Source organism: Neodiprion fabricii, chromosome 5, assembly GCF_021155785.1.
Source record: "Neodiprion fabricii isolate iyNeoFabr1 chromosome 5, iyNeoFabr1.1, whole genome shotgun sequence".
Classification (NCBI taxonomy): Eukaryota; Metazoa; Arthropoda; class Insecta; order Hymenoptera; family Diprionidae; genus Neodiprion; species Neodiprion fabricii.
The window spans coordinates 15,175,687-15,391,265 of record NC_060243.1 but is presented as its reverse complement, the minus strand read 5'-3'; the positions used below and the strand labels follow the sequence as shown (position 1 = coordinate 15,391,265).

At 38.9% G+C, this 215,579-nt stretch overlaps 1 protein-coding gene across 4 annotated transcripts; it reads left to right on the top strand.

Moving 5' to 3' along the window:
- The first annotated feature begins 12,264 nt into the window (after positions 1-12,264).
- On the top strand, positions 12,265-147,099 carry LOC124182969 (zinc finger protein interacting with ribonucleoprotein K-like). 4 transcript variants are annotated; one of them, XM_046570853.1, is made up of 8 exons: positions 12,265-12,803; positions 13,204-13,762; positions 69,786-70,053; positions 90,284-90,481; positions 114,496-114,663; positions 133,945-134,137; positions 138,351-138,584; positions 146,299-147,099. In XM_046570853.1, exons 1-8 carry the CDS (start codon positions 12,681-12,683, stop codon positions 146,545-146,547), a joined length of 1,992 nt encoding a protein of 663 aa, XP_046426809.1. In that variant the 5' UTR covers positions 12,265-12,680; the 3' UTR covers positions 146,548-147,099. The 4 variants fall into 4 exon arrangements, with proteins under 4 accessions (XP_046426809.1, XP_046426811.1, XP_046426810.1 ...); XM_046570855.1 differs by lacking the exon at positions 90,284-90,481; XM_046570854.1 differs by lacking the exon at positions 114,496-114,663.
- The last annotated feature ends 68,480 nt before the right edge of the window (positions 147,100-215,579 follow it).

The window sequence follows — 215,579 nt, the reverse complement described above, 5'->3', positions numbered from 1 at the left end:
ATAAAAAATAACAAGTTCATTTTTTATTCACCGAAAGAATGGATTAAATAATAATATTTAATCGGTTCTTTTGATGCGAAGAAATAGACTTATGAAGAGGGCTCAGTTATGGTAACCTTAAAAAAATATTTCCGAATTTTATACAATTACTTGGATAGAGTGATTCTACTCATTATTGTGATTAATAGATGACAAACTGAGGACATGAGGCCTTTTCTCCAAATCAGTTTAGTTAAGCATGGCAACATTCAAATAGTTAATAGTACTCAATCTAAATCCATTGGAACTGTTTGGGCTCAGTATACTTACACTGTTCCATTTTTGATTATTCGGAGAAAAGTTTTTTTATACAACACAAGGAAAGATCACGGCAAAGATACAGAACAATCGACGATTTTGTTTGCGTTCACAAATAATCTGTCCGAAGTTACTAAATTTTTAGTGTTAATATCTGCGACGTTGTCAAATTTGCTGAAAATCTATCGACATTTATCGATGCGCCTGTGATTAGTTTTGCATCGATGAATATCGGTACGTCTAAGTTACAGAATCACCCTACGTCGCTAGCATCATCGTATCTAGCTAGCGACAGCGATAATTGTCGGTACAGAGTTACAGAATCCCGCTACTGGTGAAAATTTCCAGATGTTAGACACTGGAATCGTTCACACAGCTAGGACTAGACTTACATCAGTCGTATGGGTCACCGATTACCGATAAAGTATTGAAATACACCGGACAACGGTTATTCTATCGCTCTAATCGAACGAACCGAGGAAGGAGTAATTGTTGGATGGAAGATTTGATTAATTGGCTTACCTTTTGAGAATGATCTGGATATGATGACTTGCAGCGTAGATTGGACAGAGGATTTAACGGAATGACTGATTTTAATATATTTGGATACTTTGATTAACTTGGATTTATTTTATAAGTTCAATATTTCAAGTCACAAACAATGGGGTTACTTAGTTGTAAGATCTTAAATTAATATGACAAAATAGAGCTGAAAGCTTGCTGGATTCTTGGGCAGAGTAACGTTGTAGGAAAAGTTTAAATGCGAAAGGCAAAAGGATCTTACCGCGAGACTGTACCTGAACAAGATAACGAATCTGGTGGTAGAAACCAAGAGGACGAGCCGATGATCGGTCACCGTTTTTATAGGTGTCGATCGTTGCGCAGAACGATCCCCTTCTTCAGCTTTTGTCAACTTTTGCGCACCTTCCCCCTTTTTCTAGGAATTAGAATTCGGGCACGACATCTTCGCCGCATGTACGCCTGTGATCTTAGTTATTTAGCTATTACTATATTGCAAGCTTTTGCATATGGTATAATGCTGCGTTGGTGCGGTGGTGTAGGTGTAGGGTCGTTGCGCTGTAATTTTCCATTCTGCGTGGGCTTTGGTGTTGGAGCAGCAAGCCCCCATTGGATCCTTGGCTACCGTGCTTCTTCCACCCTATGGGCGTGAGGACCCGGGCCTATTTAAGCAGCTATTCCCCAATATGGTAATCTCAGTGCGTATGCGCTAGAGGTGACCCATGTATCGTGGTGTACGTTAGTGCCGTGTGCATTTTCGGGCTCACGATGGGCTGGATTCCAGTCGTAGTTGACTTCTTAAATATTCTTACTATCCTGTTCGTTACAAAGTCTATATTGTGAGATTGCCATATAGGTTACTTGTCGTTTTGTTAGTTTTATAGCGTGTAAATATGTAAAATTGCTTATGTATTATAATTGATTACTGTCATCATTCACCTGGAGTACAATAGCGATTGTTTATGAGACATAGTTGCTATTTGCTCAACATTATTAGGATCACGCTGCTGCGAATATTCTTAGGTGTTTGTGTTATAACTATCTTAACAGATGTAGGGTATTTAACATTTTGATAATTCGCAGTTTCAGAGCAGGTTTACATGTGTGTTTTCGTATTATAATTCTCTTCTGTAATTATTAATTCTTATATTGATATAAATCGGCTTGGAAGCTACTAGAACGTTGTTCATATGTTTGTTGGTTACTAGGCGTTACTAGGCGTTGCCACTTATGCATCTTTCAGTTTATTGCAAGTTGATTTCACTGGTTGATTTACCTTCAATCGTTTCGTCTTTAAGTTTCCTAATGTGCTCTCTAGATGGAGCTCTGTATGGCTCCACATTGGAAATCTGTATAGCCTTCAAAACGCTGCGCGTGTTGCCTACAATACGGCGTTTATGGAGGAAAGTATAATTCACGCTGGGTAATTGGTATTCGCGGTTTTGATGATTTCGCAGTCTCTGGTTTTATGGATTATTGCAGCAATGCATCTATCTTTACATTATGTCAGTTATACACGTATCTATGGTTTTACAGTCTTCTGTACTCCAGGTTATATGGAATAGCGTAAGTTGCATATAGTGTAGCTCTCAGCTCCGAATGCACAAATGGCATTGTCGAGTGTTATATGATAATTGGATATAATGGTGTTAATTAATTATGGTGGTAATATGATATTGGTATATGATAACGTATAATAATATTATAGCTCTTCGTAGTGCGAAGATCTCGTAACATGGTTTTTCAGCTTTGGTTAATGAATTTAATAGTTATTTCTATCTAGTGATATTCCAAATGGTTAGATAGTTGTTTGAATACCTTATGGTCACAAGATTCTCGTACTTCGAGTTTGGTTAGTTGATAAAAGTGACATGCAGTAATAATAGTCGATAAAACATACAGACGTTCCGGTCGGATGTTACACCAAAGTGACGAGCCATGAGTGAGAGAGCGATAGTGTCTGCACCGTAATGTTCTCTTCGCGTTTCGGTGAGCGCTAGCAGTAGAGGAGTATTACATATATATGGTATAAAGCCCGCTGCACACGGGGCTTGTTTTGCTGATAGATCGCATGCGGGGTACTAGGATGGCTGCTCTGCTGGGAGCGCTGCTAGAAAGTGGCGCCTCTGATGGCTCCGAAGCGTGGTCGCGTGCTGGATTTCGGTGATAGAACGTGTGCTATTTTTCGTGATGGTTTTCTTGCGCGTAGCAAAATACTATTTTTAAAAACCTGATAAAAAAACGACGAACGAGAAATTTTTATTTTCCACGTGTTCCTTTTCAAAATTCAAAAGTCGAAAAAAACACCCTATCGTGCCTTTATCTCCGTAGAAAAGCAAAAAAAACTTTTAAGCAGCCTGAAGGGAATGATAAATGAGAAATTTCCATTTTTCATGTGTTCCTTAAATTTTCAATTTTCAAAAATCGACAAACAAACCAGAAAAAAATGATGAACGAAGGAAATTTTTGTTTTCCACGTTTTCCTTAAATTTTCAAAATTCAAAAATCGAAAAAAAACAATCATGACAATTTCTTCGATGTAAAATCTTGTTCGATCGAGGGGGAATAAATTCTGGTTAGAAAGTGACAGAAAAAGAGTACACCAACCTGTTTTGATATCACCGACAACCAAAAAATCTTGATTTTCATTTTCTTTTATAAAAATTGCATTCCATAAGTCTCCTGTTTGTTTTTTCATTTCGTTATTTATGTTTAATATTTCACGTCATTCTTTATGTATAATTGTAAGCATTAAAAATTACTCCAATTGCTAAAATTAAGGTCAATGCGAAGCGGCAAGATCGATGAAGGAACAAAAATTAACTACAGTTCACAGTTCACAGTTCTCAGGAACTATGGATTTTTCTCGGTCGAACTTTTCTCTCTGACACCAGCTTCGATAATCGTTGAGAAAAAGTCGTAAAAAAATATAATCGTTCCCTTCGTCGCTTGCACTTCGAACGACACTCTGGCCATTCACACTCTCCGGAATTTCTCGAAATTTCCCAGAAGTCCTCGGCGAATATCCAAAAACTCGAGAATCTGTGTAATTTTGGAGGGATTCTTTTTTCAATTGTCGATGCTGCTTAGTCAAAGAGATATTTTCAAAAGTCTTTCGTACACAAACAAAATTCGAATAATATAAAACCAGTAATGGCATTTATTTATTTCTGTATAAACATTGTACAAATACTGTCAAATACAAATACAAGCCGCGGCCGCAGTGCTAGTAAATAAATTAATAAATGAATAAATACTATGAACTTGCTCGTAGAGCAACGACTAATAGTTACCTCGTTCAATAGCGGTATATTGAAATGGCACTATGCCTGTAGTATTAAAGTATTCACAAAATTTATCTCGTATCTCTAGAACTTCGTTACTGCTTCGGTTATTTCTCAGATATAGGGAGGCATTCTGCCCTTCGGATAATTGTACTGCATTACAATTACTATCAACGCGGGTTGAGATTCTGTAATTATGCGGTACGTACCATTGACTGGAATCATTGTTAGATTTATTGATTAAATAATTATGTAAAAGCACACACGCGTAAGTTATTCTCTCTACGTTTTGAACGGAGAGAGATATCGTAGAAAGTAAAACGCGCCATCTGTTTGCCAGTATGCCAAAAGCGTTTTCAACAGTTCTGCGAGCACGGCTCAATCTGTAGTTGAATATTCTTTTGTCAAGCGTCAAGTTTCTATCCGGATACGGCTTTAACAAATTAGGTTTCAAGGCAAATGCGTCGTTACCGACAATCACGTACGGTAATTTGTAACAAAAGCCTGGAATTTCACATGGAGCAGGTAAGTTCAACGTTCCATCGTTGATCTTAGTCCATAATGGGCTCACGCAAAACAGCAGAATCGTGCATACGTCCATTTCTTCCGACGTCAACGAACAAAAATCTGTATTCAGCACCGACAAGACCCAGAAGCACAATGCTGTCTTTTCCCTTATAATTACGGTAAATCGATCCGTCACTTCGAGGGGGACGAAAATTGATGTGTTTCCCATCCAGCGCACCGATGCAATGAGGAAAATTCCATAAAGTATCGAATTTGTGAGCGATAACCTGCCATTCCTTCGGCGATGATGGGAAATTCCATACTTTTGAGTCGAGTACTTCTACTATTGCTCTTAAAGTTTCATCAATCACTTTTGAAATTGTGTTCGCGGCTATGCGAGTGGAGTAGCTCAAATCTTGAAAGGTATTGCCCGTTGCTAAATATCGAAGAGTCACAGTGAGTCTGTCCCTCGGTGATATAGCTTGACGCATAACGGTATCCTGTTTTTTTATGGCCGGAGTCAGAAGTGTCAACAACTCATTCCAGTCATATTCTATCATTCAAGTATAATTGGTGAAACTGGCTGGATCTTCAGGGCTAAACAAAAATTTAGTATAAATATGCATTGAAAAGTCAAGTATAAAATTGAAAGTCCAAAAAAGTAATAATAAATAAAATGAAAATCATATGGTTACATACCCGAGCTCACGAAATACCATATTTAGAACATTCTGTCCTCTATCACGCCGTAACAGCCACTCGCGACTCCACAATTTACGTTTTCGTTGTTTCAGTAGATGTCTACGTTTAAAAGCAGTTGCTACAGCTGACACGATAATTGCTTTCCTACGTCGAATTATTTCAGCCGCAATAGTTTGTTGCACTTGAGCGTCCATGGTACTGTTGAGGTTAGAAATGCTGGGACTACGTATTCGCCTATACTTTCTCTCTAGGCTCCCTGCACGCCAGCACGCCTAGCGACAAGCATCGTGTGAAGCCAACCCAACGAGGGCGCCATCGTTGCACCCAGCGCCGCAGCCAACTTGGAACCCAGCGGTAAAATCTAGCAAGCAATCCAGCAGCAAAACAAGCGTCGTGTGCGGTGGGCTTAACACTATGTTGGTGTGGTAGTTTATGTGTAGAGATGTGTGCCATTAGCTACCTATCCGAGTGAGCTTTGGTGCCGGGGGCAGTAAGCCCCTCTGGCTTCCGTGCTTCCACCCCCCTTTTCACAGACGTTAGGATCTGGGAGCTTACTACGGTTCTCGATTCGAGTGAAAATGAGGAAAGTGAGTGGCTCACCCTATTACGGTGAATCTCTGGAGGTGAAAAAACGAGATTATCCGCGTGAATAAACTCGAGATGAAATTCGGTGTCAAGAATCGTTCTGCGTATGCTCGTGAGCGTAATTTGCTTGAATTTGACTGAAAGTTCCATTGGTTTCATCTGAGAACGAATATTACTCCATATTTGTTGGTTGACGAATAAAAGTTATTGATACGTGGGAACTTATACAATGAATAATTTAGTGATCCTGATTATTCAAAATCAGGAAAATTAAATGCTCAGAATACGACGAACACTACGCGATGTCTCAGACCCATTAAATACAACTTATATATATTTATGTTATTTATTATATATATTATATATTGTACGTCTGTCACGTTCATTCTCTTCAACAATTCTTTCTGACGTTCACAACAACTTTTATGGGTTATCTGACAAAATAGCGACAAATTTCGTGAAAATGTGACATCCCTATACCAGAAGTGCCTAGTTACTTCACATTTTCACTCGAGAGATCCGTAATAGAGTGACTAAACTCACGTGAGATGAAAATGTGAGAAGTGAGTAAACTCGCTCGAGAACTGTAATAAGCCCCCTGTAGTGCGATTCTGTAACTCGTTATGAGAATAACGATTCGGAACGCTATCGTAACGATAACGAATTTCGCCGCGTGTAACGACAATCTCATAACGACGGTGCGATTCCGTAACTACGAATAGCGACACTTCGACGTTACAGAATGGGATAACGAATCGTCGTCATGGATACCGACAGGAAGTGACGTATTGTGACAAATCCTGAGTAAGTAACTAGAATTTTATCGAAACTCGCCTTAAAATAGCTGAAATTCGTGCCGCGGTGGCGCGCATGAAGGTTTAAATCGTTTAAATCGAGGCGCGCACAATCACTCAGTCACAGTCAGTGCAAATCCATCGTATAGTGAACATTGTAAATATAAATATCACCATTGTTATTATATCTTAACACCGTTTAATACTTTTAATAAATTTTAATACGAGTAAAAAAATTTATTTGCACTCATACTCTTAAAAGGAGCCCTTTGACCACGTGTCGTGAATCCCCATGCAGCGTTTACTGCTTCTACGTTTTCCTCACTATTCTTTTTGCATGGACCACCATTGGGTTCTTCGCGTAGAACCAATATTCTGAAGAGTCAAATTATATAACTACTCCCATTTTTTACTAAAAATCATAACTATAACTGTAATATTTTCAATACTTCAAGAAGTCTTTGAGTTTGTTAATTTCATTTAGGCGAAGCTATTTAAAAACAATACCACTTGAAAAAAAATTGAGGTCTAGTTTAGAATAAAGATTTTTCGCGTTTTTATTTTTTGTTCGAGTTAAAAAAGGTGAATATTTTTTATAAAATAAAGTTATAGTTTAAAAACACAAGTGAATATTTCTTTATGTACAATCAATTGTAAACATTATAGTTGAAGGAATGTAAATTCGAAAAATTGGTGATTTTGAAAAAGTAACGACGGAGCCAGGAATCGAACCTGGAATCTAGCGATGCTTTACCGGAGACTTACTCCACTAGACCACCTAGCCGCCCTGACTCTGTTGTCATTAATTTCTCTAATAACCAGTGAGTTCAAATTTGTTTTCATGTGCCCGATTTGTATGAGTAAGAATTTCTTCTCTGCATGCACGATGTAAGCAGAGTGTAGTGTGTAGATGTTTATGTTTACCCTTTTCAATCCTTTGCTTCCGATGAGAAGCCCGTAAGACGGCAATGCCGTCTAATAAATGAGATGCGGGTGTGCAAATCATTAATCTACGAGAGAATTTTACTGGGCCGATTTTAGCTGCTATTTCCTAATATGGTAATTACAGTGCACGTGCGCTAGGGGTGATCCATGTTTTGTCGTGGTGTCATATGTCGCAGACGTTAGTGCCGTGTGCACTCGAGGTCACGATGAATTGGGTTCTGGTCGTAGTTTACTTTCTAATATTAGATGTTCTTACTATCCTGTTCATTACCAAGTCTATATATTAAAATTACCATATCGGTTACTGGTTATTTGGTTAGGTTTATAGCGTGTAAATATATAGAATTTCGTATATGTTATAATTAATTCCTATCGTTATTCACTTGGAGACCAATAGTAATTATTTATTGGACATAGTTGCTATTTATCTAATATTAAAGCTAATACTAGAATTGCGCTGCTGCGAATATTCTTGGGTATTCGTGTTGTAACAATCTCAACAGAGTTAGGATATTTAAGGATTTGATAGTTCGTAGTTTTGGGATACGTTTATGTATGTGCTTTTCATATAATTCTCTTTCGTAATTGTTAGTTTTTATATTGATATAAATCGGTTGGAAAGGTATTGGCGCGTTGTTCTTATGTTTGTTGGTTGCCTATTACTGGGCGTTGTCACGTATATATTTTTAGGTTTATTCCTTGGCAGTCGTACAATACCTGTACAGGGCTAGGGATATATTTTCTTCCGTGTCACCTCAAAGCTGGTATAAGCTTTGTTCACCTTGAAGAGTTGATTTTTATTATCTTGATACGTCAATTGTAATTCTGTTCGGAATAATGTTTGTCAGGTTGTTTCGCCTTACAGAATCATCCCGTGAATTGATTTACCTACAATCGTTTCGTCATTAAGCTTCCTAATATGTTCTCAAGATGGGGTTCTGTATGGCTCCACATTGGAGATCTGGATGACCTCCAAATGTTTGTGCACGTTGCCTACAATACGGCATTACGGAGAGAGTATAATTCATGTTAGATAATTGGTATTTACGGTTTTGAAGGTTTTGCTGCGACTGGTTTTATAGATCATTGCAGCAGTGCATCTAACTGTACATTATATCAGTTATGTACATATCTATGGTTTTACAGTCCTTTATTCTCCAGGCGATATGGTATAGCGTAGGTTGCTTATAGTGTAGCAATGAGTGTAGCTCTTAGCTCCGAATGCGCAAATGGCATTGTTGAGTGTTATGTTATAATTGGATATAATGGTGTTGATATAATAATAATATGTAATAATGTACAATAATATTATAGCTCTTTGGAGTCCGAAGATGTCGTAACTCTGGTTAATGAATTTCAGTTATTACCATCTAGGAATATTTCAAATAGTTAGACCGTTGTTTTGATACCTTCTGGTTACAAGATTCTCATACTTCAAGTTCGGTTAGCTGATAAAAGTGATATATAATAATGATAATCGATAAAATATACGGACGTTCCGGTCGGATGTTACAATTTGGTGATCCAAAACTTTTTTGCGATTCGATTTGGTGATAAAAAACTGATTGTGCGTCTAGCTGTACTTTCGTCAACGAATTCCAGCTGCTAACTTTTTGAATTTTCAGGGACTACTGCTCCAACGTCACAGCACCACGAGGACAGCGTCCCATCATTCGGAATCAATTCGAAGAAGATCGTCCGCAGAGGATAACGATTGGTGAATTAGCGATTGAACTATTAGAACTGGTGTAACGATTTTCTGTCAGATCCATCGACGAAACTCGAATAATATCCGAAAACGTCTTGTTACAGTTTTTGTTGCCGACAGCCGCTAGTTCACATTACCTTAGGCATTTTTACTGATAGGATTTTGTAGTTGGGGATTTTACATAAGTGCAAAAGAGAGTTTTTCAAGAAATAAAAAATATTTGTAACAAACAAATTACTACAGTTTTTCTCTGTCGATGTACGAGTTTTCTTTCGCAATCTAATTATTGTACAGATTGTCAATGTTTTATCGAATACTACAGATTTTTGAGCAAAGAGGATTAGGTATAGTGGAAGGTGCTATAAGGCGCCCATGTATAATTTCGTAGCAAGTTTCGCAGCGCCTCTGGTGAGTTGGGGGACGAGTCAGTAACCCGCCGTTCTATTCCCCTCTCTAACGATCTAGTAGTCATCACAGATAAAAGACACGTAATATTTCAAATGCCATAAAACAAATAAGGTTGCTGCGTCAACCGGTATTACTGTAAAAACAGTCTTGTTCCGGATGTTAAACTGAAAACATTCACTTGCATTAAAAGCAGTTTCTTTCAACATTTAATTTTCGCCTTTGATTGATTTGCTAACTAAGCTCACAAACCCACATGTTATTTTGAAACGCGAGTCCGTTTCAATATCTACGTTATTTACACTATCTACAGTTTTGGTATTTACAATATTTACAGAATTAATCTTGTCTTCTTATTAACCTCTATTTATTCTTATTTTTTTTTGGCTCTAAATTTCTTAATTTTTTTATCTCTGCTGAGGCTGAGCCGCAGTCTATATTTTGCTTTCTTCTTTCAATTCTCGTCGCAAGAACCTAGCTTCTGAATGAGATTTGACCCATATGCAATTCATGTTTCATCAGGTTTTCCAACACCAGCAAATGATAGCCATTTTGCACGTCTGTATTGTACACAAAATAGATTACTAAAGCAGTACATACTGCTGTATTAAAAAACAAAGCGCGATCGAGTGAACTGGAGTAGGTTATGTCATTCGTCGTTGAATACTTACATTTTCGGATCTCGCGGAGTATAAAAATATGTGTGACGTGGGTACATACGGGAGTTTTTCTTGCAGCCCTGCACCCCACATTCGTGTACCATTTTTGGTAGGTATGATGAACACGTTTTCACTCAACACTTTAATATATTGTAGCGAGTGTCATTCGACAGATTAGGCTTGGGTAAAAAATATCGATATATCAAAATATCGATATTTTATCAGAAAATAATCGATATAAATCAGCGATATTTTTTTCCCGCGATATATCGACTTTCGATATTTATTTTTAGATATCAAAATCGATATATTTTTCAAAGTTCTGCTGTCTGCTTTTGCGTCACATCATGTATTTGACTTTTTACAAGTCTGATGTTTTAAATTTAGAAAAAGAGTAAATAGGCAGTGCAGTAAAACACAAATAAAAATTACAGTCTATGACCTGCTTGTCTATGACAATGACACTGCTTGTTGGTTTGGTTGGTATCACTGCGCTTACTGCGTGTGTGTGTTGGTACGTACGTTGTTTATTGTGCTGCGAGTAAGCTTAGCGTAGCTCATTGTTATTTTTTGTGGGAATTGTGTTAATCTGTTAATGATAAAAAGTCATGTCTGCTGTATGGAAGTTCTTTAAAAAAAAAAGGGAACAACGTACCTGTTTCTTGCAACTTGTGCGGCAAAACGTATAAAACTTGTGGAAACACAACAAATTTGGCAACACATTTAAAAGTGAAGCACCATTATGCTTATTTGCAAATGGTAAACATACAAAATTCATCGAAAACCGAAAAGTTCAGGAATGATACTATAGATGTTGCGTCGGTAAACTTTGATGACACCAGTGTTGATGTAAGTCTCAAAAGATCCAAATTAAAATTGCAATAGTTAGTCAACTTTGACATGAGAAATTATTAAATCTGAACATAGCTACGTCAGAGGTTCCAAGCAGTGGCTGTGTCCCCAATGAACTGAAGCAGTATTTGGACCAACCACTTTTAGAAAGAAAATCTGATCCAATAAAGTTCTGGATAAATTGTCGTCATTTCACGCCGGTTCTCTCGGATATCTCTCTAAAATATATGATTTGCCAAGCTTCTTCAGTGTCATCTGAAAGGGTTGCTTCAGTGGTGAATTTGGCTGTACCGAATGAAAGGAGCAGATTAACAGGGGAGCACACCAAACAAAGAGTGCTCCTGATGTCAATATCAGACAAATATTGGTATGAATGAATAATGTATTTTTGTTGTGTTGATGATGTTGATTTTTCTTGGCTTTTCTGTATATTCAAATAATAAAACTGATGTCAAAACCACCAGATGTGTATTTGCTTTAAAATTTCGAATATTTCGGCAATTTTTATAGATAATCGCTTATTGCACAGACAATATCGATATATCAACATATCGATATATTTAGTCAATACTTATCGATATATTTGAAAAACATCGATACGATATATATCGATATTTTTTCCTCATTTGCCCATCCCTACGACAGATCCGTATGGTTTATCTGCAAGATCACCTGTTCCACAGAAACATGCATCAACCTTGCATAATTCGGCCGCAAAGTGCTGCCGACCATGGTCTTGCATGATCGGATGCTACATGAGATGCTACCTGGCTTGCTCAGCACATTGAAAACACCAACATCCACACCAACACGTATTCGCGTGTGGTATATGCTTTTATACTCACACTCACTCGCGAACCTTCCGCTCTACCTAATCCTCCTTGTTTCCGAGTTTGTAATATTTAAGAGATTTTTGAATACTGATATAGTGATGTATTTTACTTGGCACTTGGCAACAGTGACTGTCAGCTAATTTCGGAACGCACCGCAAGTCTTTGTCGTGTAAACATAGCCCGAATCTTCATGATGTCGTTAGAAACTCGCTTCCGGATTGACGGTATTTCAAGTGCAGCTGTAATTATGAAATATAGTACGTTGTCCTATGCCATTGTTTAAATAATTGTCTGTGACTGTCGTTACAACGAATATAGTTGAAAGAAAAAATCCATTCGCTAATCGTGAGTAGCAAAATGGATAGTTGGCGTGGTCCAGGAACGGTGAGAGCACCAGCAGCGTCTCCGATCGTCTTTTGTTTACAACAGGATTTTCAACGTGTTTGCCTGTTCTAACCGCAAATAATGCGGTTTTCTATGACAGTTTGACAGTTCTCTGGGTGATATAATAACCACTTAAATATCGCTTCAGTTCAACAAATTCTCTGCCATCGTCCAACGTCGAGACTAAGGACTTGATTTGAATAATAATGTCTGGTGCTGATTTGTGTCGACTCTGTGCCGAAGCTAAGGACAAGCTTATTGGTATTTACGACGCTGAAGGTCAGAAGTTGGGAATCGAGTTGAAGATATTGAAGTGTCTTCAAATTCAGGTACTTTGTAGTTAAATTCTACTTAGATAAAGCTGAAGTTAGTAACGTCAATGTAACATGTAAGAATGGGGAAAACAACACTATTTTCCAATTGAAGATACACTTTCCATTTGTCAAGTTATAAAAATTACAGTATATTTTGCTTTACTCTCGTTCGCAGAATTTCAAAGTATTCTCAAGTTGCAGTTATTGGTTTTTCCTGGCATGCGTTGTTGCAATAACATTACTAACTTCGATACTATGTATTTCGGCTATCCTCGATAATGTGAAACAAAAAAGCCAAGTGTTGAGGGAAAAAGCAAAGCAATGTTAAAAGTAAAAGTAGAATCAAATTACTTACATTTTTTTTTTCAATACCCATTCCCTGTTTGCCATGTTCTGACATGACTTATTTTCGCAGGTTGTGATCAACGACACCCTACCGCTTGCGGTGTGCTTAGACTGTTGCGTACAGCTTGATCAGTGCAGTGATTTTTTTGAAAAAACTAATCAGGCGCAAAGTTCACTCCGCAATTTGATTACCGAGACAAAACCAAGTGTGCAAATGGGGCGCGTCGATTTGAATTATGTCGAAAAGACTATGGATTTTCCAAAGGAAGAGCAAAGTCAAGAAGAAGGGATGCTAGAGTGCCAATTGTCAGAGAATTACATTGACGATTCAGTCATGTACTTTAATGACGAGCAAAACAATGTTACTGATAATGATGACAATGGTGATAGTAGTAATGGGCATGCAAAATATAATTCTGAGGAGATGTTGGAATCTGTTAAACATCAGATTGGCTGCGGGGTTGAATCGAAAAAAAAATCAAACAAACAAACAAAGAAGAGAACAAAGCGCAAAGCACAGATGCAAAAACTTGAAGTACTTGAATTAGGTATTACCTCTGATTTAGAAGAGAAATGTATGGATTTGAACACCAAAGTCAAGATCAAGATACCTGATAACTACATGACAGGTATGAATGCAGAACTTTTCCTCGATGCTGAAACTTGAAGAGGTTTTAAAATTGATAACGAATAAGTATTTTTTGATAATTTTGTTGCAAGCTGGTCACATACTGAGTTTTTGTCAAATTATTACATCCATACGTGTTTACCCTAAACTTGCAAAAGAAAAAGATACCAATATCATGGAAAAGAACTTGCATTTTTTTTTTTTTTTTTTTTTAACTATTCCAGAACTGAAAAATTCAGTAGCCCTGCTCAATTTCAACTCTCTGTGGGAGCTTTTTGTTAATGGAATCTGTCAGCACAGTACGACACAGTGTCTGACATGGTGCGTTCCAAAAACAGCAAGTTACACTCAGTTGACACAGCTCAAAAGCTGTTTCAACAGCACCCCTACACTGTGCCGGAGTGCATTTGGCTATAACACTCTGTCGCTTTGTGTCAGCTTGAAGGAAAGCGTCCAATCTCTTATTTAGTTTGGTAAACTATTTATTACAAATTCAGAGAAACAGATATTTTTCTCTTTCTGTGGTAAATTCAATAATACTATTTGTTGATTAAAATCATTATCAGTGTAGTTTTGGAAAATCAAATATTTAGCAATGCCAATTTGATATAGAATAAAACTGATGTAGTGAGATAGTAGAGAATGGTCTTCTGAATAAAATAACTCATCAAAGAGTGAATTCCAATCAACATACTGGACATCTCATCGTTTTACAGTGAATCAAAATGAAAAACCGTTATCTGAGCACTTATTTATAATGTTTTTTTTTTATCGGTTGCATGTTCGAGGTAATCGTAGCTCACGATTGTAATACTCTAATAAACATCTGCGACCATCTCATAATAAAATTGCCGAAAGAGTATTTATTTTCAACTACCAAACTTGTTTAACAAGTCCTGCAAGTCAGTGATTTACACAGATGCAAGACCTCATTAAAATTTGTACTGAATATGTAGAAATAGTTCCTTAAAGTTAAATTTTCTGGGCATCTACTGTGTGAAAAAACGTGGAAAACTTAGAAGGTTGAAGTTTGTAATGTTATATGCCCATTAATTTAACAATGCACTTTTAGCCATTTATAAATACCAATTTCAGGTTGATAATTAATTATGTTTCCTCAAGTTCTGTAACTCTTATGAGATTCTCGTGGATACATAAATCAGCATAGGGTTCTGAATCTGAAGATTGTAGAGATCAAGGAAGCGTCAGGGAATTCTGGAAATTTGAACTAGTATTGCCAGTTTAGGTATTTAACGAATAAAGCTTCGAACAAATCGTTAGCAAAAACATGTCTATGATTTGTTTGATAGTTATGGAGACCTGAACGTGGCAGAGGAATTATTCTTAGAATTTGGCTGTCGTCCACAAGGGTAACTTTATTCTGTCTCCTTCCATAACGTCACTCAGTTCTCTGAATCATTTAAAATCTGACGAATCCCTGACTTCCCGGATTTTGTTGACGAGTGGCCACCTTTTATACCGAGAGGAAATGGTGAAAGTTAGCAGGTTGAGAGATTGATTGCGCATGCACAAGATAATTGAACTTTATTGGTCAGCGATAATATTCTCGCCTGTATCTACGAAGCCAACTTACTCGAGACGGTTGCTGCATAAGAGCTGTCAAAATCTTTTGCATCCAGTGGCAAATTGAGATTGTGTGGTTATGATTACTTATAGTAGTCATCAGTCAACGGTCAAACAACAATAAAAGTATTATTTTTCATTCTTCAGTCTGCTTATTAAGATCAGTCAAGCTGGTACCCGCTCCATAGGGAAACAAACTTCTATTGACAGCAAAATTTTGTGCTATTAATATGTAATTTTTTTGCCCAATACGCGATTTTTGTGCTCAAACTGTATAGTTGGAATCATCAATTTCCGGAGGGGTTTCAGTTGTACCGAACCCAGCACCCCGATGACTGAACACATTACCTAATCGAAGTGAAAGGCGCACTGTGCTTTTTATGTGCTCTCTGAAAACCCGTCAGTCAAGTTCGAAAAACCGTTCCTTGCGGCCGAAAGCACCCCCGACAGCTCACCGAACATCCCCGGAATGCGACATGTAACGGAATCAAAGTAGAGTGCGCTCCAGGAATATATGCTTCTTATGAGCTCTACGAAAACCCCACAGTCCAGTCCGAAACAGTTATATCAAGCTGGAACCGCCACATTCGAAAATCGATATATCTCCTATAGAATAATTGAGGGCTAAATAAAGGCTACTTGAATGCTCTATTTTCAAGATAAATGCTCCGCGCTTTTTGAAAAGAACCTGTGGCGGTGCCACCTCGAGATAAACCTGGAATCGCCATGCCGAAAACAACTGTATCGAAAAACAATTTTCGAACAAGTGTTCTCGCCAGAATTAAACACTCATTAAAGGCTCTAGGAGTCCATTAATGAAACATTTTTTGAAAGCCACCGCTAGGCGAGACCCCCGCTCCCCGAATTCTAAAAGCCGGTGTAGCTGTTTGACAAAGTTAGAGTTCCAAGAAGCTTCAAAATGACTTCGGAATTTAAGGCTCTCGATGCATTGCCCGTGCGAATTGAATGCTCCACCCTCGGGGGCTACTGCCAAACTCGAAAAAATTATGTAATTCATTGGTGGAACAAGTTACACGGTTCCAAGAGGCGTCAAAATAACTCTGGAATGGAAGGCTCTCAATATACTGCCTATGCAAATTATAAATGCCCATCCCCAAAGGGGGAACCACCCTCGAACTCGACAGGTATCAAATTACTCTGGAATTAAGGGGTTAGGTGGGTTTCAAAATTTCAAAAAATCGAATTTTTTTTTTTGCTTTGCTTATAATTGAATATGTTGAGAATATTTCTTTAAAATTTCAAAACGATCCGAGTCATATTCCAAGAGATATAGCCTTCGGATGTTTCACCCATCAGGCTATAACCGAGCGTGACGCAGGTATATGGAGGCAGGTATATCGAGGCAGCTGCTTAGCTATTGTTCGTTTATTTTTGTGATGCGAATACTAGGCTCAGGACTTGCCGGATGTAAAAAATTCTGTGGTTTGATGGATATAAGTTCCTAATTTTTGAATGCATCAACGTACAATTTTTATGTTGATAAAATACATGAGTGCGTCATAACTGTTGCCGAATCAATTTTGTTGTCTGCTGCAAATCAAGAAAAAAATTAACGTGTGATGAAAATAATGTTGAAGATACGACAGATGTTACCGTGTCAGGTGATGGCAGGTGGAAAAACGTGGGTTTGCATCATTATATGGTGTAAGTACGATTATTTACATGTTATTTCAATGTAAATCTTCAATCGTGTTTTTCTCGAAACTACATTTTTGAAATCGGTAGTCACGATTTCTGGAAAACATATGAACCGATCTCTTTCAAATTTTGCATACTTCTTCAAAATAACATTATCTCGTGCTTGAACCAAGGAACTTTTTTTTTTCTATTCCAAGTAATTTTTCAAGGCCATGAAGAGTGCAAATTTTACTCAAAATAAGGGTTTTTTGATTTCAACGCCGCCAAAAATGTAATTTTTGTTTTTTTTTTTTCCTTCGTCCAAGCACGAGTTTTAAGCATCTACTAACAGAAAATTTTTGGTTTTTGCATTTCAGATGAATCTGTCATGAGTTATCCTGACTACGCCGAGAGAACTTTTTTTTGAGGGGTCACAGCAGACGACGTGTCCACGCCTTAAATTTCAATATTTTTCAATGAAAATTTCACAAACTACTTATAAAATATGTATCTTTTATGTGTTAAATTGATGGAATGAAATATTCTTTTGATTAAATAAAAAAAAATTCATAAAAATGTACCTATTTTGAGCTTTTGAAACCCACCTAACCCCTTAAAGGCTCCCAAACACGGCTGGTGCAAATTAAATACTCCACCCGCAACGAGGTGATCCACCCTCGGATTCGAATTTTCTTAGGATAATTCGCAAATTATTCTTTATTAATTGAGCATTTTTACGAAAACTAGCAATTCCGACTTTCACATTACTAATTTTTTAAATTATTAGCAATTCATTTTTTATTAAATGTCTATTTCTATACTAATTTGCAATTTCCCATCTCGCATTACTCATTTTGTGAATGATTGGCAAAATATTCCTCATTAATCGACCAGTTTTCAGAAAAATTAGTAATAGACTTTCCAACTAGTAGAATGATTGAAAAAAATTTCATTTCTTCTTGACTGATTGATGAATTATCTGAAAAAGGGAGATTCAACGTAAGCAATTTATTACTCACAATTTGATTTAAAATTGAATAATTTGAATCACATTTTCAAAATATTGAAAATCTTCAATGGTGTAAATATTAATAATAATTCATCGATAATTCTACGCACAACTAATATCGATTCGACGAATCACTTCAATTCTATGGAACTATATTTACAATTTGTAGACAATTGATAATATATATTCAAAATGTGCCTGAAATGACCATAATTATCGATTTCTGATGTAGAAAAAAGCGAAACATATTGGTGCAACAAATTTGTGAGCGATAAGCAATTTTCAAAAGTATCGACACCTATTCCAATAACACTGCATACCGATGCACCAGGATACTCTTATGGACAGAACCAGGAATCAATCTAAATCTGTTTTGTTAGATGGTGAATTGTATTTGTGTTTCGTGGTTACTAATGGCAATAAAGTAGCTTTTCGAAACACTCTGACTTCCTCCGTCCGACAGTTACACCGTTTTTTCGAGTTCGTGGGTGGTTCCCCCCTTTACGGGCGGAGTATTTAATACACACAGGCGGTGATCTGGAGCCTTTAATTCTGGAGTAGTTTTGACACCTGTGGGAACCGTGTAACGTGTTCCATTAAAGAGTCACACCGATTTTCCGAGTTCGGGGGTGGTTTTCCCCCTTGGGGGTGGAGCATTTAAATCGCATGGGCAGCGTATCGAGAGCCTTTAATTCGAGAACGACTTTGACGCCTTTCGGAACCACCTCCGTAAAGCTGACCCCCCCCCCCCCACTTGCTCAACAAAACTTGAAAAATTCCTAAGTTAAAGAGCTATTTATGAGCTCTGCAATGCCGTAACCGTAAATTTTTGGGCTCATCTCTGTTACGAGAAGATTAATTTTAAAACGTTGGTGAGGAGGAAGGGGGGGGGGGGGGGGCTTACCGGAAAATTAGCTCACCCAGGGTAAAAAGTAAAACTTTATTAATTATTTTGATCACGTGAGTTTTAGGAGCTAATTAGGAGCTCCTGATATACGTTGTAAATAATGTCATAGAACAACCCCTATGGATATATTCACGTCCAATCGCGACGATAAGACAAAAAAAAAATTATAATTAAAAATGATGAGTGCTGGCATGTTTTTAAGAGGTTTAAGAGATTTAAGAGCTTTTGAATACCGGTGGTGACAATTTTTAATTTTCAACCCTTAGTGACAAACAGAAAAAAAACTTCCCTTAAAATTCACCGCAGCTAATTTTTTTTATATAGGTTATGCATAATTCGATTTTTGAGCCACAATTGCTTCAGCTGACATACCGATTGAAGTATTGTTAGGGTACGTCAAGTTTTATATCTTCTACACCTTACTTAATCTTTTACCGCCTGCTCATATTCGTTGCCAATGAACATGGAAACCAGATTTTCCTCTGGATTTGAATAAATCATCCACCTCATGAGTGTATGTACAAATTGATTTAATGTTCGTTCGTATTTTGTTTAAATACCAATAAAATAGCCGTTCTATTTTCAAGGATTACGCATATATTCACTCATTGTCATCATACTAGCTGCTGAAGAAGTGGGTGAATTTTGGGAACTTACATCTCGGCAACCAATTATTCGATTCGTTGTTTTTTTCTTGTTTATTTAAAAGTGTATAGGTTGAGCATCATTTGTATATAATCGATTAATTGGAAGGATTGTTATTGACAGTAAATTTCGCTCGGTGACATGTCATGAATCGTAGGAACCGCAAGATATGTTACCTAGCGAAATAGTTGACATTTTTGTCAATAGTATTGCTTCTCATCAATAGATTCTGTTGAAAATTTAAAAAAATTTAAATTAAGCCCAATTTACATACTTTTCAATAAAATGAATCCCAATCGAATTGAATGATCGGTTGTCAAGATACAAATTCCTAAAATTCATCTACTTTCCCAGCGGTCAACTCGTACATATGATTTTCGATCTTTCAATAACGGCAGGACACGCTTGAATATGCCGATCTACCTCATACAGCGTTGAAAACAAAACATAAAATCGAATCATGCATATCCTGTTAGCTCAAAAAGAATTTGCTGCGATGAATTTTAAGGGTTGTTCTCTGATGATCGAAAAAAAATCGGAGCAGGGCGAGGTTGGGGGGGAGTAGCTTAAAAATCGAATCATGCACACCCTGTAAACTCTCAAATCACTCAATATTTTGCTGAAAAAATAATTCGCTGCGATAAATTACAAGGATAGTTTTCTAATGATCGAAAACAAATTTGAGCATGGCCAGGTCGGGGGGGGGGGGGGGGGGGGGGGGGGATAGCTCAAAAATTAAATTATGCATATCCTATTAGCTGTTAAATCGCTGAACGTCTTGCCGTAAAACAGAATTTCCTGCGATGAATTTAAGGGTAGTTTTTTGCTGTTTGTCACCATGGGTTGAAAATAAAACTTGTCACCACCGGTATTCAAAAGCTCTTAAATGACTCAACATACCAGTACTCATCATTTTTAATTTTTTGTTTTTCTCTTTGCGATTGGGCGTGTATATATCTATAGAGTTTGGTTCTACGACATTATTTCCAACGTACATCAGGGCCTCCTAATTAGCTTCTAACTCTTACGTGGTTAAAATAATTAAAAAAGATTTTTTTACCCTGGGCGGGCTAGTTTTCCGGTAAGCTGTCCACCGCCCCACTTTTTAAAATTGATTTTTTCGTAACAGAGACGAGCTCGAAAATCGCAGTTTATGGCACTGCAGAGCTCATAAATAGCTCTTTAATCTATGATTTTTTCAAATTGTTTTGAGCAAGTCGGGGGGGGGGGGGGGGAGCAGCTTTTTTTAAAGATTTCGGAACCCTCTAACTTGTTCCCTCCAACAGTTACACTGATGTTTCGAGTTCGGGGAGGTGTTCACGCCTAAGGGTAGCATTCAAAAAATGTTTTAATCGAGGATTCCTATAAGCTTTAATGAGCCTTTAACTTTGGCCAGAATGGTTTTACGAATTATTTTTTTTTATTTCGTTGTTTTTGACATGGTGATTCCAGGTTTATCGCAAGGTGGCACCACTAAGGATTTTTGTTTCAAAAACCTCAAGCAATTAATTTGAAGATAGGATATTTAATGAGCCTTTAAGTAGGCTTTAATTCTAGTCTCAAAACTTTTTCAAAATCTCACTTTGTTCCCGTTGTTTTTGTGGTGGTGGTTCCGAATTTATCTTGAGGTGGCACCGCCGAATTTTTTTTTTTCTCAAACCTCGATTAATTAATTCGAAAATAGAGCAATTCAATTAGCCTTGAATTAGCCCTTATTTATTTCATTGGAGATATGTCGATTCCCGAATGTGGCGGTTCCAGCTCGATATAGCTGTCCGAAACATCATCTCTTGCGGCCGAAATCACCCCCGACAGCCCACTGAACATTTCCGGACCATGAAACGTAATGAAATCGAAGTGGAGTACGCTCCAAAATTGTGTTTTTCTAAAATACTTGAACAAATGATCGGAAGATATCCCTTAATTGTACGATTAACTAATATATGATTTATGTGCTGAACAATAGTATCGTCTGTTGGAGATATATACAATGCTTGTGACGTTGAAATGTGGCGCATGAAGTTCGGAATTCCGAAACAATCCGTGCTTATAAAGTGGCGATATGTGTTCCCTGGTAAGTAGTCCAGTCAGTGAGGATTTTTATCCTACAAAAGGTGGTGTAGTAACAATTTTGAAACATGTTGTTTAGGTTTGTACTCTGATGAAAAATCCAAGTTTGTGACCTCGAGGAGTGGTCGCCTGGGCCGCCATCTTGGATGAAAGGTGCAAAAATCTTTTTTTTTCAGTATAATGCATCAACGATTGATCCTACGACTAAAAACGTTCAACGCGAACTTGAAGAAAACAAAATTTCACATATTTTTTGTTTTAACATTTTATTTGTAAGTCACACATGTATTGACATTTGAGTTATAGCAGCGTAACGATGAAAATTTGTTTACAAAATGGTCAATTTTACAATTTTCAATTATTTTTCATTTTTAATTATGATAACTTTAAAAACTCATTTCCATACCAATATGAGGTAGAGTAAATGGCGCGATTTTTTTATTGTGGTATCCCCAGTAGGCCTAATCCACCAAATTCCCAGTTTCGCGATTTTTAAAACGAAATTAGCGCCTGAGCCGAAAGTTTAATCTATGTTCGCAATTATATCATTTATCATTATTATTATATCATTTTTTTCTCATTTTTGACGGCCCGGGTTGGTTGATGTTGATGTCTTCGTTATAGTTTTCGTCCTCAATGGCATCTTTTAACTCATTGTCTGTACCCAGACAAAATTGTGCTTCTATTGATATTGTTTCATCTTCGTTCTCACTCTCGATGATAACTTCTGGCGCATTCTCGCATAATTCACCATTATAAAATCCGCACACAATAGAGCACTTCAACCCAGCTTTCCTGCAGCCACATGCTCCACCGCATCCTTTCTTGCACTTGCATGAAATGAAATTCAATAAGGTCTCGGGTGCTGGTCACTTTGTCATTGTTAATGGAGTAAGCCCGTTGGTGCCAAGTTTTTTAGGTTCCATACCATTTCTAAACCTGGTGATACGTTCTAAACGCATGATGTCGTGTAGCATCCTTCGTTGGGGGTAAAGTTGCAAGATTGAATTTGCTTTTCATTTGGAATACATTGTGCCATTATTTTGGTGTGGAAAAGCGGTAAAAATAATGTAATGTTAGTTGTTCTTTCGAAATTTACCAAGAAAAAACTAATTTGACGATCTTGTAAACAAATTTTCATCTTACGCTGCTATAACTCGATACATGTGAGACTTACAAAAAAAATCTTAAAACAAAAAATGTGTGAAATTTTATTCTCTTCAAGTTTGTATTGAACGTTTTTAGTCATAGGATCAACTGTTGAAGTATTATATTGAAAAAAACAGATTTTAGCACCTTTCATCCAAGATGGCGGCCTGAGCGACCACTCCTCGAGGTCACAAACGTGAATTTTTCACCAGAGTACAAACCTAAACGACATATTTCAAAATTAGTACTGCACCACCTTTTGTATGGCAAAGGTCATTTTTATCCCTACTGACAGGACTAAAGTGAGTCCCGAGCTTTATATCATAATTCAGTATTTAAACGGACAAGCCCCGATGACGAATGTTAAGGAAAATTACAAATTTTCCCAGGGGGCTCATTCGTTTTGCAATATCAAATTAATATTTTGCATTGAACTTTTTAGGCACTGTTGGTTAGTGGGTATGTATTTCGCAACTGTTCAAAATCATCAGTTGTGGTAAAGGATATATAAAAAAAACCGGATCAGTGCGAGTAGAACTCGCGTTCTGAGGATTCTGTACAAACTTAATTATTTTTTTTTATGTGACATAACTACAAATGAACTGTTTTCGGATTTTATCCTTTGCTTATGCTGTGAGACTTTGCTTCTCTCCAAATTTCATTATTCTAGGTCAAAAGGAGGTACCCAACATTTGCGCACCTAGAGAAAATTTTTGGTTTATCCAAAGCAAGTCAACAAAGCGTGCGCGCGTGTTTGTGTGTGTTGAAAATGACCATTGTAGCACCATGTATCAACAACTACCACCAACTAATTGTCAGAGTCATTACCGGCACTCATTCGGTGTCATTTGCTCCTGAAATCTGATCCGGAAAATACCATTTTTTTGCTTAGGGTGAATGAGACCCCGTGTGTATCGATTAATTATTTTGTGAAAAATTACGCAAAATATGCAAAACTAATTCACAAAATATTTTTGTGTATTTCTTTTTAGTGTTTTTTCGAAGAAATATAGTAAGTATCACTATGAGAAGTCAAAATCTTTTTTTCACGTTTAACTGACGATATTGTGTGGTTTTTAAAAAATGTATAATATTCGAATTCGAGCACTCGAATATTTTCATTATTTCCATTAAAAACTAAAATAAAAATTATTTACCACGCTTGGAGTTTTTTTTTTTTTTCGATAGTACCGTTGATTACTCTACTTGTTATAGGCTTCATTTTTCACGTGTTTTCTTTCATATGCTGAAATGAATACCTTTTTTGAAGCTCACATGTAGGAACTTTTTTTTCTGAGAGGGAAACGTATCATAATTCAAAACCTGAAAAAATTTTTAAAAAAATTATAAACTACGAGATATGATTTTTTTTCTAAAAAAACAAAAAAAAAACTGATTACTAGCGGTTTTTTTATCCGATAATTTTTTGTCACCGAGGTACAATGAAAAATATCGTTAGCATATCATGATTCCTCCTTAAAACGTTCAAAAAACATTGTAAATTTTCTATGGAGCAGCACACGAAAAAGTATTGATCTAGACACAGTTTTGATGTTGGGGTGTAATCCACTCTGTGTGTATCGTATTGAATCATTTTGACGTGTGTACAGTAAAGGTTAAATGACGACAACTTGTCAAAAAGCGCCTTTGTTTTCTTGTATTTGTTTTGATATGCGAAACTCAATGTATATTTTTAAGTGATAATTATTTTCTCCGTTGTATTTTTTCCTGGAAACCACAAAACAGCTAACCTAGACTCCAAAAACCCCAAATACTATGAAAAATTCGATTCAGACTTCGAAAATCCGGAAAACCTGAGCTTAGAAAACCACGGAAAAATTGTTGATGAAAATCCCGTGATTTTGTTTAAAAATGTGCATACCTTACTGACCCGCTATTCAAGTATTAAAAATATACATATCAAATGAAAGCAGTAAGAATCACCTAATAGTTTTCAAATGACTGCGAGGCCGAATATGATGCGATATTCTAGTTAACAACATTAATTTGTTGCAAAGAGTACACTACAACTTTAATCTATGGCACCGCTAGTTCCGATATCTAGCGGCGGAGATATAAATCTTGTGACAACTAGTACTTTGTGACAACGAGGGCCCGTCGCCTCTACTTGTTAGTGCAAACTTCACAAAAAGATAGCACAATTACTAGTTAGATAACTGCGAAAAATTCATATCCCAATATATTTCAAAATTCTATGGATCACTAGCGACTAATTAGCGGAAAATTTTGGTTATTTTCACAATTCCCTACTATCAACCCATAGGTAGTAGTTTATTCTTCTCGTGGTTATGCTATCTCAGTATGAAGTAGGCATAACCCTCAAGTTTTATCAAAAATTTTAACTTCAACTGAATTAATACTACAGCTGATCATTAGGGGCTAGTTAGCGGCAAATTACAGTCCCATTAAAAATTACCAACTTTTAACCCTTCATGGTTATCTCATTAGTAGTTGTGGTATCTTTCTGTAAAGCTTGTAGGGCCATTGATTTTCTATCAAAATAAATTTTAACACGGCTAACTAGCGGTTCATTAACGGCTAATTATCCAAAAGACATCATTTTGATATTTGTAAGTAGATTTGCTAACTTAACGAACGTCGTTTAAGACGACGAATTTACCTGTCCACACTAAAAAGAATACTAAGTACACAAAATAAACTGCCTGCTATGAAATTCAAATTACTAACGAGGAGAATATAAGGGTTCCGGGTCATGGATTCTATTCAAAGTTGCAGACATTTTTTCGTTTCAAGATATGGAGTCCCCTAATGCGTAGTTTCATCCCATCAGCCTTCCTTCTCTCCAGTTGAAACTGATAACATTAACGTAAATTCATAGTAACTCAACTATTGCTCTCAAGTAATCCGTTTACACTTGCATCTCCGAGACTCCCATTACTAAGGTTGTATTACTCGACGATGAAAACTAATATTTATTGAGAAAATACTCCATAGATTACAAGTGTCATAGCATTGCGCTCATCAAATTGCTAATATGAGCAATTGTAACTGAAGCGAATGAAAGCCCTTAAAATGGATCTATACATCAGAGACTTTATATTTTGGTCCGACGAAACCCCCCTATAGCAGAATCCTTGATCCAAAACCTTGATATTCTTGCTAGATGTATCTAATGTTTAAAAGTTCAGTAAAATTTCTGTCATGCCAAACTTGTTGTATTGTTTTCATCGATTCAGTCTGCATGCAGAAATCAATCAGCCACCCATTCTTTTAATTTCTGCGAATCCTTTTTCTCCAAATTCCAAAACCTCGCGAAATAATTATGCGAGTCCAGGATAGTTTTATGTAAGAAACTTTAATTAAATTGTATCAGCCGCACACCATTCTTTTCCGTATTAAAAAAGGATGACATTCATGTACTAATGAGTCTCTTTATTGCTGATGGGAACGATTACATGAACACGAAACATGTGTGGTAAATATCGAGCATAGTCATGGCTTATTGTTAAGTAGGTAAAAAATACAAACTTATACGTTGCTTCTAGAGTCGAATGAAATTTTGCGAAACCCATCGTTGTTCAAAATAACTTAACGATATTAAAATGCGTCTTCAGAAATACTTCATGATTAAATTCAAACATCTACATATACATTCAGAACGATATTCGAACATACTCGACTGGGCTTTGCTTGATTTTATTCGTTTATGATAGATTTCTTCTTAGTTGGCTCTGGTCTGTGTATATCAACAATATATCATTGCAATATCCTTCTTTGATTTCCAGTCCTATGAGCCTAACATTATACTATATTACTCTGTATTCGATTCCCATATATGTATATTTATTATTTTGTTATTTCCATATTCAGTTCTTTTCAAGCATTTCAATTAACTTTAGTTTTAAGTAGTTTTAATATTGTTATTACACCTGTACAATTATTTATTCATCAAGAATATCCTCTACATAAATCTATGTATTATATGTTGTCCCATAGCGTGCTAGGGCATATTAAACTATCTATCTATCTCTCCCTCTCTCTCTTGCTTTGTCTCTAAGCTCTGGATCTGATTCCATCTCCCTATTTTGTTTAGAAATCACGTCAAACTCTATCGTCTTATCTTGCGGCTATTTTCAACTTTTCAATCCGTCACTCTCGTTTTCCAAGTCAGTGGAAGAGAGCGCTCTTTCGGCCGCTATCAAAAGTTAAGACGCCTCGTACTCCGTCGGACACAAAGCCCATTGCAATTCTACCTGAATTTTCTAAGTTATTCGAGCGGCTCATTCATGACCAAATCACGAGATTTTTAGTACGAAATGATATCCTTGATCCACGTCAGTCTGGCTTTCGTTCCACATTCAGTACACATACCGCACTACTCAGAGTTTCTGATGATATTAGACTCGGCATCGAAAATAAAAAACTGACTATCCTGGTGCTCTTCGATTTTAGTAAGGCCTTCAACACCGTGCCACATCTGCTACTTCTAACGAAATTGAAAGCTCTTGGTTTCTCACAGGCAACCTGCACGTGGTTTTTATCATATCTCACTGGGAGGTCACAGGCTGTCGTTGATCAGTGTGGGCGTAGATCAGCTTGGTTAGATACATCAATGGGGGTACCACAGGGATCTGTTCTTGGTCCTTTGTTATTCTCCCTGTTCATTAATCATATCGGTACTAACCTTACATATGATCAACCTTAGATACAGAATGATCTTTGCCGATGATACACAGATATATCTTCATTGCTCCCCCTCCGAAATCAATGACGGCTTAACTAAAATTGCATACGACGTTATGGTTGTTTCACAGTTTGCTGCTACGAATGGTTTAGCCTTGAACATCAGTGAATTTAAAATACTGATTCTTGGTAGCAGAGCCTACATACGAACTATTGACCTGCAAAATCTTCCTCCTATCGCTATTGGCGATTCTCGTTTACCCTTTGTCTCTGACACACGTAACCTTGGTGTCCACTTCTCGTCTGATCTCTCGTGAAATAGGCATATTGCTCATCTGCCGCAGAAGGTCCACTCTATTCTCCACAAACTGAAATACCACAAGAACTCGCTCTCAACGCAGCTTAGAATCAAACTTATTTCTACTCTCATCTTCCCGCAACTCGACTACTGTTGCTTAGTGTTCAACGACTTAATGGACGAGCTTAACACTAAACTTCAACGTCTCAATTGCTGCATTCGTTTCATCTATGATATTCGTCGAAATGAACACATCACTCCGTTTAGGCTGCGTCTGGGATGGTTATCCGTGAGAAACCGTCGCTTATATTTTCTTGGCATTATGACATATAAGATACTGTCGATGCATTCCCCTCGCTACCTTGCTGAACTGGTTCAACTTGTCGACGATGGTCTCCGATGCTCCTTGCGACTTCCCCAGTTTCATTCCGTTCTTCGCATTCCTTTACACCGCACTGCTACTTTCCGCCATTCTTTCCGCCTGTCTGCCGCTTATTTGTGGCATTCGTTACCTGTATCAGTTTCCTCATCTACTTCGTTAGATATTTTCAAAACGAGACTTTTTGATCATCTCCGACGATCTGAATTATAGTTTTAAGCTTCGTAGCGTCTAATTCTACTTTAATGATTATTTGATTATCTATTTTGCAGCATTATTGTCTATAATAACTAAACTATCAGCTAGCTCTTACTGTTGTCCTCTGTTGTACTATTACTTAACTATTATTAACTATCTATTATTAGTATCATAAGTCAACAACTTGTTTCTCTATATTTTATCTTTTTTCTCGATCAATTACTCTAGATTTACCTATAAGCTAACTTTACATTAATTTATAAATGTAATATCACTATAACTATATTTCTACTTTATGTTAATCTGCCTTCGCCCCACAGCTTGTTAGGGCATAGTAATAAAATCAATCAATCAATCAATCTCTACTGTTCACGGTTGACGTATAAATCGAAGCCTAGTGTTTTTCACGGTTATCCGCAGTATCGTGTATCGAAAATTACTTCGAAGTGCACAACTTTTTAAGTCGAAGCCGTATGTTTCCATAGCCGTAGAATGTCCGTCCATGTTGTGCAGTATCGTCGTCTATTGCATTTTACATTTTGGATTCTAGGCAATTCCATTTTCATCGCTTTGATTTCCTCGTAGTGAGACGTTAGTCTATTGTGCCTCTCAATTGTGTACCGCCGACTCGTGTGTGTTCATTTATATATGCAATTCGTCTTCGTTGTGTTAGTCATAACTGTCATAGCAGCTGGCTCGCGAGTGTTTATATGTATATTTTTTTCGTCTCAGCTGTGTCAAGTCAGTATTATCCGTTGTTGTGATAGTGCTCATTCGTTTTGTGGGTGTAGTCACATATATACACTTACTCCACCTGCTTTCTTTTTCGAGCGTTGGACTCACAATACTATCATATTGTTACAACGGGGGGGAATTACGAAAGATCTAAGAGAATCAAAGAGTTCTCTGTGCGATTTAAGCGAACGCCGAGCCAAAGAAGTCTCACGAACAAGGAATATTAAGAAAGAAAATAGATGTATTTGGACACAAGCTCTCTTTTTAAAGTCTAGAGACTGACTGTTTTTACAATAATATCGGTTGACGCAGCAACCTTATTCTTTTTAAAGACATAAGAGGTTTATAAACGTCTTTTATCTATGATGACTACTAGATCATTTAAAAGGGGACAAAACGGGTGATTTCACCCTTTGTAACATTACTCCCTCTCGAGGAAAAGAGTCGACCCGACTCGGAAAAGATAAACAATTACAAAAAAATGTGATCTAGCAGTCAGTGCTCGAAGGTGAGTTTGAGCTGTGGCTCTAAAAATTAAAAGACTCCCCTTTTAATATCTGGCATTTGCCCACAGTCTCAAGGTAAACCACAGAAAACCTTGAGCAGATAGTTGAGCGTTCAATTGAATTTCAAAATTTGTGTGCCTTGTTTTATAAAGGTAAGTGTTAAGGGTGAGTTAGTGAGTTCTTCATGAATTTGAAGACATCAAAATCATCCGGATCGTCGCCGAAAAGAAAATTCATTCCTCTTCGTACAACAAGGCGGGAAACCATAACTGGGAAAACTCTGAGTCCTAGACAACGGAAAGGTTGATTCCCTCCGAGAACCGGCACAGGAAACAGGAAAAAGGAACGGGTGACTGAATCCAAAACTTCTTCAAAAAACAGCACACCCTAGAGTTTGGAGGACAAATGTGAGTGGTGGTATAACAATTCAAATTCACCAAGTGAATTTGGGAGAATACACGAATAAAATAAATTAAATATGTAGTCAAAAGAAAAGGAACGATCTTATCTGAATATCCGGCGAACCCAGGCTAAGACCGGACAAACAGTACAGCTGGAGGTAACATCGGGAACAGCCAAAGACGGCAGATTCGTCGGGAAAAATCTATAAAAACTCAAAGAAACTGACATATGGGTTAGAAAAATAAGAGAGGATCGACCAAACGCTCACTACTTCATTCAAGCGCAGAACCGAAACACTCTTCAAGCCAAAGAAATCGATGTATCAAAATTTCTCGAATCGACGGAAGTCGAAGATCCCGACCTGTCAACATCATAGCTGGAGAAAAACCGGTAGTATCATGAATTGCAGAGCGATACGATAAAAAAATAAGGGAATCCACTCACCCCAATCTTTCAAAACGTTTCGAGGTTGATTTTACGGTAACCAGAACAGAGAGTCGAATCGCCGGTAGAAATGACGCAGTTGTGAGCGGAAAGAAAATCTACGCCTAAAATGCCTTCATCTTCTATATCAGCTACTAGAACTTCATGTGGGGATTGAACACAATCTGCTACTGTTACCTGCACGACCATCTTACCTACTACAGGGGTAGTTGCTCCGGTAGCAGTGCGAATAGACACAGAAGGAATAATTGAAGCAAGAGACGAAATCACATCAGGACGAACAACGGAAATTTCGGCTCCAGTATCTATCACCCACAAACAACTTAGTCCGTTAACGGAACCTTTAGCATATAGGCCGGTACGACGCAGGCCTCTAACCACGAACTGTGAAGCAATAGGGCTAAGGAACTTGGAAGAAACCGATGATATCCGCCCTTTCGAAACATCGGTAGCTAGTTTCCCGAATTCTGAGGAACAGAAGGTTGTGCTGCCCAAACCGGATTAGAGGGAGCCCTCTTGGAGGCATTTTTGCGCCACGAATCTTCCGCAGTCTTCAACTGACGGTCGAGTTTAAAACAATTCATCGCGATATGTCCTCTTACGCCGCAAAACTGGCACTCTGAGACAGGTCGATTGGAGTTTGATCTATCGTAACGAGAGAAACCACTATTTTTCCTTCCTGGAAGAGAATCTGAGCTAGGCTGATTGACTGAAGGACGGGACGAAGAATTTTCTGAAGGTTCAACTTGGCTCAATCGATGAAGTTGACGCGAACCTAAATCCGCCTCGTTTATAGCTTCTAATTCTAAGCCCTTAATAATAGCTTCATGTAGAGAAGTTGGAGCTGCGAGCCTCAGATGATACCGAAGCTCCGGATTCCGAATCGCATTAATGAATTTCGCCCGAGCTATCTGATCTCTAGCTTTTTCTGCACAATCAGTAAGACAATGTCGAGCGAGACGTTCGATGTCATTTCCGAGAGAGGCTAAATCTTCCTTGGGCCCTTGACGTCTATTTTCAAACTGAGTAAAATAAAGTTTGGAAAGATGTTCTTCGCCAAACCGGAGTTTAAGAGCCGCACAAATGCTGTCGAAATTTTCAGAATCCGAATCTGAAAGCGATCCAAGAACTACCAAAGCCGGACCAGACAAAGACGCTGTCAAATTAGCTGCTTTCTGGGACGGATTCCAACCATTAACCTTACTAATCATGTTAAACTGACGTTCGTATAGACTCCAAGCAGACGAACCGTCATACGAACCGGGCTTCAAATTCGATTGTTTCGAGGGCAACTCTACAATACTCGCGGGAGGTACAGAAACCTGATTGAGTCCGAACGAGCTCTGAGTTTGCGGAGGGAGAACATTGACAGTTCCGCGTGATTTTAAAAAGGCCAAGAACTCTGCCTGAATATCTACGCTAGGATGAGACGACGTGACAGGAGGCTCAACTACTTCCGAAATATCACGTGATGGAACATCGTGGCATCGCGGAAAAGAGCTAACCTGAGCTTGTCGCGAGACATGAACAGGTGGAAAATTTTTAGCAACAGGGGGAATTTCGCCTCCCCCATAAATAGCGTCAGACCTTGATTGATCCGGAATTGAATGAATGGAGGTCCTCCGTGCTGGGACCGGAACTGAAGGAAGAGAAGTCCTTCTACCTGGGGATGGAACTGGGCGTATCGGGAATTCCTGCGGCCGCTCCTGAAGCTTCTGCACACCTTGCAGGATCCCGATCAACGCCTGGGACACGATTTCTTGTTGTTGACGCTGTTGCGAGAGGAGTTCGTGCAGAAGATTCTGCTGTTCTTGTTGCTGCTGTTGTAGCAGTTGTTGATGTTGTTGTTGCTGTTGTTGATGTTGTTGTTGCTGCTGAATCTGACGCATCAGCAAATCTTGGTTTCCCTGGATGAGCTCTGCCACGAGAGCTAGTTGGGGCTGGGGCTGAACCTCAGCTTCCGAACGACGAGAAACGGGAGGAAACGCCGGTTCAGGAGAACGCTGGCACGATGAAACGCGTCCGGCAGCTCGTCGCTCCGCGCGTGATGCTCTCGTCAGAGGAGATCTTTGCATTTTTTTTTTGTTTACTTCTTTACACTCAAAATCCACTCAAATGGCACAGAAGAGATCCCGCTTCTGACACCAATGTTACAACGGGGGGGAATTACGAAAGATCTAAGAGAATCAAAGAGTTCTCTGTGCGATTTAAGCGAACGCCGAACCAAAGAAGTCTCACGAACAAGGAATATTAAGAAAGAAAATAGATGTATTTGGACACAAGCTCTCTTTTTAAAGTCTAGAGACTGACTGTTTTTACAATAATATCGGTTGACGCAGCAACCTTATTCTTTTTAAAGACATAAGAGGTTTATAAACGTCTTTTATCTATGATGACTACTAGATCATTTAAAAGGGGACAAAACGGGTGATTTCACCCTTTGTAACAATATTATCAAGTGTATGTGTGAACCAAACACGGTCAAGTGTTATTGGTTCTTCCTATTCCTCTCTCCAGCCCTGCCATTGTTACGGCTGCGCATGCGTGATCGGTGTGCGTTGTGCAAATAAAAGCTAGCCACTGATAATTATTTTGATTTGAATTACTATGTCGAATCGGTGTACGGTGTGTACTCGACTCACTAGAGCCGGAGAAACAATCAAATGTACCGGAGATTGTGGCTTGCTGTTCCACACGGCATGTGCAGCTGACAAATTCGCGTATGATACCACCCAACCCAGTAGCACCAACGGTTTTCGCTGCGATCATTGTGCCATGCAACGCTACTTAATCACGCAGCGATCACCACCGAAGGGAAATGTTTCTTTATTACATGAGCATGTGAGCTCACCAAAGGTGACTCTCGAGGACATCATGCGCCTATTACTAGAGTCAACTGCTACGACAAATGACCTCAAGCAGCAGTTAAATGCATCGAGTGCTTCTACATACTCAAAACTCGAACAAATCCAGGGGACTTTAACCGGTGTTGAACTTAATATTGTCGAGCTCAGAAGCCATATATCAGATCTAGCCGCCACGCAAGAAATGTTGATCTCCAGGATCTCCTCTCTCGAAGAATGCTCCAAGTACGCCAAAGAAGAAACCGCCAAGATCAAGAGTGATAATCTCTTACTAAAATCGCAAATCATTGACATCTCAAGTTGCATTCCCATTGGGCTTAACGGCCATGCTTTGACAAGTCTAAGACCATTCTCTCAGTCAGCTGAGTGCTTGACTGATTTAATTATGTCAGGAGTTCCTTCAGGCTTCACTGACTCGACCCTTGAAGTCACCACCAAGGTCTTTGATGCCTTAGGTGTTAGTGATCTAGCTATCGACATCCTTAGTGCACGGAAAATGCTATATAAAACAGCAGTGGCTGGTTCGAGCAATCAACCGAATAAGGATCCTGCAGCTAAGCAGTCGTTCGTCGTTTCTCTCAAATCGCCTCGGGTATGCGATTTTATTATGTGTAAAAAACGAGAAAAAAAGAAGGTTCTGAACGTCAAAGATGTTTTTAAAATTGACATGGAGGGAAACGTATTTATCAACGAGTTTCTACCTCCTGACACTTATCGTCTGCTACGCCGTACTAAAGCGAAGGCCAAACAGACATCTTTCCAGTATGTCTGGGTGCAATCAGGTCAGATTGCAGTCCGACGTGGAGACGGTGAACCCATCATCAATATTACCACCGATGACGACCTTCTCAAGTTGGATTGACTGGCCGACACTTATACTGCCAATGTTTCTTCCAATAAAGTATCTATAAGAACCACTAGTGACTCAGTCCTGAATCATTTGAAAGTAGCACAATTCAACGCAAATTCGCTTCTCGGCCATATAAACGTTATTCGTCTCTTCTTCGAGGCTCGCAAGTTTCACATTATATCTGTCTGTGAAACATGGCTCCATGTCCACATATCTGATGATCTTGTAAATATGGATAATTATTTCATTATTCGAAATGACCGCGAGGGCAAGGAAGGTGAGGGCGTTGCCTGTTACATCCATAAGTCGCTCAAAACAAATGTGCTCGCTGCATCCCCAAGCCAGTTCTCAAATTCTCCTGAATTTTCAATTATTGACATTCGTCTTCATCAAACGCAATCTCTTTTGTTCACTTCGATGTACAGGAGGCCGAAAGGCCTCTTATTTCACGACTTTTTATCAGCGCTTGACCGTGTCTCCCACTCTTATAGAAATATAGTCATTGCTGGAGACCTAAATTGTAACCTTATGCGCGATCATTTTGAGTCGAAATACTTACGCGATATTCTTCAATCCAGAGCGTTACATATTGTGGAGTCTGAAGCAACATATCACACAGCCACCACCGACTCATGGTTTGACGTCCTTATTATCGATGACCTTAATAAAATGTCGAAGTTCCGTAAATCTGAATATCCTTTCATTGCCGGTCACGATCTCTTAGAGTTATTTTTTAAGTTCGATGTTTCCGCAGTGTAACCGCGGCGGTTAGTTCGTAGGAACTATAGAAAATTTAGTGCCGCAAGCTTGCTTGCTACACTTCCAAGGAAGGTCACCTTACTGTACCCCCACAACCTGAGTCAACAAAATTATATTTTGTAGTTCACACCAAAGTATAAACCCTCACAAAAAATTAGCGGCCCACTCGCATATTTAAGGGGTGAAATTAATTCTCAAAAATCGGTGGTTTTTTCGTTTTTCGCTGATATCTTTGAAACAAAAATAGATACGGCAAAACTTTAAATAGCAAAGTTGTTCATTTTCCAGTGCTCTGCAATATTATGTAGTCGGAAATTATATAGAATTTTTTTGTTTTTTATTTTCATAAATAAACGGGTTTTCTTACACATCTTTCTCTATCGTTTTATAATAAAACGCAATTGTTCCGACTCCACATTTAATGATATCAATCTACATTTGTTTTTTACGTCTCAAGAGGTTATGGAATCGGAAAGTTATTTTTTCGAACGCGAAATTTTTTATAGATATAGACTGATTACATGTTCTTATCGTAATCAAACTGTGAGGTCGACTGTTTGAAATACGTTTTATTTTTTCATGATATCCTGTCTGAGATGTTTAATACCGTCATATCAGTAAATAATGAGGCTCTATATAAACTGACTCTTGCCACATTTAAGTTAGTATTGACGGTTTCCGTTCATTAAAGTTCTCTGGTTATAGGAGTGCATTATTAAGAACGTATTGAATACTGTGAACTTTTTCAAAAATGTATATCAATCCCGTGATTGTCATAAATATTTTGTCGACTTATTTTATGATGATGAATTTTCCCGAAACACCAGTGAATGAGAATGAAATGAAATTAGCGGATACAATTAAAGAGTTTTTAATTGAAAGCATAAACACATACATTCGAATCGAAATTGAAGAAGATGAAAGTTTAGAATTTCAAGAACAATTCAAACACCATGAGCCTGAAAGTATAGAAGACAGTGAATTGGAATGGGATTCAATTTCATCTGATGAGGCAGATGACTCTCAATGTACAAAAAATGAAGATGAGATTTCATTCGATTACAAGAAGAAAGCTGTGGAGTTTTGGAGAAGTGGAAAAACAAAAAATTTAAATATTCGTATAGTTGCACATCGTTTTAAAAAAGTAATTTCTAAAACACAATTGAAGCGTTGGGCTCATCAAATCAATAAAGGTGGGACTTTTAAAGAAAAATTTAATTAAATATCTCAATATACTTTAAACCGCTTCCTTGAAGCAACTGAATGTGGCAAGATAGAACACGATATTGATTTGCGATGATGGGCTTTGACCGCACATAAAAATTTCATGAATTCCGATGCACGATTCAAAGCGTCAAAAGAATGGGTGAACAAGTTCAAAAGAGCACATCGCATTACGTCTCGGAAAATAACAAAATTTATTACCCGGAAAACTTTGGAAGACTCAAAAAATCTTAAAAAACGGCTGAAGAGTTTACAAATAACATTAAATCTGTTATCAACGACCTTGGTCTCGAAAACGTTTACAATTCAGATCAAAGTGGATTTCAATTTGAAATGCATTCTGGTCGCACTCTTGCAAACCAAGGATCAAAAGAAATTGAATGCGTTGTTCAATCGATGTCTTCAACAACTCATTCTTATACGATTCAACCAACAATATCCGCCGATGGAAAATTACTTTCACCGTTATATCTTGTATTAAAAGAAATCGGTGGTGATTTTGGCCCACGCGTAGAAAAAACGTTGTTCAAACCCACAAACGTTTTTGTTTCGGCATCGAAATCTGGAAAGTTGACATCAGGTAAGAATTACACTTCTCGCAAAAATTAAGGGAACAACAAAATTTTCGCAATTTTTTGGTGATTTTCAACAGGCTGTATTTCAGTGAAAAATGGTCGTGCAAGAAATAAAAAAACAAAGCTTTTGAAGCTTGAAGACTCTAGTTTTTGAATTTTTTGGTTAAAAATTTTTCGAAGCACTATTAGCCATGCAATCCTTGGATAAAGCACGAAGAAAAAATTTTCAAAATTTTTTAAATTTTTTTCTTCGCTCTACGGGCATGGAAAAATTTTTCCGAGCTAAACCAATGCATAGGTCGCATAGCCTGTTTATTCAGCTTCAAGATGCTTTTTTTTAAACCTCGATACGACCATTTGTCTTCGAGATATCGAATTTTGAATGCCAAAGGATCCTTTTTCACTCAACTGCCGATATCTCTGGAACTACTGGTCGCACAGCGAGCCGAAGGGCAGTTTCTTTTTCTGCGGAAGATTTCCTACAAAAATCTGTCAAGGTTGATGTCAAAAAAAAATTTTTTCCACCTGTAGCGTTAACGTGAAAAAAGAGCAAAAAATGCCATTTTGCCTTTTTTTGGATAATCGACTGTATCTTCGTCAATATTGGGGGAGGACCTTAGGTTAGAAGAAAATTTTACAGCCTAATGTACCCCAAAGGTCCCCCTAAATCGGTAGATCGATCGGTTCAGCGGTTTTCCTGGACCGATTGATTGAAATTTTAAAAAAATCAAGGGAACAAGGTTTTTGTTTCTTAAGGAACCTTGTTCTCTTAATTTTGTCAAAATTTCAATCAATCGGTCCAGGAAAACCGCTGAACCGATCGATCTACCGATTTAGGGGGACCTTTGGGGTACATTAGGCTGTAAAATTTTCTTCTAACTTAAGCTCCTCCCCCAATATTGACGAAGATACAGTCGATTATCCAAAAAAAGGCAAAATGGCATTTTTTGCTCTTTTTTCACGTCAACGCTACAGGTGGAAAAAAATTTTTTTTGACATCAACCTTGACAGATTTTTGTAGGAAATCTTCCGCAGAAAAAGAAACTGCCCTTCGGCTCGCTGTGCGACCAGTAGTTCCAGAGATATCGGCAGTTGAGTGAAAAAGGATCCTTTGGCATCCAAAATTCGATATCTCGAAGACAAATGGTCGTATCGAGGTTTAAAAAAAAGCATCTTGAAGCTGAATAAACAGGCTATGCGACTTATGCATTGGTTTAGCTCGGAAAAATTTTTCCATGCCCGTAGAGCGAAAGAAAAAATGTAAAAAATTTTGAAAATTTTTTCTTCGTGCTTTATCCAAGGATTGCATGGCTAATAGTGCTTCGAAAAATTTTTAACCAAAAAATTCAAAAACTAGAGTCTTCAAGCTTCAAAAGCTTTGTTTTTTTATTTCTTGCACGACCATTTTTCACTGAAATACAGCCTGTTGAAAATCACCAAAAAATTGCGAAAATTTTGTTGTTCCCTTAATTTTTGCGAGAAGTATATTTAAATTACACATTCTTGTGGCATATTAAATATTGCGAACCAAATCAAATTAAATATTTCTTTCGTTTTTTCGACAGATCATTTCAAACAGTGGCTAACCGAAATATATTTTCCGAATGTTGGCGACAACAGTGCGCTTTTAATCGACTCCTGGAGTGGACACTGTTCAGAAGTAGTTGATGTAGTAACTTCTCCTAGCAAAAAAATTGTATTAAAAATTATTCCAAAAGGGACAACAGGACAAATACAACCATTAGATGTGTTTGGTTTTCGAATATGGAAAAATTTTGTTCGGCATTTTTCAGTTATAGTAATTCTTTCTGGTAGCGATATAAATCTGCAGTTAAGGAATAACATCATCAAACTGCAGTCACTTGTTCACAATCAACTGTCTTCCCCACGTTATATTGATATGCTTAAATATGCATGGTACAACAGTGGGTTCATAGAAAAAACACCCCCTGAGTTCATCAATCCGGTGACGTTTGGTTTTGGAGATAATTCGGAACCACGATGTCACATTTGTGGTGATTTAGCTGTTATAACATGTTCGTGGTGCACGAAACCTTTGTGTCTCAAACACTTCTTTGAGGAGTATCATTATTGCAATGAATACATTCCATAATACGAAATGAAGAAACTGATAAGTGGATTGTCTGCTTTTTTTCCTGTCATGAGTACTAGACACTTTAATAGCTATATAATATATGAATTAAAGGTTTCTAGTAAATAAAAAAACCACATGCATGTTAAATAAAGTTTTATATAAAATGAAAAAAAATGATGTGATACTTATTCGCTTGTACTAAAATGGATGCACAAAACTAAACTAAATGTAAAAGATTTATGAGTATTTTACGGTAAGGGTGGAACAGCATATGTGGATTTACTAAACCTATATATAAATATAAACATATTCCGTTTGACGGATTTGTCAACCTTGTTTAATTTTCAGGCGAAATAAGAACTTTTTCAGTGATCAAATAACGAAAAATATATTAAAAAACTTTTTTTTAAATAAATAAAAATAAAAAAATTGTTTCCAATTTTCGACTACATATTATTGCAGAGCACTAAAAAATGAACAACTTTGCTATTTAAAGTTTTGCCGTATCTATTTTTGTTTCGAAGATATCAGCGAAAAACGAAAAAACCACCGATTTTTGAGAATTAATTTCACCCCTTAAATATGCGAGTGGGCCGCTAATTTTTTGTGAGGGTTTATACTTTGGTGTGAACTACAAAATATAATTTTGTTGACCCAGGTTGTGGGGGTACAGTAAGGTGACCTTCCTTGTTAGTGACTCTTTGATAGAGCGTGATGCAATCTCTTGCATAAGTTGTAAGTCGAATTTTGAAATTGACAATCTTGTTGAGGTTCTCTCGTCATCGCTTATCAACTCGCTCAATATTCATGCTCCGATCTCTTCGTTCATTGCTACAAAGCCTCCAGTTCCATGGCTATCCGATGATTTAAAAAGACGCATTCGAGATCGGAACGCGCTCTATAAACAAGCAAAGAGATCAAATAGTTTACTCGCCTTCGAAATTTATAAGAATACTCGTAACAAACTAGCTGTTGACATAAAAAACGCAAAGAGTACGCATGATTATAACACTTTATCTGAAATCCAAGATCCCGCCAAGATGTGGAAAGCGCTTGCGCGTTTGGGCCTTATCAAATCCACATTATCTTCGCCACTACATTTTTTTACTACCGACGAGCTTAATAACTTTTATTCGTCTATTTCAAATTCTGCTTCCGCATGCACGCACGATGATTTTACTACTGCTATTTCCTCTGTTCCTGTTTCCCAGTTCCACTTTTCACTTTCTCCTATCGCTCCTGAGAAAATTCTAGAAATAATCAATGCTTCCTCACCTTTTTCCTACTCCGCGTGACCTGACGGTATCTCGCTTTTCTGCATCAATACTGCATTATCAGTAATATTCATTAGTCTTATGACCTGATTTAACGAGTCCATTCGACTGGGTTATTTCCCACTGGCTTGGCTTCGTGCTTATGTAAGGCCTTTGTCCAAGATTAGAACTTCGCTATCACGATCAGACACGCGTTCTATTGCAAATCTGTCCGAGCTCTCCAAGATACTTGAAAAAGTTGTACTCCAACAAATCAGGTCTTATCTCGATGAAATGAATTTCCTTGATTCAAGACTATCTGGGTATCGCCCGAACCATAGTACCCAATCGGCATTATTAAAAGTAGGAGATGATATTCGAAACGGAATTGACGAGCATATGATCACCATTCTCATATTGTTCGATTTCAGGAAGGCCTTCGATACTGTTTCTCACACGCGTCTCCTCGCTAAACTCAAATCACTAGGGTTTTCTGATGCAACGTTATCTTGGTTTTTCTATTATTTAACTGGCCGTACGCAAGCAGTTATCGACGAGAACAATCACGTATCGGAATGGCAACAAATCACATCAGGTGTACCCCAAGGCTCCGTTCTTGGGCCACTTTTGTTTTCACTATTCATCAATGACGTAGGTCTCTCACTTGGATATACTGAACATATGGTATTCGCTGATGATACACAAATTTACGTGTCAATTCCTCCATCGAACATCGTGCTTGGACTCGAGTATATTGCTGTGAATGCAACCGCCATTTTCAATTACGCTAACGCCAATGATTTGAAACTTAATCTCGCGAAGTCTAAGGTTATGATCCTAGGCAGCGACGCTTATGTCAGGTCTATCGATTTGCACAGTTTGGGCCCAATTGTAATCAATGGGAGCCCACTGCCTTATGTTTCTGAGGCGAAAAATCTGAGTGTTATTATAAGCACGAATCTTTCTTGAAATCGTCAAGTGGCTGCAATATCTCAAAAAGTCCACTATACCCTGCATAAACTCAAGTTTCATAAAAATTTTCTATCGCAACAGCTGAAAATCAAACTAGTTGAGACACTGATTTTTCCCCTCATTGACTACTGCTGTCTAGCGTATTTTGATCTTACGGATGAACTGAATACTAAGCTACAAAGATCTATTAACAGCGCTGTCAGATTTATTTATGGTGTACGTAGACATGAGCATATAACCCCATATCGGCGTAGGTTGAGGTGGCTGTCAGTTCGTAATCGTAGACGCTACTTTCTTGGCATATACATGTACCACATTCGCTTCCTCCGTCCAGCCTCATACATCAGAAATCTCTTTGTTACCGAAGATCCTATGCTAAGACGCTCGTCACGGTATCCCAACTCTTCCTCCTACTTTCATATACCACATCATCGAACTTCAGCCTTAGCTAATTCCTTCCATTTATCAGGAGCGTATTTTTGGCATTCCCTCCCAGCACATATCACTACCGCAAGTTCTCTAGCTATTTTTAAGTCACTATTATACACACACTTATTTAATAGCGAAGTTATGCTTTAACCAAGATATTTTTTGTTGTATTTTTGATTAATTATTGTTACTGTATATTGTCGCAGTTACAATCACTGATTCACAATTTTATCCATCGACAATATTATTCTTAGTTCTTACTGAGGATGTAATCATTTAATGATGTATAACTGAGCTTTCCTGTTTATTTTTCACGCGCATATAGCAATATTTTATTTTAAATTTATTTTTATTTTTACAAGTGATTTAGAAATTTTGGGAATTGAGAATCTTGTTGTGTATGTACAAAATATGGCCGATGCAGGAGAGGAGGATATATGTAACGAAGTGCAAATCTCATAGATACAATAGATTTATTCTGATGTAACTTCCACTCTAGGTACAAGTAGTGGCGAGCACGATAGCCATTCCTCGTCTTCCGCGCTCGCGTTGCCGCGCTGCCCGCACGCTCCTGCCCACACATACTCACACACACACATACGTGCGAATTCGCTCCCACTCGCCTAAACGCTATCAATACATACCTAACAAATCTTACCCCGATGACTTTAGTTTTATTCTCTATTTCTCTATTCTCTGTATATTAAACGTTTGGCCTCTTCACGATCATACGAAATGGCTTTAGTGCTTTTACTGCTCACCGTTGTGCTTGTTTAAGTTGAGTCGAGTTTTTAGTAGTAGTTTGATTTTATTTGATCTTAATTTTAATTTATTAGTAGTTATAAGTTGACTTATTGTATTCTTTGGAAACCCTTTCATTTCCGGCTTGTCTTAATGCTTCATTTACTCTTCGTTTTTTCACGACTTTATACACGCATTTTTACCTTGCAATGTTTCTAACCGATTAATTTGTACTGTCACTTGATGTATTTTGCTTACCCCTTAGTTAAACTCGGGCATAAAAATAAATAATCAATCAATCAATCTCTTCCTCTGTCCCTCTCTCTTGGTGAGTACCTGTTAAGCTACTTTCTGTCAACCTCATCTTCCGACCTATTTCCTGCTGTTTCCTGCCCGTTTTCGGGCTCTGCTTCCAGGTTTCTTTCATCCCCCGTCGCTCTGGCAAAATTTTGAGCTAAAAATCGTCGTTGCTCTCTTCTGAGCTACGGGCTGAGGTAATAAACCGAAGACTGGTTCTTTATAACCTAAAATTCTTGGGCTGTAATGACTTGACATTTGACGGACGATTTTCACGTTGTTTACAACTCCCACGCTGCCTTCCTTCTTTCCATTGGATGACCGCTAGGGAATTGCTTGTTGGATCTTCGTTGAACAGCTGAAAAGATAACATCTACGTTGAGCACTCCAGTGTTAATTAGAGGACCACTATATCATCCAGCACCACCACAAGTTCCTCATCGATCCATCTATCTAAAAACTCGGTGATCTGCATGACTGACTGCTGCTGCCATCCATAGTGTCCATATCGTAACTACCATCTCTATCAACAGCGTCGCGTAGTGACTCTATGTCTCCCCCTCTCTGCTTTAAATGTAAGAAGTCGATAGCAAATCAATCATTATCGTGCTCTCAGTGCAGCCGTCATTTCCATCCCGGCTGTAGTAAAAGTTACCTAACTTACCGATCAGTTAATACCTGTTGTTTAATTTATCTTACTACGATGTTTGGTAGCAATTCATCTCAGCTCAATGCTGGCACAGTTTCAACTCCTCTGCCGATTTTGCAGAATGATCAGGCTACATTTCAGTCAATTATTGCCATATTACGTAATTATGAAGCGAATTTCGCTGCTTTTGCAAAAGAACAGAGACAAGCGATTCATAATATCAATACTTCAGTTAGTGAATTACCAAAACTTATTTAAACCCCCACCGCTCATTCTGAAAAAATTGTCCGGTTGGAAAATGCTAATGCTCATCTAAAGCAAGAGATCTTCAAATTAAATTCGAAACTCGAAGCTCTAGATATTCGACAAAATCACACGCCAAACAAGATTGTTGTAGCTGGCCTTCCCACTGAGCTACCTGACACTCCGGTTTCTGTAGTTTTCGGTTTCTTCAAAAAAAATTTCAATGCACTCGGCATTACCGACTTGATACCTCATATTCTTGCTGTCCGAGTAATGCAAAATAAAAACTACACTACAAATAGTGAGTTGCTTCTGTTAGGCGCGCATTCGTCGACGCGTATGTCTCTCTCTCTTGTCGTCACCCTCACTTCTGCTGCAGTCAGAGAAGCAGTTATTAACAGCAAGCGCGCTAAACGTGACTTAAAAATCAGTGAGGTTTTTGGCTCAAATTTTTCCGGTAACATTTTTATTAATGGGCTCTTGCCGTCAGATTTGTATAAAGTATTGCAATAGACTAAAGCCCGTGCTAAACAAACCTCTCACGACTATGTTTGGGTTACAAATTTTACCATTTTTGTTAAGAAAGCGAATGGTCAGCTACCGATCATTATTCGCATTATTAATGATCATGAGCTTCTCATTTGACTACCTCAATCGGTCAAGTCTTTTGCAAATCCTTCTCCTCATACTCAATCTGCGTCATCTCATATAAAAATTGCTCAATTTAACGCTAACTCCTTGCTTGCTCATATTCATCTAGTCAGATCATTTTTTGAATCAAATTTCTTTGACATTATTTCTGTTTCTGAGACGTGGTTTCACTCTCACATTCATGATGATCTTATTAATATTAGCAATTATTTTATTATTAGAAATGATCGGGAAGGTAAAGAAGGGGGCGGGGTTGCAGTTTATATTCATACTTCACTCAAAGCTAATATCCTCTACGCCTCCCCCAGTCAATTCTCAAACTCTCCTCAATTTCTCATTCCTGATATCTTTCAACCAAATGTTGAATCTACATTATTTAATTCTGTATATAGGAGACCTAAAGGTCATCTCTTTCATGATTTCACCTCGAGCCTTGATAATTTTGCGCATGTGTATAAAAACATCATTATAACCGGCGATCTAAATTACAATCTTGAATCCAACAACTTCGAAGCACTTTCTTTAAGAAACTTAGTTTTTTCTCATTCTCTCTTTCTTGTTCCTTCTGAGGCCACATTTCATATTTCGCACTCCGATTCTTGGCTCGATGTGTTTATCTTGGATAGTGAAGATAAACTTTTATCATACTCCAAGTCATCTGCTCTCTTCACCGTAGGTCATGACCTTCTCGAACTTAGCTTTGCGTTTGATCCATCTGTGCCTTCACAACGGCAAATAACAAGGCGCTGCGATAACACTTTTTGTCAACGAGATTTTCTTAATACGCTAGATACTCTATCATCTCCAACTGAACCTGTTCTCTTTCCTCATTCGATTACTTCTGTAACTGATGTAGATGTACGAGTACAGTCGGTTACATCATCTCTTTACTCAGCATTTGATTTACATGCTCCCAATCGTTCGTTCGTCGTAAGGAGAACAGTATCACCATGGCTCACTCCTGAGTTTAGATCAAGAATGCGCAATAGGAACAAACTCTTCAAACATGCGAAGCGTACGAATAGTTTTTTAGGATATGCTATCTATCGCCAATTCCGAGACAAGCTGATCACTGACCCTAGACAGGCAAAAAATTAGTACCTTTTAAATAAACTGAGCTCTATTGATGAGCCGGCTCGAATGTGGAGGGAACTTGCAAACTTGGGCATCACAAAATCTACACTTTCATCTCCACTTCATTTCTTTTCTCCTGAACAGTTAAATGCTCATTTCGTCTCTGTCTCTGGAGTAAATCCTCCGTTAACATTTTCATCATTTTCATCCATGCTCATAGAAATTCCCCAGTCTCTACTATCCTTTTCATCTGTCCCGATTGCTATTGATACAGTGTCTCATTATCTTCACTCTCAACTATCTAACTCACTTGCGTCTGGTGCAGATGGTATTTCTTTGTTCTGTATCTCAAAAGCTCTCCCCAAGCTAGTTTCACATATAACATGCGTCTTCGATCTCTCTATTCACCACTCTCATTTTCCGAGCAGTTAGAAGCGAGCGCTCATCAGACCACTATCAAAAATCAAAACACCTCGCTCACCGTCTGACACCCGACCAATTGCAAATCTCCCTGAATTTTCGAAGCTCTTTGAGAGGATAATTCACAGCCAGATTGTTAACTTCCTTCAACTTCACGACATCATTGATAATCGACAATCAGCTTACCGCAGCTCATTTAGTACCCAAACAGCGCTTTTAAAAGTTTCTGACGATGTCAGGCTAGCTATTGATGAGCGAAAACTAACTATTTTATTACTATTCGATTTTAGCAAGGCCTTCGACACTGTTCCTCATCTACAACTTCTCTCAAAACTAAAGAGGCTCGGGTTCTCTGATTCAGCTCTCACTTGGTTTTTCTCGTACTTAACGGGTAGATCGCAAGCTGTTATAGATGATCAAGACGGTTCTTCTAACTGGCTCAATACTACAGCTGATGTTCCACAAGGTTCAGTGCTTGGACCACTGCTTTACACCCTTTTCTCAAATGACATTGGAAACAATTTGCGTTATTGTCAGCGAATGATCTTTGCAGATGACACGCAAATCTACTTGCACTGTTTACCATCTGAAATAAATGATGCGATTGCCAAGGTTTCTCGTGATGCCCAGGTCATTGCTGAGCTTTCTCGTTCGAACGGTCTAGCTCTAAATATATCAAAATCGAAAGCTATTATTCTTGGCAGCAATTCCTATGTTTGTAACATTGATTTGACTACTCTACCATCCATTTCTATCGGCAACAATCCCCTACCTTATGTATCGAACGTTCGCAATCTAGGTATCCTCCTTGATGATGATCTTTCATGGAACCACCACATCTCTTTGATATCGCAGAAAATACATGCGATACTACATAAAGTGAAACATCACAAGATCTCACTTTCTGTACCGCTCCGTATTAAATTGATCAGGACTCTCCTATTCCCTCATTTAGACTACTGTTGTCTTGTATACCGTGACAATCTCTTGAAACTATACATACAATGCGCATGCGCCAAATAATTTAATCTCATTGGTCGGTGAAATCGCCCCGCGGAGATGTTTTCGTCTGCTGAGCAGGGGGCCAACGTACACAAAATGAGACAAGACTCAAGAGTTGTAAATCTCTCGCGCATAAAACCGCGGATTGAGCTTATGTTGCTGTTCATTTTTACGTAGCGTGAATTGTCTAAGAAGAATAGTATCGTTCAGCAATACCGTGTTCGATATCGGAAAATATTCAACCGACGCAAATATCAAATGATACAGAAATTGGATGTGATTTATTAAAAGAAAAAATCTGAAAATCAATGTGAAATGTCATTAACAAGTGGGAGTCTGGATAAACAGAGGTAGGTGAGTAAAAACAATGTTTATTGTGAACAGATTTTTTATTTACATAAAATTAAAAATGCGTCTCATTAACGATTTATGTTTTGTGCATTTTATTGGAAATTAGTTGTATCCAAAAATATCAAAAGATCTTGTCTGATAATAATAGCTTCTAATATTTTCAGGTACGAAATAATTTATTGTCAATGCGGGACTAAATTTGTCAGGCATGGAAGCATGTAGGTAAATTTCTAATTACGTGATCTTTAACAATTACAATATTTTAACATGGATTCAATGATAAAATTCGTTTTTTTTCAGCAGGCTCGAAGTTTAAACTTTGATTATCACGAGGAAAATTATGCCTTACCTGATGGTCAAAACGTTTAGGTGGCAAGCATCCTGGTTTCTCGAGCGGTGCGATCATTATAACCATCGAACCTGATTGTTCCGTCAGACATCAGGTATCAGAGTGAATTTCATCAGGCTATCGCCACCTTCTTAACATCAGTTGAGACAAAATTGAAGAGCGGTATATACTACAGATCATAATGGCTGAATATCCCATCATTTCACTTTGATCAAGCTAATAGTCATAAGTTTGTTACTTAACCGTTGCCGCCAATTCATTCTACCGAGGAATCATTCTGTGCACCATTGTAATTCAAGCATTATTATTGACCAGCATTGGTTTTCAAACTTTATGCCATTTAATTTGGTATCTTATTTTGAAGCTTACTTTTACTCTCTTTGGCGTTAAATTCAGATGAATAGTTTTTCAAGTCCTCAATTAGATTGTAGGGTTGAATTGTGCCAGGCAAACTGAATCAATCTAAATCTAGAATTGTTAAATAACTCCAGTTAAAAATGTCTGTAAATTTAATCTTAGTAGACGGTGTCATCTGGCTAGCTAGTTGCACGATAACTTGAAACCAAATTCAATTTTACACTCTTTATAGGGTTCTACGCTAAGACTGAAAGCTTGTGAATCTCCATTTACCGCAATTATTTCTGCATTTCATGTTAGCATTGTCTGGAGCAAAAAAAATCTCTTTTTAAGATTGGAAATGGAACCTGAAACGCAGAAGTTATTCAGTAGCACGAAGTGAAAACCTAGAATTTTATAATGGTTCCTGCAACAAAGGTACTCTTTTCAATATTAGACGGTCATTGACTGTCTTACGAGCTTCGCACCAAGAAGCGTAAGATCCCAAAATGTAAACACACTTACAGACATTCTTACAGTTGTGCTCGAAGAGGAAGAACACTTTCTATATTCACAAAGGTACTCTTTCCAAATATCCTTGTTACAAGATGATGTTCGGAGGATTATGAACAAGATAATGTATCGGATTACATTATTTGGAAAAAAATCTTCATGAACTTCGTTAAAAATTGGATATTCATTTATTTTGATGGAACAAGGGACACAATCTTGAATCCGATAAGTCAATATCCTCGTAATAATGTTCTGACATTACTCTAAAACATGATTGTCCTTGAAGCTAATTGTGACGTTAATGCGCATTTTGAGAAAGTTGATTTTCAACTTGTATCATAGGATGTGATCTACGTTCTTTAGTTCTACGCGTCCGATTAGATTTTCTTCGTTTCGAACCGCATTAACATGAAATACAGAAATCATTTTAGTAAATCTAATATTACTTGAATTTTCAATTTGAGTATTAGGTCCCCTTCATTTATTTAATCGAACATCATAGAAAATTCGCGAAATGAACTCTGATAATCATTGGAAAATTCTTAATAGTAGTAGTAATAATTTATTGATCGGAAAAAATACATTGTCTATCGACTATTTGTAAATTTTGTTGAACCATTTTCGAGAAAAAAAAGATTCACAGTTCTGTTACAGATAGTGTGATATTTAAATTTCTTGAACGCTTGGTTTAATGTCTCATTTTCAAAAGTGATAAAATTACCGCCTGAAATCACAAGAGAGTGAGAAAGTTGCTTAGTAGCTTGAAAGTGGCGATGATCTTTGTACGTGTGATGAATTGAATAGGCAGATAACAGTAAATATTAGAGATGTAATTATTTTGGCCGTATCACCTGTTGATAGAAAAAAATTTCATTGTTATTTCTAATGTACGAAATAATAAAAGTGATGAAATAAAATGTTCCCACCTACCTGCTGCGTTTCTTCCAAGCATCCAACATATAAACAAATTTCTCATTTCAGTCGAATAAAGCCAATTTTCAAAGAGCATTAGCATCAACTTTCCGAGTCACTACCTCGACTGTTTGAGATTCTAACCTCAAAAATTCGTATGGACTACGTCGCCGCCAGAAACAGAGTTTGACAGCTGAAACTGGGAGTGGCCGGCCTGCCTGAGCAGCCGATAAAACTCGCGCATGCGCATTGCATGTATAGTTTCAAGAGATTGTCCCGCTATAATGACTCAACTGACGAACTAAATACTCAACTTCAGCGTTTGAGAAATTCGTGCATTCGTTTCATTTTTTTTAATTTACGTCGTGATGAACACATTACTTCTTACCGTCTACAGCTGAATTGGCTAAAAATGAGCAATCGTCGATTATATTTTCTTGGCATAATGACATACCGTATCGTCTTTATGAAATCACCTCTCTATCTAAAGCTTCTCCTTCCCAAACTCGACCCTGAGCTGCGACGTTCTTTTCGACTTCCTTCTTCCTCCCTTTTTCATATCCCTATTCATAGAACAGCAACGTACCACCATTCATTTCGACTCACTGCAGCATATCTCTAGCACTCGTTACCAGCTAATATCACTTCCTCCCCTACTCTAGATACATTTAAATCACAACTTTTTGCACATTTTTTGCAGCGAGAGCAGGGTTTTGCTAAGTGCTCAGACATAATAAATTCATTCATTAAATTTGGCATGAATTATTTCTGATTTCTTCTCTCTCTCTCTCTCTCTCTCTCTCTCTCTCTCTCTCTCTCTCTCTCTCTCCCTCTCCCTCTCCCTCTCCCTCTCCCTCTCCCTCTCCCTCTCCCTCTCCCTCTCCCTCTCCCTCTCCCTCTCCCTCTCCCTCTCCCTCTCCCTCTCCCTCTCCCTCTCCCTCTCCCTCTCCCTCTCCCTCTCCCTCTCCCTCTCCCTCTCCCTCTCCCTCTCCCTCTCCCTCTCCCTCTCCCTCTCCCTCTCCCTCTCCCTCTCCCTCTCCCTCTCCCTCTCCCTCTCCCTCTCCCTCTCCCTCTCCCTCTCTCTCTCTCTCTCTCTCTCTCGCACTCTAACCTCAAAGATTTCTCTACTTTGTGATTTTATAAATTGAATGGTTGCAACACACATTGAATTTAACAAAAGTTGACGTTATGATACAACAAACAATGACCGTTATTTATTTCTGACTGTAACAAAGTGTAACTTTGGTAATTCATAATTTGTTATTTAGTATCACTAGCTCTCTAGAGACTGGGCGTGAGTATACTAATGCAAGGCGAAGAACGCTGACCGCGATGCTAGGAAACAGCTGAGCTACCGGAGCAAGTACTACATTCCCATATTTATCACTCCAAATGATTATTACCTTATCCACTGAGATCGAGAATTAGAAATTTTACAAGACATTAATATTCATACTTAAATTTAAGAAAAATGAAAAAAAAATAAATTCGACATTTAAAATTTTTTTTTTTTAAATACAAAGGATTGTTTTCCCACGACGGGACCAGGCTTAACATTTGTGAAATAGAGAGTAGTTTTCTTGAGAATTTTTCAAAAAAAACTCGAAGGATACAAGCAATATTGAAAATCGGATTATGAATTATGAACTGAAAAAATCTACTAAATGATTTTTTGATATTTTTTTTCACGATAGTTTTGAAAAGTCCATTGAAAAACGCACAATTTCAAGAAAAACAAATGAAAATCGATGCATGTTTGAATAAGTTATGAGCATTCAAAAAAAAAATTCCTAAATTTAAAAAAATTTACCTATCGCAAAAGGTTAGACAAAAAAATTCGAAAAAAATCATGGAGCTTTTTTTCACAAAGTACAGAGAGATAAAGAAGTTGGGACCAAATTAAAAATGTGAATTTTCATGGTAGGTTGGGTTGGCTTGGAAAGCCCCATATGCATTTCTATTCCTACAAAAATCTGACCCCTTACCGCCTTCCCTCCCCCATCCCAACCAAAATCGAAAATGGGGGTTGCGCAACGCGGGGCGCAGCATATATATACATATATATATAGTTACACCGATTTTTCAAGTTCGGGGGTGGTTTCCCCCCCTTGAGGTTGGTGCATTTAATTCGGCCGGGTAATACACCAAGAGCCTTTGATTATAGAGTAATTTTAACGGCTCTAGGAACTCGGTAACTTGTTCCGTCAAAGAGTTGCGCTGATTTTTCGAGTTTACGGGGGGGGGGGGGGGGGGGGGGGGGGGGGGGGGGGTGTTTTCCTCTAGGGGTGGCTTTCAAAAAATGTTTAAAATATGGATTTCTGCAATTTTCAATGAACCTTTAATTTTGGCGTGAACAGTTTTTCGGAATTTCTCTTCGATCTCGTGGTTTTTGGCATGGGGCTCTCAGGTTTATCTCGAGCTGGCACCGTTACACTTTTTTTTTTTTTTAACGTAGCGTATTTAACTCGGAAATAAAGCATTTAATTAGCCTTTGATTACCCTTAATTATTCCACACGAGGTATTTTACCTATGTGAAGTTGGCAACCCACTAAACGGAAAAGCATTTTTTAATATTTCAATCGATTGTACTCGGTGTGTACCTGATTCTACCACCTTAAATTTCGTTTGTGCCTGAAGTACATATGAGTACAAGCGAAAAACAAATTACATCGCTTGTACCTGTTTATACCACTGGGAAATCGTTTTTGTTGTTTGCTGCTTAGTCGGATGAGTAGCCGATTTGATTTGTTTATCGTCAGACAGTTCGATAATGGGATTATTTGCTTAGCCGGATGAGCTCCCATTTTGATTTTTTCATCGTTGGATGAGCTAACATTTCAAATTTTTTATTTTTTATTATTGTTAGATGGTAAACATTTTACCGACGAAATTGTTATCCCCAATCTCACAGACAGTTGGTGTTACCGGGTTTTACCGCAGGTTTGTCGTATGTGGCGCCCCCTCCATCACATTATCGATCAATCGATATTCCATCGATCGACTCTGCGTGATGTTTCCGATGCTCGCCGCAAGATGGCAACTTTTTTATTCATCATATGGTTGGGGGTGAACGGTTCAGAAAATAAGGGTTGGATGCTTTGAATAGATCGTCAAATTCTTCTCACAAAATGCGTGTCGAGACTTGTCCGATGGAAAATTGTAGTAGGGGGTTGGTGGTATATAAAACGTGAGCCCATTCCGATAGTCACACTGTTCTCATCGCCTCTTCGCGTCGTGAACTGCTCTTACTTGTGAAGAAAATAAACTCTGATTGAAACGCAATGGATCTAACAAAAGTTAACCACGTCAGCCGCCTGGAGAATCTGCCAACCAAGAAGATATCGGAACTCGAAATTGGGGGTGTGTATGCCGTCACAGGGTTACGACTGGTGAAAACAAAATTCGGGGTATGTGCTCTGGCGACGATCGATGGAAAATACAACGTCTTCTTACCACCGAGAATCGTAAGGGTTCTACAAGAAGATTCTAATCAGCTGACTAAAATGTGTAACATGGCCGGGGAAAATCGTCTGCAAATGAAATACCTTGGTGGGGAATTCAACAAGTTTGAATTTCCATGCAATTATGTGCCGTAAATAAACTATGCGATCCCCTCTACTTCTACAAAATTCATTCGCGAGGGGATAAAAGCGGGTGTGCTGGAGATGGAATAGTCAGTCTTCTACATATCATCTGTCAGTAAAATCGAGCGCAACATTCCCACTCCTCAGCATGGCGATGATCCTAGACGTGCAATGTTTTATAGGCCATAACATGAAGTTTGTACCCAAGGAAGTCGCAGTCATCAACGTAAACGGGCAGGGTCTGGATTACATCATTTTCAGGCCGCCCTATGATTTGGCAAGCTTACCACTAGAATGTAGAGCTACCAACGTATGGTTGACACACAATTACCATGGAATATCATGGAATGCGGGCAACAAATCTCACGTGAGTGAATGTATCGAAGATTGTGAGAAAAATGGTGGGAAATGCGTGTTACGTATATGTCAAAGGGGCGGAGAAGAAAGCATGGCTGACGGAGATCGTTGATGCTACAACGAGGGTTGTTAATACGGAAGATTTGCACATCACCCCCCCTGCACTGGAAAAATTGAGACATATGGAAGTGGCACCCTGGCATGACTTGAGCCATGGATACTTCCCAGCGAATAACCTCCAGTAAGCAGCAGCGCCAGGCTCGATTTAGTATGATGACAACCCTGAATACACCCCGGCATACAACTGCGCCTTTGAAAATGTGCAGCGGCTAAGGAGTTGATATTTGAAGGAGTTTACCAGCTCCCTCGAGAAATCCTTCCGTCTGTACAAAGAATTGAAGGGTTTAAGGGCAATGATGTCCGAGGATAAAGCTTTTTTACCAAAAGAATTCATATACACGTTCGCAACAAACGCCATCGGTGATGTGTAGAATAAACTGTCTGAGAATATGAAAATGAATGACAAGATCGCCAGTTGCCGCAGATGTCTCCTACATTATACACCAGGGTCCGATGGCGATATAGTGGATGGGCCAAATCCTCTAGTAAAAGACTGCCTGGAATGCAACCGTCTGCCTAAAAAATGCTCGCAATATGCACAAAAATACCTGTAGAATTCGTTACAATTATATTATAGTTTACACATACAATTAAAATGGAATATTCAATAAAATTATTTAACCATCTAGGAAATAGAATTTATTACAATATATATCCTAGTTTATACATAGAATTAAACATGAATTTATTTACATAAAATTGATACAACTATGTATATATCTTTATAAGTTTTGTCTGTCCTTTTCATATCAATTTATCTGATGGAAAAATGTAAAAATATTATAAATTTTATTTGCTATGAAATACACGATGAATAATTGTAAATTTTATTCTTCGATATAATCCTCGTTGTCATGTACATTCTATAAAGCACTTACAAAAGTAGAAACTTGTTGAAGTCTTCGGGTTTTCCTATGAAAACCTTTCTTTTCACAACTTACTTTGCTAAACGCTTGCTTTCGCACGAGAGATTTTTCAAAATACTAGAGAAGTTTTGAACTGCTGTTCAAATTTGATACGAAAGGAGACACACCCGCCCTCCACCGAGCAAAAACCCCCCAGCCAATCATTCGTGGGGCGTACACCACGTGACATACAGACAAAAATGTAACGCGGGGGCAGTATAAGCTAGGAGAAAATTTTCTCAAGAGCTCACTACCTGCTTTTCGTTTATCGATTTTTCGCGTCACATGCCCCACGCTGATTAACGACTCATAAAACTGAAAAACTGTATGTGCACATACCATCTAGTCACGAGTTGGCAAGATAAGATTTTTCTCACGCCAAACATTGCTCGCTACCTACTTTTCGCTTATCGATTTTCCCATCACATGTCCCCATGCTGTTTAGGGGTGTGCAGGCTCAGAACTGTTCGCCATAAAAATTTTGGATTCTCTGATGGCGGGTGGTACTAAGCTTGGACCCCCCACCACCACACCCAAATTCTTGCGATCTATCGGCCTATATATAAGCTCAACGCATCCGATGCAGACTAATCAGTCTTACACGATACGTGCAAGTCAAAGTTACACAAAGTTCTGCTTATATCTACGTTGAAGTCATGGCCACTGAAACATACCTAAATCTCGTCAAAATGATGAAGAACGCACACGATTTGTTGAGCGAGCTGCATCCCGAGCAGGAGAATGACAACATCTTCAAGCACTGGATTGGCGTTCGAATGGAAAACTTCAATTGCTGCGTGATATTTCCAAGCGTCCGAGAACGAGCATAGGGGCGAAACTGCAAATCCAGCATACAATCACGCTCGTACAATCCTGGATAGCGAAGATTCGGTAACAACTGCGGCAGCGACAGCAGCAGCGCATAGTGGTGGCGGGTGGAAATACCGGTACTCCTCCGGGTGTACAGTGGGACGACGTGAAGAGTGCTTTTGCCACGTCTCTTAAGCTGGAATAACCACTTCATCAAAATCGAAAATGACCTATATGGGTATTTAGTGCTCTTTAGTTGCTAATTTGTTCCCCAAATTTTGATTTTGTTGCTCCAGTGTTTTCGCCGAAATTAAGGGCGATGTCAAGTTTAAAAAAAGTTGGCAAAGCCAGGCAAACGGATGACGGAATATTAACGAAAAAATTATGAGAATTGGTTGCTAATTAGTTGCTCAAACAATAGACTCATTTCAAACTGAAAGAATCAACCCCTGCTCCGGAAACCACCCCCAAGTCGTCACGTACAAACAATACGCTTGAAATGTAATTAAATGTACTGTACATTTTGTTTTCAACTAATAAATCACTGAATCACGTGAATTTGTCGTATCACCGATTTTGTTGCTCAACCCCCAACACCCGAAACTCACCCGATGCCAACGACGCTACACAGAAATGACGGAACGCGCGGATATAAAAATTCGTTAAAAATTGATTTCAGATCCGCGAATTAGTTGCTCTCGATGTACCGTATCACCGATTTTGTTGCTCAACCCCCAACACCCGAAACTCACCCCCATGCCAACGACGCTACACAGAAATGACAGAACGCGCGGATATAAAAATTCGTTAAAAATTGATTTCAGATCCGCGAATTAGTTGCTCTCGATGTACCGTATCACCGATTTTGTTGCTCAACCCCCAACACCCGAAACTCACCCCCATGCCAACGACGCTACACAGAAATGACAGAACGCGCGGATATAAAAATTCGTTAAAAATTGATTTCAGATCCGCGAATTAGTTGCTCTCGATTTACCGTATCACCGATTTTGTTGCTCAACCCCCAACACCCGAAACTCACCCCCATGCCAACGACGCTACACAGAAATGACAGAACGCGCGGATGTAAAAATTCGTTAAAAATTAATTTCAGATCCGCGAATTAGTTGCTCTCGATTTACCGTCGCAATGCGAGGAAGCAAAATCGGCTTTGAAAACATTGATCACTGAAGTGACTATAGATATTGGACAAGAGACTGTGCCTGGAAGATCGAATGAGACCAAAATGAGGTTAAGTAATTTGGTCGAGGGTGTAACAGTTGAAGTGCGTAGATTTTTTTTTTTATCAAAATAATTACCGTCACGCAGAGTAGCTTCTTATTCACATTAAAAATTTAATTAGCTTCAATTTTACTAATCACCGACATATGTGTTGGTTTAAAACTTATTCGTACAATTCCATTAATTTTCCACGTTTTGTTGGTTCATAGTGCAATGATTTTTATCATGACGCTGCTGCTGTAGATGAAATTGTCATGAGTGATAACTCGGCGAACAGCTATTGGTTTACGTGGGCGGCAGAAATTGAAGTGGAAGTGAATGACGCTCTAAAAGAGGTTGGTGATCGTGAAAATGCTCACTATCTTCCGCGATTAGCAGACCGTCTTTTGAAAGACGTTAAATTGATCCCGCTCTGGTCAAACATTTTTCGTGATAAGTTTGGCTACGGCCGTGTACCGGCTTCCAGTGCTGCAGTAGAGGGAGAGTTTATTAAAATCAAGACCCACCTCTTAAAATATTGTGCAACGCCAATGCGGGCAGATGTCTTTTTGCAGAAGCACGTAGACTATATAAATGGCCGTATTAAGATAGCTAGTTCTAAATTAGCTCGTAAAGATGATTCGTCAGTACCTAGACATCAAATAGAGGACATAATCAGGGACGAAGAAACACAATCCAAAATATATTCCGATCAATGTCGTGGATTTTTAATTACATTTTTAATTTAACTACACGGTCGACTAGTTAGTTCTGTGATTAACGTATGTTTCAAAAAATTCAATCAAATTTCAATCCGTTTGTTGGAATATAATAATATTGTGAGTTTAATAACATTAGAATGATAAATTCAATTGAATTTCCTCCAAATATATGTATAAATCACAAAGATAGTTTAAACAAATTCAATTACCCAATGCAAGAGTAGTCCGTAATTTTTGTTAATTTGCCGTCATAAACGTTATTCCTCATTGAAATCATTGACACATTACAAAAGTGAGTTGAAATTAAAGTTTTTTCAAGTATACTGCAGAAACGTCATTGGTGATTGGGTTATTTTTAATGTCAAATCATAAAAGTAATGAGTAATTTTATTTTTGTTGATTAAAATTTTTTCAACATCGATTCAGGCGTGAAGGAGAAATCTAACAAAATTGAGGATATACCATCGACAGCGTCTAAGGCTTTAGAAAAAACAAATAGTCCCGATGTTGTTGAATTAGATTCATGTCCTGCATGTACCACTCATGGAAAGCCATCAGGTGCACACTTCTGTGTCATATGCGAAACATCAGTACATGCTCTACGCCAATGTTCTATCCCTGTGGAAAACAGCGAAGAAGGATATGGACAACGTCGACTTTGCGTTGCCTGCAGCCGTACGCGAAGCGTGCCGCAAATACTTGCAACACGTGAGGTAGAAGATTGGCGGGGCCATAGTAAAGCATCGGAAATGAAGTCACGAAAGGCGCGATATTTGGGCATGAGAGCAGATGAAGTCAGGGACAAGTTGTTGTTCGAAAAACACATCACGTTACGAATTATGAAAAACGGCAATTCAGGCACGCTACAGTCAGTTAAAATCGGAAACGAAAACATATGCCTCTATAATACGTGTGCTTTCGATAGTCTCCTCCAAATAATGTTGTCTGCGATCTGTGATTGGCCATTGTTGAGAGAAGCAGTAAGTAAAACATAGCTTTTTGTTCTGGTGATAATTTCGCTCACAATCAGTTAAAGTTCCCTGAATTTTTCATGACTTTTCCCGTCGACAAATTTAGAAGTCCCTGACCTTTTTTCACGAAACTTCGGTAATGTTGGGCAGCTGTTACGACTAAAACCTCCCGAAATTGTGCACCTTTGATATATGAATTTCAATTCAAAATCACATTGTATTGCTTCGATCTACACAAATAATCACAAACTGTAAAATGCCATTTCCGAAAGTTATATTTGCTAAATTTACGAAGCATAGTTGACGTTTGAAAACACATTTAAAAAAAAAAAATACGTCTTTCCCTGACTTTTTCCGATAGACAAAATTCCCTAACCATTCTCAGTTTGCCCAGTTTTGTCGGTCGGTCGGCACCCTGTGTTATAAAGTGTAAATAGTTATACGCGGTTGAACCAAGAAAGAGAAAAGGCAATGAATCACTATCACTAAATATTTGCAACGAAAAAAAAGTCTGAGGGAAAATGCCTCATTGGCTGAATATATTGGGTATCTAGTTTCACGAAAATTTTTATACGCAATTCTCGATATTTCGTCGTTTAAACATAATGTGTAACGGTTATCACAGATGACAGAATCGAAGGAAGGGAACCCTTTCATCAAGATGTGCTTCGATATTTTTGACAAAGGGCTGAGAGCTTACTCTTACAAATCACGAGCCGCGATATTGCTTGATCTTCTTAAGAAGGACAGTGACGTCATACGCGGTGGATGCCGCCTAATTGACTGCGCCACAAATGTTGGTTACTTGGCTGGTGTACTATTTAAAAGTATACCCAGCTATAGAGAAAGGTCACAATGTGATCATGGATGCCCAACTCGGGAGAAAACGTTGCCCATTATAACAATTCAACGAGCAACTCTATGTAATGGAGAAGAATTTGAAAATGTTATTCTGGACCAGGTTGGGCTCACTGGTCAAAAGAGATGTGCTTTAAGATCATGCTCCGGATGGGAAACGACGGAAATATTGGCATTAGGTGAAATTTTGCATACATAATTACCTACTTTAAACAAGTCATCGAGACAAATTGATCTTGCGAATGTCGTAAAAATCTCGTTACGGCAAAGTAAAAAATGTTATTAGCAACTCAAGGAATGACGTAATACAATTTTATTTATTTATGGAGTTGAAGTTCGGAACATAAACGTACTCCAAGATAACGATACCAGTTTTAAAATTTTTATTTTGTGCCATTACAAAAAATATACGTTAGAGGAAAGAAAATGCTAATGAGTTTTGTCCAACTGTGGCCGGAAAATTTAGAATCTGTTATTGCTCTTTTCGATTATGCTTACTCTTCCTATACTTTCTTGTAACTATGACGATAATATGATCGTCTCAACAACAATTAGTGCCAAGGCCTTATTTAATTAGAAAAATACAATGAACCAAGCAAACTGATTTTGCGTTTCAATTGCCAGAAAACGCAGTGAGAAGTATAACTGACAACTCAAATCGCGCAGAATAGTTACTCATGTTATATTATTTTTTTGCGATTCCCACAATACCTAAACAGTTGTTGTAAGGATACCCATTCTAGAAGGTGGCCTGTTAGATTTCGACGTTGATGCATACATCTCCAAATATCAAAGTTTACGTATCGCAAACAGAACAATGGGCTGAACAGACCTATTCTATACGCAAATTTAAACAAAAAACAGTTCGATGCATTTTCATTTGCCGCAACAATAAAAAAATTGCATGAATTCTACGAATTTACTATTTCGTAATATACTATTTCGTAATATACTATTACGTAGAATCCATCAGGGGCGGCGAAACCACTACGGTAGGTATGGAGAACTCCATACCTCGAAATTTAGTAGGCGTGGAATTCTACACCTCAGATATCAGCAGTTGCAAAAAATTTAATTGTGTTTCAATTACTTGAAAATCAACGATGCTGCAAGATCGATGCAGAAGAGTAACTTTAAGTACATCGAAGTGAAATTAAAGTAGTTTATATAGGAAAGATTGAAAAGTTTAACGGTGTAATTTCATACTAGTCCAAAATAACCTCTTCCTCGCCTCCCCTCGGCGCACACACACCTACACTCAGTTCCACACCTCAGAAATATAAGTTCCGCCGCTTCTCGAATCCATGGTATTTCTTTATTTCTGTGTGAAATAAAAATGTATTGGAATGATTTTTTCTTGAGAATTGCGTATACAATGGGACTGTTGGGCCATTTTTCGCGTTTGAGACACGTAGACTTGGATGTTGAGAGATGTACGGTACGAGAACGTCGAAATCGACTAGTGTACCCCCTTCACTTTGATTTTCAACTACTAGAAGGAATGATAGTGTGTTTTGCATTAAGAGTGTGAAGATTTACACCCGGGTGCAATCAGCCGCATAATAGTTCAGCGGAGCCGGCACGAGCGCTCGGCATGATCGCACAAGGTTGTAAATCGTCACGCTCGTAATGCAGACAATTTTTTTGCTCTAAGTACACGAAAAATGGGATTCAACGAACAGAGTTATATGTCATATTTTCAAAGGCCATGATGATTTTTTTCCTGAGGTTCAATTACTCTAACGTTTATAACTTCAACCTCGAAAAATAAATCGTTATTTCACGATGTAAGAATTGTCTGGTATCTATGAACACGTGATTAAACATTATTAATACTTATTTTAACCTGGTCTAATTTCGTATCTATGAATAATGTGCTTGATATACTGGTCTACATATTCTGAAATATGTTTTATGTTGTGGGATTTATGTTGATTGATTCAATCAATTTTTTCTGAACCATTCCAATATTGATGTTATACGTTATGTCCAATTGTAGGTGAGCTTGTGCTATTTGAAGTATTCGATTTCGAAAATGACGATTGGCCAATAAAGCTTGGCCAAATACCCAAACGGTTTCTAAACCCTGTACCATCTCGATCGGAGACTTACGAACTGGTGGGTCTTGTTCACTACAAGGGCCCAGCAATCCGAACGCGCACGTCCGATGACGGAGAGAATAGCAGGCTCTTAGGCCATTACACGGCGGTTTCAAGACGTCGAGGAGAATGTTGGGTGGAATACGACGATACCCGTGAAAGGGATCTCCGATTGAAAGACATTTTTAGTGCTAATCCAAAAATTTTAGTTTTTGTGCGACAAAGTAATAAATAAAACCCGTGTTGCAGATAAAAAAAAAATTTCTTGTTTAGATCTTCACGCATTTGATCATTCAGGGCATCTCAGAGTGCTAGTAAAATGGGCAAATTGTTTTGAACACATTTTCTGGATACAATATCTTTCCTTTCCTGATAAATTCGTTATGAACAATTGAATGTGATAGTGTAAGCAACCGTGCCCGTGTAATAAGTAACAGTAGTTCTAAAAATGACCAGGAGCACTATGAACATACAAGCGTAAAATTCTAATTTTATAGATCAGCATGCTACTTGAACCACATACTTGTCGTGATTTTGCAATGAATTACAGATTCTTCTACAAAAAAAATCGGTGATACGGTAAATCGAGAGCAACTAATTCGCGGATCTGAAATCAATTTTTAACGAATTTTTACATCCGCGCGTTCTGTCATTTCTGTGTAGCGTCGTTGGCAGGGGGGTGAGTTTCGGGTGTTGGGGGTTGAGCAACAAAATCGGTGATACGGTACATCGAGAGCAACTAATTCGCGGATCTGAAATCAATTTTTAACGAATTTTTACATCCGCGCGTTCTGTCATTTCTGTGTAGCGTCGTTGGCATGGGGGTGAGTTTCGGGTGTTGGGGGTTGAGCAACAAAATCGGTGATACGGTACATCGAGAGCAACTAATTCGCGGATCTGAAATCAATTTTTAACGAATTTTTATATCCGCGCGTTCCGTCATTTCTGTGTAGCGTCGTTGGCATGGGGTGAGTTTCGGGTGTTGGGGGTTGAGCAACAAAATCGGTGATACGACAAATTCACGTGATTCAGTGATTTATTAGTTGAAAACAAAATGTACAGTACATTCAATTACCTTTCAAGCGTATTGTTTGTACGTGACGACTTGGGGGTGGATTCCGGAGCAGGGGTTGATTCTTTCAGTTTGAAATGAGTCTATTGTTTGAGCAACTAATTAGCAACCAATTCTCATAATTTTTTCGTTAATATTTCGTCATTCGTTTGCCTGGCTTTGCCAACTTTTTTTAAACTTGACATCGCCCTTAATTTCGGCGAAATCACTGGAGCAACAAAATCAAAATTTGGGGAACAAATTAGTAACTAAAGAGCACTAAATACCCATATAGGTCATTTTCGATTTTGATGAAGTGGTTATTCCAGCTTAAGAGACGTGCTTTTGCCACCCAAATCCGAACAGGGGTTGTCACAAATCTCCGTCATAAAAATTTGGACGCCTTTCCGGACGATGTGCAGCGTGTCGTCACCGAGAAGTTGAAGCTGGTACTGCGTGAGGAGGGAAATGTGAAGGTGTACCTCATATTATCGTGCAAATTCGAAAATGTCAAACACGAAGAGATCTCCACCGAAGTTTAGAGCTTCAACACATCCAACGTGGCTATTCTTCTCCCATCGAGCAACATAGACGGATGTTTTACTAGGGTGCTTTTTTTTTGGACTATTTTTTTTTTTCGGTCTCATCGTGAAATTTTGTTGGAAATACAACAAAAAAAAATCCCTGAAAGATTGAGCCCTTAATATTAATATTAAGTGCTCGCCCAAGGCATGTAAAGATTTCCCGCTTAAAATACACGTAAACTTTAATTTTTTTTCTTTGAAACATCTACAGTTCAGAGGCATTCTATGGTGTAGTCTAGGACGTCAGTAGGTTTTCTTCGGAATGAAATGCACTACAAAAGTGCTCATTGCGGTGAAGTCGTAACTCACACCGGCGAAGTCGTACGGGCCACCCAAACCCAATTTTTTCATGAAATTCTTGTTTTTTTGCCCCTATCTCGTAAATGACAAGAGCTACAAAAAAAGAAATATTCAATAAATTTGTAGGAAATTTCATTTCCTACAAAAAAGTTCCAGAAAACCAAATTGCTAACATCGATTTTTATTGAGATATTGGGCTTTTAAGGTGAGGAAGTATGGAATTTTCATCAATTAATTGAGTTAAATTGTCGAATTATTGATTGTCGAATATTTTTATTTTTTTTTTTTGTAGCTCTTGTCATTTACGAGATAGGGGCAAAAAAACAAGAATTTCATGAAGAAATTGGGTTTGGGTGGCCCGTACGACTTCGCCGGTGTGAGTTACGACTTCACCGCAATGAGCACTTTTGTAGAGCATTTCATTCTGAAGAAAACCTACTGACGTCCTAGACTACACCATAGAATGCCTCTAAACTGTAGGTGTTTTAGAGAAAAAAGTTAAAGTTTATGTATATTTTGAGCGGGAAATCTTTACATGCCTTGGGCGAGCACTTAATATTAATATTAAGGGCTCAAGCTTTCAGGGAATTTTTTTTGTTGTATTTCCAAGAAAATTTCACGATGGGACCGAAAAAAAAAGTAGTCCAAAAAAAAGCACCTTAATGGTTTACACGCACAAGGAACGATCTGCTTGTGAAGGTTGAAGATTTTGAACAACGCGATTCCGGGTGGAGCATGATCGACACCCTCAATACTGTCGTAAACATCAACTGGTACCAGCCGCTCGCCGCGGGGCTTTCAACATTCGTTGAGGTGCCCAAGGATATTCAAGGAGGAGAGCGGTGGTGAACGTGAAAAACGGAGATGAAAAATGCCTTCTCTGGTCCGTCACAGCAGCCCTCCACCCGGTCAACACCAACACCGATAGGACTCACCACTGTCGTAGCTATATTTCCGAGTTGGACTGTACAGGTATCAAATTCCCTGCTACTCTGCACGACGTGAAAACGCTCAAAAGATCAAATAATTTGCGAATCAACGTATGTGGGATAGAATCTCAAACGTTTTCACATTATGCAAAATCGAATAAAAGCGTCATCGTGCCAATTTATTTGAGTGATCATTTGAGTACCGCGAACATTGACCCGATTCGTCTTCTGATGGTTGAGAGTAATCCAGAAAATGATATGGCTCGCGAGTTAACATCAAGATTCCACTTTGCTTGGATTAAAGATCTTTCACGATTGATGAGCAAACAATTGTCTGATCATGATGGTCGACTATTATTAAGTGACAGATGTTTGTGTCACTTTACCGTGAAACATGCCTACCACAATCATCGACAAGATTGTATTATTCTAAATAAAGTACGCATAAAATTTCCCGAGTGTAAAGATTTAGCATTTTCCAATTTTCAAAACAAAGGCACCGTCCCGTTTGTCGTTTACGCCGATCTCGAATGTATATTAGAGTCTGTACCGGTTGATCAATTCCAAAATCACGTTTCAAGCAGTAAGACATGTGAATTTCAAAAGCATATCCCGCACAGTGTAGCATACTATTTACATTGCGCGTACGATGAGACTTTATCGGAGTTCCACAGTAAACGCGGTGCCGATTGCATAGATTGGTTTATGCAACAGCTTAAAGATTTATCGATTCAAGTAGAGTCACGCATCAAAAACGTAATTCCGATGGAGTCTCTTACCCAAGTGCAACGCGATCGTCAAATGCGCGCAAAGAATTGTTATATTTGTGAAAAGCCGTTTACCCCTGAGGAGAAAGAGTGTCACGATCACTGTCACTTCACGGGTAAATATCGTGGTCCTGCTCATAATCGGTGTAATTTGAATTTCAGAGAGACGCATACAATTCCAATAGTTTTCCACAATTTGTCCGGTTACGATTCGTACTTTTTAATAAAATCCCTCGCGTCAACTTTTCCCGGTGAAATTTCACTACTACCCATAAATGAGGAGAAATATATATCCCTCACGAAACGCGTTGATGGGACAATGATGCACTTGAGATTCATCGATTTGTTTCGATTTATGGCTAGCAGCATCGATAAATTTTCCAAATATTTAAATGATGCCGACGAACACATAACACGTAAATTTTATAATAATCCATCTCAGTTCAGTTTGATGACTTGCAAAGGCGTTTTTCTCTATAAATACGTCGATTGTTGGAGGAAACTCGATGAAACGCGATTACCTGCAAAGAAGCATTTCTATTCGCACCTCTGCGATGCAAATATTTCAGACACCGATTACGAGCACGCTAAAAATGTTTGGGGGAATTTCATTTAGAGTTATTGGGGGGCTATTCAGATTTATATTTAAAGACCGATGTTCTTCTGCTTACCGATATTTTTGAAAATTTCCGCGCTAGCTGCTTTGAAACATACGATTTAGATCCGTTGCACTACTACACTGCACCGGGACTTGCTTTCGACGCGATGCTTAAGCATACTAATGTAAATTTGCAACTTTTAGACAACCCTGAAATGGTGTTATTTATTGAAAGAGCTATTCGAGGCGGCGTAGCACAATGTTCTAATCGACACGCTCGGGCCAATAATCAATTCATGGGGAAAGATTTTGATCCTAGTAACGTGGAATCGTATGTCACGTATTTTGGCGCAAATAATCTGTACGGTGCAGCTATGAGCGTGCATTTACCAATCGGTTCGTTCGAGTGGGAGTATCAGCACATCGATATAACAAACCATCCGGACGATTCGCCGATCGGTTACTTTTTAGAGGTAGATTTGGACTACTCTGTAGAACTCCACGAGGATCAGAAAAACTTACCTCTTTGTCCCGAACATTTTACTCCTCCAGGTAGTAAAAATGCCATACTCGCGACCACCCTTCACCCCAGAACAAAGTATATATTGCACTATAGAAATTTGAAACAGTATTTGAATTTAGGATTGAAAGTAACGAAAGTGCACAGAGTGTTAAAGTTCGCACTATCTCCATGGCTCGAGCCTTACATCACCCTCAACACAGACATGCGTAAACGGTCTAGGAATGAATTTGAGAAGAACTTTTACAAGCTCATGAATAACGCGGTGTTCGGCAAGACTATGGAGAATGTGCGAAATCATAAAGATGTTAAATCGGTCACAAAATGGGAGGGAAGAGGTGGTGCGAGAACGCTTATTGCCCGAGCAAACTTTCACAGCTGCACCGTATTTGACACTGATATGGTTATCATTGAAATGAATCGTGTCAAAGTTCACTTCGCCAAACCTATTTACGTCGGCGCATCAATTCTAGATCTGTCAAAAATCTTTCTTTACGATTTTCACTATCATTATATTAAAACCAACTTTTGGAATAAACAAGCCAAATTGATGTATACCGACACAGACAGCCTTATTTATCAATTCAATGTGCCCAATATCTACGATATCATCAAACGTAATGTAGATACAATGTTTGATACCTATGACTATCCACCTGACAATGTGTATGGTATTCCCCTTAAAAACAAAAAACAACTAGGGCTAATGAAGGATGAAAATAATGGTAAAATTATGACAGAGTTTGTGGGACTGCGAGCAACGCTGTACACATTTTCTACGATGGGTGAGGATGGGGAAAAATATGACAGTGGCATGAAAGTGAGCGCAAGCCTGCCAAGGGTGTAAAAAATTCATCGATAAATAGCATCACTTTTGATGATTATAAGTGCTGTCTGATGGCTCACCAAGAGTTGACTCTTCCACAGTGTTTAATACGCAGTAGAAAACACGAAGTAAGCACGATCGTACAAAAAAAATTGGCTCTGAGTTGGCAGGATGACAAGCGGCAATTGATACCTGGGCAGACCGACACCGTACCTTGGGGGTTTGTCGCAGCCCCCCAATAGCTATAGGATAGAACTGTAGACGTAAAATTCATGTTAATATTTGATGTTTGACACCTCGGACGATCCGCCATCAGGCGGAAAAGGTTTCACCATCAATACGATATTTAATGGATTTGAAAATGTGAATTCATGTACTCGGCAATTATTTATTTATCTAATCATTATTATTAACATATCGAGAAATTATTCACATTCATTTGTTCACCTCGAGAAAAGATTTCAGAAAGTGAAAAAAAGTTTTCAGAGAATGAAAAAAAGTTTCCGGAAAATGAAAAAAAAATTTCAGAAAACTTTTCCCACTTCATTAACACGTAAAAAAAGTTTTCTGAAAGTGAAAGAAAGTTTTCCAAAAAATGAAATGTGTAATAATCGTATGGAAAAATTGCAGATCATCATGATTATCATTATTATTATTATTATTATTATTTTCATAGTACAGAGTATGGCACATGTGCATACAAAGGAGATAAAATGTGGAAATATTTGTATATTCAAACGCTTTTATTGTTATTCGGAAAATACATACAAATTTCGTTACGTGTCTGTTTTATTTATCCAACTATTGTGCGAACTATCAAAACCCAACCACTTCACATAGAACAGATTCCCCCGTTTGCGTAATACTTTCTCCACAAGGTAGCCGTCGGGATATTTCACTTTGCTGAGCTCTTTCTCTTAGAAGACCCCTTCGATGGGATGACCTTGATAATCGGTAAGTTTGCTGGTGGGTGGATTGGTATTTTTCACCTTACTCACGGTGAATATTTCAGTCGTCCAATTGGGTGTATAATCTTTTTCGAATACATTCTTGTACTCGCTGATTCGAACTCGATCGCCTACACTGAATTTCCGCGCCCGATCACTTCGTTTGATTTGCCGAGGCTTGTACACGCTACGATACAGCTGTTTTTCATTCTCCGTGCTAACATCCACCGGTTTCATTCGAATCGTGTGATGTCTGGTGTTGTTGTAGGACTTGATTAAATCATCCAGAATATTAATTCACTCGCACGATCCTCGGAGGTTACACCGCTTCCACATTTTATTTTTCAATGTTCGATTAAAACGTTCGCATATCGACGCCTTCAAGTTGCTAAATGTCGAATACATGTTGATATCGTGATGCTTCACGAGGGCTTTGAATTCACTGTTGTTAAATTCTTTGCCTTGATCAACGTGTAGATGTGTAGGTATACGGCTCGGGGTCAGTATATATTTCATGGCAGCAGTAACATCTTTCCCACTCTTGGACTTTATCGGCGAGGCCAACGTGTACTTGGAAAATATATCGATGATTGTTAGTTGGTATTTGTATCCCTTGTTGTGCGACCTGTATGCGGTCATATCGACGAGATCAGCTTGCCAGGTCTCATCCAGTCCGCGTACATCTACGAATCGGCGCGGATAGTTGCGTCGAGCCTGTCTGTGAAGTTCGGCAGCTATTTCAGTCTTCATTGTTCCCAACTCTTCACCTTTCAATTTTTCGAATTGTCGTCCAACCACTCTGGTTCCTCAATCGATACTAATTCCCTGCTGGTCTGTCCCAGCGTCGGTGTTGCTTGCTCCCCAATATGTTTGATGCGACTCAACGCGTTTTCTACGATTTTGTTATTCATGCGTAGCTATTTCAACTCCTCGTTGTGATTATGCGCGAAACTCTCAAAATTTTATTGAAAAGTATCCATAATATCCACAGCCATAGATCGTGAAGCGGTATTGAGAACTTTTAGGGAAACGGCATCGTTTTCCATCTGTGGATCAGCGATATCACACAATCGTTTGCTGTCTATATCGTACTGATTGTCGTTGGTGGTTTTGAATCCAACACCCAGAGGCCCTCGAATGAATTTTTTACCACCACCACCACGCTCCGAGTGTCGTCCGAATATATCTATGCTCATCACTGGACGGTCACTGAACAAATGATGATTTTATGTTTACACGCCGCTAATAAACGATTCCGGCCTCGCGCAACTCTTCAATAATGGAGACTATTTCGTTGGAATGGTTGGTATTGCCTGCAGCCTGTGACTTACAAGCAGCCGGAGGCGATCTACAATTTCATTTGGATCATCCCAGTAGACGTAATCAACCTCTTGCCCCTCCTTTTGCGCAATCTTATAGTCAGGTAAGCCCTTACCTGATTTTTTCGGCGAGCCGACGTGTTGTGCAATGAAATTTCTATACTTTGCACTTTTTAAATCATCTCGAAGGCTTCCATCGGCTTGGTAACGTTTTCGATGCGCATTTGTCGTCGTTACAATTTTTATGTCATTATTCTTGTCTGCATCATTTACAATCGATGCATCGGGTGATTTTTTGAACAATAATTCAAGTAATCCAGGTGTTCTCTCATAACTTTTATCCCCCACATTAACCAGATTATCATTGAAATTGATCGGTGTATCGCCAATCATCATACCGTTTGTCAACTTTCGAACACCGTATGTGGTATTCAAATCCCTCTTTTTGCTTGTGCTGAACATTTTCAAATATTGCGCCGTGGAATCCGTTGTTTTCTTCACCGGCGTACTTGTAGTAGAAACTTCACCAAACTTCAGTGTTTCATCATTCGCATCCATAAAATTCCCCTCATCCATATCCTCATCCTCCTCATCATCATCGTCATCCCCGGTACTCTCGTCATCTTTTTCTCCTTTTTTCTTTATTGTCACATCCGGTAGTTGCGTGTTCATTTCATGTTTAATATGCTGCTGTCTTGAGGTATCAACCAATTCTCGTAACGGTGTTACTAAAGGCTTGAATACCTCGCCCATAACCTGTTCGGTCGTGTCCTTGTCCAACTTGAGCATCTTATGCTTCCGCCGTATGACATCGGATGCTTTCGTTTTCGTTTTTTCGCTTTCGAACGGAGGTGTTTCATACCAGATGTACCCGTCCCATTTTTTGTAAATTATTGTCCTTCCGGAAATAGTTCGTAGTGTTGCCACACACACCCCCTATCAATATTAGGTGGCACATACACTTGGTTCACTAGCACGATTGAAGATATACCATTTGTCCGGTTAGGGTGGTTCGCTGTTAGGGCTCTTTTTGCGTATGAATTGTGATGTTTGACACATTTTTCATCCTTCAAATGTGTAGTTAAGTCTGAGAAATTCGAAAATCCCATTTTTAAAAAAACGTTCGACGAACGATCCAAACTTCAACTAGGTACATATATCACATCGAACAAATAACTTACAGCACCTTTTAGATCGCATTACATTTTATCTAATCCAAATGAAACCAACTTCGAATATGAAGTTAGGACTGGATACTTACAATTCGCATATTTTATTCTTTTACATTTTTCAATGAAGATTTATAAGTATTAAATGTCAACAGTGATGTTTCTTTTCCCCTTGAAGGTACTGAATCTGACGTGGAAATGATAGAAGCTCGAGCAGCTGAGCCATCGAAACCAGGTCGAAAGAGGGGTGAGGGCTTGGACAGGTATCCCTGGTTATGTACAGACTGCAACGACAAGTTGCCTAGTCTTGAAATGCTCGAGAGACACCATGAAATTGTTCATAATCAACAAGCGAAATTCATGTGCGTACAATGCTGCAATGTGTACGACAAGTATTACGGATTCCTTACGCACGTCAAGAGGCACAAAAACAAATCAAAATTCAGGTAAATATTTCGAAAATTCAGAATTGTAAATAAAACATCATAAATTTTCTGTTGTTCCATCATTCATTTGAATATTAAGTATAGTTTGTACACATGCGGAAATTCATTTTGCGACAGCTAATTCTGCCCTATTACCGAAGTAATTGTCTCGGGAGGAAAATTAACTGCCGCAGGGTCCATTTCTGCGTGTGAGCATTTATAGTTATAATTATTAGGATAAATACGGAACATGATTTTCATTAAAAGTGATTCTCTCGTGGACCATTATTTCACACACATTTTGAACATTAGTTAAGTATTCTAAACGACTACGAATTTCAACACACATAGAATATTTGTCCAAAGGAATTATCGAACTTACATAGATAGTATCAGATCTCGAGATCACGGATGCTGTTGAAACTTGTAGAGGTGTTTACGTGGCCAAAAATATGAAGCTCCTGATGCATAGAATGATCCCATAGGCCTTTTGTCACTTGACTCATTCATAATATACTACTATCGAGCAATTTATCGGTCCTCTGCTACGGCTCTGAACTAGTTCAACCAACTTGTGTATACTATCGAAACTTTGTCAGCCCACTACAAGAATTAATATCCAATGCGCAAACTCACCATTTTTCAACTCTAACGCCACAGTAAGGCAAACATGTACTACTTAGGAACAAGGGGAATCGAGTTACCGAGAATTATTACACTACGCCGGCTTATGAAAGTAGATGCATTATCTATTGCCAAGCAAAGTAAATCAAAGGACGCTATCAGTCAGTATGTCAATATAATGCTTATATGCAAGTTTGCGCCTGTTCGATACGAATTCCCTCCAAATATGGCGTATTAGCCTTTACACTATCAAACGGGCTTGAGCTATTTCCCCCCCCCATTCCCTGACACTGTCAATTGGTTACACAATATGCACCTCACTCTCTTTTCTGACAAATTTTATTTTTCATTGATGAATGTTGAATACCTCTAATTTGACGCAAGTCCTAATTGATGCTTGCACGACATACTCTGCAACACGGTCAATGTTTATTTTCTTACCTGAAGCATTCAAAGGTCTGAAAATAATGACAAAACACCAATTACTCTAAGAAATTATATAGACAATCATGTAAACATTCGTTTTCATAATTAATATTTCTGAAGGGTTATATACTTATCTAATGCAATGGTGTTAGGCAGGTCTGGTTAATTTATTTATATCGGTATTTAATTTGGAAAGGTTATGTTCTTTAGATATTTCTGTGGGAGAGCTCAAGACAAAGACAGAAACTACGAACCATCACGAAATAACTACAAACCATTATCTATCTACGATTCATTTTCTCGGCTTTTATTCGGAATAGAATAGCCTGGAGTGGTCACACAATTATTTCCACAATCCAGAATCATAAAGCCAGCTCTTTGCGTATCTGCCGGACCATGACAGATCTCGATCAATACACTATACAACAGTTGCCAACCATATAGGTGACTGAGATATAATAAGCATAGAGGAGGGAAAACGGCTCTGAAAGTGTCCCCCAACTAAAAAGAAAGAGATAATGAAAGCCGTCTACCTTTCTCTCTCTACTCGAGCATACAACATACACCCGTATTCATAGTCTCTCCTTATCTCAAGGATAAAGGACGCCTTGATCAAGGCTTCCTTGAATCTCAGAGGCGTCCTCGTTTCATAGTCACAACTTGGCTCTCCTTTCCAGAAGGAAGACATATTTAGGGATATGTGATTGCTTATGGTTGTAAAACTGTTTATCGAAGCGCCACTCGGCTATATTTAAATCTAACTTAAACCGCTTGGCTCTCATTGTCAAGTTGCGTCAGTTAATGAGAGTGAATAACCTCAAAGAAGTTAACCTGTAGACCGGCTGTGACCTCTGCGTCATACGGGTCATAAGTGCATAGACGCCAAGCGCAAGCGTTGGCTACATGAAACGAAACAACCAATCGCAGTGCCGAAGGTTTCCTCAAGGAAGCTCGAGACCTGCCTTGAAAGAAGGAGGCCAATAAGGCTCCTTGTTCTGTCGAGGAAGTTCTATGAAACGTGAAATGAGGAACAAGGAATCCTTGTTCCTCAAGGAAAGACTATGAATACGGGTGATAGGGTTCCGATATTAGCTCCCAGTGCTACCAATAATATTTTATCTCGTTTTCGCTGCCGAGTTCGTGGGTAGCTCTGCTTCTGTTCTAGGGAGTTTTTAGCGCTGCCAGCTCATTTCGGAACGCACCCAAACAGTTAGGCATTCTACATGGGGACCTTTTATTTTCTTTTTCTTTCTAATAAGAAGGCACTTCCACTTACACGAGAATCTAAAGGTCCCATACTTTATTTTAATACCTCTATGGTATGGAACTTTTTCTTTTCGATTGATATCTGTCAAGCTCTAGAGCAGTCCCTGTATACTTTGCGAGGTTATTTCTTAGATGGTTAATTCCACACTGAAGCATATTTCGAACCGTGTAAAAGTAGTAAGAGTTGTTTCTCAAGAATTATCATCATAGTTCATTTTGTGGCAGTTAAAATTTTCGTATTGAGCTGTGATGTAAACTTAATCGTGTAATTTAGAAACCCCGAATCTGTGAAACGTATAGCTAACAACATAGGATGTTTTCGATTTGGCAAGATCGGTCCTATTGTCTACCGACTAAGAGAAGGCCGTATTTTTTTTTCAAATATAATTAATTTGTACTTTTATCCTATACGGCAAAACAATTTACCATAATGCACAATTTTTAATACGAGCTGAAATAAGTTCTGAAAAATCGTACACTTTACAATATGAATACCTATGCTTGTTTACGTATTATTACATATCCGTTCTACACTCGATTATCCAGCAAACGAAAACGAAATGAGAATTCTTGATTCCAGAAATGGGATTGAGAAAAATAAAATATTATGTTATGTTATGTTATTCGCTCGTATTTGGTATATATCGCAGCCATTTTGACAACTTTTGAGAACGGGATTATATCGCCAGGATGGTAAAATCATGAAACATTTGAAACAATTGTAGAGCGCCCCGTTGTTATGTTATGCCTCGATACATCGCGGTTGGTAAATTTCTCTTCGAAGTTTATTTCTCCAACAGCCGGTCGTGTTCATTAGGCTATCTCACTCACTTGACTACTATGCGGTCCCACACATGCTACACGGCTATGCATGAGTGCGCAGTGGGCGGGCCTACGGTGGTAGCGGAACGTAAAGTAGGGGAACTATATACATATATATACCGCGGTTTTCCCCCCTTACAGCCCCGAAGACTGTGATATAACGAGGCGGCAACAGTGGATTTGAATGAATATTCTGAAATATCGATCAAAACATAAATAATGGATTTTATAGACAGATCAATACATACCTGGTCCATGTATTTTTATTGGCTTATTTGCATAAATATTCATTGTATATTCATTCATTTGTTTCAATCAATTGGTTGAAAGAGAAGACTCAGCTTTACATTACATATTTATATGTATATAATGTACAACACATAATTTCCTCATAAATCGTCTTAAAATTGAGCTGACAAATCCAGTGAAGGTTCTTAGATTAATAAGTAATGGATCGCTTATGATTGTCAACATCTTACATTCAGTTAGCAAATCCTTCATCAATGACTTTTCTATAATAATTCTCCCTTGCTCAGAATTCTTATAGTCATCCAAAATGTGCCGTATATTTATCTTACATCCACACGCATAGCAGTAATTTTCTTCATTAAATTCGTATATTTGCTGTTGTCTAATAATCTTCACCACATGCTAGAATTCGTTCTCACTTGTACAATTATTCTCAATGAGCAGAGAGATGCATGTGACCCTAAGTAACCACCTATGTGAAGTTGGCAATCCACTAAACGGAAAGGCATTTTTTTATATTTTAATCGATTGTACTCGGTGTGTACCTGATTGTACAACCTTAAATTTCGTTTGTACCTTAAGGGGGAAAAAATATAAGGGGAAGAAAAACTGGTCCGCAACTCAGGTTGAGCTAAATATTTTGCGTTGATGCTATTGTGAAAAGCATCATTTGTACTCGTTTGTACCGATGTTATTTTGAAAAAAAAAATTCGATTTTTTTCGATTTTTTTTTCCTCCATTTCCCTAATTCATTTCAATTTTTTCTCCCCGATTTATTTCCTTAATAAATGGATAAATAAATACAATCGTTGGTACAAATGGGTACAAACGATTCCTCGAAGGTACAAACGATATGATCGTCCGTACCAATGGGTACAAACGATTTCTCGGTGGTACAATGAGGTGCAAACGATATAATCGTTGGCATAAACAAGTACAAACGATTTCTAGATGGTACAAAAAAGTATTATCGATTTAATCATCGATTTAAACGAGTACAAACGATAAAATCGTTGGTACAAACGGGTACAAACGATTTCTCGGTGGTACAATGAGGTACAAACGATATAACCGTTGATACAAACGGTTACAAACGATTTCTCGATGGTACAAACAAGTATTACCGATTTAATCATCGGTAAAAACCAATACAAACGATATAACCGTTGATACAAACGGGTACAAATGATACGATCAGGTACACACCGAGTACAATCGATTGAAATATAAAAAAATACCTTTCAGTTTAGTGGGTTGCCAACTTCACGTAGGTTAAGTAACCCTGTGTACCCTGATGAAAACAATTTGTGGATGAAAGACCAAGGCATTCGATTCAATACATATTTGTGCATCTTGTTTATACAAGTATTGTCCATACGTTCCAATAATTTTTTCTTTGTTTTCTTACGAAGATTGCAAAGTAAGAAGTTCTATACATCCCTTTTGATACTTGCTCAGAAAAAAATTCTTCTAATCTGCGTTCCTCGTTATACTTAACGTTATTCGAGCTTCTATCTCTTAGTTCTTTTAATCGCAAGAAACAAATTTTAGGGTATCTGTAATCTGACATGGCAAGTATCTTCTCAAGCATATTCAAAGCAAGTTTTAGGATCTCCACCGATAACCGATATCTTCCAAGTCTAACCCTAATCGCATGGTTTGGTGTACTTTGGGGTAGCTCCTTTTCAAAGAAAGAGCTTTGAACTTTTTCCAGCTTGTGAAGATATCTCACTCTCCATATCTGAGTAAATTTTTCAAAGAATCGATATTTTTTTTTTGTTTGTAATTCAAAGGATATTGTGTCTAAAGCCATAGGATGATAAGCATAGTGAATCGGCCCCAGAAGGATATCTGGATCATCATTTCAGGGTATGTCGGTACTAATAAGATACGTTGATCTTGCAAGTTTGATTTTTATCTACCTTGGTTTATGAATAAATCGAAAAAAACAGAAAATCACAAAAATTTTCTTTCTCAAAAACGGCTTTACCGATTAGAATGAAATTTGGTCACATCACGGGACTATATGTATAAAGGCTATAATCAAGAAAAACAACAACTCAAAATCTTCATAATAACCATTTGAAACAGGCGATTTTTCTCAAAATTATTTTGTTTCTCTATGATAACGTTTTCGTACGATTTTGAAACTAATTTTTTTTAATAACTTTTTCGATGCAGAATAACCTCTCAAATCCACAAATTGATCGAAAAGATACGCCATATTGATAATAATAAAAAACCGATTTATTTCAATGTTCTTACCCTTGAAACAACAGAAACAAAACTTATTCGATTACTTTGTAAGTGCAGATATTCAAAACAGTAATATGGAAACAATTTGTTTTTATTAAAATACTTTATTATTCAAAAATTAATTATAAACTATGCTTTTGCATACTTATAATAAAACTACACTTTAGAGGATATAAATGTTCCTTCTCAATTATTAGTTCGTTCGGCAACCATAAAATGGCACTGTTATTTAATGTTGGTAATACCACCATTTTATCTCCGACGAAAAACCATCAGACCTGTGGCTTCAAATTGTTCACCAGTTGGTAGCAAGCAGTTAGATAGCTAACCCAATAAATATCAACCGGTTCAAAAGTCATTGAAACAATATCTCTAATAAAAGGAAACTCTTCAGCATCTTCTTCGGATTGTATATGTTTTGGAGTGCCCGATATTCTTTCAATGGTTCCAAATACCCTGAAAGGTTGATCCAGATGTTCTTCTGGGGCCGATTCACTATGCTTATCGTCCTATGGTCTTTAGAATCAAAACGCTCGCTTCAAAGTTAGAATTCTGTTTTCGGGTGACATTATCAAGAAAGTCCACCAACCACCAGGCAAATATAACAATTATTTTAGATATTTCGAGATGGCGTTATCGCTGACGTTTTTGATATTGACGAATTACCTAGAGCATCACATTTCCAGTCGTGAGAGCGAATTTTTCACTTATCCGTGGAAGCTGAAGTCACATGGCCTGTTCTCTTACTCTTCAGTGTGCGAGATATTGCATCCTGGCGAAGAAGAGTTCTTACATGAATATTGAAGTTAATAACGTTGTCGTAATGATTCATACTGAGGAAAAATCGTTATTTCGTGACTTTGGAAGTTTCCGAAAAGGAAACCGTAATAAAACAAAACACACACATATGTCGAAATCTTAGCTCCTCATCTATGCGATGGCCCTTGTAATACAGCCCTCGTGTGAACCATGCCTGATGCATTGTCCCAGAGTTCCGCAAAGCGGGCCTGCGCCTGATTCCTGGATAGGCACTTCACGTACCCTGGAGATATGCCAGTGAGGCAGTCTTCGTCGCTTGTTCAGTGAGAGGCGCTCTCTCTGGCTAGGTTGTGCGCCAGCTCGTTGCCTTGGATGCCGCTATGTCTTGGCACCCATAGAAGGCTCACGCGATTGTCCTGTGCCAGCCGTGTTAGTAAGGTAACGCAGTCTCATGCCAACACTGACCTTATGACGTATGCGTTCAAGGATTTGTCTACAGCTCGGTTGTCGCTATGAATGTAAATGTGCTTGCATTTGTAGCCCCTGCTCAGAATGTACCTGGCACAGGCTAGTAAGGCATACACTTCGGCTTGAAGCACTGAGGCCGTGGGTCTTAGGCCGAATGAAATGCTCCTTCTGGGTCCCCCGCACCGTATGCGGGCCTCAGTGTCCGTTTCTGTTTTGGACCCATCTATGTAACACACGAATCCCTTTAGCCAGAGTATTTAATCTGGGCTGTTCACCCAGTTTTCTCTGTGGGGGTAGGTTTTCCCTGAAAGTGTGGGCAAACTAGAATCTGCTGGGGCAATGGTCGCCGCTCATGGGTGGTCTGTGGTGCCCCTACCCGGTGCAGTATTACCGTGTGCCGTACACTGGTGTGCCTGCAAAGCCTCAGATGCCACAGGCGTAACGCCGCTCTTCAGGCCGCCTCCTCCACCATGGTGTGTGGGAGTGGAAGAACCGGAAGAGCCCTCATGGCAATTCTGGGGGTGGTTTTAAGAGCCCTCGTCATACCGCGGATTGCCATCCAGTAGATGCAGTCGTATGCCTTGCGGATTATGACCTTGCCCATTGCAAGCCACCAAATAAGCGAGGCATAAGTGATCTGAGGTAGTATGATGGCTATGAATATCCATTGAACCACTCTCGGTTGCCCACCGAGGGCAATCAATTCTATTCTTCAATTCTATTCTTCAATTCTATCAGAAATTCTATCAGAAATTCTATCAGAAATTCTATTAGAAATTCTTACTCATACAAATCGGGCACATGAAAACAAATTTGAACTTACTGGTTATGAGAGAAATTAATGACAACAGAGTCAGGGCGGCTAGGTGGTCTGATGGAGTAAGTCTCCGGTAAAGCATCGCTAGATACCAGGTTCGATTCCTGGCTCCGTCGTTAATTTTTCAAATTCACCAGTTGTTCAAATTTACATATTTTCAACAAAATTCTCTCGATGATTTGCACACCCGCATCTCATTTATTAGACGGCATTGCCGTCTTACGGACTTCTCATCGGGAGCAAAGGATTGAAAGGGTAAACATAACATCTACACACTACAGTCTCCTTACATCGTGCATGCAGAGAAAATAATTAATGTTACATACAAGCAATCGATAGGTACAATTTTAAAAACATATTTCAAGTATTCGGGTTCTAAATCTGTTACCTGCCATCCCGCACGTATAAAATGAACTGTATTGTTTGTCTTTATTTCTTCGAGAGAAGAAAGTAAGAACGTTATAACTTCGTAGAGAGTTGGGACATACCTATACATAGATATATGTGTAGGTATATGCCTATACATATATATTAAATTGTTGAATAATTATTTGTTTAAACAATTTGTTAATAACTTTTGGGCAATATTATTATTGATGATTGTTGTTCATAGCATGCCGAATGTTGTTGATTTTTTCTAGATTTTTATTAAGTAACAAAGTACGAAAAGTCTGATCGTATACAATTTTTGGCTGGGACGATGCATGACATACATCCTTAAATTTATTTGCGTCTTCTGACGTTGTAATAAACTATTTTTTTTCTTTTTTTTTATTGGATCCAATAAAAAACACTCAACAATATAATAATACTAAAACTATTAATACCAACAAGAAATAGCCGTAATACCAACTTTCCCTTGATTCTGCGTGAACTTCAAAAAATAGTACACCTCAAAATCAGTGACCAAAATGTCTGCCAACTTTTTTTTGTATTCGGGTAGTCCTATTGAATCTAATGGACGCAATTAGAACGACGAACAAATGATTTAGTAGAGCTTTTTTTTCATTTTTACAACTACGTCCCGTGATAATGCAGGGCCCTGGATGTCTGCCTCTGGATTTTCAACGTTTTGAGGACGATTCTGACCATCAGTCCAAGAGGCAGACACAAACACATGATTTAGTACTCTTTTTTTTTTTACATTTTTGTAGTGCTGTAACTCAAAAACGCAGGGACGTTGGACCTTAATTAATTGGACCAAATCGATTTGTATTGATCTGAACTTTCATCCCTATCGATGTGAAAAACGAACAAATCATTTACCAAAATGTCAGCCAGCTCCCTAACTATAATGTTGCTCGAGTAAACGGAGGCACCGTTCTTTAAATGAACTCTAACATTGAAATTTTTTTAATCTTCATTGATCATACATACTTCATTTTGGGCAAGAAACATTTACGACAACTGAATCATCCGTCAATTTGGATATTTGACACTTCAAAGTGTATTAGACGTATTTACAATAAAAAATTGTATATATACCGTGTGCCCATGAGGAAAGTGCGCACCTTATGCGCGCGCGTCAAGTCGTTTGAATCTTACTGGCTGACAGTTACCGCCTGATTGAGCAGCCGACGCAATGCCAATCGCGATTTTCAGGAACTCGGAAGAGGTTATGATCACAAGGGAAGCGCGAAGTTTTGGTAAAGTATTTTATTAATAATGACTTTCGGATTACAGTGATAAATAACGTGTGTCTGATTTATTTTACTTCGGATCAGTTCCGAATCGACGAACTGTTTTTTGTAACAACACCGACAGCAGTTGCCCACAGGTAACGGTGCGCTCCTAGGGACATTTTCTGACAGTCGCGATTGCTATTGCGTCGGCTGCACGTCCGTAAAGCTGACCCCCTCACTTGCTCGAAAAATTTCCAAAAATCGTAAATTAAAGAGTTATTTATGACCTGTACAATGCTGCAAACTACGATTTTTTCGTTTTTGTTACGAGGAAATCAATTTTGAAAAGTGGGGGGGCCAGCTTACCGAAAAGGTAGCTCCCCCGAAGTGAAAAATTTTTTTAAAAATTATTTTGAACACATGAAAATTGAGAGCTAATTCGGAGCTCCTGATATACATACATTGAAGTGCTATGAAGAACTATGCATATACTGTTAGCTCTTAAATCGCTGAACATTTTTCCGTAAGAAAGAATTCGCTGCGATGAATTTTCAGGGTAGTTCTCTGATGATCGAAAATGAGTCGGAGCGGGGGGTGGTCAGGGGGGAATAACTCAAAAATCAAATTATGCATATCCTGTCAGCTCTTAAATCGCTGAACCTTTTGCCGTACGAAAGAATTCGCTGCGATGAATTCCAAGGGTGTTTTTTTTCCTTCGTTTTTCATCAAGGGTTGAATATCAAAATTGTCATCGTTGATATTTAAATGCTCCTAATTCACGTAACATGCCAGTACTTATGATTTGGATTTTTTTTTTTCTTTATGCCGCTCATCGTGATCGGGTGTGGATGTATCCATAGGGGTTGTTTTTACGACATTGTTCTCAACGTATATCAGGAGCTCCTAATTACCTCTTAATTCTCATCTGGTCAAAATAATTAAAAAAAAAATTTTTTCACTTCGGGGACGCTACCTTTTCGGTAAACTGCCCCCCCCCCCCCCCCCCCCCTTCCCACTTTTCAAAATTGATTTTCTCGTAGCAGAAATGAGCTCAAAAATCGTAGGCTGCGGCATTGTAGAACTCATAAATAGCTCTTTAATTCATGATTTTTTTAAATTTTTCCCAGCAAGTGAGGGGGGCCAGCTTTACGGACCTGTCGGCTGCTCAATCAGGCGGTAACCGTCAACCAATAAAATTCCAACGACTTGACACACGCGCATAAGGTGTGCACTTTCCTCGTGGACACACGATACACATAGTTAATATATATACATATATGTTAATAGACATATTTATAATTCAAAATTGTAATGAGGTTTTAAATACTGTCCTCTCAAAAAATTAATATTCAGAGTAATTGTTCACTATCATGTACAATTAATTATGATTCACATTACGATACGAGTATAAAAAAAAACCTTTTTTCTGACAAGTGTGAGATTGCAACACTCATCAGAAAAAGTTTTTCAGTCTAGTATCAGACGAAATTTTATTTTCCGTGGTGTGAAAATGAACATTACTGAGAATGCCAACTTACAATAATGTTCTCAATTCATCGTGATTTTTATAGTAGGACCTCTTTCTTCGTGAACCGCTCTAATGCAACTATCTCAACCTAACTCTTCGATAGTCTCACCAACTTCTTTTTCATATGTTTTAAAGGTGTTCCAATGCATTTCTGGTATATTTAGTATACTGAGTAATTTATTCAAGTGGATATCTTTATCGTCAAAAAATATATTTATTTATATTCAATACAAATTTCATAATCCAAATGAGCGTTAATTTTATCAGTAGCACAATTCATACATAATTTTCCCACATGCGTTGTTGTTGTTCATAAATAATATAAGATTGTCTATACATAGATTGACCTAATCATTATGAATATTCAAAACTACCGACTTATTGCAGCTTTTACATTTGTATCAGAATGCGTTCTAGATCCAGCTTACTTGTGTTCCTTGGAAGTGTAAACTTCGCAAATAATTCGCAATTTTGACAAGTAATGTAAAATATGGGTGAAAGCCCAGATCGCTTCTCTTCATTTATATCCTCCAAGGAAAGTACTGATGTACACTTTTTGCATCGCAATTGACGAGCAAGTGTTTGTGTGTGTACAACACGGCCACCGTCAATTGCATTATTATTAAAGACTTCTTTTAGACTGTGAATCGATTAGCCAACTTCACCTTGTTGCATTTGATTATCATAAACGTTTTTGAAAACTTTTTTTCCTCCAATAATACCTGTTTTCGCTCATTGTTTCGAATTAGTCATCCACATATTGCTGGTTGCTTTAGCGTCCTTCACATTTAAAGTATTACACGCTTGTACGTGAACACATACACCGAAGTAAGGAATGCGGTGTTGCCAAATTATATACTACGTTATTTAAGTAGAAGGTTGAAACTCTTTGACTTACTGCGTCCCAAGGGTACTTCGTTAAGGGCTTTGTTGAAGAGTTTCCGGGAGCTGGATCTGAGTTTGTCCAGCTCTTTGCTCTACCACGGGACCTTAGACTTTCTCACCTTGGGCTTCTCGGAGCATGTTTCCTCAAAAACCTGGATTATGGAGAATCGTAAGTGAGTGACTTGACTCTCTACCACGCTCGTGTTGTACAGACGGCTACATGGTCCTTGGAGCCTCCATCGGAGCTTCTTATTATAGGAGAGTCAGTCTGTGGCCCTGGGATTCCGGCAAATCTCTGACGATTCCACGTCAGAATCTCCTACAAGAGAGAACGTGATGTTTCTGTGATCTGAGAGTGTGTCTTCTTCCTGCACCCGACAGTCGTTGATTACATTCAACAGCTTGGGGCCGCAGAGTGTCACGTCTATCACTTCCTGCCATATAGGAGGTGACGAAGGTCGGTCGCGAGCCCTTCTTCAATATAGTGTTACAAAGGGTGAAATCACCCGTTTTGCCCCCTTTTAATGATCTAGTAGTCATCATAGATAAAAGACGTTTATAAACCTCTTATGTCTTTCAAAAGAATAAGGTTGCTGCGTCAACCAACATTATTGTAAAAACAGTCTTGTTTCAGACTTTAAACGAGAAACACATATTTCGCAATTAAAGCTTTTTCACAACATTTTATTCACGCTTTTGATTTTGACTTGATAATTAAACTCGCGGATCCATATTTGTTTCCGTAACGTCAAAGAACGTTACAATATTAAGCTCGACCGTTGATAGGTATTCTGGCAAGGCTGTTCCCCTTTCGTTGGTATCGAGCTGCCCCAGACAGCGTAGTGCGAATTTTCATTACAGCCAATCACCAGGTGTAGTCCCCTGTCAGTACAGTACCTGACAAGTTCCCTGCGCCCCCTAAATCGATAATCCTACCCTTCGCCCGTCTTAGTTTAATCAATGCTACTGTCAGGTCTCTGCTGCAGAACTGGCTGACTCTTAGTATACGATGCCTGTTGCTTATGAAGACTGCTGCCCTCGGGCCGGGTCCAGCCGCGCCTCACTCGTACACCAGCACGCGGTTCCTTCGGTCTAGTCCTGAAACATGTCCGTTGATAATCCATGGTTCTTGAATGGCTGATATGTCTGTTTGCTCTACGGCTAAGCTGCAGCTATGATTAGCTAAGGCTGCTTTGCAGTTTTGCAAGTTGATCTGCCAATACTTGATCCTCCTAGTGGTCATTGGGCCGGGACGTCAACTTCGCGGTTTCGGGGATGAGAGTGTCTTGTTACCGAGCCTCCCTCTCCCCTTCATCCACAGGGTCCTCAGCCACGTAATACCACTATGGCAACACCACCGGTGTGGGGTTGCACTTGGCAGTTTCCTGTAAAAATCTGCCAGTACGCTCTCCCGCCTGGCTCAAATGAGCTCGTCGGCCCTTGGGGGGCGATCCCTAGACCTTACGGTATAGCCTCCTCTCCCGGTGGTATTATTTGTACCTTAGACCGCGGAGCTTGCGCCGCTGGTCCTTGAGCCCGAAGGGGCCATGTCTTTCGTCGGAAAAATGGCGTAGGAGGGCCCCGTTGACGGTTTTGACAGCTCTTCCCGCGATGCTACCTTGACCTCGCTTTTAGTTGGAGGGGCCGTCGGTCCCTTCCCCGTCCTAGGGTAGCCCTCCTTAAAGGAGATATGCCCCAAGCTGAAGTGGGCGAGGAGAAGACCCTCTTCTCTAAGCACATCCCTAGATATGGCGGCCACGCCCAACACAACATGGACAGACGTGGGTCCATCTTGCCTATCCCAGACCCTCCAGAGGTCGGTCTGGAGACCAGCGTTTTGGTGCTTTAGCCTTCTTATGTTGACCTCCGATCCCACCGGCAAATTAGGGATGGTCATCATCCTCGTAAGCCTGGGCAGTTGCTCCCTTTCCAGAATTTGGAAGGAAACCCCCGCCCAAAGCGTCAGGATAAGGACAGTTTAACGTAGTCAGGTTAGCGCCCCTTCAACGGAGCACGAGACCCAAAGGATGCCTTGGTTGCACCGGTACTGCTCGGAGCGAGGATTCTCCTTCCCTTCTGGGATGGAGAGCATCGCTTCTCCCAGCGCATGTACCACCAGGTCACCCTGCTTGACGTCGAGAGTGGCCTCGGAGTAGTTGGCGGGGTGGATAACCACCCTCCGGCCTCTCCTTGCCCTCGTCCCGTAAGTCCTGCGCCCGAGCGCCGCCCGGCCTCTTTTGGGAGCCAAGTGGACTCTTCTGGGGCATCTTATCGGAGGGGGTGGATCTTTTCAGACCTGTTCGCTACATCGGCACCCGGTTACTTGTTTGTCGCACTCTGGTGACGGCTTGTCCAGAAACTGGGTCTCCCTTTGCGGAGTGCGTGGGTTTGGAAGAAGAGTCCACTGCAGAGTTCTTCTCGGAGGAGTACTCGGAGGCCAGCTTAGCCTTCCTAGCCCTCTTTCTCGACGACCTACTACGGTGGGCTCTACTTCGCGATGCTTTCGACGGAGCGTCAGTCCCGGTTTGCACCGGGGCCGCCTCCCCCGCAGTTGCCGCGATTGCCGAAACCGTCAGACAGCGATGTGTCATGAGTAATGAGTTTAACGGCTCCTCGTCCACCCGTAGACCTTTGATCCTAATTTCATGCTTTGTTGTTGACGAGTTTGTCTACGTGGAGACCATCTCGTCGTGTTCTTTTCTTAAATCTAGGTTTTTCGGTTCTAAATCTATATGAGTCCCACGATTATGCTGGAAGGGACGGTGCGCCCTCGCAGAGCCTGCTATATGGGGATAAAGCAAAATACAATAGGGTGGCGCCCGATACCCGAAAGGCACTGTCCCCGACACTGTACCCCAGTACCATTACAGATCTCTGCACGATAGCTTCCACCTTGGCTTCAGAAGTTGGTCCGCAGCTGGGCCTTAGTTTCCCTGGGCCAGTTGTCGCGTCAGCCATGTTCTGTATAGCCCCGCCTAACCAAGTCGTCGCCTGCTCTCGTCCCAAAGACCGGTCTCTAACCGGCATTCTAGTCCCGGATCCGTATGTGCGGAGTCATCTCTGGCCGTTCTCCTATCCGGCACCTGGAGTTGCGTTGGGTTGGTGCTCAACCTGTAACCCTCACCTCGTATAGAACTTGGGGTCCAAAGAATTCAAGTTGAACATTTATAAAATTTTTAATTAATTAATGTCCTTCAGTCTCCTAGCAACTTTTTCAAAACCCGATTTCCAATCGGCTATCTCAGCAGCGAATAAAGATTTTTAGATTTTTCAGCTTTTCAAACGCGATATAAAAGATTCATTATTCTTGTTTCAAGAGAAATAAAGTTATCGGAATTGCGACAACGCGTTCGAATTTTATTCACATTTGAAATCGGTCTCGTTTTTTTTTTGGACGAAACTGTATATAAATTTGAATGAATGTACCCATCTGTGGAAATGTACAGAGAAAACTTCGGTAAATGTGGATTGGCAAGTTGTAAAAAAGATTCATTTCAATCCGATTCCGGCTATTGAATCTGAGTCTAGAGAAGAAGCAGTGACCCTGGGTCTTGAAAATTGTCAATTGTAAACTTCTAAGGAGAATATAAAACCTCCAAATATTGTAAGATTTTATTAAAATTGCTGGGGGTGTGTTTTTACGTGGAATGTAGCCGAATCAGGTGAAAAAAATGATTATCATCAGTTTTTCATCTCCCCGTGCGCTACTATAGTGAATTAGTTGTATTACGGTACGGAGCAATTACATAGGTCTGTTTTTTTGTCTGAAAGTTCTTTTACTGGAGTGTTAATATTTGTGAAAGTAGTCTGGAATGTAATATAACGACATTTATATGATATACTCTATGTCAAATTCAACAGATTTAGCTGAAACTGTGTTTAAATGGAAAATAGATACAAACTACAGGTTGCATGAAATAAAACTACCTATATCTAAAGTTTTAGTTACACTGGTCAACAGTGGTTTTGTTAATATTTGAATAGTCTTGGTAAGATTTGATGTCAAAGACCCTAGAACTAAGCGTAGTTTTTAGAAATTGACTCGTTATTTATTCGATCGGTGTTTTCATATATATCTTAAAAAGCAATATTTAGATGGAAATGAAATTTTTTTTAATATCTCAAGTTCATCAAAAAAATACTATACAGCTCTGATATTCTAAATCAGCCGATCAAAACCTGTATTTATCATGTACACTCGGGGACAATGAATCTGAGACAGCTAATTTTTTACACTAGACAGTTATGTTGGCAACACAGAGAAACCTACAACGCTATAGTGAGCCGAGCGCGAATTGAACTCAATCTCAATAAACATAACATAACCCGTTTCAACATGACGGTTTAGTCAGTTGTTATTGTCAGTCGCGTGCCCGTTTCTCAATTATATCTATCGAGTGTGAAAAGCTGTTTTATTTCTAGAGCGTCGGTGTGGTATGTGGAGTGGAGTAGCTCTACTTCACCTAAAGAGTGTGTTGAGGCGCCGAGTGCATAGTCCTTTTTATTCACTTTGAACTGGTCTGCCTTTGTCTCACTCGGTAATACTGGTGCGCGTTTAATCCGCTCGCGGCACGTCAAATTTGCCCGCGGGTTTTCAAACTGTGACTGTCACGTTATAGCTGTTTTCGATCGATATGAACAAGCAATCTGTGGGTGGTTTGAGCAACATGCTCAATCTGAATCTAAATCAAAGTGCATTGAAGATTTGTCGTAGTTGCGGCAAAGGTCCTCTAAGGGACAAACCAACCCTTTGTTCAGTTTGTCATTCTCAGTACCATAACTCTTGTGCGCTAAAACTTTCGAAATGTGAAAATGGGGGCTACGCAAGATGTTGTGGTTCTCGCCCATCATCTCCAGCAGCCGACGCGGTCTCGGCGGCGTCGTGTCAAGATCGTTCCTGTATAACTAAGGAAGACTTAAATTATATCCTATCTAAATTCTTCGATAAATTCCAATCAAAACAAGATGAGCTTAATGCATCTATGAAGGAACTGGCGAACGAGCAAACTCGTCCTCGAGAGTCACTCGAACTGTCATCAGCCGCAGTGACCGCTCGGCTTGAAGAATCCGATAAAAGGGTTGATTCCATAGAGGCTGGACTTATCAATCTGCAAGCTGTGGTTGCTGAATCACATCATTCAGGATTCTCCGCGGATAGTATTTTACAAGAGCTCGAAGATAGGAATAGAAGGGCTGCCGATATTAGAATGTTTGACATTCCTGAAGATCCTGACCTCCCTCTTCAAGATGCCACCCTGATCCTTGAACCGCTAAGTGTTTCCACGGCATCGCTCCGAGCAACCCGTCTTGAACCATGGGCCCCAAGAGGCGTAAATCGTAAAGCTCGGCCGCTGTTAGTTACTCTCAACTCTCGAGCTGATGTACTTCACGTGCTTAAAAATAGATCCAAGCTCTGTTTGCGAGCCATCCATGTCAAGAGTGACCAAACAGCAAAACAACGCAAGCAGCTCATAGGGGCCAGGACGCAACTAGATGAATTAAAGAAAAATGGTGAAGGAGGCGAATGGACGATTAAATTTCAAGGGGGCATATCCACCGTGGTTCCGAAATCTGCCTCGATTTCAAAAAACTGACACCCGAGAGTAGTATCCGGCTATATTATCAAAACGTTCGCGGCTTAAGAACTAAGCTGCTTAACTTGAGCTCATCTCTCGGATCATGGTCGAAAACTCATGATGTTTTTGTTTTGACGGAAACATGGTTGGACAATAACATACATAGCGCTGAACTTGGCTTCATTGGATTCAACGTATTCAGGTGTGACAGAAGTGTAAATACGAGCTCTTGTACTAGGGGTGGAGGGGTCCTCTTCGCAGTTACTGATGCATTAAGTAGTCGCATTATCCTCTCTCCCAACGAAACCACCGAACAAATCTTCGTCTGTGTAACGGTTGCGGGTCGAGCCACTGTGGTTGGAGCAATATATTTACCACCTTTATCGGCGCCTGCCACGTACCAAGCTTATTATGACAGCATCCACTCGATCCTTACTATGATGCGTTCATCCAACCTGCTCATCCTGGGTGATTTTAATCTCCCCAACGCGTCCTGGTGATCCGATGGTACATTTAATCTTTTCAAGGTCTCTTGCCTCGGGTTTATTCCCGGATATGTGGAGAGTGAGCTCAATCACGTCTATTTTCAAATCAAGCGATAGGTCCTGTGTTTCAAATTACAGGCCTATTTCGGTTTTAAACGCTATTCCAAAACTTTTTGAAGCAATTATTTGAAAAAAATCAACTCCGGAGTTTGAAAGGATTATTGTTGCTGAGCAGCACGGGTTCTGCAGAGGTAGATCCATGGTCACGAATCTCGCACTATTCTTTAACTATGTAATCGAGGCATTTGCGAGGGGCCATCAGGTGGACTCTGCGTACACTGACTTTTTCAAGGCTTTCAATCGAGTTAACCATCGTATTTTATGCGCTAAGCTGGGGGCTCTGGGTTTTTCGGGTGCACTCCTAGCGTGGCTCGAGAGCTACCTGACGGGACGGTCGCAAGTAGTTAGAGTCAAACCAGCTGTCTCTAGAAGCATATCTGCACAGTCTGGTGTTCCGCAGGGCTCCCACCTGGGGCCTCTCTTATTCAATGTTTTTATCAACGACATTCTCGAGGTGATACACGGTTCAGAAACACTTCTCTTCGCTGATGACATGAAAATATTTTGTATAATTATCTCAGTTGAAGATGCACTTGATTTGCAATCGGATTTGGATAGGGTGGCGGAATGGTGTGCTAACAACGAGATAATGCTCAATGTTCCAAAGTGTCACATAGTTCATTTCACCAGGAAGTGGGCTTCTATTCGCCCAGTCTACTATATTAATGGAGAGCCCCTCAGTGTGGTCACTTCGGTGCGAGATCTGGGAGTCATCATAGATGATTCATTATGTTTTACCGATCATACTAAGACAATCATAACTACATCGCTCAGGATGCTGGGATACGTCAGGAGAGTAGCTGCAAACTTTAATAACCGTAAAGCGATTCTAACTCTATACACGGCTCTTGTTCGGCCTTTCCTCGAGTATGCATATGTTATCTGGGCGCCTCACGCCCGAGTCTATTGTACACTCATTGAGCAGGTGCAACATAAATTTCTGCGGTTCGCTGCGTTTCGTCTTGGTTTTCCGATGGACTCCTGTGATCACGATTATACAGGAATAAGCGTATTTCTAGACCTTAGGTCACTTGAGAGCAGGAGACATATAGCCGACCTCGCCTTTCTGTACTGTATACTTGACAATTTGCTCAGGGTGCCTGGTTTTAGCTCACTTGTTCAACCTCGAGGGGCAACCAGGAATCCAGACCCTTTCGTGATCCCATTCTTCAGAGCTAACTATGGCTATCATAGTTGGCAACCGCGTGTGCTGAGGCTAGGAAATAGACACGCCGGAGACGTCACACTCTTCGGTGGGTCCCTTTCCCGGTTAAAATCGACGCTGAACAATTTATACAGTGCTGGCTGGGTCGAGTGATCACATATTCACTGCTCTAAACGGTGACTCCTGTTTGCCCTCTCTTTATGTTACAGATTCTTTCATTAGTTCCTAGTCCTCGATCATGTAACTTTAGCCTAATTGTCGTTGGCGGCGCGGGCTGAGGCGATGCTGACTAAGCCGTTGGTTTTTGTAAGGCTGGTGGCGTCTACCAGCCCGTAATTGGGGATACTCCCCGTTTATATCAAATAAATAAATAAATAAATAAATAACCCATGACCGTGTCAATACAAAAAGTCATTATTCCCGCGATTCTACGGTCATGGGTTATGTTATGTTTATTGAGATTGAGTTTGTTTCGCGCTCGCTGCCTACTATGGCGCTGTAGGTTTCTCTGTGTTGCCAATATAACTGTCTAATGTAAAAAATTGACCGCCTCAGATTCATTGTCCCCAAGTGTAGATACAAGTATTCAGAAAAGTTTTTCATCGCAGACCTGTTATTTGCCTCATCAACATGCTGTACATGGACAAATGGACTCGTTGACCAGAGTGTATGAAATGTCTTGTCAACTTGTACGTTATGCAAGAGTCTAAAGTGGAAAATTTGAAGAAAAAATAAATGTATGGTTTAGAAACTAATATTCATTTGGAATAATGTAAAGGCTTGCCGTTTGTCAAACTCTTACGTTACAAATTATTTAATAACGCTCAAAGTCACTATTTTAAAATTTTATTGCGAGTTACAATAAATCCAAATTTGAAATCTTAGCACTCTAAACATATCGTTATAGCACGTTTAGCTCATATAGGCAGGCAAAATTTATAAGGCTGTAGGTTTTTAGTAGAATAGAAGGCAAGATCCTAGAACTTTTATCGTTATCTCTCTCAGTTAAAAAAATCCAGGATCCTGCTTTCTATTCTACTAAAAACTTACAGCCTTATAAATTTTGCTCTACAGAACAAAAAATATATTTTGTGAAAGTTCTTCTTCGAATCACCTCTTACCAAGATCATTGATAATTTAAATTATTATGCTCAGATTTTGACTATAAATAATGTATTTCCAGCTGTGAGGATTGTGGAAAATCTTTCGTTCATAAAAAAGTATTAGAATCACACAAGGCAATTCATAGCGAGGACCGGCCCCATATTTGCCAAACATGTGGCAAGGCATTCAGGCAGCAAAGCGCTCTCTACATTCACAGTCGTTGTCACTTACCGGACACAATGAAAAATCGATATCAATGTGACCAGTGCGACAAAAGGTAAGAAATTGTTTATTTTGATTAGAGTATAGTTTATAGAATAGTTTCGTACCTTGGTTTTCATAGCTATTAATCATGTCTACCGCAAATACGAGAAGAGATAGCAAATTTAAGAGGGGAATTTGGTGAAAATTGATTGGTTTAGTCAAAAAAAAAAGATTTCGCTATTTAAAGGGTTGAATTAAAAAATCCAGCACAACAATACAGACTAGGATACTGATGAGAGAGATCGGAGCAAAGTGAGGCAGGTAAGAATAGCAATAATTCTCTTGTTTTTGGATTTTCTCGAAGTTCGGAACTTCGCTACAAAGGGCAAGAGCAAAAAAATTAAAATGATAGATTCTCGTCAATAATAAGTAAAAAAAAAAAAAATAGACAAATGTCATTTGAACAATCATTATTATGTCCTTTTCCGAAGTGCCCCACCTTGCCGCGGTCTCCCCTATGTATAAAAGAAAATCAATTTTCTCTGATGAGCGATGACCGAGAGGTTATTTACTCGTTGAAACCGCAAACTACTTCTGATTACATCGCTCATAAATTGCATGCAATCACTTCCGTTTGTTTGTAATCTAGAAATCACTGAAAATCTGTCTGAAACCGTTTAGATATTCTTGAAATTAAACTTTTTCTTGAAACGTGCCAAAGGTAAACAACCAACCATCAACCATCAACCAACTTGATTTGTGCCAATGAAATTCACAAACTAGGTATATGAAATGAAAATTTATGCACTTGTATGGCAATAATACACTGCTGTGGAATTTAATATTCACGATAATGAATTCTTCAAACACACAACGTAAAAATACAGTTTTTTCAAATGTGATATTTATCTTGACCTCGTAGTTTATATATGACAGGATCTTAGAAATGCAGGTCGTCGGAAAATCATCAAATTGTTTTTAATGTCTATATTTCGGCCACAGATTGGGCCCTCCTCAGGAAAACTTCTTTATTGTATGCGCATCTACATAGACTAACTAAGGAGAAATTTTGACATCATTCGTAATACAAATTGTTATAACCAGTGCAATTAGATTATAGTTATTAGTTATTAGATATATAGATATTAGTACTGACCTTCCAAATTCGGACCATGTGCTTAGAATCGTTTGCCATCAATCATCGGATAAAAATGATTTAATATTTACAAGGAACATCACAAGTAGGGGAGTATAAACTCCCGAATGAAAAACAATGTCCATAAAAAGACAGCCATTGATTGAGAAAGGAAGCTAACCTTATATACAGACGGAAACAGTAAATGAGTGGCCAAAACAAATCGCAGTCAAATCTTCATTAAGCTACTAGATCCTTCCCAAGCTCTTTCTTTCTCCTCCTCTACTAACACTCCATTCAAGCTATATTAGAGTTATGAAATCACCAACATGAAATCCGGCGAAAAAGTCCTGTAATCTCTGCAACGATCTCGTGGCAAGAGAACAAAAAAAGTTGACCTTTAAGCTACTATTTTATTATCGATATGTGGATAACATTCTCACAGTTGTACCTGCAGAATTTATTCCTCAATTATTAAACGTTTTTAACGAGATCCGCTCCAGATTACAATTCACTTGCGAGGCAGAGGTAGATAATAAAATAAACTTTTTGGACGTCACTGTCATTAACAATTCATCGATGATTCATACGAACTGGTACCAAAAATCTACATGGTCACAACGTTACTTGGATTTCACCTCCCACCGTCCGAGATCATATAAAATTCGGACTCTTACTAATCTTATGGGTAGAGGCATAAAATTGGCGAATAATTGTTACCATGAAGGAACTCTCGAAACTACGAGAGAGGTCTTGTTAAAATATGGATTCCCTCCTTATTTACTTGATAAAATTATTAAAACTAGAGTCCGTAGAATTTGTGGCATGAATGATAATCACAATGTGATTTGTCAAGAGAATAATAATCCGTCAAGTTTTATCGTCATACCGTGCGTAACCTTTAGACCATTCAGACCATTATACGGTTTAAGCTAACATACAGTACGGTTTGACCATTTGTTTGACTATGACAATGTTTAAATCTTGCACGAAAAACCTCGCTATTATAAACGCATTATTCTCGAAGTGTGTAACATTGTAAGTCATACGGACTCGGTCAACCTTGTTAAAAACATACTTTGGGAAAGAAAAAAAGTTTTTGTTTTGGTATATTCTGAAAGTAGGTACTGAAAACTATTACCGTGATTTTTTCGTAGCTTGTGAGACTTAAAGATTAGTATCGATCGAGGAAGGACGGATTTTCGCAGATCGCTTGTCACGTGCGGAGCGGTCTCGCACGCGACGACTTAACCCTCTAGGTTTTCGCAGAGGTTTATTCTTATTTTTATAGTGGATACGTAGGTGATCGTCCTCTACAGGGCGATCCCTGGGAAATGGATTGGAGGATTTGATGATAATAATGTAATAGAAATATTTTCTATGAATCCCAAGTTTTAATGAAAAGATGGCAACAGAAATGGGAGACGGGGAAGCTTACAGGAATTTCTTATCTTAATGTTTCCTACTCACTCTTCGGTGACTTCTGATGTCTCACTCGTTTACACTCACCGATCACTATTCTTATTACTACACGTCTCTACAGAGTTCGTGGCTCGAGCCTTTGACACTTATTCTAACTTCGAAGGCTAATGTCGCGACGCGAGACGCTTGGATAACCGCGTGTAGATTTAAAGGAATGCTCTCTCTAATCGTCGGAGATCCAAGACTTATAACTCTATACTCGACAGCTTTGAAGGAGCCTGTTTCCGTTGACGTTGGTTTGATCCTGTCTCGAACGGAACTAACTTCGCTCGCTCGTGCGACACCCCTTGGAGCGTCGGGCAGCGAGCGAGGTTTTTGCTGAATTTACAATTTTGAAACAAAGGCTCGCCTCGCGACGTTCATTCCTGCAGCGCGTGATCTCGCGTTCGCCTGATCCTGGTGTTGATTACACCCGGGATCTGGCGGGCGCGGAGACGCTGACGTCGCTGACGGTCAACTACGCCATTGCGCTTTGGTCGTGCCACGAACTGTTTTATAAATGAATATATTATATGAATTTAAAGCTACGCTTCCTCATCTCTTCTAAAAGCGGTATTAATAATTATTGACATTGGTATACATGCGTGCGGCGTTCGTGACACGCTTATAGTTTCTGAACTATATGGCGTAGCCGGGTCAAAATTGAACATTTTTCGGGAAGAAACTGTTCTATGCCTCGGATAAGTTTCAGGGCACTGCTTTAAACATTGACCGAATCGCTTACAATAAAGAAACCAATGGATTCTTTTGTTTCCTTGCAATGTACGATTAAAATAACAATGCTCCGTGATTTAAATACAGGACTTATTTTGTCAAGGACAGCACAGCACTCAACTTTTGTGGGAAATATTTTTCTCTAAAATCTAAAGAAAAAAATTTCTCTGTATTATCAATTTTGAATTATGAATGATTTTTAGCACCCAAACCCGCACCTAACTTTTGTGGAAAACTTCAAAATATCTTCCTAGCTATCCAATTTACCCAAACAAAAAGTTTTGGAGATGCGTTCTTTCTCGATGAAAGTCATGTACATTCTGACTGGACTAGACGTCAACAATACGACAATTTTCTGGCATTGTATGATCGTCTAAGATTTTTAAATATTTTATAACTCCATGTTACATGTAAAAATTGGCAAAATTACTATTGGTACTTGTGGAAAACATAATTTTATAATACTGATGTACAACTCCTCTGGTCTAATTCTAGATATTTTTCAATGTTCAATACTGATTTACCTTTTGTTTTTTGGTTGTTTTTTAACATTGTATATAATGCATTTTAACGTCAGATTCTCGCTGTAACTCGGCTACCCGAAGTAGTCATCGAGAACTTATCGTGTATACATTAAATTGACGATCCGCGATGAAAGCTGGAAAAATTGATTTTTTAAAAGATATCGCGAGCTTTTGGTGAGCCCCTGGCGTGATCAACAAGCTTTTCAATCGTCAGCTGCGCTATCCGCGGCTGTACTCTTCTGCACCAGATAGCTCAATACCGTGGAGACGAGAGGGGTAATTTAATAATAATAATAATAATGGAGAGATTAATAATAACAGTGAAAGAACGTACACTCGAAACGCTACGCAATTTACTAAAACAATAAAACGAAATAACATATTCTATAATACAAACTGTGTTTAATGAATATAAAGTGTTCTTCCTCTTCGAGCACAACTGTAAGAATGTCTGTAAGTGTGTTTACATTTTGGAAACTTACGCTTCTGATGCGAAGCCCGTAAGACAGTCAATGACCGTCTGATAATTGAAATGCGGATATGCATTATCAATATTAATATTAATCACGAGGCCTTTTCATTGTTGAAGATATAAATTTGAAAAACTGGTAAATTCGAAAAATTAACGACGGAGCCAGGAATCGAACCTGGTATCTAGCGATGCTTTACCGGAGCCTTACTCCACTAGACCACCTAGCCGCCCTGACTCTGATGTCGTTAATTCCTCTCATCACCAGTAAGTTCAAATTTGTTTTCTTGTGCTGTAGTATGTGTGAATATAAAGTGTTCTTCCTCTTCGAGCACAACTGTAAGAATGTCTGTAAGTATGTTTACATTTTGGAAACTTACGCTTCTGATGCGATTTATATATTCAACAATGAAAAGGCTTCGTGATTAATATTAATATTGATAATGCATATCCGCATTTCAATTATTAGACGGTCATTGACTGTCTTACGGGCTTCGCATCAGAAGCGTAAGTTTCCAAAATGTAAACACACTTACAGACATTCTTACAGTTGTGCTCGAAGAGGAAGAACACTTTATATTCACACATACTACAGCACAAGAAAACAAATTTGAACTTACTGGTGATGAGAGGAATTAACGACATCAGAGTCAGGGCGGCTAGGTGGTCTAGTGGAGTAAGGCTCCGGTAAAGCATTGCTAGATACCAGGTTCGATTCCTGGCTCCGTCGTTAATTTTCGAATTTACCAGTTTTTCAAATTTATATCTTCAACAAACTGAGTTTAATGTTCGTGACCGTATATTGTTGACATATGATCTAATTATCGTTGGATGAACGGTCAGGGATGAAAAGATATATTATTCGCACTAGATTATGTTTTTATTCGACGTTTCGGCATGACTCCGCTTACCATCATCAGGTTTCTTGAATACAAAATAAATAACAGAGTTTACATGAGAACTATACATATATGTATATGTTCTTTTCAAAGAGCACGCGAGGATTGATCAGCCGACACATGATTGCGAGAGAGATAGCTGAAATTTTTCTCTTCCGGGTTACTAAATAAACAAACAAAAAGAAAAAGAAAAATGGAAAAAAATCTACACACTCTCGGAATTGTTTTTTTTTTCATTCCTTTTTTATCTTCTCGGTTATCAAAAATACAAAAACAAAGCGTGTTCGCTATTTGTTGATAGCTTTTCCGACCGAGCCGCTTAGAGGGAGTTGATCGCTGTGGTGTCAAAGATGAGAATTGAAGTTGTTTTATATACACCTTATTTATTCATTTACTATTTACATATATACACATTAGTCAACATTAGATTTCCATGTGATGGAAGGGGTTGTTGTGGTCCTCTGGCAACGCGGTGGAGGCTGTAGTGATGAAGAGTAGCGACGAATCGGTGTTGTGCTCGGTGGCGGCGTGTAGTGGCTCTCCGGTGAGCTAGGCGGCGTGTAGTGGCTCAATGTCGGTGAGACCGAAGTTGTCCTGTCGATCGGTGAGATCGGTGGTCTCTTATCCCAGCCGTGGCTCCACTTTGACAGCGGGAAACCACGCGAGCTGATTGCGAGACGCGCGCGGCTGCGTGGGTGGCGTCAGCGGCGCGTGTGACGTCGTGGGTGCTGTCCGCTGTGGGGCGCAACTGGAAAGTGTATGATACGTGTTGCGGCGCGTGACTTGTGCGGGGCGCGACAGGAAAGTTGGTTTTCACAAGGTTGTTGTGAACAAAGCGTGTTCACGACCACCTCGTGGAAACCAATAAACGCGCAAACTCATGCGCCCGAGCATCAACCACTTTCCAGTCGCGCGCCGCAGCGGACAGCATGTCCTGCCCTTACGTCATGTGCGCCGCTATCGCCACCCACGCAGCCACGCGCGTCCCGCAATCAGCTCGCCGATTTTGAATCAATTAGAAAGAATCGTTAGATTACCAGCTACGAACACAACGCCCGCTGCTACAAACTGTATACAATAATTTTGGCGGTCCGGTGCATCTTCATCTACTGAAGGCTTAACAGCCAATTAATTACTTTTCACGTAGATTCAGTTCAATTAGATATAATATGATTCGAAAAAATTTTTGATGCGTATACGTACTGGAATGAAAGAATAGTCTCTGACGCAGTCATGCACCTATTGACGAGCATACTTTTCCGCAACGGGCCCAATTGAGGAGACCGTAAGATAAATATATGCTTATCACAATCAAATGTTCAGTTACAGACTCATTCATCATCAGCAAAATACAATCAAGTCTGTGAATAAACGTGAACTCTCGCATTTGTTGATTTCTCCAACTAACGCGGAAGGCGCAGTTTCCAAACAAACAGGTTCACCCGGTAGATACGCTTGAGGCACGTGCATGCCGCCGCTTAGTCAGCTCTGCAGTCACTCTGCATTACCCAGGTAGATGATGTGCACGCAGCTGCCGCAGCGATCTTCCAAAATCTGACGTATCGGCCGAGCCAATATGCACGTGACATACTCCCACCACGTCCAAATCCCCCCGCGACTTGGTTCACCGGCAGGGCGAACATTGGCAATCTCTCCACTAGTCTCTGACTTAACCTGAAACTTATTTCCTACTTATTTCAACTAAACAAATCCTTATACGCCACTATACTTCAGACGCAATCAAAACTCAATATTCGAACTTCTCGTCTCAACCGCTGCTCAATGCAACGACAATTTCGACTATACATCACCTCAACTCGACTAAACACTATCTTAAATAAACGGCAACTTGACCATGCGCAAGCGCCACTAAATGTAACCTCAACTAAACACAATCTCAAGGCAACACAACTCAATTAACATTATCTTAACTAAACGCGTACGGAACTAAGCGCAAACGCAACTAAACGTAACCTCAACAATATGCTATCGCAACGCATCCGAAATCAAACCTTCTCAAAATCCTCGAAAACGTTATTTGCTAATCCGAGCACTCCAATTCGGCACTTCCCGACCTACTCGACAGGTGACACCGGAAAACCCGATAACGCGGCTCGACCCGCTACAGCGGAATTCGGCTGTACTTAATTTCAAAAACGAGAGAGACTTAACTAAAACCGTGACTCTACTCAACTTTCTCAAGGACTCAAAATTTACTCTACTCTAACACGCGTACTCGGGCTACGGTCATCAAGCAAAAGAGTCGGCAAAAGAATTTCCAGTACTCTTCTACAACGCAAATCCAAAACGGCTATCCGTTTCTCGGCAAGCCTTTTCGTAATTATGCTCGAAATTCAATCGCGGGGATAGAAGCAGCGCTTACCTTCTACATGCTTGAAAACCCCTTTCCATTCCCCTCGCGATTTTTGGGCGACTCCATTACTTTGCAAAACTCCCCAAAACGTGACTACTTATCACGACCGTCAGAACTAGAGTGGTTCCAAAAACCTACGACCTGCTGCAATTCTGATCTCGATTAGGGGTGTGCGAATATCGTTCGAATCGAATCGAATCGAATATTACTATTCGATTCGAAATTCGAATCGAATAACTCGAATTTTTCGAATTATTCGAAACTTTTCGAATTATTCGAAATTTTCCGAATTATTCGGGAACTTTCGAATAATTCGAATTTTCGAATTATAATAATAATTTTCGAATTATAATAATAATTTTAAAATTATAAGCAAATTTTCATACTAATTGTTCTATTTGTGTAATTATATTTAATAGTTTAAATAAAATGTATATTAATTGTTAATTTCTTATTTGAATATTGAACATAAACTCCGAATTCAAAATATTCGAAAATTTGCTAATTATATAATAATTCGCGAATAATTCGGAAAAAATTCGAATTATTCGAAATTTTTCGAATTATTCGAAACTTTTCGAATTATTCGAAATTTTTCGAATTATTCGGGAACTTTCGAATGATTCGAATTTTCGAATTATTCGATTCGAGTTTCGAATCGAATATTAATATTCGATTCGGAACGAATAATTCGTAAGTTCGAATTATTCGCACACCCCTAATCTCGATACGTCATTCCATACGTGACGTCATACCCACAAGAATACGGAACAATCCTCCTGTCATCGATTTCGTCGATGGCGCAGCTCGACACGCATCTTGAATAGCATCGCGGCGCAGAACTTAACGCTAAATGGCAATCTCGTTCTCCGCGCAGCTCCATGGCGCCTTGGTGGTGAGCGTGGTGCTTCCTCGTCGCAAGTTCGCTAGTCAATTGTTGGCTGGGTGAAGGGGGAGAAGCTGCGGCGCGCCGGCCGCCAGCGGGAATCGCCTCCACCTTGGGTTCCCGCGATGCGGGGATCTGCGTTGGCTCCCCCTTGGTATCCGATTTAAGTTTCGCAGCGTTTCTAAACGCGCTGAAAAGATTTATAGCTCGTCGGGGAAAGTGTGCGAATATTTACTTCGACAACTGAAGTAATTTCTAGGGCGCGAGTCGAGAATTGCGCGAGTTGTACGATTTCATCACTCAGCAATCTCATAATTAAACAATCGATCAATTTTGTAGCGATTAAGCGATCCAGTGGCATTTCATCCTACCATATTCTCCCCATATGGGAGGCAGGTATAAAATCGGTAAAAACGCACTTGTGTCGAGTATTGAGCGAAGCGTTTTTGACATTTGAGGAAATGTATACCGTATTAGTTCAGACCTAGGCTGTTTTGAATTCGCAACCGTTAATGCCGATCTCAAGCGATCCTACTGACCTCGAAGCGTCGACTCCGGGTCATTTTTTAATCGGAGGCTCGCTCAACGCGATTCCAGAAAGAAACTTCAACGAAACATCGTCAAATCATTTAACGCCTTTTCAATATCTCGCGAAGTTAACCCAGCAGTTCTGCACATGATGCTCCAACGAATATTTGTCAAGGCTTCAACAGCGATACAAATGGAATCGCGACAATCGAGTCTTCGATCTCAAGGTGGGAACAATGGTTCTCCTGCGTGACGACCAAACTCCCTCTATGCAGTCGGCATTAGGGTGAATACTCAAGTGTCACCTAGGAAAGGATTGTCAGGCTCGAATAGTTAGTATAAGAACGGTCAAGGGCACTGTTAAGCGTACGGTAGCGAAAATATATATCCTGCCAATAGAAATTTAAATTCAAAAAAAAAAAAAGTTTATCAATTTCAGTGCCATTCTTGTTTGTGATACCGTAGCGTAAGTGCAATATACCAAAAATTTGTTATTTGTTGAAAGCCCCGTCTTTCAAGGCGGGCCATATTTTTGAGCTAAGAAGTCATTCGAATGTCGCACGCTTTCTGCAGAAAGAGAAGGGAGAAATGTAAGCACTGGCGTAAAAAAAAAAAAATAGATGGCCGCGGCCTACGAAAACGAGTAGAAGCACGCTCGACAGAAAATTATATATCCGCGATACAAACGTAAGATAAAGGTTTATTAAGGGCGGGGGGGGTAAGGGTTTCAGCGTAAAAAAAACACTTGTTTTGAGAATTTTTTTTAAAAGTATGGATTGAGCAAATTTAGTCAAACCTTTTGTACATTATTAAGTATACTTTTAAGAATATTCTTTAATTTTTTATGCGCAAATATCTAAAAACAAGTCGGTGACAGAGCTTGCCCCAGAACGTCTCAGAAAAAAAACAATTTGCGGTGTTCACTATATCTCGGTCGGAAATTATCTGATATCAAAAACCATTAAAATTCAGTCAAAGTATCATCAAATCCTCCCCCCAACGTTCTTTGATTATCTTTTTTTTTTCCATTTCAAAATTTTTGGTGGCCATCTAAAATGTAAATTGCTATTTTCCCCGAAGAATTCCGCCATTTTGTGGGTGGGAAACCCCCTTAATGTAAAAAAAAAAATTTCAACGAAACGTTGGGGGGAGGTATTTTATATGTAAAAAATGTGTACCAAGTTTGAAATGAATCGGTCAAGTAGTTTTAAATGGCAGTGAACACGGACTTTGAGAAAGTAGTTTTGAGAAAAAATCACAAGCGCACGATCGAATGTACAACGACAAACGGACGTTCGTCTCTCGTTTTAAAATATTGTACAGTGTAAATTATACATACAAATATGAAATATGTCTTGATGGCTTTACTTACTTGTCTTTACTAAATAAAACATTCTCGAAACAGGATAATGGACCAGAACGATAGAAGTGAATAAGCTGTATACCTGCTGTCAGAGCTATAGTGTTAAAGGGCAGGAGACTAACTAGACAATAACTTCAAGAGTTTGCTCAGATCGACTTAAAATTTTGGGAATATATTTTTGAAATGTTTAACAATCAGATGAGAAAAAAAAAATCGATTTTTCGAAAGTGCAAAACCTAACGTCCCCTTAAATTCAAAGTGACATAAGCAAATGTGTAATATCATTTCACGTAACCTCCGTTTACCTCATCCAAGGGTACACAAAACAGGGGATTCTTGTAAGACCCATTGCGAAATCGAAGGTTGCAGAGGCTTTGCTGTTATACAATGTTCATGGTATATCCTTGTGCTTTAAACACTTTTTCGACGACTATTATTATTGTTCAAGTTTCGAAAATTAATAATGTTTTGTTTATAATTCTCGTAATGACAAGTTATACCAATGAAACGTATTGAAATTCATTCGAAACATTACATTCTCTTTGTTCCAGATGATTTATTTTTGAGCCTTTGATGATAAAGTGAGAAAATAAAAAAAAAAACCAAAACAATTCAAAGCATTTTAAGGGTAGTTCGGTTAAAAATTTAGTTTCAAGAAAATCCAAAATACACGTCATATTTCCCTCATGGTTCATACGCAATTTATATTTTTTCATATTTGTAGACTTGAATTTGACCATTTGCTCGCGTAAACGCAAGACAAACAGTGTTCAAGGGTAGTTACCCCGGCCAATATTTTTTTTCGGCAAAATCCAAAAACACATAAATTTTCTTTTGTATTCATATACAATATACATATACATATATATTTTCAGATTTTTGGACTTGAATTTGACAATTTTTTACTTAAATGTGATTATATTTAGGGCTGGCTCACCCCTTTAATTTATTTATTTATTTAGTTATTTTTTTTTTTTTTTGAGAGAAGGAAAAATACTTTATCCATTTCTCTTCATGAGAAAACTTTTCCAGTTGGATTGGTTGAAAAATATTATGTTCTTGTGCGTGAAACTGCCAAAACGCCCCTTGACATGCCTCACTTTGAAGAGTGGTTTCACCCCCTTAAAGTGTTTCATGGCCGATAAAAAAAAATACGTGTCGCTTAGTTTTTAGTCTACTCTAATATATTACAAAAGAAATCGTATCCGAGAGTTCGGGCTGGGATACCTTCCTTGTAAGTAAACGAAATCTCGATCATTTTATCCAATTGGGTGCCAGGTACAGTACCGCGAGATTCACTGAGGAAAAGAAAAGTGATGATAGGAAATAATTACCGGACAAGAAATACTCGGCTGTTCAGTATTTGGTAGAGCGGTTGGGCCGGAGCTATAAATTCTGACACATCCATCAATAAGTCATAAGAGAAATTTGTAAGAAGCTGTTACATCCGTGAATGGGGTTTACTTCCGAGCGGTAGGAATAAACTGATTTGGCTTCACTTTTACGTACTAGGACAACCGGAAATTAGTATGAGGGTTGAATTACGTTGGGTTTGTTTGAGATATCAATTATATATTGATTGCGAAGAAGCTGAAATACCGATGAGAACGAAGTGTGCTGTACGAAGCTATATAAGAAATCTAGATTGCCGTTGCTGAGAGTTGGAACAGGAATGTCTCCAAAGACGAAAAACATACGCGTGCAGAAAAGGTGTGAAGATGCTGAAGGAAGGGAATGGAATTAGATAAATAAGGTCGATAGTGAGTAGCATGAGACTAGGTAGAGATAAGAGGACAGGACAGAAACCATGATATTAATATAAGAACTGTGGGAGAGTTAGCGAGCAGGAAAAATAGAGAGGAGTAGTACGCCGGACGTAACAAAAAAAAAAAAGATTTATTGCGGAGAAGATAAGGCAGTCATCATGTCAACTGTCTTTTACACAGTTCTGCCCAGGTGGGGGGAGAAAAAAAAATGGAACAGAAAATCCAAAATTGAACGCAACACCAAATACAAGAATACAAACACATACGTGAGAATTCTGAACAATCCTAAGAACAGATATCATTCAAAAAAAAGTTAAACGAGAGGGTATGAGTGGTTATGAGATAATTTACAATATTACAAATATTAATCGATCTCCTAAACAATACTAGATATACGCAGTGACGCTATTGAGAGGATCACTCTCATAAGGATTCATTACAGTATTGGTCGGCAGCCTAAACTAGAAATAATGACCTACGAACTATCGGTATCAATAACGGAGTTGACAGGAGTATGAAATTCGTTAAAAAACATAATGGAAGGTAACCTAATAAATTTACTTCTTTTCCAGCCTTTTCGAAACACAGGGTTTCACCCGGTAGTTTGTACTATGAGGGTGCGGAGGAGGGGGGGGGGGGGGGGGGCTTTTCCATTGCAATTTGATTTGGCTTACCGGGATATATGGTAGCAGGAAACAATAATTGGTATACCATACTGTAACGGATAGCTGATCGAGATCGCCATCGACATCAACAATGCCCGTAACATACAAAAAATCACAACAACAACAGACGATGACCGACGCCTCGTTGACAACACTGACTCGAAGATCCTCCGGAAAGGTCGTGAATAAGGAGGAGATGACGAGAACGTAGCGGGATGGGAAATCGAAACGAGTATAAATAGGAGAACCGCGGAGAGTATCGCCAGCAGTTGACCGGCATAGCGCCGAACTGACTCACTAGCTATAGAACTCTGTTTAACGAGCAGTTAACCGGCACAGCGCCGAACTAACTCACAGTATAGGGTAGATTTTGTAAAGGACGGGCAGTTGTCCGGCAAAGCGCCGAACTGTGGCACACAAGGTTTTTTTTGATAACGAAGTGTTTCTCGTCTGGAGGGTACTATCGAATTTAGCTTCAATAGATTATGATAAAGAATTTCAAGCAAAGCGCGTAGTTCCAATTTAACGCCATATAAGTTAGATAGAATCCACGATAGCACGGGATGTCTAGAGCAAGAGGAAATATTCCATAGGAGCCATTAGATTAGAAAATTTGAGCTGTGAGAATAACTAGGAGCAGAACCTATAAATTCTAGCAATATTATTTTATTTTATGTTATTTTATGATTTTCGCGGTTAATTCATAGAATTAAGATTGTTTGAGCGCTTGGCGCAGAATTGTACTGACACTTTCCTATTAAAACTTACTTTGGTTGATTATCACAAACTTATATCACGCGTCAGTTTTCTCTGTCCTTCACGGTTTGTTTATTCAGTATTTCACCTTGTATAAAAAATCGACAGGCAGCCAAGGCTGTCCCTGGTCTGCAGAATCGGTATTGTGTTTGGGTCATCAACTCAGGGCTAGAAGTAGGAAGGCGACACTGTTTATTCCAAGTTCGCAGTCAGAAGGGAGCAGCGGGAAACCCGTATCTCCAAACAGATGACATACACCTCACTCTCTTGTCTCCGATCGGTAGCAAAAGCAACACAGCTCTTGTCTAACGTAAGAGAGCATAGGAAGGAGGTGCTTGTTCATAAACCAAGGCGGCTTTGGTATCACCTAAGTCCGTTTAGCTCAATTGATTCAGGGTGTTTTTTGGGTCGGAAAGACCGACCTTCCTTTTGCCCATCAGAGGGGGTCCTTTATATTATCTATATTTACCTTAATTTCAAGGGCTAAGGCAGAAGAACTTCAAAATAATGAGGATTTCTCACAGGCAAAGAGCTAAAGAAAATCGCACACGTTACAATACACAGGAAAAGGAAAAAAAAAATAAGTTTACTCAAACATGATGTTAGAACGGTTTAATATCTCGATTAATGTCTTCGTCTCATTGTATGATAGAACACCTCTTGTATATCAAGATCAAACAAAGCAACCGCATAGAAAAACTACTTCGAAAATTCAATATGTCTAAATGTAATTCCTCAAGTATACCAGCAGATCCAAATGTCCGGTTGAATAAAAATCAATGTCCTACTACAAAACAAGAGATTGATGAATGTGAAACGATTCCATACAGGGAAGCTGTTGGATCTTTGATTTTCATAGCGACTACAACACGCCCTGATATTATGTTTTCCGTAAGCCAGGCAAGTCAATACTTAACTAATTGGGGATAAGAACATTGGAAAGCTGTCAAAAGAATAATGCGTTATCTAAAACGGACGCAAGAGCTCGGTATAATATTTAGCAGAAATAATCAAGGATGTGAAGTTATTGGATACACCGACGCGGACTACGCTGGGAATATCGATACAAAAAAATCGACCAGCGGCTATATCTTCATGTTCAACGAAGTCCAGTTCCCTGGTCGAGTCAGCAACAGCAAGTCGTTGCTTTATCGACCACAGAAGCTGAATACATCGCCCTCGCGCGAGGAACGCAAGAGGCTTTATGGTTGCGCACAGTACTCGAGGATCTCGGATACGGAAAAGAAACTATAAAGATCAAAGTCGACAATCAAAACGCGATAAAAATGACCAAGAATCCTGAATATCATAAGCGGACTAAACATATAGATATTAAATATCACTTCGTACGCGATATGTGCGAGAAAGGATACGTAATTATAAATTATATTGAATCTAAACTGCAGCTTGCTGAAATTCTAATTAAGCCATTAGCTAAGCAGCAATTCGAAGATCTAACAGCAAAATTACATATCATTAATTAAACGGCATTGAATAAGAGAGAGTGTTGGCCGTATTCAGGCCATTCACCGATGAAAAGAGAGTCCTTTGTTTTATGCATTTGTTCTGCGATATCTTTTTATGTTTCTTCGTATGTTATTATTCCAAGAGTCTCCATCTTGTACACGTCTGTTTTTCTCTGAATAAATTCATCCTTTCCTTTCTAATGATTCAATAATTTTTTTCTCAAATCTATATTTAAATCTATGTATTTTTGAGGCCACGTTGTTTGTCTGAACTTGAGAACTCGATGAATTTTAAATAACTTTAAACCTAACTCTAAACATTGTTTTAAAACGCGGTCATGAATAACGTAGTTTCGCTTGGAGAGTAGCGTGGTCGTCAATTTCGGTTGCTTGCTACTTGAGGTCGGAGGTATGTAGTGCTCCGGGCAAAGTGGCAAATCTTTGTGCATTTTGTACAGTTCCTCGGGATATTCCACGTATACCTGTAATATGTAGCCAAACTCGGTTTCGTCCGAGATGGTAAAAACATCAAATTGCTCGAAATTCGAGATCCATTCAAAGGAATTTTACGGTAGAGCAAAACTCATGGCAGCACCGTACAAGTTGTTGACGTCGAAGTACATAATGTGGGACTCCTCTAGCTCTGGATTGAAAGCACCTCCCATGTACCTATTACTCGCTTCTGCATACAATTCCTTTTTCTATAAACGTAGTCATATCTACGTCGGTGAAAAGCTCGAGCTCGATGTCGGTACACTGTTGCATTGCGTCAAACGACAGCCCGGACGCGGTGTAATAATGTAACGGGTTCAGGTTGTGCGTTGCCCAAAAACTCTGCCGAAAGTTTTCAAAAACGTCTGCCAATAGAAAAACGTCAGTTTGCAAATATAAGTCTGAGTACTCTCCCAACGTTCTAATACCGAAAGCGTGCCAAACTTTGCATGCGTGCCCGTAATCTTCATCCGAAATATCTTGGTTGTTCAATTTTGAATAAAATTTTTCCTCGGGCGGTAACTGAACGTCCTCAGGCTTCTCCCAACCATCCATGTACTCATACTGGAGAACACCTTTCCTGGTTAATAACTTAAGTTTGTCGGAGCTAGTGCAAAATTTACGTGTGATCTTTTGGTTATCATTCAAATACGTTGCCAATTTTTCAAGGCTGCTGGGCATAAAACGATACGAATCTATAAATCTAAACTGTAGGTCCGTTCCTTTAACAAATTTTGTAAACGGATATACTTTTTTTCATCAACGGGTAGAAGCTGAATAGTACCCTTACAAGTTGTCGCCAATGCTTTAATCAGAAAATGCGAATCGTCACCTGACAGATTATGGAATATCACCGGGATAGTATGTGAGTTCTGATAACTTAGATTACAGCCTTGGTGAGCAGCACCACGGTACTTTCCAGTGAAATGACTGTGATCACGATGTTTGACGTCTTCGAGCGTGAACGGTTTTTCGCAAATGTGACACACCGTTGATAAATTTAATTTGTTGAGCTGATTGCAATTGAGCGATTCTATGAGTACAACAGTTGTGAAATATGGTTGTAACGAATGCTCCAATTTCTTCAACTCATTCACAAACCATTGGATGCAAGTCTCTTCACGGTTAATTTTGAACGTTGAAATGGAATCATCGAAGGCGCAATGGAGGTAATATGCTACGCTGTACGGAACATGGTTCTGGTAAATTGTTCTATTTTCTGACACTTGAATATGAGTAGGTTGCAGCAAACATTCAAGATCCGCGTAAATGCAGAATGGAACGGTTTCTTCGTGCTTGAAATTTTCGAATTTCAGTATCTTTTCCTCCCCTGTGGGTAATTCATCTTTGGTCTCGTTCAAACTCATGCAATAAACTTTGTGCTTTATTGAACATCTTTCAGATTAAAAGTGAGTCAAACATCTATCACATAACCAAGTACGACCATTACGGTTAGAAATTTGAGAACTTGTCATTCGAGACACATTTCGAATACAAGTAAACTGAAAGATTCTATTTTTTTCGTAATTTTCCATATCAATATCATCGTCATCGTCAGTGATTTCAGTTTTTATCGCTAAAAGATGAATTACAGGTTTATCAAACTCATTCTGATTTAGGTGAATCGGTACTATTTCACTTTTCTTCCGATCACCTTAGTCTATACCGTAAACGTTGATGGAAAGTCCATTAAGTATCTCGTATTTTGAAATGGTTTTTTTTTCTAGAGACATAAGAAATTTTATACCGTCATACCGTAGCACTGAGCTGAAATGCGGGTACGATTTGGTCGCGTTGGGATTGTTATTGTCGGCTGGGAATAGAGCTGTGGAGACCGACGAAAGAAAACAGTAAGAGTCGTTGTTTCTAATGTTTACCACAGCCTTCTTATCACTGATATGCTTAGGTAACGGGGTGTTGGTGTACAGACCAAGTCGTAGTGGTGTATACTTGTTAATGTTGACGGCAAGATGTATAATTTCAAGTAACGACCAGCCTGAATCCTTTCCCTGGAAAACTTTTACCTTTTTCAACAAACGTTCTGTCGCGTTTTTAATAAACCATTCCTTAATATCCGTTGTCTGGAGGATGATTTCATTTCTCGTATTAAAAAATTTGATCTCTTTCTCCGTGTGATGATCTTTTCTAACTTCAAATTTACAAGCCAGGATAACGTTGGCTTTCAAGCTCCTGTCTTTCTTGAAAGCGTTTTTTCGTCTTGTCACAGCTTGTACCTTTGCTTCTTCTAGAATTCTCTCCACATCTTTATGCTTCGAATTGACGATGGATCCAATTCGAATTCCTCCCTCGAAAGCTGATTCCAAATCTTCCCAGTGAACTCGATCGCTTTTTCTTTCTTTCCGCGTACCCCCACCCGTTTTCTGAAGAAATTTGAATTTTTCAGCGAGCGCTTTAAAGAGTCCGATCGTTGTGATAATTCTCGTCTTTTCTCCAATTGATGAAGCCTTCCGCAAAATTTTGTTGAGAGGCCGAATATTTTGACTTCTGAATCTTATCCATTTTTGAATTGCTGATATTGATGATGATGATTTACCCAAGATTTTGTACGCCGATTCCATAATATCGATCAATCTCAAGCACTTCGTGGTTTCCATCTTTAGCTTTTTCCTCACGCATACTTGACATGTTAATACTGAATGATCATTTATAGTGATGAGCGTCCTTTTTATAGGGCAGCTATACGTATGTTTGTGTGTGCGCGCGCTGTTTCTAGCATTCCTAGAGCGATAGTAACCCAACACCGCAGATCCTTGGCTCTGAATGTATACTACCGCAGCTATCGGTCGACCTTACACTCTAGCCTTCACTGAACCCGTTCAAAATTCATCGTAGAGTTCACATTACAGTTACAAGCCAAAAAGAATGTCATGTGGATTATAATCTATCGACATCCGAGTTGGTAAAAAACACTTCTTAGAACCATTAATTTCAGAATATCACGCGGATGGTAACGTGAGAAGAGAATTTTAGGTAGTTGATGTTACACATCAGCGACATCCGAGTGGATAAAAAACAATTCTCAGAACCATTAATTTTGGAATGTCGCGTCCTTGATAACGTCGGAAAGGAATGTGAGGTGGTCGATGTTACATATCAGCAGTCCTATCGTGGAAAAAGAATGCGGTACAGGTAACCGACATGAAGGTCTGCAAACAAGTCCACCCCTCCCCGCCCCCACACAACATGGAGACTTTGACCTTCGGTCGGTAAGATTGTCGGTAAAGCAGCACGATTTTGACCTTCGATCGATAAGAATTGTCGGTAAAGCAGCGCGATTTTCACCGTCGACCGATACAATTGTTGGTAAGGTTGCACGTTTTTGACCTCAAGTCGGTACGGCAGACTGCGACGTCATCGCGGAGAAGTGTTTGAGTCTTGGAAGAATGTCGGTAAGTGTCGGTAACAGGAATCTGTAAGTAGAACTCTCCTTGTATTGCTACTTCGAAAGGTGGATAAGGAATGGCATATGACAAAGGAAACAGGACATGATAAGATTTATTTTCTTCGATCAAGTGAGTGGACCGCCCTTCGCTGCCAATAGTTAAATATTTCCCGAGGTGGAAGGACTTGGAGGTCGGTAACAACGACGTCAGTACGCCGTGTTACAATTTATAAGTAATGAAATCTAAAATGCAAAAAATTGATTGTTAATAATTGACTATGGGCAGAGAACAGTAGAAACATCTGATTTGGTGAAGTCTCCCTGATGCTTCATTACTAACATGACATCTAAAATATTCAAGTAATTATAAATAGATAAGAACTGTATTTTTCTGAGTATAAGCTGACCATGCATATAAGACAACCCCCAATTCTGACACAGTATTCAGGATGTTTTTCGTAGTTACTCGCACATGAAACGGGTCCGCGTATTAGATGAAGACAATTTTAGCGGGTGCTGTCAACAACAAAAAACCTCGGCTCATACTCTCAATAATACGGTATGTAACATAGTGCACTCGATCTGTCCTTGTTAAAGATTGTATAATATTGATTGACATTGAATCTGTGTCATTCAAAGTAACTCAGTTGACATTGGCAGATAGCATTTCCGAATCCCGACGAATGCAGCATAAGTTTATGAAACAAAGAAGAAGGTATAAATTATTTATGCCTAGCCAGCATGGAATATGTATACTTTTTCATCTCTTCAATTTAGGTTTCAACTGTTGTGTATCATCGATGTCATCATCAATCGGTCTTTTACGTTTTATGTTAGTCGCAGCACCTGTAAAGATATTTTTAATGCGGTACGTGAAGACACTGTAGGACAAAGTCTTTGCTTCAACAGTTCACACTATTACACTATAACTAATTAGCCCAGTCGAATTAGGATTTGACATCTAGAAAATTGCCAGTAGCAATTTTCCTACGGAAATCGTTGGGGGCGGGAGGGGTGTCACTGGCAGTCTTTATGTTGGTTTTCGGGTTCCGCACGGCGTTGCATTTTCCGCCATCTTGAATTTAAGGGTGAATTTTTGTTTTTTGAATAACTTGTTTATTTTCAATTTTACACGAAAAATGATGATCACTAAAATTGTTCGGAATAAAAGTTCCTACAATTTTGGTTCTTATCAATTTTTTCGTAGGATCGATATTTTTCGACTTAGACCCGAAAAGAGGAGGTAAAATTTTATTATTTAATTACCACCTTTATTTTTCATTTTACACGAAAAATGGTTATTAACAAAGTTGTTTGGAATAAAAGTTCCTACAATTTTGGTCCTTATCCATTTTTTCGTAGGATCGATATTTTTAGATTGAGACCCGAAAAGAGGCGGGGGTGAACATAAATATTCTATTATCTTGATTAATATTGATTTTGTCGTATAAACGATAATAAACTAACTTGTTGAAAATTGAATTTGCTATAATTGTGATACCGACTTTTTTTTTTAAGTTTCATATTTTTGGGGACGCATGCTTACGGTAAAGGGAAGGAGCGGTGTACGTAAACCGTTTCTCCGACTGTAAAACTTTTACAATGAAAATGATGAAAATTTATTTTTTCTCAGTACATTTTTGGAAACTTTGAAATTCAAATTATGCCTTTTTTGAACGTTTGACCGATGGTCCGGTCACGTTTGGGTCGCCTGATTCTCCGTCATAACTATCGATGACTTCGTCTTTTTTATTCCAAACAACTTTTTTGATAACCATTTTTCGTATAAAATGGAAAATAAAGGTTATAACTGAATAACAAAATTTCACCTCCTCTTTTCGGGTCTAAATCGAAAAATATCAATCCCACGAAAAAATTGATATGGACCTATATTGTAGGTAATTTTATTCCGAACAACTTTGGTAATAGTCATTTTTCGTGTAAAATTGAAAATAAACAAGTTATTCAAGAAACAAAAATTCACCCTTAAATTCAAGATGGCGGAAAATGCAACGTGCGCGCCGTGCGGACCCCGAAAACTAAAATGTAGACTGCCACTGACACCCCCCCCCCCAACGATTTTCGAATGAAAAGCCCTAGGGGTATAAGCATAGTGAATTTGCCCTTGAAAGATATGAGCACGATACTGAGAGGATTCTTAGGTACTAATAAGATAATAAGATCCTGAAAGTTTCAGATCTCTAATCCAATTGGTTATTGAGAAAAAGCAAAATGTATGGAAATCGGAAAAAATGAATATTCTCAGGAATGCGTGAATCGATTGATTTGAATTTTTAATATGTTTTGGGGGCTGATGGTAGCTTTGAGGAAAAAAAATATAAACTATATCGGTTAATAAGAACCTCAAAAATAATGGCACTTTTGTTTTAATTTTGATTTTTCATTATGATGCGATACTGGTACAATTACGAAACCATTTTTTTCGAATTCCTCATCCATTTTTCTACGAGTATACGAACTTTTAAGATCTTAAAAAAAGGTACGCTATGGCGTACAATAAAAATCATTTTTTATGCCAATATTTACTTTATTTGTGTATTTTAAGCTTGAATCTTTATTTTCCTCGCTAACATATATTTTTGTAATTCATTTTAAATTGTCATTTCTAAATGAAGAATTAAATCATTAAATATGAATGAAAATAAACGAAAATATGATAAACATTTCACACTTATAACATAAGAAACAGATTTTAGTTCGTAAATTATAAATAAATAACAACAAATGTTTGAAAGATATATCTTTAATATATAAAAAAAAAATGTTATGTCTTATTTTATCGGTCTTCATCACTATAATCTTCAATCACAGGTGAAACATTGCCTGTATCAAATAATTTGCTTAGTGTTTCAGCAGGCCTCAGAATCTTTGTCAAATATCTTCCGTGTGACAAATAATAAACAATAGCAGCAACGTGAGAGCAACATCTAATTGTTCTAAGACCATTTGCACACTCACAACTATGCCTCAATATACTTTTGGGACCAATAGCATTTTTTTTATACTCAATAAAACATCTATAAACCTTCTTATTGATATGACGGGATTGAACTTGAGCTTTGAGTATGTTTGACTGGTCTTTTACGTATTGAATGGTAAGATTACCTGTTTCATCAAGCATTTCTGCTAAATACGACACAGCCTGCTTCAATTGGTAGGAACCGGTAAAAAAAATTCGCAGATCTCTTTTAGTCGTTTCTGGAAAATCTTCTAGAACTTCAGATGAAATCGTTTGAAACGGCAGTTTTTTACGTTGCCAGCCATTTTATTGAACTTGGTTAGCTAACGTCTTTTCTACATTATTTTGTGATTTCATTGTCTCAACGACTTCATCCAAAAACTTTGAGTCGGAAGTAAGACGCTTACTGTACGTATTATGTAGAAATGAGGCAATTTTGAAAAAACTTCTAATTCTGGGAAGCATTTTGTTGTCAATTCTTTGATCGAGTAAATGGTGTTTTTGTTTTAACATCCCATGAGTTGCTTCTACGGGCCAACGAATTTTAGTAATATATCTTGAAGCGTTGGACTCAGCTGTTGTTAACTGATTTCGTTTTCCCTTAAGTTCTGGCATTAATACTTTATAATTTTTACTTTCTAAGTATTCTTCAACATCACGGAATCCACGATCAACCACAAATGCATCGCCAGGTTTCAATAAATGACATATGCCATCAGGATTATCTATAATATCCCGCATTATAGTAGCATCATTTTGGTTAGCATAATACGGTCCCAACATATCAACTATGTATCCATCAGTTGTGCAAATCGTAAATGGTTTACACAGTGGTACTTTTTTTGACCAGAATATGACTTTCTCTGATATTCATTATTAGAACTTTTCTCATGACGAGCATAGGTTCCATCACAAATCAAAATGAGTTTGTCATTCAGATGATAGTGATGAAGACTGATAAAATAAGACATAACATTTTTTTTTCATATATTAAAGATATATCTTTCAAACATTTGTTGTTATTTATTTATAATTTACGAACTAAAATCTGTTTCTTATGTTATAAGTGTGAAATTTTTATCATATTTTCGTTTATTTTCATTCATATTTAATGATTTAATTCTTCATTTAGAAATGACAATTTCAAATGAATTACAAAAATATATGTTAGCGAGGAAAATAAAGATTCAAGCTTAAAATACATAAATAAAGTGAATATTTGCATAAAAAATGATTTTTATTGTACGCCAAAGCGCACCTTTTTTTAAGATCTTAAAAGTTCGTATACTCGTAGAAAAATGGATGAGGAATTCGAAAAAAATGGTTTCGTAATTGTACCAGAATCGCATCATAATGAAAAATCAAAATTAAAACAAAAGTGCTATTATTTTTGAGGTTCTTATTAACCGATATAGTTTATATTTTTTTTCCTCAAGGCCACCATCAGCCCCGAAAACATATCAAAAATTCAAATCAATCGATTCACGCATTCCTGAGAATATTCATTTTTTCCGATTTTCATACATTTTGCTTTTTCTCAATAACCAATTGGGTTAGAGATCTGAAACTTTCAGGATCTTATTATCTTATTAGTACCTAAGAATCCTCTCAGTATCGTGCTCATATCTTTCAAGGGCAAATTCACTATGCTTATACCCCTAGGGCCATTGCTACTGGCAATTTTCCAGATGTCGACCCCTTATTTGGTCTAATTCGACTGGGCTAAATAGTTTGCTAGTATTGTTTATTACAACGCTTTTGGTATTTGTAACAATTGGTTTACGAGCACCGTCGGTACTGCTAACTTTAATACTTTTAGTGTTTGAAGAATTGGGTACGGGAGCTCTCTTCGTAGGGATGTTGCCTATGTTTTCCAAAATCGAAGGAAATACATTTGAACGTAAAAATCTTATTCTGATGGCAGTAAATTTATGATTACACAATTTTCAACAGTAGCAACACAGGTTCTGTCAAAAAATCGACATGGTTATGAAATATCTCACGATTCTTGGCAAGAAATTTCTACATATTTTGTTATAGGTTCGTCTCAATAAGTTCATAAAAGTTTCCTAAAATATTTTTTGACTTGCGTCGCATTTTCGTAAATCTGTAATCACATTCAAAAATTTTAATTACAGGTAATAGTTTTCAGTTTTTACTATCTTGACCATCATTTTTGTTTCAGATTTTCTACAAAACCAAACTTAGTTACCCACAAACGTATTCATTCCGGCGTGAGAAATTTTACCTGTGACCAATGTGGTAAAAGTTTTATACAGAAGGGCAATCTAGAAGCTCACTTTCTCACACACTCGGCTGACAAACCGTACACGTGTTCACAGTGTCCCAAAGCGTAAGTCTGATTTATAGATTTATCAAATAATTGCCGTGTATGGAGTTTTTGATGTGAAACATCTATAGCCGCACGTAAAACAGATTTCTGGCGTGGCGACGCAAGCCGTGGTGACGCGTCGCCACGCAATATGATGGTAGTACGGTGTGGCGACGCGTCGCCGTGCGCAATCGACTGTGCATTGTATACTCCCGGAGTGTATACAGTGTTTTGTTTTTGTTTACCACAGTACACATAACCTGTGTTTTACTTGAAAACAAATTATTCTGATAATAAAATGTCTGACAGTAATAATTTAGAGAGTGAAAGTGATCAGCCTCCTGCAAAAAAAGCAAAATCACCCGATGACACACTATCAAGTCATCAGTAAGTTAATTATATTTTTATAATTAAAGTGTGCATTTATCTGTGCATTAAGCACGCGTATATTTGGTGTGTTTTAACGCCAGTAAATGTAAAATTATACTGATTTTTATTTTAGCTTCCTTTAACACTTATATATATTTTTTTAGAGTAAATAATAAAAAAAAGAACGTCAAAAACGATACAGGGAGCAGAACAGAGACAAATTGAAGCAGCGTGAAGCTGAAAGAAGAGAACGCATACAATATTCACAAAGTATTGCCGGACTATCTACATCTTCAAACACAAATAGAATAGAACTGCATAATGAAGAAATAATTACTGCTCAAAGTTCATCTGGTTTGGAAAAAATACAACCATCATCCATTCAAAGAAATGATCAAGGGAATGAACTAAATGCACTCCAAAAAAAAAGAGAACGTCAACAGAGATACAGAGAGCGGAACAGAGATAAATTGAAACAACGTGAAGCGGAAAGAAGGAGGTGTCTACAAAGTGCAGATGTGATTATTTAATTATTCAACCTGGGTAAAAATTTAATTAAAATCTGATAAGAAATGGAACTCGTGCACTTAATACGCATATTTTTTACATCATTTGCGGACAAAAGCTTGTAAGACTTACTGTTCACCATTTGCTTTACCGAACACACAGCAATTCTATTCGCACTCATCGCGTATGCCTTGTTCAATAGGTTTAGTAAGTAGATTACCTACAATTATACGTACACTTGGGGTCAGTGATTTCGAAACGACAAATTTTTCGGAGAAGTCCGGCCGGCCGCTACGGGCTGAATCTGCATTGCTAACGTAACGGACTTGTCCACAAAATTGACCCTCAGAATCATTAACAGCATGTGTACCGAAGAGAAACAGTGAAACTTGGTAGTCCGAGTGACTAACCGAACATACGCTAAATAATTGAACTCTATTGGACGGTGTAATCATACTGCGGCAATATTTTTGTCTGCAAAGCAGGGTAGCGAACACATTAGAAACGAGGACTAACATGTCTAACTCTTCCGCGTCAAGCGGCGAATTAAAATTGCGTTGTTACAATGACTCATGACAGTAGTCAGTCTTTAGTTAGTGAACAATAAAAGTTTGCCAAAATTTCTTAGATTACTAAATACAATACTTGAGATCTACTTTAACAATAACAATAACAATAACAATAGTAATAACAATTACTTCTAAACCGCTATACCCTTTCGCATACGTCCCCATAAGCGTTAGCTTGTGCGGGTTGAGGTAGGGATGGATTAGTAATCCTAATCATACCGCTGCAGCCGTTATAAGATGTTCAATAAAATCCCCTGCATTTACACAAAGGATAAAGAAAATTGCCGTAAATCTTGCCGAAATGTAGCTCTTCAATTCGGTGCCTCAACGACGTGTCCCATCTGACAATTTTTGCGAGTGGCAACTCAGTTCATCCTTGATATGCGAAGAATTTGAACTTAGATCCTCCTGTTTCGCAGTCTCGTACGCTACGCTACTACGGTTGGTAACCTAACCTTGACCGAAAACAACTTGTGTTGTCTATAGAAATAAACTGCATTCAACGACAAAACGATATAGTGTCACGCAGCTTTGAGTGTCACGATGATCGGGTGGAGGTAGTGGAGCTCGCTGCTTGATACAGCTAGATCATCATACGTTTGGACTCGGACCTATAATCGTATGTTCTGTAAAAGGAATAATAGGTAAAATAATTTCAACATCGCGGTTTTATTGTATAATAATTATATTTTCCTTATACATACTCGAAAAAGGGCTCTTTTCATTCCTTTATATGGGGTAGTAGGTGGTCCTGTTGCGCCCGGGTTCTTTGCGCATTCACACTGCAAAAATAATTACTTTTCCGCTCTACTCGCCCTAGGGCAACAAAGATGGAACACACGGTAAACAAGAATTTGGAAAGTGCGCGTATCATTTTCCTGTACCACATGTGTGACGAAAAATATCGTGTGTACACATGCGATCACGGTATCTGTTGCTTCCAAGATAGGCAACCGAAGTTGTAGGTTCAATTCATGTTCAACTAGGGTTGGGGATAGCTTAGGTCAGTGTTTTTCAACCATTCTAAATTCGCGATTCCCTTTACAATTAAAAAAAAATCTGTCGACCCCCTAGGCCCATAATCAAACTATGTTACTGATTTCAAAAACGACGTATTTAATTTTCTTTCTATTGTGACTGTACCTATACTGACCAAGAAATCAAGTACTGTGCAAGGTGGTGGCGGGCACTTTGCAGACAATGACATATTCTTGACCGTGGTGGCGGCGCGGGAGGCGAGAAGGGGGATCAATGCTGGCAATACGGCCAAGTAGAACAGCGAGTATGAATGTGCTTTGCTACGAGCGAGCATAAAATGGAGAAGTTTCTCGAAAAATCTGCGCAGCCTTCCATGTTTGGTACAAGTGGCAGTGGTTGAAGCAAATCATAACCGAAAAAGATAGACTTTATGACGACAATCACCTGAAACATGGTTTTAAGGTCTTGAATAATAAAATCAGTGTGTCATTTACGGTCAAGTATTATTAATTGAAAGTTTGAAACCATCAAGGCTTATGCCTCACTTCTCAACTAAATATCCCATTGAAGCTAATAAGCCAATGAATTTATTCGAACGAAAGCTGAAAACCTTTAACCAGCAACAAACTGCTATAATTCAGGTTATAAAATTAGTGTAGGAATCTGAAATCACGGCCGAGTGACGGTTTTGCGTATGTGAGAGAGTCTCCGCGAGAGCGCGCGCGAGAGTGTCCAGCGTCGCCCGATTTTTCGGTAACGAGAGTGTGTGTGTGAAAAAATGGCAAAAGCGATCAGTCGAGTGTAGGAATAGCTCAAGGCGTGTCACGATTTGTTTCTTTGATTATTAAGTGTAATAAAGTCATTCTGTTTTTCCTTTTTCTATCACATGTTAGTCCTGAGTTGTCATTATCCTCGAGTCCGTTCTAACACCACTAGGAACGAATAAAATGTCCCATATTAGTACCTGTTTTTCTTGTTGATTAAAAATAATATTATGTTTTTGTTGCAAATTATCGCGAGTGGTATTTATAATTATACTAGGTACTAACCGGCTAATACTCGCGAAAAATATACGATTTCTTTCAACTTTGAGCTATCAGTAGCGGCGCCCGCGGTGTGTGTACCAGCCGATACCTATTTTACGCACCGCACGTACGCACGCAGCCACAAGCTGCGCCTCTTGTTATGTTATGATTATGTTATTGATCATTATAATCGTTTTGTAACTGTTTTTATTACAAGAGAAGCACATAACACAGTCAATTCAAACAAAGCGGTAAATAACAGTATGAAGCTTTATTACTGAGCAAGCGAGAGCCGCGGGAGAAAGCACGATTGACGCGTGCGTGCGCGATCATGCGCGATTGCGTCCGCGCTGCGATTGGCGAGTCGCAAGTTGAGGTGCGGGGCGTCCGTGCGTTTGCACGTGGTGTCGAGTAAGGTAGCGTGACTCGCTGCTGTCAAACAAGCTCAAAAGCATACTACTTTCTGATAATACTGTTGATCGCTGAATAAGCGATATGGCCGATAACATTCCAGAACAATTAGTCGAAAAATTAAAGAAGTGCCCACATTTTGTTTCGCAGTTAGATGAATCTACTGATGTTTCAAATTGTACGCGATTTATGGTATTTGTGCACTCTGAAGCAGATAAAAGATATTTTATTTGCAAAGTACTTTCTGCGAATACTACTGGCTAGTATTTGTAGGACATCTTTTTAGAAAACGGCCGCGACTACGAGATTGACTGTACAAAATGTATCGCCATTTGTAGCGATGGTGCTAAAGGTATAAACGGCAATAAAAGTGTGCTCGTTGTAAAATTAAAATCGATAATGCCCATTGTTTCATGGACACTGCTTTCTTCATCAATGAGCTCTAGCAGCCTTTTACCTTCTGATTAAAATGATGTGCGTAAAGAGGTGATCAAAGTTGTGAACTCTATTAAAGGTAAAGCCTTGCAAACTCGACTGTTTATAATCATTTGTGAAGACATGGGTCGTCTCCATCAAAATATCCTTTATCACGTAGAGGTCAGGTGGCTTTTCAAAGTAAAGTTACTGACATGAGTTCTAGGACTAAAAGCTGATTTGTTATTGTTCTCACAAAATGCTAAATCTAAATATATGAATTATTTTTATCACCCTGCTTGGCTATTGAAATTAACATTTCTCGCTGATCTTTTTGACCACCTAAATATTTTTAATAAGAGCCTTCACAGGAGAGCAGAAAACATTTTAACGACCAAGGATAAAATTAAAGAATTCCTCGTAAAATCCGCTTGTGGTCAGTGTCTTAAAAAAAAGTGGTGTTCGGGTATTTCCCTTGCTTTCAGAAGATTTTCGAAGAAATTGCAACGGACCAATCTTTGGTAGTAACTTCTCACTATGCTGGCATGATACAGAGCTTGTATAATTTCGAAGAGAAGTTATGAAGTTCCTTTCCTGAACTGGACTCTGAAGCTGACAATGGGTGAAGATGGATACTAAATCCTTTTTTGGATATATAAGTCAGTACAACTTGCAGATCTGAGCACGAAGATAAAAGAAAATTTTATAGATTTAGCTGCTGATAGCATGATTAAAATGGAATTGAATTCGCAAAACACTGACATCTTCTGGATGAAGAGAAAAGAAGAATGTCCATGGCAAGGAAAGCTTTAAATTATTAGTGCCATTCCCCACTTCCTACCTATGTAAACTAACGTTCTCGTTAGCATAAAAACTAGTAGAAGAGATTGGCTTCAATTATAAAATGATTTAATTATTCACGTATCAAAAATTCAACCATGATCAGACAATTTATTAAAAAATAAACAGGCACAGCCTTCTCACTAGAAATGTTGTGTTTTTATTGTAGTGTAAGACCTACAACCCTTACTTTATACTTTTACCTGCCTTGCAACCACGACCCCCCGAGTAAGACTTAGCGACCCGCGGGGGGTCCCGACCCACAGGTTAAAAAACACTGATGTATAATACGACTGACTGTGTTCATTGAAGGAAGTGGTAAATAATATTTCGTATTTCATGGCATTATCAACCATATAACAAGTATTGAGTATGACTTCATGGGACACAAAGAAACAAATATTTAATTTCCAATAAATAATTACAATATGAATGATAAATAAAAATATTTTATACTACTATAAATATCCTATTCTCGCAGTCAATGAGTTTTTTTTTAAGGCGATACAAATTATAGGGATGTAAGCCATATTTTTATAACATTACTTTAGTATGTAATTTTGCAAGCTCTTCATGTTTTTTTTTTATTTAGGTTAATAATCGACAAGTGTAAGTTTTCCACGCGCAATTCAAGAAGTCGTTGATAATGCCATGAAATGTGAAATATTATGTGGGAAACTTGAACATTTTGGAAATTCACAGCTCGTTAACAACTTCGACTCCTAGCTGGAAATTTTTAGCGTTGTTTGGGGAAAGAATGAAGTATATTCCCTGAAAATTTCAAGCGATTCCGAGTTGATAGAAAAAAGTTACAGCTATCTGAAAACAGCAATTTTTCAGAAATCAGTTCGTTTTGCGAGGCCGTATATAAAAAGGAACGTGGTAATTAATAATAATTCGTGTAGGTAGTGATAAAGTATACCTAGACGAACAATTTGAGCCATCGATTGGCCGTCTACTTGGAAAATTTTTGACTTGGCAGCGTTTCAAAGTTATGTGAAATTTTGCTAAAATAGTAGCTCATGAAAAGGGTCCTAATCAAACTGGATTTTGCTTTGGAGTAAAAAACTATTTTTTTCTTAAAAATACACGTCAGAGAAGGGGAATGCCGTTTGATTCGAGTCTTTAAGTTATATAGAAGCTGAGATACAAATATTTGAAAATTAGTGAAAAATCGACTTTTTTAAAACTTCAAAAATTTCTATAGCCACTAGATTTTTTTGAATTAAGCTCAAATTACGAGAATTGTCTTTTTTTATATCCTAATTTCTTGAAAAAAATCAGCAGCCGAATCGCTGACCCAAGCCCGCAGGCTGCAGTCGAAAAGTATTGGACGTACCCAAATATAAATAATAATACCACAATGATAAGTATAGTAGGATATTGCTAGACGTCGAAGATAAAATTTGTATGGTAGAAATGTAATATGAAACGATCGTCTATAATAATGAGATAGTATGACTAGACTATGCCGAATACAGTTTATTTAAGCTAAGGTGGGATGGATGAGAACCTTAAAATAATATGCAAATAATATTACAAAGGCGGGGTTTCGCTGGTAAAAAGATAGGAGTAAAGACAAGGAATTGGCTGTAGTGATGTCGTGAGGAAGAGAATGCCAAAAATAAGCACCGGACAGCTGGAAGGAATTTGTGAAAGTGGCAATGCGATGAAGGGAGATGTGAAAATAGGAGGAGGCAGAGGGATTACGAATCGAACGACGCAGTATAGGGTTCTCAGCAACTAGGAGATCACTTATATAGGATAGGGTACGGAGGAAGCGAATTTTATATATATAAATACCTAGAAAATATTTTCGGCGATTACGGACTGATAGCCAGCCTAGGCGGTGTCTGTATGGGCTGATGTGTTCGTCTCATCGAACTCCGAAAATAAATCTTATTGTGCAGTTAACTAATCTTTGGAACTTAATATTTAATTCTTCGGATAGATCGATGTAGACAAGCCAGCGGTAGTCTATATACGGGAAGGTGAGAGTCGTGACAAGCTTGCATTTCAGCTGTCGAGTTAAGGAATTCTTGTGATATTTGAGCTTGTGTAATGTGAAGTGAACTTTTCGTGAAATTGAGGTTATGTGATTATTCCATGATAGATTCGAGCTCATTACAACCCAAGATTTCTGGTTTCCGAGACATATGGTGAGGAAATGCCGTTAATGATCATCGGGCCTGAACAATTCGAATCAATTGATTTCACGTAGGCTTCACCACCTAGAACCATGACGTTTGATTTTGAAAGGTTAGGCTGAAGGCTATTACGGCAGGCGTAGTTAGCGATAGCAGAGGCATCCTGGGCGATAAGCTCTAATCCGCGGACAATGTTCGATGAAGGAACGGACAAATAAATTTGAGTGTAGTCAGCAAAAATCATATGATTTGAGTGTACCAATGAAAGGCTCATGTCGTTTATAAAGAGAGAAAATACTAATGGACCAAGCACAGAGCCCTGAGGAACTCCGGATGTGGTAGATTTCCATTGAGAGACATTGCGATTCTCGTCAATGACAGCTTGAGTGCGTCCGGTGAGATAGTGGAAAAACCAAGATAAAGTCAATGTAGCAAAACCGAATGATTCTAGTTTGGCAAGGAGTAAACTGTGCGAAACTGTGTCAAAAGCTTTGCTGAAATCAAACAGGATCAGAATAGTGACTTCACGATTCCTCTTCGAACATCATCGCCCACTCTGATTAGAGCAGGTTCCGTGCCGTAGTTCGACCGATAACTAGATTGTCTTGGATCTAAAAGATTGTTCGCTTCAATAAAAGATTTTACTTGTAGATAAATAATTTTTTCAAAACTCTTGGACAACTCAGAGATTTGCTATAGGTCTCGTGTCGGATGGGGAGAGAGGGGTGCGGATTTTAGATAGTGGTCTAGTAAAAGCACGACGCCACTTGTTCGGGAAATAGCCAAGCCGAATTGATGCATTGAATAAGATAGTGAGAGTCGAGGAAAAGGAAGGAAAAGCTGAGTTGATACAGAAGAGAGAAATCTCGTCTGGTCCTGCAGCATGGGTGTGAGGTGACTTGTCATTTATTGTTTTACGGATATCGTCGTCAGTAATAGGAGTGAATGAGAAAACACGTTTATGATGTGGTGGATGTGATGCAATGGCGATGCATTCATGATATAAACAGGGAGGGGATGAGTTTGAGGTCAATGCGTAATGATTATTTAATTCGTTGGATGTAAAGAAATGTAGAGGTGAGGACAGGGACGATTTAATGAGGTCCAAATGGTTAAGCTCTTTCCACATTTTTTTCGGATCGAGAATATTGGCTAAGAGAGTGTATTGATAATTACTTTTGGCTAATTCGATATCGGATGTTAGAATGTCTCGAGTGTGCCTATAAGCTGCGTAGCCGAGTTGGCTATTGGAACGCTTCGCTTGTTTGTAGAGCACGTTGCGATTTCGTATGCGAACCTTGAGGTCGTTGGTAAGCCACAGCGCTGGTGATTTTGTTGCAGTGAAAGATGTTATAGGAGCATGCGTGTTTAGAGAATCGAGAATAGAAGATGAAAAAATTTCAACCAAGTTGTCAATGTCATCCAGCGTCGAGCACAATTCAAAAGAAGCGATATCATGCTCTACAAACGAGTTGCTGAGAGAAAAGAGAAAATCGGCGCAACAAATTTTTTGTAATTCCTACGAACTGGTGCGCGGGGACAGACAGTAGGAATATCAAACGCGTATGTTAATTTTAAAAGGTCATGCGATAAAAGGGCCTTCGGATTTCGAAAAAGCGACAATTTTATCAGTATCGACAGTATCATCTATGACAAAAACGTCGAGCCAAGAGTCACAAGAAGCAGTATGATACGTGGCATCTGATTCATAGTCCAATCGAGATAAACATTCAAATGGAAATACCTAATTAGGGAGAGCGATTTTTTTTTTAAGCTTTGGGGGGGGGGGGGTTGGAAATCTAAATCTCGATTTCTGGGAAAATTCCGCGATCGCGTTCGCCGCCATCTTGATTTATAGTTCAATTTTTTCGTTATTCTGAAATACCTCGTTAATTTACAACTTAAGAGCAAAAATGCTAGAACCCAAAGTTGTTGGAAATTTAATTTCCCACAAGCTTGGTCATTATCATTTTTACGCTAGGATCAATATTCGCAGAGTTATACTATCAAGTTTATCAAAAAAATCGTAATGGGTGGACTTTTATTTCCTTCAACTTTGGTTCTCACACTTTCTTTACTCCACGATCAATATTTTCGGATTTATATATATATGTATATATATTGTAACGTATATTGTAAAACCCTTGAACTGAGTATACATCCGAAAATATATATATGTCGGGGTGAGAAGCCTCGGAAAGGCGGAGAGAGTGAAGGATTGGCTCGTTGAGGATTGCTCATTGTAAAAGCGCGATGATCTCAACACGTTCGGTCAATTTGCCCGCTTGACCGTGACTGTCGATTTTATCCAAGCGTTGTTATAAACAAACCATTTGTTTGCTCTATATTTATAGCATGTTGAATAACGCTTGACGCTCGATACGGCGGACTCATTCAAAGTTCAAGTTTCGAATTCACTTGATGATATACATGAGGGATTCTCCGTCAACTCGGCCACGTGTTTTTCGACCATCTCAGATGTGCCACATAATTGGTTATATCAAAGTATCACTAAAAGGTACTCTATGTGAATTTTTTCAGATTTTTTAATTCATTATTTGAGAAATTGCCGTATTTTTCAAATCAATATATCTCGGAAACTTGAAGTAACTGAAAAAAAATGACTGTATAAAAGTTGTAGTTTCTTGGTAGCTTTCGAGACGAATTTTTGAAAAAAATTTTACGTTCCGGTAACGCTGATTTTTTACCAAAAAAGGAAGAAATTATTTTTTTTATTCAAAAAGGACCCTTTTTTTCCTGAAAAAATTACAGAGTCTTCCAATATGTGTGACAATATCGCCAAATGATCGCCAGAGTGGCATGGATCGAGGTTCTAGGGTAAAAAAAATGAAGCCACGCAAATTAATTTTTTTTATACCGGAACCTCGATCGAATTTGTGTGGCCCCATTCCTTCACAGATTTAACCCTTTACGCCTGACATATGCCTTCATACCTTTACAGATTTGACCCTTTACCTGATATATATGCTCTCATACCCTTACAGATTTAACCCTTTACCCTACATATATACAATATACATCTATCTTAGAATCAGGGATTGAACCCTTCACCCGAAATATACCCTTAACCTACGCAGATTCGACCCTTCATTCTAAATACTGTGACGTGGATTTTTCCCGCTTCCCGGTCACTCGGAGAAAATGACCGAGAACTTACCGCGTGCACAATAATTTGGCGTCTACGGTGTACCCTGGATCTAAAACAATATCGCGAAGTTTTGTTGGGCGCCTGGCGTGATCAACACGCCTCGAAATCATTAATGCGCTATACCTCGGGCATATGCTCGATAGCTCAGTACCGCGGAAAGGGGAGGGGTAATTTTTGGAGAGAGAGAGACACTCGAAATACACACGCTACTTAACAAAAGAAGTAAAATAAAATCTTATATTTCACAATAGCGGTGATACAAAAACAAAAAAAAATAATTCAAAAGTCGCTCGTCGCGATTCTAAAATTAAACAGGAAATTACACGTAACCTACTCTATTTCTTTCTCTACTGAGCTCGCGGCTCCCTAACTAAAATGTCACGCAACCATCACAAAATCGCCATACGCTATTCTCAATTTGCAAATTCGCCGTTTCTTCTCCACAGTGATAATTGCTCAAAACCAAACTAAAACTACTTTCTCGACGGTGCGCCGTCGGGCTACCGAACAGACGGCGTCCTCAATCTCACCCGAGATCTCACCCGACTCAGAGCTTCGACGCTACCGCGAGCTGCCCTAAATGTAAACGTGACAATATAACTTAGCCTAAAGCTTATTTCAACTAAACAAATCCGCAACGCCACTATATTTCAGACGCAACCAAAACTCAATACTCGAACTTCTCGTCTCAACCGCTACTCAACGCAACGGCAGTTTCGACTATACATCACCTCAACTCGACTAAAAACTATCTTAAATAAACGGCAACTTAACTAAGCGCAAGCACCACTCAATGTAAATTCAACTAAACACAATCTCAAGGTAACACAACTCAATTAACATTATCTTAACTAAACGGGTACGGAACTAAGCGCAAGCGCAACTAAACGTAACCTAAACTATACGCTATCGCAACGCATCCGAAATCAAACCTTCTCAAAATCCTCCAAAACGTTATTCGCTAATCCGAGCACTCCAATTCGGCACTTCCTGACCTACTCGAGAGGTGACACTGAAAAACCCGATAACGCGGCTGGACTCGGTACAGCGGAATTCGGCTATACTGAATTTCAAAAACGAGAGAGACTCAATTAAAACCCGTGACTCTACTCAATTTTCTCAAGAACTCAAAATTTACTCTACTCTAACACGCGTACTCAAGCTACGGTCATCAAGCAAAAAAATTGGCAAAAGCATTTCGAGTACTTTTCTACAACGCAAATCCATAACGACTATCCATTACTCGGCAAGCCTTTTCGTAATTATGCTCGAAATTCAATCGCAGGGATAGAAGCAGCGCTTACCTTCTACATCCTTGCAACCCCCTTTCCATTCCCCTCGCGATTTTTGGGCGATTCCATTACTTCGCAAAACTCCCCAAAACGTGACTACTTATCACAACTGCCAGAACTAGAGTGGTCTCAAAAACCTACGACCTGCCGCAACACGGATCTCAATACACCGTCCCATACGTGACGTCATACCCACAAGAATACGCAGTAATCGATCCGTCATCGATTTCGTCGATTGCGCAACTCGACGCGCACCTTTAATAGCATCGCCGCGCAGAACTTAATGCTAAATCGCAATCTTGTCCTCCGCGCAGCTCCATGAAGTCTTGGTGGCGAGCGTGGTGCTCCCTCGTCGCTAGTCGGTCCGTCGCAAGTTCGCTAGTCAATTGTTGGCGGGGCGAAGGGGAAGAGGCTGCGGCGCGCCGGCCGCCAGCGGGAATCGCGTCCACCTTAGATTCCCGCGATGCGGGGATCTTCGTCGGCTTCCCCTCCGCAGCCTCGACATCCTTCCTTCGCAATTGTCGCTAGTCCGCCACTCCGCAATTTCCTCGAATTCAGTGCCGACTTCTGCCTGATGCCGGTGTAACTCGAAATATAAAAAAACATAAAAAACATGAAATATCTTACGCTATTCGCTAACGTGTCCCCTCTCGTAGTTGCGGATGCGTGACTCTAGTCCTGGCGCTCTTTTGCAAAGACTTCGCGACTCAATTTCGGAAATCCCTAAATTTTGGTTCCGCCCAAGGTTCAAGGAGCCCCTTGTAACGAGCATCAAAAATGCCACGTTACAATACATACCCTCATACCTATAGAGTTAAATAACCCTATATATGTATATACAAGCATTTGACCCTTTACTTCCTTCCCTCCCCATTCCAACAAAACCTAAAAATGGGGGTTGGCGCGCGAATTGCGGCTTCGCCCCCCTAGTATATACGGGGCATTTTACAAAGAAACAGCCAAAGCAAACCAATAGGGTCGGGAATTTAAGACATATATTTTTTTCTACAAGGTTTTGAGTTTGGAAATATACTCCTGAAGGGATTTTTCAATTGCCGCCGTCGTTTGGACAGAATCGCTCTCGGTCAATTCGAAAAATTTCATATTCAAGGCTAAGTTTCTAATAGAAAAAATGGATATTTCAAAAAAACATCAAGAACAAAACGGTTTTGTTTTTGAATGTAGTTTCAAGAAAAAAATATGCGGTATCATAAAATCCAGCAGAAACGAAAATAATCAATATTTTCTCACCTCCTGAAAATAATTACGCCATTTTGTATTTGGAAAAATCAAATCTTAAGGTTATCTTTGTCAAATTACGAACGTTTCAAGCCCTCTCACACCATGGAATAACGATTTTTCAATTTTTTTACATAGTATTTTAGAAAAAAAAATCGGTAGCTTGAATTCACTAGACGGAATTTCTTGCCGCACTAAAAGCTAGATAGCGGAGTTAAAAATCAAGATAACCGAATTTGCAAAGCGGCGTTTTAAAGGGGACAGATTTACCTTCGTTTTGCTGTTTTAGAAAAATTTTTACAGTTCTTTTTGGACTTGGTATGCAATTTTGATTAAAAATCTTGAAAAATCAATGCTTTTGAAATTTTCGTTAACAATGACCGAAAAATCAATTTTCGGTTTTTTACGGAACAACGTTCTTCGAACCGTCCCCCACCTGGGAAAAATTTGACATTGCTGAAATATTTTTTTTATGTGTTTTTTTTCCGATAAAAAAAAACGTTGAACTTTAGACTGTCATAATGGGTCCAATTTAAAAAATTTTCAAAATCTGACTGGATTCGTGATCAGCGATCCAAAAAACGTTTGAGTACCAATTTTCGCGGAAGTCTGTCGATTCTTTCCACTATTTTTTCAAAAATAAAGGAGCGCGAAGTTAACAGGCTGTCTGTGCGCCATATCATCGGTCGGTAACATTGCGGATAACTATCGTACCAGTTATTGTGATATATACTCTAAGCATCTAGGTATGAAAATTTCTATGGGTTAGCTGTTATTCCCCGCGAATGTGTTTGCCAAGCTATTTTTCGAACGATAGATTTGACGAACTGTGACAAATTTTTCTTGTGGTTTGAACTACTCCGACGTAAATTTTGAAGAGATCTGCTTCTCAAAATAACTCGAATCAGCACTCACTCGTCGTCAAATGCTACAGCTGCGGTTATGAAATCGGTGGAAATTACACGAATCCACGTCCCAATGACAGTTCGACAAGGCCACCCTTCAAAATAAATAGGCGAGTATTTGATGGAATGATCAGCATTGGACTAGGGCAGTCAAGTATGGAAAAATTCTGTACCGTAATGGGTATGAAAAGGCATCAGTGTCAGTAGCTTCAATAGTCATGTAGACCAGGTGATTGCAGAGACTGGAAAGTTGGAAGGGGGAGTTTTCGAGAAAGCTAGAAAAACTGTTGGAAGAGCGCATGAAGTAATAGATCCCGCATTGGAGAGTGGAGTAGTATTTGACGTCGCAGTATCTTACAACGATACATGGCACAAACGATGCCTTATATCGTTATATGGAGTAAGAATAGTCATCGACATCCTTATTGGACTGGCCATCGATTGCTAGGTACCCTCAAAATACTGCCAGATGTGCGTCGTTGTCGCAGCCCAACTGGATGCTTCGTCGCCTGATTTTGCAGTGTGGCAGGATGGTCATAAATCAGAGTGCAGTAAAAACTACAGTAGCAACCGCAGTTGATGAGTTCAACATGAGAGCGCTCCATGCTCAAAAGGCAAAGATATCAGTGAGGTCTGAAAAGGTGGCAGATAATGCAAAAAAGATGAGTTAGCAACGAGATGCCAGATGAAAGCGTAAGGTTGAATGGAACGCAACAACGGAGTGCAAGAAAGCCAGCCAAACAGTGAAAATTAAGAAAACCGCTGCGGAGAAGTCTGAAACAGAAGCCGAAGGAACAACGTATGGTGCTGGAGAATTCTAACGATTTCTTCACACGACTGATTTGTAAGCAGTCAGCTCCAAAGTTAAATTCAGGTATATTATTGTATATTAGACTCAAGTGTGGGCTAGATAAATATTAGTTGATCATTTTCATTTACTCAATATGTTATTGAAGTATTTGTCTAGCTCTAATAATTATTCCACAATAAAACAATTGGATTTTTCTCTGCCTTTATGTTCCGAAGTGAGTTCATTGAAAATTGAATGATTCTGGAGGAAGAAGCGGAGTAAGAAGAGGGTTGACCTCAGAACAGACACGCAGAAACCGATTGGGTACAAACTGGCACCGAAGAATGCAATTGAAGAGAACAATCAAAACAACGATAGGCACTGACGAGTGACACATGATTTATCAATATATTACCAACGAAGATCGAGTTACATAGAAGCGTACGGCTTATGGGCCGCTTGAAGCAAAACTTTCCGGGACTCGTAAATCCGTAAGATGGCTCTACCGTCGGTCGACAGTAGAGAGTTAGCACGATCACCCCAACTCACCAGTTGGAGCCAACACATCGGCACTGTACACATTATTATAGAGCGCTGTACGTGAGCCACACAAGCAAAGGCGCTACTAGCGACACCTAGCTGTTGGGGGGATAGCTCGTCCGAGCACCCTGACTTTTCTTGCTTCAAATAGCCTGCAGGCCGTACGCTTCTATGGGACTCAACCTTCGTTGATATTACTTACATTCTTATATGAATTTTAAACTCGATTCAAATAAATGAAATTAAAGATAAAAAAAAATTATTGAATAATGAATTTTTTTCCTTTTGACCTAATTTTATGTGGTCCATATCAATGATAAAGTCAACTAAGTCAAAGTGTCTTATCTCTACGGTAAATATCTCATTCTTTGCATACTTCATATTTGTTTCTTAGAAGGTCATGAAACTGAATTCATTCAATTGCGTTTATCTCAGAACTATGTTTTCACGTAATCAAAAAATTCCTTGCGCATTAGATTTCATTCAATCATTTTTCCCTTTGGCAGATATATTCTTAGGCATATTATCTTGAAATCGTTGCAGGGAATTTTAGCTTCGGTGAATATAACTCATTTCCTAGCCTAGAATATACTAAAAATTGTAGCAAAAAAAAAATTGGTTGTCTGTAAATTCGTTTTACGGACGATAGTTTTACGTAATAACGTCATAAAGAAACATTGATGAAATATTGCATATTTTTCTTAATTGAATTGAATTATTATCACTGAATTATCATTGTTTTGTATAATACAAAGAAGGAGTCAATTGAAGATTATAATTTTTCGGTAAATTAACATTTATTTACACTCGTTAATTCAAATATTTTTTTACTTAAATTATACCACTGTTTTGAAAAAAATAGTTAATTGAGGTGAACAAAATGAAATCTGACTGAAAATTATGAAGGAAATGAATTAAATCTTATTAAATTTTAGAAATAAAAACAAAACACGTAAGTTCTCGAAGAAGCTCGCGTGGCGGTGTTCAAGTAGCAGAACTATTTGAATTGCTAGCTCTGACGTCATGCGAGAAGAGAGAAATGTGTACAAGCCGACACTTGGGCCGATCGTATCTCTCTATCGCTTGTTCCGCGCTCTCGCTTGCACGCTCAGGCTCAGGCGGAATGTGACACTTTTTCGTGCATGCAGCCGGTGTTCATCGATTTATAAGACGTTATCACGTCAAAAAAAATTCAAATAGTTGAAGTAATAGTTTCAATGACTTAGAAATCTCTAATCAAAAATTCTCTGCTACAAATTTTAGTCCATGGTATTAAGTGTATCCACAAAAAATTTCAACCTTCTACGATGAAACCTAATGCGCAAGGGATGTTTCGAAGAAATCTTAAAAAAATACATAACTTTGGAATTACTTGATCTATTGAGCTGAATTTCGGATCAGATTCTAGTTTTAGGATTGTAAATAACTGGTCCAAATTTCAAAGAAATTGATCCAAAAATACGGGACTTTTTTTTTCACCGATGTCACCCCCTAAGGACAGGTCTAATAAACATGATACGTAATTTAATAAGGTCAGTATAACACTTGCAGTCATACATGATTCTTTTACATAAACGTATTGACAACGTCTTCGATTCTTGAGGCGCAATATTTCCCTTCGATCGAACTTACTGCTGGTAAAAATTATGCTCTTGGTTTCGTAGAATTGTTAACCTTCAATTCCGTTGATGTCAGTCAAAATAAAATATAGCAGATAAACTAGTCACCATATCTACCAGTAGCTACGAAATTGAGGATATTGAAAAGTACGTTCTAACCGTGTTAAAAATACTAACATTATAATCTGCATCAAGCACAACAATAACACGTTGTGCAGCAAAATCAAATGTAGCCACATCGTAAATTTTGAACCGGTTAATTCCATAGATCAAATTCCAGATTCACACCACGTATATTGGCCGCTAGAAAAACTCACCAATCAGATATGCCTGTAGCTATTCTTAAGGTGTTGTGAGTCGAATGTAGCATGACAACCTATGCCTACATAATGAGCGCAAAGTGCACACTATTCACGAATTTTTCCCAATTGTTTCACCTGGATATAAGATTGTGAATTGCCAGCGCAAATCATTTACCTTCCGATCACCATCAGAACCATAGATCACATACAGCTTCGATTAATTGATAAATACGGATACCTAGTGAATGTCCGTAGTAAAGTTATAACTATGAGACTGCACATCAAATTGCAATAAAAGATGGGCATTGTATATGAGATGGCTAAAAATGGATATTGGCTAATAACGATATTGAAGAGGCTCAACCTCGGGATTAATTTTTGTCTTGTCTTCAAAAATAACCCGTGGTCGGTTTAGTGTGTATACCAGCCCCCTGACACGCGCTGCTAAAAGTGGTTCGCAAAATGTCCCTCGATTCTGCCGCCAATTTCCACCACTAGTGGCGCTAGTAGTTACCTGACGAGCTTGCGCGCGGTCAGCGAAGGCAGCGAGCGTGTCAGAAGTCTACTAGCGCCACGTAGAGGAACTAAAAAACGGGGACAAGACGCGTACAATTTTTTAGTATACGACTATTGGTGAGTGTCAGGGGGCTGGTGTATACTATGTGAAGCGGCTTACCACAAGAGCTGTTATAAGAAAAAGTAGGGAATACAAAAACAATAGGTGATGTTCTAATAATCTGTGACAATCATGCTGGTGAGAACATAACGTCAAATCAAAACGTAAACGGTGACAAAAGAAACTATCTTCTTGATAAAACAAAACAGAAGCTTAATCAAACAGCGCTTACATACAAACTGAAACAAAACGATATTAACCTATATAAGCATCATAAAATACTTAAGTTGTACTTATCTAACCGCAAATTCCAAGACAAATTTCTAAACAAGATAAGCGACTTAAGAATCTAACTACACGCCCTGCCACAGGGATCGCTCCTGAGACCGATCGTATTCAACTTATATGTATCCGACGTGCCAAAAAAGTAGCCATGATCTCGCAATACGCTGACAACGTGTGTAAACAAAACAAGAATTTTTCCAAACCAAGCTAGGTCAAAAGCGATGCGCACAACATAGAACTTCACTGAATACTATCATAAATGGGCAATGAAACGCAACGAAGGAAAAACGCAAGTGGTACCTTTTGGAAGAAAATATCACATCCGAGAACAACGATACTTTAAATTTATGGACCTGGCAACGAAAAAAGATACATTCGTACCAATAAAAAACAGCTTAAAATACCTTGGAATAAAACTGACTCGAACCATGAGAGTATACCCGCTATCAGCAAAGAGGCTCAACATCATCAATTACATCATCATCTGCCCTCAGAGTATCATCGAAAAACAGAACAACATCGACCTTTATATCTACTATCGCATCATTAGAGCATGCATCCTATCATTCCTCGATTATAGGATCTTAAGCTTGCTATCACTGTACTACGAAAACAGCCTCAAAAAACTAGTGGTGACATAAAAAAAAGCATTGGAAAACGCTGCTGCAATTCCCAACGGAGGATCTCTAGCTAATACTGAATGATAACCATAATTGCCTGCCATTCGGCAGGCCCATACCTGAACTCGGTACTCAACGACAATATACAAGAATTTCAGCCCAATTTCGCGGAAAAACATGCCCCCCCTTCCCCGCACGCTAGCAAACCCCCTAAACTCACTGAAAATGATACTCCACCATCATCCCAACCTGGGTTAGAATAACCCCCAACGAATCTCACAGTCAGTCAATAATGGTAAACCGCAAAGAAATACATCATGATTGAGCGAATCTCAGAAATAAAAATATTCTACGTAATGACCAGTGTATTAGAAATCTTAGAGTTTCGAACACAGCATATACCTGTAACTAGCAATACATGAATAAACATATTTGAAAATGAACAATGAGACATTTTCGTGGCACTTAACCATTCATGCAGGAATACATTTTCTGGCATTATTCTTGCATGAAACAGAAAAGCATTGAATATTTTTGCTCAGCATTGTATGTACAATAGTGCCGAGCGCGACATTTTCACATGAGTGATTCGTAAGCCTTGATAATATTCGTTGAAGACTGACTATTACCTTTTCTTAACAATGAAAAATTTTATTACCATGCAGGTTTAAGACCCCTCTACAATTGAAGAAACACGAAACTGTACACACTGGAGCAAAACCCCATCAGTGCGCAGTTTGTGGTCGAACATTTAGAGAAAAAGGAACACTAAGAGAGCATCACAGGATTCACACAGGTGCAATGCCGTTTACCTGCGAGTTTTGCGGCAAATGTTTTCGATTTAAAGGAATATTGACTGTAAGTTGTAAATTCTCAACAACAAAGGAATCAAGATTTCAGTTTTTGCATAAGTTAATATTTTATTGAACAATACACTTGGCCAAGTTCACAGTTAACTATAAATAATTTTTTTAATGTTGCAGAAACTTGACTAAAAATACATTATACTGTAATTTGAAAAGAAATTATTGGATACCGAGGGGTCATCCACTTGAACTTCATAATATTTATTTCGACTCATCTACTTTGATTTTTATCGTACGAAGTAATTTCCACCGATTTCCAGTAGAAATCACTAGAAATGATGTAAAATAAATCTTGATGAATTCAACCAATTAGGCGTTTAGCGCAAGAGTTTCAACTTAAACCACGCGATTTCTACAACCTAAACGTGTGACTTCAAGTGACTTACAATACTTTCGAACTGTTTCAAGTATCTAAATAGATTCTCCGGGATTTTAAGGAACATTGAGACCATTTAATTTCCTGATAGTATCACTGTATTTTTGAAGTATTGTGTTCACAATTTGCCCGAGTGAATAGCCCCTCGCGCAAAAGTTTTTTCCATCTTGTCACTTGCAAAATACCATCAATTAAAGAAGAATATTAAAAATGAGTGAAGTTGAAGTTAGTAACGTTACTGTAACCATGCACGTTTAGGTAACACCATTATTTCGCAACTTTAGGATTGTCTGAAATTTGATAAAGCATAAAAAACAAAACATACTCATAACTTGAAAAGCCAATTTCTCCAAAGTCATTCTAGAATTGCACCATAAAAAAGTTATCTCTGATGTTTCGTGACGTTAAGAAATTGATTTTTTCAAAATAGGTCAGCTGGTTGTCCTTAACATTATTGCACAGAAAGTGATTCAATACAATTCAAATGCATGCTATGTGCGAAGACTGCATAATGGGGCATTTCTAGTAACATTTACATGTTCAAATACTGAGCATTGTCAAAATTTAGTCCACTATTGTCTCCATTATTCTACCTAAGAATCAGGCCACACGCATTCTTCATTTCATGTAGTTACAAAAATGTAAAGACCTTTCAAAATATAACTTATCTGTTGCCACAAGTTCAAAACTTTTCAACCGTCTGAAGTTACTGAAAAGCTCATATCATAGAATTGACCAAAAATATTCTGTGTAGAATAATATTACTAATAGTAGGTAAAATTGAGGATGATGGGCTTAGACATATCATTTCATATGGAATGCCCTATTTTCAACATACTCGAAAAACGAAATGCAATTTTTGGGTAGGTACGTAAATTTGCCCTTTGAATATACAGTAATAGACATGTGAAGCTACGCACTTCTATCGCAAATTTAAAATAAAAACGACGCGTAATCAAATTAAGATCAGGAAAGAGGGAGTTTCTGTCATTTTCAATGTTCGATTTTTAAGTTTAACCAGGTGATTGGAAATAGATCATATATACTCGCGAAAAAAAGTGCCTAAACTGTTAATGGATCATATATTGGGCGGTCTCATTAATTCATTCACATCACATTCTTGCCAATAATAGGATTAAATAATTCATGGTAAACAGGAATTCAGATGTACCTTAGTTCACCATTCGTAGTTAAAAATTTTGTACTACTCGGTCAGAATTTCGAGTTCCACGATGCCAATTTTTCCATATGTTGCTAATACACTGCCAAATATCCTGCAAAATTTACAGCGAAATCAAAAGTGGCGCATTGAAACAAAAAAAATAATTTCCATAATCTTTCGGTGAAAATAGCATTTATGATGCCGTCAAAAATATAACATATATTGCATTGAATAGTGCATGTGAAAACAAAACTTTTTTGTATTCAAGTTTGCTTTGTTCGACTTTAATCTTCCATAATATAAGAGTGTAAAAAAAAAACATTGCCGAAACGAGTAAATTAAAAAAGCTGAAAAAATTCACAGAGAGTACCTTTAAGCAGTACTACTATATAACCAATTATGGAACAGATCCGAGAGGATAAAAAAAAAGTGGCCGAGTTGGTGTAGACCGTCCCACATGCACTTTTTGAATAACTCTAATATTTCTCCATGGCTTTGTACCAAAATTGGTACACCACTGTTTTGGGGGTGGCTGAGTTCAGATTTGAAAGCAGAATTGCAAAATTCAATGTGAGGGATTCAAAATGGCAACGGCAATATTTTAAATTTTTGTGTGAGTAACAAATGTTTCAGTCAAAAGTTGTACGATTCAAAACGGGAAAAAAGATGAGAGATTCAGAAAATAGTCGGAGCCCACATGTAGTGGTGGGCTCCTAGGGACATTTTCTGGCAGTTGCGATTGGAATTGCGTCGGCTGCTCAATCAGACAGTAACTGTCAGCCAATAAAATTCGAATGACTTGACTTACGCGCATAAGGTGCGCACTTTCCTCATGGTCACGGTATAGGAGTCGGTCTAGGGGAAGGACTTGGATTAGTTTTTGAGAGGTATAATTATGAGTGACTCGTGCGAAAATTAGGATCGAAGTGGCGAGTTAAAGGAATGTAGAAGACTGCTAGTTGCGAGTTAGTGTTGTTTTATTCACTAATACAAAGCAGGATCGGCGGGTTCGAGTAAAGGTACAAGGATGACAAAAGAGTATTTATTTTATTAACACACAGAAAAAAATCTGTTAACTGAATAGCGTTGACTTGGGCGGAAGTACAAAACCCCCCCAAAAAAAAAATATCTCTAGAGCGGAAGCGTTTTACAAAAGTGCCCTTTGTTGGTGGCGCGCTCTGTTGCCATGTCCGTCCAACCTGGGCTTTTAAGGTTAATTTTCAACAGTTAGAAATGAACCTGCTGAATCGGCGAAGATAAAGCGAGGATATAGGGCGTAAAGTGACTATAAGATTCTGGGAAAGGAAAATGAGGTCTGCAGGACGTAACAATTTTATTAAATCAAAATTTTCTTATTTCAGATATTTTAAAAAGGGTGGTTGTTTATTTTATCGAAAACTTAAAAAAAAAACTTTATTCGTAAACTATATGTACGATAACAAATTGCGTGCGGTTATAAATCACTTCAATAAACTTTCGAAAACATTTCCGCGTACTTCAATGCACCGTTGAACTCCCATTTGACATTGTTTGACTGTGGATCGTATAGCACTCGGGATAGCGCGACCCGCGTTGATAATTCGATAATTTGATATTGCAAGTACGGTTTGCGAACAACGTTTTTTTGTTAAAGTTTCTAATAAAATAAACAAACAACCTTTTAAAAATATTTAAAATAAAAAAATCTTGAAACAATAAAACTTTGAAATGAAGAACTTAAAAAATCCAAAAATCTGTCAGATGCACGCCTCTGTGAATCCTGCCTAACATGCAAAACTCATGAGTCAGGGCTCGTATCTCATCACGAGTTGACTTTAGGTGGTAAGTATGTAGTACTTTTCGATGCAGAATTTGATACCCTTTTAGATACCGACGAAAAAAATATGTTGTTTCATTTAAAAAAACCAAATTGACTTTCGTCTGGCCTTGGCGAGTTCACTTACGGAAAATCTGATACTCATCTTTTTTCCCGCTTCGAACCTACAACTTTTGTCTAGAACATTTTTCACTCACGCTTTTGGTTTTCGAGATATTTGACTGGATAGATTAAAATGAGACACCCTGTATAACTAAAATCAAAACTGAATCTGGCCAACTAACCAGCTAGCCGGCTTCTCACCAATGCCAGCCTGATGCCAATATAAAACAAAAAGTGAAATAACTTTATGACTAGTCTTTTGATATGTTAGGGATCATTTTTCATCTTCAGGAGGTGGCAGATTTACATAATAACTAACGCAATGAAATCGGAGACCCCAAGAACCCCTACAGGTACACCGACTTTGAACATAAAAACAAAATTCATACTGAAACTAAAAATTTACCTCGACTCTACTTTCACCCTCAAGGAGTGGCAAATTCCAGAAATAAGTTCTGAAATGAAATCAGGGGCCCAATTAAACCCCGGGTACTAATTTTGGTGCATTAGCTCGGTTGTATGTGGCTACTAGTATTAGCGTAAAAACTGAAAAAATTCGTACCAGTTAACGGGTAAAGCTTGTTAATTTGGATACAGTGTTTTAATTTGTATTAATTGAAATGATGAAAAAAATTAACTGAAAGTGGTTTTAGTAGCTAACAGGCCACCCTGTTATAAACCTTATAGCATAATTTTCTTGACTTGAAAATTGTGTGTGATTCGGTATGAGTTAATATAGGTTTTTGCAGACCCACAGGCGGCAACACACGGGTGAACGTCCGTACAGTTGCTTGGAATGTCAACATCATTTTACGAACTGGCCGAATTACAATAAACACATGAAACGAAGGCATGGTATAAATACGTCACATACGAAGCATCTTCAACAACCACAGCAGCAAATCCAGCAGCAGCAGCATCAGAATAATTCTCCGGAAGATGCCATGACCATAGGACAACATGGAACACCAACTTCTATGCAGGTAATAACATAGCCAAATTAAAAAGAGTGTTGGCAAAACAAGGCGTTCACTTTGTGAAATATTTCCATATCATATTTACAACCGAAAAATAAAATCACCTTAATTATTTATTTTCAAATGTTGAATATAGAAATAATTGACACGTATTGTTTTATTTCAATAAGACATGCAAACATTCAGAGTTATGAATTCTTGAAGTTTCACATTCAGAGCAAGCAAACTTTTTGCGAATGATTCTAATGTCTAAACAATTTCATAATAAAAAACAAAATTTTCAGAGAAACTCGAGAATCACTCAAACTGTACATAAATGAAAAAATATATATATATATAATATAACAAATATGCAATTGTGTAAAACAAATATCATTTGCAACAATATTAACTCTCTAATCATGTATCTTTTTTTCTACCCTCTAACTCATGAGTGGGGTTGCAAAAGCAGCAATGGGACTCGAAATAACATAAATCTTTTTATTTTTTAATAAGGGAACGAATGGTAAAAAGAAAATCTAATTTCATTCAAGTTCAGTTGGTGAAACTACTGAATTAACTACCATAAAGTGCTATAAAAACGGCAAACACGTCATATTTCGAACAAAATCTCATATCTTTTTTTTTAAATATCCGATTTCTAAATTTGAAAAGTGATTTTGGAGAGGATACATCAGATTAACAGGAAAAAATAACTATTAGCAGAATGGGAGAAATAAAGAATATGAAAATATAAAAAAAGTCATTAATAACGTAGAAAAAAGTATTTGTAAGGGGTTTTCATATATTTTCAAGTTCTTATGTTTGAAAAATAGTATACAATTGGTAATAATTAATTGAGAAATAAATCGTATAACTCATTCGACTGCAAAAGCGTAAAGGCAGCAATGCACCGTTCGGTGCTCCTCACAGACGCCTAAATTGTACATTTGTACCATTTTCTGCATAAGAAAATAGCATACATTTTATACAAAGCGTCCGAGATCACGGAGAAAATTACTTCAGTATATGAAATATATGGCTTTAGATAATACATATATGTAACTATTGATGCTTAAATTACATAATAACTTAACGTAATTGTTCTGCGTAATGGCCGGTGAGCAACTGATCATGGTTCCGCCCGACGGCATAGCGCCTATGATATAACTGTGGTCCTTGCTAACAAGAACGCGGCATCGAGTTCTCTGGATACTTACTCGAACGGTAATAATTAAGAATTGGTCTGGCGGCCGGTCAAGATAGTCCAGGGCATTTAGATCAAAATCAGTCAGAATGAAGAAATTTTTGGAGACAGCAGATATCGAGATGCGGTTTTCTGCATTGTGTTCAGGAAGATCCCAGGAAACAAGTCTATATCGTCTGGTGGGGCCATTTTTCGAAATATGCATTTTGCAATTGCATAATTACTTGCAATATTATGAGAACGACTGGAAACTCGGAAAAATCGCTCGGAAATCGTTACTCGGAGGTTTTTGGGGATGATGAATTCAATTCTGGCGTTAGAATTATCTGGGGACATTCGGAGGTGGCTCTGCGGGGGCACCCGGGGGGTGATTGGGGGAAAAATTGCAGCGTCCATGAAAACAAACGAAAATCGTTACTCGGGGGTTTTGGGGATGCCGAATTCAACTCTGGCATTAGAATTATCGGGGGGTATAAATTATAAACATTTTAATTTAATCTTGAATCATATTTCACATATTATAAATAAATTGCTTCCGGCTGCTCTACGGCTAAAATCACAAATTATGAAAATAACACTTTATTCAAATGATAAATCGTAGGAGTTTCTATTAATATTGAATTTAGCATCCCAAAAAACCCCCGAGTAACGATTTTCGTTTGTTTTCATGGACGCTGCAATTTTCCCCCCAATCACCCCCCGGGCGCCCCCGCAGAGCCACCCCCGAACGCCCCCGAATAATTCTAACGCCAGAATTGAATTCAGCATCCCCAAAAACCCCCGAGTAACGATTTCCGAGCGATTTTTCCGAGTTTCCAGTCGTTCTCATAATATTGTAAGTAATTATGCAGTTGCAAAATGCATTTTTCGAAAAATGGCCCCACCAGACGATATAGACTTTTTTCCTAGGACCTTCCTGAACACAATGCAGAAAGCCGCATCTCGATATCTGCTGTCTCCAAAAATTTCCGATTTATTTCCTATCCTCCCTGGACTAAGAAGTCTACGGGCCGGGAAGTTGTAAATACACTCCTCGCGCGAACCTGTACGCCGCATCCACGGCATCTGGGAAAACGGGCGGTTAGCTTCTTCGAGAGAAACTGTCCCTCTGCTGTGGAGAAGGTTTGTGTGTACTCCTTGCACATCCTTATACGCTGGCAGTTGAAGTGGTACGAGAGGTTCAAGTAAACAGTAGATGTTGACCCAGGTGCTTTCCGAGGCACAGCAGGATTTGCACACCAGGTAGTCGGTAGATGAGGTGATTGGGAGAATAATTCGTAGTCATCAGGGTTGATATTGGGCTCTCGGTGGTCGGAATTGTTGCTGTCCTGGTACCTTGTTTGTTTGCGCCGAAGCGTGAAACACAGAGTTGACAAAAAAAGAATTAGTAGTAGTTTACTATCTATTTTTTACCGAGTTCGCTTGTAGTACCCTGCCAGGGATACGTTTTCCAGGAGTTTCATCAATTGTGCGCCTTTGTGACGCGTCACGGCGTTCTGAAACGCCACGTTACAGTACATAATTGTCGGCGCGTGACGATTTGAATACAGTATTCTGAGCTGTATTCACCCAAGCTAAGTTTACCGTATACAATTAGAAATCTACACCTTTTGTTAATAGGCGGCCTAGCGGGGGCTGCGAGACGGTGGTACCCGATATCAGGGGCCTCGCTCGAACGTGGCCGCAGTGAGAACAGTCCAATTTTGATATTAGTTAAATTTGAGATCTGGGGCAGAGAGGTGTCTCGTCCAGGAGCTGGAACCGTTGTAGCTTGTGGGTACGTTCTCTCCCTGTACGTCGCTCGGGTCTTGTGTGAGATTACTGACACCATTGCAGTGTAATAATTTTTGGTAATCTGAATTGTTGGGTGCTAACCTGTGTCAATATAATATTTTGCTATTGAACGATGGCCTCTCCCTTGTCTTGGAACTCACCCTCTCATCCGTCCCCGACATACATGTTAGGGTGGTACAAGAAATTTTTTTTCCGTTCTAATCCCCTGCGATGTTACTGTTTGATAGAAAAAAAATCTTCCCAAAAGATGAGGCCCTAACTCAAATCTAAAAGGTCACGCATTTCATTTTTATTTCCTGTTCCTTTAAACCTATAAGATTTCAATGTTCGCCAAAAGTTAAAATAGTCGTAAACTTTCAACAATTTTTAAATTCATGCATAGATCCTTGAAGCTGATTCTTCAAGCTTTCCAAATCTATATAACAAAGTATAGTTATGATCACTAGAACACACATTATAGTCATCTGAAAACTACCGATTCCCACCGAAAAAGAAGAAACGAAAATCGGTAGTGTTCTAATGATGATAATTATGCTTTGTTATAAAGATTTAGAAAGCTTCATGGATCAGCTTCAAGGATTTGTGAATGAATTCAAAATATACCGAATAGTTTATGAATATATTAACTTTCAGCGAAAAGTTAAATTTTCCCATGTTAAATGAATGGGAAGTAAAAAACAGATGGATGATCTTTAAAACCTGAGCTAGAGAGCTCATCTTTTGGGAGGATTTTTTTTCTATCAAACACCAGCATTTCAGGGGGTAAGAGTGAAAAAAATGTATTTTTCTTTCGTAAACCACCCGAATATATACGTACTAGATTATTTCTTATATGAAATTAAAAAGAAAAAATATACGATAGAGCCTGTTAAATCAGTTCTAAATGGTGAAAAAAAAATTCCTTAATTTTTTCAAAATTTTATTCTATTTCCCTAATCTTTCTGTTTAACCGGCAAGTTTCAAATCATTCAAAAATCTGCTCATTCACCATATTTTGTACTGAATTTTATTTCAAAGTTATTCGTGGGCAAATAAAATCCATAAGATCGAATATTGAGTGAGATTTATCTTCTTTTCAGTGAAAAAAAAAAATCGAAAAATTCTGCGAAGAATTTCTTTAAAAGCATTATATTTATTTGATTTATCAAAAAAAAAAATCATTCCTCAACATTTATCAGAAGTCCAATTCATGTTTTCAAAATTCATGTCAAAAAATTTGATCCTCATTTTGACAACGAAACCAACAGTTTTGGTGTAGTATACAAGATTAGATCAAAGTTTTAATAAATTGAACTTTGATCTTGAATCACTTTTGAACGAGTGGACTAATCAAAAAATGTTTTCAGACCTTTTTTGTAGAACGTTCAATTCTATACAAAGATCAGAATAGCGCTTTTTTATTCGATCGGTCGTTTAAAAGGTATAAAGATCAGAAGAAGCGAAAATAATTTTTCCCATGTTATTTTTATGGGAATTAAAAAAAATGCGATGAGGACTATTTTAATATTAATATTAAGGGCTCATTTTTACACAGTCATTTTTTTACACCAAAACGAAACTTTTGAGCCTGTTTCTGAGCCGACTTCCGAGCGGTTAGCGGCGACGCCGCGCTATGAGCTGAAATTCTCCATTGCCAACATAATTGACTAGGGAGAAAAATAAGATGCACTTAGGTTTCGGCGCAGGACATTTTGGTGCAACCATATTGACGCGGAGACGTTTCGAGACAAGGCGTTTTGGCTCAAGGACGTTTCGGCACGGAGACATTTCGACATGGGGACGTTTCAGCCCGGTGGTTTTTCGAACTTATTCTAACATTTGGGCATCGCCAGTCACCTTTCGCGTTTTTTTGCACAGGATGGTGTGTGTGTTTTCGGATATGCCCCTCTCATATGGAGGCCGACCTTATTCTATCCGTTAGGCTGCGACAGTCACCTTCCGCATTGTCGCAAGGAATGGCGTGTTGTGGTTTCGGTTACGCTCCTGTCGTACGGAGGCCGACCTTATTCAATCATCCCCGCGCCAAAACGTGACCGTGCCGAAACGTCACCGCACCGAATCATCCCTACGCCAAATGTCGTCACACCAAATCGTCCCCTCGCGGAAGTAGGCGCGCCAAAACAGCCGCACCAATAAGTCCTGCGTCCGAAAAAATAAGCAGTTTTAGAATCAATATCCGTGTGTGTATTAGACGTATGTATGTTGCGTATCACTGTTTATTATGTCGAAATGTTTTACTTCTGTCGCGTGCGGTTACCAGACATATGTTTTTTTCCAGCCATTACAACGGTGAAATTATTACTCTAAAAACTATTAACATTAATCATTATTTATCCTATATATTGTGTTTTATTTACATGTCACTTGTGCGAATGATTTTCAGTTTACATATAAATGTAACGATGCGATCCAAGGGTGACCTGGGTCACTTGAGAAATATCGAAAGTCAGGGCGTCAGACTTCATACGATGAACTGCAAATGTTTTATGCGTGGACAAAGGTTTTAATTTGTTTGATGCAGATATCTTCAGGCTCATCACTTCTTAAATTTCGATAAGATTTCATTCCTCAGGAGAAAACAGAAGATTTGCTGAATCTGTCGGTAAAATAAGGGTCATCTTTTAAATTCTGTATCACTTGTTCCTTGGGCCCGATTTGGTTTAAACTTTCAAGACCGATTGTCTACATCAAAAAAAGTATTAAAACGCACTTAACCATTAAATAAGTAGAAATTACAATTTTGATTTCATTACTCATATAACATCACATGAACCTATCACTCACACATTTAACACATTTTTTCTCGTACGAACAGTGATTCGGTTTTGCAAAAGTCTTGAGACTAATGGAGCGAATCGAGGGCACACTCTTTAGAATCGATTTCCGTATAAAAAGAAACTACAGAAATGTTTGTTTTGAAACAAATGTAGATAACTACCTCAAAAACGGTGTTTTTAAAACATACGCCTTTTTCATGCTTTAATTAAATTTTTTGAATTCGGTAATATTTTTATTGAAAAAAGCAAGGATTTTTTACTGGAAAGTATATGTTGAAAAAAATTTGTTTCCCAAATACCAACACAAAAAAAAAAATAGCAACCCATAATTTGAATTTTTCAAACTTTGAATTGCACGACAGAAGTGGTGGGGTCATCTGGAGAAACGCTTAAGTGCACTTTTATACTATTCCTAATGTAGACAATCTTCCTGAAAGCTTGAGACAACTTGAGAATCCCAAGGTACAAAAGTTATGTAGAATTAAAAAATGACTCATAGGCCTTTTTTATGAACATTATGGAAATGTTTCGCCAAATCTTCTCCATATTTTTACATCACCGGAAGTATGCAGGGAATATTTGATGAGATAGGCCACTCGAACCAGTCGAGATGACTCTGAGCGTGCCCAACGCTAACCACTGTAGGATTTCCCCTCACGAAATATTCCCTGTATGCACGTAAGTAATCAATATTATGTAACAATTACGGATGGATTTCAAATTAAGGCCATGAACATAATAGATATCCTGCTGAGTGTTGTACATGATGATGAATTTTACCACGAGTGTTATTTATCTAGATAAATCTGAGATTATTCTCATATGTACAATTTCATTTACTCAAGATAAAAGATGATTCCTCATGCAATTATCTTCATAAAAAATAAGGTTATCATCATTTTCACATAGATGATCAAAAAGACAATGACAAAAACAGGGGATACTCAACAAATTGAGAAAAAAATTATTAATTCAATAAACTACTGCCATGCGGGTGACAAAAAAAGTATGTTACTGCTACAAACAATTTTTCGTTGAGGCAATGAAAAATTTAGTGGGATCAACTAAAGAGATTATGTTTTTTCAAACAGAGACAGTTTTGCTTGGATCAATTAAAATAGAATTCGTACAAGAATCAGTAGATTGTGCACCAAGAGGGCAAAGTAGGTATTTTTACGCGTAAGCGTTCGCCTACAGCTCATATTGTAAATACGCAACGCGAAGACTGCCTCCATCGTGCATACGATACTTTCTGTAACAAAAGTTTGATTTACAAGTTTTTCTTTATGGTTGGGTACAAAGCACGTAAAAACGTAAAAGTGCACTCTTACGCACTCCAATGCTCTTTCTGTGTCCTGTCGCAAAAACGATTACTTTACGTACAGAACGCAGGCAAAAAAAGACACGTGAAACAAATATATAAAATATCTTTTTCATCCCCTGCAAAAATATATGATTTAGCTCGAATATTTTTTTTTTCGATCATGTAGATTGCGAAAAGGTAAGACGTAGCTATTAATTATTGGTGACCAGAAAATTGCGTCAGAGTTTTGACAACGAATGGCGTTACCTATGTTTCAGTAAACAGTTCATCTTATTTGTAAACCGCAAAAAAAGTTGAGGATGAAAATCAGATTTATCCCGATGAAAATGACAAATACACTTACATCATCTCTATAGGACAAAACATGAAATGAATTGATCTAAGATAATTATTTCAGATAAAATTATTTAGGAACGTACAACACTGATCCTATCCACGTTGAAAACAGTATAATCGTAACATTAGTACTCGCTAGCACCACAGTGATGCATACAAAAGCCCTTAAACCTGAGTTATCCCCATACTCTTCAAGTCCGATAATCGATGCCAAATACCTGCAATAAAGGAATAAAACCAGAAGCGTCTCAACAACACAGCTTTTGAAATTTCTCGATCATGTTATTTATTATTTATGTTTAGGTGAGACAAGCCGTTTCCTGTACATCGATGGCGCAACCAATTATCCTGCAAACGATTCCAACAACAGGAATACAAAACCTTCAAACACAAGTACCAGTAACTACGCAAGAAACTGTGCCCAGAGAGAGAAGTTCATCCTTCTACAACGCTGTTCCTTCCGCACTGCCAAACTTCTTACCACCAAATTTGCCATACAATTTTTACAATATATCCAATACAAGTGATAGTAACCTTACCCAAAACAGGTAAAAGTTGGTAATTAGGGCTTACTGTAATGAAAAAAAAATTGCGGGTGCAAAATAATGCGTAATAAGCTGAATTCGAAGAATACTTCAGATATGATTCAATTTGAAATATTATCACATTGGAATTTTACTAGCACATGACGCCGTACTTCCCCTTTGTAATTGACATTGGATATGAAAATTAATACATTATAACAACATTCTCGTTTGTGACATCTTGGTTTTCGTAATACTGATTGAGAGTGGCGTTCTAACTATACGCTGATCTAAAACAGCTTATGCTGATCAGACTGAGTAATTATTACAGACCTTTTTTTATACTGATGAGGAATCCGTTTGAAGAATTTGTCCATTACATTGAATTTTTATGAAATTTTATATTTTATTGAGTTTACAAACACTTTATTTCGGACATTCTACAAACAGATTCTAAAGATGATTGAAAATGATTTGGTCGTATTTGTGCTGTGGAAAGTAAGTCAATTTTTCTGACCAGTAGTTATTAATTAATATATATTAAGGCTTTAATTCCGTAAGAATGTTTGTAGAACAATATTCGGAAGAAAAATAAAGAAAATAAACATTGAATTTTTGCTCGTCCGTTTTTATTTTATTTAGCGGATGTAATATTGTGTAATATTATTGTGCAATGACAAATCCTTTCCAACTCGAACGTAAATTACGGAATGTCAGTTCAAATGTCATTCTGTTTCGTAAGTAGACCGTATGTGTATTCTACATTTTATTTAACGTGTCGATATTTTTAAATGTATGATAATCAGAATCACCTCATGGTTTCGTATGTGAGTTAAAGTTGAAGTTTCATTCAACAGTTACATTTACGGCAAATGTATACGGATACAGAATTATACATTTTCGTGTGTACACATAGCTCCTTCATGTGGCAAAAACATTTTAGAAATATTACAACTGTAATGTTTCCCATTGCTGTAATTGATTTAGTCTAATTTTTTTCAACATTATCAAATCATCAGAATGTGCGCACAGAAAACTGACATTTGTAATGTTTTTGTAACATTTCTATTAAATGTTGATGTAATATTTATATTTCTATAGTTTTTCGCAAGTGGAAAAAACGAATACGTATCAAAATTCAACAGGATGAATCTGATATGGTTCCTCTGTTTGGACATCCTGCACGCTATTCACTCAGCTAAGAATTAACACTTATTAAGTAAGGCCAATAAATGAGGCTGGTAAGTCGCCGATAATAATAGGTATTGTGATACAGAATAGAAATCAAGATTCATTAAGATTTTCATAAATTTTTCATAGTTTAACAATAAATACTATTAAAGGATTTTTCAAATGGTTCCTAACTAAGCGGCGTAGATCAAGGTTAGGTGGTAAAGAGAACTCGGGTGGCGGTACTTTTTACTTTTATGCGACCGGTAAAACAGCGCGGTTCTTTATTAACACCATGCTTTTTAGAGACGTATACATAAATACATATCGATACTGCAGACTATAGAAACTCTAAAGCGACGTACAATACAGTTAACGAGACGCACACATTCACGGCGGTGCGCTCGGGACAGACTAAAGCCCGCTGCACACGGGGCTTGTTTTGCTGATAGATCGCATGCGGGGTACTAGGATGGCTGCTCTGCTGGGAGCGCTGCTAGAAAGTGGCGCCTCTGATGGCTCTGAAGCGTGGTCGCGTGCTGGATTTCGGTGATAGAACGTGTGCTATTTTTCGTGATGGTTTTCTTGCGCGTAGCAAAATACTATTTTTAAAAACCTGATAAAAAAAAGACGAACGAGAAATTTTTATTTTCCACGTATTCCTTTTCAAAATTCAAATGTCGAAAAAAACACCCTATCGTGCCTTTATCTCCGTAGAAAAGCAAAAAAAACTTTTAAGCAGCCTGAAGGGAATGATAAATGAGAAATTTCCATTTTTCATGTGTTCCTTAAATTTTCAATTTTCAAAAATCGACAAACAAACCAGAAAAAAATGATGAACGAAGGAAATTTTTGTTTTCCACGTTTTCCTTAAATTTTCAAAATTCAAAAATCGAAAAAAAACAATCATGACAATTTCTTCGATGTAAAATCTTGTTCGATCGAGGGGGAATAAATTCTGGTTAGAAAGTGACAGAAAAAGAGTACATCAACCTGTTTTGACATCGCCGACAACCAAAAAATCTTGATTTTCATTTTCTTTTATAAAAATTCCATTCCATAAGTCTCCTGTTTGTTTTTTCATTTCGTTATTTATGTTTAGTATTTCACGTCATTCTTTATGTATAATTGTAAGCATTAAAAATTACTCCAATTGCTAAAATTAAGGTCAATGTGAAGCGGCAAGATCGATGAAGGAACAAAAATTAACTACAGTTCACAGTTCTCAGGAACTATGGATTTTTCTCGGTCGAACTTTTCTCTCTGACACCAGCTTCGATAATCGTTGAGAAAAAGTCGTAAAAAAATATAATCGTTCCCTTCGTCGCTTGCACTTCGAACGACACTCTGGCCATTCACACTCTCCGGAATTTCTCGAAATTTCCCAGAAGTCCTCGGCGAATATCCAAAAACTCGAGAATCTGTGTAATTTTGGAGGGATTCTTTTTTCAATTGTCGATGCTGCTTAGTCAAAGAGATATTTTCAAAAGTCTTTCGTACACAAACAAAATTCGAATAATATAAAACCAGTAATGGCATTTATTTATTTCTGTATAAACATTGTACAAATACTGTCAAATACAAATACAAGCCGCGGCCGCAGTGCTAGTAAATAAATTAATAAATGAATAAATACTATGAACTTGCTCGTAGAGCAACGACTAATAGTTACCTCGTTCAATAGCGGTATATTGAAATGGCACTATGCCTGTAGTATTAAAGTATTCACAAAATTTATCTCGTATCTCTAGAACTTCGTTACTGCTTCGGTTATTTCTCAGATATAGGGAGGCATTCTGCCCTTCGGATAATTGTACTGTATTACAATTACTATCAACGCGGGTTGAGATTCTGTAATTATGCGGTACGTACCATTGACTGGAATCATTGTTAGATTTATTGATTAAATAATTATGTAAAAGCACACACGCGTAAGTTATTCTCTCTACGTTTTGAACGGAGAGAGATATCGTAGAAAGTAAAACGCGCCATCTGTTTGCCAGTATGCCAAAAGCGTTTTCAACAGTTCTGCGAGCACGGCTCAATCTGTAGTTGAATATTCTTTTGTCAAGCGTCAAGTTTCTATCCGGATACGGCTTTAACAAATTAGGTTTCAAGGCAAATGCGTCGTTACCGACAATCACGTACGGTAATTTGTAACAAAAGCCTGGAATTTCACATGGAGCAGGTAAGTCCAACGTTCCATCGTTGATCTTAGTCCATAATGGGCTCTCACGCAAAACAGCAGAATCGTGCATACGTCCATTTCTTCCGACGTCAACGAACAAAAATCTGTATTCAGCACTGACAAGACCCAGAAGCACAATGCTGTCTTTTCCCTTATAATTACGGTAAATCGATCCGTCACTTCGAGGGGGACGAAAATTGATGTGTTTCCCATCCAGCGCACCGATGCAATGAGGAAAATTCCATAAAGTATCGAATTTGTGAGCGATAACCTGCCATTCCTTCGGCGATGATGGGAAATTCCATACTTTTGAGTCGAGTACTTCTACTATTGCTCTTAAAGTTTCATCAATCACTTTTGAAATTGTGTTCGCGGCTATGCGAGTGGAGTAGCTCAAATCTTGAAAGGTATTGCCCGTTGCTAAATATCGAAGAGTCACAGTGAGTCTGTCCCTCGGTGATATAGCTTGACGCATAACGGTATCCTGTTTTTTTATGGCCGGAGTCAGAAGTGTCAACAACTCATTCCAGTCATATTCTATCATTCAAGTATAATTGGTGAAACTGGCTGGATCTTCAGGGCTAAACAAAAATTTAGTATAAATATGCATTGAAAAGTCAAGTATAAAATTGAAAGTCCAAAAAAGTAATAATAAATAAAATGAAAATCATATGGTTACATACCCGAGCTCACGAAATACCATATTTAGAACATTCTGTCCTCTATCACGCCGTAACAGCCACTCGCGACTCCACAATTTACGTTTTCGTTGTTTCAGTAGATGTCTACGTTTAAAAGCAGTTGCTACAGCTGACACGATAATTGCTTTCCTACGTCGAATTATTTCAGCCGCAATAGTTTGTTGCACTTGAGCGTCCATGGTACTGTTGAGGTTAGAAATGCTGGGACTACGTATTCGCCTATACTTTCTCTCTAGGCTCCCTGCACGCCAGCACGCCTAGCGACAAGCATCGTGTGAAGCCAACCCAACGAGGGCGCCATCGTTGCACCCAGCGCCGCAGCCAACTTGGAACCCAGCGGTAAAATCTAGCAAGCAATCCAGCAGCAAAACAAGCGTCGTGTGCGGTGGGCTGTACTGCTGGCTGGCGCTCGGCTCAGCCGAGCGTCGGTGGGCTTCGGTTAGTTTCGGGTGTTTCCCGACGGGACGGGACTCACCCGTTCGGCTCTTCCCCGCGGGTTTGGGGTTTGTTGTGACTTGCACTCTAGGTGCAACGTCACAACTCCCCCCTCCCCACGCGGGGCGAGGCCTATAGGGTGAGCCGGCTTCGGTGACGGGTTTTGTGGTCATTTCGTCTGTGTTTTCTGTGGTCGTCTGTGGTCATTTCGTCTGTGCTATTCCTTTGGGGTTGGTTTTCTCCTTTTGGTATTTTCCGTCGTTTCTGTGCGCTGTCGTATCTTTTTGCCGTTGTCCGGGTTGCTGTCTGCTCCGATCTGTCGGGGTTAAGGGATTTGAGTCGGGTTGAATGATGTTGAACGCCGGTCACTTAGTCTTTGTAAATTTAGAATGATATCTTGTTACCGAGAGTTATAATTGAAAGTGTCTGTTTTCTGATTTTGATGATGAGTTAAAATTGATTGGAACGATTTATTTATTGAAAATGATAGTGTAATTATTATTATTATTACTTAAGATTACCTGATTCGGTTTGAATCAGGGCCGAACTTGATTTAATTAAGGAAAATGGAACTGCATAAAAATGTCTATTCGCGAAATGACGAGATTTAGTAAAGAACAGAAAAGATGGAAATGTAGAAGATAGTGAGTCTTTTGCAATTAACAGATTAACTGAAGCTCGAATTTAACGAATTAGCGCGAGACTTTAGGCCGGTCACAATTAAGATTTTCCAAACGCTACTCTTGCTCGAGAGGGCTAATCCGGGTTTACGTCCACGCACTTCGCGACTTGACAGACGAAAGACGCGGCTTCTTGGGCCCGAGGGTCCAAGGAGCTGCAGTTGTAATTAGTTACAACGGTAATTAGCCAATGAGGTGCGAGGGCGACCTCCTGGTGCCCAAATCCACATGGTCAGCGTTACTTCTCGCTCTTCGACGGTGTTCCGACGATTCTCAATCTCGTCGGTGACACATTGAAAATATGAACAAAAGATATTTGCATGCAATGTTCACACATTCATTCATACATTCCAATGAGTAATCTATTTTAATTTGATGGTTCTGAAGGTAGTGGTTTATCCTAGTTATTGATTATAATTTTAATTTAAAAAGAGGAATATTTCCAGGCTGAGCGCTACTGATACTAAGTCAGCAGTCTCTCATCTCAGTTCTTGGTACCAGATAAATAGAATAAAGTTGAACCTTATACTAGGGATCATCGTTGGTCTCTACGTGACTTTTGCCAGGAGGGGTGGAACTCGCTGTTATTCGAATATGAGATTTGCTGAAATGATATATGCGCATTGAAGTAATCGAAGAAATGAAATGAAATGGAATTTTAAAAAGGTACGCCAAGGCAGTACGTCGGGGCGTAACATCCCTCCCCACTTAGAAACCATCAACGTCCCCGTTGATGAATAATTAAAAGCTAGTAGGTATATGAAAATTGAGAGTAATTAAAAGATAATGTATGTGTACATGTGACAGTGTCACAATGATGATGAAGCATTCAGCATAACATAGCTTATAAAAACAAATTTAAGGTCGGCGGGAGAATAACTCTCTGTGATCAGTAACCTGGTCAGCCGGCCTTTACATAAAGAACACTATATATGTAAGGTTAACATAAGGGAGTAATAACAAGATTAATGGTGCTATAATCTATAACATAGTGACAAACGTTGCTACCGCAATTTAGGATGTAAGGTCGGCGGGAGAATAACTCTCTGTGATCAGTAAACTGGTCAGCCGGCCTTACATTAAGGATAACTATAACTCATGCTAACATAAGAGGATAACTGTATGATTAAAGGTGGTGTATTCTATAACAAGGCGACAATCGTTGCCATCGCAATTCAGGATGTAAGGTCGGCGGGAGAATAACTCTCTGTGATCAGTAATCTGGTCAGCCGGCCTTACATTAAGGATAACCGTAACTTATGCTAACATAAGGGGATAATAATATGATTAGAGGTGGTGTATTTAACAACATCGTGACAATTGGAACTTGGAATAATTGGGAGTGAATTACTACCACTCTACTCTACAAGAGGTGTAATGGAAATTGCGCCCGCACTATCGAATCAAATGCCTAAAACTCCTGCCCAGACAGCAGACATTTTCCGAGTTTATTCACTGGAAGTTTTTCTTTTATTATGTTCGCAATCATCGCTACTGCAATCCAGGATGTAAGGTCGGCGGGAGAATAACTCTCTGTGATCAGTAAAACTGGTCAGCCGAGCCTTTACATTATTGACGGCTGTAGCATAGTTTAGCGCGAGGAGTTACGTCTGGGGTGAGTAATCGCATTCGGGACGTTCGAAGTAGGCTTGGGTAAAAAATATCGATATATCAAAATATCGATATTTTATCAGAAAATAATCGATATAAATCAGCGATATTTTTTTCCCGCGATATATCGACTTTCGATATTTATTTTTAGATATCAAAATCGATATATTTTTTAAAGTTCTGCTGTCTGCTTTTGCGTCACATCATGTATTTGACTTTTTACAAGTCTGATGTTTTAAATTTAGAAAAAGAGTAAATAGGCAGTGCAGTAAAACACAAATAAAAATTACAGTCTATGACCTGCTTGTCTATGACAATGACACTGCTTGTTGGTTTGGTTGGTATCACTGCGCTTACTGCGTGTGTGTGTTGGTACGTACGTTGTTTATTGTGCTGCGAGTAAGCTTAGCGTAGCTCATTGTTATTTTTTGTGGGAATTGTGTTAATCTGTTAATGATAAAAAGTTATGTCTGCTGTATGGAAGTTCTTTAAAAAAAAAAGGGAACAACGTACCTGTTTCTTGCAACTTGTGCGGCAAAACGTATAAAACTTGTGGAAACACAACAAATTTGGCAACACATTTAAAAGTGAAGCACCATTATGCTTATTTGCAAATGGTAAACATACAAAATTCATCGAAAACCGAAAAGTTCAGGAATGATACTATAGATGTTGCGTCGGTAAACTTTGATGACACCAGTGTTGATGTAAGTCTCAAAAGATCCAAATTAAAATTGCAATAGTTAGTCAACTTTGACATGAGAAATTATTAAATCTGAACATAGCTACGTCAGAGGTTCCAAGCAGTGGCTGTGTCCCCAATGAACTGAAGCAGTATTTGGACCAACCACTTTTAGAAAGAAAATCTGATCCAATAAAGTTCTGGATAAATTGTCGTCATTTCACGCCGGTTCTCTCGGATATCTCTCTAAAATATATGATTTGCCAAGCTTCTTCAGTGTCATCTGAAAGGGTTGCTTCAGTGGTGAATTTGGCTGTACCGAATGAAAGGAGCAGATTAACAGGGGAGCACATCAAACAAAGAGTGCTCCTGATGTCAATATCAGACAAATATTGGTATGAATGAATAATGTATTTTTGTTGTGTTGATGATGTTGATTTTTCTTGGCTTTTCTGTATATTCAAATAATAAAACTGATGTCAAAACCACCAGATGTGTATTTGCTTTAAAATTTCGAATATTTCGGCAATTTTTATAGATAATCGCTTATTGCACAGACAATATCGATATATCAACATATCGATATATTTAGTCAATACTTATCGATATATTTGAAAAACATCGATACGATATATATCGATATTTTTTCCTCATTTGCCCATCCCTAGTTCGAAGGTAACAATTGTTCCTACAGTAACCTCAGATGTGAGATCGGCGGGAGAATAACTCTGTGATCAGTAAACTGGTCAGCCGAGCCTCACATCCAAGAGGATCAATATCCAACATGAATATTCTCATGAGACACTATATCGGACTAGCGGGCGTTATCGTTATTAAAGTATTAAGATGGCGATTATTGGCGTCAGAAATTATGTGAAATCGAATTTAAATGTTACCTACATGAACTAGTTTACATTTCAATGTGTATAACATGACAGAACTGATACAATTTCCCAAGAAGAAGAACTGATAATTATAATTATTAGATAGATTTTATGCACAACCGTCCGCTTATAACGATTGCAACTGCACCAGCGCGCGAGACTTCACCTCGTGTGGCCCTGAAATATAGATGTTGTTTTGGGGCCACAGTTGGCGGGAGAATAACTCTCTGTGATCAGTAAAACTGGTCAGCCGACCGGGGTGTTTTTTGGGTCTACGGGATCTACCCCACGCGCTGGAGCAGCGGCGTCGCATGTCGTTGAAAGCTTAAACGTAAGTAGGCGTTTCTTCTGTCCCGCCGGGACGGTGTTGCTTGTGTACCCCCGGCATAAAGGTGGAGTGGCTGCCGTCGATGTCCCATTCTTACAACCTCCCGTGCAACGACGATGGTCTGTTGGGTTATGTTCCAACAACCTTCAATGTCGAGGTGTTCGACATCGTGGTTGGTCCGTAGCATCCCGCAAATATCCTCATCGTGGATCCCTGGGTTCTCTCTGGTCTCTAAGCTCTTGAGTAGTTCCAGTTCTCGTAGGCAGCTTCCTCCCACGGTCGGATGCATGTTGTTCATTCTTAGGATCCTCAGATGTTTTAGTCGTGCGAGAGGTTCTAACGAAAATTGCCCGCGTATATTCGTGCACATGCTGATATCTAGAGTACTCAGAATGGTCAATGTTTGGCCTATGTCTTGGATGAAGTCAGCATCCACCCAACCACATGCTGTCACTGATAGTTCCCTTAGTGACCGGAGTGCTGATGCCAAGTGCGGTTCTGCTACTAGAAGGTCTAGTTCGACGAAGTCCCCTCTTTCTTCTCCTTCCGCCAGCTGTGGGTCTTCTTGAGGCGCATCGCTGGGTCCATCGCCGTGGATTTTAAGTGACCTTAGCGTATGTTGAGTATGGCTGTTTCCAACCAGTGCCGTTAGTAGTTCCGCACGCCTTAGCTGTAGGCAGTTCACAATCACCAGTGTTTCCAAGTGTTCTTGTAGTTCGATGTATTTGCCGATTCCTTCCGCCTTTGCCATATCACAGTTCTTTATCTGGAGTTCCCTGATTGATGTTTTGTGTCCCAGTCCCTTTCCTGTTATTTCATTGTTTTGGAGGATCAGTTTTTGTAGGTTTAAATTTTTGACGATTATCTTCTCTATTTCCCAGTCAATTGGTCCCGCACATTGTCCGATTTCCAGCTCTCTGAGGCCGAACAGATGATCACTCACGGATCTTAATGCTCCTCCCCTGATGTTAACGGTTGTCAACTTTAAAACCTCCAATCTTTGACACTCCTTCGCCGCCATGGTGATCGCGGTGGATTTTATCTCCGTAACCCCCTCTAGGTCTAAGGATCTTATATATTCTCCGCCCCTCTTGATAATCCATACTAAACCATCTGAATTGAATATTTGGTGCCATCCGCTCTTCCATTCCCAGCTGGTTGGGGTTATGGTTCTGGTGTAAGTATGGGAGCTTCTGCTTCCAATTCTCCATCGTTTGCACACTTGTTCCATCCGTGCACGTTCCTTGTATGGTAGATAACGTGCAATTTCGCAGATACTTTCGATTGGCAGTTGTTTTGCCTCCTTCGGCACGAATCCAGGTAGAGGGTCCTCTTCTATTCTGAGTGGCCTGCGCTTTTTGCATGATGGTAGCGTTCGCAGTTCCTCCCACGCATCCGCGAACTTGATGGTGAGTTTCCTTTTCTTTAGTTCAACCGTTCCTACTCCTTTCATCGCCTCTGCCGCCTCCTCTGGTGTTCTAAAGTCTACAAACGCTGTGTTTTGATAGCCTCTCCCCTTCCGTATGACAATCGATCGTGGTTTGTATTTTCCGAATATCCTCGCCAGGTCCTGCCTTTTAGTATAGGTAGCCAGCCCGATTATGAATAACCTTCTCGATGGGGTTTGGTCTGGTTGGCTGGTGCTGGCCATGATTCCTGTCGATAATTTTGCAAATAGCAATAACATAGTTCATAACGAAAGAGGGTTGCCGTTTCCAGTGGTCGTTGTGTTTAGTTATTATATGGGATAAAGGGGGAGTATGATTTGGGTCTAGTTGACTTGTGCTTCCTGCTGAGGTAGGTCGCGATGTGTCTCAATCATAGAGGGAGAACAAGTCTCAGTTAACATGATGTTTTTGCGAATGGGCCTCTGTGCTACGTTCCGTCGGTGGTTGGTTATCAGCCCTGAACATGATCTAGCCAGACTCAACACCTGTTTCCTATAGTAAATTCCTATGATGGTAAGTACTATTCCCGTTTGCGCTATGTATGAGCCGTAAACTAAGTTCTCATGATGGTTTGATATTTGTTGTTGTAGTTCCATTGCTTCTAAATCCCTTTCAATTTCGAATAATGGTTTTCCTTGTTCAGGTTTGCCATTAAAAATCGGTTCTTTGTCTAAGTACTTAATTAATTTAGTGCTTGTATGTATTACAGGTGATATATTCCTTATAGACAGCGAGAGATTCGGTTGGTACAAATATTGTTGTTTAGATAAGTACGTGTCTATACCTGGCAGTGTTATACTATCTGTTTTAGCCATGCATCCCCCTCTTAACCATAGTATTCCAGTTCCTGATATAGTAATCAACTTATCTACAGCGCTTCTACAAATAATTTGGAGAATTTGGGGCCCCGCTAATGAATATAGCCCGGCTCCTATTGAATCTAATCGTACCCAGAAGGGTTCGAAATTTCGGGTCAAATATATGTTACAACTACGTAAGGATTTTTCGTCTGGATTTAGAAGTAATGCGATTTCGCATCTTTCAGATGTAGTAGCTTCTATCAATGGTAGTTGGGAGGAGCATAAATAGCAATAAGGTGTTTTACTGCATTCGCGTATGTACGTCTCTTCTGTAAGGAAGTACATTCCGTGGTTATAGCTTAATCCAATATATTTAGCGCGTGGTGTTATTTGCGCTGACATACTTGTATTCTCAAATATCTGTGGCGCTGGCCATGGTAGCATTTGATAGAGGTGGTAAGGTTCTTTGTTTACCAGGGGTATTCTTACTACAATTATTGCCCTTCCTTGATGGTAATCAATCTCCGTAATTGCTATTCTATTCAACTCCCGAGGCGATAGTTGATGATGTGGTATCGGGAGTTCGTACTTCCCATCTACAGTAGCTATTTCTATAGATATACCTTTCAGCTGTTCTGAATTAAGCATGGACTTATGTAGTTTTCCCTCTTCCGCCATTTCAATCGCGGTTATGGCTAATTCTACATTTTTGATGCAATTGGTAAGGGAAGCGTCCACCCGTAATACATATTCCCATAGTTCTAAAGTGTCTGTTGCATTGTCTACAATCTTTCCCAAATTTCTTACTGATGAAATCATTTCGTTTATTTTACCAGTATTCACATTTATCCTAGCTAGGTGTCTTTCTGAGTCGGCGTAGAGTTCATGTAATTGGCTAGCTACAATATGTGTCTGATTCTTCAAGAGTCCGGTCAGTTTGTTCTGGTTATGATGTGATTTACTGATTTCCGAATTGAAGTATTCTAGATCTTTCGTAGTTAGCGTCCCGAATAAATAACGACTGGCGGACCCAATTATTCCCAATGGCGGTGCTTCCCGACGCTTTATAGAGCGAGGTAGCTGGTTCGAATCTGTCCTTGTGATGTCCTCTGTCAGTTCGCCTAAACTGTCGCGTAATGCCCATAACTCGTCATATTTTCTCCCTATTAAAGATTGGTCGACAATGTTCTTGTATTCTTTCATAATTGCTGATGAATTCGTCTTAATCCCCGGATAGTATAGCATGCCCAAGTTAGGTACTTTTCCTATCAAGTCCCTGAGATAGTCCACGTCAACGGAAAGTAGTAGTTTCCATTCTGCTTCTTTCAGTCTGATGTTATGTAGTTTTTCATAATATATCCCGGGATTGTTGGTAAGTGACGTGACCACGTAGTCCTGCGAGTTCGTTTCCCTCAATGTCCAGAATCCGATAATTAACACGACAATTTTCCACCACGTCTCCATGGTATTCTTTATGTCTATTCCCTCAAAAATCATCGTTCATTACTCCCCTTTACATTTGTAATCTTGTCGGTCAGTCCACGTCCCGTTCTGTCAGTAAGCCAATTCGAGTTTGTCTACGTGTTTAACGAATCTTTCACCGTCGTTACCTTCTAATACTACGTTATTGTTTTCCAAGACTTTAACAATTTTGTATGGACCCTGGTATCGCTTGCTAAACTTTCCCTTTCTAGCTTCTATCTGTACGCGTACCATGTCTCCCGCTTTGCCTTTGAACGGATGTACTGTTCGATCGTAATACTTTTTCGACCTTTCCTTTGCCTGCACTAAGTTGGTCGCAGCCAAGGCCTCCATTCCGTTTAATCTGATCATTAGGTCTTCAAGATACGAGTTGTACGTTAAACGGTTTTCATCAGTATCAAACGAAGTTGGACAGCGCGCTATTCTTCCGAAAACTACCTCATAAGGTGTGAAGTTTGTGGCTTCATGAACTGCCGTATTGTATGAAAACATGGCAAATTGAACTAGTTCATCCCAATCGTCAAACTCATTAATATAATGTTTGATGTACTCTGTTAAAACAATATGGCTACGTTCTAATGCGCCGTTTGATTGTGGTCGATAGCTGGAAGTAGTAATATGTTTAATTTTGAAAAGTTTAGCTAATTCTTGCAATAGCTTATTTACGAAACTTGTTCCTCGATCTGTTAGAATAGTTTTGGGCGATCCAAATTGCAAAATCAGATGTTTTACCATTGCATGAGCCACTGTCTGAGCTCTTATATCGGGAATAGGCACGGCGATACAAAATTTTGTCAAATTATCCTGCATAGTTAAGATATGCTTGTTGCCACTAGGGGTCTGCGGAAGTGGACCTACTGTATCTAGTGAAATTTTCTGAAACGGCTCAGATGGAGTGTCCGTTATTAGCATTGGCTCCCTAGTCTTTACGCGAACTAGCTTTTGTTCTTGACAGCTTTCGCATCTTCGAATGAAATTACTGATATCCTCTCTCATTCGTGGCCAATAAAATCTTTCGCGGATTCTTCGATATGTTTTGGTCACGCCTTTGTGTCCTCCCATTAATCCACTATGCATTTCCGAAATTATGCCTGGTCGTATTTCCGATGGTGGTATCTCGGTTATACCTGAACAGATGGTAATGTCTATGTCTTCGTCCTCAAGAATATCTATTAATAAATTCGCGATGTCTATTGATAGTTCGTCAGTCATATCCCCTGATTTTGAAATTCTAAATGTTTTTATTTTCAAATCTAATAAAGTCGTTTTCAAATTTCCCAAAGCTACCTTGACGTTATGTAATTCAATTTTGTCAAAATGTTTTCTTTTAACTACGAGGCTGAATATGCTATATTTTCCCGTTTTTGTTATAATAACTTGGCCTAATTTTGGTTTTGCATCACGATGATCGTCTGCATTTATTAATTCCAAATCGTTTAACAGTCTGCTGACTGGTGTAGAAAATTCTGAATCAGTTGATATGAAATGTACATAATTGTCTTTTCGGTTCGTCAAATTTTCACGACTGAACGAAATTCTATTCCCTGAATGGTATCCTGTTTTTGGAAATTTTAATGGCGATACTGTTTCTAAATCTGGGGGTATGCTTTCCGTAATTTCAATTTGCGTTGGTAAATCTCGGAATTCTAGTTGCGGCTGTAAACGCCTTGGCGTTTTGCTGACCTTGCTTTTCACTGAAATGCCCCCCCTCTCATTCACCTCAGGTATCATATTCAAAGGATACGGAGTTGAGAGTGCTATTGGTCTGGGTGCGACTATAGGTGTTGGTAATGCCGATTTCTGCAAAGGTCGACTAACTACTGTCTCATTCAAATTATTTTGATTGGTATTAGTCTGTCCAGCCTCGCTATTATGTCCTTGATTTCTCTTAACTTTTTCTAAAAATCTCTCAATTTTGTTATTCAGTTCGTCGTCATCCGTCTCGTCTTTTTCGTCGAGTACCTCACGTATGGTTTTGTCTAATTCTTCACCCTCTGATATATGGCCTGGTAATTCTATTTCGTCTGCATCCGAGTTACGGGAGTTGTCTAGAAGACTCCTCTCGTGCAAGGTCTTGTCAAAGAGTTCAAATGAATCTTGCAACTCCTTCGGATTCAGATTACTTCTTTCGCGCAAAGATTTATTAAAGAGGTCAAATGATTTCCTTAGTTCTTTAGGATCTATAGATAATTTAGCTTTACGACTCGCTTCTGTTTGCAAAAATACATCATCCGACGATCCTCAGAAACAGCTTGCCTACTTCCTGCTGTTGTCCTAGCTCTCGATCGAGTTCTTGTTGAGATCGCGTTCTCATCAGGCTCTATGGTAGTCTTTGTTTTTGGACAGAATGTTTCGTCAGCTGATTTTTTCCTTGGGACTGAGTCTGATTTAGCTAATGGTCGCTTTATTTTTGGAGCAGGTAATTTTGAAATTTTCGAATCGATGGGTAATATCTTCCATTGGTTCGGTTTACTCCTGACCTTCAAGTTTGACCTAGGGTTCATAATAGCAAATATCGTTTGGAGTTTTTGATTTTCTATTAATTTTAAATTTGTACAAGCAAAAATTTTGATTCCCGTTCCTCCAAAAATGAATCGTAACATGGTTCTTACTTTGTTCCATGCTAGTTTATCTAGACCGCATCCCATTCTAGGTATTCGAACTGTTCTAACAGAGTCATCCTCTAAAATTTTCCAAAAATTGATCAGACTGAGGTACATGTCTTCATATTCTGGTTTGTCCCAAAAGTTTAATTTTGTCATAATGTAATAAATTTTCTGATCTGGCAGTTCTAATTTAGCTACTGAATGCATATCGGCTTGACTGCGAAGGTGTTCCGGTACCCCGTACATTTTCCTAAAATCGCTTGCTATACCGGAACTCATTTCAAGATCTACAGAAACGGTATGCGCATAATTGTCAAGTTTATCGAAAACGCTTTCATGTACTTCAATAATGTTTGGATTTTCAATATCAGCTGTTCTAATTATTTTCAAATAGTCTGAATACTTTGGAAATGAATCTACAGATTTAATTATTAGGTTGTCACTATCGTTTCCGCTATCAGATGACTCCGACGATTGGTTAATGCCGTCGGTAACAGGGACTGGATTGCGCGACAATGCATCTGCGTTACTGTTAAGTCGTCCAGCCTTGTGTTTGAATTCATACTCGTAATCTCGTAACTTGAGCCTCCATCGTATTAGTCGCTGCCCGGGATCTTTAATCGAGTCGATCCAGCGCAATGGCTCATGATCACTCACCAGTGTGAATTTTCGGCCATAAAGGTAAGGTCGAAAGTGTAGTACGGCATATAGGGCTGCTAAACACTCTTTTTCAGTTGTAAAATAATTTTGTTCCGCTTTGCTCAGAGCACGAGACAGGTAGGCGACGGGCATGTCATAACCGTCCACTTCCTGGCTCAAAACGGCTCCGATTGCACAGTCGGATGCGTCGGTAGTTAACGTGAATTGCTTTGTGAAATTTGGGTACTGCAAGATAGGATATTGGCATAGATATTTCCTTAAAATTTTGAAACATTTCTTTTGATCTTTTCCCCAAATAAATGGTGATTCCTTCTTTAACAAGTCTGTAAGAGGCCTAGCCTTCCCAGCAAAATCTTTAATAAAACGCCTGTAGTAACCGGCTAGTCCCAGAAATTGTCTAATGTTCTTAGGATTTTTAGGTTGTGGAAAATGTCGAACCGCGGTAATTTTCTTCGGGTCCGGTCTAACTCCTGATCTGCCAATAATATGGCCTAAATAAGCCACTTCTGTTTTTAGGAATTCACATTTATCTGGTTGTAACGTTAATCTAGCGTCTTTTAATTTGTTAAATAACCGGCGGACTTTCTTGCCGTGTTCTTCTAAATTCTTTGCATAAACTACGATGTCGTCTAAATAAACGAAAACTTCGACTCCTTGTAGTCCGCGTAATGTTTGATCCATTAATCTTTGAAATGTAGCGGGCGCGTTTTTAAGCCCTTCAGGCATTCTGAGATATTCGTAATGACCGTTTGGTGTTGTGAATGCGGTTTTTGCTCTATCTTGGGGGTCCATTTCAATTTGTTGGAAACCGCTTGCAAGATCGAAAGTTGAAAAATATCGCGCTTCCCCGAGATGATCAAGAATGTCTGTAATGTTAGGTAATGGATACGCGTCCCCAATTGTCTTTTCATTCAATTTCCGAAAATCGATTACCATGCGCCATCTTCCCGCAGAATCGGGTTTTTTGGGTACAATCCACACGGGTGAATTATACGGTGAATTTGAAGGAACTATTATTCCATTGTCAATCTTAATTTTGATTTGGTTTTCAATCTCGGTTTTGTGGATTGGAGGGAACCGATATTGTCGCGTATTAATCGGTATATCATCCTCGGTTGGTATACGGTGCTGAATTCCGGGTGTAGATTTTAATTTATCTCCAGGTAAATGAAATAATTCTGGATATTCCTCAATGATATCTAATACGTGCTCGCGTTCCTCTATATTTAAATGATCCAAATGCAATTTTGATTGAATTTCTGTAAACCGATCAGTCACTACAGGTTCTAAATTTAAGTCTTCTGAACTTGAATCGTGATATTCATGCTCTTCCGGAAAGTTGTGATATTCAAAAGGTATCACTTCCTGTGGTGGAATCTCTATCTCAATATCTCTATCCAAGGTATTAATTGCAAGAACATGGCATACGCCATCTTGTACCGAGACTGCAGCCTCACCAATGTATACGCCGTCTATGGTTTTTACGCGTGGCAAATATGCTTCTTTTGTGCCACAACTGATTACGTCGATGGCAATGGCTTGCTTTGTGCACGCACGAATTTTAAACAAACGTTTTTGCGGTTTTGTTTCGGTATCGGAATGTTCTTCGTATCCGATAAATCGTATCGGTCTAATCGGGTCAGTTTTCGTTACCAAGGTGTTATGCGTGAAAGAGATCTCAGCCTTACGCTCGCGCAAATAATCTTTACCTAATATACCGTCGCAATTTAGCAAAAAGGTTGATCGTACGACGTGAAATTTACTCGGTTCGTTTTGTAAAGTTAAATTTGTTATTCCCAAAGTTTTTACTTTATCGGTTGTTATTCCCGTAATCATAGAAATTTCGTCTACACTGATTAAAACGTCAGGATGTAAAACATTAGCTTTAATTAGACTGATATCTGCGCCGGTGTCGATTAGAAAAATAGCTGAGTGTTCTTTTAATTCAGGAGCTGTCATCCTGATCAGTGACGATTCTCGATCTGGTCCGCGCGTATCGATGCACCGGCCGGCGGTTCCGCGAAACGGACCGTCGGTTGACGCTCGGGCGTCGCGTACCTCGCCGTTGCGTCCGGACAACGAGTCGCGCTCAAGTTTAAAGATTCAGCTGTTTCGGACGTTCTACGCGGAGATGGTGACCATGTTCTGACGTTCGAATTATCAAACCTCGCTTGATTAAAACCGGACTGCTGATTCAGGTCGTATGAACGGGTGTCCGAATTTGGCGAATTCGGTCTGCTCGTATTTAAATTTGCTCCCGGCGATCCCGATGTCTGTGGAATCGATGCAGGATTTATTGTGGGCGGGTATCCATAAGGTGGTAAATACGGATATAATCGGTGGATAATAATACGGGTGTTGTGGAAAATAAGGCGGATATTGATAATCACGCGGTTGCTGGTACTGAAGCTGTGAGTGAGCGGGCATGCCGTATGGGTAATAACCCCTCGGTTCGGGTGATCGTCGATCGGTGACGTTTGCCGTCGGGTGTCTGTACATGGCCGCGTTCGGCGACGGGCTTCTCGCGCGCGTCTCCGCTCCGTCTAAGATGCCATAATTCGAATACAATCGCGGCGTATTATTTTCGTTATAAATCATTGGAGAGTTCGGTCGCGGAATTTGTACTCTCTGCGTTTCTCCGGAAGATATTATTCCCTGGCGCATTCGATTTTCTGTTTTTCGCGCTAACTTAAACGCTTCTTCCAATGTCTTTACACGTCCTTCAACATATCTTTCGATAGCTTCAGGTAGTCCTCGAATATAAGCATCCAACGCGTTCACTTGTAGTACTTTCATTACCGCGTCGACTTCGGTTTTTCCGTATTCGTCTTCTAAAGCTACGCTAGCTGCACTGATCAAGATTTTTAATCGATCGTAGAAATCGCTCACGTTTTCATCACGTTTCATCCGTATATTCGCGATCTCTTGTTGATAATACGGATAAGTCTTTTCAGCTGCAAATTTACTTTTCAGATGTTTTATCAATTCGTTGACCGTATTGAAAGTCTCGCCATATGTACTATCGCGAGCTGCTCCTTGCAATTTTCCTAGAACGCACTTCACATATGCGCCTTCCGAATTCGGCGGAATATACACTGAACCGTTTTGCACGTCTTGTAAGAAATCTTTCAAACGAATGTTTTTCCCGTCAATATATGGAATATTTAATGTACTATACTGCAGCGCGAAGCATTCCGCCATCGACGCCATCATCGCATTACTCGCGTCTAGAGCGGATACACTGGTTCGGTCCGCGCTCTGGTTTCCCGTTTCCTTAGGCATTTCAATATCGAAAAAGATTGTTCATGCACACAAAATAATTCAAGCCAATTTGTAGGCAAATATTGGGAACACAGCTAATACACAAATGACCAGTGGAAAATTCGGAAATATACGATATCAGGATATTATGATATATACATACAAATATACAAGTAATAATTCGCAGAGTTTCATGCACAATTGGTCGTTAATTATATAATTACTATCTAGAAAGAAAGATACTTTATTTTTTCATGCGTTTGACCAGTTTTTCAATTTTAACACAAAAATTTAAAAATTTTTTTATCCTTTTTTTTTTTTTTTATTTAAACAAATCTCACTTTTAGCAACAATATCCAACCGCTGCCACCAATTCTTGTGTTACGTGGGGGTGAGGGTGTAACTGAGCGGTGGTAGTTAATGATTAATTCAATAATCTAGCTCCCACGTAACGACAATGAATAATAATTAAAACTAAGAGAAAGACATACCTTTCGATAAGCCGGTAATTTGTAGGATCGTGTTGCTACAGACCTGTACAGGTCTGTGAGGTTTGTTTAAATAGTTGAGGCTATTTTATAATAAAGAAAATGGGAAGAAGGTCGCTCAAAATAAATGTTTAAAAAGATTTAACTGGTAAAAGATGAAGTATATTCTGGTTCAATTTAGTTATTGAAATATCTGGTAACAATCGATGGTGATAATTATATATATATATATATGCCGAAAATAACAATTTATGAAGTATTCAAGTTTATAAAAATCGTGTGTTGTTCTATTCTAATGGATATTATTATTTGGTACCAGGAACATCTATTCTGAACGATGGTTATAACTAGCTGGTCGTGAATATTGTATTGTATTGTATTGTATCTCTCTTTTTAGATTATCTTAAATCGTTTAATATAATATATATATATATATATATATATATATATATATATATATATATATATATATTTAATATATATGTTCAATCGTTTAGTCTTATTTGTTAATTCTTGGAAACAATAAGTGGAATTTAATTGGGGGTAGTGAAGCTAGCCACCAATTCTATGCTTGGTTTTTGCGAATTTACTGAAGTAGTTTTGATTATCAAGGTGAACAAGAATTCGTCTAATTTTTTGAGGGTTAACACTCGGATTGACTTAGCTTTTGGGTGAATCGGTCGACGAGATTGAGAGCCGTCGGATCGTGTCGGTCTGCGTCGGTAGAATGCTGGACCAGGGGGCCTCACCTCAAATTTGGAAGAGTTGATGAATCGAATGATGTTGAACGCCGGTCACTTAGTCTTTGTAAATTTAGAATGATATCTTGTTACCGAGAGTTATAATTGAAAGTGTCTGTTTTCTGATTTTGATGATGAGTTAAAATTGATTGGAACGATTTATTTATTGAAAATGATAGTGTAATTATTATTATTATTACTTAAGATTACCTGATTCGGTTTGAATCAGGGCCGAACTTGATTTAATTAAGGAAAATGGAACTGCATAAAAATGTCTATTCGCGAAATGACGAGATTTAGTAAAGAACAGAAAAGATGGAAATGTAGAAGATAGTGAGTCTTTTGCAATTAACAGATTAACTGAAGCTCGAATTTAACGAATTAGCGCGAGACTTTAGGCCGGTCACAATTAAGATTTTCCAAACGCTACTCTTGCTCGAGAGGGCTAATCCGGGTTTACGTCCACGCACTTCGCGACTTGACAGACGAAAGACGCGGCTTCTTGGGCCCGAGGGTCCAAGGAGCTGCAGTTGTAATTAGTTACAACGGTAATTAGCCAATGAGGTGCGAGGGCGACCTCCTGGTGCCCAAATCCACATGGTCAGCGTTACTTCTCGCTCTTCGACGGTGTTCCGACGATTCTCAATCTCGTCGGTGACACATTGAAAATATGAACAAAAGATATTTGCATGCAATGTTCACACATTCATTCATACATTCCAATGAGTAATCTATTTTAATTTGATGGTTCTGAAGGTAGTGGTTTATCCTAGTTATTGATTATAATTTTAATTTAAAAAGAGGAATATTTCCAGGCTGAGCGCTACTGATACTAAGTCAGCAGTCTCTCATCTCAGTTCTTGGTACCAGATAAATAGAATAAAGTTGAACCTTATACTAGGGATCATCGTTGGTCTCTACGTGACTTTTGCCAGGAGGGGTGGAACTCGCTGTTATTCGAATATGAGATTTGCTGAAATGATATATGCGCATTGAAGTAATCGAAGAAATGAAATGAAATGGAATTTTAAAAAGGTACGCCAAGGCAGTACGTCGGGGCGTAAGAGTGGTATGGCGGTTTTAGTTGTGATAGTAGTGTTCTAAATTGTATTAGGAATTGTGTAATTTTTTGTGTTGGTCCTTGTACGTAGTTTTTGATTTTTTGTTCCAGTCTGTCCCTGTGTTGTATGTCTTGAAATGCGTGTGTAATATCTCTTTCAAATTCTTCCAGTGTTCGCCATTTGCCTGTATTTAATCTGTACCAGTTTTTTGCGTCACCTTCGAGTATCGGGCTGAGGTTGTTGATTAATTGTGTATCGTGTATTTCGTATCCCGTTTGGTAGTCGCGGAGATTTTGTAAAAATTCGTGTATGTTTTCGTTTGTATTTCCTGAGTATTTTATGTTCCATGTTTGTATTGTTTTCATTGCCATTGCTGGCTGATTCCGGTATGTACTGTTCGGGTTTGGTGTGTGGTTTAGGTGTGTCGTGTTTTGGTTGTTTGTGGGGTGTATTGACTGTGTGCTGTATAGGTGTGGATCTTCGTATTCGTTTCTGTCGCTTGGTAGTGCTCCGAGGTCTATTAGGTTTTGTATAAGTCGTGTGTTACGTGTGTTGGTGGCTAAAAATGTGTCTGTTCCCGTGAAGTGTCGGTTCGTTTGATTGGTTATTACCGTGTTAGTTTGCGTGTGTGTAGGTGTTGGGCTTGTATTGTATGTTTGTGTGGGGTTTGTTGGTTCTGGGCTTTCTTGATGTTGGATTTGTGTACTATGTAAGTTGTGGGTATTCTGTATGATAGCTGCATCAATTATATTTATTGCGTTTGGTGAATGTATCGTGTGTCGTCTATTTATTTCCTGTGGTTGGGTCGGCGTCGGTTGGTCTCGTGTCGCGCGCGGCTCGCTCTGTGTCGAGTTGTTTTGGTTGCGTTCGGGTGTGTGTATGTCCATGTGTTCGCGCGCTAGGCCTTGCGGTTCTCTGTGTCCTTGGTCTGCTATTGTGTGTATCGTGTTTGGTAGTGTGTGTGTTCAACTGTCTTTATTCGAATTTTCGTGATTGTGTAGCTTTGTTTCGTGAGTCTATGTGTACTTTGTTAGCGTTTATTCTTGTGTTTTGTCTCTTAATTGTTCGGATTTGGGGTAAAATGTGGGTAATTTACGTTGGGCGCCAATTTGTGACGGGTTTTAAGTCCGCACTAATTATGTGGAAGGGAGGAACAATTAGAGACGGGGCGAGAAAGTCGAGACTGATTGAATAGGTAAAACTTGGTGTCTGTATTTGTGGGGGAGTGTACATGTGTTGCAATCAGGGGGGGTCGACTTAAAACTACAAAAGATTGTTACAATGGGGTTGTAGACATTAACGGTGGCTGATCACGCCTCACCCCTTAGCGTCACTTAATTCTAACTTACCGGTACACGCGGGGGGGGGGGGGGGGGGTGTAGGGCGACGGGGAGTGTGAGGTAGGAAGGATCCGTATTGCGGGGGGAGGAAGGGGGGGAGGTGCAGATCGGCTGTAGATTGCAGGCTAACCTGGTGTCGCCGGGGTGTCTGTGTAGCGGTGTTGAGGGGGGGGGCGTCTGTGGTCTCTGGTCTCCTCGGCTTCGACGTTCTCTCTCTCTCTCTCTCTCTCTCGCTCTTCCTCTTTCCTTCTGGCGTGTCACGTCACTATTCCTCGTAGGTCGCTGTCGTACTGCTGGCTGGCGCTCGGCTCAGCCGAGCGTCGGTGGGCTTCGGTTAGTTTCGGGTGTTTCCCGACGGGACGGGACTCACCCGTTCGGCTCTTCCCCGCGGGTTTGGGGTTTGTTATGACTTGCACTCTAGGTGCAACGTCACATCGTATCGCTCTGCAATCCACGACACTACTGATTATTGTCCCACTATAATGTTGATAGGACGATATTTTCAACTTCTCTCGAATTTAGAAACGGCGTTAACCTTTCTGAAGATTCGTCTTAGGTGAGTTATAATTCGGTTTTCCGACAAAAACTAGACGAAGTTCATGAATTTGCTAGATAAAAAATTCGTTTGGCCGCCGATAAGACAAAAGATCGTTACAACATAAGAACGATAAATTTAAAATTCGAAAAGGGGGATACATCGATTTTTTGTCTTGAAGGGGGCTTCGGTTCTACACTCGGGTGAAGTCAAGAGCGATCGGTCTATTCTCTCATATTCTGCTAATCCAATATGTCAGTTTCTACACGCAGAGAAAAATCTGAAAAAAATTACCCTGCTCTTACTAATCGTGATGTATAAGACACTAATGCAGTTTTTATTGATGCATGTTACAAAAATTATGGGTTTTCATAAAAAAAATTACTACCCTGCTTAGAAACTATGTATTTTGGCAGCACAAAATTTAAAATGTGACGACGCATTTTTCTAATGCAGCACGGTAAAAACTGCATTAGGTGTCTTTTACATCACGATTATAGTAACAGCAGGGTAATTTTTCTCAGATTTGTCTCTTCGTGTATAGGCTTTTTTTAGATTTTTTTTTTTCGTTGTGGAATATGCGGCCCTTCTCCTCATGTCCTCGATGACACCTCTAACTGTGGTCTTCCTCCCGGTCTTAACTTGGATTCTCCAATATTAAGATAAGATCGTTCCTTTCTTATTCTAATTTTCCCATTTGTATACGAATTGTATTACTATTTAGAAACGCAATACTATCTCTCACAATTGTCCTTCAAATTTAGGGTGTGGCGTTCTTGAAGAAGTTTCTGGTTCCAGCCATTTTTTTATTTTTTACTTTAAGACTTTACTTGGTTCCATTTTGTATTGGTTATTACTTACCACTGACCTACACCGAACAACTGTATTTTTTTATCCAACAGGTAAAGGATCGACGTTCCAAACAACTGTATTTTAAGTAACAATTTGTCCAGGATTTGCAATAATATCATTCAAAACGACTTTTACATAGCAGACGCTGGCAGACGGCCATTCAGTTAGGTATCAGCTGTCAACACCTAATCAGTACTAATAATCATACTATTGGAACGAACAAAGTACTACTAATTCTGCGCTGAAATCTAATCTAACTTTGTTTTCTGGAGTTGCGTCTCGTTTTCTCTTACCTTCTGATTGTTGCGAAGCCACGAATTACCACGGAATGCAGATTCGTAATTTACGCTCGTATTTACGGAAATTGACGAAAGATAATTGTGTCGTATACTTCCTACGGTGCCATAGAATGGACCAAAGTTGGTAAGTGAACACTGGGGACCATAGAAAATTCAATAATGTAGTAAACATGTGGGTCTGATGCCCGAATGGCCATTTTTATAATTCTTATAATTTACAATAACGAACTTTTTTACACATTTCAACCCTTTTCCCCATCTATGACGATACTGTTATGTACAATACGTCAAATGCTTTTACGAGAATGCGTTCTGAGCCTCCGTCCTGGAAGGATAGGTGTATTTATCACTTTGTTGTCCGGTCGATAAAATTCTTTATCTGCTTCTTGCCGACAAACTTTAGAACCAGTGCACCGATTTACATGGAACTTGAATCAAATTGTTCCTTAGGTCTGCCCGAATAACTAATCGTAAGTAAAATATGGTATGCAACATTGGTCTAATTAGTTGAAAAAATTATAAAAATATTATGATAACGTTGACTCTTGGCATGGAATGTATAGTATGCGCTGGGAAGTTCTGACCGTCACCAAGAAGTGGCGGGTGTTACCACGCGTACCTTACCATCCCGACCAAACAGTCAGGTAATGCTGCCTCACATATTCTACCATTCACTGAACTATAACGATACATTTTCTCGTGCAGCAAACAGCTGGATGCAACATACTCTGATTGGTATTTCGACCGATTACAGCATGCTGCATCCAGCTGTTTGTTGTACGTGAAAATATAGCGTTATTTAACTAGATGTGTGCCTGCTATCTATAGTACAGAGACCAAGAGGAGCAGCGAGCCGAGAAAGACACCGTCATAATGTAGTTTTGTCTCTATCTTAAACTGGTATCACCACTCCTCACACCACGGTTAAAATATCTGCTCTCCAGAAATATAGTGACTCTTGATCCGTTTTTTAATATTTATGGTATTTACCTCTTTTCGCGATACAAAATTTTGGACTGGACTACACAGAGAGAGACACAATATTATGACGCGTCTTTCTTGATTCGCGTCGAAGGCATCAGAGCGCATTCCAGTTATATTCATTGCTACCATCTCAACCGCGTGGTATGCGTATATGCGGTGTGCCTAGAACTCCAACAACATGACCTTTACTTCGAGGTCAAAGACTTTAAGTGAGATGTGTGCCAATTATCTGAATAAATCCCTATGTTGTTAGGGAATTCTTTTTCTAGCGAACGGTACCCCGCTCGGTAACGCCATCGTGTAGAGTTAGTGTTAGAGTCGTTTAAAAGATCCACTTATCTTTTTGTTCTAGATCTAGGGTATTTTGTCGCCGTTGGTACACATCTCACTTAAGGGACAACGCCACTGCGACCCCCTTTTTTTTACAATTTTCAACAATTTTTTTTTTTGTTGGAAAAATAAGAGATATTCGAAAAAAATTGTTTGCGTTTTTTTCCTTGTTTATTAATTCTTCAAAAAACATTTTTTACACATTTTTCACGCCGCATGGTGGTGCTGGGAAAGCTCCCGCATCAGGTGCTGTTGTCTCCGCAGTGGTTCGCGGCACGCAGAAAAACTCTTCAATGTCGACTTAAAAAAAAATTCTCAGTATTTTCATTAATAGTATGATATTTTGAAGTGAAGTGCGAAGGGATTTGGAAAAAAATTGATTTTTACAAAATAGGCACGCTTTTGAAATTAAAGAATGATTTTTGAGCACAATTGCTCGTCGAAACAGACTATAATTTTTATTATTATTGAGATATCGAAAAAATCTTATGTAGTACATTAGATAATCTATTTTAATTGATACAGTAAAAATTTTAAGTCTATCGGATAAAAATTGCTCGAGTTTTGCTGCGGGCCGCACTCAAAAAAGTGGTTTCGAGAAAAACGCGTTCAAAGTTTTAGGTTTGTTAATTTGTCCCACTCCGGAGGCAAAAAAATCGTTGATATTGCAACTGATATCGCATATTAATGTTCAATGATTGCCTAAGAAGCCTCATGAAAGTTCTGCAGACGTTGGGGATAATCATCGGCCCAAATTGTTTCAACTTTAGCGTCGAAACCGACGCAGCGCGGAGCGCTGCACCGCTCCACAAAATATTCAATATCTACGAAAATAATAATTTTTTCGACCTGGGTCCAACGGCATCTTAATCTTAAAAGTATTTCAGATTTTTTTAAATGGTTTTCAAAAAATCGTTTTTTTGAAACCGTCACAGTGGTGTTATCCCTTAAGACCAGTCCGGTGCAAAGGAAAAACTTTTTTCAAGAAAGAGACTGCGCTCCTAGGCACACCATCTTTCAGTCGTCTGGATGGATCAACTGAATGGCATTGTCGCCGAGGCAGTATCGTAGTGATACAATCGCTAGATGGCGTTTATCTCTCGTAATTGAATTGCTCTCTGCTGATTTTATACCCTGCGACAGAAACCATGTGCTATTATTATTTCTTGGCGAACAATGTTGCATTTAGAGATTCCGTGTAACATTTTTTTTTATCTGTTATGCCATTCTGAATACAATTCTTATTGTATTGCTTCTCCGTACTACTTATAGTGAAGCGTGGAGCGCTGAGTGTTCTCGGAGCGAGCGCAGCAAGAATAAAACCTTACAGAATTAATCTTATAAAAATCTTGATCATTTAATCATAACATTGATGTAACGATTGCAATTTCTCTATCACATTTTGTAAAATTTCGTGTTGTGTGGGTAGTTAAACTGTTGCAATTATGCAAACGGCAAATAACTGCAAAAGCGGGACTCTAAACGTAAATTGTATAAGAATACTTCCAATCGTTTTCAGGACAATACAACAATTCTATTTCGAATCATTCATTGTTGTGAAATTTCATTTTCAAAACTGAAATGTCATAGTACGATAAATTTAGTATGACTTTCAATGTCTGTCTGCTGTTTAATCTCTTCGAAGTATAACTAGAATCGCATACATGCATCAAATTACCTCCCGTTGAGTTTTTCACTTGCATTAAAAAAATATTATAGCTGGTAATCGTTGCCAGATGCGTAAAACGTTACTTTTTGTAGCAGATGGCGCAATTCTACATATGATGCTGGACATAAAAATCCCTAAAAAAAATTTTAGTTTCGGGTGTAGAGTTTCTTTTCAGGTACGCATCACCCAAATTTTTACTAGGAATACGCCGTGCCTTACTTCCATACACCATTTACATCATTTTTGGACATTACAGCAGCAACATACTCGGTGATTCCTGCGACCGTGCACTATAATAGATAATGTACTACAGGGTGTTCCAAGAACTAAGTATACAAAAACAGCACCGTTTCAGTATCGGCGGTTGCTGCTAATGGAATGACTTTATTGAATCGAGCCGTTCCGGGAACCTGTACATTGCTGCACAAGTATGTTCAAGTTGCCAAAATTTGAGTATTTATCTTATAGCACAGCAATTCCATTTTCTCCATTTTTCATCAGCTTTTTTGGCCAGTTTCCTGGTAGAGGATATGAGGTGCAGTGCTTGGAATCAGTATGGATAGTAGGTGAAAATCGTACAGAAATTTGGGACTGACTCTTCCAAGAAAACAGGTACACGAAAATGCCCCAAATAATGATTTCTGGGACTAATTAATTGGTCAACTATTGACTTGTTCTGATATTAAGTTTTTGCCAGTATTTGAAATGGAACAAAAGTCGAACCTCAACAAGAGATCAAATAATACAAATTTTCATACAGCAAAGTATGCGCTTAGCGCTAGATTACATGATATCAATTAAAGGCTGAACCTCACAATTTCCAACTTTTGTGAAACTGAGAGAATATTGTGTTTATGTTAGCAATTGTATATATAAATACAGGGGACGAAACTTGACGACTAAAGCCTGATAATAAGAATTGTTTGCGGTGCCATTTCGGGCATTCTTCAACATTCCAGAATTCCAGAATTAGTCTATTATTGCTAAATAAATATCCTCTGTGTTGCCTATCAGTTGCTGATCATTATTTTACCGGAACACAGTCCCCATTTATTTTCTCCATTTGCAAAGTAAATTACAAGCAGTGAAAAACGAGCAATGAGTGATAGCTGAGCCGATGAATAATAATTGTGGAGCAATAAGGAGTAATTAAAGAGCAAGTGGTGGAATTGATCCTTTGTTTCGGATTCTTATCCTTTTAAACCGGACACGAGTTCAAATACAACGCTGCGGATCTGAACTCTGGAATAAGTCCCGTTGGTTTTTTTTGAGATTTTAAAGAATCATAAAGGCGTAAAGTGAAAAATTGGGGGATAGGTGAATGCTATCTGGACAGCTGCCAGAAGTTATGGTCTCCATAACTATAGCTCCAGACTGTTGCTTTGAGCGATCGAATTTTTTTCATTTCAGATACTAGTTTGAATTCGCCGGTGGCCAGCAAAAGCTAGAAAATAATTTCAATATTTTATCGTACTTTTCTTCAAGACTATAAGAAAGCAACTGATTTGAATAGTAAATGATTGGGAATGAACCCTGAAGAGATTGGAAGCAATTGTCTCTTGAACCAAATTACGGGTTATTGTTGCGGAAGCAATTCCGAATTCGCCGCGCGTCGACATAACCTACAAATCAGATGCTTTGGTCTTTTCCAGTTTACTCGATAATTAGTCAGGAGTAAATTGCTAAATCGTACGTATGCTCATCAACCACCGAGAAACGATCACGAGCATAGTCAAGTTTGGCCGAATTATCATTTTCCCACACCGATACGAGCTCAAATCAGCTGACCTCCGAACCTCCGCTGCTGAATGAATGGGCGTCGGTTTTCCCAGTTTTCTCGGAAACTGTGAAGGAGCAAATAACGAAACTGGTCGACAATTATCAAGTAATCATGGAGCAATGAGGAGCAGTTCGCCGCCGTGCCAAATTATAATTTTTTTTATCGGATACATGCGTTCGAAGTGCCCGACCCTCCGTTACACAACGTATATGTGTCGTTTTTCCCAGTTTTCTTGGAAATTGTGAGGGAACAAATAAGGAAACTGCTGGATTATTGATCAAAAATCGAGGAGCAATCGGAAGCAATTGTAGCTTGAACCGAATCGACATCTTATTATTTCGATTCGGCTATGTGTAAAGTGTGCAAGTGAGTGTGTAAAAGTGTGTAAGTGAGCATCTTCGTGTGAATCCGGAGGGCGGTCGACATCAAATGGGACCTTCAGGAGGGAATCTTCCAGGGGACCACCCTACATAAAAAATCTGATACAGTTTTATGTAGGGCAGGAACCAAGGTAGGTTAGCCTAGACGGGAGTGACAAGAGGGCCGGAATTGGAGGACCAAGCATCAGCGAGGGCCAACCAAAGGAGGTTCGGAGACCCCTACATAAAAAAACCGACAGTCTCTGTCGGGTCTCTGTCGGATTTTTTATGTAGGGAAGGCGTCGGACTCGCGACACAACCTTCGAGATCAGGGAGAAAGAAAACGGGGAGCTGGTTCCGAGATTCCTCTGGGAGCAGCACACTCTAAATTGGTAGACGAATGTGAGTGATGGTCGATCATTCTAAATTCGCTTGGTGAATTTGGAGCAATAAAATATAGTTTAGATTTTAGACGTTTGTGTCAGTAAAAGAAAAGAAACGATCTTATCTGAATCTGTCTGGAAAAAGTTCAAGCTCGTCGACAACCAAACATCCTCAGGAACAAAGAAGAGATGACAGGAAAAGGCTGTTTGTCAAGGAACCTGAACAAGAGCTCATAAAAACTGACAGTTGGGGTTAGTAAAATGTGAAAATCAAGCAATCGTTCGTCGACCTTAAAAAATAATCATAACTCTATTCACATCATGAAAGAAACCAAAGCCTATCCGACACAAAACACGAATCAAAAGAAGAAAACTTTTAGAAGGAAACAAAAATTAGTCGTGCCCGATTGACATTGCGACACAGAAATCTGAGTAAACCAGGTCGGCTGTGGATACAGCATCAACAACCAAGACGGGAGCCGATAAAGAAGAATAGGTTTGTTTTATCAACCAATCTTCATGAACTTCACGAATAGCCCTGAGAAACTCTAAGGAAATCCTCGATTCTTTCTTGCGAGAACGAGATCAGATTCGGGTGCAAGAAGTTTCTGGGAAAACTCGCAGATAAACAATTAAATTTACTCTGAACTCAGACGAGCGAATGAGAAGAGAGAAATTTCTCATCAATTGAAGGTAATTAATAGGTTTAGGTAGATAGGTAAGCAGGTAAGTGAAAGCACACAAGGTTAGCGTACGACTACGTTTAATAAGGTATAGTATAGTATGGTGTGCGCGTTAAGTTACATAGTGTATGTATATATATACAGGGTGTCCCTAAATTGCCTCCCACGGACTAGCCAGCATAATACCTCGTTAAAATCCAACCGAGAATTTCTTTTCCTGAAGCTCGTCCGACGCATAGTTTTTGAATTATAAGCGATGGCGCTAGGCCAATCAGAGTGCACCATTTCATCTAGATTTGCCGCCACGGAAATTGCTGTTTTTTTCCTCTGGGTGAATTATTATTATTCGCTTACGAATTAAATATCGGCACCTCCCCTCTCTCGCTGCTGTATCCCTTATTCTTGAGGATGCGCTTCTGTTTACACACACAAGTGTGCGCCCATGGATGTGCGGCCGGCAGCGTGTGCCGCGGCAACAATACCGAGGTCAGCGCCCGAGAAGGGGTACAGCAGCGAGAGAGGGGAGGTGCCGATATTTAATTCGTAAACGAATAATAATAATTCGACCAGACGAACAAAACAGCAATTTTCGTGGCGGCAAATCTAGATGAAATGGTGCACTCTGATTGGCCTAGCGCTATCGCTTATAATTCAAAAACTATGCGTCGGACGAGCTTCCGGAAAAGAAATTCTCGGTTGGATTTTAACAAGGTATCATGCTGGCTAGTCCGTGGGAGGCAATTTAGGGACACCCTGTATATGTGCATGAGCATCAAGTGTAGTACTATTATATGTATGATACTATATTTTATCCCAACATCAATAAATGAGATTCGATGTCGTGAAAATCCCTAACCGTCGGCGAACTTCTATCAAACAATTGCCACTATAAATCGATCTTTCCATCACTTTGACAGATAAGGAGGTTAGTAGAAGACTATCTGTCTATCTCGCATTACCAGCTGAACATAATGTTGAAATTGGTAGCAATATTGATCAAGATCTTGATACATCACATCTAAAAGGTTAATATCAGCGACATCCCGATATTCATTTAATGGTTCTAAAAACGTACAGACCCGAGGATCAGCCAAAAATCTCTTAGTGAACGTCGTCTTCCCATAACCGGTATTTCCTTCAACGGTTATCATTAGCGGTCGTGGCTCATCTAATTTTCATCCATAAGGAAGCTTCTTTTTCCAATTGACAACAAACTGAAAGTTAGATAGTGTTCATTATATCCATCAAAAGTGACTGCCAGAAATTCTCACCTGGTTGGAAGTTCCGGGCATTAGTGAGTCTGTACAAGGTTGATGTTCTTCTTTAAAGAGTGCAAGGCGGTCTAAATGTACTACCTTTATCTTGGAGTGAGTGGTTTTCTGGATTCTGTAAATGACATCGTTTATCCGGTTAACAACAAAATTTGGGTCTTCCCAGTTACTTTGCAATTTCGCGCATCGCCCTTTCTGTTTTCGCGGTTGAAAAGACCAAACAGCATCTCCAGGATTGAATTTTAAATTCCTAGCTCGCATTTCATAACGCACTTTCAATTTATCTGAAGCCACAGAAATTCTATTTCTTGCAAAATTATGAATATCTTCTAAACCTTGTTGTAGATCAAAAGCAAAATCTGTTTGAAGCTGTATTTCTGCAGGAACAGTGCCTTTCTCTAAATCTGACGGAAGCCGAAGATTCTTTCCAGTAAACATGGAGGCTGGTGTTTGCTTCGTCGTCTCGTGAATCGGGGTCCTATACGACAAGAGAAAAAAAGGAATCCAAGTGTCACAGTCTCTCTGATTCTTATCGACGAAGAAAGAAAAATATTGATGCAATGTCCGATTCAAACGCTCTATCATGCCGTCAGATTGATGAATGGCAATAATAAATCTTGCCACATCACTGATTTTCCTGACGAGCGATAACTTGTCGCATTCTTCTGCTCTCATCAGTAGAGTGAGAACCGAGCCAACGGTCATAAGTGAGCCCCCCGCCAGATCTTGTATATCGGCCATGTAAGCGTCCTTTTTTGCACTTTTTGGTGCAAGAGGAGCGAGAATTTCCGCGTTGAGCCTCTTCGCTCCAAACTCCGGATTCCTGTAGACATTTGTCATTTATAGCTAGGCCTATAACCTGCTATTTTATCATTACGATAATAATGATATACTTGAGACCTTTTATATTCTTCCAACAGCTCGTCCTTTTCCTCTTTCGTTAAGCCTCTGTTGATCAGCTTCCGCCAAATCTTCACAAGATCCTCGTCGACCGCTAACTTCTCGTTCCCCTCCTTGTCTGCCTCGATTCCGAGAATATCGAGAATCTCCAGGTCTACGGGGACTTTCTTCGGACTCAACTGATTATTATCAGCATTTTCTAGAGTGATAAATTCGCGTTAGCCTTGTATTTCGATAGAATTACTCCTGTTATTGTTATAACAGAGCATACAATGTATACATACCAAGAGAATATCTTGAAAGTTAACACTCGGTCACCGCCGACTCGGCACCACTCACGTTCTTCGTCTGTTTTTCACAGGCTGACCATCCGATATTTAATTTCAAACTGCGAAAGGTCGAAAATCGAAAAAAGCCCTTAAAGCTTATCACATTAGGTGTGATCACCCATAAAAATTCAAATTATTATTCATGGACGATTTGACAGGAAATGCCCCATGCATTAAATGAAAACATAATCGTCGTCGTCGTCGATGCAATTATTTTTCGGCCTTTCGCAGTTTAAAATTAAATATGGGATGGCCAGCCTGCGAAAAACAGACGAAGAACGTGAGTGGTGCTGAGTCGGCGGTGGCCGAGTGTTAACTTTCAAGATATTCTCTTGGTATACAGATATGTATATGTATACCCGGCTTTACCGTAAAATGGCGGCTCCGGCTTATCCGTAACAAGAAACAGACAACGAGGGGGTGGGGGGCCAAGGAACAAGGAAAGCCACAGGCTTTTTGCCATAGCTTCTCTATATTCAATTTACCTTTGTTTTCCCCGTCCTTTGATAAGGCGCGAAACGTTCTCACTGACGACGAAGAAGATGTCGACGATTCGCCGGAATCACTCTCGGCAGAAATCTCGGATTCATTTTCGAGCAATGGCACCAGACTCGCAAATTCTTGTTGCATTTTACGCACTTTCGCCCGTAACTCGGCTATCTCGACTTTCCTCTTCGCCATCTACTGAATATTTACTTAACACTGATTTATTTCAACACGTCTCGCAAAAGATCGTAACACTTGCGCACAACAAAGCGATATGCGCATGGTCGGGCGCGGACCCGGGTAGGCGCCCGGTAGTCCCCCACCATCATTTTTTAGTTTCGCTGAAGGTTGTGACATCTAGCGGATCGGAGTGGGACCACATAGTAATATCGAGAACGAGACGAACATCTGTGTAATCACTCTGTCTTGACCTCCCTGAATCTGTGACAGAACCCCACCTATTCCTGAAAGAGAGGCGTCTGTATCCCAAATAAAAAGAAGTTCGACCTCTGGATAGGCTAAAATCGGGCAAGAAGTAAGGTTATCCTTTAGTTTCTTGAAAGCTTCTTCGCATTCCGGGGTCCAATCGAAAGGAATTCTGATTCCCATCAAGTGGTGGAGGGGCTTAGCTATGCTGGTGAAGCCTTTTACAAATCTTCTGTAATATGTGCATAGACCTAAAAGGCTTTGTACTTGCTCTTCATTTCGAGGTGTCGGCCGAGAAGAAACCTTCTCGATTTTAGACGGGTCAGTCTTCACACCTTGAGCTGAGAGGAGGTGCCCCAGGAGGCCTACTTCTCTCTGGAATAAATGGCATATTTTCGGGCTCATTTTTAGGCCTGCCTGCTTCAACCTGGCGAAAATTTATTTAAGATTATGAACTTCTTCCGCGAAGTTTTTGCGAAAGACGATTATGTCGTCTAAATAAACGAGGCATGTTTTGCCAGTGAGCCCATGGAGAACAGCCGCCATCATTCGTTTGAAGGTAGCCGGGGCATTACTTAAGCCGAACGGAATGACCTTGAACTGCCATAACCCTCCTAAACCCGTGACGAAAGCTGTTTTCTCTCTGTCTAGAGGATCCATTTCGACCTGTCAGTACCCACTTTGTAGGTCTATGGTGCTGAACCAAGTTTCTCCAGCTATCAGGTCGAGTGTCTCGTCTATTCTGGGTAGAGGGTAAGAATCTTTCTTTGTTATTGTTATTTTTATTACGGTGGAATACATTACTTAGTCAGTTCTTTAATGTATGAAACAATATAAAGTTTTTATTATATATGATTAAGACTATTTGTACAACTGCCATGTTAATGCTCTAACTACTAGCATTGTACTACCATCGAGGCAACCGCCGTCTCGAGAAACTCAGAGAAGAAAACATAGATCCAGTTCACTAGTAATGACCAGCCCCCTAACACACGCTGCTAAAAGTGGTTCGCAAAATGTCCCTCGATTTTTCCGCCAATTTCCACCACTAGTAGCGCTAGTAGTTACCTGACGAGCTTGCGTGCGGTCAGCGAGGGCAGTGAGCGTGTCAGAAGTCTACTAGCGCCACGTAGAGGAACTAAAAAACGGGGACGTACAATTTTTTAGTATACGAGCAGTGATGTCAGGGGGCTGGTAATGACACACAGCGCGCCATCTCTTGATCTCTCATTAAAAATACAAATGTATACACACGCACTCAACACGCCTCCTTACATTTGCATTTTCATTACAATTACTTATTTTTAAACTTATGATTAATCCTGAGATTTCAAAAGACTTAACATTTATCTGAATTTTATGCATTTTTGTTTTCCTAGGGATTCTGTAAAGATATCCGCTATATTTTCCTCTATATTAACTTTTATTACTTCAATCTCTCGATTCAGAACTTCATCATGAACGTAATAATGATGAATTCCTATATTCTTTGATATCTTAGAAAAATTTCCGTTATCAGCTATTGTCTTAGCACTACTGTTATCTTTGTATATCGTTACAGGTTTTTCAAAATTTACATCAAATTTTTTCAAAATTCCTTTAAAAAATAATACTTCAGAAGTTGCTTCGGATAATGCTACATATCCTGATGTTGATTTTCTATCTATAGAGTCACCTGCCCAATCGGCATCGACAAAGCAATCTAAGACATCAGCATCGTTGTTATTTTTTTATGTTAACTTCAAATCTTTCGTTTTATATAAATACCTCAACACTCTCAACGCATACTTATAGTGTGTCTCATCGCAAGAGTTTTGAAATTTAGATAAGTAATTTATACAAAAAGTAATATCTGGCCTAGTGCCTTAGCTTATAAATAACAAAGCGCCAATCAGGTTTCTATAATTATAACTACTGTCTGATTTTTCAAAGTTTGCTGGTTTTAGATTCATTTCTATAGGCGTATCATATAGTTTTGCATTTTTAATATTATACTTTTCAATTAGAGACTCAATCAACTTTTCTTGCCTCAATTTCATTACGTTATTTTCATAATCCTGATTAATTGCTATTCCTATATAATTTTCTACTTTGTCCAAATCTTTCATGTTCAATTTATCCGACAGTTTCAACTTCAATTTCTTAATCTTAGTCATATCATTGCAGCTTATCAATATGTCATCCACAAAAAGCAATACATATATGGTACCGCCATTTTCATTCTTAGTATAAAGACAATAATCATAGTCGTTTCTTTTAAATTCCATCTCAGACATAAATTCATGAAAGCATTCATACCAGGATCTTGGGCTGTCGCGTAGCCCGTACAATGCTTTTTCCAACAAGCACACTTGATTTTTACCATTATCATAACCTTCCGTACTTATAGCTAGTAGATATAGGTACTTAAGCAACTAATTTCTTTGTTCATAGCTTTAATCCATTCTAGTCTCTCTTCACCATTTACCGCCTCCTCAAATATATGAGGCACTATAGTACTACAAAAATTTGCTTATATGTAATCACAGAACTGTTCATCTCGACTCTTACCCAAGGTCGGATTATATCTATTTAGAGGGTTTCTTGTTCTGTTTGACCTTCTTAAAGCTATCTCATTTTCAACAATGTCAGACTCACTTTGATCGTTCTTACTGATTACTGCTTCTTCTTCTAATTTTATTATATCGTCTCTCTTTTCATTGTACATATGCAAATTTTCATCAGAAATTTCCTTCACCTTATCATCAAGACCAACACACATTTGATCTTCGTCAATAACTTTAACGTGTCTAGCCACAATTATTTTATTTCCTATCAAAACTTTGTAACCTACATTGGTATAAGCTACTAAAATTCCTAATACTCCCTTTTGATCAAATTTCGAATCTCTCTTTTGCTCTGGTTTCCTCACGAATACTTTGCTTCCATATAAATGTAAATTACTAGCACAAGGTTTCTTACAAAAAAATACTTCATAAGGTGTTTTTAATTTTTCAGTGTTTGTCAAAGATCTATTTTTTAAATAATCCGCAGTCTTCACCACTTTTGGCCATAGACGTAAATGTAGTTTTGCCTCATCCAGTAAGTGTCTAGCTATATTCATTACCGAATAATATTATTCTTGGATATGAAGGTCGGGAACATCAAAACAATTTTTTTGTGTTAACGTTTCAGCCCGAATGGGGGCGCTCCTCAGAACAATTTATTTAGAACATCATATTCAATATATATATATATATATATATATATATATATATTCATTACCGTTCTATTCAGTCTCTCTGATGTCCCGTTCAGTTCGTGAACATACGGTGGACATGTATTTACAATTATTCCGTTTTCTCTTAAAAACTTGGAAACTCTAGAGTTAATATACTCTGTGCCATTGTCACACCTAAGTTTCTTTACTTTCTTACCTTTCGTATTTTCTACCTGATTGATAAATTCTACTATGCAGTCATATACCGCTTCTTTTGATTTTATACAAAATACTTGGGTTAGCTTGCTGTAATCATCGGTAAATGTTACAAAATATTTTTCTCCATTTATCCCTGTTGTATTTGCCACATTTACATCCGTATGGACAATCTCTAACATATCCCTAGTTTTGGTACGATTATTATCAAACGGTTTGTTACACAGCTTATTTTCTATGCAAACTGCGCATTTCATAAATTCTTCTCCTAGTTCTTTTGGTACGCCGTCCAATAGTTCCTTTTTGCATAAAATATTCAAATATTTAAAGTTTATATGGTCTAATTTCCTATGCCATTTTTCTTTCAACGTCATTTTTGCTGTTTTATTAATCTCCACAACGTTTACTATATTTCTATTGCCTTTACTTTTACCTAAGCAACTCATTTTATACGGATTATTCTCTTTAAAGAATATGGCCAGCAATTCGTTAGTATGTTTATTGTAAATTTTTGCTATATTTCCTACTGAAGCGAATCTATTCTTTTCTGTAATTTTTCCAAAATTCATCAGATTTGCTTTCATTTATTTTACATAGTAAACGTTATGCAATGTTACCTGTTTCCGAAAGAATGTAAATTCGAAAAATTGGTGATTTCGAAAAATTAACGACGGAGCCAGGAATCGAACCTGACGTCTAGAGATGCTTGACCGGAGCCTTACTCCACTAGACCACCTAACCGCCCTGACTCTGTTGTCGTTAATTTCTTACCTGTTAGCTACCTGTTTCCTTTTAACATAAACATTAAACTCTCCATGAATCGTTCCTATTTTTGTAGCAAGAAGTGTACGACCGTCAACTACCTTTACAGGGTTTGGCTTATTCAAAACAATATATTTATCAAAATAAGCATCATTATTGATGATGTGACTAGTGCAACCACTATTCAGTAGCCACTCTATCTGTGTTTCATTATCATTAACATTATTACATATATTTATAAACTCACTTTTCGCTTCTTCTACGCTAACATAAAATGCTCCCTGGTTTTGATTATTCCTATTGAAAAGTATGATTCAAATTTTCCCGCTCTTCCTTAGGACACCATACTTTAACACCGACCACTTGCGCTCTCTACTGGGCTACTCGAAACACACTTCTTTCTGTATATTTTTCTCTCTTACAATAAATCTTATCTACTTTTGGCATATAAAACGTGTTCCACCGTACTTTATTTACAATCGATTTCCATCAGGTTATGGGCCTAGGACGGCAAAAACAAGAGACGCTTATTAAATGATAGACTTTCAAGTGCTAATTAGTGCGGTACATATTTTTTGGTTTTCACCAACAGAGTTAAACTAAAGTAAGTTTGAAAACTCTTAACCTACAAATAGTTTACCGGGACGTGCTAATTTTACCCTGACCGATACCCGAAAATGGGATCGAACTCGAACAATTTGCCTCCAATTGAGAAATTGAAAAGCACCGGCGATTATAACAACTGGAAATTTGCCATTCAGTCGTATTTGGAACACGAGGATTTGCGGGACTGCGTGATTGGGATTGAGCCAGCAATTGCGAACGCACGAAACATGGCAAGAGCAAAGACGAAATTGGTGTTGTCAATCGACCCAATAAATTATCCCCACGTACGAAGTGCAACCAAACCGAAAGAGGTTTGGGAAAATCTTAAAGCAGCGTTCGAAGATTCAGGATTGACGAGAAAAGTCGGATTATTGACAGCACTGATAACTAAGCAGCTATAAAACTGCTCTTCGACGGAGGAATATGTGAACAAGATTTTCATAACGGCACAAAAGCTAGACGGATTGGGATTCGTCGTTGGACCGGAGTGGATCGGCGCGCTCCTACTAGCTGGATTACCGGAGGAATACCGCCCAATGATAATGGGATTAGAAAGCTCCGGCACATCGGTAACAGGCGAAGCAATAAAAACAAAACTATTACAAGATGTGTGCATAGATGGACAAACAGGGAACCAGTCAGATACAGTTTTTTCTGTCAATAAATTCTAAACAAACAAAAAAGGCCTAATCAAAGTCAAGAGCAACCGCCTCGATGCTTTAATTGTAGCAAACTAGGGCATATATCGAAGTACTGTAGAGCACCGAGACGAAAAAATTATACTCTGCAGAATAATTCAAGCTCGAACAAAAAAGTGATTATAAAGCGTTTATAGCAAAATATTCATCCACAAGGACTGATAACGGAACCTGGTACTTAGACTCTGGAGCGACAGATCATATGTCGCAGAACAAGTCCTGGTTCGACAACTTCAAGACAATACCCCCAAAGAAAGTAAATGTAGCAAATAAGGGTTTCTTAATGGCAACCGGAATAGGAATTGTGAAAATAAATTTGTTGGTTAACAACAATATGGAAACTGTGATAGCAAAAAATGTCCTTTATGTAAATGGACTCCCGGCAAATTTAATATCAATAACCAAATTAACAAAACTTGGTTACCAAGTAAATTTCAGTGGCGACGGGTGTAACATCATCGACAGCGAAAAGGGTCTCGCAGGCACAGCGAAAGAAATCAACGGACTGTACAAACTAGACACATGCGAAGGAACCGCTCTCTTGTCAAAAACGAAAATCCCAAACGACATGGACTCTGGAGAATTATGGCACCGAAGATTGGACCACCTCAATCGGAGAACTATGCTACCCTTGAAAACCGGCTTGGTAACTGGCTACGGTTTAAGCGCTGTGAGCAAAGATCACTGCGAAACGTGTATATAAGAGAACCAGTGCAAGAGGAAAATATAGATTTTGAGGACAGACAACGGCAGGGAATACGTCAACAAAAGCTTGGAAAAATTTCTGTCCGAACAAAGCATCAAACATCAAACAACGATTCCGTATTCACCGGAGCAAAAATCGCCGAAAGGATGTACCGTACGATTGTGGAAAAGACGCGTTGTATGTTGGCGGACGCCAATTTAACAAAGAATTTTTGGGTCGAGACAGTAGCAACTGCGTTTTATTTAATAAACAGATCACCCACGAAGGCTTTGGAAAATTCCACACCGGAAGAAAAATGGTCGGACAAGAAACCCGACCTCAGGAATTTAAGGATATTTGGATGTGATGCGATGGTGCACATACCTGATCAACGAAGAAAAAATGGGATAAAAAATCAACAAAATGTATTTTTTTGGGACACTGCGAAGAGTCAGAGAGATATAGATTGATGGAAAAATCAACAAGGAAAATTATAAAAAGCAGGGATGTAGTATTTCTGGATAAAAAAGGACAAGCGCTGCCGAAAAAAGAAAAGAAAAAATAAAAAGGGGAAAACAATTATTTCTTACCACTGACCGATGAAGTTACACAAGTTGAAGAAACAAACCAACCAGCGGATGAAGAAACAGATACAAACAGCGAACAAGATGAAGACGATCCAGAAATCGCTGAACTCAGCGACGACGCAGACGAATTCGTGGATGCAAGTTCAGAAAAATACTTACCTCCAAATACAAAAAGAGAGGGAGAAATAGACACGCCAAGAAATTCTACGAGAAAACCCGTACCGAGAAAATTCGATGACTATATATCGTACCTAGTCATTCAAGAATCAGAGCCAATTACTTGGAAAGAAGCCTTGACGGGGGTCGATAAAGAAAACTGGAAAAAAGCTATGGATTCAGAAATTAATTCACTGAATAAAAATCAAGCATGGAATTTGGTGGATCTACCCAAAGAAAAGAGACCAATTGACACAAAATGGGTGTTGAAAATAAAGAAAAACAGTGAAGGATTACCTGAAAAATTCAAGGCAAGACTGGTAGCAAGAGGTTTTGCACAAATCGAAGGAATAGACTACAACGAAACATACTCGCCTGTAGTCAGATACAGCACTATACACTACCGCTTGGCACTTACTGCTAGAAATAACCTCGAAGTTAATCATTTAGACGTTGAAACCGCTTTTCTTCACGGAGATCTGGACGAAGAAAGGACATAGCCGGATAAGCAGGTCGAATCGGCCCCCGCTGAATTTTTTGTCGGTACTTCAGGGATCAATTTGGACCCAAATGAAAATAATTCAGTGAAAATTTCAGCTATTAATCTTAAACGGTTTCCGAGTAATTGAGAAAAAACCTATTTTTTAGTATTTATTTTTTTTTTAATAGTAAAATTAAAAATTTTTTTTTGTTGATTTTTTTTTAAATACTTACGAGTAAAAGCTGTAAAAAATTTTTTTTTTTATGATTTCTAGACTAATAGCCGATTTTTAAACTAAAAAACAAAATTACAATTATTTTTTTTTATGCCTATTTCAAAACATGCAATCACCAAATTCGGACAGAATACGTCTTTTATACCCCTCTGTACTCGGGAATTTTTTCAATTTTTTTGGTTCGGTGCAACGTCATGAAAAAAATTAAAAACCAATTTTTTGTTAATTATTTTATATTTCAACTGCTTAGAACACTACTTACAACTAATTATAAAATGTATTTATTCATAAAAATATTCATCAAAAACGTAAGTGGTCATCAAAATATTTGTTAATATTTTCGTCAATCTTCATCACTGTCTTCATTAATAACTACACAGCGCCCGGTATTATTGAAAATGCGACTTAAAATTTCTGCTGGTCTTACAATCCTCGATAAATATCTAGCATGTGATAGGTAATAAATAATAGCTGCTACATGCGAACAACAACCAACTGTACGCCGACCGTTGGCACAATCACAGCAATATCGAGAAATTCCGTTAATTCCATTTTTGCCACGATGATACTCAATGAAGCAGCGATATGTTTTTGCATTAATATGCCGAGATCTTACTTGAAATCTAAGAATGTTTTCAGCCGATCTTACGTACTGAAGGCTTATATTATTATCTTCATCCATCATCTCAGCTAAGTATGACACTGCTTGAGAAAGCTGGTATGATCCTGTCAGTAAAATATGCAATTAAGTCGCATTTTCACGGGCGCTGTGTAGTTATTAATGAAGACAGTGATGAAGATTGACGAAAATATTAACAAATATTTTGATGACCACTTACGTTTTTATTGAATATTTTTATGAATAAATACATTTTATAATTAGTTGTAAGTAGTGTTCTAAGCAGTTGAAATATAAAATGATTAACAAAAAATTGGTTTTTAATTTTTTTCATGAGGTTGCGCCAAACCAAAAAAATTGAAAAAATTCCTGAGTACAGAGGGGTATAAAAGACGTATTCTGTCCAAATTTGGTGATTGCATGTTTTGAAATAGGCATAAAAAAAAATAATTGTAATTTTGTTTTTTAGTTTAAAAATCGGCTATTAGTCTAGAAATCATAAAAAAAAAAATTTTTCACAGCTTTTACTCGTCAGTATTTAAAAAAAAATCAACAAAAAAAAATTTTTAATTTTACTATTAAAAAAAAAATAAATACTAAAAAATAGGTTTTTTCTCAATTACTCGGAAACCGTTTAAGATTAATAGCTGAAATTTTCACTGAATTATTTTCATTTGGGTCCAAATTGATCCCTGAAGTACCGACAAAAAATTCAGCGGGGGCCGATTCGACCTGCTTATCCGGCTATGCCCTTTATATTCGGCAACCAGAGCCATATGTAGAAAACGAAAAACAGGTCTGTAAGCTACAAAAAGCAATTTATGGATTGAAACAAGGAAGCAGATCGTGGAACGAAAAATTGGACTCCGTACTAAAAAGTCTAAATCTCAACAAATCAATGGCAGACCAATGCGTCTATTATTCGAAACAAGAAGACAAGATGATAATCATCGCAGTCTATGTAGACGATCTACTAATTTTCTCAAACGAAGATACATTAAAAAAATATATAATCGAAGGATCAAAAAAGAAATTCAAAATGAAGGACCTAGGACGAATAAAGTATTGCCTGGGAACCAATATCGAGCAAAAAAAGGGTATGGTACAAATTAACCAAAAAACCTACCTAGAAAATATCCTCAATAGATTCCGAATGCAAGAATCAAAACCGGTCAGTACCCCGATAGACACGAACAAAATCCTGAATAACACTTCGACGGAACAAGACAAAGAAACGGAAAATATTCCATATGGACCCATATCAAGAAGCCATTGGTGCTTTACTGTACTTAAGTCAAATAACAAGACTGGATATTAGTTATGCGATACACGCATTGAGCGCCTACAACAATATTGCAATGAAAATTCACTGGCAAGCAGTCAAAAGAGTATTTCGATACCTGCAAGGAAGAAAAGAACTTGGCTTAGGATACAATAAAGAAGGAAACAACGAAATCGTTGGATATTGCAACGCAGATTGGGCCAACGACGAAGGAGACAGAAAATTTATCACAGGCTACGTTTTCATTCTTCAAGGAGGTCCAATATCATGCAGCTCAAAGAAACAACACACCGTCGCACTCTTAACCTGCGAAGCAGAGTATGTCACTCGCTGTAGCTGTTCAAGAGCTTTATAGCTACGAAAATTAATACAAGGATTGGATCCCGCTTCTATTACGAAGCCCACGCTCATCTACATAGATAACAAAGGAGCTATCGATCTAGCTCACACATCAGCTTAAAAGCCCGAACGAAGCACATTGACGTAAGATACCACTTCATCAAAGAAACTATCGAAAAGGGCAGCGTAACAATAAAATTCATTGGAACGGAAGAAATGCTAACAGATTCACTAACGAAGGCGTTACCTCGCATAAAACACGACACTTGTACGAGCGGCATGGGAGTAAGAATACTCGAATCATGAAAAAATTCAAATCATAAAGGCAGTGCTGGAAAGTATGATTCAAATTTTCCCGCTCTTCCTTAGGACAACACACTTTAACACCGACCACTTGCGCTCCCTACTGGACTAATCGAAACACAATTCTTCTTCCTGTATATTTTTCGCTTTTACAATAAATCTCATCTACTTTTGGCTTATAAAATGTGTTCCACCGTACTTTATTTATAATCGATTTCCATCAATTCCCACTATATTCCTCTGTTGTCTGCTCTGCTGAAAGCCTGGTCCACCTCTATAACCTCTTCTCCCTCCTTATTGATAGTGAGTAAGAATTTCTTCTCTGCATGCACGATGTAAGGAGACTGTAGTGTGTAGATGTTATGTTTACCCTTTTCGAATTCTTTGCTTCCGATGAGAAGCCCGTAAGACGGCAATGCCGTCTAATAAATGAGATGCTGGTGTGCAAATCATTAATCTACGAGAGAATTTTGTTGAAATATGTAAATTTGACAAACTGGTGAATTTGAAAAATTAACGACGGAGCCAGGAATCGAACCTGGTATCTAGAGATGCTTTACCGGAGACTTACTCCACTAGACCACCTTATGATAGTGCCCTCGACCTCCTCGAGGGGGCCTCCTCGTTGGTAGTTTCCTCGAGAGGATCCTCCGTATCTTCCTCGCATTTGTCCTCTACCTTGTTCTCCGGACGTCGAATTTGTTTTGTCGCAGAACCTTGCATAATGTCCATACTCGTTGCATGAGTAGCACTTAACCTTGCTTAAGTCAGCGGTCATCGTTTTATTATTATTATTCACCGCAGCGAAGGCACTCGATTTTTCTACGTTTGTTTCACTTTCAGCATTTTTTTCTCCAAGGGCTTTCATTTTGATCTTGCTTTGTAAATATTCTACTGTTCGCTCAGCTGCTAGTATTATATCAATTAGATCTCCTATATAGCTATAAGTTGCTGGCAGTGCTCTGAGCATATAGTTCAGTTTTTCCGTTTCAGACACTGTAGCTCCCGCGGCCTTCAAGGCATTAACCGACTTTTCAAAGTCGTCAAAGAAACTATTCTCACCCGCGTAATTTTTCAACTTTATACTTTCGTGATTAGTTCTACATACCATCTGAAGAGCCGTTGATTCCTTTAAATATAACTGATCAAACCTTTTCATAATTTTATAGGCTGATTCTTCATCACTTATACATATATTCTAATTGTCTATTTGAAATAGCACTAGAGATATAATTTGTAGCTTTCAGCTCCAGTGGATTCCATATTTCATCTTTATCAGTGGCAGTTTTTTCAACATCAATAACTTTCTTACAGCCTTTGTATTCTAAAAATTTTCACAGTCTTTTTCTCCAGTTCGAGTATTCAGTCCATCAAAAATTGGAATGACGATATCGTCAAGTTTCACCGTAGCCATCTTGTTTTAGTTTGTTCTCGCTTCCTTCTAGAGGCTTCTCTAATGCAGCAATTTCTCTTCTCGAACTTCGTAACGAACAGACATTCCACACTCGTCTCACTGAGCTTAACCACGGACTTCTGCTACCATGTTAGGTTTATTATGGTGGAATAAATTACTTAGTCAGTTCTTTAATGTGTGAAACAATATAAAGTATTTATTATATATGATTAAGACTATTTGTACAACTGCCATATTAATGCTCTAACGACTAGCATTGTACTACCATCGAGGCAACCGCCGTCTCCAGAAACTCGGAGAAGAAAACATAGATCCAGTTCACTAGTAATAACACACAGCGCGCCATCTCTTGATCTCTCATTTAAAATACAAATGTATACACACATACTCAACAGTTATATAATTCAGTAATCAATACAAAATCGTTTGGATCCGTCTTTCTTGTTTACAAGGACGATTGGTGGGGCCCAGGTGCTAGACGATGGTTCGATTACGTCATTCGCCAGCATGTCTTCAACAAACTTCTTCACCTCCTCCCGGGCGTGGAGAGCGAGTCTCCTGGGAGCCGGTTTTATCGGGGGGTTTTATCCGATGTCAATCCTGTGTTTGCCTAAACTACATCGGCCCTTATCGCCACTATTTTTGGCAAAACAATCTGTAAACTCTAATAAAACAGAAATTAGTTTTTTGTACCAGTTTTGGCTGAAGAAGACGATAAGGATTCTCTTCCCTAGTATTCGTGTCTCTATTACGCCAGTTTTGGGTATTGGAATTCAGGCTTTGAGAGGACTATCTATACATTTTTTTTAATGCATAACAATAATTTGCGCTATACCATTTTCTTCTACAAAAGAAACAATTTAAAATAGGCTGATCTTTTCTATTTTCGTTAGCGGTTTCGCGTTTAACATTTTGATTATTTGAAGAACCGCGATTATTCTTTTTTCTCAAGTTTTTATTGTTCTTTTGGCCAGTTGGCCTGGTCTTTCCCGAGCTGGATAGCTGTTCTAGCTAAACGGTCTATGTCTTGACCGAGAGAGGCTAAGTCTTCGTCACGTTTCTGTCGCCAGCTGTTTTGCAACTGTGTCAAATATCTTTGTGGAATTTATGTTGCTAAACCGCGCTATGCTCGAGGTCGTCACACGCCGCGGACACGCGCTACGCTTTCCGAGAGTAGGGCAATGAAGTGGCTTAGTACACAGAATTGTAGTTAATTGAGTTATGTATTTTACAATATCTACAAGTATGTGCACGCCATAGCTGTGGCGATGCACACGGATGAGTTTTAGATTATTATAGATTTTGTTATTAATAAAGGGCATCAGCCAAGCGATGCTGGTAGATACGAGGCTAGCCCGGGAGTGATGTGTCCGTGAAGTCTGCGCGGGGCACCAGTTGCTGCTTGCGCCGTCGAGTTGGTGCCTGGATGGTGTCACCTCCTGGCGCTGGTGTGGTAAGGCCGGGCCGAGGCGCCACAGCCACTCCCCCTCTGGAAGTTGCCTGGTCAGAGGGCAACTGTTGAGTTGGAGCTGGTGCTGGAATCTCTTGAGCGGGTGGCTCAGGGAGCTGGAACTGGACGGTGGGCCTCGGTTGAGGAGCGGCGTCCTTCGCTGGTTGTTGAGGTGTAAGCTCGTCGGTGACGTACCCTGGTACCAACAGGCTTGTTGAGACGGTTGATGGTCTTCCGTCGACGTCTATGACGTATCGTTGGTCATCAAGTCTGCGTAGAACCTTGTGTGGGCCTGTGTATGGTGGCGTGAGCGGCGGCTTGACCGGGGCCACACGTTTGAAGACATGTGTGCATGTGCGTAGATGTCCATGCATGAGGACTTTGGCCTTGATGTGGTGAGCCGTTTGTCTTGGCTGCAGGATTCTGAAGTGGCTTCTCAAGTTGTCCAAGAATGAACTTGGGTTGACTGGCATGTCGTCGGTGACAAAGAATCCTCTTGGCACTCTCACAGTCATGCCCAGTAGGAGTTCTGATGGTGAAGCCTTAATGTCTGGCTTGTATGTTGTTCGTAAGCCAAGCAAAACAGTTGGTAGGACGTTTGGCCACTTGGCAGTGTTGTGGCACATGAGAGTGGCCTTGAGTGTGCGATGCCAGCGTTCGACCATGCCATTGGACTGCGGGTGGTACGCTGTGGTGCGGATCTTCTCTGCTCCAATGAGTTTGGTGAGCGAGGTGAAGAGCTCGGCCTCGAACTCCAAACCTTGGTCTGTGGTGATGGTGAGCGGAGTCCCGAAGAGTGCGATCCAGCCTGAGTAGAAAGCTGCGGCAACAGTGTCGGCCTGCTTGTTTTTGATGGGTATGGCTTGCGGCCACCTGAAAAATCTGTCGATTATTGTTGGACAATACCTAAACTCGTTGACCAGTGGCATGACGATGAGGTCGAGGTGAACATGGTTGAACCTTGCTTCTGGGACTTCAATGTGGTTTGGCTGCGTGCGAGTGTGCTTGTGGATTTTAGCACGTTGACAGAGAATGCACTCGCGAGCCCAGCGAAGTGCGTCTTTTTTTATTCCTGGCCAGATGAATCGTTCTTTGAGCTGCCTTGATGTTTCTCGGCCGGATGGATGCGATGGACCATGTACGCCTTCGAATGCAGTTTTTCTAAGTGAAGGCGGCAAGTAGGGGCAAACTGTGCCTGAAGAGACGTCGCAGAGGATGCTCACACCTTCGATCTGGAGCGGCTGGAGCTTGAGTGATGTAGCTTCTGCAAGCGGGAGTTCAGCGTCTGGCTCAGCTTGTGCCTCGCTGATGGTTTTGGCGTCAAGGCGAGTTGGCATTGTGATTGAGCAGATGCGTGAAAGTGCATCCGCAACTGCATTTTCTTCTCCTGGTATGTGCACCAGGTTTGTGCAGAACTGGCCAATGTAGTCGAGCTGATGAAGTTGGCGTGGTGAAGCTTTTTCTGGTCTTTGCTGGAAGGCTTTGACGAGCGGCTTGTGATCCGTGCGTATGATGAAGTCTCGTCCTTCCACAATGTGCTGGAAATGTTTGAGCGACGCGAAAATAGCGAGAAGTTCTCGGTCGTACGGGCTGTACTTTTGCTCTGCTGTTGACAATTTTCTTGAGAGAAAGGCGAGTGGTTGGCGCTTACCCTCGATGAGTTGTTCAAGCGAACCACCTAGTGCTGTTGATGATGCGTCAGCTGAGAGAATAATTTTGGCGTCTGGATGCAGAAAACTTGATGACGTTGAGTCTGCCAGTGCTTTTCTCGATGACTCAAATGCCTCTATGAGTTCAGGAGTCCAGTCGAGTGGCCGTTTGTCACGTTTCTTTGCGCCCTTGAGTTGCTCGTTGAGTAAGGCTTGGGCTTCAGCGGCGTGTGGGATGTGTGACCTGAAACAGTTTACCGCTCCCAGATAGCGTTTGAGGTCCCACACTGTTGCTGGTCTGGGGTACTGAAGTATAGCCTCAACCTTCTCTGGGGGTGGTCTGAAGCCTTGGGCGTTGACTGTGAAACCCAGGAAGTTGACTTCTTCTTTGCCGAAGGCGCATTTGTCCCAGTTGATGCGCAGCTTGTTCTCGACCAAGATGTCGAACACGATGCGTAGATGCTCTAGATGTTCTTCCATGGTTGTCGATGAGATGAGAAGGTCGTCCAAGTAGATGGTGATAAAGTCCAAGTGTCCGAGGATGCTTTTCATGTATCGTTGAAAAGTTTGAGAAGCGTTCTTGAGTCCTAGTGGCATGCCCAAGAATTCGAAGAGCCCAAACGGCGTGGTTACGGCCGTCTTGGGGATGTCCTGCTTTGCTATCGGAATTTGAAAGTATGCTCTCTTCAAATCAATAGTTGAGTATACTCTTTTGCCATAGAGTTGAAGAAGCAGGTCTTGTATGCGAGGAACAGGGAACCTATCTGGTTTTGTTTGTGCGTTGAGACTGCGAAAGTCGCCTGATGTGCGCAGTTTGCCGGATTTCGATGCTATCATGTGAAGCGGACTTGCCCATTCGCTGTCTGAGTCTTTGATAGCGCCCACTTGTTGAAGAATGGCGAAGTCAGCTTTGGCGGCCTTGAGCTTGGCGCCTAGGAGTTGGCGAGGTCTACAGAACACAGGCGGCCCTTCGGTGACGATGTGGTGCTCGATGTTTGCTGTTGGCCCAGTGATTTGCCCTTCGATGGCGAGGAATCGGTTGAAGTAGCTTGAAACCAGGGCTTCAATCTCCTGCTGTTGGCCCTCTGAGATGACCTGGATGGGAGAGAGTGCGGATATCGAGTGCACGTGAGTTTGCCTGACCTGCCCAGGCGTAGAGCACAACGTTGTCTCGTCGATGAGGCGTTGGCGTTTGAGGTCTGGAAGTAAACCAAAATATGAGAGAAAGTCGGCTCCTATGATAGGTATTTTGACATCTGCTAAAACAAAAGACCAGGTGTATTGACGTGGGAGTCCCAGGTCTATTTGTGCAACTCTGCGGCCAAATGTGCGGATGGGTGATCCGTTTGCTGCTGCAAGTGATGGCTGGTCCTGGCTTTTGCTGCCTGCGTTGATGGTGTGTGGCAGGATGGAGACTACCGATCCGCTGTCGACCAGAAAGCGTACGCCTGTTGAGCGGTCGTAGACATGGAGTCGGTTTTCTCGTAGGCGCTTTGTTGGTGAAGTTTGCGCCGTTGATGTGCTGCAGCTTGGTGATGTTTGAGCGACATCTGGGCTGCTGCTCGGTGCTAGGCCGGGCAGCAGCTCTACGGGTTTAAATTTTGCGGCTGCTGCTGCTGTTGTTGCTGCTTTGGGCGGGCCAGCGGCCCTGTGTAGTTGCACGGCTGGAGACATCTCTCTGCTTTTCCTCCAAAGCGGTTGTGGTAGTAGCATAGGCCATTGGTGTTGTTGTTGTTGTTGTTAGAGCGGCTCCTTGAGGCTGATCGTCCTCTCGGTTGACCTCCACCTTGCTGATGTTGTGGCTGGCTGGCGGTGCTGCTCTTTGCGTACTCCAAGGTTTGCCTGGAAATTGTAATTAATTCGAGTAAGAGCTGTTTTACTTCAGAGAGATCCGAGGATCTGGGTTGCACTGCAAGCACTTCAGTAGCATTGATCACAGGTGCGTTGCTCACTGCTTGGACGGATGGCAGGATCGGCGTCTCTAGCATTTTGTCGGCTGCGGCAAGGAGCTCTTCAGTCGTGGCTTTGTTGAGTATCTTCAGGATGTTTGCAACGTTGACTGGTAGTGAGCCAAACCATTTGACCTTGGTGAGATTCTCAGAGGCATCCTTGCCAGCTAGATCTTGTATCTGCCTGTAGAGTTGTGAAGGTTTCCTCCCGTCGAGATGGACGTTGTTTAGCAACTTTTCGAGTTTTCGCTCCGGTGAATCCGATAAACGTTGGATGATGCGTGCTTTTATGGCTTCGTATTTGTTTTCCTCTGGCGGACTATTGATGATGTCGGCTACCTCGAGTAGTTCAGCTTGGCGAAGTGCTCTCACAACGAGCAGGTACTTTGTTTCGTCTTTTTTTATCCGATTTATGTTGAAGTCTGCTTCAATGTGATGGAACGAGGTGAGAGGTGTGTCGGTCCAGAGTTCTGGCAGTTTTATGTTGCTTATAGCTGCCGCGTTTGGCTCATCAACTTGAGTAGGTCCTGTCATGATTGATTTGTTTTCAGGCTCGTACTCGAGCGTTTTTGCTACCTCTTGTAATGCTAAGGCACGTTGTCGCCTGGCCACTAGGTCGATGATGGAGTAGTTTAAGCTTTTCGATGCCGAGCCGCAGTTCGATTCAAACTCGTCGTCTGAGATGTCCTGGAGACTGCGAAGTGTCGCGTTTAGGTCGACTGAATGATCCCAGGTTGGCGTGGCCTTGGGTGTTTCTTCGTTGACGTCGTTGTCTGGGTGCGGTGTATCGATGTGCTGTGCGTTGCTGTTGTGCTCTGGTGTTGTGAGAGGCGAGTTTGGCCTTGACATGCCACGTAGGCTGGTACGCGCACGGCATTGACACTCGTAATGGTTTTTTTTTTTTTGTTGATTTTCTCTTGGAGAAGCGTTTTAGCACTTAATTTTGTTGAAACGGGGTCACCACTGTGGAATTTATGTTGCTAAACCGCGCTATGCTCGAGGTCGTCACACGCCGCGGACACGCGCTACGCTTTCCGAGAGTAGGGTAATGAAGTGGCTTAGTACACAGAATTGTAGTTAATTGAGTTATGTATTTTACAATATCTACAAGTGTGTGCACGCCATAGCTGTGGCGATGCACACGGATGAGTTTTAGATTATTATAGATTTTGTTATTAATAAAGGGCATCAGCCAAGCGTTGCTGGTAGGTACGAGGCTAGCCCGGGAGTGATGTGTCCGTGAAGTCTGCGCGGGGCACCAGTTGCTGCTTGCGCCGTCGAGTTGGTGCCTGGATGGTGTCGCCTCCTGGCGCTGGTGTGGTAAGGCCGGGCCGAGGCGCCACATCTTTTCTTAAGATGATCACTACCATATCTAAGTCTCAGAGCAGAACTCAATTCGTCGTAATCTAACCTTTTAGACGGAGATAAGATTGATAAGACAGTAACCGCTGGACCTCGTAGGCTCATTGCAAGATTTCTTGCTTTTAACGGTGAATTCCAACTATTATGGAAAGCAGCTGATTCAAATTGATTTTCAAAATCCGTCCAGGAAATTTGTCCGTCAAATTTAGGGGGTTTAATCGAAGCTAGGGGTCTAGTTTCCGAGAAGAAAGGAGCTCTAACAGGATTCGGACAAACTTCAAGGTTGCCTTCGGGGAGGCTCAGGAAAGACTCATTTAAATTATTTTGTGGAGCATCCCGCATCGCATTTTCAATATGGTCGCAATGTGCAACTGGGCGAGGAGGAGGCACACAAAAGATGACTTCCTCTCGTATCCTTGGTCTGGATACAGGAGATCTTTCTGCATCTTTAGGAAAATGTACAGACCATGAATTAGTAACAGGATTCGAGTCTCGAATGGATCTGGGAGTGGGGACAGGAGAGGGCTGTGGAATTCGTGGGCTTCCTTCAGACTCATCCCTCCTTTTGGTTTGTAGAAACGTCAGCGTGGTCTGTAAGAGTTCTTGCATCCTATTTTCTGAGCGCGAAAATGCCTTTAGGATCATTCGCTGCTATCCACGCTGCTACCTTAATTCTCGATTTCGTTGTTGCTGTTGCGTCTAAAGTTGGATAAGTTGGTGACGCTCGGCGGCTTCATATTGTTGGCTGATGATTTTCAGCAGATCAATCTGAGTGACAGGGATCGCCAAAGGTAAAGAAACAGGGGCTGCTGGAGCTGTAGGATTTGTTCGGGGACTTGCGGATTTTCCTTCAAAGAGGGATCATCTCTGCAACTTTCCCTTCGGCGAGGGCATGTCGAATGATTAGTGCTCATAATTAGATCGCGCACTGAATTGAATCTCGAGAAAAGCTCAACAAAATCGCGCTTCTGACACCAATGTAACGTTTTAAGATGATGCGGGAAAATGTAGGTTCGTGAGCTTTACTAGATATCAATTAAAAGCGCAAATAAAATGTCGAGGAAAAGCTTTAATGGCAGAGTACGTGTTTTCGGTTTAAAGTTTTGTTTTTACAATAACATTGGTTGGCTCAGCAACCGTATTCAACTGATACCATGTGAGAGCTTTTACATGATGACTACTAGATCATTACAAAAGGGGGTAAAATGGGTGATTTCACCCTTTGTAACAATATCTTCAGTCAACGTTCAAACTGGTCCCGCTGGAATTGGGACTTGCCTCACCATCTGCCTTTAATTGAGGGTTCAAACCACAGCATAGAGACATAAGAATAGAGTACCTGAGCCACAGGAGCGCACATAAGTGAAAACCAGCACGCGATAGAAAGAGAGAGAGCAACTAGGGAGTCTGGTTGTCTTTGTTTCATCACGCATGCGATGGCTGAAGGTTGTTGACACAAACATAACCTGTTCGTACTCTATTTGAACATGATTATACCAAAAAAGGAGGTTGGTGTTCCATAGAATATATCGATGAAGTAGTCAAACATATTAGCCGTTCTATAGTATTTTCATTAAATATGATAGAAGGGAATACTGATAACAGCAGCAATTCCAAATTAACTAAACTAAAACATCGTGGAGGCTTGCATTTTGCATCTGATGACGTAAACTTTATTTGTATTAGTGCTGAAAAAATTTTTACGTCAAAATCGACATTTAACATTTTCTTCAAATATTATGGATAGAGTTGTCTCGGAAACTCTGCAACTATTACCAAACACGATATTAGATGATGGTAAACATTCTTTGTAACAAGATCCCTTGTGTAACCACAGCCATAAATTGATTTCACTTATATTGTATATTAGTTTATTTAAATTATACTAATACTACTATTCATAGTCATACTACTGATTACATTATTTTTTTATATGTTTCGTATTGAGTGCGGTCGAGACTCGCCTGCGCATGCGTGACTAGACAAAGACAACCAGACTCCCTAGTTGCCCTCTCTCTTTCTATTGCGTGCTGGTCGTATCGGCTGACTCACGTACCCTATTCTTGGGGCTTATTACGGTTCTCGAATCGAGTGAAATGACGAAAGTGAGTGGCTCACCCTATTACGGTGAATCTCACGAGGTGAAAAGACGAGATTATCCGAGTGAATAAACTCGACACGAAATTCGGTGCGAGAATCGTTCTGCGCATGGTCGGGGAGCCGACCGCACCATCCATATCTTCCCTCATCGAACATATGATTGAAACTAGTACCAATCGATAGGGGAGGTCGAGTACTTGAAGAAAAAACCGGGGTGCCAACCCCCACACTGCCCGGGGGGGGGGGGGGGGGGGGGCGGCAGCCACCCTAAGTGTAGGCTTTTTTGGTCCTTAATTTCCCTCATCGAACATACGATTTTTTTGTTTTTAAATTGAAGGTTGAACCTCCCTGAACCTGAAAAACCCGGGGTGCCACCCCCCACCATGTCCGGAAGGGCGGCAGCCACCCCCTAAAGTCATTCGACTTTTTGGCCTCAATTTCGAAGGCAGCCTTACTTCCTTCATCGAATATATGATTAAAACTAGTACCAATCGATAGGAGAGGTCGAATACTTGAAAAAAAACCGGAGTGCCACCACCAACCCTGTCTAGGAGGGCGGCTGCCACCCCTAAGTGTACGCTTTTTTGGTCCTCAACTTCCCTCATCGAACATACTATTTTTTTTTTTTAAATTAAAGGTTGAACCTCCCGGAACCTGAAAAAACTGGGGTGCCACCCCCCACCCTTTCCGGAAGGGTGGCAGCCACCCCCAAAAGTCAAACGACTTTACTTACGACTACACTTAGGGGTGGCTGCCGCCCCCCGGACAGGGTGGGGGTTGGCACCCCGGTTTTTTCTTAAAGTACTCGACCTCCCCTATCGATTGGTACTAGTTTTAATCATATGTTCGATGAGGGAAGATATGGTGCGGTCGGCTCCTGGACTATCCATATTTGTTGGTTAAAGAGTAAAAGTTATTGATACGTGGGAACTTATACAATGAATAATTTAGTGATCGTGATTATGCAAAATCGGGAAAATCGAATGCTCAGAATACGACAAACACTACGCGATGCGTCAGACCCATTCCATATAATTTATACATATTTATATTATTTATTATATATTTTATATATTGTACTTCTGTCACGTTCATTTTCTTCAACAATTCTTTCTGACGTTCACAACAACTTTTATAGGTTATCTGACAAAATGGCGTCAACTTTCGTAAAAATGTGAGTTCCCTATACCGGAAGTGCCTAGTTACTTCACATTTTCACTCGAGAGATCCGTAATAGAGTAACTAAACTCACGTGAGATGAAAATGTGAGAAGTGAGTAAACTCGCTCGAGAACCGTAATAAGCCCCCATATCGCTATGAACCACAGCCCTCCGACTCTGACAAGGAAACGTTTTCAGGTGTCCCCCTCGGATTTCGATCAAACTCTGGTACGTTATAGAGGGTCAAAATCGATGATATACGTGTTTTTTTTTTATCGGCCCAAACGCATTTTAAAGGGGTGAAACACCCCTCCAAAGTTGACCACCTCCCAAGATGATTTTTCTGTTTTGCATACAAGGAGGAGATTTTGATAACTAATAATGATAGTAATAAATACCTTGTCAAAAGTGATGAAAAACACACTTTTAATATTCTCAAGAACTCTTTATTTTAGGGGTTAACTTGTATATACAAAGTTCATTTTTTACATTAGAAACAAGATGTTCATCAGAGCTCAATGAATCTAACAGCACTGTGAAGAGCATGCAAGAATACAAAATACGTGCTTTCGATTTTTTCCCAAAAACTGAATTCTTATCGACTTTTGCCCCAATATTGCGGATGACGTCTAGTATTTAGCCATAAATCATTGAATAACATTGTTCGAGGCTCGCATTCATTCTGGCATCGCTCTCTTATCATTTTACTGTTTTATCATTTTTTTTCAAGAAACGTAAATATTTTTCATTTCAAGTAGACTATCAACTACTCGAAAATTCGATGTGTGTTATATGTAAACAAGTCATATCTCTAATTGAATTAATTCTATGGCACAAATATTTGAGGGGTAAGGGCTGGGAAAAAGATAAACAAAAAACAAGTAGTGATTATTAGCCATTTTGCATTGAACAAATGAATAAAGAAATTTTTTTTTGTTACTTTGATTCATACACTAAATACACCTGTAAATAGTTTTGTAAATAAATTACGTTTTTACATAATACAAAATTGTTGAATATGCACATGATTCTACTTCCTCTACCGTGGCCACACCCTTTAAACAAAAACAAGTTCCAAGTTTATCTATAAATCGCTTTATGGATGATAGTCGGTACAATAATGATATTCATCAAAAAAATGCTGTAGGCAAAGTGATTTTTTACACCAAGAACATCTGATTACTGCGACATTCGTGCAACCTTCGATTTCACAATTCGGATGAGATGACTGTCCAAATGCGAAATCGACGGGGTTATCAAATTCATCAGGTTTCTTTGCAATGAACCTGCTTTTATGCCACGCATAACGAAACAAATTATGATATCGCGGAGATGACAGTTGGTTGTGAACTAAAGACTGTAATTTTATTATATTATTCCTTAAATGTAAATTTAAATCATAATCAAGAAGAACTACGGTGTCTGAAAAATGACGAATATAATTTTTCCATATACGGAAGCCGAAAACATAGAGAGGTTGAATTTTTCAAGTGGTTCCTTTCGGTATTAATAAAGTCGTCAACTTTTTGTCTGGGGGTGTTGTCTCTTGCACAACTCTAGAACAATGCCCACTCCAAGAATCAATTAGAAGTAGACTCTTCGGTCCCACTTTTGGGATAAACACTTCTTCTAACCGCATCTTGAAATTCTCTGTAATGAATCATTGTGATTAATACCGTTTGAATATATGCAGCGCGAAACAAGAATTATTATACCTGAAGTAAGTTTTCCTGATTTGGAAGCTGTGATGAAAACATTTGGCGGTCTGAATAAATGTTTTTTAACTGTAGGTCCGAACGTTCCGGATGGTTCTTTTAAAACAATAAATAAAGGAGATAATAATTTTCCGTCCGCTGAAATTGTAGGCTGTATAGTATAACTGTGCGTTGTTGAAGTTACTGATTGTACTATGCACGACACTTGTTTAGTTCCTTCTTCCGTTAACGTTCGTCCAGAATGAATCTCTATTTGGAAACCACTCTGATCAGAATTATATATATTTTGTCCATATCCATATTCGGAAATATAAGGTTCAACTCTTTTCAAAAATTCTTCAGCACTCTTGTGTAAATATTCACTATTTTCCACTGATTTTCGCGGGACGAATTTATTGATTTTTCTGCTAGTAATGCGATGGATCTTCTTCAAGTGAAGTAATCACGTTGGCGAAGCGTTAAATCGAAAATCCTTATGACTGATAAGTCCTTGGGCCTGTAAAGCCCATCTTCGCAGATCCGTATCATGAACATTTAAACCTGCGTCAATGGCATTTTTCATATTCTGCAATGTATACTCTGATATGCGAGCCAATTTTTCCATGTATGTCCCTCCCTGGTTGATTTGGTGTGCCCAACGACGCAATTGTCGTATTGATTTGACTTTTTTACATCTATGACGAACCGTATCAATTGAGCGATTTTTTTTCGTCTTTGCACTTTTCCAATATTCAACAGCTCTTCTTTTATAATCGAAACTTGAAGGTTCGTCATCTTCGGAACAGCTATCCTCAGGTCCTTCGGAAGCCACTTGAAAATCTGCATCTTCCACTGCGAACGTTTCAAGATTTTTGTAGGGCTCTTCAAAGTCAAGAGAATTTCCCTCAATCATTTCCACACTATTATATTCTGTCACGCTTTGTAATAAAATGTTTTCGAAGTTCGATACTATTTCACGTTCATCATTTGTTAACGGGACTCGGGTATATTCATTACTTCAAATGCTGCCCACAGAAGTTTGATAACGTTTATTGGATTCACTTTCATTGTAAACGTGAGAAGAAATTCAATAACTGCTCGAAGTTCTGTTATTAACGTATTAACAAGCACTGAGCGGTCTGACGTCTTTTCATATTGAAAATATCCGAAAGATACGCGTAATCGATAAAAAAAATACCTGTGCCATATAATTAATTCAAGTAGAGATATGACTTGTTTACATATGACACACATCGAATTTTCGAGTAGTTGATAGTCTGCTTGAAATGAAAAATATTTACGTTTCTTGAAAAAAAATGATAAAACAGTAAAATGATAAGAGAGCGATGCCAGAATGAATGCGAGCCTCGAACAATGTTATTCAATGATTCATGGCTAAATACTAGACATAAGGTGCCGCTGACCTGGATCTAAAAGTTGTAATCGATCGAAGCGCCCTCTGCGTAAGTTTCCTCGGTTCCAAACCATTCGAAGGTGGTACTCTCCACCGGGGAGTCGCGCAACACAATATTAGATAAAACGCGGTCGGTAAGAGGCCTGAATCTGAGTCGGTAACCATACCAACAGGATTGACCCGAATTTTGCATGCAAATGATGACGTCATGTGTGTAGCGATTGCATCACGACCGAACTGATTATTTTGATGGTTTTACGGTGAATATAGCAAATTCAATTTATTGTTCCGTGAAACACTCTTGAATATGGGACATTCTTTGACGAATCGGAGAGATTAGATAAAAATCGACCGACACAATTTTGATGTAGCTTAAAATTTTTTCACGGGTTCTATATCGAAAAAATAGGGATACGTATTGGAGGATTTTTTTATTTTACATATTTCGTAACATAGAGGGGATCGAAAATTTGATAATTTGGTGTTTTCTGGCACGGAGAACTCATTTTCAAAAATTCATAACGCCTGTTCTGTTTGAGCTGAAAAGTTCGTTTTTTCAACCCAAAGCTAATAAAATGAATTTTAATGCAACAATTGTTTCATTTACGATTAACCGAAATTTATATCGTTATAAATAATTAATATGTTTAAATCTATTTTTAGCAATTGCCTTCACCTCGTAGCGAGTTCTCAGCACGACCATCGTATTCTCCATCAATTCAAAATACGTTATGGATAAAAAATTTGACGTAGAATACGATGGTTGTGCTAAGAACTCGCTACGAGGTTGAGGCAATTTTTAAAAATCGATCGAAACATATTAATTGTTTATAACAGTATAAACTTCGGCATAATCATTAATGAAAGAATTGTTGTAATGAAATTCATTTCATTAGCTTTGAGATGAAAAAAACGAACTTTCCAGCTCAAATAGAACCGGCGTTATGAATTTTTGAAAGTGAGTCTTCCAAGCCAAAAAACACCAAATTATCAAATTTTCGATCCCCTCTATTTTACGAAATATGTGAAATAAAAAATCCTCGAATACGTTTCCCTATTTTTTCGGTACAGAACTCGTCAAAAAAAATTTCAGCTGAATCAAAAATGTGTCGGTCACAAAGGTGTTTGGTTGTAAAAGAATGTCCCATATACATTAAAACATATCGCGCAATATTAATTTTACACAGCACGAAGTATTTTCAAAATGATTTCATAAATATCACCATTCACCATTTGTAAATATTTGGAAATATGTTCGAAAAATACGATTGAAACAATACGGGTACGAATCGTTGAGGTCTCGTTTTATGAGTTTACGCGATCGGTCGCCCCCCCCCCCCCCCCCCCCCGCCCAACTCCGCTTCTCCTTGTCGCAAACTTGAATGGTAATGTTCATTTTCCGTCCGTGCATTACATTGTATTCGATTATTCGCTCAGTCTATGGATAGTGACTGTGCGCGAGAAAAAAAAATCTTTGTGTCGGCAGACGACTGTGCTCGAACATTTTGTATTTCTGAAATGAAGAGTATTTCTCATTCTTCTTCGGAGCTTTTCTATGAGGTGCATACATGACTATCCCTGGTGAGTATTTATACATATATATATATATGTACATTATACAGTTGTATAAAACGTACACCCCGACTTACGTTTTTTTCGACTTACGCCGTCAATGCCGGAACGACCCATAGCGTAACTTCGGGGTATTACTGTATCGGAATCGTTCTGAAATTGTACATCGCTTGTTACACACAACTCTACTGACAATAATGAAATAATTTTATATTCGAAGCTATTTTACTAGTGAAAAGGGTTTCAAAAAATGATTATATATAATATTGGAACACTTTATTTATGTGACTATGGATATATGAAACAATTGTTGACATCGATGTTGAGGGTTATTCTTATACCCTCTGAAATATTAAATGCAAGGAAATAGTATCTGAGATTCGAGGTAACTATGAAGCTGCGGGTTGTGCGAAACAGTTCCTTCTCCCGGTTGATGGGAGTTTCTAACATCCATTGCGAAGTAATGTAATTTGAACATAGTTCACCACTCCATGAAGATATCCTCGCGGCATGTGACATTGCGTCCGTCCAACGGTTACGACAGATTATCCTGTAAAATATAAGCGTGTTCATTTGGTTGTTTCGCTTTTTCAATGCAGAATCCATAACATGATTAGTACTTGTCGATAAAAATATACTTTGGCAGAGAATTCGTGCCCTCCCCTCCTTATCTTATAAGAACACATACAAATACATGGGTATTCTGTTCTCTTACAGCCATGTGTCGGGGCCATCTCACTATACCCAAAAATGTTAAAAGTGAATGGTCGAATCTGACGAAATGGAATAGTGCGATTAAAAATTTTGATCATCTTGAATAATCCGAAAAGTTGAGATAATTCTTTTGAAATTAAAATATTCATTTTTTACGAATCACTCTAAATTTCACCGTGTTCAATATTTTACTACCGATAGCAGATATCTAATGTATGGTCATTTGGAATGAATATGAATGGGAAATTCCTCGTCAAACCCGACGGATTATTTGTAATCGGAAAGATTTTTTACAGAATGTATAATATGGTAGAAGCCTCGCCGAAAAATGGTACCATTAAACAATTCGTTTGTTAATAACAATTACAATGTTCAATGTTTCCGGATAAACCAAAGTTTTCTACGAAAGCTTATCCTCTCCGCTCGCGAATGTGCTGTGAATAATTTTTCTACGTCAAGTAGAACCGGAGATGAGATATTGATTCTTCAAGTTTGCTGCGCGCTCGTTTTGCAACAAAATTGAATGATTCGGTGCTTCCGGAAAAAAAAAATGTAGAAATAGGTTTTGACTTTTTATGCTCACATATCACTTCGAAAAAGCTTTCATTGTTTTAGAAAATACGCGGTCACATTTTGTCAGAATGATATTTCTGACTCAAGAACCTAAATTTCGTCCCAACTGACTTTTTATGGTTTACATGATGAAATAATAACAGTCGTAATATTTATTTTCCTTAAGATTTGAAATTTCTCGCATATTTGCATCGTACTTAGGGTATATGTCAACACGTGTAAATTTCTCCAATTATCGGAAAAGAAAATTACCGTACGATTATAATAATTGAACTCTCCGAGCATTCGAATCTAGGCTCCGATAAAATTGTGGTATTCGCAACGAAACATTCAGCAATTCTTATGTTCTGCACACTCCTAACGAAAAATCAAAATGATTATATATGAAGAGAACAGAGAAAAGAAAATTTGAAACACGTATACAATTTGGTTACTCAATATTTTGAAAAATGTATAACAGAACGACGATCGAAAGAAATGTCAACAAAACGACGATCTTTCGAACGCCACTCTTTCGAAGCAAACGTAAACAAGACGATTTGTTTTCTACATTTTTTTTCTGTACAATGAAAATGCTGGAAGTCCCTCACCACTCCTCAACGGTATACATTTTCGTAGAAATACAATGAGCATCATGGGTACAGTGAGAACACTCTGGGGCGAGTTTTTTTATACTTATGAACGGTAATGTATATGTATTCATTTGAAAAAAAAAACGGCAATTTCTCAAATAATGAATTGAAAAATCTGAAAAAATTCACGCAGATTACCTTCTAGTAGTACTTTGATGTAACCAATTATGGGGTAGATCTGAGATGGTTGAAAAAAAAGTGGCTGAGTTGACGGAGAATCCTTCCTTTTCGGGTTGAATTCCTAAAATATCGATTTTTGGAAAAAAAGGTGGGCACCGAAGTTGTTCAGGATTTGATTCTCAACAAGTTTGTTGCTATTAATTTATGCCATTAAGTTGAAAATAAACGAGATAATGGAAATATTTCGAATTTGTCGCTTTTTTCAGGTTTAATTCCAAAAATCTCGATCCTAGAAGAAAAACTGTAAGAACTAAACTTGTAGGGAATCAAAATTAATACAACTTTTGTTCCTACGATTTTTCTGTAAAATCAAAACCAGCCGAGTTATTCAAGAAAAACCATTTTAACCTAAAAAACCATTTTTCGAATATACGCATAAGGGCTATTCCGCGTCAACCGGATCAGTCATCTCTCAGATATTTTTTTAATTTCGCATGTGGATTGTGTGTGAGGAGTTAGATTTTTGTGCCAAAGCGCGAATCTCATAATGCAAAATTCGATTTTTCATTAACAATAACAAATTAGACTCCCATTTTTTTCAAAAATTCATAACTTTGGCAAAAAATTAGATACAATATATATTTTTTTTTCAAATGACGCGGAAAGCTCCATAGAATTAAAAAAAAAATACGAAATGGTAAAAAAAAGTTTTTATCAATTGTTTATTTAACAATTAATTTTTCAAAGATTTTTAAAACAGTGACTTACTCGATCAAAAAATTTTTTTTAAATTCTGACATGTTTCTTGAACTGTACTACAACCTGTGAATTAATTCCAGAGGGGTGTTTTCCTTCGTTTTTGAGTAAAAAATCATTAAAGGTGTCGATGCGCATGAAATTGCGGCGCGCCGAGTCTCTACGTAATGGCGGGCGGCCGGTTGCCGTCCACCGCTACCCCGCGGTGGCGTCGCAGAGTTATTTTAGAGTCATTTTCATGATGTAGGACATGATTGAAGAATCTGAAAAAAATACTGTACCTTCACAAGGCCTGCTCAAAGCGATAAGTGAAGATTCAAGAATGTGTTTTTCACCGTTTTTTTATTACAGAGATTCAAAATAACGGTTACACACCATGAGAGTGCACATAAATGATAATAATTACATAACTTGCTACTTATTTTAAAATAAAAACACATTCTTGAAACTTCACTTATCGCTTTGAGCAGGCCTTATGAAGGTACAGTATTTTTTTCAGATTCTTCAATCATGTCCTACATCATGAAAATGACTCTAAAATAACGCTGCGACGCCACCGCGGGGTAGCGGTGGACGGCAACCGGCCGCCCGCCATTACGTAGAGACTCGGCGCGCCGCAATTTCATGCGCATCGACACCCTTAATGATTTTTTACTCAAAAACGAAGAAAAACACCCCTCTGGAATTAATTCACAGGTTGTAGTACAGTTCAAGGAACATGTCAGAATTTTAAAAAAATTTTTTGATCGTGTCAATCACTGTTTTAAAAATCTTTGAAAAATTAATTGTTAAATAAACAATTGATAAATACTTTTTTTTACCATTTCGTATTTTTTTTAAATTCTATGGAGCTTTCCGCGTAATTTGAGAAAAAAATATATATTGTATCTAATTTTTTGCCAAAGTTATGAATTTTTCAAAAAAATGGGAGTCCAATTTGTTATTGTTAATAAAAAATCGAATTTTGCATTATGAGATTCGCGCTTTGGCACAAAAATCTAACTCCCCACACACAATCCACATGCCAAATTAAAAAAATATCTGAGAGATGACTGATCCGGTTGACGCGGAATAGCCCATAAGCATGATTTGGTCGCCATTTTGAATTTACACTCCCAGTGACCCCTGCGAGACAGCTGAGAGAAAAAAATTTTCGTACAAAATTATTTACAAATTAACCGGGGAATTTCGATATCAATTCTGACGATGACCCAAGAAATTAAAAGGTTGATCGAAACAGAAATCCGAAAAAATTAAATTTCCTTTTCTTTGAATGAAAAAAGGCGTTTTTCCGAAAAATTTCTTAGGAACTTTCGACTCCAATTTTGACAAGGATTCGCCCTGTCAAGTATTTGCTGTGAATTACGAATCACCCTGCATAGCAAGTGCAGATTTGGCAGGATTCTTGTAAATGATATCTATAATTGCATAACAGAAATTTGCAGTATAAAACACTTACCATCGCAACAAACGATTCGTTCGTCGGCGCGTCAAATTTAACCTTTTTTCGGTTCAGCCGTGGGACGTAACTTATCCATTGTTGCACTCACAAGATTATTTTTGTTTGTAACAAATATATGTATACACACTGGCCGCGCGAAAATTTGCACGTGATTAGAACTTGTGACACGGCGAATTACCAAAACACTCGCGTTTGCTTCGTTCACCGCGAAAAATGGATGTGGACGGTACGCGAGGAAACGCAGAAGTGACGGCCGCGTGGATAGTGGGGACAGTGGCGTGTGAGGAATAGTACTTGGAATCCGAAGAAGTTGATTCCTTCGAGAGTTCCAAATTTCTGTGAAATATTATAGGATTGTGCCGGACTTTGATGTACAGCAGTAACACATACCCCGACTTTTCGTAGGCCGTATACGATGCAGAAACCAACCCAAAACTCGCTAGCTTATCTGTAGCGTATACCATCTACGAGAAGTCACGGTATGTAGTTTTATAACGATTTCCACCCAATGAGTAACTTTCAGGTAGTTCGTCTGATGTAAAAAAAAATTTTGGTAGCATCATTCAGAACCAGGCGTAATTGACAAATGAAACGAAGCAAATAAAGTATGAAATCCTTATTTGTTGAGAATTAAAAACAGAAAAAATTGGCAAGCAAATCTTCATCAGAATTTTAACAAGGATCGGCCCTGTAAAATATTTGCCACGAATCTTGAACCGTTTTGTGCAGTAATTGTATGTATGTACAATGACATAGATTTTTTGCGGGATGTATTTCTACACGGAAAAAAAAATTCTGTTCGGCGAGCTGTATTCTACAGCTCCAGTAACTATACGCACTCTACGGTCTATCTTGTAGTTACAGCAACTATATATTAGTCAGCTCTGATAGCTGCAAGTTGTTCAGCTCTCACAGCTGAATGGTTTTGCTCTAAGAGCTGTAAGTTGCGCTGTGCTCTGGTGCGTTGACATATTTCATAACCTTCAAATTTCATGAGTATGATTTAAATACGGTTGATAGATAATTGTTTAAATAGTCCATTCAAATATGTAAATGACACTGAATAAATAATGATAATAATGATGAAAAATAATAGTAATAGCAATATAATTATACTATTTAATAATAAGCGCTGTGAGCGGAGCCGAAAGATTCTGGTCTAGCTCTTCGAACGAAGCTGTTCAGCTGAGAGAGCTGAACAACGTACAGCTATGACAGCTGACTAACAGTCAGTTATACGAACCATGCAGTGCTCTTCCAATAACAGAACGTTTAGTTCGACGAACTGTTTACAAGTAACTATCTAATATTTAGTTCCACGAGCTGAATTTTTTTTTCCGTGTAGTATTGTTAAACACATCCGGTTCAGAAACAATTTCGCGTATGTATTAGGGCAATCTTTAGAACAGGCTCGAACGATTATCAACCGGCCCACCCCCCCCCCTCCCCCCCCAAATTTGCTGTAAATAAATAAATAATGGTCTGTTCAAGAGCACAATTTTTTATCTCAACCCTAAACCCTCACGCCTATACTTGCGTGTTTCCTGCAATTTCGGTATTTATTTTACTGCCGCATCTAATCTTCCGGTCAATAATCTGTAAGTATGACAATTTTGCGGACATCGATGCTACTATTAGATGAGGATATCCGGAGCGTATATGGGGCATTCTATGTCAATTATTCTCCATTTATATCTGCCTTTTCGACGAACAGGAATTAAGGGATAGGTATTTTCGTTTTTGTTAATGATTTTCTATAAAATCGATGAAAAAAGGCAGATTTAAGTGGTGCGTACTCGATGTAGAATGCCCCAAAACCCTTCAATAAAATGAAAAAGAATAATTTTTTTTGCGGAACTACGACTCAAAACAAGAAAAGAAACAGTATGTTATTTTAATATCGGGTTTTGGAAAAGCCATGAGCATTTAAAAACAAATTGTGCGAAATTTTGATAAATTTAAGGTGTTTGGATGGATTGAGACAAACATCTAAAATATTTCAGAAAGACTGCTTTTGGCAGGTACAAGAAAGTGTAAAATTTTCGATAGAATCGAAATTGGTCGGGGTCACGGGTTGGTCGGTTTCGCATGGAATGCCTCGTTCACATACAGTCGGGCTACGTGCGATTACGAATAGTTACCGCGATTGTGAACTGATGTTACAATTTCCAAACGATGCCTTATGATATGCACGAGTTTCAAAATCTAGCGGTTATTCTGAGTGAGTTGTACATTTTTTCGTATCCACCTAAAAGCCTATGCTCTCGTTGACACTGCAGATTGTTGCTTTAGCAGAAACATAGGGCGTGTGCGTATTACCATGTCGTTTTACCATCTGGTACCGCTTCGGTCGACTACAGCGCTTCTGGAGGTTCAACGTTGAACTAAATTACAGACTTCTCGTGCATCAGAACGGGCTCCTGTCACCTGAAAATCGCCCGCACAAATCGTGACATATTTACAGAAAACTGACTGGTGCTATAGGTTTTCCCGGATTACGTGTGTGTTTTTGTACGTCGGTATCTCCCTGGCAAAAGTGAAAGAAATTCTGATATCGTACAAACGGTGAATATTCAACAAGTCGCTAGCCCGATCGGCCATGTTTGACGTGACGTGATTTTATTGAGTTCATCATTATTTTTATTAGACGTTATCAATGATCTGCGATAGTAGTGACTGAGATACAGACGTATAATTTTATTCAAGCTATCTTTTAAAAATTTTCCCAGTCAGATTCATACCCCTGTTTTATCAGGATTTGTGCGGGCGATTTTCCCGCTTCTGACGTCACGAAATATGTATAGGACATGCCAGGTCAGCGGCACCATAATCCGCAATATTAGGAAAAAAGTCGATAAGAATTCAGTTTTTGGGAAAAAATCGAAAGCACGTATTTTGTATTCTTGCATGCTCTTCACAGTGCTGTTGGATTCATTGAGCTCTGATGAACATCTTGTTTCTAATGTAAAAAATGAACTTTGTATATACAAGTTAACCCCTAAAATAAAGAGTTCTTGAGAATATTAAAAGTGTGTTTTTAATCACTTTTGACAAGGTATTTATTACTATCATTATTAGTTATCAAAATCTCCTCCTTGTATGCAAAACAGAAAAATCATCTTGGGAGGTGGTCAACTTTGGAGGGGTGTTTCACCCTTTTAAAATGAGTTTGGGCCGATAAAAAAAAATACGTATGTCATCGATTTTGACCCTTTATAACATACCAGAGTTTCATCGAAATCGGAGGGGGACACCTGAAAACGTTTCCTTGTGAGTTGCTTTTGTACGCCAGTCGTGCTTCAGATGCGAATTAGAGCGGTTCAAGGTGAGCGTGGGGTCACTTTGTCGTCTGCCTGTCATTTACAGTGATTTGAATGAAATTGGAGAAAATTTTTTTCCGAAATATTAACGTGAATTTTGTTTTTCTGAATTGTACGTAATATTTTGTGCATACAAATATTTTTTTTCTCGGTAATAATCACTGTAAATGCATGTAAGAACGGTAGATTGTGTTACGTGGGGGTGGTCGTGTGCTGAGCGGGTGGTAGTTGATGATTATAAATAATCAAAGACGCTTCCACGTAACGACAATGAATAAAAATTAAAACTGAGAAAGACTTACCTCTCGATAAGCCAGCAATGTGGATACGTTGTTGCCTAGTCCTCTACAGGTCTGTGAGACTTGTTTAAATGGTTGAGGCTAATTTATAATGAAGTGAGATAGGTTATCGTTCAAAACAAGTGGTTGAATATGATTTTGATTGGTAAAAGATAACGTATATTCTTCAAACGATTAATTATGAAATGAATGAATGATATAAAAGAAAAACCAAAGAAGGTATAATCATAAAGTGTCTGAATTTAAACATAGATAACGTCGACGGACGAATTCATGTTCAAATACCAAGAAGCTAGTAGTGTAGAACTAGTTGAATTTGATCGTTTACGCTTCTTTAAAAATGTTGTGTTATTTTAATAATATTTGGATAACATATAACTAAACATTATGCTATTAGAAACATCTATGCTGAACGACTATTGTTTCTACCAGTGGTCGGTTGCTATTATATGGTATCTCTCTTTTTAGATTAAATGTAACTTATATTAACAATACGATTCTACGCTACGGATCAGCTGATCACATGCGCTATTTAGCTCTGATCTTAAACTTGGAAAAATATAGTTTGGGCGTCGAGCTGAGGACAGGAGAGTGTCTCTCTGAATACCCAAAGTTGTTGTCTACAGCTAGGCGCCAATTCTATCTTGCTTAATTTTGCTGTGGAAATCTATGAGAAGATTGATGTTGATATTCTTAGAAATCAATATTGAAGGTTGGACAGTGGCTAGTGAAGCTTGTCACTCGTTTTTGTTACATAAGACGTTCTGCAAAATTTGGAATGATGTTGAAGACTAATCGAATTAAATTATCTTTAGATGCGTAGATTGGCGAGATTAAGAGCCGTCGCGTCGGGTCGTGTAGCTCGGTGTCCGTGGAATTCTGTGGCAGAGCCTCACCGCGAGATCAGAAGGGTTGATGAATACGAACGATGATAAACATCAGGCACTCAGTCTTTGTGAATTTAGAATTTAGTTAGTTTAATCTCCAAAGAGTTCGAATGATCACTCGATCGTTTTACTGAATAGATAATTATATAGTTAGAAAACAGTTTAGTTGAATTGATATAGTAGTCATTATTATAGAACTTGATTTAATTAAGGAAAATGGAATATCATAAAAATGTCTACTCGCGAAATAATGAGATTTAGTAAAGAACAGTAAAGATTAAAACGTAGAAGATAGAGAGTCACTAGCAATTAAGAGAATAAACTGACTGCTCGGTGTTAATGAATCGCGAGACTTTGGCCAGTCACAATGAAGATTTTCACTACTCTTGCTCTATAGGGCTAATGCGTATGAACGGGTTGACGTCCATGCACTTCGCGACTTGACAGACAAAAGACAAGGCTTCCTGGGCCTGAGGGTCCAAAGAGCTGCAGTTGTAGTAAGTTAGAACAGTAA

What these genes read in the sequence shown, in the direction of transcription:
- LOC124182969 (XM_046570853.1), top strand. Translation starts at nt 12,681, where the DNA reads ATGTCTGGTGCTGATTTGTGTCGACTCTGTGCCGAAGCTAAGGACAAG. An exon ending in AAAAACAAATCAAAATTCAG is followed by an intron (nt 70,054 to 90,283) that starts GTAAATATTTCG and finishes ATGTATTTCCAG; the next exon opens with CTGTGAGGATTGTGGAAAAT. An exon ending in TGTTCACAGTGTCCCAAAGC is followed by an intron (nt 114,664 to 133,944) that starts GTAAGTCTGATT and finishes ATTACCATGCAG; the next exon opens with GTTTAAGACCCCTCTACAAT.